General features: G+C 40.1%; 16 protein-coding genes, 2 long non-coding RNA genes and 2 pseudogenes across 30 annotated transcripts; 10 read left to right on the top strand and 10 right to left on the bottom strand.

Annotated features, from left to right (window-relative positions):
- Positions 1 to 7,722: 7,722 nt before the first annotated feature.
- Positions 7,723 to 35,267, top strand: LOC144013915 (DNA (cytosine-5)-methyltransferase 3C-like). Of its 2 annotated transcripts, none has more exons than XM_077513282.1 (26): positions 7,723 to 9,167; positions 10,890 to 10,964; positions 12,019 to 12,143; positions 12,236 to 12,381; positions 12,467 to 12,638; positions 12,732 to 12,802; positions 14,101 to 14,230; positions 14,349 to 14,411; positions 15,170 to 15,222; positions 16,082 to 16,141; positions 16,220 to 16,369; positions 16,450 to 16,557; positions 21,548 to 21,677; positions 21,775 to 21,897; positions 23,159 to 23,203; positions 23,296 to 23,375; positions 23,557 to 23,669; positions 27,267 to 27,450; positions 27,552 to 27,636; positions 29,191 to 29,336; positions 29,412 to 29,502; positions 30,948 to 31,096; positions 31,164 to 31,249; positions 31,333 to 31,402; positions 33,308 to 33,423; positions 34,786 to 35,267. In XM_077513282.1, exons 2-26 carry the CDS (start codon positions 10,957 to 10,959, stop codon positions 34,943 to 34,945), a joined length of 2,664 nt encoding a protein of 887 aa, XP_077369408.1. In that variant the 5' UTR covers positions 7,723 to 9,167; positions 10,890 to 10,956; the 3' UTR covers positions 34,946 to 35,267. The 2 variants fall into 2 exon arrangements, with proteins under 2 accessions (XP_077369408.1, XP_077369407.1); XM_077513281.1 differs by having other exon boundaries at positions 12,016 to 12,143.
- Positions 35,268 to 37,719: 2,452 nt separating this feature from the next.
- LOC144013917 (uncharacterized) lies at positions 37,720 to 39,419 on the bottom strand. The gene is made up of 2 exons (XM_077513284.1): positions 38,982 to 39,419; positions 37,720 to 38,589 (listed from the first exon to the last, which is right to left on the bottom strand). The coding sequence occupies exons 1-2, from the start codon at positions 39,122 to 39,124 to the stop codon at positions 38,292 to 38,294; spliced, it is 441 nt and encodes a 146-aa protein (XP_077369410.1). The 5' UTR covers positions 39,125 to 39,419; the 3' UTR covers positions 37,720 to 38,291.
- Positions 39,420 to 39,632: 213 nt separating this feature from the next.
- letmd1 (LETM1 domain containing 1) lies at positions 39,633 to 43,783 on the top strand. The gene is made up of 9 exons (XM_077513283.1): positions 39,633 to 39,828; positions 40,059 to 40,198; positions 40,616 to 40,731; positions 40,836 to 40,918; positions 41,005 to 41,191; positions 42,175 to 42,276; positions 42,488 to 42,640; positions 42,730 to 42,826; positions 43,024 to 43,783. Exons 1-9 carry the CDS (start codon positions 39,692 to 39,694, stop codon positions 43,098 to 43,100), a joined length of 1,092 nt encoding a protein of 363 aa, XP_077369409.1. The 5' UTR covers positions 39,633 to 39,691; the 3' UTR covers positions 43,101 to 43,783.
- On the bottom strand, positions 43,784 to 56,267 carry cd63 (CD63 molecule). The gene is made up of 8 exons (XM_077513280.1): positions 56,101 to 56,267; positions 55,369 to 55,454; positions 49,065 to 49,253; positions 48,898 to 48,972; positions 46,910 to 47,008; positions 46,636 to 46,779; positions 45,431 to 45,514; positions 43,784 to 44,131 (listed from the first exon to the last, which is right to left on the bottom strand). The coding sequence occupies exons 2-8, from the start codon at positions 55,432 to 55,434 to the stop codon at positions 44,066 to 44,068; spliced, it is 723 nt and encodes a 240-aa protein (XP_077369406.1). The 5' UTR covers positions 55,435 to 55,454; positions 56,101 to 56,267; the 3' UTR covers positions 43,784 to 44,065.
- A 1,324-nt stretch (positions 56,268 to 57,591) lies between these two features.
- Positions 57,592 to 62,974, top strand: nemp1 (nuclear envelope integral membrane protein 1). The gene is made up of 9 exons (XM_077513279.1): positions 57,592 to 57,736; positions 58,645 to 58,766; positions 59,358 to 59,574; positions 59,656 to 59,728; positions 59,803 to 59,896; positions 59,977 to 60,091; positions 60,237 to 60,462; positions 61,759 to 61,935; positions 62,067 to 62,974. The coding sequence occupies exons 1-9, from the start codon at positions 57,628 to 57,630 to the stop codon at positions 62,251 to 62,253; spliced, it is 1,320 nt and encodes a 439-aa protein (XP_077369405.1). The 5' UTR covers positions 57,592 to 57,627; the 3' UTR covers positions 62,254 to 62,974.
- A 513-nt stretch (positions 62,975 to 63,487) lies between these two features.
- Positions 63,488 to 83,184, bottom strand: ormdl2 (ORMDL sphingolipid biosynthesis regulator 2). 5 transcript variants are annotated; one of them, XM_077513274.1, is made up of 4 exons: positions 82,901 to 83,184; positions 65,451 to 65,624; positions 64,793 to 64,944; positions 63,488 to 64,051 (listed from the first exon to the last, which is right to left on the bottom strand). In XM_077513274.1, exons 2-4 carry the CDS (start codon positions 65,622 to 65,624, stop codon positions 63,916 to 63,918), a joined length of 462 nt encoding a protein of 153 aa, XP_077369400.1. In that variant the 5' UTR covers positions 82,901 to 83,184; the 3' UTR covers positions 63,488 to 63,915. The 5 variants fall into 5 exon arrangements, with proteins under 5 accessions (XP_077369400.1, XP_077369399.1, XP_077369401.1 ...); XM_077513273.1 differs by lacking the exon at positions 82,901 to 83,184 and adding an exon at positions 66,738 to 66,857; XM_077513275.1 differs by lacking the exon at positions 82,901 to 83,184 and adding an exon at positions 66,586 to 66,717.
- On the top strand, positions 73,372 to 98,771 carry hnf4a (hepatocyte nuclear factor 4, alpha). Of its 2 annotated transcripts, none has more exons than XM_077513268.1 (10): positions 73,372 to 73,500; positions 90,231 to 90,405; positions 90,483 to 90,577; positions 92,391 to 92,497; positions 92,569 to 92,724; positions 95,413 to 95,500; positions 95,607 to 95,759; positions 95,998 to 96,234; positions 96,799 to 96,921; positions 97,932 to 98,771. In XM_077513268.1, exons 1-10 carry the CDS (start codon positions 73,461 to 73,463, stop codon positions 98,072 to 98,074), a joined length of 1,317 nt encoding a protein of 438 aa, XP_077369394.1. In that variant the 5' UTR covers positions 73,372 to 73,460; the 3' UTR covers positions 98,075 to 98,771. The 2 variants fall into 2 exon arrangements, with proteins under 2 accessions (XP_077369394.1, XP_077369393.1); XM_077513267.1 differs by lacking the exon at positions 73,372 to 73,500 and adding an exon at positions 88,548 to 88,697.
- LOC144013912 (uncharacterized) lies at positions 84,069 to 99,636 on the bottom strand. 2 transcript variants are annotated; one of them, XR_013282365.1, is made up of 3 exons: positions 99,574 to 99,636; positions 96,846 to 96,919; positions 84,069 to 84,656 (listed from the first exon to the last, which is right to left on the bottom strand). It is a non-coding gene; the product is annotated as an uncharacterized LOC144013912 (long non-coding RNA). The 2 variants fall into 2 exon arrangements; XR_013282364.1 differs by lacking the exon at positions 99,574 to 99,636 and adding an exon at positions 99,165 to 99,565.
- Positions 99,431 to 128,350, top strand: ttpal (tocopherol (alpha) transfer protein-like). 2 transcript variants are annotated; one of them, XM_077513271.1, is made up of 8 exons: positions 99,431 to 99,512; positions 99,628 to 99,709; positions 99,817 to 100,025; positions 100,200 to 100,443; positions 102,045 to 102,238; positions 103,295 to 103,405; positions 104,433 to 104,756; positions 128,206 to 128,350. In XM_077513271.1, the coding sequence occupies exons 3-7, from the start codon at positions 99,834 to 99,836 to the stop codon at positions 104,709 to 104,711; spliced, it is 1,020 nt and encodes a 339-aa protein (XP_077369397.1). In that variant the 5' UTR covers positions 99,431 to 99,512; positions 99,628 to 99,709; positions 99,817 to 99,833; the 3' UTR covers positions 104,712 to 104,756; positions 128,206 to 128,350. The 2 variants fall into 2 exon arrangements, with proteins under 2 accessions (XP_077369397.1, XP_077369396.1); XM_077513270.1 differs by lacking the exon at positions 99,628 to 99,709 and having other exon boundaries at positions 99,461 to 99,512.
- pkig (protein kinase (cAMP-dependent, catalytic) inhibitor gamma) lies at positions 128,234 to 131,236 on the top strand. Its single transcript, XM_077513277.1, has 2 exons — positions 128,234 to 128,387; positions 130,658 to 131,236. Exons 1-2 carry the CDS (start codon positions 128,234 to 128,236, stop codon positions 130,735 to 130,737), a joined length of 234 nt encoding a protein of 77 aa, XP_077369403.1. The 3' UTR covers positions 130,738 to 131,236.
- Positions 131,237 to 132,426: 1,190 nt separating this feature from the next.
- On the bottom strand, positions 132,427 to 147,028 carry ada (adenosine deaminase). The gene is made up of 11 exons (XM_077513266.1): positions 146,773 to 147,028; positions 144,686 to 144,747; positions 143,546 to 143,668; positions 141,168 to 141,311; positions 140,974 to 141,089; positions 138,250 to 138,374; positions 137,987 to 138,058; positions 136,671 to 136,772; positions 135,618 to 135,685; positions 135,406 to 135,535; positions 132,427 to 133,181 (listed from the first exon to the last, which is right to left on the bottom strand). Exons 1-11 carry the CDS (start codon positions 146,815 to 146,817, stop codon positions 133,077 to 133,079), a joined length of 1,092 nt encoding a protein of 363 aa, XP_077369392.1. The 5' UTR covers positions 146,818 to 147,028; the 3' UTR covers positions 132,427 to 133,076.
- A 10,975-nt stretch (positions 147,029 to 158,003) lies between these two features.
- Positions 158,004 to 164,507, top strand: ccn5 (cellular communication network factor 5). Its single transcript, XM_077513265.1, has 5 exons — positions 158,004 to 158,296; positions 159,108 to 159,324; positions 160,789 to 161,037; positions 163,631 to 163,848; positions 164,092 to 164,507. The coding sequence occupies exons 1-5, from the start codon at positions 158,156 to 158,158 to the stop codon at positions 164,368 to 164,370; spliced, it is 1,104 nt and encodes a 367-aa protein (XP_077369391.1). The 5' UTR covers positions 158,004 to 158,155; the 3' UTR covers positions 164,371 to 164,507.
- Positions 164,508 to 167,783: 3,276 nt separating this feature from the next.
- LOC144015082 (UDP-glucuronosyltransferase 2B20 pseudogene) lies at positions 167,784 to 169,496 on the bottom strand (annotated as a pseudogene).
- A 4,878-nt stretch (positions 169,497 to 174,374) lies between these two features.
- On the bottom strand, positions 174,375 to 179,660 carry LOC144013903 (UDP-glucuronosyltransferase 2A2 pseudogene; annotated as a pseudogene). Its single transcript, XR_013282363.1, has 2 exons — positions 179,556 to 179,660; positions 174,375 to 178,488 (listed from the first exon to the last, which is right to left on the bottom strand). The product of XR_013282363.1 is annotated as a UDP-glucuronosyltransferase 2A2 pseudogene (transcript).
- On the top strand, positions 176,098 to 195,309 carry pfkfb1 (6-phosphofructo-2-kinase/fructose-2,6-biphosphatase 1). 2 transcript variants are annotated; one of them, XM_077513263.1, is made up of 14 exons: positions 176,098 to 176,448; positions 187,113 to 187,238; positions 187,312 to 187,408; positions 187,481 to 187,547; positions 189,152 to 189,226; positions 189,322 to 189,378; positions 189,571 to 189,692; positions 189,758 to 189,965; positions 190,948 to 191,094; positions 192,388 to 192,492; positions 192,783 to 192,912; positions 192,986 to 193,048; positions 193,116 to 193,180; positions 194,490 to 195,309. In XM_077513263.1, exons 1-14 carry the CDS (start codon positions 176,382 to 176,384, stop codon positions 194,547 to 194,549), a joined length of 1,389 nt encoding a protein of 462 aa, XP_077369389.1. In that variant the 5' UTR covers positions 176,098 to 176,381; the 3' UTR covers positions 194,550 to 195,309. The 2 variants fall into 2 exon arrangements, with proteins under 2 accessions (XP_077369389.1, XP_077369390.1); XM_077513264.1 differs by lacking the exon at positions 176,098 to 176,448 and adding an exon at positions 181,345 to 181,479.
- A 1,303-nt stretch (positions 195,310 to 196,612) lies between these two features.
- itih6 (inter-alpha-trypsin inhibitor heavy chain family member 6) lies at positions 196,613 to 213,436 on the top strand. 2 transcript variants are annotated; one of them, XM_077513260.1, is made up of 17 exons: positions 196,613 to 196,903; positions 197,369 to 197,404; positions 199,879 to 200,033; positions 202,570 to 202,680; positions 203,084 to 203,334; positions 203,627 to 203,796; positions 203,869 to 203,985; positions 205,107 to 205,278; positions 206,173 to 207,552; positions 209,198 to 209,230; positions 209,331 to 209,348; positions 209,425 to 209,472; positions 209,546 to 209,575; positions 209,660 to 209,752; positions 209,910 to 210,023; positions 211,034 to 211,420; positions 211,532 to 213,436. In XM_077513260.1, the coding sequence occupies exons 1-17, from the start codon at positions 196,793 to 196,795 to the stop codon at positions 211,786 to 211,788; spliced, it is 3,483 nt and encodes a 1,160-aa protein (XP_077369386.1). In that variant the 5' UTR covers positions 196,613 to 196,792; the 3' UTR covers positions 211,789 to 213,436. The 2 variants fall into 2 exon arrangements, with proteins under 2 accessions (XP_077369386.1, XP_077369388.1); XM_077513262.1 differs by having other exon boundaries at positions 196,614 to 196,903; positions 209,711 to 209,752.
- Positions 213,437 to 215,275: 1,839 nt separating this feature from the next.
- gdi1 (GDP dissociation inhibitor 1) lies at positions 215,276 to 225,588 on the bottom strand. The gene is made up of 11 exons (XM_077513259.1): positions 225,067 to 225,588; positions 222,987 to 223,094; positions 222,807 to 222,906; positions 221,896 to 222,030; positions 221,626 to 221,824; positions 219,581 to 219,712; positions 219,392 to 219,491; positions 218,137 to 218,308; positions 217,722 to 217,866; positions 217,599 to 217,653; positions 215,276 to 216,267 (listed from the first exon to the last, which is right to left on the bottom strand). Exons 1-11 carry the CDS (start codon positions 225,109 to 225,111, stop codon positions 216,103 to 216,105), a joined length of 1,356 nt encoding a protein of 451 aa, XP_077369385.1. The 5' UTR covers positions 225,112 to 225,588; the 3' UTR covers positions 215,276 to 216,102.
- A 1,317-nt stretch (positions 225,589 to 226,905) lies between these two features.
- atp6ap1b (ATPase H+ transporting accessory protein 1b) lies at positions 226,906 to 232,570 on the top strand. The gene is made up of 10 exons (XM_077513258.1): positions 226,906 to 227,126; positions 228,049 to 228,169; positions 228,924 to 228,998; positions 229,073 to 229,266; positions 229,347 to 229,384; positions 230,561 to 230,646; positions 230,730 to 230,953; positions 231,049 to 231,084; positions 231,523 to 231,760; positions 231,878 to 232,570. Exons 1-10 carry the CDS (start codon positions 227,023 to 227,025, stop codon positions 232,088 to 232,090), a joined length of 1,329 nt encoding a protein of 442 aa, XP_077369384.1. The 5' UTR covers positions 226,906 to 227,022; the 3' UTR covers positions 232,091 to 232,570.
- A 1,236-nt stretch (positions 232,571 to 233,806) lies between these two features.
- Positions 233,807 to 238,972, bottom strand: taf8 (TAF8 RNA polymerase II, TATA box binding protein (TBP)-associated factor). The gene is made up of 8 exons (XM_077513257.1): positions 238,788 to 238,972; positions 238,112 to 238,271; positions 237,936 to 238,034; positions 237,783 to 237,845; positions 237,580 to 237,704; positions 236,269 to 236,416; positions 236,042 to 236,184; positions 233,807 to 234,131 (listed from the first exon to the last, which is right to left on the bottom strand). Exons 1-8 carry the CDS (start codon positions 238,833 to 238,835, stop codon positions 233,991 to 233,993), a joined length of 927 nt encoding a protein of 308 aa, XP_077369383.1. The 5' UTR covers positions 238,836 to 238,972; the 3' UTR covers positions 233,807 to 233,990.
- Positions 238,973 to 241,099: 2,127 nt separating this feature from the next.
- LOC144013899 (uncharacterized) lies at positions 241,100 to 243,200 on the bottom strand. Of its 2 annotated transcripts, XR_013282361.1 has the most exons (3): positions 242,889 to 243,200; positions 241,268 to 242,013; positions 241,100 to 241,196 (listed from the first exon to the last, which is right to left on the bottom strand). It is a non-coding gene; the product is annotated as an uncharacterized LOC144013899 (long non-coding RNA). The 2 variants fall into 2 exon arrangements; XR_013282362.1 differs by lacking the exon at positions 242,889 to 243,200 and having other exon boundaries at positions 241,268 to 242,247.
- Positions 243,201 to 243,793: the final 593 nt, after the last annotated feature.

Below are 243,793 nucleotides of genomic sequence, written 5' to 3'. Positions count from 1 at the left end.
CTACAAAAAACAAACAAACAAACAAAAAAAACAACTTGTATTGACATGACGTGTTCGGGACTTTTTTCTTCTACTCTTTAATGTGGCAGCAGTGTATTTGAACACGCGGAACCACACTGCCCCTAAGTGGTCAAATCGTGTACAACATGACCAGCGCAGAGAGTGCAAGTTGAGTGCAAATTGATCAAATGTGAATTTGTGTGGCCAGTGGAGCGCAACCGGGCCCGCCACGAGCTGCCGTGCGAGCGAGGGTGCCAGTGTGGACGACGCCAACGCGCATTGACAGCCCGGCGGAACCGTGAGGCACGGAGGCCAGGCAGCCGGCGAGCCGCGGGTCAAGGTCCCGCCGGCCGACCGGGGTGCCTACGGGCCATGGGGAGACGACAGAATGGGCACGGTCGCCATGGAAACACAAACGGCCCGGCAAATCGCGGCGACTGGTAACCAAGTAACAGGAAACAACAGAGCACGGAGGTTGATGAGTCTGGTTAATCATGAAGAGAGGCGAGCAGAAAGAAAGGAGCGGATGATATCATGTGGCACAGTGGCAGCCAGCTTCCGAATGTTAGCAGTCAAACTCATTGTCCCGCCCATCCACTGCAATGCATGTATTTCTATTGAGACATTGGGCATGAGCACACTATAATAAATCATAACTAGATGTATTTTTAAGACACTGTCACACGGTTTGTTTTGTTTTTGCGAATGTTAGACATGTGCTTACAGTTAAAATAATAATAATAATAATAATAATAATAATAATAATAATAATAATAATAATAATAATACATCTGTGTGCATTTGAAAGTGTTTCTTCGCTCAAAAATATTTACTTTCAAATAATAATAAAAAAAGACACCAGTTAGATGCATGAAACACATGCATCCAATATTAATATTAAACATTTTCTATGTAAAAATACTGTATATTATTAAATATGGCATATTACAAATATTCAATATTTACAGATCTTGTTGTTTCATTAATAATATAACTACAAAAGTGCAACAGTGCACAGTTTGACATATAATGGAAAACTGTTAAAATGAAAATAGGACTATAATACAGCTGAAAATGTTATCACAATGCAAGTCTTTCATATCAGTCGATGTTAATCAGTATTTATTTTATAAACATTACCTTTTCAAAATAAGAAAAATAATAACTAGATTAAAGATAAAATACCACCATCCAGATGAAAAATAGGATTCAAAGTACAAAATACGTACAAGTACAAATAAAAGTAGGCAACAGGTGAGTATAATTCAAACGAGTAAGTACATGCTGAGAAGTAAGGGTTCCAAAAGGGTTCTTCATGAAGGGCAGAGGTTCTATCTATCTAGAGGAACTATGGGCTTCCGGGGAACCCGTTTTTGGAAAATAAATAAATAAATAAATAAATAAATAAATCATCAAGGGTTCTTTTCAGGATCAGGTTTCCTGTAAGAACCGTTTCAATACAGAGAACTCTTTTTGGAAGAAGGGGTTCTTCAAGGGCTGTTGGAAATACAGGATATTAGAAGATCCTTACCATCAAACCAAACTAAAAAAAAAAAAATTCACACACGTAAGCTTCTGTGAGTGAGTGAGTGAGTGAGTGAGTGAGTGAGTGAGTGAGTGAGTGAGTGAGTGAGTGAGTGAGTGAGTGAGTGAGTGAAAAAAAAAAATCCGTGCGTGCTTTCAAATTGCCGCGGGAGTGACGTCACGCAGCTGACACGTTCGCCCGGCCCCGTTTGCAAACCCCCCCCCGCTCTGCGATTGGCTGGGGGGTTGTAAACACTGTCTTTCCACTGAAACGTCTCACTGTTTACAAAACAAACACAAAATGGCAAAATACAGGCTGGGGAGGTGGGGGTTTAGGATGAAATTACCACAAAAGATTAAAAAAAAACAGATGTGTAGACTGACAGAAAGTTAAAGTGTGTACATCCTGTATTTAAAAAGTGCATTTTCCTGAGTGAATGCGGCAGACAGCCTCTTTAATAAAAAAAACCCATATAAAAAAAAGTCTCTGCAGGTTCTAGATAAAACCCTTGAAATATAAAAGGGTTCTCAGTATAACTTACTGTGTTGGTTCTAGATGAAACCCTTGCACTATAAAGAAGTCTTTGAGGAACTCTCTGTGAAGGTTCTAGATAAAAACCCTTGTAGTATAAAAGGGTTCTCAGTGGAACTTTAGATGAGGGTTCTAGATGAAATCTTGCAATATAACAGAGTTCGTAGTGGAACTTTCTGTGAAGGTTCTAGATGAAATCTTGCAATATAAAAGACTTCATAGTGGAACTTTCTGTGAAGGTTCTAGATGAAACCCTTGAAATGCAATATGGTTATCGGTGGAACTTGCTGTGAAGGTTCTGGATGAAACTCTTGGAACATAAGAGGGTTCTCAGTGGAACTCCCTGTGTGAGATCTAGATGAAAACCTTAAAGGGTTCTTTGTTGAACTTCTCATACAGGGTTCTGGGTGGAACCTCACACAAAAGGTTCTGGGTATAACCCATTATGTTCTCAGTAGAACCCTTTTGTAGGGTTCCAGGTGGAACCTTCAGAAATGGTTCTAACAGGACCCCATAAAGGATTCTTCTATGAGGACAAGCTAGGGAGCCTAAAAAGGTTCTAACAAGCACTTTTACTTCTAAGGGTGTCGTCTAAATGTCGCATGTAATGCAATTAACAGTAAATTGAATATTGGGGTGTGCATCTCTCCACAAAAGACAATTCAATGTGATTCTTGGAACATATATGGTGCGAGGATGAACAATTTAAAAAGGAACTATTTCATTACGTTTGATTCATTGAAGTTACGATTTGATTCGATATGGGACGGCTGTAACTTTCACCACACACTCTGAGAAGCACCTTCAGATGATGTCGCTCTCATGGTGTGTTTTTTTTAAATATTGCGAATTTGCGCACAAGTAATACACATAAAAAAAACAAACACTAAAACTAACACTAATACCGAAACTAATTAAAACCAAAGTAGAACGGAGCATTTATTAAATAATTAAAACGAATAAAAACTAACAGAACCACCCTGAAAACTAATTAAATGTAAAAAACAAAACTCAAAACGAAATCAAAACTAACTGAAATGAAAAATTCCAAAACTAGAATAACCCTGACCTACACTCGCCTATACCAAATCTCAAGACCTGTGAGGCACTTTGGACCAATGACTGTGATACTTTTTTTTTTTTTTAATGTAGGCAGGACTTTGGCACCACCTTGTGGCATCGTAGGGTGCTTCAGAAAGAGCCCCAAAACCAAAAATTGGATTAATGGGTGACTTTTTCAGTAAATAGATGGGGATAGGTTCCATCCACAGAAAAAGAAAAAAGAAAATAGGAGAAACCACGAGCAGTTTGTTTAGCAAACATCTCCGTTTCTAAATGTTTCATTGGTGTCATCATGAATATGCAACATGCCTCAGTCCCACAATCTTCTTGGAGCAATTACAGCTTTTACACGTGGCCTATGTGGAAAATCACGACTCCTTCATATCATACCACACTTTGTCATCCAACACCGTCTCATGATCATTCTCAGCCCGTTACACAACATGGACAAAAGTATGGAAACAACCCGAGAGACTGAAAATGACCAACTCTGTAATTCTTCACTGTCAACTGAAAGGGAAACACAAAACAAAGCTCAAATTGCTATAAAATCTGTAGCAAATCGGATCGAGTGCTGAAGTAGTCTGAATAAATTAATTCATTAAAAAAAAAATGTGTTCACTTTTACTAATTAAAGCACTATATAAAAAGCAGTCCTTTTGCTAGCTCGGCTTTGCAAATGCTTTCAATTATCGTACCTGGATAAATAAAGGTCAAATCATTAATCAATGAAAAAAAATCTACAAGACCGGCCGTCCCTCACACGTGTGAAAATCCGGCTGCTTTTTGTATCCCAATGAAGTCTACAAATGCAAATGTCGTTTTTTGCTGCCCTCTGCTGGTGAAAACTATCCAGAATCTTTCGGTGCAGTTGCTGAATGCAGCTTTTCCCAACTTCAGTTCTGAACCATGTGAGTGGGTAATTTTAATGCTGGAGGAGTTAACAATTTATCACCTGTGCTACAGGACCAGACATTTTCTAACCAGATGGATGTCAAAATGCCATTTTAGACATGGACAAAAATACGAGTATATTTGCAAAATATGTGGACTTAATCCATCCATCCATCCATCCATCCATCCATCCATCCATCCATCCATCCATCCATCCATCCATCCATCCCTTAAATGTTTACTCCTCACAAGGGTCGCGGGGGTGCTGGAGCCTATCCCAGCTGGCTTCGGGCGGGAGGCGGGACACACCCTGAACTGGTTGCCAGCCAATTGCAGGCACTTAATACAGTATACTGTATTTCATTTTATTTCTTATTGTATAAAAGATCCACAAAACCAACAACAAAGGGTTGGAAGCAAACAACAAAATTGCCACGTACTGTGACTTCTTTTTTTGCCAGTGCGAAGGGCTCTCGCTCTCGTGCATGAAAATGAACATTCAAGGACAGCACAAAACTGATGAACAGCAAAACTGCAACAACTCTTTTTGAAAAAGAAAATAAATCAGCTCAATGAATAATGTTACTATTACTGAGGGACCGTTTGTCCTGCATATCATTCCAAACCCACAAAAAATTATTGGGCCTACTACAGTACACCTACCGGTGTCGGTGTAAGATATGATCGGGCTGCAATAAAAAGTAAAAAAGTAAAATACAATTTTAAAAATATATTTGAGTAGTGGGGGGGTTAATCAAGGGGCCAGTTGCCCATATAGGCCTTCACACAACATGACGTCAATTGCAAATGCTGTAGTGTGCACTGAGATTGTGGCTCCTGCCATAATTAAAAAAAAAAAAAAAAAAAAAAAAAAAAAAAAGTCAAAGTCACCAATGAAGCAGCCGAGCATGGGGCTCCAATCCCTAAGGTGCAAGTGAATTCTAAGCCAAGTGTCTTTTTTTGGGGTTTTTTTTTTGTCCAAGCCTGTCTTCTGTTCTGATCCTTCAAAGGGGCCCCAAGGAAGCCGACACGAACAAAGAATGTGTGCGTGTGCGCGCGCACGTGTGTGGTTCAACTGCTCCTCTGCGCTTTTGCTATCTTGAACAACATCTGCTTCCAACACTGACAACCAACAACGAGTGGCAACGGAGTATAATTTAGTGGTTCTCAGGTCAGAGTATTTTTTTATGTGGCAATCACACTTTAACAACCTTTTCCCTCTAAAATATGAATTTATAAACACACAATCAAACCCTTTTTCCTGAAATTAGGCTGATTTTTAATTCCCAAGGCATTTAAAGGTGTGCACGCCATATTTATGCTTAATTGGCATTCGAAATACGAAAGAAAAAAAAGTCTCCCTTGTGGGGAGGATCCTATCGCAACTATTTGACTTGGCTGCAATCATTAGCTAACAAGATTAATGGTCGACTGAATGTGAGATGTTTCTTTACATCCAGTAGATATGGCCATGATTAGGTCATGGTCTATTGTATTGGCTTTTCTGCTACACAATATTTGTTTTAGACGGACCTAGTCATTAGTTTACTTAAGATGACAAATGAATGGATGGATCGGTACGTTTCAGTCCCACGTTTCACTGGGGAGTCAATAGGGGGCGCCAGTGTGCGTGTCCGTCACCATGTTACTCTTCTTCACGACAACAGAATCAAAATACTTCTGAATATGACTGCATTGGACCTCCGCAGACTCGCAATTCAGTACTCATGAATTCACCGAGATGATTCGAGTTGTTTTGAAGAAGAAAAAAAAAAAATGGGTATGTATGGGTAGTCCACCCCCAGTTTTTCATTGTGACCTCACAGACATCCACCTTTGACGTGTCACATCTGATTGGAACTCTCCAAGCTTTTATTGCCCATGTGTTGCTGTTGACCTTTGCCCCCGTTTTCTTCCTCCCTTTCAGTGCCATCCACTTGTAAGTATCCTATTCTGCTGAGATGATTAATAGGCTTTTATTTTTATTTGAGAGAAATACTTAATGTGCAGTTAAAACAAACTGTTTGCATTATTTCAAGTCAAGTCAAGTCAAGTCAAGTCGTCAAGGCATCTTTATTTATATAGATAGCACTTTCAAACAGCCTTAGCTGTCACAAAGCGCCTTACAGAAACACAACAAAACAAACATAACATAAAACATTAACAGCAATACAATACAATCACAACAAATCAACATCTTTCCATTCCACCTGTCGTACTTTGTTCATATGCGTGTGTTCAACAGACGGCAAGAAGCTGGTCGGTTTCCACCAAGTTTATCAGTTTCCTTTAACATTCCAGCCTTCAAAATAAAAGAATGTCAGCAAACCATTCAGTTGCACAACGCCAACTGCATAGTCTTTGATGCTTCAAGCAGTTATAGATGAAAGAGAACAGAATCATTCTCCTTTCAGCAGATGATCAGAGACGTGATCGCAACGTTTCACATATATTGTTCAATGTTTTTCAATAAAACAAGATTGGGACACTGAAGATTGCTACTTATTAAAAAAAAAAAAAAAAAAAAAAAAAAAACGGGATCGGCAAAAATTGAGATCGACAGGTCAGACTTTTTAAAAGGTCGTGAATCGGTGATCGGCCGGAAAATCAGTGCATCTCTAATAATGGCTTATTAATTGTCATGGTTTGGTTGGATTTATGTTATGTTTTGTCTTTGATGATCATTTCAGTTGTGTTTTCCTTGTTTCTTGTCGTGTCTCTCGTTTAGTGTGATCATGTACACCTGTCCTTGTCATCCCACAGCCTTGTGTTCAGCCAATCAGGTCCCTCAGCCACATGTGTCCTGTCCAGGTGTCACTTGTTGTGTAATTAGTTTATGTGTATTTATTGTCATGTTTTTGTTTGAGTCTTTGTTGGTCCATTGTTGAGTCCACGTATTGTTGTTTCCATGGCTTGCCAATTCCTCGTCATGCTATTTGAGTTTCCTTGGATTTAGGACTTTTGTTGTTTCCTTCTCTGCACCTTGTGCGCCACCTTATTTTTGTATGAGTAAGCGCTATATAAATAAAGATGACTTAACTTGACTTGGAAATTACCTCTGTCTCCTCGCTCTGCCTCCTCTCACTTGGGTCCGCTACCTCCTCAAAACCTAGACAATTAATAATTAAAAAAATAAAATAAAATTCAACTAAAAAAAAAAAAAAATCAGCAAAAACACTGATAAACATTCAATACGTCTTAGCAATGACAAACGTATGGGTAAAATATATTTTTGTATTTCGCTACACAAGTTGCTATATGTTAGCTAGTAGCATTTTCTGTAATCATCTTTCCAAAGACAGTCTTTTGAAAATAGACCCTTCCAGCTGACATCACCACTTAGCTCCCGCTGCTCAAACATCCCATAACAAATATCTTAGCTTGCTAGCTGCTAACAAACAGACCACACGTTTACTACACATTCCTCATCAGAAATCAAGCCCGAGTTTAAGTGTTAATCGTGATAATCGTGTTAAATTAACTTTTTTTTCAACAGTACTTGAATACTTGTGCAAAAAAAGTATGAATGATTGTTTCACTAAAGATAATATGGCTCATTCATCATGTCTGCCTCAAATTTACAAGCAGAGCTTAATGTTATGAACAACTGTATATGAAAAAGAGAAAAACTACCTGATATAAAATGATCTGAGCAAATCCTTGTACTTTTTGTGGGTGCAAAGCAGTTGCGTCGTTGTTTCGCTCGCAGTCGTGCTAGCCACCGTGCTTGTCTTTCACTCCTCACTGTCTTCCGTCTGGTTTAGAATCTCTGCCGGCAGCCGAAAGAATGATCTCATCTCTCTTTGAGCCATTAAAAGCATCCGTCAGCCGCGCACAGTTCACCATAGCATTGGTCGCTGATTTATCAACTGTTTAACCTATTTTCTAGCTCACACTGATTGGTTTTTAATTCACTCGCATTGACGCCCTGCCCTCCACCGCAAGGGCCGCACTTCAACGTGATGTAACACTAGAAGGGTCTATACTATAGACTAATTACTAAATCATTTCATTCTATTTGTGATGGTAATCATTACAAATTACAATACTGACATCTGGATAAACAAAAACAACAACAAAAATATGGCAACCACTATAGTGCTAGTCTGTTGCTATGGAACAAAAAGGGGGTGGTCTTGTTGTCATGGTAACAAATAGCTTCTTTTTTTTTTCTTCAGTTGGAGGCAATTCATATCTTTTTTTTTTACGATTAAGAAAGTAGTTTGAACCTTGTATTCATGAAAAAAAAGCCAGACCTAAAATTGCAGCACTTGATAGGTTGATTACTTTACATTACCACGTTGGCCAGAAATTGTCGCATATCACCACTTTTACATCTTCAGAGTTAGTCTCAGAAAAATGATTGCACAACATTGCAAAGGTTGCCATCTGACAGATGAATTGAAGAGAGTCCAGCCAGTCTTAGACCGAGACAAGACATTCAAAATATGGTGTTGAGACCGGTCTAGAGATTTATAATATTATTAATATAACATAATAACATAATTTATACTACCTCCAGAAAATTGCAATCGACTTGTGTGTTTTGTGTGTTCAGCAGCTTGACCTTGCACTTCTTCTTCCTCCTCTTTTTTTTTTTTTTTTCCTCGAAATTGATGTTTTGCCGATCAGCAACTGTCCTGCTTAACGCTATTTTGCAGTGTATCGCGCGAGCGCCAGTGAAACTGCGGTCGCCCCAAATGTGCGCGGTCACGAAATCGAAGTCCGCATTTTATTTTATATATATATATATATTTATTTATTTATTTTCTCACTACCATTTCTTGACGAAAAGTGTGCCTGATAACATTGCTCTAGTTATCATGGTTATGGTTAGGCAGTAATGAAGCTTATCTTCGGTGGCAAAACAAAATGAAAACTTCGTGAACATAAGGTCAAGCCGGAAGCACGCCCAGTCCGGCGGTTAACCAATCAGAACCGTTCACGGCAAACGAGCGCTTGCTGGAGAGGTGTCGGTCACGGCAAAATAGCCACTGATCCCCTCCCTCCCCCGCCCCTCTACGGAACCTCACGGCTAGGGAGCACGTCACACCGGTAGGCCCGGCCTAAAGTGTTTCTGGCCGGGACTCGTCGGCGGGTGTTTTAGGGGCCCGAAGTACATCTAACCGGAGCAAGGAGACGAAGCCCGAAGACGGTAAGTCTCTTCCATTATTTCAAGCGACACTTGCATGTGTGCATTCATGGCGCCTGCGTTTCATTGTTCTGTTTTTTGGACTCCACGTAAAAAGCACGGAACCGCTCGCCCCCCATAACAAAGACTGACCAGCGGCACATGAAAAAACACAAGACAACGTTTACGTTTCAAGCCCAACTTGGAGAGGAAGTGTACTTTTAATCACAAAAACGACATCAGAATTGGCATTGTCTGTAATAACGGCGTATGCACGTGTCGTAGTGGCCGCTGGTAGGTTTTTTTTTCTTTTGGAAATAGTTTGGCGACAAGTAGCCGACTTTTGCAACTTGACTTCAAGCAAGGAGGGAATAGAAGTTCCGCACCTTTCGCTTGCAAAACTAGACACAAACAAGGTTGGCGTTGTCAAATTCGGCTGTAGTTTTACTTCATCTTGCCATTTGTTTCCTTCTGTTTTTGAATGGAGGGCGCCCGCGTTATTGCGAAACCCACTCGTATTCATGGCAGGATGGCGCGAGATGTCCATTTCAAATATTCACTCACATTGGCACGGAATCAAAACGCTCATGTTAGTTTTGGTTCAGGTTCGGACTACGTCTGAGGTTAAAATGGGTTACGTCGTTTAGGTGAGGTTAATTTTTTAAGCCGTCACTCTCCAAATAATCGAATTTCCCCTTTCGCGCCTTGCAGCAGTAGGTCGCGTCCAAGCGAGATGCTGTAGCCAATCAGATTGCGGCGGCGCGTGTCCAGTAGCCAATCAGAATGCAGAAGGTCACGTCCTGCCTGGAAAACTAGTGGGTTTCCTAATAACGCGGGGCTCGCGGCAAAACAAACTAAACCTCGCGATACCTTAGCTACGTGTTTTGAGTACGTTGGCCCGGAGCTGCGGTACGTCAGCGCGTCCGCCATCTTAAATGGGGCATATCCGCTCTAAAACTCAGGTAAGTCTCGACTTCAGAAAAAGACATTCCAACACAGGGCAAAAGGTTAATGCCTCTCGTTCGCCCATCCCCCCTCTCCCACGAACACACACTAATAGGCGGAGGTGGGAAAGAAACTCACGCTCTGTATTTAAGCAGAAGTAAAAGTTTTTTGTTTTTTTGTGGGGGGGGGGGTCACCTAATTTAACTCATTTACTTAAATGAAAGTTAAAAAGTAGGCTACAGATGCTGAAATTTGCTCCTTTCGAAAGTGAAAAACAAATTCTGTCAGTTTTTACGATATTCATTTGATAACTTGGCACAACAACAAAAACATTTTCACATTAAACACACACAAGATCATGCAATTCACTTAAATGAGGCCGTGGATAGGGAAAAAAAATTCTTGCGTTTCAGAAGTTGTCAATGCTCTCTAGGACACGTTCCTCCATGTTTGTGTTCTTTTTTTTTTTTTTTTTTTTCTCCGCCGTTTTAGAAGTCCGAAAGATTTACATCGATCAATCAATATTTTAAGCTCAGGTGACTAAATCCCTATTTCCATTTTATTTACGTTGTGTCATCATACATGGATGTTGAAAAAAGTAAACCTATTTTTATTTATTTATTTATTTTTAATGTAGGGAGTTCAATCAAAAAGTCATCAGAGAAAGAAAAGACCAAGGTTTCACATGATGTCTCTATATCGCAGATGTTCACTTGTGGGGGTTGACTCTGACTGTATCGGAAATGAATTGGTTCATGCAAAGTTGTCTTTTTTTTTTGTCTTTCTCTCATTATCATACAGACAGCCTGACAGACAATAGAGGATTTGGGATTATAAGGCAACCCGTCTCACGCCCACTTCTTGAGCCATGAAGAAGTGAGTAAACATGAGCATTATGAGTACCATATTTTTCGGACTATAAGACTCTCAGGAGCATAGCAAAGTGGCATAAAATGGCAAATTTGAGAGATAAAAAAAACAAAACTTGCCAATTTGCAACTTTATAAAGTGGCAAATTTGCGAGAAAAAGACTCAGAAACTTATGACAAATACACGTAGTAGCGTAGCTATCGTCAACGTAAGGATTATTTGGTGGCTAATAGGTCTGTTTATAAAATAAAAAGGCAGGATGGAGACTGACTCATTCTTAATTTGAACTTTACTCGTCATACACGGCAGCTAGAGCGACAACACTTCCTGGTCCTCTATGAGCTGACTAACACGAACCAATCAGAAGCTAGCATACTGTAGGTAAATGCAAGTGAATGATGGAGAGCAGAAGATTCGACACATCAACTTAACTACTTGTACAAAAAAAATACCAAAATGTATGAATGTGTAGCTAATAATTCTGGAAACATAAATGTACAAGTAAATATACGTTTTAACAAATTAACTTAAATGCATGATCCAAAGGGTGTGGACCTTCGCAAAGTGAGGAGTCTTTGTCGCTGGCATCACCCAACGCTTCAAAGTGGGACTGCTTAACAGCATGTGGTTCAACTCTGTTAAAGCAATTACTTCCTCCTTATTTGAAAACCCGACCGAAAAGTGTTGGCACAAACATTCGAGTAGTATGCTACGTGTATTTCTTATAAGTTTCTGAGTTTCTTTCTCACAGATCTGCAGATCTAAATGTGGCAAGTTTGCCACTTTATAAAGTAAAGTTTGCAAGTCTTTTTTCTCTGAATATTACCCCCCATCTGGAAAAAAACAAGTGGCCCTAATACGCCATCGTAAAGGCCAGATAATCGTGTAAAAAAAAATAAAAAAAATACAGTGGTAAAAATAGAAGTAGTGACTCAATTCCTGTATTTAAGTAAAAAAACAAACAAACAAAAAACATTCACTGAATATCCGACATCAGTTTTGATGGAGCAATGTGGGGAAAAAAAAGCTTCTTATCTTTTCCCTTGGCGACATTCAGCAGGTTGCGCAAACGACTAATCGTGTGCCCGGACTCGATCCCCGACGAGACGGACGGGGTCGATTCGCTGAAATGGCTCAACACTCTTCTGAAGACCAAATTCGAGGACGTGCAGCAAATTTGTTCAGGTTCGTCGCCATTCCGGCGGATGGAAATTATTTCTCAAAAATGCACTTCCACGCTGGACTCACACTTTCCCTTTGCATGTTCTTCATTCCAGGTGCGTGTCACTGCCAGATCATGGATTGCGTCATCCCGGGTTCCGTAGACATGGACAAGGTGAAGTTTGATGCGCAATCTGAGCGCGACTGCAAGCACAACTTCAGTCTACTCCAAGATGCCCTCACCGAGAACCACATCAACAGGGTATGCACTTCGTTTCCTTTAAGAATTGGAAGAATTATTTAGCTCTCCCTGGATTTCACATCACATTTTCCTTATTTTTCTACAGAGCATTCCATCTGACGAACTCATAAAAGGAGATTTTCAAATCAACTTAGACTTCCTGTTATGGTTTAAAGCATTCTACACGGCCAACGTGATGGACGAAAATTACGATGCCATGAGCGCTCGGAATAACTGTGACATCAGCCTGTACCTGCCGTCAAAACGCTCGGCAAAAAGTAATTACATTCTTTGCCTATGTGACAGTAATGCAAAGTTGTGGTTATATTTCAACCATAGCATGAAATGGAATTGCATTTTTGATTCCTTAGGAACCATAAAACTGGAGTCTTCCACTGAGGAATGTGAACTCGAGGAAGCTGAGCCAGTGGCCAATAGCAAGGTAGCTCTCAAGTGTATCACAAAAACACTCTTAGGCTGTTTTGTTGTGCACTGAAGAATATACTGTAATTGCTGGACTATAAGGCGCACCTCATTATAAGCTTAACAGCTAAATACTAGTTTAATCATCTGTGGTTTATTTTTTTCTATTGATGAATTGGAACAAAAAAATAGTTTTAAAAATGTATTCTGCCACTTTATATAAAAACTTGGACATTATTTCAATCTGACAGTGTAGAAAATGCACAAGCAAATTGCTTCTGATTCATTTCCTGACTTTATAACATCTGTTAGAAAAATGGCAAAATGTTCAAGGGATACTTGACTCATTGAGCCATTTTCAGCAGTAAAAAGATAGTATTTTGTCTACAATTAATGTGGTAATGTCATTATTTTTCATGTACAATTGGTACCTTTAAAAAGTAATTTTTCTACTTGTTGTCGACTGATGATATCACCTCTGCTAAAGAAGTAGGTAACAACCAATCGTGGCTCAGTTTATTGACCAAACCCAGAAAACAGGTGAGCCATGACTGGCCCTGACCTACTTCCTCCGGTGGTGTCGTCATCATCAGTCGACAGCAAAAAAAAAAAAAAAAAAAAAACTTTTTAAAGGTATTAATTGTACATGAAAAATAATGAAGTTATCAAATTCATTCTGGACGAAATATTAACTTTTCACTGCTGAAAATTGTTCAATGAGTCAAGTATCCCTTTAATTGTTCTCAAAAGTAAAAGCAGATGATTGCAAATGTCTTATTTTTGAACCACAAAACAAAACAAATACTTCCTCTGCTTTCATGAAGGACGAATATATAAATTGAAGGAGACTTGACTTGACTTGAATTTGAAGTTAAAGAGGGTCTCTAAATAATTTTTGAAATAGTTGACTAATAATGAATTAGTTGTTTATTAATTGATTATTTGTTATGCCTGTAATAAGAACAATGGAGAAACTGGGTTGTTCCCTAAAAAAGTACACAACATAATTAAAGAAACACTGTGAAATCAAATCTGTATTTAACAATGAAATCGAAAGTAATCTACACTGGAGATTTGAACCAAGTCTGTCTAAAGTTTCACACGTGTGCCACACCATCGATGCAAAGTGAATTGTGAAACTGAAATGCAGCATTAAACATAATCAGGGCTAATGTTTTCCCGTGGCTCGGTTTGGTTCGGTACGCTGTGCACGGTGACAATTAAAGCCCACGTGTTTCAAGACAAGTGATACTATGCTGAAATATACGCATGCCTTCTTTCTTCTTTGTGTTTTGAATTGAATGCACTTGTTTCCAGTCCAAGGCCCAGAGAATTGCAGATGAAGAGTCTGTGTTTGACAGCGAATGCTCGTCAGAGAGCAACACTGAAGAACGCATGTCAGACAGCCCCGATAACCATAAAACACCAAACGGTAAAACAAGTACGGGTAAGTACAAAAACAAATTGCATTCAGTGCCATTGTTCTTGACATCTTTCAAAGATTGATTTGAATGAGCTCTGCCTATTAAAGTTGTTGAATGAGTGTAATGCCATTTTCTTTTCAGAACTGACTGAGCGCTATAGCAGCTGTATCAAGCCGTGTCACGTCCCCCTTACAAAGTTAAAAGGTGAGAATTGCAAATACAGTCGAGTAACTAAGTATACTCCCTGCCTAGTCAAACATCCATCTACTGTATGTGCATTTGAAAAAGTCAAACGAGACTCTACTAATGTTCGTCTTTAAAGTACAGGGAGTCCTCAAGTTATGTCGGAGTTCCGTTCCTACGCTAGCGATGTAACCCAAATTTCCCCATTAAAGTCAATATTTACATCAAAATAATTTACATAAAAAAAAAACTAAAATACATTAAAATAAAAAAAATTAAAAATAAGATGCTGAAGGCTAAGTCTTTGCCAATGTTCATCGGTGTTTCCACTTTCTGCGATCTTTTTATGATGTTTAGCTTCGTTTCCATGGAAATTGCTTTTCGTTTGGCTGGACCAACATTGATAGAAGACGTAGCTTTCTTCTTGGGGGCCATGATGTGGAAAAAAAGAGGGCGAAAAAAGCAAAAGATACTCCCACAAGTGCACAAGCGCTAGCACTAGCTTAGGGCTAAATAGCGGACGAGGGGAAAACACTGCGGGCTATATGGCGGACAAGGAGCCAAAATGGCGGACGGGGCCAAAATGATGGACCGGGCGTAAACATTGTAAAGTCGAAACGCCTTAAGTCTAGTGCGCCTTAACTCGAGGACTCCCTGTATTCAAATGCTAAGCTAGTGACAACAGGAAGCTATCAAACTGGCGCAGGTGTACTACAACCAAATGAGTAGTGTGCTTTGAAGTAATATCAAATAAAATCTGTTTTTCTTGACTTCCTTAGACCTCACCATACATGACAGCCTACTTGCAGTGAATGGCTACTCTGGCAAAAGGGTATGTTCCTTTTTATTCTATCCATATAGTACAAATGATAGATCGACCTCCATTTTGTGAACCATCCCTTTTAGTTCAGTTGCTCTGTGTCATGGCTGCTTTTAAACTGCGATTCCCAACCAGGTTGCTGTGAGAGATTATCAGGAGTGCTGTGGCAATTGTCTGAAAATCGTTTATTATTAAGTTTATCTTTGGTTATAGCCTATCTATCTATGCCAAACGCTCTTTCATTAGATGGTCAAAGGTACAATTAAGCCGTATCCACACAACAGGACATAAGCAAAGTGCTCAACGAAAAAGACCCACATTTCACACCAAGTAAATTTGTAAATAAATTGAGATGAGACAATCATGATTTCACTATTCATACTTTTTTGTGGTGTTTTTGTTTGGTGAGATTTTTCTCGTGTGGAATGAGTGCCTGGGCTCAATAGAAGTTGAAACTCAGCCTTTAAATAGATTTCCCAAAAACAAGAGTCTGTCAAAATGCTGAGTGTGGCCACTTCAACTTGTGGAGCCAGATAGTTCCCTAAAATGTCTGCTCAGAATCCCTTCATAGTGAACAGGAAATAAGAAGTGTGTGCGTTGCAAATTTGCAATCGTTCCCTGCTCCCAAATTGGGGTTCAGTGCTGATATTGTGACAGAACATAATAGTCTGCAGATCTTGAAGGAGCAAACCAAAATGCTCTCAACGACAATGGGAAACTTTTGTGAAGGTTTGACAGTCAATGAGTTTATGATATGCAAGAAAATTTCATACTGACAAACAGATACAAATTCAGGCTGGCAATGAAAACACACATTTGGGACCTAGTAAGTGAAGGTCAATTGATTAATTTTATTCGCCCTAACTTTCAGGCAGAAAAGACCACAAATGGCCATAAAGCGCACAAAGGACGAAAGAAAGCCAATTACCAGGTCAGTCTAAAAGTTTCAAATACAAGATGCTAAAAATTGCGTTGTTGAGATCAAATGAACACATTTGATTCCCCCCAGGACGGGAAAGGCTTTTTGACTGGCGAGATGGTGTGGGGGAGAGTGGAGGGCTTCGCTTGGTGGCCCGGCTTGGTGATTCCTTGGAAAACCAAATTTTCACCTCAAGGTTTACGCAGGGTCGAATGGTTTGGAGATGGAACCTTCTCAAAGGTTTGACTTTTGCCGAGTTTTCCTTGAAATTATTATCATCGTGAATTTCTCGTCTACACAAACGGCCTTTCTAACCGCAGATCGACGCGGAAGCTTTGAAGCCATTTTGTGATTTCACCGAATGTTTCTGCAAAAATTCATTTGCCAGCCTGCCCACCTACAAGGCCGCCATCTTCCAGGTCTTAGAGGTAAGACGGAAAGATTGACATGCTCAGTAAGCATTTTTTACTCCGCGCGGTACGGTACGGTGCGGTACATGTTCGTGTACGACACACTACATGCAGTTGAATTTTCACTGTCCACATTATTATTTTTTTTGCCAGGGGAAACTGTCTTCTTTTATCCCACCATAGTTTGAATGTGTGAAGTGTCAGCAAAAAAAAAAAAAAAAAAGATTGAACCGCCATTTTAAAAAACTGCATAGCAGCAATACTACTGCACCATATTGACAACCCCACCAAGAAATTATTCTAATTGCCTATATTAACTCATTCACTACCAGCCATTTTCATGTTCTATTGCTATCAAAACATGGAACCTACCAAAAAAAAAAAAAAAGTGTCTCTTCTTTCATCAGGGGAAAAAAAAAAAAAGTACCGTATATTTTTTTACCTGTTTTTATGTTTTGTAGCAATTAGCATTACAATTAGCTAAGTTTCATCATTATTCACAAACCTGTTGAAAACACTGGGGAAAAAGAGCTTGTTGCAACATGGACCTGGTTGATCTCTTATACTTTGCTGCCACCTGCTGGCCGTTTTTTTTTTTTTTTTTTTTTTTTTTTTTTTTTCTTATTGTAATAAGTACCATCTCTTTAACCACCCGCTTCAGGTCAGAAACTGCATCAAAGCCTTCATACAAAAACTCTAGCATACAAAAACCTAAAAAACGTATAAATACGTTTTTGGGAGTGAATGAGTTAATAGTTTCAACCGTAAATATACCATGTTTCACAACATTTCAAATTCACCTTACAACATGATACTTAAACAGAGGTGGCTTACAGATTATTTGATTTTGAAGAAACACGATGATGCGATGAAGACTCCATAACTTCCACTATCAACTCAAGTCGACATTCATCAGTTGAACATGATACCGCTTGACACCACTTGCTTTACTACTTTCCTATTTACAGTAGACAGGGCTTGGGCAGCATCTTGTGGCCTGTCAGAAAATGTGAGTCTTTCCACAGATAAAAACCGGATCAATTGGTCAATTTGAGACTATTGGATGGTGAGTATGGGAATGGGAGATTACTGTCTAAATGAATGTTCAATTTCATGTTTTTTTTTGTTCACAAATCAATACTGCTGGTCAGTCCACAAGTGTGTGTGTGTGTTATTGTTACAAATTATTGAATATTGGCTAATATAAAGTGTTGCAAATGGCTTGCTGTTCTTGAAGACAAATAAGTAATAATTACAGTGATGGTTTTGGAAATGCAAGGATTCTGCCCGATGTCTGCAATATAATATAAACAAAGGGATCTGCATTTTATTATTAGATGTACTTTAACAACATATTGAATGTCATACATTCATTCTGTCAACAACTTTTCACCACAAGGGTCACCAGCTTGCTGGAGCCTATCAGACACCTAAATACTGAAATATATACAACTATTGTTCAGTATGGGCGGCACGGTAGTCGAGTGGTTAGCACGTCCGCTTCCCAGTTCTGAGGTCTCCGGTTCGAGTCCTGGCTCGGACCTTCCTGGGTGGAGTTTGCATGTTCTCCCCGTGCTCGCGTGGGTCTTCTCCGGGTACTCTGGTCTCCTCCCACATTCCAAAGACATGCATGGCAGGTTAATTGGGCGCTCCGAATTGTCCCTAGGTGTGCGTGTGAGTGTGGATGGTTGTTCGTCTCTGTGTGCCCTGCGATTGGTTGGCAACCAGTCCAGGGTGTCCCCCGCCTATTGCCCAGAGCCAGCTGAGATAGGCGCCAGCAGCCCCCGCGACCCTTGTGAGGAGTAAGTGGTCAAGAAAATGGATGGATGGATGGATTGTTCAGTATGTTGTGTTTTGTTTTGTTTTGTTGTTTTTTTTTTTGGGGGGGGGGGGGGGTCCTTATATTAAGAAAATGGATGGATGGATGCTTTGGTGGTGCCCATCAAATTAGGTGCTGGGTTGGATCTGCCCCAAAAACTGTGACTTAATAGCGCAGCGTGTTCCTTCCATTGGCTCGGGTCAAAAGGAGAGAAGAAAGGAGGAGGGGGGAAAAAAAGAATGCAGCAAGTCCAGTCCAGCCTTTGTACGACCCCGTTCGACCCCCACCTTGCACAGGGTCTCTCGAAGCCCCCCTCCCGAGCCCCCCACTCTTCCGGCAGCCTGTCGGAAAAACTTTTTACTCACTTCCGCCGAGAGCCACTAAGAAAAACACCTTTACTAGATTGGAATTGCGAACATCGTCGCAAATTTGTTCTTTTCCAAAGAATCGCGATCCAAACATCTGCAGACTGGATGGTTGCGTTCACGCGCCTCGTGGATCGGAACGTTGGTGAGCCTCGACCACTTCTGCGCTCTCGAAGACGACAAAGGAGGGAGACAAAGCCACCGATCGCTGCACTCGTCAATGAAAGTCGATCGAAAGTAGATTTCCATCATGAGCAGTTGGAGTAATTTGAATTGATAAGTCGTCGCTTGATGTCGTAAGGTGAAGTCAGGCGCTCGTTTGACAGTCTGTTTACGTGCCGTTAACAATTTGAAAACCAGCCAAGTCTCCCTCTCGTGTCGTCCGTATGAAGGAAGGCAGGAGAAAGAAATCGTACCGACCTCGTGCCTTTATTTGACATTTGATCCTATTCTTTACCCACTGCTCGAGATTGAGCATGAGAGTTTTCAAATTTCCCAACTCGACTGAACTTCACTGACTCCTGATTGGTTGATGGCGCAAATTGGACAAAAGTAAATGGAAATTAATAAATACATTAAAAGTCTAGTCAATGATTAGCCTTTTCTAAATGGAATTTTGTCAGTTTAAGCGGAACAAAACTCGACTGTGATAATAAAGTGCTATTTTTAAAATAAACAGAATTTAGTTCAATGGGAGTAAATTAATTGTAAAAACTAAGCAGTAACAGCCATAAAAAAAAATCTAGTTTGTTTTAGTAGGAGTAAACTAATTGTAAAAAATAAAAACAGTAACAGTGTTTGTTTTAATCTTTAAATAAAAACAACTGAATAACTTTTAGTGGAATAAATTGAATTAAACAAATCAATCAGTAATAGTCAATTATCTTTCCTTTCGGCACACAATTGAGTATGTCTACCAAAGACAGATTAGTACCTAAACTGAAATCGCACTCTGTGATTTGGGAATGGTTTGGTTTTGAGCCGGACGACATTGCTCAATCCCTCGTACTGTGTAAAGTGTGCATGAAGAGCGTGAAAACGCGCAGGGGCAACACCACAAACTTGTTTAACCATTTGAGAAAGCGGCATCCCAGAGAACACGCCAAAAGTATATCCATGCGCGCTAAGCAAGCCGCGCGGCAGGCCAGCAGGACCAGACAGGACGCGTCAGTGAAGGTGGAAGGCGACACCAAGGCAAAGTCTGGACCAGGCAGTTCAAACACGAAGGAGGTGACTGAAGCTGCACCTTTGTTTGGCGGATGGACATTCTTGGCTCCTCCTCCTCTTCTTCTTTACCTTCTGTCACCGTTTTCACTTCTCGGCATGCTTTTCCTCCCCCGCGATTTGCCACTAGTGTAGTTCTTCTTCCATGTTTCCCTTCTAGTTTTCCTTCAGTGATAAGCTCTCTGTCGTAAACTTTTATTTATCCTGCACATTTGCTCACCGTTTCAAATTTGCATATTACTGTTATTTTGGAGCATGTCAGCTATTTAAAAAAAATATATATCACCAATTATATCACCAATTGTCCTTAAAATGCCACAAGATGGTGCTGAAGTCCCAACTAATAGTATAGTATTAATCGGTGTCAAGGAAGTATTGTTGAAGGGATATTTTTTTACCAACATCTTTACATGTCGGGGAGGAGATAAGTTTGACTGAGGTTGCTCGTGGAAGTTTCGGAGCGTCTTCATGTATGCCTATGTGCACTCAAAAAAATAAAAACTGTTAGAAAATGTATTTTTTAAGTGTAATTTTGTGAAGACTTGAAATGATTACTTGTTTTGGGATCATATTTGGGCTACATTTAAAGTTTAAACTCAATATTTATTTGTGCATTTTTCTTTTACATTTTTCACAATATTGTTTAAAAAAAAGTCATATTAACTCATTTGAACCAAAAAATGTGAAAACACATTTTTTTTAATACTTTGTCTTTCACTCCCAAAAACGTAATTACATGGTTTTTTGTTGTTGTTTTTTTTTTTTTTTTTTTTTTTTTTTTATGCAAGAGCATACAGAAGGCTTTGGTGCAGCTAAGAGGTGGCTTAAAGCAGTGGTAGTTATTTAATTAAATGACCAGCAAGTTGGCAGAAGAGTATAAGAGATCATCCAGGGCTATGTTGCAACAAGACCTTTTTGTTAGTGGTTTCACCAGGAATGTGAATATTGATGAAACTTATCTATATTCTAATGCTAATTGTTGCACAATGGAAACAGATACAAATGTACTTTTTTTTCCTGATGAAAGAAGAAACTAATCTTTCTTTGGTAATTTCTATGTTTTTTTTCTTTTTTCCCCCCCATAGCAATAGAACACAATATTCTGTGGGCCTTGCAAAGTCAGTCAAAAACCAGTAGAAATAGGCTTTGACAGTCATTTCATTTTAAATGCCTCCTCGTCTATACAATGCAAATGAGCTGAGATCATATATTTATACATATAGTTCAAATAGTACAGGATATGTTACATGTTAATGCATGCTCACCCTGTGAATCGAGTCTATGTGTGAAGGAACACAAACGTGTTATGTTCACCATCTGGCGATTCGCGAGGGCCTTAAACGTACCGTAGGTGACCAAAAGATGTCTAATTCAAATTAAACTGCACTAATAAACTAACCACCAGAGGGTGCTGGGACTGCACAAATGGAAATCAACCTGGCCTTTTTAACAGATGTGCAACTTTTCGCAAAATTGCTATTATTGTTACATCCCTATTATACAGTGGACACAAGAGAACTTAACTTTCCTCCAGACGACTTTTGCAAAACGTTTGTTACGTCAGATTGAGTGCGTGCTAATGCCAAAGTTCAACCTGCAGCTCGCAAGTGAACGCTGTGAGAAGGACTTCAAAGAGGCCAAAGGAGAGAAAGAAAAAGAACTCAGCCTGATGCTGGACTGGGCAGTGAAAGGATTTTTGCCATCGGGACCGCAGGGATTCATACCGCCTGGTCAGCGCGCACACCAACAGATTTGTATTTTTTTGACTCGATTCTCTCGCAAAGACGCTTCTGAAAAACGTTTTCCTCTCCGTCTTCTTGACTTCAGCTGTGAAAGACGCTGCCCAGCTGTCCAATTCGGATTCTACTCAGTCTGACTACCAGCCGCCCGTGAAAAAGAAACTTGCGTATAAGTGTCGGGCGAGCAGCGCCAACTACACCTTCACCAGAGGTACGTCCATCCACGTGCAGTCCTCACTTTGATTAGATTGTGATGATCGGCTGTACTGGATGTTGAGCTGGAGCCCAGTATGTGTTGCGATGGCGGTCACATTGAGCATAAAAAAGCCAAATGATGATGGAAAAGTTATAAGACGCATTCTGTTATTACAAGGGTTGTCAGGCGATGAAAATTTGTAATCGCAATTAATCACATGACTTCAATAGTTAACTTGCGATTAATCGCAAATTTTATTTCTGTTCTAAATGTACAGTAAATATTTTCTGTTTTCATACTCTTGTTAGCATGGAAGTGGGAAACTAATAGAAATAGGTCTGCATCTTCTCATTATTAATGCACACATTTCATAATTCATACATTAAGTTAAAAGGAAAAAGATGTACTGTACTGTAAAAACGTAATGTTCCGATACTGATATCGGCAGAGGCACCGATACTGCATTAAAACAGTGGTATCGGCGAGTACTAACAAGTAACATGCCGATACTATTATTTCCGACACTATTAAAAAAACTAAAGGACTTTGGATGCAGCATCTTGTGTCTTGCTTGTGCACGACATTCACTGATGTGTGAAATGTTCACTGCATGTCGATCTCAACTCAACTCAACTTTATTTATAAAGCGCTTTAAGAACAGGCGTTGCTGTATACAAAGTGCTGTACATAAACATCAGTTTTGCAGTAAACAAGAACAAAGAAATCCTATTGGCCCTTGAATGCTCTGAACCAATGGCAGGACAGCTTTTTCATGTATAAATAAACTTGAGTTGAGTTGAGTTGAGAAAAAAAAAAAAACTTAGGTATCGGCGATACTGCAAAGCTGTGTATCGGGCCAAAAAACGGTATCAAAATCAGAACAACACTAGTGAAAAGTGTGATATTGATTTGTGCTGAGGTCACTAGATGGCATAATTGAGTTTTTGTTAGATGTTGGTGACAGCTTAGTGCAGTTTCTTTTCATATTAAGAAACTTGTGAAATTCTGCACATTTTTAAAAATGTAAAATACAACTTGACCCCAGTCTCCACAAAGATATGCATTATTATTACATTTATTACTACTAACTTTTGACGTGGATGCCTCTGCTCCGTTGCAACTGGAATTCCCCCAGTACAGGCTTTCCAAGTAATTGTGCATTAAAAAAAATTTTTTTCGTGGCGTTAGAGGAACTTTAAAAGAACTCAAAATTACCGCACTAATTTTGAGACCCCTCGTTATTACATTTGACCAATTTACTATGTTTCTTTTTCAGACACTTTAATTGAGAGGCTTAAAGACAAAAGCACAAAAATCGAAGGTCAGTTCTGCTTGAGCGACACCATCTCTGTCTTATGTCATATCTTGCTATTTTTTTATTATCAATTCTAAAAGAGGAATTCCTCGTTCCAGATTGTTGTTTGGCTTGCGGGTCAGCTGAGGTCGAAGTGCAGCACCCGTTGTTTGAAGGCGGTCTTTGTTTCAAATGCAAGGTAAGCCGGTCTGCAATGTCACTCTTCTCCGTTCTGGTCCAGTTGGTAAAACATGGAGTTTCTTAACCTTTATTTAGCTGATTCCACACACACAAAAAAATAAAATAAAATCACAGCACACCACTAAACAAATATGTCACAAAAAGTTTGCATTATACTAAAATAAGGATGCTGCCTACAGGAGAACTTCACGGAAACACTGTACCGCTACGATGAAGATGGCTACCAGTCGTACTGCACTGTTTGCTGCGGGGGGTCACAGGTCATTCTTTGCGGCAACACCAGCTGCTGCAGGTAAAATTTCATTTATTATGACCACTACAAAGCCTGAACCATGAAAATATGAGAGAACATTTACTTTGTAAATAGGGTATTTATTGGTCCTTTTAAACTGCGCTTTTTTCACAAAAAAAACATGTTTTTTCAAAATCAACTTCCACATATAACTTGATTTGTGTCATATTTGTTACATACTGTCACAATGCTTTAAATCTGTACATTTATAACTCTCAAACATAATAATAAACAGACATATCAAACACATTAGTATTATCCAAAAATCAGAAAGAACATTTCCCACTATTAATAAGTATCGGTGTCTCTCTTTTCTCAATTGGGGCGATCTTGCAAGGTCGCTAGAAAAGCCATCAGATGGGTGACACTGCCCTCTAATGGATTATCCGTGCAGTGCATGTTTCGGATCATATACGTCAGGGTTTTAATGTGGAAAGCAAATATTATACTCGTGAAATAGAGGGCTCAAAACATCTTATATTTAATATGTGTTTGCCGTTATAGGGTTTTAATACAAATTTTGAGTTGTTTCAATTTATAAATTTGCATGCTTTAATTTTTTTTTATTTTATTTTTTTTTATTTTTTAAAAATTACTAATTTAAAAAAATCTTTTTTGGCCCAAAAGGAACTTGTATAATTTTAGTTTCAAAGAAATGTATTGTCTTAATATTTTTTACATGTTTAATTAAACATTTTCTTGTTTTGTACCAAAAAACAAAATGATTGTCCTAATTGTGATTTCAATTACAGTGGTACCTCTACTTATGAAATGAATTGGTTCTCCATGAAAATTTTTAAGTAGAACATTTTGTAAGTAGAGACGCATTTCCCATGTAAATGCCCTAATCCATTCCAAGCCTCCCAAAATTCAGACATAAATGTTTTGTAAAGCATATAAATGCATTAAAACATGAAACAAATACATGTTACAATTAGATTATTGCACAATAAATGAGAGTTGTGCATAATGTAAAAAACAAAGAATAGAGTAAGGAATAAAAATGGTCATTTACTAAGGGTGTCACGATTTCGATTTTTTATCGAAATCGATCGAAATTACGTCACGATTTCGAGCATCGAAATAGAAGAGAGGACACACGATTCGATGCCCCCCCCCCCCGCGCCCGCCGCCACCGCCGCCACCGCCACCTCCCAGGAAAGCAAATGAGACGCAGCCATTCAGCTACTAGCTAACGGCACTTGTTAGCTGACTTCTCCTGCAGTCATGATGGCAAGCGCGGACAGACACAGCAATGGTGCTTCAAGCCGCTCCCGCTTCTCTCGTCACCAGTTTGGAAACATTTTGCGTTCCCGGTGAGTTAACGTTGTCGACAAAAAGACCACAGTTGCAAGATATGCTATGTGCGCGTACTGTACTCGGCCACGGTGTTACGCCCGGCTCGTCAAGGGGAAGGGAAGTAACACAATAACAGAAAATATAGAGTAGATAAACACGGGTCGACTTTAACATCTGAGTAGTTTTAATTGAAATTTCAGGCAGGGGTTTGACAAGGGAGTGAAAGTGGAAGGTGAACAAATAATAACCGCATTTGACAGAACTGACAGAACGGAGGAGAAACAACAATAACCAATAGGGGTATAATACACGGATACACAATAGCGTCGCGCTGGCACAGTCGTCCAATCGGAGTGTCGCGCTGGCACAGTCGTCCAATCGGAGTGTCGCGCTGGCACAGTCCTCCAATCAGAGTGTCGCGCTGGCGCATTCAAACTGAAGTACCATTATACGGGCACCAGCCGACACAAACACACACATACATACTAGGGGAGCGGAGCCGGCGGCGGGCCCGAGCCGCCAGCCGTAACAACGGGAAACACGACAAACATGACGGGACATTTACGCAGGCATCACAAAGATTTAGATTTATCAAATTCAACTAGAAGTGGGAAAACAACGGTCCAACCAACTATTTCATCCTCATTAACAGTGAAACTTCCACACACTTCAGCTCGCGCGAAACGCCAGATCCATAGGTCTATTTATAGCAGCAGACCTGCAGCCTTGGAAAACGCTGGATTCAAACATTTAATTAGTGTACTTGAACCACGCTACAGTATGCCCAGCAACTGTAAATGTTGGGATATAGTTTGTTCAGGCTGTATTTGTTCCATGACTTTGGATACAATATATTTTTTGTTGTTGTTGCACATTGCACATTATTTTAAGAGGAACGCACAGCACACTGTTGTAACCAAAAACAGTCAATAGATGGCAGGCACCCACTGTGACTTTTTGTTTTTGTTTTTTTATTTTTTATTTTACACTTCAGTAAGAACAAGACGGTTAACTTTATATTGTAAATAAATTCTTTGAATTTGATCATTCCTGCCTAATGTCAATTATCATATATTACATAAATTTACACAAAAATAATATGGAAATTGCATCACCTATATGTAGCCGATCTTTTGAAATAAGATTTACTGTACAATGAATAGAACCAATGATCATAGACTAGCCTTAGCCTACAGAAGCATATGCCTCTGTGTTATAAAGTGGGGGAGCGGAAAAAAAAAAGAAAAAAAAAATCGAAAAAAAAATCTAATCGTGACCCCAAAATCGAAATTTAAATCGAATCGTGGAGTTGGCGAATCGTGACACCCCTATCATTTACCTTTTTAACTGCTGTCCTCATCGCTTTTTTGCCCTCTTTGGTTCATGTTCTCTCTCAGCAGTGTTTTTTTGCCTGGTGTTTTGTAAAGAACGGATCTGAGAATGTTTACTTTTTTTTCGTTTGTTTGTTTGTTTTTGTTTAACAATCCTTCGAAAGTGTCCAAGGCAAATATCATCATAGCGAGCGATCGCCCGACTGGTGAACACTTTTTCTGGGTGATTCTTTCCAACAAATTCCAAAACTTCATGGAAACTTCAGGTATGGCGTGGCATCTTTTCCGAAAAAGGCCCGTCTCGTTGAAATTAAAAACTCACTGTGCAACGTAGCCTTTATCAATCACCAATTGTATGAATTTTTGCACAAATGTATCGGCCGTTAGTTAATACATTTACGTAAAACTATTTAAACACCTCATGGCCCGAGGGGCGAATGACGAGGACGCTACATAGATACATCTATTATCTATCTATTTTACAAACATAGATAAATACGGTATGCTAAGGTAAAAGCCAATGGCAGAGCAGCTGTAAGTATGTTGCGTTCAAGGAATTCTGCGAGCTGCGTGTAGCAGCTCACACTGTATTTTTACCTTTCGTATCCTGAATGTTCTTTCGTAACAAGAGGCAATATTTTCCTGTTGAGGAGTTTCGTAACTTGAAAATTTCGTATGAATGTTCGTAAGTAGAGGTACCACTTTATTACCAAATTAATCGACTATTTGACTGTTCTACATATTTACTTTGTCCTTTAGTACTTAGAGAGAAATCAGTCCATTTTACTTCAAAGATCTAATAATAGCCAATTAAATGACCAGGTCCTAATTTTTAATTAACTTAAAATCAAGTGACTCTTTGGAGTAACGCGGGTTACTGGAATTTTTTGAGGATTGTGAAGCTTTCTTGTGAGTTTCCCTCGACTGGCTGCTGCCAAAATCACCATTTGTCTTCTGTCCACGGCAGATGTTTCTGTAAGGACTGTTTGGAGATCCTGGTGGGAGAGGGAACCTTTCGCGAGCTGAAAGATGTCGACCCCTGGAGCTGCTACATTTGCCAGCCGGCGCAGTGTGAGGGAAACCTCAAACTCAGGCCGGACTGGAGCGTGAAGATCCAAGAGTTCTTTGCAAACAACAGTGCCATGGAGTTTGTGAGTAGATTGTGTCACACTTTGGTACTCACTCACACACCCACATTTTTGGTTTTTAAATGTGGGTTTTCTCCTCCATGGATCAATCTGTTTGTTCCCAGGAGCCTCACAGAGTTTACCCGGCCATCTCCGCAGATAGACGCAAGCCCATGAAGGTCCTGTCGCTGTTTGACGGCATCGCAACAGGTCAGTCGAGGTCAAATCAAGAGCGCAGAGCAAACTTGCATTCACATTGACGCGTCATGTTTCGGATTTTCTGCACCCGAATGGCTCAATTGTGGATTGTGGCAGCGAAAAAAATTGAACGATATGTCAATCGTTATCATGTCTACTCAGACAAGATTAAAAGATACCCGCTCTAAATCTAAGCTACAGCAACTCTTAAGCAAAGACCCTCAAATAGGATCATAACAAAGTACATTAGGGAAATTAGTACGACGATGTATACATCATGAAATAATTCAAATAATTTGAGGGAATTGTCAATGCAGGCCAACTGAATACTGTGGAATGTTTATCATTTGTATTTTTATTTTTAAACCCCCAAACTTTTCTTGACCATTATATGTTCTACGTTGACCCACTGGTTTGTTGAATATAAATAAAGCAGCAAAATTCAGCCATTTTGATCCATCTCAGGGGGCGGCCATTTTGTCATTTGCTGCTCAGGTAATGACCAATCACAGCTCAGCTTGTGAATGTCACATGACCAAAGTCAGAAAACAGGCGAGCCACACGGACTTCTATATGACTGGATTGTCAATAGGACCCTTGCGATTGAAGCCAGAGGGCAGCCATCTAACGTTGCCACTGATATTGACAACTTCAGTTATTTTTGTTGCTGAAAACACTTATCAGTGCGTTTTACACTAGGATCTTGTCTGGAGTAATGACATTCTCGCAAAGAGCAAACTTCACTGTTTGAATCAGCCATTTAGAGTATATTATCTCAATATTGTGACTCACATAAATTAGGATTACATTTTGTATTTTTTTCCCCCTTATGGGCTATATTTTCACTTTTTATTATTTATTATTTTTATTGATGACTGACAACATGATGCAGACAAATCTTTGAGTAGCACCCGGAGATATACCTTAGAAGAGAAAATTAAACATCTTTTTCTTAGCAATGAACTATACACGAGTGCTTCTCACAAACTTATTGGTACAACTATGTCATACACGGTGGCATTTTTGCCATAGAGGCAGAAAATACCGTTAAAAACCTGGCAGAGAAATCAATGTATTCAAGTTAGGTGAGCGGCAACGTAAGATGGCCACCTGTGGCTTCACTTGTCCCAATGGTGAGCAAGCTGCATTTACAGTCCATTTATATGCAAGTCTGTGGTGAGCCATTATTCGTCGTTATCTGAGTCATAAGCACCTAACTGTCATGTCATTTTCATTACACAGCAAGTGGCAAAATGGCCGTCATTTCTACAGGTATAAATCATGATTTTTACAGATACAAATTTACACTTTTCCACAGGTACAATTTCTTTTTTTACATGTTCATTTCCCCCCCATAGGTACACATTTTTATGTACAATTTTTTTTTACAGGTAAATTTTTTTTGTAAAATTTTTTTTTTTAACAGATACAAATTTATATATTTTTTCCTATGGTACAGTTTTTTTTTTTTTTTTTTTTTTTTTTTACACCTTACTTTTGCACCATATTTACCTCCATAGAGTTCTTCTTTCGCATGTAAGCAGCCGTTTGCGTCCATCGTGACAGGATACCTGGTGCTGAAAGATCTGGGCTTCAAGGTGGAGCGTTACATCGCCTCCGAGATTTGCGAGGATTCCATCGTGGTGGGGATGATCAAGCACGGCGGCAAGATCGAACACGTCAACGACGTCCGCGCCATCACCAGGAAACACGTACGTGGGCCCCCGTCAAAATTCATTTGTTGGGAGTTTGCATGAATCCGTAAAGAGGAAGTGGTTGCATTGCAGCTGGCTGAATGGGGCCCCTTTGACCTGCTGATTGGAGGAAGCCCGTGCAACGATCTCTCCATGGTCAATCCTCTGCGAAAAGGATTGTTTGGTAAGCTCGCTTACAACTGTTGTGACCAACTGCAACTCAGTCCAGTGGTTTCGCTTCAATTCACTTCCTTAACACCGATTGTTAGTTTCCCTTTAGTGACGTGTCATTTTAGAACATTCTAGAAGAAGCACCAAAAAATGGAGCACAACCAATATTGAGTTTTTGAGGCTGATTCCCAAATTTGGCTGAACAAAATTATACTAACTAATTAATCGCAAAATTTTTAAAAAATTACATATATTGTATAAAATAACTTATTTTTTGGTCCATTAACGCTCAAAACAATATAGACATGAATTGCAGGCAGATTATTTAACTGTTTTACAATACTTTGTCCAGGGTTTTTCCTGTGTACAAAATTCAGAGGCGGCCACCTCCAGTCTAACAGACTGATATCGCTCAACACAGCAGTATTGATTGAGCTCGGCAGGAATGCATTTTAACTGCGGTTGCAGTGTTGTGCCATTATGGAGGCGCTATATCTACAACAGTGCACTGGAAAGACCTGAAGCAACAACCAAAGAAGAAACAGCTCTCTTTTTTTTTTTTTCCCCCCCAGCAGTAAAAAGTTAATATCCATCCATCCATCCATCCATCCATCCATCCATTTTCTTGACCGCTTACTCCTCACAAGGGTCGCTGGGAGTGCTGCAGCCTATCCCAGCTGGCTTCGGGCAGTAGGTGGGGTACACCCCAAACTGGGCACCAGCCAATCGCAGTAAAAAGTTAACATTTTGTCTATAATTAATGTGGTAATTATTTTTCATGTACAATTAATACCTTTAAAAATATTTTTTTCTACTTGCTGTCGACTGATGATGACTTCACCTGTGCTGGGGAAGTAGGTAACGACCAATCATGGCTCAGTTTACTGACCAAACCCAGAAAACAGGTGAGTCATGATTGGCCGTTACCCACTTCCTCAGCCCAGGTGACGTCATCATCAGTCGACAGCAAGTAGAAAAATTTCTTTTTAAAAGGTATTAATTTTACATGAAAAATAATGAAGTTATCAAATTCATTCTGGACAAAATATTAGCTTTTCTCTGCTGAAAATTAATGTACCGAAGAAAAAACAGCTTCTGGAGCAACCGTTGCACACGCCCATTTCCTTGCGCGTCAGCCATTACAAAAGTTATAAAAACACGATATACAATAAAACATAATAGTGTTTTATAACACTAAACAGTATTTACAATTTAATACGTACTTGTGGCTGATTTTTTTAAATGATTGTAGTTTAAAAAAAAAATGGCAAAAAATGAATGGCAACTTTATATTCATATAATTTCTAATTTCTAGTCCCTGATCGTAAAATGGCGGCAGGAGGGCGGCCCATAATAGTATCGGTCATCACCATGAATACCTTAAAATAAGATATTGGTATTGGTATTCACTGTCCTTCTGAAAAAACGCTGACTGCAGTTTGAATGTCAATCATGCAGAGGGCACCGGGAGGCTGTTCTTCGAATTCTACCGCATTTTGACGCTGCTCAAACCCAAGGAGGGCGACGACCGGCCGTTCTACTGGCTCTTCGAGAACGTGGTGTTCATGTCCACCAGAGACAAGACGGACATCTGCCGCTTCCTGGAGGTGATCGTCTGCGACGACTGCCGCTGGGGAACGCGCTGCGCTAACTTGTCCCGTTGTTGTTGTTCAGTGCAATCCTGTCATCATTGACGCTGTGAGCGTCAGCCCGGCACATCGAGCTCGCTACTTCTGGGGAAATATCCCGGGCATGAACAGGTACAAAAAGTCGTCGTCGTTCCGCTTCGGGTCCCTCGGATGATTGTGTTGCAGCCGTAGCATCCATTCCTTTTTCTCTGCAGGCCGCTTACGGTATCTTTGGATCAAAAAGTGAATCTTCAGGATTGTTTGGAAGTCGGCCGCGTGGCAAAAGTAAGAGCACGCACACACCAGGGTTATTATAGTTTTGGAATTTTTCATTTTAGTATGTTTTTATTTCGTTTTGGGTTTTGTTTGTTTTACTTAGTTTTCAGCATGGTTTTGTTAGTTTTTATTAGTTTATTTCATAAATGCTTAGTTTTTGTTTAGTTTTAGTTAGCTTCAGTATTAGTTTTAGTTTTAGCTTTTTAAATGTGTATGACTTGTGCGCAATATTTAAATCTGAAGGTGCTTTTCTATTGGCTGCTGCTAGATGACGTCACTTTTGTGTGACACATTTTCAATCGTCCTCATTCCAGTTAATATCAAAATAAATCTACTTAAAATCACATTTAAAATCATCCCCAAAGACTGATGCATTAAATTAATTACCAAATACTAAAATGAAGGACATTTTTGCTATAATTATAGTTTGTTTTAGTTTTGTAAACAGAAAATGTAGTTTCAGTTAGTTTTCGTTTTTTTAAATAGCATTTTCAATTTTATTTTATTTCGTTCACAAATTGTTTTTTTGAAATTTATTTTTTTCGTTAGTTTTAGTTAACTAAAATAATTTTTAGACGCAAACACACCCACACACTAGTGCACCCCAGGGCTCAACAATTATCCCATTCAGACCCGCATTGCATGTAGGAGATGAGATAACATGTTCAAATGGCAAAGACAAAAATGTGAAAAAACCACACAAAAAAAACTTCTGCTTCATTTGTGTCAGTCGGTAGGCTTGATTTTTCTTAATAGTAATTTATTTACAGTATCTCAATAAGATGTGCTTTAGATTGGGTGACCAGAATTTCAAAATTATATCGAGATACTAGAATTTTGCTGAAAATGAAATATGCAATAAATTATCACATGGAACTATTTAAAAGGAACCCCCAACTCTAATGGCAAGTTTGCTCTATGTTATTTATTTGGTTGTTACTAACATAACTATGAGATTCATTTTACAAAAAACAATACATTTTGTAGAAACTTGATTTGGACGTACGCCGCCATTGTTATTTACGTCCCAATGCATTCAGTGCAGTCTGCAGTGGCGTTCCTAAAGGGACGATCAAAACTCTTGAATGCGTCTGGTGAATGAAAGCACTATGTGGGGGAGGGGGGACTTTCCTGTTTGCATGTCGTTTCTTAAGGAACGCTACTCGGCTTACCTTGCTTTCTTTATTCGCGTTTCACATTGCTCGGCAGCCGCCATACTACGTCACTAGGCACTGAATATGTTGCGGCGTAAATAACAATGGCGGCGTACGTCCAAATAAAGCTTCTAGAAAATCAATGTATTAAACTGGAAATCATTTTTCAAAAATGAATCTCACAGTTATGTTAGTAACAATCTAATTAATATTATAGAGCAGAGCAAACTTGTCATTACAGTCGGGGTACCTTTTACAACAAATTTAATCCCAAGTCAATCTGGTGTGCGGCGGTTGTGCTAATGCTAAATGCTACATAAATCAATGCTCTCACCATTATCCAACCTTTTCTGCTCAGTCCCAGTGTTGTGGCAATTAGTTAAATAAATAAATGAATTCTAAAACATTTCCACATACTATCTGCAATGTGCTCATGTATTTGTCATTGTAGTTTGGTGCGTTGTAGTGAACGCTTAAGATTGCAACTCAAATTGAAGTTGATCAATAAAGTGTCTCATATTTATTCATAGTTCATTTACCTTTACTTTAACTAAGTCTTACTAACTATAACACCAAAACATTTATGTATAATAAATCTGGTATTTTTATTATAGAACAGATGAATTTATTTCTTGTGTTTGTTAAAAAAATATACATGGGAAGAGGACCTTGAGAAAATACGGAGGAAAAATAAAAATTGTATTCGTTCAACCCGTGTGCGCACACTTTGCTTATTCCACAACTCGTTGCCTTTGCGCAGCTGGACAAGGTGCGAACCATCACAACCAACATCAACTGCATGACTCATGGCAAGAAGGGACTTCCTGTCAGCATGAACGGCAAAGATGACTACCTGTGGTGTACCGAAATGGAACAGTAAGCATTTGGACAGCTCGTCTTGTTTGCATGTCATGCTAAAAGATTTTGGAAAAAGAAAAAAAAAAATGTGAAAGTGCTGAAAATGCTCAGAGCATAATATTTCTTCAAATATAGATAATCATCTTTTGAGCATGGCTAACAGCAATTATGAGTTGTGTTTTATAAACAGGAAAATAGAAAATTTGGCTTTTGAAGGGGTGTCTATTATACAAGAGAAAGTACGGTAAACTTACTATTACGAAAATATTTGAACGCTTCTGCTGTAAAGCATTAACCTTTTCGTTTATATATTTTTATCTTGTGTAATTTTCACAAGTTGTGGGACTTACTGGGCTAACATGGGACCTCGGGCATTGCATTTCGTGCCATGTCATGTGGAAATGTGTGTTAAGAAAGACAAAAAAAAAACAAAAAAACTTGGATGTTTGCATCCTTGAATTTTGAGAAAAAGTCTTTGAATCCTTGAAATATCAACTTCATAATAAAACTTGAAAGGACCATGACAAAAGAAAAACTATACGAAAGTGAAGTAAGAATAGAAAAACTAAAAGAATAGCAACTGAAAAAACAGTAAGAACAAATACTGATTGTTCATGTGCGTTTTGGCCTCTTGGGGGCAGTGTGGTGCCGTGCAGCCATGGCGTACACACTGAAAGGGAGTACAGAAGAAAGTTGCGACTGAATTCTATTAAAATAACTATTTTTTTTCACACATTAGGAAGAATTTGTGCCTCTGTGTAGTGTTATCTCATCTGTGGGTATGTGTTCCCACAAGATTTGTGTGTACTGTGGATATTTGTTATTTAAAGGAAAAACACTCCCGAAGTCAACACCAACTTCCTGTTAGCATTTTCTAACTTCCTGTTTGCGCTAGGCTAGCGATGTTTTAAAAACGAAGCATGTTTTATATTTAAAAATACAGTCGATGTGATTCTTAATGTTGTGTATTTATTTAGTTTTACAGTTAACTCCAACTGCGGTGTCATTAAACAACTTAAAGGAAGCTTAGGGACAACAGAATAACATACGCTACACACTTGCTAGTTGCTAATGCTACGCAAGCAAAATGGTGCATTAAGGGTACTTTCACAGTGGAAACCCCGGTTTACTTATAATATTAATTATATATAATTGTTATCCTTATAGTCTGTGGCCAATTAATCGGTCGGGCCCTAACAGGAATATTATCCTCTGCGAACAAACTATTTTTGTAGTTTACTGACCTAGTTGTGAAATTTGTCTCACATCAGAACATTGGAACATTTTCATTCATTCCTTAAAAAAATAAAATAAAAAATGCAGTTGATGAGCTTTCCCGGTCAAAATAACTTCTATTTGTGTGCGTGTGTGTGTGTGTAGGGTTTTCGGCTTCCCCAAACACTACACGGATGTGAACAACATGGGCCGCACGCAGCGCCAGAAGGTCCTGGGGCGCTCCTGGAGCGTCCCCGTCATCCGCCACCTGATCGCGCCGCTCAAAGATTATTTTGAATGCGAATCGCAGCACTCAAGCCCGTAATCTTGCGGACGCACGCTGACTCGCCGAAGCACCAAAAAAGGTTTGCCGCCCTGCGTCTGTGTACTCGCACATGCCAAAAACACGTGTGCGAGTTGGCCCTTGTGTGAGGATGTGAGTGTGACTTATTGTTTTGCGAAATGTGCCTTGGGATTGGCTGGCGACCACTCCAGGGAAATGTATGCATGGAATGATTTTTCTTTTTTAAAAACATTGTTTTTACTGTTGTGACTTCTACAAACGATGCAAAGGTTTCTTTCGTTGAAGGGGAGTCTTTTTTAAAAATAACAAATCACTTTTTTTTTTTGTCATATTTGTTGGGGGGGACATTATGACCTGGCTTGTGTAGTACATAATATGATCTGGTGGATTAAAAAAAAAAATAGAATAAAAAAAATAAATAAAAAATCCCCCCCCAAAAAAATTCCCCCGCCCAAAAAAAAGCCATCTCGGGCTCCATCTTGTGCTCGTCATTTGATTGGCAAGAAAATGGCGCACCCGAGGAAAACAACCAATCATAAATGGAAGGCGTGACTTATGAGGTGTGTGTGTGTGTGTGTGGGGGGGGGGGGGGGGGTATGACCTGTGAATCGTGATACGAATCGAATCGTCAGGTACTAGGCAATTCACACCCCTACTATCTACTGTAGGTCCACATGTAGGATATGTAGGGATGAGGGAAAAATGTGAATTGTGCTCATATCTCAAAACATAAAGTATAACACAGTTGCCGTGTTCACAATCAGCCATTCATTTTCAGTTCTCGAAACAGCACAATGGGATTTTCAGTGGCACCATCTATGTCCACTATATAAAAATCCCAATGGCGTGAATATGGAAAGGTCAGAATGTTGCTCATATCTCAAGACAGAAAAATTGGTCTAACGTTGACTCATATCTGGAGGGAAAAATTTCTTATAAAAACAAAACAAAACACTGGAATGGATTCATTTCATTTCCATTCATTTCAATGGGGGAAAGGTGATTTGAGATATGAGCGCAGCCTTGGAACACGAGAAAACTTGTATCTCAAGGTACCACTGCCACAACCCAAGATGGTTTTTCCACAAGTCATGTTTATCACTGCCAAGTAACAAATATGATTAAAAAAAAAAAAAGTGACTGATTTTTTTATGTTATTTTTACCAATCTCCCCATTGAACTGGTGCTCCAATCTACTGCATGGTGTCACCAAGTGCACAGCTGGCCTGCATCGTATTTTTCCGCTGTCAGCTTTTCAAGACAGTGAGTGATTACGGCTGCCAAATAAAAATGTTTACAGTGCCTTGCGGTCGTTGAAATGCCTCAATGAAATCCAAGCGCGCCCTCCAGGTCAGAGGCAGCCGTAATCTTTTTTTTTTTTTTTTTTTTTTGGTGAACTCCCACCCAAACGTTCTTCAACCCCCTTAAGCACACCTTCATTGCGACAATGTATTAAAAAAATTAATCAATCAATCAAACACTTGGTTCTTACAAATGAACTCAGCGACTACCAGCCGTTTTCTAAGCAGAGGTGCGAGACCCACAAAATAGCACGCTCTGTTACAGTCGAAGTGCCAAACCTAGCAAGAGAAAAAGTAGACTTTTTTTTTTTTTTTTTTTTTTTTAAAGCGATGCAACAGCACCATCTACAGGTTAGTCATTACAGTGATATACAAACATGGATTTTGTACACGAGCTGGGCGACGCCCGCTTAAAGAACATACTTGACTATTTTTGTGGTGGCCGCAAATACTCGAATTATACTTGACGGATATAAACGTCCTTGGCAGTCAGTGAGTTGCTTTAAAAAAAAAAAAAAAAGCGCAGTCCACCACAAGAGATGATTTCTATAAGCATTTTGTTTCATTGTTAGGTATCATGTGTGAACATCCCTTTTTAGTCTCAATAGAAAACAACTTGCTTCCTGACACAGGCTGCTGGTCTCTACCTCAATTCTGTTGTTACTCTATCATTTTGTTTTATTTATAAATAGAGGAAATGTAGCTCACTGACTGCCGAGGACGTTTATATATAATTAATACGACCACATAGGTCGTTTTGAAATGTGCCAAATTATGACCAAACTACAATTAAAATACAATATTTGGTCATATTTCGGTGCGTCGTAAAACGACCAATATGGTCATATGGTTGGAGGACTTGTTTTTGTTTGTTTGTTTTTTGTAGTTAACTGCAGTGAGCCATCATGGGTGTCATTTCAGCCATTGTGAGTGTGATGAGTCAAGTCGGATGATGAAAATGCAATTTACTGGTGCAGGAAAATCCACTTTTTTAACTTTTTTTTTTATTTTTATTTTTTTATCTTGTTTGCTAAGTAGGTGTTGATTTGTGCGATTTTTCAGTGTATGAACTGTCAAGCTGTCTTTTAAAAAGTCTGTCTAGTGTGCCTCCATGTTACTGGATCGATTGTTGCTTTGTTTTTTTAAGCATTCCACTGTGACTGGAAGTTGACAAAACGTTACTGCCTTAATAAAGAACTTCCTGTGTGACAATTTTATTGTCCTGTCATGCATCAATGCAAGCTTCATATAGATAAGACACAAAGGGGATTGTTTTTTTTTTTTTTGTTTTTTAACTTGTGGTGCTACGCTAACCGTGTTAATGCTAACCGTGTTAACGCTAACCTTTGTCTTCTTTTTTTTTCTGTGCGGATGGTTAGGCTGACCTCACATACATGACATATTGGTGTAATATTAGTCAAGAAAAAAATGCACAAAATGGCCTCTCAAGCAAAAAAAACAAAAAAAATATAATATAGACGATATGATGCCCTGGAGTTTGACACATTATACATCGTTTATTATTAATTTTTCAGCAGGGGAAGTTAGCCCCAAAATTTTCTTTACAATATGTTCTATGTTGCCCCACTAGTCCAAACACAACAGTCTGAAGAATATTGCATTTATGGAATATGAATTAAGCAGCAAAATGTACCTGTTTTTTTTTTTTTTTTTATTCATCTGAGGAGGAGGCCATTTGCCCTTTGCTGTCGACTGAATATGACATCACAGTTGCTCAAGTAACAACCAATCACGGCTCAGCTTGTGAGTGTCACGACCAAACTCAGAAAACAAGTAATACAAATGTATCTGCATAATCTGTTCAAGTGTGCTGATCAATGAAGAAGATGTAGAGGTCATCCTTGGGTGAAGTTTATATGACGATGGTCCACAAAATGGTGGAAAATTGACACGACAGGTCAGAGCTGAAAGGTTTACCGGACTGTCCCAACTTTCCATCTGAGGGCAAGAAGTCAATCTGACTTTTTGTTCCTATTCATCTTATCAAAATGAAGGACTGTCCAACTCAAATACATAGCAATCGTTTGTATTGCACTGAGCTTTCCTCAATCAAAAAAAGGCGACTTATTGAGTGAATTTTCACTTCCCTCCCAGGGTTTGCATATTCTTTCCATTTGTGATGGAGTGGGACTCAGGTTGTTTGCTTGTATGTCCACTTTTGTCACCCCGGGCACATCCTTGCCCTCTTGGACGAGTCGCATCACCTCAGCAAAGGAAAGCGACTTTACCTCTTCAGATTTCTCGGTTGTCTGTCCGTCAGCATCGCCGCGGGACTGAGGCGCCACACTGGAAGTGGAGTTGGACCACGCTTTGTAGCTGGTGGAGTCCACTGGCTCCACAAACCTGGGACAAAAGACGACAAAGTTATGACAGGAGAATGTTTCATTTCAGTGACAAAGGGAGGCGAATATAATGTTTAATAATTGTTCGTTGTAGTGGTGTACAATTACACTTTCATCATGATACAACACTTCTAGCTCTCTATAGTCCTTTTTATGGCGATTTGTACAGCTTGGGCAAGACGACATTTAGCTAAATACAAGAAAAAAATAAGTTGGCAACACAATCTGTGACTTTGCGAATGTAACTAGCAGTGCACGCTTAAACAGCTCATGAATTTATAAGTTAAAATTTTAATACAATAAAATAAATCATTCCACTGCATGATAAGTGTGTTGGATTAGCTTTAAACAAGCGGTACAATCATGTTGTGGATATATTGTAGAGCTTCCTACCTGTTATAAAAGAAGAGTTTCGCGTCAAGTATGTTGGCTTTTTTCCCAGAGACGCCGCCGGCGTGTAATGTTTGCAGGCCCTGCTGGAACCTTTTGTCCGATTCGAAGTCATACGAGTCGAACCTCGAGAAAACAGACTCCATCGTGATGTTGATTTGTGTTTAAGAAAACTTGCATTTCAGTACAGCTGCTGCAGGAGTAACTTGTACGGCAATTCCGCTTGGACAAACTACGAGCGATTGTTACGTAGAGAGTAGACAACGTTCAGGAATTTAGTGAATGCTTTCATTATATTATTATACTAATCAGAATGTAATACATACAATTGTTTAAGCTAGTCACCAAAATACATACTTTTACGCGTGCCGTTTATTTCTATTCTCTGTGAGCAGCAGGCCAATTCACACATGCGCAGTATGGCTCATGAAAGACCTTGGTACGGCAAGTCCATTTGGACTAAAATGAAAGTGTCAATGTCGAGATGCGAGAATGCTGTGTAAAACAAACACCAAAAACAAACATATGCAATAGTGTAATTCGCTTGAAATACCTTGTAACTGAGAATGATCGTCTTATACATTACAATAAACGGGTAAAACATTTTGTCAAGCAATACCGTTATTTTATATACGAAAAGCGCGCATTATCGGTTCTTGTTGTTGCGCATTTATGTCATTACGGTAAGGACGCGGAAGTTGACTTGTTCAGACATGGCGCTGTCCTGTTCGAGGCTCGCCAACAATTTGTCTTTGATTCGACTGTGGAGCGTCCGAAGCAACCACATTTCTAATGGACTGTACCGTAATGTACCGTACTGTAATGGCCCGTGTGTGTGTCATCAGTCCAGGTTTGTTTCAAAATTGCAAACGTTGGATGTTGTTTGAGCTTGACCTGGCTTTTTGGTTCCAGTGTTGACACTTGCGACCTGCGGTGTTTGACAGCTTGCAGCAATTCATCATTTAATTCTGAATTATTTGGATGTCTGTTTTTTTCCCCCCTGTAATGCTTTGCACGACTTGTTTAGTATTGTTGCACTACTGATTACGATTGTCCCCAATCTGGAATTGCAATTTGTAGATATTACTCGTCGTCCGACGTCCGACGAGGGCTTGGTCGCTATGTGACGTCCAGACTGCAGTGGGTCAACAGCAAATATGAAGACTTCCTCAAAAGGCGATTCCCACGCTTTTATTTGCTCTACCATACCTTTGGGGAAGGTGAGGTCAAGTCAGATAAGGCATTTGTCTCAAGACTTAACTAAGTAGCAAAAATCAAGCAGTCAAATCATGACTTGGGTTAAGTGAGCCCACTCCTCAGTCATCTTTCAATCAGAAAATTCTGGGGTGAATTGAAGACTAAATTGTAGGTGTGAATGTGATTGGTTGTACTGAATATTTTAGATATTGCTCAGCAATTACTTTTTTTTTTTAATTTGGGAACTATATATATATATATATATATATATATATTTAGAAAAAAAATAAACTCTATTGGTAGCTGAAGAACACATCTTTACCAGGGGTGCCAATAATTATGGCATGCACAGTATTATAGCATATCAAGCTGAGATGACAATTCGATGATCTGATCCTAATTCAATGCCCCCCCCCCCCCCCCCCAAAAAAAAAATGGAGGATTCAAACTTCTTTTCCGAGATGCCAAAGACGTGACCTTGATCAAAAGAAAGATGTCAAGCGATGGAATCAAGTTCCAAGATTTATCCTACAGGGAAATGGAAAAACTCCGACAGGTGAGTGAATTTAAACGCTTGTTTCTTATTAAACTTGTTCTCAGAGTGCTTTCAAACTGAAGTTGCGGCAACATGATGTCAGCGCTATTGTTTGTGTGCTGCAGTTTCGCCGAGACATGCTGAAAGGCATCCCGTTGGTGTTGATTTCCATTCCTCCCTTTGCCAACTACCTGGTTTTCTTCTTGATGTGAGTCGCACTCCCATGTGACACGAGGCCCGTCAAACATTTGCCCCCATTGAATTGAACGATTGCATCCGACCCCCCCCACCCAGGTACTTTTTCCCCCGCCAGGTGCTGATCCCGCATTTCTGGACTCCGAGGCAGCAGTTGGAGTTTCGCCAGTTGTACCATTCGCTGAGGGTGCGACAGCATCGGCCCGTCGTGCGAGACCTCCAGCACGCCAGCGGCCAGATGAAAGATTCTCAAATGCGCACTCGTCTCCACAACTTGTGCTCGCAGGTACATACGCGGGATGACTTGCAAGTTTTTATAGATGAGCTCGGGCTGCCATATCGTATCGGGGTCCCGGCTACAGGATTGTCTGGAAATTATCCAGTTGAAGTCAAACAATGGCAAGAAAATATTAAAGATGTAATTTAAATAAAATGTACAGACTGAAATTGTAAATAAACCTAAGAATATAAACGCAAAATATATTTGATAGTAAAATAGATTGACTAAATGATAAATACACAAAATAGTCTCAGATGTGACAAATATTGTCAGTTTAGAATCTAAACTTTAGATTGTTAATGTGTTCCTATTATCATTAAGACTGTTTTTTTAATTTTTTTATTGTGATTGATTTGTCAACAGCTGAAAAAAACAAAACAAAAAAAAGCTAACTTCGTTAGCGCTGCTGTAATGACGTCACCGGCAAGCGCAAAGGCACTTCAATCTATTATTTTTTCACTCTTAAAAGTATTATGTGTTTTTATTTTAGGTTTATTTACGTTTTTACAATTTTAGTCCATAAATTTTATTTTGAACAATTGTAAACAATTTCCGGACAATCCTGTAGCGTGACGTCATCTGCAGGTGACCCGATACAATCTGGCAGCCTGATCACATTTTACACCGACACCGGGATTGTTAGAGATTATTCTGGAAGGCAGTACAAAAATAAAGGAAGCTAGATGATGCTTCTTCTTTGAGACAAGGACGTTACAGTATTGTGTGAAGAATCTTGAGCAGAAACAAACAAACAAAAACAAAAAAATCATTTAGGAGTGAGGCTACAATATAACAAAAATGTGGAAAAGTGAAGAACCGTGAATACTTCCGGGTGCACTTCACTTTGTGAATGCATCGCTTTCCTGTCATCAGGGTCAAAAGAAACGCGTGACGTAGACCCTCAAGGGCAGGCATGCTGTCAGAAAGAAAACATCAAGACAAAAACCAAAAACAAACCAACATACTTTGTGTTTCTCCTTCAATTTCAGGTGCAAAACGGAGCAAATCCCAAAGTGCCGGAAATCCTTGCAGTGCGAAGCCTCTTTTCGGGGACGCCGCTGGGCATGAGCAAGTTGAGTGTGGAACAAATGGTCGGTAAACCGTTGACTCATCTCACTATAGAGGAAATCTACATGAACAAAAATATGTTGAGATAATTGCTAAAATAAGTATAGACCCAAAAAACAAAACAAATAAAACCAACTGAGTACACACAGAAAATAGCAACAATTTCATTTCGTTGGGGGGGAGGCAAGCTCACATGATCTCAAAATCACGTGGACTTTTGAAAACATTTTGTAGAGAAACTTGAGCCCACTGCTGTTCTTGACGCCCCGCCTCCCCGGCTTCCTGATGGGCCGGCGGCTGAGCAGTCACGCCTTGGAGCTGCTCCAGCTGGACCGAGCTCTCGGCAAGCTGGGCCCGCGCCAGCTCAGCGACTCTGAAGTGAGACAGGTGTGACCCTTGACCCCCCAGGCAGGTGCCGCGCGCCCCTGTTGGAAGAGCCCCCACCCACAGCCGGCCTTTCTTTTGGCTTTTTTCAGGCCTGCTACTTGAGGGGACTCAACTCAGATCATCTCGCCGTCAACCAGTGCCGAGAGTGGTTGGACCAGTGGCTTCGCGTCTCCTCCTCGCTCAAAGGTAATGTGTTACCTAGTGTCAAAATAAATGGCCTACAGTGCAGTGCAGTCAAAGAACTTACAGGTAGAAAGACAAAAAAACAACAAAAAAAGTATATTGGACAGTGTATATATGTTGTAGCAAGGGTAACTATTTTCAAAATGGCGCCCATCATTTAAGTCTTTTCAAATGTTTGTTTTTCTCTTTTTGCTCCCCAGACTCGGACATATCGCTACTTTTGCACTGCCTGGTGTTCCTCTCCGCCAACTACCCAAATGGTATCGGACGCTCCTAATGGGAAGTGGGGGATTAACAACTTCCTCCTCACCAATTGACAGCATCAGTATTTCAAAACGCAAGATGGTCAAAGTTAGATGTCAACATTTTTAGTCTAGGACTGCTCAGTTCACTTAAGGTTGGCAACATCGGTCAGTGTTTAATAGGCGTTTACTTGGACTTTGTGGATTGCAGTTTACACATTTCACAGACTGAAACTCATGACTGGGATTGCACTGCTTTCATTTACATCGAAATCTCGACTTTAAGGCGAAATGTTGTTGGGTTTAAGGTGAATACTGTTTCGACACATTCCGTTTGTTAGAAAATCTGCATTTTCTTCCGTGTGCACTCATATTTATTTTGTAATATTTCTACTTATTGCAAGGGAATGATAGAAAAATGTAGTTAAAAATATTGAATCCAAAGCAGGCTGGAAATAAAAGAAAACCTGATTACTTGCATGGTTGTGTTTGGCCTGCACTGAAGCCAACTACTCAGTATTGGCACCTTAAAGAAAAGTTCACGTCAAGTTAAAAAAATAGTTAAAATAATCTTAATTCAATATTGTGCCTTTTGCAATGACTCATTACATTTCAATTGGTAGGCATATTTTTCTTATCATTTGCTCGTGTTTTGATATGTTGCTGTGCCATATTGAGATAAACGTGTCCCTGCAATAAAATATACTCTTCAAACCAATTTGGATGGAAAGGTTCTTTAATAAAAACAACCTGGGAACGAACAAGCTTTAAAAACAAAAAATTCACAAATCTTAACGTAACAGCAAAGTTATTCATGATCCTCAACCATCAAGAAAAAGTGGACAGTGTCATGTGGTAAGAAGAAAACGCAAATTGCATGCCTACGAGTTTATCCAAGCGCAAATACTCCTGAGCACTAAGAGGGCTGCGAGATTGTTCTGGGTGCCGCAAAAAAGAAAACCCAAGTGACTCGTCTTCCACGTGAAGTCCGGCGGGCGTCTCACATGACTTCGTAGCCGCTGCGGATGCCTCGCATCAACACGCAGGCGAACACCACGCCCATCACCTGCGAGGGGGAACCACCACACAAACATAAAGTCACTTGAACGCCACCCGGCAACAGGATGCGCATCACGTCACTTCAGAGTCAATGTTTGCTTTTGGATCGCATCATTCTTCGTTTTCCAGCACAGGTGTCCACACTCGACAAAGGCCACATACGTCACCTTTAAATTTAATCACACCAAGATGTGCAATTATCGATGGTTGGATTCCAGTTTTAGCAATTTTGTGCCATCCGACTTCTGATTGGAGACTTCAATCATCTAACAATTTCACAAAACGCGATCAGACTTGCGGATGATGCAGAATCAAATGGCAATGTAAAAGGGACCTCTTGTATAGTTCTGCATATTTATTTACCTAATTATGTGTAGTATTTTCTTTTTTAATGCTTTAGGTTTTATATTCAGTCTCAATGTGCAGCACTTTGGTACAGCTGTAGTTAAAATGCTTGAAATAGTAAGTTATCCAGCCCTGAAACTTTATGTGACCATTTGTCATATTCTGCAAATGCTATGAATGAGAATATTTGGATTCGGAATTAGAGAGTTACATTGTCAGTAGTTTATAGACAAATGGGGAGGGGACAAAAAAAAAAAAAAAAAAAAAAAAAGAACATTTTACTTAAACTTAGAATATCAACAAAATCAGAAACCAATTGCTTTCCAGTGGTCTCTAGAGCTGTATTATAAAAGTCAGATTTTTCTGATTCTACGGATTTAACGATAAGGGCAATATCGTGAAATTAACACTGCTACAATATCGTCATGTTCATGATATTTACTTCCGTTAAAAGTCAAGTTGCTTTCCATTTGTGCCGTTCTAGTACCCTCTGGTGGCTAGTTTTAGTGCAATTTAATTTTCATTAGGGATGTTTTGGCACTTCGAAGTTTAAAATCTACACTAATTGTCAGATGAAGGGGAATGTAACATGCTCGTGAAGCAAGTCATTATGTGGAGGAACTCAATTTTTAAAAAAAATATCGCCGACCTCCCCACAATATCGTATTGTGAGGTTTGGATATTGTTACATCCCTGTACCACACTAGAATAGATCTGCCTCCTTCACTGAGGCAATCTGCACATTCAGAAGCAAGACAAGAACAATCTGTTCCAAGATGACCTTAAAATGGAGCAAAGCTGCTTATTGTAACTCATCGCGGCTTTACGAATAGAAATGGTTACCATTTTAGTTGTATGTGGTGGTCTGCAAACCTCGAAAAGCTTGATATAATCAAACACACGTATTGCCGTGACCATTGTTTGAGTTTGGGCACTCCCGCTTCATCCGGTGGACACGTACCTCGATAAAAGCCAGAACAAGAGCGGCGATGATCACCCACAGGATATTTTTCTTCAGCAGCTCCTCAACAGCGTTGGCGCAACCCTTGAGGGAAACCACAAAGTCATGTTAGGCGCTATTATGCTTCCTGAACAAACCGCAACATTGGAAAGATGATTCAAATAGAAACACTGCCTGAAAATTTATTTACTAATAATAATGTACACCAGTCCATTTATACCAGTGACATCCAGAACAATTCTATGGTGCACCACTAAATGGCAGAAGGTCCACCTTTTGCCATTCATGCAAAAAAAAAAAAAAAAAAAAAAGTTTAACACCCACATTTGATGTTTGTTGGCCTAGTGGTTTGTGGTTCCGTCCTGTGGGGAGTTCGCACGAGTCAACATGCCCGTGTGGCTTTTCTCTAGTTTCCTCCCACATTTCTTAACCCCCTCCCACAGGTGTGCAACGCCACTCTTCGGGCACAGCCTGCAGTGTAGTCAGCGAGCAGTCAGAAGTAAAATTTCAATAAAGATGAGATTGTTTAGCCAATGAGCTGATTTGACATGGGAAAATTCACCCAAACAAAAAATGTCATGTAATATGAAAACAGTGAAATCATCATCTTGTTGTAATTTTTCCTCAAAAAATGGTGTGAAATCAGAACTTAATTCATTGGACACAAAACTGATGGCTGGTACCTTTCACAACAGGTGAGCCATGCACCTTGAATTCTCATTTAGACATTGACAATGTTCATTTATTCAGTCACATACGTGTATTTTTTTCATGGAAACAATTAACTTTCACACATTCTGTTTAAAAAAAAATAAAAAATAATAATAATCTATTTCTGTGGAAGTTGATACAAGGAAATAGCAATGAGGGTGGAACTTACTGGGGGGGAACAAAAAAAAAAGAAAAGAAAAAAAAAGCTGGTTGGTAGAATGTGAAAATTACATATTGGGGGTATGCCTAATTTTTTTAAAACATGTCAGTCATTCAAACAGTTGAAGGGGTGGGGGTAAACATTAAAAATTGCCTTGATGACAGATCCCCCCCCCCCAAAAAAAAGGTATATTGCCCAGGCCTGTTAAATACAAAGACCGAATAATAATAATAATAATAATAATAATAATAACAACAACAACAACAACAACAACACCACCACCACCATCTGAAATGAATGTAAAACTATGCAAATAATACTTGTGACTTGTTACCTTTTGGTGCACTTTGGCAGAGTCGGTCATGGCTCCGACGCCGCAATTGGTGGACACGTTCACACAGCACGAGTCGGGCACCGAGTTCCCATCAGGCCGGAAGTTTCTCCAGTCGGAGGAGTCGTTCATGCCGCAGCATTTCAACTAGAATCACAAAAGGCTCATTTGTGACACATTACGACAAGACAAAGGCAAACAACGCAGCGTGGAAACGGCGGCAACGCCCCAGGATGCGGCACTGCCACGCCGAGTTTAAGTCAATACGGCAACTCACGTCCTCCTGAAGCTTGTCCACGCTGGTTTTGAAGTCAGCCGTGCTGTTGCTGTACCTGTTGATCATGTCGGTAAGACTGTCCTGGACCACGTCTGACACCTGCGAGGGAAAAGGAACCTCTAGTTAAGCTCTACATCCATCATGTGACACAAGAAGGCATACTCAAATAGTGCTGCATTTACTGATTTACATTTTCTGGCCTAGAAAATATTTCATGCAAATATTTATCGTAATTGTGCTAGCGAAGATTAGTGAAAGTCAAAGGCATGTTCCACTCTGTATACAAATTTGGCCTGCATCACACAAAGGTTCAATTTAATATTAAAGAGGAAATTAACACTCCAACGTTTTTTTGTTTTTGTTAATAAGTTCTATACAACCCCTATAGACTAAATATGATATTGTGGTTACCAATCCATTAGGGGAAAATGAGTTGCGCAGCAAAATCAAGCCTTTTTTATCCATCTCAGGGGGCGGCCATTTTGCCACTTGCTGTCGACTGAAGATGACATCACAGCTTCTCAGGTAACAACCAATCACAGCGCAGCTTTAGAAAACAAGCTGTCCTGCCATTGGTTCAGAGCATTCACGGGCCAATAGGATATCTTAGATCGGCATGCAGTGAACATGTCACATACCAGTGAATGCCGTGCACCAGCAAGACACAAGATGCTGCATCCAAAATCCTATATTAGTGTTGGAATTAATGGTATCGGCATTTTACTTGTGAGTACTCACGATACCGATACCACTGGTTTAAGGCAGTATTGGCAGCTCTGCCGATACCAGTTTCAGTATCGGAACAACACTAATAAGTAGGGGTGTTAAAAAAAAATCGATTCGGCGATATATCGCGATACTACATCGCGCGATTCTCGAATCGATTTTTTTTTTTTTTTTTTTTTAAGGATTCACACCTTGAGCATGGAAGAATGTTATATGAACGGCACATTAAGCCTTAATATTTTTATTTTAATGCTGTTCAAACATGAAACAGATTACAACCTCTATAAGACTGAAATTTCAGATAAATAAATAATACATTTTCATATAAATCTTACACTCTACAAGCTTACTGATTAGTATTTTCTAAATATGAATGAAAAAAAATCGCAACAATCGACTTATAAATTCGTATCGGGATTAATCGGTATCGAATCGTGACCATTCGTATCGGGATTAATCGGTATCGAATCGAATCGTGACCTGTGAATCGTGATACGAATCGAATCGTCAGGTACTAGGCAATTCACACCCCTACTAATAAGGCTCGATTTTGCTTCATAACTCACATTCCAAAATTGTTATATTAATCAGAATGTCATGTTTAGACTAGTGAGGTCACAAATTATTGTCAAGAAATGTTTAAAGGGATACTCATTGAACAATTTTCAGCAGGGAAAAGTTCATATTTTGTCCAGAATTAATTTGATAATGTCATTTTTCATGTACAATAATTTAAAAAGTAATTTTTCCACTTGCAGTCAACTGATGAAGACATCACCTGTGCTGAGGAAGTAGGTAATGTTTTCTGGGTTTGGTCACTAAACTGAGCCATGATTGGTCGTTACCCACTTCCTCAGCACAGGTGATGTCATCATCAGTCGACAGCAAGTAGTAAAATTACTTTTTTTTTTTTTTTTTTAAGGTACTAATTGTACTTGAAAAATAATGAAAATTACCAGATTAACTCTCACTGCCACACGTTACAAAAAAAATAAAAAATTAGGACAAAGGCTTTCACGTCATTCTGGAAAAACGTTCTATTTCATAGTTTCATTGTAATTTCATACACAGGAAACCCATTGAAAAGAGATACAATGCTGCCATCTCCTGGCCATAGTTGGTGGCTGTTTTTGATTCCACAACCCATTGACCAGGCAGCGTTGCACTTAGACCTTGCACTGCCCATTGATTTAAAAAAAAAATAAAATAAAAAATAATAATAATACAATTTAAAAATAAAAAAATAAAACCTTAGTGCTCACTTTGTTTCTGAAGACGTAACCGGCGATGGCTGCTGCAATCTGAACAAGGATGATCAATGAGAGAAGGATGGAAAACTGTGGGAGAGGAGAGAAAAGAGGCGTGGGGGAAGTTAAACACCACTAGAACACATTTGCCATTTGGTGCCATTCACGCGGCGACTTGTTACCATGGTGACCATGCAGTAGTTCTCCTTCCAGGCACCGCAGCAGCCGAAGAAGGAAACGAAGAAGATGACCACACCCACGGCGATGATGACGATGGGCGCCCCTGAGGCCGACGCGTCGTTGATCATGACCGTTTGATGCAAGGACACCTGAACCAGGACGCCCACCACGATCATCGCCAGGCCGCATAACTGCAAAAAAAAATAAAAAATAAAAAATAAATAACAGCATAGGAGGAGAAGTCAGGACAAAAAGCACTTTTACTATATGATTGAATTTCTCAGCGGCCCAGTTAAGCAGACGAGCGCTTTGCTAATCGCACATCAGTCGGGCGTGATGAGTAAGCAAGAAGACAGCAACCAGACGGAAGGATGTTGCAAATACTTTGTGGTTGCCATTTCTCAGCGCGGACGCATTGTGCGTCAGTGTGCGACTCATCAGATCTTTCCCAAAGGTTGTGACGGTAAACTGCTGGATCAAGTGGAATCGCTAATATAAGAAATCAAATTATTCGAACAATGTTTCGGTTAAGCAAGTACGTAAACACCACATCATGAGTGGCCCCTCCCAAGGTTATTTTTGTTAACTAAAACTAACGGAAAAAAATAAAATTCAAAAAACAATTGACAAAATAAACGAAAATGCCTTTTATTGGAAAAAAAAAAAAAAATTATGGGTAGAGCTATTTATTTATTTACTATTAACCGGAATAAGGACATTTGAAAGTGTGTTATATAAGTGATGTCATCTCACAGCAGCCAATAGAAAAGCACCTTCAGATGACGTCGCTCCATTTTTGTATTTTATTTATTTTTATAAATACTGCGCACAAATACAGTAATTAACAACTAAACCTAAGCATTTATTAAATAACTAAACTGATAAAAACTAACAGAATCACCCTAAAAACTAATTAAAACTAACTAACTAAAACGAAAAATTCCAAAACTATAACACTGGCCCCTCCCCCACTATACAGTATAACAACTTTAAATCACCCAGTTGTGTTGAAAACAACAGTCACGTCGCTACAGATTTTGGTGTCATAACGCATGATACAATTTGAATTTGTTCTGTGCTTGCATTCATAACTCAAACTTGTCACAAATCCTCTTCTACTTTTAGGTTTCTGTAATATTTGTTATTTTTCATAGAGGTTAAGCTGTACACGCATGTGAGGAATGTCAAGTAATCCACAATGTCTACGTGTGTTATTCCAGCATTTGCTTTCAAATGTCCCTTGCTTTAATTAAGGTTTGGACAAACATGGCCATCGATGCCAACTATTAGCTGGTCAATGGGATTTTCCATTATATGTTAGCATTTAAGCTAGCGAGCCGCTCAAGTGAACGTTTTTAAATATTTTATTTTCCTTTCCTGTTTTCCAATTTACCTTTAGAGTGAACTTGATCAGGATCTTTGAAGTGGTAAGAAGTCAGTGCTATCACAAACGTTGAATTAAATACTCTTCCAACAGCAAGTGACACTCATTCTTGCTTTTAACTCATTGGTTTGTGCACACCCCCACCACCACTTCTTTTTTTTTTTTTTTTTTAAACGAAGATGTGTTTACCCTTGGGAAAACTAACATCACAATATTTACCATGTTCATATGTGTTCTACCGGTTTATTCAGTTGTAGTGGGGCAATTATTATAATTATTTAAATAAAATCAAATACAATTTCGCTAATTTTCTTTTCACTAACTATTAATAAATAAAAAATTGAAAAAAAAAATTGAGGACAAAAAGTATTGCATATGTATTAGGGTCACGTAGAATTTATAATTTTTTTTTTTAGAGGGCGGGAGCAATATGACGAGAAAAAAAAAAAAGTGGCAAATTTGCCGCTTTTTTTTTTTTTCTCGTCGCGCCGGCCAGCAGAAAGGAAACGTCACGCTACAAAGGATACAGTTTGCAAAATGTCTACGGAGGAAGTACCCCTTTAAAACGTACTTCTTGTCGGGTTTTCAAACAAAGAGATATTAATTGCTTTAGCAGAGATTATAACAATATCATAGTTGACAGTTTATAAAGTGGCAAATTTTCCACTTTTTTTTTTCCTCGATTGGCGATATATCGCGATACTACATCGCGCGATTCAATAATCGGCAGAATCGATTTTTTATTTATTTATTTTTTAGGATTCACACCTTGAGCATGGAAGAATGTTAAATGAACGGAACATTAAGCCTTAATATTTTATTTTAATGCTGTTCAAACATGAAACAGATTACAACCTCTATAAGACTGAAATTTCAGATAAATAAATAATACATTTTCATATAAATCTTACACTCTACAAGCTTACTGATTAGTATTTTCTAAATTTGAAAGAAAAAAAATCGCAACAATCGACTTATAAATTCGTATCGGGATTAATCGGTATCGAATCGAATCGTCAGGTACTAGGCAATTCACACCCCTAATATATATATATATATATATTTTTTTTTTTTTTTTTTTTTTTTTTTTTATTAATCTGGTGCAAATGTGAGGGTCAGCTTGAGGACAAAGCCAAAATTCTCAAGAAAATTCAACTGCTGCTCAACTTTTTCTACTCTGCTTCCTGTGGCGGTGATTAGCCATCATGACCTACACGTATCAAACGGAAATCAAAATTATAACGGCGACAACGTTTATGCGAGCAGGTTTTCATGTAGCAAAAGTGATCATCAAGTGTGACCAGGCGCCCAGTATACTTTTTGAGTCAGTCGGCACTTGGCATATCCTCCAGCTTCCTTTCAAGCCCAGATGGACACTCATAGGCTTGCAATCTCAGAAAAGTAGCAAACTGTTGACCACCCAGAACATGGCTAACAACAAAACATCCAGCAAACACGGACAGAAGTTGCTGGCTGGAATAAAACATACAATAAGGCCAGTAAGAAAACAAATGACATGGCAAGTCATTTTACCAGCTGGCCTTGCCCCTTTGGTTGGCCAGCTTGCTAGCAATGTAAATATTTGAATTGAAGTCAAATAGCCATCTAATGGGTGCTGTAGGGAAACAAAAAGGAGCCAATAAGATCAAGCAAACAAGGACGTCAACCCTACAAAACGTCAGGAGCTTGAATAAAATAAGGATGAGGCGTTTACCCACTTGCAACATGTACATTAATCATTTCAGTCAGACACATATGCTGCATCATGGATGAGGTCATCGTCGCAACAAAATGTCCACTTCATCAACTATAATGTTCACAAAAACATTGCTTGAAGATTGGTTTTACGACCAGATATTTTGAATGGCACTTTACTCACTCAATTTAATTTGGTTGTTACTTTGTCAATGAAACACAAACAGACATGACGCATAGTTGAAGTTTGAGCAGCTATCGCTAAGCTAAACTTGAGTTGACAGAGTTTGAGTATCTAATGACAAAGTCTTCTTTCACTTTTTTCTCTTGACACATAACTGGAGGGTGGAAAAAATAAAAAAATTACACTCTTGAAATTGCCTTTATAAAAGTCAATTCAAGTCTTCCATCATAGCATGTCCCAAGTCCGAACATTGGTGACAATCTGACGAGTCATGCATTCGGTTCATCACCAATCACCTAACACAAAAGTAGCTCACAAATTCTAACGCGTGACAACTTCAGAGTCAACAATTGCGGTTGTGAACGCTAAGCTGTGTACCCAACAAACACTCCAGAGGCAACCATTTGTATTTAAGAAACTCAATTCCATTTTTGCAGAAGGTAATACACAGCAAGTTCCCTTTAATCAAACTGTTCCAATGTCATTTTGGCAAAGGCTGCTGAAAAAGATGTTTTCAGCCCCGTGCTACAACAAGTCGTTTGCTGGACGCGCAGCCCAGACTAAACTGATTCAAGACAAAAAATTGTGCCAGCCATTTCTGGAAGTTTTATTTATGGCATAATGCAATGATTTCATCAATGAAACATGTTGCATTTACACTTTTTCTTCATATTTGACTTTCTGTTATTGAAATGTGAATTTTCTCAAAACATGAATATTTTCCTCAATATAAAACTTTCTTTAATTAATGGTCATTTATTCTCTTAAGAAATACCCAAGTAATTTTGTTCTTTTTTTTTCAAAAATATACAACATAGTCAGAATGTTATGTTTGTTTTTGAGGTAAACTACAACTGAAGTAACTTGATCTGGAAAAATCACACTTCTTTCAAGTTATACATTTCGGATTTTTTTAACTTCATAAGGCAAACCATGTAAGTGTGTACAGAGAGCAAAATCCACTTTGTCATTCACATCTTCCTCTTTCCTGTCAAACTACAACTGAACTTGAAACTGTTCCGCCTTGCTGGAGGAGACACAGAAAGAAGGAAGGGGGGGCGAAGAAAAAAAAAAAAAAAAAAAAAAAAAAAAAAAAAAAAAAGTCACATGGCACCGTGCAAACTCTACAATCTGGTCATAAGATTCACATTCCATCACCAGCACTTGCTGTAAAGCGCTTAACACACGAACCTATCGTGATGTGCATGCCGGATTTATTTTTTTATTTATTTATTAAGTGTAAGTCACACTTTTTTGCGAGGGCAGCTGGTCAGTCAGGCAACGAGATCTTAAGAAGAAGAAGAAAAAAAAACAAAACAAAAACAACAAAAAACACAAACACACTGGACCTCTCTCAGTATTTTACCAATGTTTCCTTTTCATTATTTGGAATTTTGGAGCAATGCCATCAGCAGTTTATAGGGGGAAAAAATGTTCATTGGGGTAAAAGATAACTAGCAATCACCAAAAACAAAAACAGAGGAATCCATCATTTTGAAGTGTTCTCTAGTGATTTTCCACTCAGTAACCCCCCCCCCCACGTCAGAGTTTAAGTCACATGATTTGAAGTATTTGCCAATACAGAGTCCCAATCACATACATTGACATTAAGAGACAAAGTGGATATTCAAATTTGCCCACTTGTTTTATTATTTTATTTTATTGGACTAAAAGTATCCAAAAAAGGTACCCGCCCGGTAATGCTTTATATGGCTTACCAGTCTTGTGCAGCAGTGGTTCAAACCAAATAAAAAAAAAATCAGGGATAATGCATGCCAAATACCGATGGAAACAAATTACATGTAAAGCTACAGTGCATGACTAAGTTAGAGTATATAGTTTTTCTTCACATGGAATGTGTGCGCCAATACATAACATGAAACTTTTGGGGGACTTGAGACATCCTGTGAATCAGGGCAGTAAAGATTCAAACAAGTCTATCCAAAGTGATTAAGCACAATGCTCATTAAGTGGCAAATGAGGACCACAGCCACAGTCTCCTTTTCCATTTCATGAGTTGCAACAAGTACTTTGATGTCTCTCATGTATGGCTTATTAATTTATCTTTGAAACCTAAAGTGTTGAAAGGTAGCTAAAAACTAAAACAAAAACGACATAACCAATTTTGAGGTATGTGAGGACACACTGCCCAAGTTTCCGCCAATTTGTACAATGCCACATGACAGTATTAATTTTTAGTTTGAAAGGGGTCATTTTTGTCGGACAGTACGGCTGCACAGATGCTAATGCCGCAAATTATTTTCACGTCATTTGGTACTGCTCAGAATTGCTACCTTTTTTGGCAGGAAGTCTATCAGATTCTGCGATAAATGTTCCCCTTATTTAACTTTGTATTACTATTTAGGGACTTTACCACCAGGGAATCTTTGTTCCGATGATAAATACCTATTTTAGATTCTCAATGGTGCCTGCAGGTAGGCCATTACAAGGAGATTGTTAAAAGTATACAATAAAGAAATGGATCGACATGGTCTAAATAGATAAGGTGCACCACATGTTTCTTTGTTCTAGAGATCTTTGAATTACTACAAAGAGGTGTTCTTGTAAAATGGTGTCAGGACAATGAGGTATTTTGAGTTATAAATGTGTAGACACAATTGTAATGTACCAAGTTATGGATGACTAATATGTAAATTAATGTACGAGAGAACCATGCAAATGTTCAATAAAAAGATAATTGGGGGCAGAAGGGCTTATTCTGCCCTATTAGGTCATTAAAAATGATAACATTTTGTTCCATTTAAGACGTTTTCAGTGACATTGGGTTTTGCCGATTTATTTATTTTTTTCATTTGTTTTTTAAACCAAGTTCAACTTCAAACCACCCCGTTGTCTTGCTCGTTATTGCGGCATACACAGGAAGTCAACGATCACGTTTTCCGGTTTGGTCACTGCAACTTAACACCATTTTTTTAAATCCTAACTTTTTCACCTGATATTGATCAACCACGTGATCGGAAATCGGAACAACTCCAGTTCCCCCCCACCCCCAATTCCAGACTTGAAATCGTGTGAGACTCACCCAGAAGATGAAGTTGAATAAGAAGAGCAAGAACTTGACGCATTTCATTCCCCCCTCGAGAGTCATGGTTGGAGAGGATCAACTTCCTGGATCAAGGAAGAGGGCGAAAAGGAATAGTTTTATTTTTTTCATTTTTTCCCTTCACCCCAAGTCAGTAAAAGTGTGTGCAGGTGACGTGTGTGAGCAGCAGCTGCTTCCCAAACAAGAAGAACATCTGAGTCATTTCCCCAAACATGTCGAGTTCTGACATAACATTTTAGTTGGGAGAAGATAGAGGCAGTGCTCCAAATCGTTTTCTAGGACTAACAAGAGTTCTAAAGTCACTAAAAAATAGCTCAACTGCGAATTTCGTAAGCCCTGACATCCAAGTAAAGTCACCCGAGCAGGACCTCGCATCGCCGGGGAGGAATTTCGCCCTGCCTCGGACCGTTAACTAACGCCACCACCACCAAATTCGACGACGACAAAGCCAGCTTTGTCCCCTAAACGACATCAAATCAAGCTAGTTAGCCGCCTTATTTAATTTGTTCAGTTTGCCGTGTCAATTAGTCGACGACGCGTGGACAGAGCACAACTTCTTGGAAACTTTTTTTAACAACATTGGGAGGATATAGACGTCGCGATAAGATAAGAGAAGAGGGTAGAAAAACACATTTTGTGGTAAGCCTCCACGGGGAGGAGTTTTACCACCACCAGTTTTACCAGGAGTTATTAGTGTTTTTAATGGCCTACCTTTTAGAGGTGTGTAAAATTCGGTGGACGGAGGACAAACGGAGCACAGCGTCGAAGTTTTTGGAGAAGCTGCGTCGCTCCTTGCTGCGACCTAACCCCGCCTCAAGTGAGGATGACGACGATGAAGCTTGCCCGCCTTCGCCTCCCATTATATTGACCTGAACTCACGTGATCCCTTCATGGCCTCTTTTAAATCAAGCAGCGAAGCTTCACGCCCACGAGACAAATCATCGCTTTTATCTTTCCCCAGTTTTCAATAAATCACCCGAATTCCTCCAAAAAATGAGATTGGATTGTGTGGATGTATATTGATTATAATAAACCACATTATTAGGGAAAAAAGCCGTACTTTTCAAAGACAAGTAGTTTTTTTTTTTCTGTAGTGAAAAGCCTCAAATCCACTGCTCGTTTTCATTTTCCGTTTCACGAGTTGCTTTGATGTACTTTGATGTTACAAGGAGATGGCTAGAAACACAAAAGCCTCAACTGTTAAAGTGCAGTATATAAAACATGAAAGATAACTAAACACAAAATACATTGCCTCTACCTTTTTGTTTATACTGTTGCTTATACTGGATATACAATATGTATTCATGCTCATTGCAGAGTCTGGGTATTCTGAGGTGGGCTTTCCTGAAGTCACCGTGGTGTTTAAAAAGCTCCTTGGTAGCAAAGCCCCCTGGAGTGGATGAGATCCGCCCAGAGTTGCAAAAGGTTCTGGATATTGTAGGGCTGTCCTGGTTGACATGCAACCTTGCATGGACATCGAAAAGGCCAGGGTGGTGATCCACTTTTTAAGAAGGGGGATCAGAAGGTGTGTGTTCCAACTCATCAATTGAATTTTTAAGACCTAAATGTTGTTTGTATCTTGATGTTTTTTGACATTTACTGTTCACAGGAATGTAAAAGTATTTTCTTCCATTTATGAAAGACCTCCAGAATGTTTTAATTTATATTTACAATTATTATGGATGAATTCCAATGATGACAATGGTATTTTCATGTCACCGTTGCTGATGTAAATTTTTGTGATTATTACACGTGTTACTTTCATTAACAAAAATAAACTAAATCATTTGACCAGTATTAAATGTCTGTTGAGTTTTTGTTAATTAAATCTTTAATATTTAAGACTAACTGCTGTTCCATAAATATCTAATCATTATTAGATTGAACTTAAAAAAAGAAAATCGATTCAGGGGATTAGCGTTTCGATACCCAGCCCTAAGGCTACTCAATAACTATTTTATATATTAAATCATATTTACGAATCCGTTTATTATTATAATTTGTGGGGTGTGACAGAAAGAACTAAAGCAATTTTGATTTAGTTTACGCTTTAAACCTCTATTTTTGAACGGCAACAATAGAAATCACGTGATTACATGCTTTAAAATGATCAATAAAGTTTTAGGAGGAGAAAAAAAAAACTGACAGTGCGATGTTCTGATTGGCCATATATCTTCTGACGCCCGAAAACAGACTAGGAGTGGGCGGGGCTAACGACAGCAAGCTGGCGCTATCATCATGGCGGGATGCATGAACGAAAGAAACCGAATAATCACGACAAAAGCCCGTTCCGTACTTTTAACGGTGCTGCTGTTGTGTTTCGCTCTTCACTCGTCACAGGCTACAGGTAATGTGTGATGTAAAGATGTATTCAGATACACAACACACGCTTAGATACTGGGACTAAAGCGACGAGACGGTCTCGTTGTTTAGCCTCGGCGCAAGTTAGCTCGTGCTATTCCTGACTACACAACCTGTACAACAAGCTGATTGCTCTACATTGACACAATCTGTTTTCGGAAATTGAAACATAACGACGCTTTCCCGTGTTTTTCTATAGGATAGATAGATAGACATTTGTCCATAAGGGAAATAAACTTGTATGTACTGTTGGTGTAATAATTGGAAATCTTGCAGAACACAGAAACTGACAACACATCACAATGGCGATAACATTTTGACACGCAAAACGTATATGGGGAAAACACATTAATAGTCACTCGATATATTGTTAAAATACAAAATAACAATTGAACGTAGGACAGTAAAGAGGCATTTAAAGTCGCTAAAATTAATGAAATTAGCGTTGGAACTGATTGAGAATGTGAGCCATTATGTATAATGTTTGGCCATCGGCAGGTCCAAAATATGTGGATCAATAAATTTCAAGACATTTGGCAGAATCCCAGATAAATATGAGATTCAGAATGATTTGAAACAATATCTTATTCACCTCACCTTGAATGTTGTGGTGAGCAGATTGCAAATTTTGAGAATGTTGTCCAAGAATTGTAGTGCGTGTATTTAAAAGATGTGGATGAATGAGGAAAAGTGTTCTATGGCACCAGCATTCATTTACAGTGGGAAAGAAAATAACAAAAATAAAGCGGTTTGATTGCTAATCAGGTTGCACAATCAAGCGCCTGCCGACAGCCAGCCAATGGCGGACAAACGAACACCAACTGGCATTTATGTTCAAAATGTGCTGTTGATGACCTTGTATGAGAAATGAACGTTTGTCCACTTGCGATCCAGGTAACAAGCCTGCAATAATCGATCTCAAGGATGGAGACAAGTACGAACTGTCGGGCTCCAACCTGTTCTGCTATACAAACGCCATCGTGCCAAGCTGGAGGCAAACCTGGACGAGAATTCAGGTTGGTTGTATGAACAAGTCCAATTTGAGTGAGAATTGATCAGAGTCTCAACATCACGGCAGGAGTCATAGGGATTTGTTGAGGCTGATATTTGGCTTCAAGAAATATCAAATATGGATTCATGTTCATCCAGAATCCAAGGAATTAAATTTGGGGTTCCACAAGGTTCAATTTTAGGCCGATTTCTTTTTAATCTTTTTATTTTTAACCAAAATTCTAAAATCTTTAAAAAAAATAAAATAATAAATTCCATTAATTCGGGACAATTACGATTTTAATAAATTTCAACAAACATTTATTTAAAGATTTAATTTATTCAATAATAATTCCTGTGCAAAATGTTCAGAAAACAATAATGTAATGTAATTCACAGTTTGTGCTTAATTGCCAGTTTGCCTCAATTAAGTAGTAGGTAGCTAGCCCGAGCCGACCGATTGTGACTATTTTGAAAAGGGCTAACTAACATCGACTGCTAAAACAGACCGATTAATCGGTCAGGCCCTAATGTGTCCCCTTCAGACAACTCTTGTGTACTTCACCAACGTCAAATAAATTCTGCTGGTGGCTTGGCTTCATAAAATGAATCGGCAGGTCCGAGTTTGGAGTTCCAAGGTGTTCAAAGCGGAAACGGTGCAAGGCGAGGAGGAGCTACAGCAGTTGGAACGCTTCAGCGTGTGGAGCTGGTTGCAGAGTTTGCTGCGCGAAGGCCACAACGAGACCACCATCAACATCCACCTGTTCAGCAACAAGACCTGCTTCAAGGTCGAGCCCAGCGATAAAACCAAGTACACCGTCAAGTCGCTGCGCAGTACGTCGAAATCCTGTCCGCCTTTCATGTCGAAAAGTGAATAGGACTTGGGCCCAACACGATGTTTGCATTTTCTTACAGAATTTGACATCTATCTGTTTTTGGTTTTCCTGGTGGGAGTAATTCTATTTGTTTTTGCCGACTCGCTCAGCAGGTAATCTGATATCGGCAAGTGAGTACCTCATTGAAAGTTCTGTCTTGTCTTTAACTTGTTTCTTTTTACAATAGGAGTCAAATTTTTTTCTATTCAGCTGGCATGGGCACAGGAATGATTGCGTCCCTCATCGTTCTCTTTTTCATCCTGGCCCGTCTTTTGCCAAAGGTAAGCGTCGTGCGGCCTTCTACCGTAAAGAACGGTAAGTTAGTAAACTAAAAATGCATTTGACCTTAATGTTTCCACAGAAAAGTCCTTTTTATATACTGATTGTCGGTGGCTGGTCCTTCTCGGTGTACGCCATCCAGCTTGTCTGCAGGAACCTCAACGTCATCCTTCGAGAACATTGGCCTGTGGCTTTGGGTACTTGCAAATCAGATACAAATTGTGGTCAAAAAGACTTTTTTTTTTTTTTTTCTGCTGTCTTAATATCAGTGACTTGAAAATTCCTGATTTGCATTTAATAGCGTCATGCAAATATGGCTTGTCATTTTTCCCCACCCGGCAGGTTACGTGATCATAGTGGGCTTTATCAGTTTTGCCGTGTGTTACCGCTACGGCCCCCTGGTGGACGACAAGAGCATCAACATCCTTTCGTGGACGCTGCAGTTGTTCGGCCTGTTTCTCATTTATCTGGGAATTCAAATCCAGCAAGTTTCCTTCGCCATCATCGTGGCAGCCGTGATCGCCAAGAATCTCGAGTACCCCATCATGAATATCCTCCCTACGATATGGTAAGTGCTGCCTGCCGCAAGAGGGCGCAAGAGAGCCTTTATACTTTTTTTTTTTTTTTTTTTTTTCCCTGGACTTTATTCAATAATCTTAATTCACAAACGAACGTCAGGTACATCAAACAAGTACCTTTCAACCACTGATCTATATATATGAAAGGATAGCCCATCGGCCAAGAATTTTCAGGTCGCGAGGCCGCCATATTGCTCCTCCCAAGAAACGTTTCTCGGCATACGATCCTATACATTTACAGTATCGAAATTGGAGAACATTTGAGACAGTACTTAGTAGAAACATTTATGATGTTTTAAATTTATTAAACATAAACAAGAGGATTTCAGACATTTTACAACTTGCCTTAAATACATATATAAACTATAGCTAAGGAACTGAGCGATAAAAGAAAAAGGGGGTCTTCAAAGCAGCACATACCGTCCACTTGTTAATTATTACTATTATTTTTTTACTTTTTAAAAAATTGTGACCGTCCCAGCACAAACCCCCACCCTGCCTCCGGCCTTATACTAACTGCCTATGAGCTGTATATGTCTCATATCTGTACGTATACCGTATAGTTTATACAGTAGTCTGCTCGTGAGGTGGGAGTAGCAAGATGGCCGCTATGTGACTTCACTGGCTTGCGTTGGCGTGAAAAGGCTATCGACTATCCAGTTATATATACAGGTCAGTGCTTTCAACACATAAAAAAAAACCCGCTAAGGGGATAACCGAAAATACATTTCAAATAAAATTGTACAAATGTTATACTCAACACAAGCAGAAATAGTCATCGTTACACTTTTTTTTTTTTTTTTTCATACGTGTCTAATTGACAAAATATAAAGCCTTAATACTCAGAATGGCTCCAAAAACCTTTGGGGTATTAAACTTCTTTTCTTCTTTCCCTCAGAGGGCCGTTAATAATAATATAATTAAAATAATAATAATAAAAAAAAAAAAAAAGCTTGAACTAAATTTAACAAATTTATTTAAAATTAAAAAACAAAGCAAAGTAAATAATAGTTTTGATTCTGAGAAAAGCAGCAGTGAACGGCAAAATTTACAAGCCAAACTAAACTTTATTTTAAGTTTTGGAAATGCTCAAGACGTCGTGATGTTTTATGATCTGAGCTAGTGGCATGAAGATGTTGAATAGAAGTAGCCTGAGAGCGGACACCTGGGGTACTCCGCATGCCGTCTTTCATTCACTCAGTTTGATGTCACCAGCTGCAACAAAGAATCCAGTACTACCAATTTTGTAACGTTTGAAGCATTTGCGCTTGTGGTTTGCTTTTCAGGAAGATCCGCCGGTATATTCACTGGAAGCCGGAGAAGCGCCGCCTATTGACAGAGGAGGAGTATCGCAAGCAAGGGGAAGAGGAGACGCTGCGGGCGCTGGACGAGCTGCGCAAGTTCTGCAACAGCAGGGAGTGCAGCCCGTGGAAAGCTGTCAGCAGGCTTCAGTCCCCCAAGAGGTGCTCTCTGTCTTTTCATTTCAACCGTTGGACATGGAATGGATTATTTTCTTTATCTGCTTATGCATGAAAAATGCATTTCCAACCTCGTGTTTGCATTGCCAAGTAGATCCGATCTGCCCAATGTCCAGGTTTGCCGATTTCATCGAGGGCTCCTCCCACCTGATGGCCAACGAGGTGTCGGTGCACGCGCAGGAATACGGCTGGAGAGACTTTTTCGACACGGACGACGAGGAAGATCCATTGGGCCTGTGCCAAACGCAGAGTGAGGAGCAGACGCCTTCTGAAAACGACGGCTCTCTGCCGCAACAACACTAATGCTAGTCGCTCAGACAGGAATTTTTATCATGGGGGCTTTGCAGCCGTGACCGGAGTGAGCCGACTTTGTGCAAGAGGCGCAACGACGCCCTGGACGCTTTTGGTTTCTTATTCGGACGTACAGGACTGTGCAAAAGTCTCAGGCCACAGTTGTTGTTGTTTTTTTGCAGTGCAAAACGAGAGCGCCATGTTCATAAGTAGATCACAGACGTTCTTCAAGGATGAACAATTAATAAATGTGAAAACAATACAGAGGGATTTGCATTTGGGTTTGTTTGTTAGCTCTCAGGCTACGTCTTTGTTTATTGAACATAAGTAGCAGATAAAAAAAAAACTAAAAGAAAGAAGAAACTTATGCAATCACTGATAGTTTGCGTGTTCAAAGGGAGTAGGAAGAAGTAGAAATGTCCTTGTTGGTGGAGGATGCTGAACAGACAGAACTGTCAATACTGGATTCATATTGACCCATACAGGGTTTAAAAAAAAAAAAAAATCTTTATCCAGATGTTGACCGCGGCATACCTCGCCAAACTTTGTTTAGTTGATGTTGTACAAGTCATATTGACTTCTGTGAAAAAGGCTCCAGAAAACAAAGCCAGGGACTTCTGCACTGTACTGTACAGTATGTGAAATAGATTTTTCTTATCTTTGTACAGAAAAATAGTTTTGTCTCTGGAATGTTGTCATTTGTGAAATAAACAACCAGGTCACTCTTTTGCAACTATGTTTTTTTACTTTGGTGAATGTTCTGCTGCGCTAGGATGGAGTCTGACGGGGGCCGATATGCAAACATTTTCTTTGCAACAATATGTTGAATGTGCTTACATGGGTCAAACCGCTGTTTTCTGATTTAATATTGCATTCATTTGTGGAAGAAGAATTAAACTGTTTATTTAGCCTTCAGGCTCGCATTGCAAACATTACACGATCAAACCCAGAAAACAACTGACGGGTAAATATCTGTCATGGCAGTGGCCAATTATTTTTATTTTATTTTTTCTCGGTGCCAACTTGTCTCAAGTTGAGGAATTTGCGAGTTACAGCAGTTCCTAGTGTTGTCATTTAGAGCTTTTATTTGATGACAGTACTAAAAAGATCAATCTTACTCAATAGCTATATAATTATAAAATCCAGAGGCAATTGAAGTACTGAAATGAAGAGGTTATTGGAATAGTGTATTGTTTTCACAGTTGTAACTGGGAGGGGGCAGGTTGTGTCAATAATTCAATGCTCATTTTAGGCAAAACAAAGATTTATTATCATCTTTGTATAATGCAAACAAGAAGAGTTCACAAAATCACAAAAAGGTCGAATGTCACAATTGAAAACGATTCACATTAATTGCCACAAGTTTACATACTTGCCACCAGTCCTGATATACAAACTTGAAGTACTGACATACAAACTTGAAGTAGTTCGTCATGTCATTACATTTCAAAAGACGGGAAAAGTGATATTCCTCAAATGTGCAAAGCCATTGCAGGTTCAAGGTGTCGCTTCGTCCACAGCAATGCCAAATCGTGTCATTGACTAAAAGCCTGCAGGTAATAATAGCACAGAATATTTCCAATGTTCAGACAGCACAAATAGCCTCCAGACAGAGAACACAACCAAAACTGTGAAAGTCCAGTGTTCGTACTTGTTAATTCCAGCGTTCATTTGTCAGTATTTGTTGATTCCGAATATTCGCACTCCGTGGAACTGTGGCAACTTTGGCAAAAGAACGCTGAGGAGGGAGCACGTGTTGATTAAGAAATGTGTGGCGTCGTACTTTGTGTAGAAGCTGGCCAGAATGTAGCTGCCGAGAAAGGAAACGGTTTTCATGTTTTAAAGCCGTGTGGCCAACACAACAAAATAGCAAACATCAAACACGCAACATGAACACTGGAAATCAATCAACATTTGCAACATAGGTCAGATTACAAGAAAAGATCCCCCCCCCCCCTACCACATATTCAATAATTTGGCGGCATAATTTCTAGAATAAAATACTATGAGAATAAAGTTGTATTTTTTTTTTTCCCATTCTCTTGTTAAAATATGACTCTTTGTTAAATGACATAAATATCATAATCATCAAACTTTTTCCTGGCAAAATAAAACCTTATTCTCATGAGAATTAAGATTTTTGGTTTTATCCTGCTAAAATACATATACTAAAGTACAGCCAAGTTTTCTAATATCAACCCCAATGTTATCCCTCCAAATTTGTTCATTATTATTTACCACTGATTGTCACATCCACCGAAGTGGGGTGAAATTTGTTCTCCGCATTTAACCCATCGCCTGGGGGAGCGGTGAGCAGCAGCAGGGGCCGCGCTCGGGAATCATTTTTTGGTGATCTAACCCCCCCAATTCCAACCCTTAATGCTGAGTGTCAAGCAGGGAGGCAATTGGGTCCCATTTTTATAGTCTTTGGTATGACCCGGCCGGGGGATTGAACCCACGACCTCCCAGTCTCAGGGTGGACACTCGACCACTGAGCTGAACCAAATTTGTTGCGGTGATGTTTTGTGAGAAGGCGAGTTACCGTACTTACAGAACGATGGGCGAGATGGTGAGGAATTTGCGCGAGGCAGTGAACTGGATGCCGTAGTCCATCTGTTCCCAGTGCGTGAGCAGGCGCGCTTTTCCCTGATCAGGCGTCTCGAAGGGCGTGCCCTTCACCGTGTGCAGGAACACGTACATCGCCTGCGCTTGCAACCCCCCCACCGCAAAAAAGGAAAACAAACAAATGCTCACTGGCTAGGCATGGAGACATTTTCTATCCTCGTTTTGGGAGATCACTGTCAGAACCAATATTTGTGGTTAACTTTTCAGAATTAACGGATGATATTTGGGTCCAATTTTTGGGTGCTCTTCCTCAAACACCATAAAATACCACAAGATGGCGACAAAGCCCTGTTGAAATACAAAAGTAGTACAGGATATTATATCTGACTACAGTATTTGGAAGTGTTAGTAATTCCCTCCCAAGGCCCCGTTCAATTTTACTGGAGCAGAACAAAACATCTGTTTACAAGAAGAAATGTCAGGCTTTTAAATTGTTTTTGCATGGATGTCTTACAACGATAGCAAAAATATTTATTGTTCTGCTCATGAACCAGTTAAATGCCAGATTTATTTTTTTTTTACACAATATTTGAAGATTTGCAAACTCCTGTTGTGTGAGCGGGTGCAAGCGTAAGTTTACTGACCAGGTTGTGGATGACATTGGTGAGCGTCCAGACGAGCGGCACGCTGAAGAAGGGAATGCTGAGCAGGATCACGTGCAGCACGACGGTCAGCAGCAGGTAAGCCAGCCAGATGCCGCGACTGTTCATCACCTGCGTGTTGGGGTTGACCTCGCTGTGAGCCACGCCCACGTTCATCTAACACAACAAAACACAAAAGAAGAAGAAGAAGTGCCCGTTTTTTTCATCCAAAATTATCAACACTCCAGTCATATTTGTAGCATTCATTCAGATGTTTGTTTGTTTTTTTCACTCCTGAAACTAGTCATTGAAAGATTTTTGGTCTTTTTTTTTTTTTTTTTTTTTTAAATCTTGGAGCTCACTGATAAATTAATATTGTAAATGATCCAAATATTACTGCAATAATCAATTTTACGTATGCATCTACAGAGCTTGGTGGACTTTTGGTCCTAAAATTTGAGATCATGCAAATAAATATTTAATCTACATGTGCGACCAGTACATTTGCTGACATTTTTGCTTTTTAATAACTCTTGAATATTTTTTTTTGTGTGTGATATTAACTAAATATAAACTATATGATTATTATTATTTTTTAATATATACAGTTAAAAATACTACTGGTAAAATAAACTCTGACATAAATATACATTTTGTAATACATAACTGGTTGTATACTTATTCATGAAATAATAATTAACATTGCAAACATGAGAATGAATGAAATCTCATTGCTCAATAAACTGCTTTTCAAACATATTTATACAACTGTTTTGACATCATCGACAAATGATCTGCCATTTTTCACATTTTTTTTCGTGGAACTTGAGCACAATTGACATCCACCCATTCCATGCCAGCGACGTGACAGCCACAAGACGAGTGACTCCGTCCGTCTGAGCTCTACTAGTATTCAAAACATGCACCCCCTACAAGAAAATCCCAAATAAATACAAGAAAAACTCCTAAATTAACAATTAAAACATTAATTGGGTGGACAATTCAATGAAGTTGAGTGTGATCTAATCGCATGAGAGCGACGTGGATGGAAGCCCACAATAAAAAGTTCTCGAGCTGGTTCTAAAGGCAAAAAAAAAAAAAAAAACAAGCCATTTTCTTCTCACGTTAGCTAGCTAACCTTTGAAATTGACGGCTCAAAACTGTGTCAAAGTTAAATATACGTTGAGTAGAAGTGGTGGCGGTCGGTTGGTGATAAGCGAGCGGGATAAACTACCTGTAAACATATAAAATGTGGCCAACTCGTGTAGTTTCATTGTTTTTAAACTTTACCTTCGCGTGTTGGCGTTGCTGACCAGGAAATAGCTCGTTTGGATTTGACCCCGCCCACTTGGGCTGTCTTTAACTTTATGTCAAACGCCCCATTCTTATCCCAAACCAAACCAAAGAGCACACGTTTCTTTTTTCCTCAGTTTCCCCATTTATTTTCAGATTATACATATTTACTCACTGTCCTACCAAAATTGTCTTCTTCAATTCAAGAAAGACATTTGTGATGTTTTCGTTAGTTTTGCGAAAGATAATTCTCTCCCTGACCACTAGGCGGAGCCAATTTTAACTTCAGCCCCGTCCTTCGATCTTCACGGCCTTCCTCATTTTTGATTCAAATTAATTTTGCTGGTCGAGGGGAATGAATCCAAACAACCGATTTTGAGCTAAAGTGATGCAATATTTTCATACCATAAAATAAACCAGTCTCTCTCTCTCTCTCTCTCTCTCTCTCTCTCTCTCTCTCTCTCTCTCTCTCTCTCTCTCTCTCTCTCTCTCTCTCGTATGTATACTGTACACAAAGTTGTTTTAAATATTAACATGAGTCTTGTGGAGGGTGATCAATTAGTTGTGTGTGTGTCATTCAGAATGAACAGGATTCCTACCAGAGAAGGATGGGTTGTTGTGGCGCAGTGGCGCTCACTGTATTGTTGTCCTTCAACTAATTGCGACTCACTCTGCCATAAAACTGGAGCTTGATGCTGTTTTTATAGCCCAAAATGCCAAATGAGGCAATCAGTAGCACCTCATATAAGAGACGCAGACACACAAACACGACTTTTTTTTTTTTTGGTTTGGTTTTGCTGCCAACACAACATACAGTATGTCAAAGTGAATCAATACTTCAGTTATAAAGCATATTTTGTACTTAAACAGCAACATAAAGTGCTTCACAGAGCAGGTAATATAAAAGACAACAACACGGCAGTGGTCTGCTACGGAAAACGAGGGTGCTTCCAGATGTGGGTGTCAAAGTTGTATGATGGTCTCACCAGCTCAAATTAATATTTGTCAGTAGAAAAAAAAAAAAAAGTTACATCAGCTGTCATGACCTTTATTGACTGCCACCTTCAGTACATTTTCCACTCCTCAAAGTCTTTCATGCACTCTTCTATGGCAAGTCTTTGTACTGGAAATGTGTTACAGATACCAATCAAATTGTACATATTCAAACTGGAGTTATGGATATCTGCAATTCTTTCCTGTTAAAACGCTGTTACAGATATTCCCTAATCAGTTGCTGACGTCCACATCTGCAACTGAATCGTACGTAGGTATATGCAATGATGAATGCCATAAATTGCAAAGGTTTTTTGGTCCTGGGTGCAAATATCTTTAATTGCGTCTTGAATGATAGATTATTGCTGTCTGTCATTTTGTCTGTTTGCTTTCTGATGTCTCGTTTTGATATCAAGAATGAAAATTTCGACTCCTCAACATGCAATCCAAACTGCTCAGAAAGAATATCTGCAATGTTGATTCTGGATCGTCAAACTTAGCTTGCCATGCCTTTCACTCTTCTGTTGTGTACACGCTCTCTCTCAAAGAACCTTTCGTTTTGTTAGCTTAACAAGATAATTAATTACTTTTGAACGGCTTTGCAAAACAAGAAAAAAACACATTTCAACAGAGTTTCCTCAATTCAACTTCAACCAAGATGACTGACCTACGCAGATGTAAAAAAAGAAAAGAAAAAAAAAGAAAAATATATTGTTATTATTGATATTTTGGCAGTAAATTGAAAGCGAGCAGTTCAGCTGCCGATTTGTGATGCTGCGCGGTGATGAGAAAGAACGGCAAGCACATCATAACTTGATGTCTGTTTGAGTTTCTATCATCATGTTGCCATAGTTACAGCCGCTGTAATATAGATGGGTGTCCATATGAGCCTGGTTACTGTTTAACCTCCCCACCCACATTTGCCCAGATTAGGAAAATCAATAAGATAACAGCGGCCACGCCGGCCTTACCTTCCACCAACACCCTTCTCACACGCCCGCCGCCAAACTTTCACATTTCACGCCTCATGCTGGCAGAAAAACGACAATTGAACGAACACAAGCTGGGACGCCTCGGAGGAGGACGACATGGTCAATGTAAACACGAAAGTGGGCTCCAGTGCGGAACAGACATTTGGTGAGTGTGCGCTTCAATTCAGACGACTCCGCTCCCTTGCATTTCTTTGGCTTTTTGCTGCTCAGGGCCGTTTGTGTCTGGCTTTTTCACACGCTGCTTATCGGGGAGGTGTGTCAGAGATATGAAGCTTGTTAATAAGGCCCAGGAAGATGCCCAACCCTTGCAGGTGGCCACCATTACAGATGCTGTCCTTTGAGATGATGATCGTGATCATCACTTGTTGTGCGCAATCGATACTGTCGTGCACAGAAGCGGCAAAAGTGTTTCATTTGTTTGTATTAAGTTTATGGACAATGAGCACAGACATTAGTACACATCCAAATACAAGATGAGATGCTTGCACCCGATTTAGCAGAAAGATAATTAGCATCTTAAGTCCAGAACGAAAACAAAAATAAAAAAAATATCTGACAGTATAATCAGGATTGAACTGACACCATGCATGTCCTGCATGAGCAAAACAAAATGTTGCAAATAAATCAATCAATAAATAAATAGATAAATAAAAAACCTAGGGTCGAAGTTTGGTTTGGTTTTATCAAGTTTGGCTTTGGATCCAAAGTTCATTTATGGAATCATTTGCATAGAACACAGGATGCAAATGAAGTTACAGCTGTGGAAAAAAAAAAAAAAAAAAAAAGTAACATAATGCTCTCCAAAAGATGTGACTGAATAGAAAACATCATTCTGGAGTCAAGCATGCCATTGTCAACTTTAATCAATCAGTCAAAGGCTCCAATTTAACTGAACATTTTGATTTATTTACCAGCAATGTATCTTTCTCTATGTCAGCGGCATATATGTTTTCATCACAGTACACATAGTTATGGGTAAGTTACTCTGTGAAAAAAATCTGTCAATCGATGAAGTTATCATTGTGAGAATGCTGAACCATTCCCACATATGTTATTGTGATTTTTATTCTCCACACTTTTTTGCCGCCAAACAACTCCCACATTATACTTCCAATTGACATTGTTCAAATGTCAACTAGCTTAAAAAATTTATGGCTCCCGGAGTCCCGGGGTATATATCGTTTGATTCCACATTACTTACAGTATTTGCACAATTTAACATTTAATATAAACTTTTCCCCATTCATTTTCAATGGGACAGTCATTGAACTTTTTCTAAGTATCACTTTCCACACCCACTTCCGTATATATAACTTATCATCATTACCAGGTGTCTGATACTGCTCGGTGGCACAGTTGGTAAAGCGCATTATTGTCCAGTAACCAGGAGGTTATAATTTCAGAATTTATCTCTCAATATGCTTTCAGCATTCCCACGCAATTTCTCCAGAAATTGCACTTAGTCTAGTTAAAAGTAAGGTTGACACTAACATCGGAAGCTAAAGTTAAAGATAATTGAGGACACAAATATCGAAATCTAATGTTGCAAGCTAATATTACCGTTAATGTATGAGGCTAACGGACCTCCTTAGTACCAATTTTTGGGGTAAAGTTGGAAGCTACCATAAGGAGCTAACATTGAAAGCAAACATTTTAAAGGTAACACTGAAGCTAACACTAGAAGCCAATATGAGCGGTAACTTTGGATCTATCATTGAGGCTATCATTATGTTAATGCTAACATTGGGAGCTAAAGTTGGAGTTAAATGGCAATTCTGAGCTTGTGTCATAAGTCAAAGTGGTGGTCAACTCGGTGAAAGGAAGCTCTTTTGTTTATTGAAAAGCATTGGACTCTGGATTGTTGTAATTTGATTTGTGAGGGTTATTTTGATTTCAATGTGATGAAATGTCATTTGACTACAATAACAATCTGCCTGTTTTGCTAATCACAGGCAAAAACAATACAATACGCTGTTTGTTTACACCACATAAAGGAAGCATTTGCAATGCGCGATGCGGAAATATCAGAAACAACCGGATGTTCGGAATTGCCATTTGCGGATGCTAATGTTGGAAGCTAATATTGGAGTGAATGTTGGAAGCTAATATTGGAGTGAATGTTGGAAGCTAATGTTGGTCTTTCTTAGTGCCCTCATTAGGTGCAAATTTGGAAGCTATAACTTAAGGAGCTAACATTGAAAGCCAACATTTTACAGGCAACATTGGAGCTAACATTTAGAAGCCAACATGTTGGAAGCTAATGTCGGTTTCCTTTAGCTGTAATGTTGGAAGCAACATTAAAAGGTCATGTTTAAGCTAAAATTGGAAGGTAACAATATTAGGTGTGTGCATAACATTGATTTGTTTAATCAGTCGCCAGTCCTCATCTGTACAAGTTTTGTGTGTGTGTGTGTGTGTGTGTGTGTGTTTAAATGACACAACATAATTTTTTGTTTTTGAGGAGCCCCTCTTTGAAAGTTGCTGCTTTAACCTGACCGAGATGATTTTGACGTCACATCAACAGCATTTTTTGTATGTCCGACTGTGATTGTCATCATGAGTGGTTTGGCTTTGACTGGCCTCTGAAAGTACCTCAAGTCTCAGGACATTTACGTTCCAAATGCATTCTTTGGCAGCGGCCCGCCGTAAGCTTCTTTTTGGCCTGGATTGGACAATAATATGCTTCTTTGTGCAAAACAACAACTTGCCAGCACCTTGCAGGTTTACTTGCAGTGGCGACCAAGTACAAAATAGTTTGTTACTCTTTATTGTAAATAGATTATTCAAAAATCTGTACTTTACTTTCGGGTATTTTTCCGAGAACTTTACTTTATTATCACTTTAAAGTTCATTTGAATTGCAAGTGTTTCAAGTGTCCCCAGTTTTCCCGACTCATATCAGTAAAGCAATTGATTTTCAAAAGGGAATTCTGTGAGGTATGTCTTTCCTGTTATTGATCAAACAATATGAAAATGAGTTGAACCACTTTGTGGACTTTCTGTGTTTACACAAGTATGTGTACTTGTACTCAAGTAGAGCTTTGGAGTACTGGATCTGACTGAAGGAAGGCCATCAGCGTGTGACACTGTCCCACATGGGCTGAATTGCTCAACGGTCCCAAACGGCCACGCCGCGCCGAATGTCAACACCACAACAGCCGTTCAGCAGCCCCCTCGGCCACACATCTGTTTGCCCACCAAGAAGGACAACTCCTCTAGCTGGGTCAATATTTAGGAAGCCGCCACAAGCGTCTCCTTCTGACTGCTACTGCACATTATCATCATCTAATTGCTTTACTGTACATGTACAGTACCTTATTCCAAGCCTACCACACTCCACTGGAATTATGACTTCTATTTTTGTATTTAAAAAAAAAATACAATGACAGATGAATTGATTATTAAAATAATCGTTAGTAAGCGGCTGTAAAATTGAAAAATTGAATGATTGGTATCAGAATCGGCAGCATAAAAGCCTGATCGTAACGCAAAATGCCGCCACTTGTCAGCACAAATCTGCCACTGTTTGAAGAGTTCTCCATTTAACCCCAAATAAAGTTCAGATGTTCTTTTACAATGCTAAAAAAAAAAAAGGGGGGATGTGTAGACTTTTTATATACACCTTATGTAAAGACGATCCTTTTCATATGAATGAATGACATTTTTATCATTATGTCATGCATGCAATTGTACATCAAGCCCACATGGCACCAAACAAAAATTTCGTGAGGTTGTTGGTTTGAATCCGGACTCTGGGTGTGTCGTTAGCCGGGGTACATGGAGAAAATTCACGTCAGACAATATCAAATACTCACGGGCATATATTCTTTATCTTCTGTGAAAAACAACTAATATTAATGCAGCTTACTGAGTCATTTAAAGTAGTTGTGAAACTCTTCTTCGTTTGTGTCCATCTGACAGTATTATGCTGCCCCCAGTGGTTAGGGTGGGTAGACTAGAAAGAGCGGCACAATTAATTTCAATTGATGCACAAACTGCTGAAGTTTTTATATTCTATTAATGATGTTATGGTTGTTATACTTTTACAAAAGTGTAAAGTACAGTAGAATACAGTAAACCCTCTTTCACATAATCACAGAATTGTAATAATATTTTTTATGTGGAACTACCCATGCTTATTGAAGAGCTTTTTTTTTTTTAAAGATGAAAAGATTTTTTTTATTTGTTTTATTACTTTGTTTCAACTGATTGTGTGTCAGTTATTCGCAGGTTATTCGCGAATCGCAGGCCGGCCCAATCACACGTTGAACTAATTCCAACAAAAGTTGAACAAAATCCAATTGATGAATTTCTGCAGACCAAACGAGCAGTTCGCCGATCCAAATGTATAAAGCAGCAACAATTAGCCTCACGCATGTAAGTGAGCTCTGCAAGTATTTGTACAGTTCCGCCAAAGACAATTAGAAGGTACATTAATCTAATTTCAAATTCTGCACAAGTCGCATGCAAGCTTCTCGTCCTCTCAACTAGTGCAAGTGAAACAAAACGAGCGAGCATCTTGCTTCGCTCAACCCGTCCAAAAGCGTTTGTTAGCCCACTCACTTGACACTATTAATCCCGCCGGCCAATCAAATCTCATGGTGGCCGGTATTAGAGGATTAGCGCAGAGCGCCTCGTGGCCCAGACAATCACCCGCGTCCAGTCTCAGGCCGGCGTCCGGTCGTCCGGTCTCAGCTCATGGGCCTTCTGGCCCCGCGGGCCGGCTGAGCGTCGGGATGTTCGGCCACCATGGGACGCCGCCATTCTCCACATCAGGTAAACGTCAAGGGGATCGCGTTTTCGGGGTGGAGGGGGGGGGGGGGGGGGGGGAGGTGGGGGGTGGGGGGGGGAGGTGGGGGGGGGGGGCATTAATACTTTTGTGTGTAATACTTTTATAATTAAAAAATAAATAAATAAATAAGGTAGCTGTATCATTGAATTGCTTATTCTCAACCAAATTCAACCTTTAAGTGTTTTTGTGTTGTTGTTGTTTTTTCAAATGGAAAAAAATTAGGACAAAGTTAATTGATAAATAGAGAATACTTTATCAGTGTTTTTCTCCCCAGAAACATTCCAACCATAGGGATGTAACAATATCCAAATATCACGATACGATATTATCACGATATGAAGCTCACGATACGATAATCATCACGATATTGTGGGGAGGTTGGCGACATTTAAAAACGGTTATAATACTGTAAAAAATGAGCTCATACTAAGAAAAAATATATATAATAAATATTGTGCTTTTGTACATAACAGCAATGCAAATAACATAAATCTGTAATAACACTTAATATTGAGGCACTTACTTGCTAATTGCAAGCCCACATCGAGTTCCTCCACATATTGACTCGCTTCACAAGCATATTACAATCCCTGACAATTAGTGTAGATTTTAAACATAGAAGGGCCAAAACATCCCTAATGAAAATTAAACTGCAAAAAAAAAAAAAAAACTAGCCACCAGAGGGTGCTAGAACTGCACAAATGAAAATCAACCAGACTAACAGATGTGCAGTTTTTAAATATTGTGAAGATGACAACGACTAAATTGTGTCAGTTTTAATATCACGATCAAAGTATCGAAGTGATCAAAGAAATTTAAACAAATACTTTATCATAAACTGTTCAGAAACTACAAATACAAAAATTAACTAAAAATACTGCCTTCATCACTTCTTTTTCAAACAAAATAAACAAGATGTTAAAGATTATCATGCAACAACAAATATAAAACATAAAACAATATACCCCTAAAAAAAATTTCAATACTCTGTGTTCATGCAATCTACTAAAAAGATGATATATTAAATGGATATTTCACTTATTTAGCCCATTATAGCAATAAAAAAAATAATATTTTTTCTATAATTAATTTTACACTTTCATTATTTTTCCTCGTACAATTAATACTTTTAAAAAACAATTTTGCCACTTGTCAACTGAAAATGACATCACATGTGCTCAGTTTTCAGGTAACGACCAATCACAGTTCACCTGTTTTTTTTGGTCATGTGCCATTCACAAGCTGAGCTGTGATTGGTTACCTGAACATTGAGCACATTGTGATGTCATTTTCAATTGACTGAAAGTTGCAAAATGTGCTTTTAAAGGTACTAATTGTACATTGAAAAATAATGAAAATATCAAATTTATCATAGACAAAATATTAACGTTTGACTGCCAAAAATGGCTAAATAAGTAAAGTATCCCTTTAAACAAATACTTTATCATATACTGTTCAGAAACTACAAATACAAAAAATAACTAAAAATGCTGCCTTCATCACTTCTTTTTCAACCAAAATAAACAAAATGTTAAAGATGGTCATGTAACAACAAATGTAAAACATAAAACAACATACCAAAAAAGATATTTTTCAAGTACAAATTGTGCAATACTGTATGTGTTCATGCAATCTAAGTCACGTGATGGCACATGATCGAAACACACTACTGTGACATGCCCATTATCTGTTTGACCAAACCTTAGCATCACATAAAAGAGCCAAACTCAAACTAAACTACTAGATCGATATTTTAGTGCCAGTATCGATCCGATATCGACACTGAGGTGGTATCGATAATATCGATATTTGGATCGATCCGCCCGCCTCTAGTTCAAACCCAAGCAGTTGCTGTTTGTTCTTTGTGGAGGGAACAAAAATAAACATTGTTGCCAATTAAACTAATTAATTCTAGTAGAATAACTTTTTGACTTTATGGATAGCACTTTGTATGCAGCTAGGGATGTTTTTAAGTGCTCGAAATAAAAGTTGTGTTGGACATGTTTCAATGAACATGTTGCAGGTTTGCATTTAACCACACGGGGGCAGCAGAGTCTTCATTCTCAGTACTGATTGTCAGTCACACGCTGTGAAGTTGTCTTGCTGAGGCCCATCGGAGGTGGGGCATCCGCAGACCTTCCACTATGACAAGCAAGGGTCATATCCTGATAAACACAACTGAAACTTGCTCACGTACGCTACTGAAAGTCAAAATACTGCAGTTTTGTGTGTGGGAGACTATATTGCATGCAATATACACACTCTACTAAAAAGTCTTTTTCAGTAAATTACATAAGTGGAATTAGCCTAGTTCAGTATGAAGTGTGAGAGGATTTTTATGTGAGAGGATTTTTATGTGAGAGGATTTCAGTAGTTGGGTGTATAATATGTCAGTAGTTTGTGTGAAAACGTGTCAGTTGTGTGCATGAGAAGTGATATTATGCAATGCATTATAACACTCTTTAATATAATAAACTGTAATAAATAAAATGTAATCAAATTTGCACTTAACATGATCAAAAATGTAATAAAAACCAATAATGTAATAAAATAAACCCCTGACTGTTATTGTAATAAGATTTTCTTTCTTATTTATTTTTCTTAGACGTTATTGGGGATTTATTATATTTGAGGGTGTTTTGTTTTTTCCCCTCAAAACTGATCATATAAAACTTGAGAATATGTCAATTTTTTAGTCCAAAGTTCTGCAATTTGTGTTTTGAGAATCTAAGACTTTTATATTTACATCAAAAATTAGAGAGTTAAATGTTTCCGAGTTTATTTCAAGCACCTAAGTAGCATTTTTACCACTGTTTGTTTTAAATGGAGGTCAGTGTTGGAGTTGTTTGACGGAGTTGATTTATTTAGAGTTAAACCAAGTCTGCAGGGAGCTAATCGAAATAAGCTCCGCCCACTTGACTAGAACTGCTCTGCTGCAAATACTTTGGGGAATGCTAAGTGTTACAGTTAAATGTAACGGTTCTTTAATATTTAATAATGTTATGTTCACGTTTTGTTATGAAACAATCAGACATGTTAAGTTGACTGTTAGATTAGATTTTAGTGTTGCTATAGCAACGTAACGGGGCACCATGAGTGAAAGAGCTTGTGTGTCACATGAGTTATTGCTTTACAACAGGGGTGGGCAAACTCGGTCTTCGAAGGCCAGATTCTGGCAGGTTTTGGAGGTTTCCCTCTTCCAACACCACTGATTCCAATCAACTGGCTCATTAATCAGGCTTATGCAGAACTTGCTAATGAGCTGATCATATTTAGTCAGGTTTCCATCCACCCATTTTTATTGGAATTTTAAAGAAATGCGAAAATAAAACGGAATGGAAACTCTAGATATTTGAAAGAGGGACCAAAATTCGCAAAAAAAAAAAAGTTTTTACGCTAGGAGGGGGTGGAGTTTGAAAAAAGAAAATGCGAATTTTGTAGTCAGTGATTTGATTCAGAATTGATTTTTGACACTAAATGATTTAATTGACAATGATTTCTCCTTCATTTTATAGATGAGCAAATAATTGTCATGATCTACTCCAGTCTAAGTCGCTAATGCTAATTAGCACGCTACTCGCGGCACTTTATCCCTCCAAAGAAGGGCAATTTATACAAAACGCTTCAGGAATGTATACATATAGAGAAGTATCTTAACATTACTCACCAGCATATGCTCTTCATACGCTGCAAAAAAAATAAATAAATCAACTTTTATTGGCATAACTTGATCGTGACTTTTTCCTTCTACTCTCTAATATGGCTACAACTTAACTGTGTATCAGAATGCACGGAACCACACTGCCCCTACGTGGGCAAATCGGATACAACATGAACAGCGTTCCCAGTACACAAACAAGGGCAAGACAGTATAAAATAATTTAAATAAAATTGATTTAAGGACATTTAAAATCGATTCTGAATTGTACTAAATGAGAATCGCCACCTACAGCGGAGGAGTCCCCTCTCAATATTCGCAAAAGAAGAACAGATGGAAGCAGGCACAATGTGACTCGTATGTCCGTTTTGCGCATTTTCAGTTTCGCTGAAAAAAATTGAAACAATTGGATGGAAACCTGACTTATGTCAGCTGTGTTAGAGTAGGGAAACATCCAAAAGTTGCAGGATTCTTGCAGGAGTTTGCCTACCCCCGCTTTACAACAACAACAACAACAACAACAGGGAGATAATTCCCTCTATGTGTTACATTTTTGGGTTTTATGATATTTTTAATCATGTTAAGTAGGGATGTAAAAATAACGGCAATATCGTGATATCGCGATATTAAAACTGGCACACTATATCGTCGTCGTCATGTCATGATATTAAAAGCAGCACATATGTTCAAAAAAGGTCGGGTTGATTTCCATTTGTGCAGTTCTAGCACCCTCTGGTTGGCTAGCTTTTTAGTACAGTTTAATTTTCACAAGGCATGTTTTGTCCCGTCAATGTTTAAAATCCACGATAATGGTCAGATGGAGGGGAACATAATATGCTTGTAAACAAAGTCAATATGTGGAGGAACTCAATTTATTGTATGTATTAATTTCTTAACAATGTAATTATTTATTAATTTATTTATTTATTTTATTAATAATAAAAATATGTGCCCATATATATTTTTTTTATATATATATAATATTTACCATATTTTTCATTGCTGTAATGTACAAAAACACAATTTTGTGGATTATTATTTTTTTGGTATGAGCTCATTTTGTTTTTACAATATTGAGACCTTCTTTTGTACTGCCAACCTCCCCACCCATATCGTGATAAGTATCGTATCGTGACCTTAATATCGGGATAATATCGTATTGCGATGTTTGGATATCATTACATCCCAAATGTTAAGTGCAAATTTGATTACGTTTTCAGGACATGATTACATTATAAGGTGCTACACGCCTTCTACCGTTACCTTGCAGAAAATGTGCGCTTGACTTGTTTACCCAACTGTCCAATTATGAAATGAATACAAATAATTCATGTGTGTATATTGTGCGTAATGTGCTGCTGTCATAAGGGAAGTGACATTTTGCGTGTTTTGGAACACGTGGCGGCAGAAGCCGTTTTTTTGGATCTCGATGTTGGTCCGGCTCACAAGTGGACGTGAATCCTCAGCAAAACAGTTAATGATTGCGAGGACTTATCGCACGCTGTGATTGATTTACGTCTTGCGTGGCTCCCCGTGTTTATTGACGCAATTGTTGACTTATTTGGTGCACGGAGGTGACTTTTTGATGTGAAGTGACACGGAGGCGTTTTGACAAATATGTGCTGAAGAGGCGCCGACGTCAGGAAGAGCGCTTCGCGTTTGTCAAAATGCGAAGCGGAAAGAGCGAGTCGGCAGGAAAAATTTCCTAAGTGCAGCATAATTTTTTATCACAACTTTTTATCGTCTTGTAATATGGCGCGATACTGGCCGACTAAATTGGCCCTCGTGGTTTATGATTAGCCTGAAACCAAATAGATGTCACGAGTAATAACAATCTGAGCACTCCTCTCAAGTTTGATTTCGTGACAAGCCATATTTATCGTTCTCCTTCAACGTCAAATGATGACAAGAGACGACTAAGATAAGACTTTTAATTCTTCGTCAGGATCTGTCTTGTAGCGCAGTCGCAGGCCAATCAACACCCGTTTGGTTTAGCAGCAGATCATTGGAAACAGAAAATGTTCGAACCCAAATGTGCCCAAAGCTGCAACTAACAATTATTTTAATAATCAATTATGTCAATTATCATCAATGAATGATTTAAAAACACATTTTAATTTACATTTCTATTCAAAAACAGATTTTTTTGCCTTTCATCTTTTGATAGGACCACACAAACCCGAAATGTTACCTTGTGTAACAGAAACTTAAGCTATTTCTCTTCTATTTATCAATATCGTCACTATATTTACTTCAGGATTATTTTGGTGCTAAAAAATGACAAAAAAAAAAAAACACATTTTTTTTTTCACCCAATGTCAGTCACATGAAAATGATGTGATCAACCCAATCACATGATTTATGATCACCAAAATGAGATTTTCACATTCAATCGACTCAGGCAGTTGTTCGCGTCAGGGTAACATTAGTTGTTCTATTTTTTTTCAAATGACATTCTAAATGACCAGATTATTGTGCTCTTGTAACATTAAACTAAAGTTGTTGCTTTTTGTTGCTCATAATATATGTCACCACAGCACAGAGAGCTATTGAGCTAATCAATCCTCGGTAAATTAACGGTTATAAATAAATAAATAAAAATTAAAAAAAATTAAAAAAAGCTTTAAGTGGACAGTGAAAAGTGAAAATACTTTCAAGCGTCTTTGAGTACTTCATAAATAAACCTCAGCTACATTTAGAATTACTAGGGATGGGCGAGTACCGTATCAGTATTGGTGCCGATGCCAGCCATATTTTAAGGTATTGGTACACTCACGGATGGCCCCCTTTTGTGGCAGTTTTAAATAGACTGCTTTTTTATATATCGCTTTAACTACACCATATGGCGCCTACAGCACTTTGCAATTTAAGCCCCATATTCACCCACACGCTCGGGCTGGGTATTGCCGCCAAACTCACGATACGATACGTATCACAATACAGGGGTCACGATACGATACATATCGCGATACATATGTATGCCAATACATGATCTTCAAGGTGATACGTATCCCAATATTTTACATCAATTTACTTTGCATTTTATAGTAACAATCATATGTATACCTAAAATATGTTTATTATGCTGGATGACAAAAATGTTTTTGACAACCTGAAGCAGATTCTGACTACTGTGGAGTACGAATTGAATACAATAAAAAATTGGTTTGATTATATGAATAAATGATCATTAAATCTAACTAAAACCAAGTTAATAGTTTTTGGCACTAGACAAATTACTCACCAAGTTAAAATTATGGTGAATTCAATTGAAATAGAAAGGGTGTATGAAAATAAATTCCTTGGAGTAGTTATTGATGATAAATTATGTTGGAAGCCACACATAGAAAATGTTAAAAGGAAAATGTCAAAAATCAACGGGATACTCTATAAAACTAAGGATATCCTGAACATAAAATCATTATATACATTATATACTGGAATGTACAAAGTATACAACAATCTACTCTGCCACAGTACTCAGACGTTGTTTGAAATTAGACACAGTCTTTATGATATAAGGGGTACAAGTGTCTACAAAAAACCCAAAACAAGAACAAATATTAAGCAAAGTCTTCCCTCGCTATAACGCGGTTCACTTTTCGCGGTCTCGCTGTATCGCGGATTTTTTTTTAAGTGCAATTTTGCATATTTTTTTACAGTAATATACCCATTTTATAAAATTTATGAAGGTTTGAACATTGTCAATGTTTGAACAAGAGAGAAATGTGAGAACATGTAAATGCCTCAATGAGAAAAGTGTATAAATTGTGCGGTCGGGGATTTTAGAGCCTTAAAACATTTATAAGAGTTGTAAAACATAAAGCTAACTACTTCGCGGATTTCATTTATTGCGGGTATGTTTTGGAACCTAACCCCAGCGGAAAACGAGGGAACACTGTATCTGTTAAAGGTGTTAATTTGTGGAATAATTTGGGAATTGACCTGACAAAATGTGACTCACTTATTGAGTTTAAAAAATTGTTTAAAAGCAAAGTTAAAAAAAAATACTTGTGTCAGATAAGAGCATGAAAATTGTATATATATGAGTATGAGTATATGATTTATAAATGTATTATGGTATATGTCTAGGAATTTCATGTACATATGTTGCTGGATAATGCACGGATGTCCAAGTGCACTTGTATTCATAACCAGGTTTATATATATATATATTTTTAAATATTAACCGAGTATTGTATTAATATTGAGATAAGTCTAAATATATAATGTATAAGGGGTAGAACTAGATAAGTTTTTAACTTCTTCCTACTCCCTTTTGAACATGGAAACTGTGATGATATTATGGGGGGGGGGTCTTTTCTTTTTTCTTTGTTTCTCTGCTTTTTGTTTGTATGTTTATATGTTCAATAAATCAAATCAATCAATCAATCAATCAATCAATCAATCAATCAATCAATCAAACAAACAAACTGTTTTGCATAAATATCTTGTTCCCAGAATGCATTGTGTGGCGCAGTTAATGAAGTTATTGGATGTTAATCCATGTCGTATGTGTTTACGTTACCAGTAAGTGAAGGTGCGTCTTAATCAAAATGTTTGTTTGATTTATGTTGGTCTATGTTTTTATTTTTTATTTTTCCAACAAACCGTTACTTTAGGTTGTGTAAAATAATGACATCCAGGTCAATTCCGTGTACTAGTTGCGTTACTCATCTGAGGATTGCTTGTGAAATTCCATCCATCCATCCATCCATTTTCTTGACCGCTTATTCCTCACAAGGGTCGCTGGCGCCTATCTCAGCTGGCTCTGGGCAGTAGGCGGGGGACACCCTGGACTGGTTGCCAGCCAATCGCAGGGCACACAGAGACGAACAACCACCCACACACTCACAAGCACACCTAGGGACAATTCGGAGCGCCCAATCAACCTGCCATGCATGTCTTTGGAATGTGGGAGGAGACCGGAGTACCCGGAGAAGACCCACGCGGGCACGGGGAGAACATGCAAACTCCACCCAGGAAGGCCGGAGCCTGGACTCGAACCAGAGTCCTCAGAACTGGGAGGCGGACGTGCTAACCACTCGTCCACCGTGCCGCCTGCTTGTGAAATTAATTAATTTATATGTTTTGATTTTGGCCGTCTGACTAATTGGGCCGACATTACTCATTTTTTTTTTTTTTACTTTCAAGATTATCTTGCGGGCCGGATTAAACACCTTTGCGGGCCTAATACGGCCCATGGGCCTTATATTTGACACCCCTGGCCTCGATGGGAAGAAAATGCTAGCCAGGAGACCAGCAACCGACATTTGGAGCCAATATTCATTTTCAGGAGAAAGGGAAAAAATATTGCCGTCAAATTTTTTAAAATACAACTGTTCAGATTGTGAAATGTTGACTTTTTTTTTTTTTTTTTTTTTTTAAGACAACAGACATCTTTGGTTTACAATTCTAACAAAATGTTCAAAGAGCTCCCAGGGTCATCAGTATGTCTTAAAAAGTGAAATGCAAACTTAAGTAAATACATAATTCTCGAGTTTTCTCCAGAAAATATTAATTTCCCTAAATAAATCCCTACTGCCACAACAAGTGACAAATTGAACATAATTTGCAGCAATCAGGCATCTTGAAAATATGATTTTTTATTTATTTTTTTTCTCCCCCCTCCCCGGTCAGCCAGTGTGGCTTGCATAAGCGCTGTTATTTGCAGATAGTTATCTGTTGACACGGTGGCTGCCACGCACGACACTGCATGAACTCACCTATCTACTCGAATCTACCGCATGACGGCAGAGCAGCGGCCTCCCTTTCTGCTGCAGCCAGCACATTGTCAGTCTCCTCTCCTCTCCTCTCGTCTCGCTTATCAACACTCACAAAACAAACGGCTCCCATGCTACATGCCGGCAGCAGAAAATAAGTCCTGGGTTCCCCCCCGTAATTCCTCATCCTGGCCGCCGACTCCCGTCATTCGGGCATCGCCCGCTGCCTTCATGGAGGAAACGCTCCAACTAGGCAGAGCTCGCAACTGGAGTTTGCTCAGCTCCGGGAGATTCCGATTCGGAATAAATAGACAGGACTTTGTTCACAAACTGGAGTTTGAAGTTTGAAAGGGGAGACTCATGCGCACATGTGTTACATCAGGCCTCGGCGGGCCTTTGACTTTTGGCCCCCGGGGCAGGGGTTTGGGTGACTGATTATAAGACTTGCGGCCCGTCGCACTTCAACACACTGATGTCATACCTACGGCATCGTGCACAACGCGCGACCGACCGCTCATTAGCATTCGTTCAGTACTCAGCACGGGACTCGCGTCTTCAGCCTGACTAAGCCTCCCCAAAAACAAAAAAAGGGTTTGATATCCCCAGTTTAAATGTTTAAAGCATGTGGCAAAGGTGAAAGGACAACATTTTTGTGGGGTCCCTCTATATTGCAGATTAAGTGGTTCTAGAACGAATCCCCTGTGAGAAAGAATGGACATTAGGGGTGGAACAAAACCCGCTTTGAACCAGTTTTAAAAGATGTGAGCGCATCGAACTGAACTGAATCAAATCGCTCTACTTTGAAATATATTGGTACGTATCGAATCAACTTTCATTGGTCTTAGATGGAAATGGCAGTAAGTTCATTCAAGTGGATGTCAAATGACACCAAAAAAAGTAAATGAATTATGTCATCTCGAACTGAGCCGTACCATATCGAATCGAATCATAATCCCACTGAGTCGAACCGGATCGGATCGTTCCACTTTTAAATTGAGCTGTCCAAACTGTAGTGAAAACCTTTTTTAATTGTAACAACTGACATTAATTCAAAATACTCATATCAGAAAATAATTGATTCTCAAAAGGACATTTTGTGGGGAATGTCTTTACTGTTATTGATCAAATGATGTGAAAATGACCCATATAGATAGATCGATAGATATAGATATCACTTTGGGACTATGTTTATTTGTACTCAAGTAGAAAGTCTTTGTCTTACTAAGATGCAATTGTGTTAGTTTTCATGGAAATGGCATTTTAAGTCAGAGGAAAATCCACTTTACCCAAAAATAGAATTAGCATCTTATAATAGTAAGTAAAATAAAATAAAATAAAATAAAATAAAATAAAATAAAATAAAATAAAATAAAATAAAATAAAATAAAATAAAATAAAATAAAATAAAATAAATCATTTGGAAAACATAATGGAAAAGTCATTTTGCCATTAAAAGTGTCACAATCTCACTCAGGATTTTTTTTTCTTCTTCTTAGAAACAATTATTCATTTTTGAATGACAACAACTGCTAATAATTAAATGTAATTAATAGATTTTCAAAAGGATATTCTGTGTCAGTTGTCTTTACCGTTATTGATCAAACGATAGGAAAGCAACCTATCACATAATTCGCTTTTTATCTTCTTAATGCATTGCTGTTGCTGGAGACTCGATGTGGGCTCGGGTCGGGACTGAACATCCCTCTGCCTTACATTGACGACATGGGAGAATTTCCATCTTGTTCTCCATATCTGAAACCTGGGAACAGTTTGTCAGTTCATGATTAAGAAAGCTATAACTGTGCAGATTATATTTTACAGTCCCTTACAGTAAATGACCCTTTCTTGAGAAGTTCACAGAAAACTCAGATGGGAGCAGCGATAAAAACCTTTTAATGGCAGGCCAGATAAGATTTACTCAGGTGGTGACTCATGTGAAGCTGATTCGGCGTCCACATAGCCAGACCAACCCCCCACTTTGAAATAATCAGTGCACTTCTTGAGCAAATAAAAGTATTGCAGAAGAGCAGATCGAACATGTTGTAAGAGGAGATGACCTCTGTACACACACGCAAAACAGTTTGGCCGTGTTTTTATCGACGTGCGCTGCCTCCAGCTTGTGGCACAATACATCGGGCGACCTTCAAAACTACATTTACGAATGAATTTTATTTGCATGGACAAACTTTGCTATCCTAAAATCTTGATTAACTCTTGGAAGTCTTTGTGGCCCTATCTAAAAAAAAAAAAAAAAAAACATGGAGTGAGCACTGAAATCCTCCATAACAAATAAATTCATGAAAAAAACAACAACTTGATTGCTCTTCCTGCTACTGTTCAATTTATGCTATTTACTAGGGGTGTTAAAAAAAAAAATCGATTCGGCGATATATCGCGATACTACATCGCGCGATTCTCAAATCGATTCCATAATCGGCAGCATCGATTTATTTATTTTTTTATTTTTTTTTATTTTTTTAGGATTTACACCTTGAGCATGGAAGAATGTTATATGAACGGAACATTAAGCCTTAATATTTTATTTTAATGCTGTTCAAACATGAAACAGATTACAACCTCTATAAGACTGAAATTTCAGATAAATAAATACATTTTCATATAAATCTTACACTCTACAAGCTTACAGATTAGTATTTTCTAAATTTGAATGAAAAAAAAATCGCAACAATCGACTTATAAATTCGTATCGGGATTAATCGGTATCGAATCGAATCGTGACCTGTGAATCGTCATACGAATCGAATCGTCAGGTACTAGGCAATTCACACCCCTATTGATTACAGTGCAATGATTGAGCTATTTTCCATCAACTTGTTCTCACATTTAGATCTCTGTTTTATGCAAAAGGTCATGTTTAGCTTATTTAAAATGACATTCAAATTCACTTAGAAGCCAGAAGGGTTCCTTCTTTGCGATTAAAAAGCTACTTAGGAATTCTGTTGAACATTACAGACCAAACCAGTAACTGAAACATAATCAATTGAGGTTTTGTGCATTTTGAAATAATGTCCGTTTGTTGAATAAAGCAGATCCATAGATTAATCAACAAATAGTCAGCAGATTAATTGATTATTAAATTATTATTAGTTGCAGCCCTAATTTTTCTGCACATATTTTTCTGCCAAATATTAACAAGTACGGGCGGCACGGTAGTCGAGTGGTTAGCACGTCCGCTTCCCAGTTCTGAGGTCTCCGGTTCGAGTCCAGGCTCGGACCTTCCTGGGTGGAGTTTGCATGTTCTCCCCGTGCCCGCGTGGGTCTTCTCCGGGTACTCCGGTCTCCTCCCACATTCCAAAGACATGCATGGCAGGTTAATTGGGCGCTCCGAATTGTCCCTAGGTGTGCGTGTGAGTGTGGATGGTTGTTCATCTCTGTGTGCCCTGCGATTGGTTGGCAACCAGTCCAGGGTGTCCCCCGCCTACTGCCCAGAGCCAGCTGAGATAGGCGCCAGCAGCCCCCGCGACCCTTGTGAGGAATAAGCGGTCAAGAAAATGGATGGATGGATGGACGATTGAAATCCTGTGCAATTGCTTATTGCAGTAAACTACCATAAACAAATTCCTTGCATTTTTTACCACTAAAGATGATTCTAATTTTCGTGTTGTTCTGGCATGTGTTTATTTTAGCCAAACGTTCGTTTTTTTTGTGTTTTTTTTGTTTTGTTTTGTTTTGTTTGGGTGCCGGGTCACCATTGCAAATGACAATCTGCAAGTTCATGGGAAAAAAAAATGAAGGTTCAATTAAGTCAATAAATAAAGCAGTAAACCTTTGATAGAGCTAAAACAAGGTCTGTTAAATTTTTACATTGGTAGCAAACGGTTTGTGACGTTGAAACGTGTCACTGAAATCTTGTTTTTCTTTCTTTCTTTCTTTCTTTCTTTCTTTTATTTATTTGTTTTAATTTAGGGTGGAGTTTCACATGAGTTAATCACTTGTGTAGGTTTTAATCACCTCACTTTGTGATTGGATTAGCGTGGTGGGGGAGGGATGGGAGATCAAGTCAGGTTTGTGAAAATCCAATCATGGAGCCCATCATCTCCCAGTGAGCGTGTTTAGCGTTATGGGCTGAAGAAGCAAAAAAAAAAAAAAAAAAAAAACCTTTTACGAGCGTCGCCGAGTGTGCACGGTTAACAAGTTGGTTGCATGGGGGTTAACTGCTCGCTGAACTTGAGATCGTTGACCTGCTGCTGTGTACTGGTACTTTCTCTTCAAATACAACTCGGCTGTTTGCTGTGTCACATGCGCCATGAGGCCACTGTGCACAAAAAAAAAAAAAAAAAAAAAAAAACTTAAACATCCAAGGATTGATTGACTGGACAAAACAATTCATTACAGGAAATGTATGACAAATAACGTGAATTTTCATTAGGATTTGGAGGATTTTTAATTGTCAATATACAGTATTAAAAAAAAACATTGTCAAAATGGAATTTCTCTCTAATGTAACATATTAACACTATTTAAAAATACAAAACTAGACAAAATGGAATATATTTCTCTCTCAGCACGTCACAAAGACTTTTTTCTTTTTTTTTTTTTTTTACTTTATTACTTGTTTTAAAATCCTGACCATGTAAAGCCTATCGAACATCCCTTTTTTTTCTTTTTTAAAGAATTTTTGGCTTTTATTTTTAATTTTTTTCGGCCTAAAATCCTGACCATGTAAAGCCTATATCGAACATCCCTATTTTTTAATTAATTAATTAATTAAATAATTAATTAATTAATTGATTAATTAATTAAAAAAAAAATTTGGGGGGGGGGGTATTTTTATTTATTTTTGGCCTAAAATCCTGACCATGTAAAGCCTATATCAATATATTACCTAACATATATACATATACCTAACATATATATATATATATATATATATATATATATATATATATATATTGTTTTTTTTTTAAAGAATTTTTGGGTTTTATTTTTAGTTTTTTTCAGCCTAAAATCCTATATCGAACATCCATTTTTTATTTTTTTTGGTTTATTCCCATTAGCCGAACTTGCAAAAACTAATGAACTGACTGGCATTCTTGGCTTGAGTCAGCCTTTCAGAAACTAATTTATCCCCTGTGCCTTCTTTTAATGTGCTGACCAATAAACAAGCCTTTTGTGCACCATTTCATAAACAATGAATTGTTAGGCCTATTCATTATGCCGGCATTAACTCAGATTTAGCAGCAAAGAAGTAGTGAAATATGATGGAGCGATGTGTTCGGTCCCCCTCAGGTGGATGCTGGACTTGCGTGCACGCATGTGACGCACGCAAATAACGCGTGCGTGCGTTTACCTCTCACGGGGCAATTGTTGAAACATTGCTGATGACGAGGATGGAAGATATCAAAGTTTTGCTATCTCTTCAGGGAGAGAGAGAGAAAAAACAGCAATTGGCCATCGAGGAGGTTAGTTAACCATCAACCAGCGACAGGCAGCCCACCTCTTGGCTAGTTAGCGGCACGAGGGAAGGAGGCCAGCTCATGTCAGTCGCCTGTCAGCTCTCCGTCAAGTTGGGGAGCAACCCCACGTCTGGGTGGAGCCAGCCGAAAGAAGGAGGGGGTGGCCGTAGGTGTTCAAGGGAGGGGGGGTCAGAAGAAGAAGGAGCAGGGTGGTGCGGGGGTGGGGGGGCACATTAGCTTCTGGGACGAGTCTTTCCATCACAGCGTCAGGTAGTGGCTGAACGCTTTGGTAGACATGGACATGGCAGACTACAGCGAGGCCCTCGACCCGGCGTACACCACGCTGGAGTTTGAAAACATGCACGTGCTGGCCATGGGTGCAGGTGAGCGTAAAACTTTCTCAACACCTCAAGAGTCATCTGCCTGAATTTAGCAGTGTCGCGGGTGCTATTGGCTTGATTTCACCAGCTTGAGTTGGGGGCCGTTCCTGTTAAATGCTCTGTTACCCAACTCCATAATCATTACTTCTTTTTTTTATGCCTTAAGTGCTTCCAACTATTTCAAAGGTGCACTCTCCCATGACGCCCGGCTGTCATCCTGACTGTGATGAAGAAGCCGCAAATTTTTTTCCCAGGAGTTGTTTTTCATGCCAGGCCCACTCGCCTGTTTCAATCAATAGAAGCGTCACTCAGTAGCGTGATTGATTGAGCCAGTCGGGAGATGGCAGGAAAACTGTCGGCACTCATCAGATTGAAGCCAACGTACTTTTGTGATGCTCTGTAGACCAGCAGAGGGAAGTAGCCAAGTACAAATACATCATTACTGTCAATATTTTTCAGGTATCTGTACTTCATTTCCAGCTCTCTTTGACTATTTACATTTGAAAAGAGATATCTGAACTTTCTACGTGCACACAGCAGTTAAGTCAATCAAGGTTATGATCTTGATTAATTGAGATTTTGAGTATTAGAAAAACAACAGATTCAGAGAAGCAGGATATTCCCTGATGAAAATAGGTTGATATTGTCTGCTAAAACAGTGATTCGTTGCAAATATGTTTGCATCTTGTGCCAGTTTAAAAAGCACAAGCGCAGAATATCTGACCTGAAAAACTCAAACAAGTAAGTACATTTTTTTTTTTTTAGTTGTTATCAGTCTTGTATTTTCTTTTTCATCAGTTCCCAATGTTAGCAAAGTTAAGGCAACGCTAGCTAGCTTTTAACCAACAACATGCGGAATGTAACCAGATTTTTTTTTTCAGTTATCAGCACTTCAACTAAAGTAGTGTCAGTGTTGTGCCAAGTTATCAAAACGTTTTTTGAATATTCATGAATTTTGGAGTCTTCACTATTTTGGTTTGAGTCAGTACTCATACTTTACGTTACGTGTACTTCTACTTAATTACAGACTGTGAACACCTGTTCTGTTGGTTGACTTAATGTCTCTTGTTGCGTGAGGAGGGGAAGTGATCGCCACAATTTTTCGTGACTGTTTGATCAGCAATTTATGAGCATCGTCTTGCTGTTGTAGAATTTCCGGCAAATTTCCAAGTAGGAATCTTTCCATGGGAATTTGCCAGGAATTTATGGGAAAGAAGCAGGAATTTCCAACATTTTTGATAAGGAATCCTGACTAGAGCAAGCAGTGAAATGAGAAAAAAAAATGGAGTAATGAAGAAAATCTAGTATCTGGGCAAGGAGAGCTGTCTATTTTGCATGGATGTCTGCTTGTGACATGCTACCATGCCATGAAATGTTCCGGTTAATTCCCATGCAAAGTCTCCAATTTGGACTATTTCAAAAATGCCCCTTCTTTGTTTTACTCTGTTGAGTCCTGAGAAAGATTTTGGAATGAGCCTTTGCAAGCCTTTTGACACTACCTGGCATGAACTCGATCGCGGCGGCGTGTTTCCGCAGATTCCTCGCCAGCTGAGAGCACCAACATGAGCGGCGCGGGCCACCTGACGTCGGGCAGCCTGTGTGCGATCTGCGGGGACAGAGCCACGGGCAAGCACTACGGCGCATCCAGCTGCGATGGCTGCAAAGGCTTCTTTCGCCGCAGCGTCCGCAAAAACCACATGTACTCATGCAGGTGGGAATCCAAGAAGGAACAATATGTGTTGAGTGTCTTTGGTGACTGAATGACAGCACAAAATGCAACTTGTGCAGATTCAACAGGCAATGCATCGTGGACAAAGACAAGAGAAATCAATGCCGATACTGCAGACTGAAGAAATGCTTCAGGGCTGGCATGAAGAAAGAAGGTACGAGAGTCGAGCATGAGCGTCAACGTGCGCTTCCCTCACTCTAGTGACAGCACTGAGTTCGGTCGGGTGTGTCGAAACAGCTAAAGAGGAGTTGTTAATGATCACTCCACGGGGCGATCAAGTCTCTGAGTGGCTTATGCTGAGCAAACACCTCCCAGCAATAATAGCCATATACTGATAAACATGACAGCCTTGGAAGTCTTATTTTTCTTTGGACATGACTCAGCAGCCTCTCTTTAAAGGCACACACAGTTTGACTTTTACTGCCTTTGTGGAAGTGCGGACCGAATACCACCACTAGCTTCTCATAACTACAGTACAGAAAGCAGCAATATTACTTAAAATTAAACGTAATAAAACAGGAGGCATTCACAATCTGTATTTATCCAGAAACATTTAAAAGATAGAAGACGTAGCTTTCTTCTTTGGGGCCATTACGTGGAAAAAAAGAGGGCAAAAAAAGCAAAAGATACTCCCACAAGTGCACAAGCGCTAGCACTAGCTTAGGGCTAAATAGAGGACGAGGGGAAAACACTGCGGGCTATATGGCGGACAATGAGCCAAAATGGCAGACCGGGCCAAAATGGCGGACCGGGCGTAACCGTTGTAAAGTCGAAACGCCTTAGGTCGAGTGCGCCTTAACTCCCTGTACTTAATAATGTGCACATATGTGTTTCGCTTGCCTAACTTAGCTTGCTGCGACCCACCAATCAGAGGAGGGAAAAATGCTGACCTCATCGTGTGAGGCGAATTTGAAATCTGAGTGGTTAAAAAAAATGAATAAATAAAAATCATAATTTTTTCAATTAAATTAAATAATTAAATGAAAATAGCTTTATTAAATTGTGTTAAATGAAACATAAATTAAATAATAATACATTTAATTAATGCATTAATTAAAAAATTAAAATAAGAAAATGTAAATTAATAAATTGACTGCACATGTGTTGGAGGCAGTGCAGCAAAGAGAATCACTGCATACAGTGATGCCTTGAGATACGAGCGCCTTCACATACAGGTTTTTCCAGATATGAGTCGCCATCCGTAAAAGAAAGGACAATACATTAGGTACAGTTGTGTTTTAGCCTCACATTTTCCGTATTTGCAGGTAATGTGTTGCACATATGTAACTACTTTGTGTTTTTATAACGTACAATACTGTCCAGTGCAATTTTTCTTATGAATAAACTAGACCTGCAACTACCGGTAATAATTATTTTAGTAATCGATTAATCTGTTGATTATTTTTTAGATTAATCGGATAATAAATTGTAATAATGATAATAATCGGATAATAAATTGGATTACAACTCAACTCAACTCAACTTTATTTATATACTGGCAAACTGTTGATTATTGTGTCCGAAGTCAAAACAGATGTTTGCAAATGTCTTATTGTGATTCAACACAAAGATAAAATCAATTCATCTATTTTATAGAGATCTACAGAAATCGGACAATATTTTGTGTTGAGAGGCTGAAATTACAATTACGTAATTAGATTAATCAATTATCAAAATAGTTGATTAGTTTGATAATAATTTAGTTGTTGATAAGTGATGAATTATTGCACCTCTAAAAAACATGTTAAAAACTTATTTTGGTCTTTTTTGAGAGGGGCTGGAACAGATTAATTGCATTTCCATTCATTTCACTGGGCAAAGATGATTTGAGATACAAATATGGTTACGGAATGTACATAGGCTGCAAATGTAGGTCAGCGCTTCTTATGGTCTTTGGGCCAGCAGAGAAGGCCTTTCTGGTTTCTGGCGCCTTTCAGCTTGCGTGTAACACGTATGAATGTGTGCAGCCGTGCAGAACGAAAGAGACCGCATCAGCACCAGAAGATCCAGCTATGAAGACAGCAGTTTACCCTCCATCAATGCACTCATCCAAGCAGACGTGCTGTCAAGACAGGTACGGGCCTTCGTTAATGACCATGAACGAGCAAGTGCTGTAACAGGCTTCTTCGACCTCGCCCCGTTCAGATCACCTCCCCCACGCCCATCCTGAACGGTGATGTCCGTACCAAAAAGATCGCCACCATCACGGACGTGTGCGAGTCCATGAAACAGCAGCTGCTGGTTTTGGTGGAGTGGGCCAAGTACATCCCGGCCTTCTGTGACCTGCCCCTGGATGACCAGGTAAGACTCAGACACAGTGTACATAGTTGTATAGACACTCTGGTCACTCATCAACCAGCCCACTACCGGGATAACGTCCATCCACAAGACACACGGCCACCCAAATAAGTTCTCTCCAAACATGCGCTGACAGAAATCAAGCTAAATGATTAAAACCTGCAGCGAGGAGGAGGAGGAGGAGGCTTTGCTCGGCACCCATGAGCGTACACGCTCCATGCAGAGTGGTTAATGTATTTTAATGCTCAGTTACAATATGATGAGCAGGTTTTAAAGTTATATCCCTTCTTGGAGAAAAAGTACTGAATCATTAACAGTGTGATCACCAGCTCTTGGTAACTCATTTGCTCATCTTGTATTAGGAAGGGATTTGTTTTCCTCACAGACTCCTAGGATAGGACTACACAGCCCCAAAATTGACAGGGTGGATGTATTTATTTATTTAATAAACTGTGTACAGAATACTAATTTATGGTTACAAAGTAGGTATAATGTGTGTCCAAAATACAAAATAATGATATTGTCATGCTTGAACTGCTGGGTAATATGGAGGACCAAAACTGCCAAAATTCAAAATAAATAAATAAGTAAATAAATAAATACAGAAATAAATGACTAAAAGTGAAAATAAAAACGGATATGAAAAATATAATTTGAAAATTAAATTAAAAAAAATATATAAATGGAAATAAAAACAGCAATATATATATATACATAAATAAATACATTTGTATCTAATTTTTTGTGGTATCGAAGTAGACTTTACGCCGATCTGCGGCAGGCTCAGGATTGGACGATATTTGGCATTTTATGCAAAATTGGTGACTGACTCTAATGCCTTAATTTGCCCGATCGGCCTATGATGTCATTGATTAGCTCTACAAATTAAGAAATTATATTGTACTTAATGTTTAACAGTGTTTTTTTTTTTTTTTTTTTTTAAAGATTTTTATTTTCTGGCCTAAAATCCCGACCATGTAAAGCCTATATGAAACATCCCTATTTTATTATTATTATTATTATTATTATTATTATATTATAATTTATTTTATTTTATATATTATTATTGGTGTGCCCTGTGATTGGCTGGCAACCAGTTCAGGGTGTACCCTTGTAAGGAGCAAGCAGATCAGACAATGGATGGATGGATGGATGGATGGATATTATTATTGGGCAGCACGGTGGTGACTGCTTAGCACGTCCGCCTCCCAGTACTGAGGATGTAAAATCGAGTCCAGGCTTTGGCCTTCCTGGGTGGAGTTTGCATGTTCTCCCCGTATCTGCGTGGGTCTTCTCCGGGTACTCTGGTCTCCTCCCACATTCCAAAGACATGCACGGCAGGTTAATTGGGCGCTCCGAATTGTCCCTACGTGTGCTTGTGTGCGTAGATGGTTGTTCGTCTCTGTGTGCCCTGCGATTGGTTGGCCAGCTGAGATAGGCTCCAGCACCCCCCGCGACCCTTGTGAGGAATAAGCGGTTCAGAAAATGGATGGATGGATTTTTTTATAAAAAATTTTATTTTCACTTTTAGTCATTTATTTATGTATTTAGTCATTTACCTATTTATTTATTTAGTCATTTATTTATTTCTAATTTGGGCAGTTTTGGTTCATACTGCCAGGATGAAATGTTATTCAAATGAGGTTGAAAATATTCGGACAAATAAAATTACTTTTGGATGAAACAAAAACATAATCCGAAGCGTGTTTTGGGTTGGACTCCACTGTCACCTCGACTTGTTGTCTAGGAACTCAAGTCGCAAATTGTGGTGAGAGTGGACAGGGTAGTCGTTCATTGCTGGAGCTCTCCAATGCAAGCCGGTGAGAGAGCCGGTGAGCCTTGTTCGCCGAGCCGCTCCCTCGACCACTGGCAGGCAGTTTGCAACAGTGGAGTCCAACCCAAGTCATGCTTAGGACCGCCCCCTCATTTGAATAACATTTCGTCCTGGCAGTATGGACCAAAACTGCCAAAATTAAAAAGAAATAAATGATTAAATAAATAAAAGACTAAGAGTTAAAATAAAAACGGATCTAAAAAAAAAATTCCAAAATTAAATACAAATGTATTTATTTATGTATATTTTCCCCCCCATTTATAGATATTTTTTTGGTTATTTTTGAATTATTTATATCCGTTGTTATTTTCACTTTTATTCATTTATTTATTTAGTCATTTATTTATTTTGAATTTTGGCAGTTTTGGTCCTCCATAGTTGTGAAGCTGGGGTAAACTTACGGTGGCCTGTTGCTTTTAATATTGCTGCCTTAAAGGATTATGGGTAACATCCTTTCATAAGGGTTGATCAGGAGGGATCTATGCCATAAGTCAATTTTGCTTCCAGGCTAAGCATTCCTGCTAAGCGTGTTTAGAACAACCTTTTCTCCACTTACTTTCTGGTCATCTTGCTTGTATATTAAATGAAAGTTCCAAAACAAAAACCAGAATCCGAAAACCTGTTGAGGACATTGCGTATTACAGTTTACTTTCTAGCAAAGATGCTAGTATTTTGTGCTAATGTAATACTCCTGCATCTATTTCTTGTCCACAACTTACCCGCAAGCTCAATTTTTCCCCCTTGTGTCATGTTACTTTATTATTATTATTATTATTGATATTATTATTATTATTATTATTATTTTTTTTTTTTTTTTTTTTTAGAAAAGTAAGTGAAAAATAGCATCACTATTTCAGGTGGCATTGCTTCGAGCTCATGCAGGAGAACATCTGTTGCTTGGCGCTGCGAAGAGGTCCATGCTCTACAAAGATATCCTTTTATTAGGTAAAATCAGCACCTCAGTGCCATTTTTGTCCAATCAGGTTATCAAAACGATCTCACATCAATCTTGCGCTTCTTGTGGTCATAATAAGGGTTGATTGTGTTACAGGAAATGATTACATCATTCCCAGGAACTGCCCAGAGCTGGAGGTGGGCCGGGTGGCTGTGAGGATCCTGGATGAGCTGGTGCTTCCCTTCCAGGAGCTTCAAATAGATGATAACGAATATGCCTGCTTAAAGGCTATTGTTTTCTTTGATCCAGGTACGAAAGACCTTTTCAGTCATAGGTGCTGGCTGGGGTACTTGGGGTGGCAGAATGTGAGAAAAACATAACGCCAACCTTGGTCAAAAGCCTTTGTGTACCATAGGAATTCTCGAACTTCTGCCACCCGGAAGTAAATGTGACCTCATGTTAAAAAAGGTCAAAGGTTGAGCCAATAAGAATACTGTGCAGTCGTGACTAATTCCTTGGCAAATACATGGCTTGTGTTTGCCCACAGACGCAAAAGGTCTGAGTGACCCCGGAAAGATCAAACGGATGCGATACCAAGTCCAGGTCAGCCTGGAGGACTACATCAACGACCGGCAATACGACTCCCGCGGACGTTTCGGGGAGCTGCTACTCCTGCTGCCCACACTGCAGAGCATCACCTGGCAGATGATTGAACAAATCCAGTTTGTCAAACTTTTCGGCATGGCCAAGATTGACAATCTTCTACAGGAGATGCTTCTCGGAGGTGAGTGCTTACTACTTATTGGTTGAAGTACTGGACTTCAGAGTGGATTGTCTCATCCGTAGTACAATGGAAAATAAGGGGGAAAAATAATTATTATCATGATTATTTTGGCAATAATTGAAATCATGATTATTCAAATGATTTCTTTTTTGGTACAAAACAAGAACATGTTGAAGCATTTAAAAATATTAAGAACAAAAAATTGAAACCCTATAATTATGTAAGTTCCGTTTGGACCAAACAGAATGTATAATAATATTTATTTATTTATTTAGTTATGTTGCAGCTTGTGCACCGTGCAGTAGGACGATCATTTATTTTTTGGTACAAAAGAAAATAAATAAATAAAAAATATTAGGACAAATAAAATTACTTTTGGATGAAACAAAATTTATTAAATTGGTTATTTAATTTTTTTTTTTAAAAAAGGTGCAAATGTATACAGTGTCTATGTAAATGATGGGCTTTTTTTTTCTCTTAATGTGCTGGTGCAAGAGATGGTTTAGTGGATTACCGCATGTGTTGATAGAAAAGTATTAATATTAAACATTTATTATTTTCCAGGCTCTGCCAATGAAGCGGCACATGCACCTCATTCTCTTCACCCTCACCTGGTTCAGGAGCACCTCAGCAGCAATGTCATCGTGGCCAGCAACATGCCCACGCCCATCCATAATGGACAAATCTGTACGTACAAAAAACAAACAAAAAAATGAAATTACAGTCACCAATCCATGACAGTTTTACAAAAATGAGTCTGTCAAAATGCAAGGTCTGGATGAATTTTGGTGGGATTTGTACTTGTGAGCATAGATGTGTTCCTAAAATGTCGAGTCAAAATCATTTTGTAGTGATTAGGGAGGTGTAAAAAATGCTGAATGATTTCAAACGGTGCAACTGCGTTCGATTTTTTTGCGTAGAAAAAAAAGTTGCCTTTTTGGGGAACGTTTTTGTGATGTGATATGTGGAATGTGATACAGTGTTGCCAATAGAAAAATGGCCAAAAACACCATCAAACTGTCTGACGTGATTATTGGTCCATATACAGAATCTCCTCGCCCTTCAGGGAAGTCCTTCTCCGATTGGCTGATGAGTTTCTGTTTAAAATATCCACCAATAAGCTCATGCAGGCCAAAATTCCAAGAGGTTCTGCAAGCTGGCATGTCAAAATAGTGCAAATGGAAGAATTATTTGAGAGAAGAACAGACTAGGTCATGTTGAGTTTTTTCTTCTTCTGAATTTATTTGTTATGGAGGCATTTATAGTGTTCATTCCGTTTTGTTTTTCCTTCAAAAAATTCCACAAGGATAGCAGCCACTTATCATGTTACTAATTAGAGCAAACAGTTTGACAGTTTCTTGACAGCTGGCTTTCCATTCATCTAAATGTGCAACAGGTTTTTCCCTCTCAACTCCCTGCGCAGCCTCGTCGTCATGTTTGTCGCTGAAAGGCCTTGGCACAATAATCCTTGAAATTCTTCATGCAAACTAATCTGGCTTACTTTGTCAAAGAAAACGTCTGTTATTCTTTCTTAACATGTTTAATGCGCTGAGAAATTTCACAAAAGTACCTGTTCTTATCTGAAAATGGTGTTGTGCTGAGATATATTCTCCCGCAGGGGAGCAAATAGAGAGCAGTTTTTCTCACTCGCTCTCGTTTACTAATTGGCGCTTGTTGCTTTGTGTTCTACTTTCCAGCCACTCCGGAAACCCCGATACCGTCTCCGCCTACAGCGTCCAGCTCAGAACATTACAAAATAGCTCAAGGAGTCATAGCCACTGTCCCCAAGCAGCCAACTTCTATCCCTCAGCCGACTATCACCAAGCAAGAGGCCATCTAATGAGCCTTATTTGACTGGTTGTGTGTGTGTTTTTGTTCTATTTTCCAAATTAACAGCTTCGAAGCGGTCATGTTGACTGAAACATAAAGTAGCTAAGTGCCTCGAAAGTAATTACATGATTCTATTTTAAGTCGACCACTTAAAAAGCGGTTTAATAACAGGAAAAAAAACTGCTGTTGTGTATGACTGGCATTTGAAACGTTGTTTTGTTGTGTCCATAGTTTCTGGAGGCCAACGTGGCTTTCTTGTGCATGTCTTCAGCATGTGCCGAAAAAAGCTCATGGTCGACATGGCGATGGGACCATGTCAGTATTTTATGAATGTTACAGGGCTTTGCATTCTCTTTTGTGTTTTGTTTGTGTTTCTATATTTCATGTTCTTCTATGATTAAAAAAAATAATACTGTCAAGTCACAAATGCATTACATCCAAGCTAAAGCTGGCCAGACCAAAACATCTGTTTCATTGACTAGAAAGAAGTCATGTGTTCAAAACTACTTTTTCACAAGCAGGCACAATGAGTAAGTTCTCCAGTTTTGTTTTGCATGTGTATATTTTGTTTAATACTTTCATCATGTCATGTTTGAACTGACAATAAAGTCAAGTGTGCCTTATAACCTGAACTGCCTTAAAAGCGGGCAAGTGTGTTGCCGTACAATGTGAAGATAACTAATAAATTAAGGTATATTTTTACATTGCATTTGTTTGCGGCTGTATACTTAAAGCTGTATGCTATACAAACAGTAGAGAAAATGAAAAAGAGATATTCTGAATATGCGTTTGGTGCAAGGTGGCAGTGCTGTGGGGTCACTGATAAGATGTTACATTGGAGTGATAAACAGCCATAAAATCATTGCACAAAAAAGGAAAATGGAAAAGGTATCTCGCCCATAAATTTCAGGCTATAGGCTACTCCAGAGCATGGCAAATTCTGCCATCTACAGTATGATAGTATAATTTGCACGAGTAGCTGCTTGTTGAAAAATTTCCCTAGCCACAGTTTTCTCAAGGCCAAATAAATAAATAAATAAATAAATAAATGTAATGTAATGTAAACGGTGCACAAACACAAAGAACAAAACTGTACTTACCATGACAGAAAAACAGTAGTGATTTCTCTCTCCCGTGTACTTTGGAGGAAAGGCCCTAATGGCTTTTTCAAAACGAGGGAAACGTTTTTAAAACTTTGAGTGGGTCGAAATATTGTTGTTGTTGTTGTTTGTAAATTGAAATAACAGATGTATTTTTTTTTTCAACGCTGGCGCTCAAAGTCTGCGCCAAATGCGGCAAAGGCAAAACAAGTCTCTTCCGTAGTAGCTCACGTGACGCCCATTAGCCAATGAGAGCTCGTTATTTTTCTACCCGGAAATAATTAACTGTAGCCGAAAACTGGGTTATGATATTTGCCATTTTTGCGGCCGTCGTGGCATATATTGAAGGCGAGTATTTATTTAACTTCCAAGCGTCTCATATGAATTATAATTTAAAACTGAAGTTCACCTGTTTTGTCTGACATGAGCATTGTCGCATCGTCTTTATCGTCTTTATTTCCAGGGTCATGCTAAATCAAATTAACTATGCAGTCGGTGACGAGTGATGTTTTGATCCTGCACTGACTGTTCGTCTTTGAACAAACGTGAGCAAGATCTTACGTTGTCTGTTTGGATTTCAAGTTTGTTTTTCTTTTTACAGCAATTGTTTTGAAGCTGCTGTTTGACCTTACGTTGCTTTCCAATTAAACAGCTTCATCAAGTCAGTCCATGGCCGATTCTGCAGCTCTCAGGTCCGGCCCAGTCAGCCCGTCAGAGCACAGCTGGTTCCCTGGACCCCCACCACCGATTTACACCTGCACCCTGAGCCTCGAGCTGGTGGCCAAGGCACGGGAGGAACTTCAGGAGAAACCAGAATGGCGTCTACGGGATGTGCAAGCTCTACGAGATATGATACTAAAGGTATTTATGTCCCTATTATTTTTTTTTTGCTGGAGTGCCTGCAGTAAACATGCATTTTATCCTTATTGAAGACTAAATTATTTATAGATTTTCACAATTCGCTGCAGGTCAAACAAAAAGTGGGTTATAAGGTCGCTTAATTTGTTTTATATTTTTTCTGCTTGAAATGCGCAGGAGCAGCCCAATCTCAGGACAAGGTTGGACGACTCCTTCCTCCTGCGCTTCCTGCGGGCCAGGAAGTTTGACTACGACCGAGCCTTGCAGCTGTTGCTCAATTACCACGCGGGTCGGAAAGCTTGGCCCGAGGTCTTCCATGACTTGAAGCCGTCTACGGTGAAGCACGTGCTGGACTTGGGCTTTCTCACGGTCTTGCCTCAACCGGACCCGAACGGAAGGTACATCCTCTGTCTTCGGCCAGGTTGGTATTTGCCTTAACAGGGCACACTATAACAGTTTTGATAACTTTAACAGGAGCATTTGGCACAAACCGTATTTATTTATCTTTGTCAACCACCATTGAAATGATGATGAGGATTTAAACATTCTGTACGTTCACGAGCTGCCACATGAGGTTACAGTACATTTGACCTTTGCAAAGATAACGATGTTCACGACTATTAACAAACAATACATTTAATAGAGAACATCTCTAGTTTTGTGGACAGAAAGCAATGTGAAATGAATCTAAATGAGTGATAAAATCAAGAAATAGAATGATAGATTGAATTGAACTTTTCTTGGTAGTGGAAGATGATGTGGAGGTGAGAGAGAGGAGAGCTTATTGTTTGGAAGGGGATCCCCTCTCTGTGGTTACCACCTTTTGTTTTTTACTGGCTCTACGGCCATAAGAGTCATTGAACACCTGTTGCACCATTAAAAACAAAATAAATCTGTCATTGATACATACGTTCCATAAATCCTGTCGAAATGAGACACACACACACGCCAGTTTCTTATTTGGCTACAAGTTCTTTCTTAAATTCTGTTTCCTGCTTTCTTTATCAAAGGGCTAGCTAGCACTTGGAACTTTCTTTGGCCCCATGGTGGCTTATTTAGCAGCCACACCCAATAAACAAGCACAAAAAACTTAGCAAATGCTTCAGCACTCCCACTCAATGAGAAATAAAATCCGACTGCATGGTGATGAAGGCTTGGCATTGTTTGCGGCAAGATGAGGGGCCAAGTCACAGTACTCAGCAGGAAAACTGGGACAAAAGCTTGTTGCAAAAAGTCATCTAAAAGTGAATTGTACACAAACATGGGCATACAAAATAAGAGGTTCCACTGTTTGCGGGAAGGGAGACGGAACCCTGCCAGAAATAGTGAAAAAACGTGTTGAGGAATTGGTACCCCGCTCTAAGAAGGTTTAGAATTGCACATTATTCATATATGAAACCATACCAAGATGCCACAAGATGGCGCCAATGTCCTGTCTAATAGAAAAGTAGTCATCTTTTCTATTAAACAGGCTTTTGACGCCATCTTGCCTAATCAGGACCACAACCATTAGGCATTTGGTGCCATCTTGTGGCATGCTCGAACATTTCAGAATGTTTTTTCAATAAGTGACAGCGGTAAGGTTCCAATAAACATCTGCTAATGTAAACAAAAATCCAGGGAAACAAAAAAAATAGTTCCCATAGCCTTATTTTTATTGATTGATTTATTAAAAAACAAAACAAAACATTCAATTAGCTGCAACATCAGTGAAGGGATTGCAATGGAGATGATCATCCGGTGTAAATTTACCAAAAAAAACTTGAAAGAAATATGAAAGTCTATCAAATGTGGTCTTTTTCACCAAGATAATGTTAAACTTACTCACATAGGCTAACCAAGCAATTTTGCCAATTTTCAGGTAATTACTGTAGATTTCAAGACTATGCTGCATATCACTGGGTCATAGAAATTCCTTAATTGGCCGTTTAGGATTAATGATTTTACTACTGTATATGCTTTATAGTTCCTAAAGTAAAGAAAAAGGAGCTTTATACCATTTGTGTTGCGTGTGTTGTTCAGGAAAGTGGAAAGCGAACGATTACCCGTTTGTTGACAATGTGAGGGCCATGTATCTGACGCTGGAGAAGCTGATCCAGCCGGAGGAGACACAAGTCAACGGAATCGTTATCTTAGCCGATTACACCGGAGTCGGTATGTCACAGGCTTCCAATCCGGGTCCTTTCCTCGCCAAAAAGGTTGTGAGCATCCTTCAGGTAAGAAAGTTGAGGTTTTTTTTGTTGTTTTGTTTTGTTTTTTATACTATCATCAGTGAAAATATTAGTGCAACACTTTTGTTTTTGCTTCCATTTTTCATGAGCTCAACTCAAAAATTGGGCACCTGAGCAATTATCAGCATCTGAGTATGCCCAACCTGTTAGGTGGATTATCTCGGCAAAGGAGAAGTACTCTCTAGTCTTTAATGTAAATATAGACAGATTTATGACCAATAAGAGAAGTATGCCTTTTGTGAACATGGGGAAACATCTTCCATCTTTGAGGTCAGCCCATGAAAAATGGGAACAAAAAAAATAAGTATTCTACATTTTTATTTTTGTTGACTGTTAAGTAGGGGTGTTAAAAAAAAAATCGATTCGGCGATATATCGCGATACTACATCGCGCGATTCTCGAATCGATTCAATAAAAAAAAAATCGTTTTTTTTTTTTTTTTTTTTTTTTTAAAGAGCTCAGAATTGTTCATCCGGTAGTCTTACCGATTCAACGTCTTATCATCATTGCCTTTTTTTTTTTTTTTTTTTTTTTTTTTTTTTTTGTGTGTGTGTGTGAATCGATTTTTAAACTTCCATTTTTAATGGAAAAATATTCAACAAAACCTCTGACTTCGGGTTAGGATTCACACCTTGAGCATGGAAGAATGTTATATGAACGGAACATTAAGCCTTAATATTTTATTTTAATGCTGTTCAAACATGAAACAGATTACAACCTCTATAAGACTGAAATTTCAGATAAATAAATAATACATTTTCATATAAATCTTACACTCTACAAGCTTACTGATTAGTATTTTCTAAATTTGAATGAAAAAAAATCGCAACAATCGATTTATAAATTCGTATCGGGATTAATCGGTATCGAATCGAATCGTGACCTGTGAATCGTGATACGAATCGAATCGTCAGGTACTAGGCAATTCACACCCCTACTGTTAAGTCATTTTTCACCATTTGTTGTCGCATGGCATCACTTTTCTATTTATAATTGCACACAAATCCAGATCGTCTGAAAATAATTTGCTTTCATTTCCAGGACGGCTTCCCAATCCGAATCAAGGCCGTTAACATCATTAACGAGCCTCGGATTTTCAAAGGCATCTTTGCTGTCATTAAACCGTTCCTGAAGGAGAAGATGGCAGAGAGGGTAACTAGTCTCTTTTTTTTTTTTGAGTCCTCTCACATCAGATATTGGAAATCCTAACAAACGACTAAACTGTATGAGGGAAAATGAAAGTAGTGCTTTCTAAAAATCACATTTCATGATTCCAAGCCACTGTGCTTTGAGAGCTCATGTTTTGTGCCACAGGAAATTATTCAGTGTCTCCTAATTGGTTCGAATTGCATTTGTTGACGGTTGACGGCAATTGACGGTTTGTTGTCCTCGTACTGCCAAGGTGGGGAGCAATTTATGAAAGCAGGGGGTTCGGGGGTTGTACTATTTTTTAACACATAAAAAAAAAAAAAAAAAAAAAAAAGGAACAAGTGGACACTGTGCTGCTTTGAAGACCCCCTTTTACTTGCATCGCTTAGATCCTTAGACCCCAATATTAGATTTGGAAGAGGCATTTTTTGTTGAATTATAGTTATAATTCTTTTATTTAAAAAAATGTATATACAAGTTTCCTCCTGTACTCTAAACACCATTAAGCGATCTATACATGTATTTTAAGGCAAGTTGTAAAATGACTGAAGTCCTCTTGTTTATGTTATCATAAATCATGCTGGTTCTACTAAGTACTGTCTCAAATATTCTTCAAATTTGATACTGTCAATGTATAAGATAGTATGCTGAGAAACTTTTCTTGGGAGGAGCAATATGGCGGCCTCGCGACCTCAAAAGTCTTGGCCTATCGGCTATCCAGTCATATATATAGATCAGTGGTCCATCCCCATTACATTCCTGTAATGTTGAGAGATGATTAGTTAGCTAGGCTCAAAATATTTTTATTTTCGTTGCAGAGCAGTTGTGCTAATCAGTGACATTTAAATTAAGGAGCAACTTTCAAATTAAGTTTTTTTTTTTTTTTTTTTTTAAAGAATACAAATACAACAAAATGATAAATTACCAATTGTTTTTCTTTTTTATGCAATTAACTGTTTTATTTTATTAATTTCCAGTGGTGCAATTTCAAACAACTCAAATCTGAATTTCTCTTGTCTTCCTTGTGTAGTACTTGCTCCACAGCTCAGACCTGCGCTCCCTGCACCGGAATATCCCGCCCTCGGTCCTGCCCGAGGAATATGGCGGCACGGCCGCGCATCTGGACACTCGTGCGTGGTCCAGACTGCTGCTGGACTCCGAGGAGGACTTCATAGTGGAGTTCTGCCAGCCCGAGCCGCTAGAGGACGCCGTGGCGCCTGAGTCCACGCCGTTCCCAGGTCACGATGGCGGCAGGCAGGATGACGACGCTTTCAGGGGGCTGCGCTCGCAACTTTATTCGTGTTACTGACAAACGCCGGACGTTCTCCCTTACGACACGATGACCATTAGTGGGGCAAGTTGCTAATATGACATTTTCTTTCTACTAACCACCAATGTGTTTATCCTCGCGGGTGAGCTGGAGCCTGGCTCGGCTAATTTGGGCGCCACAAGCACTATTTGGAGTGGGATGGGTCAGTGTTGGATAGTTAGAACTCGGTGCATTCGCTCCGTCACCAGCTGCAGGCGGCGTGTGACGCGAGCGTGATGAAAAAAATGCATTCATGATTTGCCGTAAATGACTGCAGCTTTTTTTAAATTAGGGATGTTTCTCCAAGTTACAGCATAAACAGTGCTCTGTCTGTCTCAAGTCTCAGACTCCCACAATGAAGCTGCAAAAAAAAAGAAAAATATTAGTGTGAAGGATTAATTCAAGCCTTGTCCCATCATCTTCTACGCCTGTTATTTCATTTTAAAAATAGACGAACATTTGAATTTAAAAATGAGCGAAGTATTTCCAAGCGATGAATGAAGTGTTTGGAATTACATTGGTGTCAAATGTAAACAGCTCATATATTGCCTTAAAGCAATAGCAGCATACAGTACTACTAACCAAAGCTACAGTCGTGGATTCTTCAGAAGAGGATTTTTCACTGATGTATATATTTGACTGGATAGCCGATAGGCCACTACTTTTGAGGTCGTGAGGCCGCCATATTGCTTCTCCCAAGAAATGATTCTCAGCATACGAGCCAAAACATTTACAGTATCGAAATTGGAGAACATTTGAGCTAGTAGTTAGTAGAAACAGCATGATTTATGGTGTTTTAAATTTATTAGAAAAAAAAACGAGGACTTCAGACATTTTACAACTTGCCTTAAAATACATGTATAAATTATATGCTTAATGATGTTTAGTACAGGAGTTAACTTGTATGTATGTGTGTGTGTGTGTATATATATATATATATATATATATATATATATATATATATATATATATATATTATAAAAGAATTTTAACAAATTCAACAAAAGATGCTTCTACCAAATCTAATATTGGGATCTAAGGAACTAAGCGATAAAAGAGAAAGGAGGTCTTCAAAGTAGCGCATCCTGCCCAATTGTTATTGAGTAACAAGATGGCCGCCCTGTGACTTTAACGGCTTGCACTGGCATGTATGGGCTATCAGCTATCCAGTCATATATACAGGTCAGTGGGATTTATGTAGTGTAGGGTTCCCCCAACTGTTTTGTACCGGACCACAGAGAGAAGGAGAGCGACAGCATATGTGTCATGTACTGTATATAGAATTGTATTTTTCTTCTTGGAACCATTTTGACCTGTATGTCATTTTAAGGTCCTTGGTGACCACATAAGTAAAATGGACCCCTGCAGCGACTGAACATTCAGTTGCAACTTTGCCAAATCTCGTAAAGGGACGGTGCCATAATGCTGCATCTGCTTCTTATTGTTTACTTGAACAAAGTTTGCCTTTTATATTTGCACGTCTTTTGCTGTCAGTGATTGCCTAGCAGAACATAACAGTAAAGTCAAAAGATCGTGTTTGTGTGGGTTTTGTTGTACAAGTGTGTGGACGGGATTGGAATTGGTCAAATAGCTCTCATGCTTCACCCCAATCGAAACACTCAATTTATAATGGAAGATGTTGACATTGACTTGAATTTGTACTCTAACTCAAATATCTTTCCCCATTGGTATGAAATGGAAATGTCAATCTGTTCCAGCCTTTGTCCAGAAAACAGTTTATAATTCAGATCTCAATGAGGAAAAAAAATCACACTCTACAATACTGTAATTTATTTAAAAAACAACAACAACAACAAAACATACAAATGAAAACTTTTCGTCACACTCTATGGCAGGGGTGGGCAAACTCGGTCCTCGAGGGCCGGAGTCCTGTCAGTTTTGGAGGTTTCCTTCTTCCAACACAAGCTGATTCCAATCAACAGGATCGTTATCAGGATTATGCAGAGCTTGGTGATGAGATGATCAGTATTGTTTCTCCATCATGTATTAGCATTAATATTAAAGGTTAAAATGTGGTTGTCAGAAATACAGAAGGCGTCAATTCTGTTTATTCGTTTAGCTTGACAATGAGAGTAAACTTAAACTGGGAATGGCAGTAGACAGCTCGAAGTTTTGTTTTGTTTTGTTTTTTTAATTATTTTTTTATTTTAAGCATTCTTCACGAGCCACCAAACTGCTAACCTTGCTCTCGCAAGATGAATTCTCGCGGTATTTGTGAGTTCACAAACTCCGGAGAATGCCGTCTTGTACTGCTTCCGCAGATAACTGCCGTTAGTGGTTCGAACTTTGGACCAATCACAGAGCGACATTGTGTTTGGGGGCGGGACATGAAACTGTAACGAAACCAGGAAGCCAGCGCCGACGCCAGAGCTAACAAACAAACCTAACATGGACGAATGGACGCTGCAATTAATTCTGTTCTCACAGTATGAGTCACCGTTTCCTTGTTGAATGTTGAACAGCGAGAGGCGCTTCGTGCATTTCTAGCTGGTAAGATGTTTGTGCTTTTTTCTCCCCTTCGACAAGAATGAACATGAAATTTTCACCCGTAGCTGTGATTGGTTAAAACAAATGTGTAGAATGTCGCATGGTCCAATCAGCTCGAGTTATTGTACAGCATGTCCCGCCTTTTCCCTACGAAATTACTGTGGAGCGGTACCAGATGGATATTGCGAAGATGGCTATTGCCAGGTTACCAAACTGCGGCTTGTGAAGTGAAACAAGTTTGAGTTCTCTGCGACCATACAGCGCTTGTATCTCAAATTTTGGGAAAAGCAAGAAAAGAAAAAAAGTCAAGAACCAAGTCACTAACCTCAGGGTAGGGTTTTGTTTTATTTTTTTGAGTACTGTACGTGCAAATTTTTTAAGTCCATCCACTGATAATGTGATGTGTTTCTCACAATAATAGCAAAGGAAGACGGGCATTTATTTTTATTTTTTTACACGTGTTTGAAAGGAGCAGCCAGCATTTTCCTTTGCAGTCATGTTCTATGGGCCCTCAGTAATATAAACTCAGTGTTCTGATGTATATAATAATATAATATATATATATATATATATATATATATATATATATATATATATATATATATAATAATAATAAATTTTATATTTTCATTATTTTTCATGTACAATTAGTACATTTAAAAACACATTTTTCAACTTGCTGTCGACTGAAAATGACATCAGAAGGGCTCAGGTAACCAATCACAGCTCAGCTTGTGAATGTCACATGACCAAACCTAGAAAACAGGTGAGCTGTGATTGGTTACCTGAGCCCTTGTGATGTCATTTTCAGTTGACAGCAAGTTGCAAAATGTGTTTTTAATTAAAGGTACTAATTGTACGTGAAAAACAATGAAAGTATCAAATTAATTATAGACAAAATATTAACTTTTTTTTGCTATAATGGGCTAACTAAGTTAAGTTCCCCTTAAGAATTAAGACGATGAAGTGGGCAGCCATTTTGACATTCTACCGCCCTCTGCTACCTACTGGAATTAACGCCAAGGTTCCCTTGGGCTCGCATTGCAAATATCACGACTCGCCTGTTTTCTGTTTGATCACATGATGTTCGTAATGGTAGCCAGAGGGAACTTTGATGTCAATTTCAGTCGACAGCAGGGGGCGGTACGGGACCAAATGGCACTCCCGCTAAGATGAAAGCAAATAGATGGGTTAAAATAGTTCATTCTTATTCAGAAAACGCAGTATTAATCACAATACTGTTTACACCAGTGTAGGCTCGTAGACTGTATTTTTGCTAAGAAATGTTTGGGTTCCAACTTCCAACCTATAACTGTGTTCTTACAATTGCTAATGCTCTGCACTGGGAATGTGGAAAATGTGTAATGAATGGACGAAACATGTTCATCAGTGAGGTAGCGTAAATGTCTGGATGAAAATAGAGCGAGCATGTGAGCCTGCAGGTCTCTTTTGGTTGGTTGCCACAGAAACATTAACACGGGACTCGCTTCTTTCATGCTCCTTCTCTGTGGCCTCGCTGGTATGGATTTGACTGCATTTCATCTCCACACGCTCCACTCTTTGATGGTTGTTTTTTTCAGTGACCAGTTGCTTTGACTGTCTAAAACGTGGCCACAAAAGATTGTGGATAAATGTTGGTGGTTTCCTCTGGAAGGAACCTTTTCATTCATTTTGAATGAAAAGAAAGAAAGATGATGTAATCTCACAGCTTGCGGTTTACATGGCATTTAACTAAAAGCCTTGTGCTTTGGTGTTGGAGAGACGAAAGTGTTTAGAAAGTAGAGGAGATGAGCAACGCAATATTTTCTGCAGTTTGCTTCCCTTGTCATGATGCTAAAAGTTTTAAGTGACATTATGGAAAATTGACTTTTCAGTCTTTGTATGCAATTATCGAATTATTTGCAGATTCCTCCAAAATTGATATTGATAATGAATTCCAATTTGTTTTTCTTTTTTTGCTGTGTCTGTTTAAATCCACCCATTTTCATCCATCTTAGGGGGCGGCCATTTTGCCATTTGCTGTTGACTTAAAATGACATCACAGGTGCTCAGGTAGTAACCAATCACAGGTGTCTTTGTGAGTTTGGTCATGTGATGTTCACAAGCTGAGCCATGATTGGTTGTTTCCTGAGCTCTGCGCACCTGTGATGTCATTTTCAGGAAACAGTAAGTGGCAAAATGGCTGCCCCCTGAGCTGGATACAAATAGGTGGATTTTGCTGACAAATTCATATTACACAAACATTAATAATGCTATATTTATACTAGTGGGGCCGCAAAGAACATATTGTAATTAATGTACTTTCCTTTTAAGATGATTTTTATTTTATTATTTTAATAATCTTTGGTCAAATTTAGTTCAAATTATTTTGCAGTGGCAGTGATGTGTAGGAGGAGGGAGCCTCATCAGGTGGGTGTCTGCTGCTTGCTGGTTTGATTTAAAGGGAAAAAAAAAAGATTTTGAGCGTGAGCGTGTGACGTTGACTGAGCGCAGAGCGGGGAAGGCTCTAGCCCACGGAGGAGTGGAGTGAAGCGGGAGTGGGAGCCTCCACTGTCGACTCGACTAACTCCATTTTGGAACAACAGCTGTTGGAAGAAGACAAGAAGACACAAGCAGCTTTCCGCAAGCTCTTGTTTGCCTGCCACACGCTGTTTTACCATTAACGCCACCTCGCAGCTTCTGCCCATTTCGCCGCGTTTCTTTCCCCTTTATTATTTTTTTCTTTTGCTTCCGAGTGGCAGGAAACTTAAGCGAAGATCCATGGTGTTAAATCTCCATTGTAACAAGTGGATAAGAGGAGGCGAGCGGATCAAGGTTAGTGACTCTCCCGCTTTGGTTGTCGCGTCTAGGACGAAATTTGAACTTGATTTTGGCTGTGAAGCTGCGAATGTTTTCAAATGTCTCATTTGGAGGTGAATTTGTGGAACGCCGTTTGTAGTCACGATCGAAGCCGCGGCGAGCCCACGGTCCAAAATGTGTACCTTCCCTCCTTCTCTTTCATCTTTGTCCTCACATGTTCCACTTTGGCCTGATCACGTCACTATGTTAAATGACATTTGAATTGTGCTCAAATCGTTTGCTCGCCTTGTGGTCATTATGCTAGCTGTCTTTTAGCTTCTGCGTTCGCGCATATGTCCACAAAAAAAAACAAAAACGCTTCATCTTTTTCCTATTGTTGTTGTCGCCTTATAGCGTTGCGCGCATCGTCGTGGCTGCTGCTGAATATAAAAAGAAATGAGCCGCACGCTGGGCTAGTCGTAAAGGGAGCTTTTTGGAAAGCACCCATCAGGGACCCCGCTTTGCTTGAGTCTTGCTGCTGGCCAAGTGCCAGCATCACCCGGCAGGAGAGGCGACAAACACACTGCATGGCTTTTCTTGCCTGCCTCTCTGCTCTTCCATGGGCTTTTTCTTTTCGTTTTTTACTTCCTCCACCGTTGCCTGGCGAGGAAACATCCAGAAGAAAGGTGATCACAAGTTAACCAATGTATCCTCAGGTCTTCGCTTGGAACAGAATTTGCTGGTGTCTCTTGGAGGAAACTGTTGCACTTGGGAAGTAATTTCATTTCGAGACAAATGACCTGCCTGCTGCCAATTTGTATTCAGTCCCAATGCTAATGCAGCCGAAAAGGTGACACCAAGGACATCACGTGGTAAATCTGTTGCTTAAATACTTGGAGGCAACATGAGACCTGATTTGTTTGGCCTTTTTTTTTTTTTTTTTTTTTTTCATCAAGCAAACTGATGGATTCGAAATGTATTCCACTCTTGACTGCATGCCTTCTTCTCTAGAAGCCCAATAGGCAAGCTGATCTGTTCTCCTCCACATCGGCCTTGGGGAAAGGGAACCAGACAGAACACTCAAGTCAGTGATGCTAAAAAAAAACAAACAACTGCTCTCACTAAAAAAAAAAAAAAAGATAAATAAATGAAAATTCTAGCTTGTTGACCTTGAACACGACGTGTATGTTCGCCTTGCTGGCTTACCGTACGGAACACTCAACAATGCTTGCAGAGAAAAATGTTTGTCAGACGCACATTAGATAAGAGGAAGGCATATCTGTTGCTGCCCAACAACAGTGCCCAACAATATCAATACGAGTATGCAGCTCTTAAGTAGTCACTGATACCGATAGCTGGTACTGGCACTACTAATGCTTTTAATGTGTAAGATTTTCCTGCCAAAACAATGACAGATCATTTTACTGGAATACTTGTATATCCCCATACAGAGTTTCCCCTTAAACTAGCATTAAATTAATGACAATTTTCTATTCTTCCCTATAGTTTCCGATAGGTGGTATCGGTACTCACCCAACCTTACGAATAACATTTCATGATTTGCCCGAGAGCTTGTAGACCTCAACTACCGGGGGTAGGATTGGCATTAAGCCCTACTGCGAATAGTGGGGGTGAACAAAACGAGTATTTAAATCTCCCCCGTGGTCCAATACTTCAAATTTTCTATATTGTTTCGGTATTTCGCATTTTGAGCCATATCGCCCTCTGCTGGCAACTGAGATTAACATCACAAACAAATAGTACTGTCACTATCGAATATATATTTAGAATCCTCTATTCTGTAGAATATTCAATTGATTAATCGGATATTACAAAAGCATTTTTTTCCCTGATTACTGTTATTAGCCAATTATTATTGTTGTTTTTTCCTCCATGTTGTTTAGTGATCAAAAATGGGAGATTGAAGTTGTACATGCCAACTTTAAAAAAAAAAAAAAAAAGATTTGTTATTGTTTTCCAAAATAAAAACAGATCTTTGCAATGTCATATTTTGATTAAGCAAAAAAGATAATCAGTCTGTTTTCATAAAGGATTACAGAAAAGAGTGAATAATTGCCGTTGAGAGGCTGAAATGTGAGCATTTGTACAATTTTAAGTTAAGCAGTAATTGTCAATTAATTTGATAATCTATTACTTGTTATTACAAGTACCCTCCCATATGTTACAAACGACATGAGAGCAACTCAGGAAAACAGGTCAGCAGACACCGTATTGATGACATGACGGTTTTGAACCTGAACTTCCTCAAGTCACTTGGGTGGACTGATGACAGAAGGAGCTCGTGTGGGGAAAAAAAAAAAAGATAATCCATTTATTAAAGTTTCATGTTCTCCTGAGAACAGTTTACCATTTGTTTGTTGAAAAATTATGCGACAATAATGGATGTTTTCCTCAAAATGATGAATAATTGTGATTACAAGATTGATCGTGAATATGATTTTGGTCATAAATGTGCAGCCTTATTTGAAGTGGCTGATTTGATTGTGTCTGGTGAACGGCAGTAGTTTTGGAAGTGTCCGGACTGCGCCATCGATGGCCTATTTTTCAATGGCACCCTCTGTGTAATCGGGGCGTTAATGGGTCCGTATTTTGTGGACGGGATTTGTCGGTTCAACAGCTCTGACCTCCGACTGCATTCTTTGCCCCGCGCGCTGAGGACTTAAGCTCTTCTGCTTTTAGCAGCCGGACTTCCCCGTGAGAAGATGAGAGGCCTGTCCGATGACACGAGTCGCCGACCTGCTCTGCTTGGAACTCGGTTCATTTTCTATTATTCACGAGCAATGTGTGTTCTCTACGGGTGCTTCAGGACATCATATGTGAGATTTGCTTAAGGCTATCCTCGATTGCACTTATATGGTTTCAGTTCGTCGCCGCTATTTTAGGACCGTATGTAAAAATCTGTGACCAATGTAATGGCAACAGACAACTTTCTTCAGTTTGGCCTACTTGACACAAAAAATCTAAATTGTTAATATACTATTCCTGCTCCTTCTCCCCAACTGCCACTTGTCTATGCTTTTGGGGTTAGTGACGGCCAAAAATTGCTTCTGCCACCGCTTATTACGTAAGTATTTCAAAGTTTCTGTCAATTGTCAGTCCACCAATGAAAAAGGAGTCCGTCAGCATCGGACTGATGGACTGCCCTGTAACACGCTGTTACTGGCTGCCCACCTCTGATCCGTGAATTATTGCGTCGCTAGTAGTGTTAATTTCGTCAACACACATTTTTCATAGGACTAAACCTAGACTAAAATCCTCATTATAAACAATGAAAATTATATGATTTTTAAAAATCTTGTCTTTGCTAATCTGTCACTGTGACACTGTCATGTGACACACATGTCACACCCCTTTTAAAATTTACAGCTAGCGTGTGCAACATGCACAAACACAGGGGACAGACAGGAGGTGGATTCACAGTGAAAGGCAAAAAAAATTATATCGTTCTAACATAACATTAATTCAACTGCTATAAAGTTCCAACAATAATGTTAATCTGACCGCTAACTAACGCTGGCTAATTTATTAGCTTATAGCACGGAGCCATAGGAGCCAGTAGCCACTGTAATTGTGTGTGAAGTTATTTTTCATCAAAAAGATGAGAGAAAATTATAAGGGAAATATTTTAGATCCGAAATGTTCAACATAATCTGCTGACAAAAAAAAAAAAAAAAAATACGGGGATAAAGTGATTGTCCTGACTAAAATGCGACTAAAACGGTGTCAGTTTTTGTTGTCTAAAACTAGACGAATAAAATTATGTTTTCTTGGACTAAAATAAAGATTAAAATGCTTGATTTTATAGTCGACTAAATAAAAACGGGATGAGGTTGACTAACTACGTATGATAAAAACTAAGACGCGGGATTGAAACTGGACTAAAACTGAAACAAAATGTAAAAATTGCGAATAAAAATAACATTAGCCTCTAACATTGTCAGTGTGGTTAAAAAGGGGTGCATTTATTACTAGCCTCACCCAAACTCTTGAATGTTAGTGTACTCTATAGAAAAGTGTTTTTCCAGGCATTTCCAGGGTGATTCCAAAGTTTTCCACATTTGGGCAAAGGGCAGTACTTTTTTCGATTTATTGAGACCCTCATTCTTGTCATTGATCGTGAGAGCTCATGTCACATTGAGCAAGTTAATCTAATGAAGTGGCCGGTGAGCAAACAAGTGAAGTGATTGTGTCCTCCATCTGGAATGGCGTCATATCAAGTTTGCGTTGAAACATTTTTGCCCAGTTTAGGGCCGGCGATTGTACAACTGTAGTCCGACATGACTTTTCCATCTGATTTAAAAGAATACATTGATGGCTGTTTGATCTGTTTGACCCCACAGAAGCGCACATGAAAGATGTGACATTCCTTTGAGGACTTAAAGCAATTGAACCGCGAGGCGGCTAAGCCGCTAAAGTAGGTCGTCAGCTAACCGTATTTGCAGGTCGATCCACTCGCTTGCTTGGTTCTCTACTGCACGTGTCCTTGGGCAAGACACTCCAGCCCAAATTGATCCCGATTGTTATTCCAACACGCCACTCCTGTGAGACAAATGAAAAGTGCGATATCCGTCGTCACAGTTTCACGTTTTCTCACAAATCAATACCGTTGGTTAGTCCGCTTGAATTAATGACCAATCTGAAGTGTTCAAAACCGCTTTTTCTTTTCTTGACAATTATGGAGATGCGGGGATTCTGCCCAACCTCCATTTTCCCGACCATTTTGTTTTGTTCATTTTGTTGATTGAGAACGTCATTACTCATTAGTTACTGACCCAGCTCATGAGCCAGTCTTCCTGGGTCTTAATCAAACTAATCTCAATCCTTTACAATAAATGTTTATCTTCACGGCTTCATTTGGACATTTCACCTTGACGTCACATGTTACTTCCAGACAGCAAAAAAAACGCAAGTGATCTGAATTGCACTGCAAAATCCTAACAAGTTAATTGTCCAAGAGCTACATGGTGTCAGGAGTTATGTCTGAATACAAATTTGATAAGAATCTGTCTTAAGAATAGAGCGTTGGATTCTTGCAATGTCAATTCTATCCCTTATTTTCACACCATAGCAAGCAAACATGACATTTTTTCATGAAATCAAATGCACACATACTCAGAACATGACAGACGATGACGTTTCATTACAGTTTTGGGGACCACAAGTTACTTCTTCCTACTTAAAGATCCCTTCTAAATAAGGATGGTGCAGGAACTTCAGGATCAATTCTATTGATTGAGAGGGTATGTGAACAAACTGTAAATGAAGCAAATGGACAGGTTGTCCATTTCCATCATTGGATTTTTTGTCACCAAAAATTTTTAATTCTCAACCGTGACACGTTTTAGTGAGCTTGTGAGTCTCCTTTTCAGTGTTTATGGCACCCAAGATGATGCAGTGTGCTGTTCCCTCTTGCAAACACATTAGTATACATTTCACAGGCAGGGTCTGCGAGTTGAGTAAACACAGCTTTCTGTCTATTTGCTGAGAAGGTTTTTAATCAAAGCGTATTATGCTAATGGATTTCATCCATGGGAACTGATTTGGAAATCAGGGTGATGTGTCCGTTTTTTGTTTTGGTCTTACAAGTTCAGTGTACGAGAATTAGATGAGAGCATGGTCCGAAGCGAAAAAATTCAATGTGCACCATTTGCGTTGGTGTACAGATGCGTGGCACCGCCTGCCTATGCGAGTATGCGGAGTAAGCATTTTTGACTGGCGAGTACGTTCGAACTAGGGCTGTCAAAGTTAAAGCGTTAATAGATTAATTAATTACAGAAAAATGTTGCATTAATCACGTATTAACGCATATAAATCGCACAATTATTATTATTATTTTTTTACCGCACTTGAGCCTTGAACGTAACCATCGGATGGTTACATTGAAGGCTGCGCAGGTCAGTGATGAGGTCAATCCACGGCATTTCCTACGCCTGTTGTTCCAAAATGAGCGGGGTGACTCCAGTTGGTGTGCTCGGTGGTAAATTTCGCTTTAAAAAAACATAACATAAACGTGTATGTTGGCAGTTAAACGGTTTTCCGTAGTGGGGTGATTGATTTTTTTATTATTGTTTTTTATTTATTTATTTATTTTTTATTTATTTATTTTTTTAAATCATTGTGATGTGAGTGAAGTGTTAAAATTAGTGAGCATTCAAAGTAATGAGATGGAGAAATGTTGAAGGCTCTGAGGAAGAGTTGAGTGTGACAGGGCATAATTGGCTTGTGATCTGCTTTGTGCTTTGTATTCGTCCACCTTGGGAGTTTTCAGGCTTGGTCTGCTTTCAAGTGTTGCTATCGCTTCCCTCAAAACGAAAAGGGCATTTCTTGCAACTCTCAGAGGATCACTGACGAGCTTTTATTGAACCACGATTGCTCACAGATATTACACGAGAAACTGTTGACTTTGACAGTGTCTGCTAATGCAAGCCATATTAAACAAATTCCATTTATCTTCCTTATGTGGATTACGTGATTGTTTTGTATACAAAAGAGTTGATCATTCGCCAAAATTTTCTTATGTACATGTTTTGTTGACGTTACTAGTAACAGGCTGCAACCACAAGCCCGTGGCCCTTTGCTGCCCTCTTTTAGTGTCGTCTTCTGGCAATTGTCAGGCTGTCATTGTAAATTACAAATTGTTCAGCCTGCAAACACGGCTGTTTCTAATTTTACACCCGGTAAAATTCTCAATTCTCCATGTCTTTCACCTAGAATTGTAAACACTGATGTGCTGTTTTCAACAATAAAAAGACTGCAGTGCTCACAACTGTTTTGTATTTTCCGCAAAGATCATTGGTAGGATGAGCTGATATCAGAACAGAAGAGAGTACAGTAAGCGGAAGGATGCAGGATGTATGGACGCCTTTATTATGTGCAGCAATGTTCTCATAATGGACCATGTTTAATTTTATTCTAAGAATATGCCGCGGGCCAAAGTAAAACCCCCAAAACAAAACAGCTGCAGTGTGGAAATGGCACCCGGGCCAAACGTTGGCCATCCTGATGTACTGCATGTTAGACATTTACTTTTATTTTTTTATTTACCGTGACGAATGCTGCTTTTCTTATGTGACTGTGAGAAAAGTGCTGCATACGTTCCCTCCCCCCTCCCCCCACCTTTTAACTGGGCAAATCCAATCACATGCTGCTCCTATCTCCCATGACATGAGGCAGCAAAGTGTGATCGTGAAATGACTTGATGTGGGCTAACAAACGGCGGAGGTTAGACTAATCGAGTTTCCAGCTTGATGCCTTTTCTGCCGCCGTTTCTGATTGTATTAGCAAGTCCCGAGAATGATCCTGCAGCCAGATTTTCTGTCCAATGCTGATGGTTGTGCAAATAGCAAACAGATGAAGGCAATCGCAGGTAGCAGGGCAAACATGCATCCGTTGGTTCTCGTTAGCCTTGTCATTTTCATGCCGTGGTCTCCTTTTTTTTTTTTTTGTTTTTTTTTTTTTTTTTGGTAATGGTCTATTCCCTACCCGTTCCTCGTTCACCTCACACTCATCAAATTATCCTTCCTTTTCTCCTGCCTAATCAGGCCAAGGCACCCTGCTCAGCCATGTGTGTGTGTGGGTGTGTTTGCGCATGTGCAAATGCAGAACCTGGGAGAAGGATTGGGCATAAACAACCCGGGCAAACAAGCCACCTGCTTCCAGCTGAGCTCTCTTGTTATTTAATGTGTGGATGGAAATAGACATGGGCAACCTTGCAGTCGAATTAAAGTGGATCGGGCGGCCAGCGAGTAGAAAATCCCACAACACAACAGCACTTTCTACAAATAAATAGAATACATTATTATTATTATTATTATTATTATTGTCATTATTATTATCATTAGCATATACAAGTTGATTGTGCTCAGAGGTTTACATTGTGAATGCCATTGATTTGAGGGTATTTTGTTATTTATTTGAACTTGTTTATATGCAACGGTGGAATGACTATACAATGACTTCTGTAAACAAGAAGTTTTAATGACATGGTCAAAATGAAATGGAGGCTGAAAACCAGTAAGTCGAACTCAATGGAAATCAAAAGAGAATTTTAGATTTGCCCAACTCAACTTTATTTAATATAGCTCTATGACGCTGCACACGAAAAAAATAATAATAATAACAATACAATCAAGCTAACCACCCTGAGAAATGATCTTTTAAGTAACCCATTAAAGGATCAATATTAATATGAAAGTCATTGAGACCAAATTTGTATTTCCAAATGACTTATAAATGTTTAGATTGATTCATACTTGCAAGTCACACATGGCTTGATTGCATGAACACTCTGAAACTCACAAGTGCATTGATTGATAGAATCAGTATTATCTTCATTGGTCATGTATTTTTAGCAGAATTGTTATTTTCTGATAGTTGGGGTGACTCTAGTATTACAGGGCAAAAAAGACACTGTAACCAAACATACATTCGAGTTGGCAAAGTGTTACTATGAAATCTTTAGTAAACTGTTGATAAATATAAGAAATTACTAAACAACACTGGCTGAAGGTGCTGGAAAAGCAGGTGTCTTAAATTAGAAATCTGAAAAAATATTCACATCGTTTTGCAAAACATCTACTTGGATGTTATGCTGATTGAACCAGTAACTTTCGATTCGATGGTCTGACAATGAAATGACCTAGATGAATGAGAATATTCACAAGCAATCAATATGTTTTTTTGGAGAGCTTTTTTACACTATTTATAAGACAAGCAATTAACTGATGGTGTCATCTACAGATTAATCACTGATTAAAATATTTCTAATCGCATTTTCCAAACCTAGTTCATCAGCCACTGTACATACAATATGTTAATTTCTACTCAATTGTACACATAACATATGTGTCACAAGTTCTAGGACTAATGTCGCAAAATATTTTTCAAATCCAAACTTAAGTTTTCCTTCCCTACCCTCAGGCACATTTCCAGCCTTCTTTACCATGCCTTCATGTACTCCTAAAAGGATTCTTGGATTTATGGGTTTGTTTATTGGACCTTCATTTAACCAACTAAAGCAAGCAGCGTAAAACCAAGCAAAAGAAAAGCAAATGCAAACACAGACAATAAACTGTACAGCGCGGTATAGTTTACAAATTAGTTTAAAAAATGTTGTGTTGCACCATAGCACTGTGTCTGTTCACCTCTCAGCATGCTACTAGAGTTGGATGGCATCTTTCTGGCCACCACTCCCAACCTCTGACCTAATCGCAGCCTTCCCTCGGGACCAGCAAAAAGTTGATGCAACATTGGCCCAAATTCAAAGAACCGATGATTGTTTTTGGCTCTAGCCGCAGCCCAGCGTGACGGGCGTAACCTTGAGGCCTCATTGAGGACCCGCCTGGGGCTGTCTGCGCAAACTCATCCAAACCAGGGGATTCCCAGAAGGCTGAGGCCTTGCTGGGATGAAGTAAACACAGGACCATTTTGACCGTAAAAGCTCATGCAGCTACGATTTCCTCTGGCTCCCTAAAACCCGCCCTCCATCTCGATAGTTTCCTCCCAAGCTTTTGTCATAATTGTACGATACACTGAATGTGACCTTGATCTTCCCTGTGGGATTCTCACCACAGAGAGTTATGTTTCCAACTCTAGTGTTGCTTTTTTTTTTTGTTTGGCGCTGTTTTTATGCAGGGTGCTCTTTGTGACGCAACCCCTCCCGTTGATGTGGGCTCGGGAGCAGCGCTGGGGATCTCGAATGAATGTGTGTTGACCATGAAACGTCACACCTGCAGTGAATCTCCTGGCTACACTGTAATGTTTTGAGTCACGCTAAAAACAAACAGTACAATGAATCGACACCAGTACAAATAAATATGTAGGGGCGGGGCTTTGCTACCTTTGATTGCATCATACAAGAAAATGGCTTCCCTCAGTGCAAGCACTTTTTAGTCAGTACACTGACTTTTCCTCTTCTCTAAAAAGTCAGTGTACTGTATAATACTTTTTATTGAGCAAATTTAGGCTTTAAATATTGTTACGTTTTCTACCAGACTTTTAAGAACACATTAAAGTATTGTTTTAATTATTTTAACTGTATTTAAGCCTAGCATTTAAGTTTTAAAAATGTCTTCTGTAGTGGACACATCATAGTTTAAAAATAACTTTTTTCAAGAAATTCTTTTGCAGTATTCCAGTTACTTCACAAAGATTTGGGAAATTTCAAAATAAACATGATTAGACAATATATTTTTTCTTGGTAGTCAGGTGGATAATTCTAAAAGCAAAACAAATGTGCATTCAAGCATTAGATTTATAATGGAAGGACCAGGTCTAACCATGTAAATATGAAAGTTATAGTAGCAATATAACTAGGGTCTGACATTAACGGTGGTCTGATAGTATAGCTATACTAGTATAGCACTGTGTTGGGCCACCACGTATCTACAGACACAAGGCAAGTGATATTATCTATTTAGGCACAAAACTATGATTCAATGGGTTTTTCCATGAAAAAAACGGGGATAATGGGGGTGAAAAAAAATCTGAAAAACAAAACAAATACAAAATATATTGGAAAAACAATTCCGTGAATTTGTGGGTGCCAAACTACGAGTATGCAGTGGTTGACTGTTATGTCTTATTTTTTTGGAAATATTTGCTGATATTTGAGGTCAGATTTGTAATTAATAGTAACCAAAAAAGTCCAGTGAAGATGAACATTAGAGGAGTCGCATTGTGAATGCACCACGTCAAAGCGCAGTGTGCGTCAGGATAACTGTTTGCGTTGGAAGTCACACACACCAACATGGTGTTCACTGACCAGCTATTGATGAGCTCTTTCGAACCAAACTTGCAGTATGGTTGTGTTTTGAAACAATAATTGTATGTATTTTTAATATACAGCACTGAGCAAGTGGTGCTGAAACCCAACGTACTGGTTGATAGTCATCTGTAAAATAACTCAACTTGCCTTCTAGAAATGCATGACTTCCTTGACTAAAGTGTTCAGTTTTGAGATGTCAGAAAAGATACATCGCAAACCCAAACTTCAAAATCTGACAAGCATTGATGTTGTAAATTGAATTTGTTTTGGCCACTAACATTTTAATTGGTAATTTCCAAAGAAATGGAATAGCTTTGTTCATTTTTCCTCGTTTCAATCGTCCTGAACAAAACTTCCAGCAAAACTACTGCTAGGTAATAGTCTTCTTTCTAAGTCCTTGCTTCGTGTTACCTGCATGTAATTGCACTTGATCTCTTGTTGTGAGCTAAAGATGAGCATTTGTATGAGCCAGATCGATTTTGGAATTTGTGAAGGAGCAGCCTTTCCTTTTAATGTAATGCTTCGGCTCACTCAAGTCATTTCCAGAGGAGTTGATGCTAATGGTTTCGGTCGGGCTTTTTACCATCTGTTCCTGGGCTGTTCATGACTCCTTCCTGCGGGTGAGCTCGCTACGCTCATTTAGGGCTGCAGTCGAGCCTGGCTGGAATTCAGGATCTCACTTCTGTCAGAAAAAAAGAAGTGTTATCAGTAGAATGGTATTTCTACACGTCTAAAAGACAAGATGTAGACATAATTTTGAGTGAGATTGATTGTAAGAATCTTGTTGAATTCCAGATTTTTGTATCTGTTAACTGTCGCTAGCTTAGCAGGCTAGCTGTCTGTTAATTTTCACCTCAGCAAGAGATGTCAGGCCTCCACAGTCAGCCACGACTGAGGCGGATCAGGTGTAAATGTATGCAGCACCACTGAATGGGAAGGACTTTAAATTATTTATCAGAGGAAGACCAGTAAGCAGCAACCATTCCAACAAGGAAATACAGCTCCCTCGTGTTTGAGCTGGGCTGGTTATCAGCCGAGCAGATGCTGACATCATGTGAATAGCCGCTGCCCACACCACATTTCTTGTGGCTTGAGAGGAGGAACGAGCGACTGCTGTGCAGCAAGTACTTTGGGGCAGGCAATTTGTTATTGTTGCTGGGACTGAAGTACAGATTTTTGTTTTCATTTAAATGTAATGGTTAATCGCAGGACTTGAGAACACAAAAAAAAGACTGGACACACTTTAGTAAACTGGCGCTATCCGGCTTTTAACTGCAAGGTAATTTTTACATTTTAAATCTCTAAACTTGAATCGAACACAACTGGACTTTCATGATTGTCATGGATGACGTAACTCATCTGGTTATGCTCCAAGTTGGAGCCACGCCCCATACCATGAATGGAGTCATATGAGATGCCAAACGTCTTCTAAGACAACCAGGACGGTCCAGTTGCCAGCGATTCAGTGGTGTGATAATGAAATCTTTACAGGCACCTGTCTCAAAAAAAGAGAATGTGAATGTTGTTGTTACATCATTGAAATATGTTGAAAATATGCAGTGGTATAAGAAAAACTGTAGCGGTAAGTCGCTGTGTTGGTTCTGTGGGATATTGAACTGCTTCAGATGTGTTCATTGTTTCCCTGTGATTCTTGTAGTTAGGCAGGCCTTCTATAAATTTATCCCAGTAGCGGCCCTCGGGCACCGGCATCCTTTTTCCACACGAAAGTGACTCACTGTTGCTGTCAGTATTGAAATGCTGTTACAAGCTAATAGAAACTACTGCTAGCTTGTTTAAGAGCTTACAGATTGTCACCTTGTTCAACGACTGCAAATGTGTGTTTTGTGCTCATTTTGCTTTTTGTTTTCATCGAGTTGCTTGAAAGGCGAAAAGTTGGACTATTATGGGCTGAAGTAATGAAGACGTTCTGTTGTGCTCCTTTAAGTAATCACAACTTTATTAGACATAACTCTGGGATAAAAGGCTCCAGCGGGTTGCTAGTCAGCCTTGCGCTCTAATGGTTCCCCCCCCCAATTGACCAGGGTGGTTCAGACTTTTTTTTCTTTTTTTTTTTTTTTACTGCTGTTGTAAACCGTCATGCAATCAAGTTTGTTTTGATCGTTGTAGAAATTTCTGGTACATTGATGCCTTGAAATAGGAAAATACTCTTACCACAAATCATATTTCTACTTTGAAATGAAGCTCAATGGACAAACAAAAAAATTGTGTGACGGAAAATTCAAGTTTTAGTTGAACGCACTGCTGTCTGACAGCGCTCGTATTTCAAGTGTCCACTCACAACAAATCATTGCAATAAATTATCCGAATGACAGTTCGTATCCCGATAACCTCGTAAGTTTAGTCACTCGTATCAACAAGGCACCACTGTAGTCAATTTTTTCGTTCGGTTACAAATCCATCTGACATGCAATTTGTTAGACAAATCTTAACTAATTAAAATGTCATCTAGCGGTGCAACCATGAATCACTAAATTGATAACTAATCAATCAGTAATTTTTTTTTACACCCAATTAATTGTTTAGACACTTTGTTTAATTTAAAATTGACCAAGTCCTTGGAATTTCCTTCTCTTAACAGTAAATGTTCTCAGATGTATGTACAGTAGTTGTCCATGAAAGCAGACTAATTTTTATATGTGTTGAATCAAAATAAGACATTTCAAAACATAACAAACATACTTTGAAATGCAACGTTCTTCTTTTCAGACACATTACATTGCGGACCAAACCAGTAATTTAATCATAATTAATTTGTTTTCTGCACTGTCAATTGAAATTTTTGATAAAAGGACGGACAGACATTAACATGTTTTCTAAAATGGGATTAATCAATTAGACATTGATTTATAAAAATAATTGTTTGTTGCAGCCCTAATGTAATCTAATGAGTGACCTTTAAGGATATCTTTGTAAATTGATTTTATTCTTTTTTTCAATGAAGGTATGTGGTGGCAAATGGTGCAAGCACACACTAAAGCAGCAGGATATCTCTATCATAGTCATCATCGTTCCATGGAAAACTGCTAATGATCCCATGGTGGCATTTGATCCACATGAGCAGGCAAGGTGACTAATTGTCCACACGGGCGGCAATTAGGCAGCGACTCCCATCAACCACGAAGTAACTGGGCCAGTCGACTAGAAAAGATAAACAGCAGCGGAGAGCGCCTCAGCGCTGTTTTGGTTTGTGTCATCAAAGCCGTTGCCATAAACGAAACAAAGTCGAGTCAGGACAAACGATTTAGTCACGTGAGGATGATGTGGCAATCTTACTTCCTTTTCAGACAGGAAGTGCCATTCAGCGTTTGTTGAGTGGAAATGAAACTCGTGTCTGAGTCTCCATGTGTAATTTTGTCAGTTAGGCTCCTCCCGCTGCGAACAAGCTTGTCCTTGCCATCTGTGATGCTAACGCTAGCATTAATAGCTGCTGTGCTGCTGGGATGATTGTCAAGATGATCATATGTGGGCTGAAAAGATGGAAATGAGCGAGACATGAGTGAGAAACGCCTCCATCCCTGCTGAGTGAGGCCTGATGACCCATACAAGCTAGCATGGACACAAAAATGGATACCAGGCAGGGTTTTTTCTGGCTCAAATTGAGGCAGAGGTGGTATCACCCTGACTATGATGGGTGACTAGTACTCCCGATACAATTATCGGTATCCGCCGCCCTCCTGCAGCCATTTTACAATCAGGGACTAGAAATTTGAATTTATATGGATAAAAAGTTCACATTAATTTTTTGCCATTTTTAACTACAATCATTAAAAATTCATCCACAAGTACGTATTGAATTGCAAATATAGTCCAGCTTTGTTGTAACACACTATTATGTTTATTTATACTGTGTTTTTATGACTATGGCAATGGCTGGAGCGCACCACCTCTGCCTCGCAACCAGGAAATGGGCATGCACAACGGTTTCTCCATGATCTGTTTCTTCTTCGGTACATTAAAGTTTTGTTTTTTATTTTTTTTATTTTATTTTAGTTTTTATAAAAGAAACAAAAACGAAAGCTGTTTCTTCTTCCGTTGTTGCTGCAGGGCTTTCCGGTGTACTGGTGTTGATATAGCGCTTCCATAATAGTGCAACACAGCAACTCCAGTTAAACTATGTTCCTGCCGAGTGTTGTGTTGAGCGATTATCAGTGGGTCAGGCTGGAGGTGGGGAGCAAATTATATGGAGGTGGCTGCCTCTGAATTTTGTACGCAGGAAAAACCCTGCCCGGGGAGTTAACCTTTTGGGATGTAAAGTTTGTCTAAATGTCAGCATGCGATATTATTGCGATATGGACCTCACAATATTACATCATCACAATATTGTGGTGGGGTGGTTGATAAACAAGCTCAATATTGTATAAAAACTCTAATGTTAAAAAAAATCATGATGCTCAGGGGAAAAATATTGTTATAGAGGTATAGTGGTGTTAAACATATTGGCTGCGGGCAAGAAACGGCCCCATTGGGGTCCAATCTAGCTCATTGAGGTAGAACATATTAACTGCAATTTTTCAATAAATTGTGCTGATTTTGTCCAGTTGAGAGTAAACTGACAACCACTTATTGTAAAAATTTGTTGCTACTATGGATTTGATATCTGGTATTGATGCTCTTGTGAAGACTAAAATTTTTGCTTGAAGTATAATACAGCAAGCCCCTCCTTTCCCGAACGGTTCTGCCGAGTGATGTCCCAGGTTGATAATGTGAAGAATTCCCTTGAGTGAATCAAATTATCAATCTGGCTTGTGAGGTTACATCATTTGCAGTACGCGAGATCTGTGTGTAGGATTGGAGCATTCTTTCAAGTTGAAGTAGGAGTCTCGTTGGTTTTTGGTGGCCAGTTTTGGTCGTTTTAGTTTTTAGTAGTGTTAGTCATGTTCATGCTCTTTTGTTAAGTTTTGCATTGTAGTCTTATTTTAGTCGGAATTGTCCATGATTATTCTCGTGTTGTTTTAGTCAGATAGCTAATGACATTTTAGCAGAGGTGTCGAATCCAGGTGCAGGAAGTAAAAAAAAAAAAAAGTTTGCCACGGGTGCATCTACTCTAAAAGAGCTCATTCATTTGCCACTAGTGATGGTTGTGCGAATGCTTATCAAAATTGTAGCGTGTCACATGACAGTGCATCTACAGTGCTCGACCCTGGCAGCTTCCTTTTTGGCACAGTGCAGCAGAGAAAGAAAACAACTAACTGCATGGATGGTTTCATGTTACAAAGGGAATGTGAGCAAAGGCGTCTGGGAACGGACTGACCCCGGGTCAGTGTGTCGTAACCGCCTCATTTTTCATTCCTCCGTTAATGGGCGTTGCCCGTTCATCGCCGCTCGGCTGCCGAGTCACGGCTTGTTGCTCGTTTTATTGCAGTGACCAGCTGTGAAGCGGTCTGGGGTCACGCCTCCCTTTGGCTGCACGAGGACATCTTTGAGCCGCGTCGACGCGTATCTAAGGGGCAGGTGCTCTCGCAGCTGCCTCCCTCACATCTCCAAATGTGACCGACAGAAAGAAGCTTTATGGCAGAGGTTAACTCTCATCTTTCTTTTCTGGTTTGTTCTCATGTCTGTCGTATGGTAGTGCTTGACAGGATCGAGACCTGCTTTAAAGGGATTGCACCTCGTATTTTAAGCACTTTCAACAGTTAACTATAGGCATGTAATAATTAAATCTTGCCTTTTTTTCTGAAATATTAGGTGTTTTGCTGGTTAGTTTTCTAATGTGGAAGTGAAGTTCCCGGTTCAGTAAAACCCCACCTCTCCCCGTGTGATTGACGCGCCCCCGGCGAGCCCACTGAAGTCTGCTGTTGGAGGTCTGCGTTTGAGCACTCCTCTGGATGCAAGCCATCAATTCTTCAATAAACATTTAAAACAAAATGTCTCCTTGCCGTGAGAAATTGTGGAAGAGGAAAGGGAAGAAGGGAGAGGGGAGGAAGGAGGGGGGGGGGGGGGGGGGGAACCTGAGCTGGTCTCGAACCGTGGACTTGCTGCTTACGCCCAATTCACACTGACTGCGGAACGCACGTGGTGCGTTGTCCGTACAGCGGCTGTACAGACGCCGCAAGAATAGAACCCATTCAAGTCTCCGTGTCAATTCACACCAGCTGCAGTGCGGTGTGGATGCAGCGATGTGGAAGGTTTCCGCAAGCGTTCTATTTTTTTCCGGATTCCGCATGCGGATTGTCATGAAGCTGAAGTAATGGGCTCTTTGCACAGCTCGGCTACTTCCTGAACTGAATACCACGTTTTTGTTTCCTGTCTTTCATGAGTGGACAAACTGATTAATCCAGGTGTGTCTGGTCAATGTTGTTGTAGTTACTGAGATCAGTCACACCTGGATTAATCAGCTTGTCCACTCAGGAAAGACAGTAAATGAAGGACTGGTGTTGAGTTCAGGAAGTAGTGGATTTGTGCAAAGAGCCCATTACACAAGCCGGACAGGAAGTCGGGCGTAGGCGTCAAGGTAAATTCGGTATATTTCAAAAATAAAACTGTTTGTGAACTTGTTTTTTTGGGAGGGGCTAGCAAACATAGCATGATGAGTCAGACATTTACAAGACAAAAAACAAGCTCAGAATAAATTAAACCCGACAAAATAACACTATTTAAACATAAAACCTACTTACCCATGGTAGAAGAACCAAGTCCCACAAATAGGACTCTATATACACTGTTGTTATTGTGTGAACTCAACTCTCCAGTGTGAACCCACTTGTGGTCTGCCGGGCGCCGATTTCCGGACACGGACAGCTCACGCAACGCACGCGGTGTTGATTGTAGTCCGTGTGGATGCCGTACGGAAAACGCACCGCGTCCGTTCCGCAGACAGTGTGAATTGGGCGTTACAGAGCAAGCACACTAACCACTAGACTATTTGTTCAGTTAGGTTCAATAGTGCAAAAGTTTTACTTGTAGTTTACACAAGTGTCAGCTGGAACCTTTGTGGGATTTTTAAGGCAGCCCATTGTCATTGCACTTGGCACAAAATGTTTACTGATAAAGGCTACTTTTGTCACTACCCCATGGAAGTCTCAGAGGAAGTGGGCGTGCCTTTAGCCTGCGAGGGGTGCAGGGGTGTGTCAGCACCTTATGACATCATAAAGTGAGCACCCAGTCGTTTTCTCAGGTTGGGAGGGGCTGGTGCTTGGAGAGCAGCATGACCTAATATTTCGAATTGCTAAGAGGGAGGCGCTTGTGGGCCCGCTTGGTCCCGGTTTCAAACTCTTTCACTTCAGACAATGGATAGACGGGTGTCTCTTAAGAAGTTGATGTTGCAACAGGAAAGCTGATTCCAAAATAGACATATTGGAAATTCAGACAACAACATGACACAAATGTAGGCCTGTCACAAACAAATCTTTTTGCAATTGATTATCTTATTGATTATTCCCCCATTACGTTTGTGCCTGACAGGTGTAATGCGAGCGCTGGTCATGGACAGATGATGGACGTGGAGACGTCGTACTCGGACTTCATCAACTGTGATCGTACCGGCCGCAGGAACGCGGTGCCCGACATCGCGGGCGAGGGCAAAGCGGAGGCCAGCGCTAGTGACGTCGCCAAAGACTTGGCCGAGATGGAGTTAAAGGATGCAGGTCAGTGGTGCCGCATCGCAACCCGATTGATGAGCTGACAGGCGACGCCACCCAGTTCAACTGCGCAATTCGGCTACATCGCACAGTTTTCTACTGGCGCAACAATTACTCCTTCATTGGACAACTAATCGATGATCATTTCACAACTATAGCCATAATCGATGAATTATTGTGAGACCTTGCTTGTCTTAAAATGATCCAAATCCTCTGATTTGGCATTTTATAATCAGTCTGCTTTTGTGGAGCGGTGCAACTGGCCAACAGTCATTTTGGTGTCGAGAGATTTTCAAAGATTTTCAGATATTTTGATGTCACTGAATCCAAAAAATGACATTGCTTTTCCCGCTTTTTATTTTGGCTCTATTTGTTGGATATTATTTATTTATTTATTTATTTATTTTTTGCGTAAGTACTGAGAGATTGAATATGCAAGTTCTGACATTGGTAATTTTTTCTCTTTCTGTTTTTTCAAGCATGCCCAAGCAATATTTTCATATGATAAAAATGTTTTATGTGAAAGAACTCAGAAAATTAGACATTAGCAGTAAACAAAATGCAGAAACAGATGACATCAAAGGACACATTTTAGTAATGATAAAAGTAAATTTTGTAAACTGTCAAAGCAAATTAATTATCCATCAATAAATTGACAAAAATATCTATCTAGAATAACTAGAGCAAACTCAAAAGAACAAATGATATTTTCAAATTCAGCAATCCAAAATTACCTAGAAACTATTCAAATATCGTTTTCAATCTTTTCCAATGTTCTTGGACATTTGACAGAAGACATTTGCTTTTACTTTGGAAAACAATCATCAAAATATTGGCCTTTTTTTCTGACTTATGTTATGGCCCAAACCAGGAATTGAATCATAGTCAGTTTGTGCATTTTCTGCACAGTTAATTGAAAATTATGTGCTGTTTTTTTTTTTTTTAATCAAAATGTCCTTTTAATCTAATCGATAGATTAATTGATTTAGAAAATTGTTACTTGCAACTCTAAACAATATATTTACAACAGTATTTAGATGAATGTCAACTCAATGCAGCTGCGTAATTGGTGGCCGAGTGCTCGTCGACAAACACTGTTGATTAATTGCCTCGTCAAATGCCACCGGTGTTTGCCACAAAATAATTCAACTTCGTAAGACTTGTTAGCTTTGAAGGCAAGCCGTTTAAAAACATCATATTTCCTTAAAAGTCTGAATTAGCTGTCACACTCAGTAGTGTGAAGGTATCCTAAATATCTGTAGACACAAAGCTGCCAAGGCTGTGTGAAAACGTGTCTGCCATAAATCTTTCCTCCCCTCAGGTTGTGTGGCAGGAAGTCTCCCATTTGGATTTCCAAATGTCATCTTGTCACCAGAGGAAGTTGTATTTCCTTGTGCAGCTTCTCATTATTGTTTTCTCGTAAACCCGCAGAGCAAGTCTTTTTTTTTTTTTTTCTCCTTCCTGCAGCATTGAACGCCAAACTCCACATGGGCAGGGGTGACAAAATAGTTTTCATCATGGCCCGCATTGTATTTATGGTTTCCCTCAGGTGCTCATTGATGACAGTGAAAGTACAAATGCGCAATCGCTATTGGCACAATGGAAGGGAAAAAAATCCCTATTTGGTATGTGCCTTGATTTTGAGTTCACAGTCACATTGGGAATGAAATTCAAAACCAATTTGTTTGTTTGTTTGTGTGTTTGTTTGTTTGTTGGTGCAAATTATAACCTATGTAATAACATTAAACAAATACATCAGCAATAAAATCACAATACTTTGCACCCCATTTCTTCAACATTGATTCATCAAATCCTCTGAATCAATTCACCTCCTGGCCAAAACAAAAAATTATATTTGTATCTGTTTCCGTTTTGCAGCAATTAGCATTAGAATATAGCTAAGTTTCATCATTATTCACAAATCTGTGCAAAACACTGTGGAAAAGAGCTTGTTGCAACATGGCCATAGTTGATCTCTTATACTCTGCTGCTACCTGCTGGCTGTTTTTTTGTTTTTTGTTTTTTGTTTTTTTAAATTAATAAGAACTACCATTGCTTTAAGTCACCTCTTCAAGTCAGCGGCTGCATCAAAGCCTTCTTTCTGTATGCGTTAACATAAAAAAAAGCATAAAACTTATAAATACGTTTTTGGGACCATGGCAATATTTAAAATAGAACGTTTTTATACGTTTTTGGCAGCAAATGAGTGAATGTTATTTGGTCAGGCCGTACGAGCAACAACACAAACTGAGTTCTGTCCCATTTCCTTCCATCAGGCGAGCCCGTGGCATCTCCGCCCCCCGAGGCCGAGGGCTCCACCAGTCAAGACGCCCAAGGAGGTGGAGGCCCGTCCTAAGCAGCAGGTGGCGGGACAGAGTGGACGGAGACGGAGATGCAGACGCCGTCACTTGCTGACGGCTCGTTTGGAGCTTGGTCGGCACCAGTTGGATGAGATGACGTTAAGACGGCAACCGCCGGGAAGTCCGACTGCCGTTTGAGACGCTTCTCTTCTGCAACCAGACTCTGTTTAGTCCCGTCATATTCCCTATGGGACGTGGAGACAGAGAGACGTTGGATTTATGTGAAAACGTTTGAACGGTCCAAACAATTTCCAACCCAGTGATGGAGGGGGAACTCATAACCGTGTGTCATTTTCTTTCTGTATGTGTGCGTGTGTGTTTGTAACCCTCTTGACTTGTTTCCTTATCAAGTGTTGCACTCTTCCCAATATCCAACTTAATCTCCATTCAACTGTCATGTATGGACTCTGTATTTATTGCTAATTGTTCAGTGATAACTTTGTGATAGCGATTTTCTTTGTGTAATAAAAAAAAAAAAAAACTTACGAAGTCGGATTTCTGTTGCAGTTTTTGCTTTAATGGGAGTCCAATATAATATAATCAAATGACAAGTTCATTTCCTCTAGCAAAACTGTTTTGCTTGCGAATGAAGACAAATAACATGCAGTAGGCTTCACACGCAACAAGCAGGTTTGTCTTCAATGTGGCAGTCATAAATTAAAGTACTATTATCAAATACTTTATGGGTCATTTGCATACAATTTCATCCATGATGGTGAACACATACAGTACCAACCCCGAAAATCTATTTTACTTATACAGTACAAGTATTTAAATCCTTGGCAGTTATCATTTAAAAGGTCATTGTTAAAAATAAAAATAAAAATAAAAAAAAGATCTAAAGTAAAAAAATTCATACTTTATAATATAGTTTATTTGTTTTGGATAGGAATATTCCCCCCTCCTATTTTGTAATATGCCTTTTACATGAAACCAAACGTGAATGCATCGTTTAGTGTTTTCAGAGTTCCTTTCTTTTTAATTCTTTTAAAATTGGTCCATCTTTCTGACTGATCAAGCCGTCTTAACCATTAATGCCACTGGGGGGCGCCTAATTGTTGTTGCAATGCACAGCAGAGGGATCTGTCGACTAAAAGTGCCAGAATGTGGCAGACAGTTTATCCATCCATCCATTTTCTTGACTTCTTAATCCTCACAAGGGTCGCGGGGGGTGCTGGCGCCTATCTCAGCTGGCTCTGGGCAGTAGGCGGGGGACACCCTGGACTGATTGCCAGCCAATCGCAGGCAGCCAGTTTACCTTCATACAATAAAGCAGACCGCAAAATAGCTGTTTCCGAGCGATATGAATTTGTGGAATGTCGGAACTATGCATGTGTTGTAATGTAAATCACAATAAATAAATAAATAAAATAGGGATAGCATGTTGTTGAGACATTTATACATAAAGCCAAAGCGGCATTAAAAAAAAAAAAAAAGAAAGAAAGAAAAAGCTTTACAATTGCCATCACCGTTATGTGAAAATGACCCTAACCATTAAATATGTACACCACAATCAGTTAAGTGGTAAGACAAGTGAAATGTGGTCATAAATAAATTAATGGTGAAGATGACACAGCAATCTGTAAAGCTGTGGTAGCTTTTGTCTTTGTGTGTGTGTGTGCGGGTTGTTGTTTTTTTTTTTTTTTTTTGCCCCTTACCGTGAATGAAGACAGCATAACACAAAGTAGGCTGCGCACATAACAGCTTTATTGTGCTCAAAGGTGGCTTCTGTTGCATATTCAACGTGGCAGTCAGAAATGAAAATGCTTTCCATTAGCGGAATATATGTTTATAAATAAATATATACCACACAAGATGTTGCGCTTTAATTGTGAAACGTGGATGACAATAGTTCGCCACCTAGTGTTCAACAGTAAGACTTTTCATTTTGTACTTTCTCTACCTGATTAAAAAAAGAAATAAAATCCTGTTGAGTTGAAGCTATTTGGTTCGGATCCCTTCAACTCCCCTTTCACAGTGAATGGTGTCTCCCACACTGCACCGCTTCCCACGTTGCAGTCGTCATAGCAACGTGGTGAATACATTTGGAACGGCCCATTGTTTCTGTACAACATCCAGAGCTGAGTAATCGTGTCACGTCATGTAAACGCGTGCGTGCATAGTTTGCAAATACTGCACAACAACACTGGTGTATTAAAAAAAAATAATAAAATAAAATCTGCACCTTTTTTCAGCAGCAGCATAACCTGCATCACGTCTGTAAAGTGAGGTAAGAACATCGTACACACTTGAGGTGGTTGCGGTGATGTGAAGAAGATTAAGACATTCTCGTGTGTCGGCTGTAGAGGTCAAGGTTCTATGGCAGCTGGCAGATTCAGAAGGCCGTGCTCTGGATCATTCCATAAGCTTTGTACAGTATACCCAATAGTTGGCTCTTCTCCACCTCAGGTAAGAAGCAAGACTCCGCCGAACAGATGTTCTACAAAACCACACAACACATACTTACTTTACCGTGTGCACTTTCACAATACAAACTGTCCTCACTTCAGCAAAAAGCAGACCAAACTGAAATGTGTGTAAGGAAACATTTTTTTTTTCTTATTCTACACCTTCTACAAAAAGGTTAGTCAGATCAATCGACTTTCAAAATAGGTCGACTGTAAATGTCTGCCTTGAAGCTCCGCGGGAAGCATTTTTGCGCTGCCGTCCATGTTTCTACATGGATGTTTTTGTACACGCACACAGTGGACAGGAAGTTATTGAGCCTGTTACAGCTAACTGATCTGTATGTATGACTGGATAGCCGATAGCCCCATACAGTCCCGTGCAAGCCGTTGAAGCGACAGGGCAGCCATCTTGCTCCTCACATCTCACGAGCAGACTACTGTGTAAACTACCGGTATATGGTATACTACAGATTAGATTTATACAACTCGTTGGCAGTTAGTACCCTTCCAGCTGACGTCACTGCTTAGCTTCCACTGCGCCTCCCGGAGGGCAAGACTCCCATAACAAATGAATGTAGAGAGCTTGATTTTCGGCGAGCGTTTTTGTTAAAAAGTGGGAAATATGTCATCACAAAAAACGTCGTGAGTAGGATAGCTACTACATGACCATGATTCACTGAAACCAGTCGTTTGGAGCCACTAGCTACAAAAAATCGAGTTTGTTGGAGGGTGAAGTGGAAGTGGAAGCTTAAGGTATGTTGTTATTGGTTGAAACAGTACATCAATCACTACTTTCATGGTGGTTAAATCGTTTGTGTCCGGATATACTCGTCTTGCTGTATATCGAAGTCTTTGAGCTATCTTAGCTTGCTAGCTGCTAACAACCCACATTTACTACACATTCCTCAGCAGAAATCAAGCCCGAGTTAGTGTTAATTGTGATAATCGTGTTAAATCGTTAACTTTGTGTTCATAATTACTTGAATACTTATGCAAAAACAGTATGAATGATTGTTTCACTAAAGATAATATGGCACATTCATCACGTCTGCCTCGAATTTACAATCAGAGGTTAATGTTATGACCAGCTGTATATGAAAAAGAGAAAAAAATACCTGATATCAAATACTGAGCATATCCTCATACTTTTTTTTTGGGTGCAAAGCAGTTGCGTCGGAGTTTCACGCTAACCACCGTGCTTGTCTTTCACTCCTCACTGTCTTCCGTCTGGTTTAGAATCTCTGCCGGCAGCCGAAAGAATGACCTCATCTCTCTTTGAGCCATTTCAGCATCCGTCGGCCGCGCACAAGTTCACCATAGCATTGGTCGCTGATTTATCAACTGTTTGATCTGTTTTCTAGCTCACACTGATTGTTTTCTACTTCACTTGTATTGGCGCCCTGCACTCCACCGCAAGGGGCGCACTTAAACGTGACATCACACTAGAAGGGGGGTCGGTAGGGCTGGGAGTTTGTGGAGGGGTGGTTACTATTTTTTAACAAGTTAAAAAAATTAACAGGTGGACGGTATGTGCTTCTTCGAAGACCTCCTTTTTCTTTTATCGCTCATTTCCTTCGACCCCAATATTAGATTTGGCGGAGGCATCTTTTGTTGGATTACAGTATATATACAAGTTTCCACCTGTAAACATTATTAAGCATATGATTTATACATGTATTTAAGGCAAGTTGTAAAACATCTGAAGTCCTCTTTGTTTATGTATAACAAATTTAAAACATAAATCATTCTGTTTCTACTAAGTACTGTCTCAAATATTCTCAAATTTCGATACTATTAATATATAGAATGCTGAGAAACGTTTCTTGGGAGGAGCGATATAGCGGCCTCGCCGCTTCAAAAGTCTTGGCCTATTGGCTATCCTGTCATATATTCAGATCAGTGAGGCAGCTTCATTTGTTTACTCATTGTTGAAGCGAGTGACTTTTAAAGACACTATTACATATGTAATGCAGATATGATGTATGTGTGAAATAAATGGTGGTTAGTGTTTGTTTACGTTAAATGATAATCGCTACTGTGCTAATGCTAATCGTGATTGCTAACCATTTAGCATCGGATAAATCCTTCCACATTTTTTGACCATTCCAACTTACATCTATTCTGTAAATTCACGCCTTCTCGGCTTGCATCGTTCTCGTTATTTGACATTTCAATCATTCAGCTCATTCGATTTTCAAATTGCCAAAAAAGTCCCACTTTTTGGTGAGATTGGAATTGGAATTCAAACAGCCTCACCAGCCTCATGAATTCCTCCTGGGTGAAGCCCATGTGCTCGTACGCCACCGAGTAGTCCAGCTGCAGGCTGGAATCGAAGATCAGTGGGTCGTCCGTATTCAGCGAGTAGTTGGCTTTGTCCTTCCTGAACCTGCACACACAAACGTAAACACGCGTTAACGCGCACACACCAGCGCTTGTCAGCCGTGTCGGCGAATGAGAGGCGAGCTCACGTGACGACGGGGTGTTTGCTGAAGTCGGCGTCGCAGGCGCCCGTCAGCTTGCTGGAGATCGGACACACCTGGAGGGCAGCCATTCAGGACACAATTAACCTTGAGGCCCTGCTACATGTTTCACTCATAGACTAGTGATATCATCATACATTAGACTTATATTTTATACAAATGACTTTCTGTGAAAATAGTGAGTCTGGTTGGAATGGCTGCTTCAACCAAAGAATGACATGGCAAGGATTTTGAAAATCGGATGATGGGTTCTGGAAAAATTACGTTCTTTGTGTGGGATCTTTTCAGGGAGTGTTTTTGTGTGATATCGCCACTAGAAAATGTTTAAAACAAACAAACAAACAAAAACAGACTTAACGTGATTGGTCTCCTACTCATGGAAACTCTTCTCTGATTGGCTGACAAGGTTTCCCGTTTAAAATATCGCAACAATCAGCTCGTACGGGCTGAAAATTACGAGGACTTCTCAAAGTTGATGTTTCAAATGGCGTATCATTAAATTGCTTACAAATATTTTAATATCACTGAAGTCATTACGAAAGTATTTTTTTAAACAGGAAATACTAATAAAGATTACTTCTTATCTCAATTCTTATTTACCACTGGGATAGCAGCTTATTTTCTTTTGCTGATCTCCTTTATCTTATCTTCATTTCTAGTTTCACATGTAATGAAATGAGTTTCAATACATTAGTCATTTATCACCAATTTTAATGCCTACTTATTCTCCATCTAACCTGTTGATATATGGTAATTAATGTGTGCTCGACATTCCATGACGTGGGCACAAAATACAAATGAAAAGTAAGGCGAGTTCTGGAAGAGCATATTCAGTGACACTTTTCTGCAAACCGGAAGGTAGAAGAGGATGTCATGCGCTTATGTAATATTCATATTGGGGCCACAATTTCTCACATCATCTATGGGGCTCTGTGTGATTATTGTGGAGTTGTGCCAATACAAACAAACTAAAAATTGGGACTTCAACAACAAAAGCATGACAAATGCAGTTAATCCTGTTCATTTTGGAGCTGCGCTCACCTCAAAGTGCATGTTTTGAGCCAGGAGTTGCGCGTAAAGCCCTCGGTCCTCCAGGGTCCTGTACCCGTGACCCACGCGTTCCGCCTTCAGCACCTCCACGGCCTGAAAGGTCAGACGAGACCAATCGCAAAGTCTTTTGAGTCTTTATTTGAGGGAGGAAGATGAAGAATATGTGGATTCATGCTTTTCTTCAAGTTTTGCCCATGCTAGCTTCATGCTAGCACATAATGGGAAATGCCTTATACAGGCTAATGGTAACAATACTCAAGCCAGGCATATATTCTTTAACACCCCCCCCCCCAAAAAAAAAAAGCTACTGATTCTTGTTGTGACTATAACTGTATTATACTGTCCCCCTGTTGGGTACACCAAAATGAGCAACAGCACATATGATACACAAACTGATCAATTATTCATGTTCCGTTTCATTAAGTCTTTGCTCTTATGAAGAAATGTTTTTTTTTTGTTTTTTCAGGGAGGCCAGAATTGATTAATGGCCCTTGAATTCATTTCACTGGATAAAGACGATTTGACATATGAGTATTTTGATTTATGTGTGCGTTGTCACGGAACAAATTAAACTTGTATCTCAACTTCAAGGCAGTGCAGTATCTCATACAACAGCGGAACAGCTCTGTGTTCAATTAATCAGACTCACATTTAATATTAAGTCAAGCTGGGAGTAAATTGTGACGAGCGCCTCATCATTTTAGTAAATGGTAAACTCCCCCCTGTCGCGGGTTCGCTGCGATACTGTGGAATGTTTTTGTACAGTTTATGTAACGAGTCTCTTTGGTCTCCTGTTCATTTTTGGTGTAATTCCACTGTCAGCCACTACATGGCGGCGCATTATTCTGTTTGCCACTTTGTGCATATGAAAGAAAAAGAAGCGTGAAAACAGGAAGTATTGTAAGCTCGGCCAAGTTTTTGCTGAAGATTCATTATTAAATCCTCTTCAATCCTGCTTTTTATGCCAACAGAAAGCAACACCTCTAAGTTAAATTTATAAAATACGTCTTTGGCTAAATTATGCATGTTGTCAGACAGTAAGTTTTGTTTTTTCTTCAACATTTTTGTTGTCCGTTGCTCATGCTTTCTTTGAATTGATTAGGTGTTTAAATGTGTTTATATGCTTTTAAAAGTGTGTTTAAGGCCCTTAAAAATAAGCCCCGTAAATGCTATAAAACAAAAATACCTTGGCAGTATTTGTGATATTTTTATCATGTAAAAATATGTGGAGTGTTCAGCTGAAAGTGTGAAACATTCTTCCACCTCTGTCAGGAATGTGTCACTGTGGTGACCGTCCAATGGCGTACCTCCCTCACCACACAGGCCGCGCCCACCTCGCCCGCGTGAACTGTCCGGTGGATCTCGCAGCGCACTGCTTCCTGCCAAGGGAATCCAACGCGTCAGCAAAAAACACTCACCTGTTCAATTATCAACATCCATTCAACTATACTGCATTTAAACTTAACCAAAATGTGCTAAGTTAGTTAAGTTAAGTGAGCTCATCCCAAAACTAAACGGAATTCAAGTAGCAATCGGAATGACGTCCTGTTTGCGAGAGTGTCCGTCTAACCTGGTAGGCTCTCAGGTGTCCCGGGTAGGCCTCGCAGTTGAGCGCTTCGTCGCCCGCCAGGTCGATGGCCACCACTCCCTCGTGGCGATATTTCTTACACAGCTCCACCACTTCTGCCGACCAGCCTGCACAATTCAAAATGGACGCACGTTGCCTTCCAAACAGAAGAACTGCCATTGTATTATAAACACAAACAAATGTTTTAGCTCTTTGTTGACAGCAAAGAAATTGAATTCCACATCATGACAGTATGAGTACAATCCCATCCTTTGTATACAAACATGTTGCATTATGCATATGATGCATTATGGACATTCCAGAATTGGAGCATAATTTTCAACATTTTTGAAGAATGAAACATGTATTTGTATTTTTTTGTTATTTATAAACCATCATCTAATTTTATTTGTCCAGCCCCACCATCAACAATACACTTTTTGTGGATTTTTTTGTGTTTGGCGCATCACTAATATTCATTATTCATATACCAAACAGTGGTATAACGCATATTCGCAGTTTTCAGGACTCAGTGATTCAACTATTCTTGGATTTTTGCCAAATATGTTTGAATATTTACTTACTTTTAAAAATATATATATATATATATATATATATATTTTTTTTTTTTTTTTGAGGGGGGCACAGTTGGCAACATAGATTTTTAATTGTTTCTCACATTTTTCAAATATATATTTTTTTAAATTTAAGTTTTGTTTCTTTTGCCGTCTCCAATTTTCAACTAGATGTCAGTTATATGTGGTTTTTCGTAATTCATGGGTCGGTCCGGTTCCTATGCCCGCTACACTGTATTTAAAAAAAATATTGCTGAATAAATCCTTCACAATTAAATTGGATTCAAATGTTAATTCTAATTACAGTAACTGGGCAGTAAAAACAAAAACCTAAACAAAAAACATTGTGAGAGTTTTTTCTGTCGAGTACATGCTAGCTGTGTTAGCTGCTATGCTAACTGGACAATAACAACTTTAGCTACAGCATGTGATATTCTGATAATATGCGCAACAGCCAGGGTTTCAATGATTTGCAAGCTGAAAACTGAAAAAAAAAAAAAGACTTGTCTCTCATTTTTGCTAAGTCATGTAGTTCACTTTCTCTTCCTCTAGACGGCTAGATGTGCCTGGTAAAGCCAAATGTGGCATTTTAAACCTTCACAAATCACATTTACTGCTCCATTTTGTATGTTTGTGATTTGTGCCTGGATGACTTGACATTTCATGCGGGGACGAATGACCCGACCAGTATGCTGCGCAAAGCCACAGGGACGCTTTCTAATGACAAAACAAGATATCCTGCCTGTGAGTGTGAAATAAAAAGAACTGGACAGACAGGAAGCTGCAGCTGCAGGAATTAAAAACAAAAAAAAGTACACATTGACTTTGCAACCACGTGAACTGGTGCTCACATTTCTCTAAAATAACAGATCAGAGTGTCCCCAATGAAAAGCCCTGACATTTCAGTTTTGTCACCACGCCTTCGAGTCGTCTTTAGCCTCCTCAAGGAACTGGAGCGATTACTTTTTACATTTACTCATTAAACATGAGTAGTTTTTACTCCTAAATTTGTAAACACATGCAATAGAATAGTACACATGAATATAGTTTTATTTTTGTACTACTATAGGGGAAAATGTCAAAACTTTGTCATATTTTAAATGTGCATACCTTCTCTAGCATCTGCTGTTTACTTAGAATAGTGGTATCCAAACTATGGCCCGGGGTCCATTACTGGCCTGCCAACCATTTTTTAGCGGCCCGCGGCATATGATAAAAAACTATTTGTACAGCTGGTGGAGACTACCACTACTAATATTTAATTCATTTTAGATTTTCTATGAAAAGATACAATTGAACTATTTACAAGAAAAAATGGAACATTTATCTTCGTAACACTGAGGTGAATAGTTGGTAAATTCATTTTTAGATGCAAAAAATGTTTCTCCGAATTGTGAACCTATTAGATTAATTAACTAACTGCTTTAAAAATGTTGTTTCAAATATTTATCTGATCTCATTTTACAATATATGTTTTCAAACTAACTGTAATATATAAACAATAGACAATTACTTGACAGATTATGGCACAATTTAATGAACTAAAGTTGAAAATTTTTAAAGCGGCCTTCGCATCCTTCGATTTTTCTGGATGTGGCCCTCAGAGGAAAAAGTTTGGACATCCCTGACTTAGAGGAATTCAAGTCAAAAACTTTCTTGACAAGAATATGTTCTATGCGCCCCCACTAGTCTAAACACGGTATTCTAACGAATATTGATTGCATTTGGGGAATATGAATCGAGCTGTCGTTTTTGTCCATCTCAGGGGCGGCCATTTTGACACTTGCTGTCGACTGAAAATGACATCACATCAGTGGGCGGGCTCAGTTTGTGAACATCACGTGACCAAACTCCGAAAAAGCTGAGCCGTGATTGGTCATTGCCTGAGTGATTTTTTTAAATTTTATTTAATTTTTTTGATATAATGCACATTATACGTGAGAAATTACGAACATTTTGTTCCACTTTAAAAACTTGAGTTGAATCAGTACTTTTACCTTACCAGATGATACTTTTTTTATACTCTTAAGTATCTTTACTTGCACTTAAGTACAGAGTGTGAGTGTTTTTGAAATGTTCTCCTGCTTGTTATCTGACGGTCTTTGGAGAAGCTTATCTCACAAGGCAGTTTGGAGCGTGAGCAGTTGATTACTTGGCATGTGGCGCATGCAGCAGAGAATGGACCTGACTTTGATACGGAAGGCCCTCTCCCCCTCTCTGAGGCCCTCGTTGACCAGTCGGACCACCTCGTCCGGACTCAGGTTACCCCTGGATGCGACAAGTAAACATCTGTGAGATCAAGGCGAGCACGTGCGCGTTGTTGACGGAAGTAAGGCCGTAACGTACTCTGTCTGGTGCCACGGGATGGGATCCACGTCACAGTTGGCCAGAAGGTGCGGACTGTATCGGACCTCCGCGTAAATCACGCCTTCCTTCGCTTTGTCCTCCACAAACTCGTAGGCGATCCTCTTTATGGCATCTCGGTCGCCACTGGGATGAAATAAAAAAAAGAAAGAAAAACACGCTTAACGACTTTGGCCTTGGGTGCCGCTGATAATCGTTATCGCCGTGACTCAAGCCAAAGCGTGCGCTTCTGCTGATGCCTCATGTGAACTACCGATCAGCAATCATTCGTCAAATATTCACTCATTTTGAATGGAATGGCTGCAACATGTTCCAAAAAAAGTTGGGACAGAGGTTAAGAAAGTGGCGGAAAAAAAACAAGTGCTGAAAAAAACAAGTGAACAGCCTCATTGGAAAGAGGTGATGTCATGATTGGCGATAAAAAGGAGCATCTCCAAAGGATGTAAATTTACATACAATTACGTAACAATTTCATCATTTACATATCATCAAAAGATTCTGAAGATCCGGGGAAACCTTGGACATAAAAAGCCGGGGCCGAAAACAAACGCGGAATGCCCGTGACCGTCAATCACTCAGGGACTGCAATGAAAACCAACATCTTCGAGTAAACGACGTCGCCAGGTAAGCTCAAGAATACTTCTGAATATTTTGTCGCTACAAAAACGAATTCAAGTTAAGGGAACACAAGACCTGTGAAAAACTCACCAGCCATTCTGTAAAGTGGTTAATTTCAACTCGTCCCTGAAAAAAATTGGCAATTGATGTTGACCGATTATGATTTTATCCCACTTTTTATGAATATTTTTGCATTAAGTACTGTATCGGCCATTTAGGATGGCAGAATGCCGAAGCATTCCCACATATGTTATTGTGATTTTATTCTCCACACTTTTTTGACAACAAATCTCGCATGATACTTCCAATTTACACTTTTCAAATAGCTTCAAAAATTGATGCCTCCCGGGGTATATATCGTCTGATACCACATTACTTACAGTATTTGCACAATGTAACGTTTAATAATAAACTTGTCCCCATTCATTTTCAATAGGACAGACGAACTTTTCTAAGTATCACTTTCCATGCCCACTTCCATACATATAACATCATCTGATACTGCTCGGTGGCACAGTTGGTAAAGTGCAATGTCCAGTAACCAGGAGGTCATCATTTCATAATATCCATCCATCCGTTTTCTTAACCGCTTACTCCTCACAAGGGTCGCAGATTTCATATGTCTCTCAATTTACTTTATAAGCATGCCACATGCATTCAAATCTTAACCTTCAGCTATTAGCATTTAGCTTTCAGCATTCCCACGCAATTTCTCCAAAAATTGCACTTAGTCTAGTTTATATTGTTAGAGAGATTGTTGTCATGTGAAATATTCGGCATTCGTCTCGTTTATTTCTGAGGAGAACTGCAGCTCACGCGTGCTCGACTCTCTCTCTCTTTGGTCTGCGGCGGTGTCACATGACCGAGTCCGTGCGACGCAGCTTCCAGCATTTGCGTTGAAAGCCGACTGTTGTCCAAACGACGCTTGCACGTTGTATGCGCTCCACGCGGCTGTTGTGTTCCATACATTGTCACAAACGCGCAAAGTCCCATTCGAGGGAGCGTCTCGCCATTGTCGCAGCTTCCACACCCATCCTATAGAGATGGGCTTTGGTTGCCATGGTGACGGAATTACGCACGAGCTGCATATCATTTGATAGGAAGCGCACGCTTTCCCCTCCACGACACGTGTGCGATAACCAAGCCTGCGTGAGTGAACTTTCACCCTCCTTGAAGCTGTGAACTCTTCAACAGTGACAAATCACCGTCATTAAGCATGAAGAAACTTTCCAAGGGAATGAATGAATGATGAATCATAAGAAAAGGTTAATGTATTCATTATAAATAATAAACGCTGTACCTATACAGTACACAATTCACCTTTCCACAATAGTAGAATATACCCAGTATTTTTCTCTTCCTATTTTATGTATTCAAACTATTTATCCAAACTATTTATTAAGTTAATATTCTTGCCGTTTGACAGCTCGTCCATTCAAATTTGATCTTAAAAGGACAACACAACAATCTTTTCAATTCGAGTTGACTTTCCTGCTTATGAATGTGCTGGGCAAGGTTGTGCAATGTGTGCAAATGTGGAAACAGCAATAAGGTTGAACTAATTATCCGCACTATAGAATCACCTTTCTCAAAATTTCCCCCCTAGATGTGGTGGTGGCCAACTCCGGCTGCCTCGTAGCTCCGCCCCATGCCCCCGACGATGTATATTCAAGTTCCCGATGTTGAGTTTTGTCAAGTCATTTATTTGCATTGTGAGTGGTGTGAGGAACGCAAGCACTCACGCGATAACGTGCATGTACTCGGCAAACTTGCCCAGGAACTCGGTGAGCGTGGCCGGCTTGCGGAGAACGATGAGGCGCCTCAGCTCCTCCGCCGTGTCGGCCGGCAGACGGATGCCGCGTCTCCTGCCACCGCAAACAAAAATAAACACTTAAGAAAGTTCCCTCAAATGGAACTTTACAGACTTTGTGGGTTATTTCTTCCATACTATTTGTTATGATAATGCGTATCGTAGTATCGTGGCATTAAAAATTCTTGAAAAATTAGCGACAGGAAAAATCTGATTGCGTGAGCATGTCATGGATTTTCCTGATGGCGGATTATTTCCGAACCACTGGTGATTCAGACCAATCACAGAGCGACATTGTGTTTGGGGGCGGGACATGCAACTGTGACGAAACCAGGAAGCCATCGCCGACGCAGGGGCTAACAAACAAACCTAACATGGACGACTCGGACGCTACAATTAATTTTGTTCTTGCGGAATTTCTTGTTGAATGTTGAACAGCGAGAGGCGCTTCGTGCATTTCTAGCTGGTAAGATGTTCGTGCCCCCCCCCTCGGTAAGAACGAAGACGAAATTTTCACCCACGGCTGTGATTGGTTAAAACAGACGTGTAGAATGATGCAACGTCCAATCAGCTCGAATTATTGTACAGAATGTCCCGCCTTTCCCGAGCAAATGACCGTGGAGAGGTACCAGATGGATATTGCGGCGAACTCCCTTGAGTGAAGCGCAATATCAATCTGGCTATTGCCAGGTTAGAATATGCCACCAATAAGTATTCCATTTTCCACAAAAAACATGATTTGGTATACCCCCCAATAAAAGTATGTAATAGTTTTAAAAATAGTTTTTAAAGTTAGATTTTTAACCACAAAAAAATCTTGGGTGACTTTTTTTCTTGTAATATTACAAATTGACATTGTTTTTGGTAATATTTAGGCCTTTTACATTAGTGTATCTCAATATTTCTTTTTCTAGTGGTCCTTGGAGAGACAGATTTTTGGGGGTGGGGTGGTACTTAGGGTAAAAAGTTTGAGGATATGATAGAGCGATGATGTTACCATATACAAGTTACACGACCTAACATGCAAGGCTTCCTTCGTTAACAATGACATTTAGGGTTTTAAATTACTGACCGAGCGACATCAAGAATTGTTTGCACTCGGATGGCTCCATCGAGGTGCACGTGCAGCTCCACCTGTGGGTAAAGCGGACACTTTATTAATAACAAATATTCCGTCAGACAATTGGGTGAAAAAAAAGATGAGTGCAGCATCTGAGTTGTCGTTTATCCAAAGACTCTTCAGCAGCCTGAAGGAGGGGTCAAAGTTCACACTCAAATATACATAACATCAAGTTTTTTGTTTTTTTTTTTTCCTGTGGCCACAATATGTTACTAATTTGTGGCCATGGAAATTATATAACATGCATGAAATAGTCATTACCCATGAAATCGGACCCATACTGCACAAAATATTAATTGGTGGCAACAAAATATGTATAACATGTGCATGAAATATTCATTCGTGACGGCGGAATAGTTTTACCGTGTACATGAAAGTACTAACATGTGCTCATTAAATACTAATTTGGAGCAAAAATAATAATAATAATAAAAATTATAATAATGTACATGGAAAATCCTAATGTGCATGTGTAATATTATTCCCATAAATAACTTTCCCATAAAAAAAAGGATATCAAGCCCTCCCATCCGGCACTTATCCTCATGAGGGTCCCACATGCAGTGTAGGCCTGTTCCTCATATTTTGTCCCACGTGCAGCGCAGTCTTGACAGCAGCCATGAGCCCATCCAGTAATCGGATGACAGCATGAAGGATGCATGCTGACCCAACGGCTAATTCACATTTAATGAGTTTAAACCTGCCAGCCGTGCTGCCTTGTCATTTTACAATTAGACAGGCTCGCTCGCTTGCTGTCGCTTTCATTTCCTGTCACCGTATCTACAACAAACCACTGAGCATGCACACACACACACACACCTCAAAGGTTATGTGGAGTGGACGATTTATAGCCTCGGTGACCATGAACGTTACAATTGGACTTTTTGCCCGTCATATCTGATGTCACTTTTACAAATTACACAACATGAATGGAATATATTACACAAATGTACACATTTTCTGCTATTTGACCTTTGTTTATCACAGTAGTTGTCAACAGTTGTCACTATAGGACTTTTTCTTATTGTTGTCAAGTTACAAACCCACTTAGAGAAGATAAATAATGAAAATGTAGTATTCAAATGTAGCTTAGCAAAACGTTAAATATGTAAACACGGGAATAAACAGTTCAATCGAATCAAATCATTTGTTGATTTTTTTTTTTTTGCCAATTAATCATTGAATCAGATGGGGTTGACAGTGCCCCAAACAAAAAAAACGTGAATTGATCATGGTTTGGTCTGCACATCTGTCAGAAAATCAGCAAAAACATTGACCACTGTTTTTCAAAATAAAAGATAATGTTTGCAAACCTCTAAAACACGCACACAAAATAATTGTCTGCTTTCATGGCTGAGAACATAAACTGGAGAATATTTCCTGTTGAGGTTAAAATAAGAGGATTTGGAGATTTTCAATGAAAGTCTTGAAATGAGTGATCAATTATCAAACTTGTTGATTAGTTATCTATGAATCAATTCTAAACTCTGCATCCTTACATGTTTATGGGACCATTGAGAACTATGAACGTGAACACTTGTCACCACAATTGCACGAAATATGTCCACAAAATTTCCCTCAATTAGCACTGAGCCCTTATTTTTAGCCCAACGAATTAGTGACGCATTCCTGTCAAAGTAATCTTATTCGGAGCGTTACGAACGTTAAATATTTCATTTTGTGTGTGTGTGTGGGGGGGGGGGGGGGGTCATCCATAATTTGTATGCAAGTCGACTCGTCCAAAATATTTGTTAGTATTGGGATCATAAAACTAAGCCTGTTAACCAGAAATATAAAAGAATCCAATAGAGAGAAAGACAAAAAAAAAAGTAACCCGTACGTCGGTCGTGCATTATTATTTTTTTGATCCACTAGGAGTCTCACTTATAAATAAAGATGACTTGTCTTGACTATTTACAGAGCAGCGAACATTTCGCTTCTCCGGACTATCTTCTCGTCGTGCGTAAGAAAAGTGCGACTAAATCACGTCGCCTTCCGCGTTCGGACGTCAGCGAAGCGCGACTGCCGGACGTACGTACCTTGGGCTTGGCGAAGACATCCTGCCGGCTGCGGGGTTCAGACATGCTGGTGGAGTGTGACGCGGGGCTGCTTGTGGAGCGGACGGACACCGCGTGCTGCCACACTCGCCAATATAAGCGCGCGTGCACACACAGACACGCGCACGCAAGACCCGCCTTTGTAACAGGAACAACGGCGCTGCACAGTGCACACTACTACTGCATACTACTACGCTAGTGTGGGCCGTTTCAGCATGACGTCCACTACTTCCGGTTGGCAAAATTACACTAGTCAGCAAAGCCCACGTCAGAGCGATTAACAAAACAGGTCAAGTAGCTTGAGGGAGTATTTAAAAGAAAGAAGACGTGTGAGGGAAATTGCACAAAAATTAGATAAAAACTGATAAAAACAAGACAGATGTCAACTCTGTTCTGTTTATGTATGCCAGAATTGTTCTTCCGATAATGAGCGAAGAGTGTGATTAGAAAATTATCAAATAGAAATTAGTTGGCCGGCTTTTGTGTCATAGTTTAAAAATAGATTTTCCAGTTGTTCGAACTAAAGTATGACCACATCAGGACTGGTTTAAATTTCATGATGAACCATCCATCCATTAAACAAAATGCTTTATTTATTTATTTTAAATTCAATTTAATCTCAAATTTCCATTTTAAGGGAAGCAAAACTGACATTTCAGGCTGAGAGCTATAACTTATATGCAGGCAGTTCTTAAGGACTTTAATCTATTTCATAATATTTTATTTATGTTAAAGTTTGCTCAATGACTATGGTAAATGTTCAAGATCAATGATAAACAATTTCTCTGTCTGTAAACAACAAAACAAAAAAAAACAAAAAAAAAACAGGAAAACAGTAATAATTTGTCCTTGATTTCTTTTAGTTGCAAAATCCAATGTGACATCTTGCCCCATATAGTGTGACAACTTATCCATTGGTGAGGCAACATGTCACATGTTCACGGCCTCTATTTGATGGCTTATAACTCTGTGCTGGCACAAAGTATTAAAATGGCTTGAATACAAAAAATACACCCAAGACTTTGGTCTTTCCTCTGGTATATGTTTTGTTTATATATGATGTATTGATTCCAAGAAATATATAAAAGTATAAAAAGTGATCCAACTAGCCCCAGTCTTCCTGGAGCACATTCAAAAAAAAAACTAATTTTTATCATGACATTCAGATCAAATCAGTCATCAATCCCTTTTGTAGTACCCCTAGCACCTATTATTTATAAATATTCAAAAAAATACCCAACAATTAACTCATAGTGCTCCACATTCCCTGCACATGAAGATGTGGAAGCTCGGTTTAAGTGCACCATCTTTACATCATGTATAGATGATTATCATAATTATGATCAAGTCTGCATGGGCATAGAGGAGTGTGATTGTCAGGATGTGAACGAGGGTGGACTCAAGGGCAAGTGGACACAGACGGGAAACAGGATTTAAGAACCAAAGGGGAAAGTTTATTGAAACGAGTTATGATAGGTGAAGGGACGAGGATATGACCTGGCAGGACTGGACTGGGTGAGAGGACGAAGACAGGATATGGCCTGACTGGACTGGGCGAGAGGACGTAGACAGGACATGGCGTGACTGGACTGGGTGAGAGGACGAAGACAGGATATGGCCTGACTGGACTAGGCGAGAGGACGAAGACAGGACACACTTGGCTTGACGTGGACGGACTTGGCGCGACGTGGACAGACTGAGCTGGACCGACTTGGACAGACGTGAACGGACTTGGCAGAACGTTGATAGACTTGACAGAACAGACTTGGTAGGACGTGGACAGACTTGGCAGGACGAGAGCGACACACTTGGCTTGGAGTTGGAGGGGAGACACTTGGCTTGAAAATGTGGAGGAGACAGCTGGACAACGTGGGGAAGACTAAGACGAGAGAAACTTGAAGGTGACTAGGGAGACTTGACAGGAACTGAAGCAAATAAACACTGGGGTAACTAGCCTGAGCTGAGGGACAACTTAACACTAGTGATGTGCTTCTCGGGTCGAATCCCTGAAGCGTGTGCCGAGTAATGCAGATGAGTGGTTCATGAACGCCGTGTCAATGCGTGTGTTGATGACGTACGTGGTGACGTTTGAAGCCCCACGAAGCAGGTGTACCACGTGACTGATTCAGGAAATGATTCGCTAGGTTTGAGTGTAGTTCGAAATAAAAGCGGCAAAGAAACGCTATGGATTCCCCTTCACTTTTTCTGTTTTCCGGTCCCTTATTGCGCTACTTTTTTTGCTTTTGGCATTCAATTTGACGAGCTTATTTTTGCGATGGAACCAGCAAGAAAGAGATTTTCCCATGTTTGGGACTGTAGCACTTTGAGCAGATCTCACCTCAGAAGGTAATGCACTGCAATTACGGTACTATTTTAACAGATTCCAATAATAAAATAAAATAAAATGTGACAACACATAAAATTCACATTTTTCTGTTCACAGTTGAAAGTCCCCTTCAGTACTGGGAATCACAGAAATATACGCGTCCAATTCTATACAAACTTGCTATCTCATATCGATGCACCCCTGCTTCATCAGTACCATGTGAAAGAGTTTTTTTCCAAAGCAGGTGAAATTCTCTGCAAAAAAAAAGAAACCGCCTGAGTCCAAAAACTTCGGAAAAAATAGTTTTTAAATAAAAATGAATAAGCACTTTATTTTACCTCCTTATTTCACATTTTCACTTGTTGCATAAGCACAAACATAGACAAAGTAACACAGAACAATTCATGTTAAAACACTCTTCATATATATATTCTTTTGTATTTAGAGCATGATTTACACCCCACCATTTTATTGCATGCACCAAGCATGTTATACATTTTTCTGTCCACATGATGGCGTAGTCGAGGAAATGAATCATCTTGAAGCCCCTACGTGTGTGTGAAGCATTTCACTGCAGGGCTTCCCTGCTTTACGGGGCTTCATTTTGCCATCACTAGCCTGAGCTGAGGGACAACTTAATACACAACTTGACATAGACAAACCCAACTGCCAGACTCTTAAACACAACTTCAGCATAGGCCCCTGACATAGACTACAGGACAATGCTCCCACAACACGTGAACAAACACCACTCCCTAATACAACACTAACGAGACACTAACCAGACACACCTGGGAAACACAGCAGGCAGAGGGCACTAATTAGGTCACACAAACGGGGAGGGGCGACACACACAGGTAGAGGAGGTTAACTGTTACGAGTCTAGGGGAGACAAAACCGGACAAAAGACAACATAAACACCCAAAACTAAACCAAAACTAAAACCGAAACATGACAATGATGACATTTATGGAGATAAGCTCCAGGAAGGATTCCTAACATGTCATCAATTCCTTATCAACACAGAGATTATGGTTTTAAAAGGTCCACGTTAGCTGTAGAACTGTAAACGCGGTGGCCAGTAACACTCCCGGTCTGTGACAGGCACCTTCAGGCTTCTGACGTTTCTCATTGCTCAAACAGGAAGACAAGAGTCGTTTGCATTGCACAATCAGAGACATGTATGAATATCAGTTTCCATTGTGGACACAGGAAAAAAATAAACAACTGCTGACCACAATATGGATGACATGCGTACAAAATGCTAATTTGAGGCCAAAATGAGATCTTTGAGGCCAATCCTGCCCCCATAAACACCAACAACAAATGTTGTAATATGTTCCTAATTAAAAAAATAAAAAATAAAATAAAATAAAATAAAAATAAAAAAAAAGACACATTTTCTAATATTATCTTCAATTAAAAAAAACCTACAATTACAACAACAAAAAACAAGCCTACAATTCACAATTAATCCTTCAGTTCTATGGACACTTCTAGTGTACGCACCTTAACCACCAGGGGGAAGTATAATACAGACATACGGCTATACCTGGAGATGGTCACAACCAGAGCTCTGGTCACAACTCCTCAAAAAATAATTAAAGGGGGAATTCTCCAATTCTAATTAAAACAAAGCAAAAAAACAAAACAAAAAGGTAATTAATTAATTAATTAATATATTCAGCACTATTTTATCTATACAAAAGTGTCAAAAAAAAAAAAAAAAAAAAAAAGGAGACAATTCCTTGGAGTCCAGACTCCGGCCTTCCTGGGTGGAGTTTGCATGTTCTCCCTGTGCCCACGTGGGTCTTCTCCGGGCACTCCGGTCTCCTCCCACATTCCAAAGACATGCATGGCAGTTTAATTGGGCGCTCCGAATTGTCCCGAGGTGTGCTTGTGAGTGTGGGTGGTTATTCGTCTCTGTGTGCCCCGTGTTTGGCTGGCTACCAGTCCAGGGTGTACCCCGCCTACTGCCCAAAGCCAGCTGAGATAGGCTCCAGCACCCCCTTGTGAGGAATAAGCGGTCAAGAAAATGGATGTATGGAACTTGATTCCAGAAGATTTGCTTCATGTGAAACTCATACCTTTACAGATTTAATGTGCGCAGTTTCATAATTTTATTTGTATAAATTGAATAATTATAGCCTACACCTAACAAAAGACCTAAATTCACCTTCGAGTAATTAGAATATTACATATTAGACCATATTTTCTTTTAAACATCAGTATTTGTACTTTATTAGTCAGGCCTCAATTTTGAAATGCACTACAAAGAATGTATTTATATGGCTTAAAAAACAACAACTTTCAAGCACTTTGTACAATTTTTTTCTGCAGCTGCATCAGTCACGTCATTCTTGCACAAAAACATTTGTCTGGAATCACGTGGAAAGCTTTGCGACGTTTGTTACGTAAACGGGCTCGTTGTGCAGCTGCTTGAACATTTATCGCTTGAAACTTTTCCACTTCAAGACTTTTATGACCACATAACCAGAAAGGAAAAAAAAGGCTCGGCGCACCTTTTTCAATCTTTAAAAAAGTTTTGTAAATTGCTGGAAAGCAACATACAGCAATTGATGACAATGAGGTTTGATATGATTTCAGCATTGAAAGACTGACAGCTGGTTCAGCTGTTCTATTAGTAATACTTTAATATACTCAAATATATCTGTAAGTATATTAATTACGGTATACAGTATGTGCATGTGTGTAACATATGGTATTTTCTTTTTCTCCACGTAACTGCTTGCCTTGCACTTGTTGCTAGGTAAAATTTGTGGAGCACAGATTATTTTGCATGTACAACAAACTCATTTATATTTGTTACATTTTCAGTTGAATCACTGCTCTGTATTCAATATAAAAGTGAGGGGAAAAAGAGCAATCAACTTGCTGTGGTGGGCCACTGATGCCCATTGAAAGGCGGAGCAGCCATGCTATCGGCGCCAACCTTTTCACGTGGCGTTCAGACAGAGCTTGTTTCTCCACATTTTTGTCTGATGAAGAACTTGAAATGTCCTCATGCGGGCAAAGTCACCGGGTGGGCCCTGCCCTTCCACACAGGATGTTGACCGGAGCAAAAAAAAATAAAAAATGTAAGAGAGGAAACTATTTGCCACAGTGGGCGTTGAAGGAGAGGCAGACATGAGGAGAGTCCAGTCGGTGACCTCTAGTGGGCGGGACTTGTTGATGCAGATGACCATCGTCTCACCAATCCTGCCTGGAATCATGAGTCACTGTGACATCAGAAATGGAATTCATCTGCATTCAAACAGGAGAAAAAGAACAGCTGTGAGACCGTTTTGCTGGCCACATTAAGCAGAAATCGCCTCACTCCTAAAAAAAAAAGCAAAAAAAAAAGAAGCACACAACCTAACAAAAATGTACCAAAAAGTGGATACAGTTGAAGCCCTCTATTTTTTAAAACAATACAAACAAATGTAAAAATATACAGAGAGACAGCAAGATAATTATCAGTATGTAACAGTTTGTACAAATTATTACAGCATTTTGTGGCTCCAGTAAACTACTCCCCCCCCCCCCCCCCCCCCCAAAAAAAATAAATAAAAAAAATAACAAACTTATCCTCTCACAATAATCACACCCAAATTATAAATTAACCCATAGCCATTTCTGTATGAAGGCATAAAAAACAGGATTTGGGAGGATTTAGCATTCAATAATCTTAAGCAAAACCAAGCTAGCTGATCTTGAACTAGGACTACTTCCTGATTTCACTTTTCTAGTTTCAAATTTAGTCCCAAACTATATAATGTGTCGCCATCTAGGGGCCAACAGTAGAATTACACCCAAAACAAACAAACGGCAGAACCAAAAAAAATACAAATAAAAAAATAAATAGCAGCAGCCACGAAATCGGAGTCCGCAATGAAGGCGGAGTATACTGCACCCAGGCTAAGCATTCTGCCATCAAACGAAAGAACGTTTAATTGTTCTGCCTGTCATGATACATCATTCGCATAGATAGGTGAACATGTGTTGTGAATCATTTTTCAATAACAGTTTAACAGTGGTATTTTACAAAGTATAAGGATCAAAGAAAGCTATTCGAACAGTCTTTGATACTAAACTTTTTATTTGACAATTTTACATTGATTAAAAATTTTAATCAAGTAAATATGTAACAAGCTTTGAAGTAAAAAGTACAAGCAGAAGTAGAAAAATGTAATTGCAATTAATTACGGAAATTTGAGCGATGAATTAGTTAAAAAAAAAAAATCGTTTGATAGCACGACATTTTACCATTTCTTACCAAAAAGTTGATATCTAAAAAAAAAAAAACAATGGCTAATCCGCAAGCTAATGTCAGCTCAACAGTAAGGTAAAAATAGCATGTTCGTGCCACAGAAAAGTCAATTCATTAGCCAGTCGTTTTGATGTTCCATCGCCATTCAAAGACAGCGACCTCACCAAACATCTTCTCTTCTACACGTCACACATTCAATCGACAAGAAGGCTGAAATCATCATTTGTGCATTCTTAACACTCACATTTCAAATCATCTCATTTCAAATGAGTAGAAATCAATCAGCCCCCACAAAAACACCATTTCCTTTTCTTACTAAACATTGTATTGAACATTATTAACACATTCACTGCCAGCCCAAAAATGCATCATTTGACGTCTTTTTCCGTCAATGGCAGTGAATGAGTTAAAGTGGTTTGTGAAGGTTCCAGAGTCTAGCTATTGGGACATTTTTGTGTGGTGGTGTGCTTTGGGACTGCTTTTTTTTCTTTTTTTTCCTGGTGTTAAACTATGTGCCTTGACTCAATAAAAGCCAGGAAAGGCCAGTCAACATTGGCGACCGTAAATGAGCAGAAAGCCGTCAAGCTTATGACAGTAAATGTTATAAAAGTTGTCCAGGTTGACTGACATAACAAAAGGAACATTCTTGAAAAATGCTGTGGGTTGGGACCCGCGCCTGGTCTGGAGGATACCTGCGGAAAAGCATCAGTGGGTGCCAAAACGTCAGGCGGGCCACGTGTTTTCGGGCTGTCCGTTAGTTGCATGTGTGTTTGCGCTGAGTCACAAGTCTCACATCAGTTTTGGCTACTTGGCACCGCCCTGGAAACCGCAAAGTGACCGAGTGGAATATTGGGAGGCCTCAACTGTTTTGGGTGTACGAAATGTACTTTTCAGAGTCAACAAGGTGCTGGAATGTTGTTCACAAAAGGCCGACGGGCACCACAACAGCAAATGCACAAACACACACAAACTAACAAATTGGCAGCTGTTGATTTTGCTATTTGTCAAATTGTCACCTCTCAAAGCACGCTCATACTTACCAGTAGGTGTTGTTGTCGTTTGTGCTTTCTTGTCCTACAACAGTAGGACGACCAAATCAGCAAATCTATCAGCACAAAAAGATATACAGACCACCCATTGTTGTCCTTTGTTATTTTTCTTTTTGGTTCTTTCTTTTCTCTCGGCCCCTTTTCAAACACATACTAGCTAGCAGCCATTTTGTTTCTGTTGTTTTTGCTTTCTTTGTCTGCCTCTTGAAAGTGAGCAGCAGCTGCTATCTTATTTGTTCTGTCTTTTTCTTTTCGTGTTTGTTCTCTCTCAGGTCCTTTCGCAACCATATCCGGCACATACTTCAACCAGTGGACTAGAGTGGCCAAATTGGGAGGGGGTGGGGGTGGGGGGTGTTATAGAGGGGGAACGTGCAGGTTTTGCGTTACATATAAAAAATAAAAATAAAAAAATAAAAAGTAGTTTGTATTTTTTTTTTTTTAGTTAAAAAAAGTCAGCTATTTACGTACCTCACTTCCTGAGCATTGAGTTAAGTTGCTGAGCTGGGTTGGCGGCCCAGAATTTTAGCTCACTGGTAGTGCTCTACACTCACAAACAGGAGACTTGGTTGCAGATCACCCGCCCTGCCCACACACCAATTAAAAAAAAAAAAAAGAAGAAAAAAAAAAGAAGAAGTACGTTGGCTCCTTGAAAATAATTTATAATATTATTTGAAATAATAATAATAATTATACATTTAATTTGTAATGCGCTTTACATTTCAAAAACATCTCAAAGTGCTACAGTTGAGAATTAAAAACAAATTACCATACAATATAGCAGAGTTTAAAAACAGTTTAACAAAATGACAATAAAATAAAGCAGAGTTAATAAATACATAAATAAATAATGTTCTTTTTATTTAAAGTAGCGCTTGGGGCAGTTAGGTTGGGCTTAGAACATTATTTTATTACTTATTCATTTGTCAAGCAAAGCTTCAAAAGAAAATGTTGTTTTTTTTGTTTTACTTTCTCCCCATACAGAGGAGGCATACGTTCAAATATTTCTAAGGAATGGCATCTTTGACTAAATTTTGAGTATCACTTAAAGGGATACGTGACTCATTGAACCATTTTTAGCTGTGAAATGTTCATATTTTGTTTAGAATTAATTTGATAACTTCATTATTTTTCATGTACAATTAATACCTTTAAATGTTTTCCTGTTGCTGTCGACTGATGATGACATCACCTGTGCTGAGGAAGTAGGTAACGACCAATCATGGTTCACCTGTTTTCTGGGGTTGGTCAGCAAACTGAGCCATGATTGATCGTTACCTACTTCCTCAGCACAGGTGATGTCATCTTTAGTTGACAGCAAGTAGAAAAGTTACTTTTTAAAGGTATTAATTGTACATGAAAAATAATGAAGTTACCACATTAATTACAGACAGAATGTTATTATTATTATTTTTTTACTGCTGAAAATGGCTCAATATAAGTATCCCTTTAAGTATCCCATGTCCTCTTTTTTGCAAATCAAAATATTGTTTATAATGATGGTGAAACAGGTTTTATACAAGACAGAAGTGCCGCCAAAGTTAAGCACAGACGCTTTTCACGCAACAGCCTGTTCTGTAATATGCTGTTAGACGTCTTTTTGAGCTAACCTGTAAGTGTGACATGAGCACAACAACTGGTGACATTTGTTGAGAGATGGTTAACAAAGTGTTGACATTTACAGTTCAATGTGTGCGCAGTTGCCGTCATTCATGGGGGCGGCCAGGAAGGTTTTTCAACAATGCACCACTGGCTCCCCACCTGGAGCCCACCTGACCATCACATACATACACGCACACATACTCTTACTGCCTCTCACTCAGTCCGTCTGGTTTTATTTATAAGTGGCGTCATGACCGCCCACCCAGAGAATCTTGTTATTTTCACTTTTATTATTACTTTTGACTTGACTGCATGCGTGAACATTGTACACGTTGTGGACATTCAAGCGATGACATCATCCTGACATGGATGCTGTGGGTGGTCGAGTCCATGTTTAACATGAACTCATTCCTTTTTATTTATTTATTTTTTATCTTTTTTTTGTTGACCTTTAAGTGTTGACTTTGACATGTTTGTACGCTTTTGTTTTTTGTTTTTTTTACCAAATGACCTATACTTGCCTGAATTTCCCTCTGCTCTCTAATGATCATTTGTTGTATTAGTTAAATACTATTCTAATTTTCCATTTTAAAAAAAAATAAATACCTCTCAAAACTGATCTTCACAAATACATGACACCAAAAATTTTACCTAATGACGTGTATAATGAATTTTTACTTGTTAGTTAAAAAACAAAACAAGACGTGCTTTTGTCATGGATTTCAAAATTCTCCCCATCAGGCCATCTTTTCTTCTTCTTCTTCTTCTTCTTCTTCTTCTTCTTCTTCTTCTTCTTCTTCTTTTCTGCTTCCCCAACACTGTCAGAAGGGCTGACTTACATTTAACAATTACCATGAAAATTGTAATTTTTTCTATCACTATCTGAACGCTAACATACAAGGGGAAACACCATAGCCACACGGGCTAGCAATTAGCATCTATGTGGCTGTATTGCTACTTTTAAGCAATGAATATCAGTTGAGCAACACTAGTCAAAAGATAAATATAACAATGCTCACAAGTATATATTCTTTATCCTCTGCAAAGACCGAGGAATACTACTGTCGTACTGAGAAATCGAGAGGAGCGGAGTCTCCAGTACACTTATGTCTTATATTAGATGGTGGTGCACACACCAGAATGTGCCGCATATTTGAAGGAGTTGAATTCTTTTAAATTGCGTTAAACTATGTCATTACTATATGTTTTTATTAGGGATGTTCAATACCACTTTTTTTTTCAGACCGATATTGATATATACTCAGACTCGCAGTACTCACCGTTACCGATACCAACTGCCGATACCAGTAGTACATTTTGACAAATAAAAAAAAATCACTAAAAGATATTTTTAAACAAATATATTTCCTTTAATTTTGACCAAAAAAACCCCAGCACAGTCACTCTTCAATAGTCTTAACGCTCAAAATAAAGCACAAAAATGCTCTTTTAGTTTAAGATTCACAATTTTGAAGTAGTTCCAAACCGGTGAAGTTTTGGTGAAAAACTGCTGCAAGCTAGTGCCAGTTACAGGCGAGGAGGACTCACTTAACGTCTTCCTCCTCTGCCATCGGTCGCTTGTACTCGTCCGTGTCACAGGTACTGAAAAAAGGCTGGTATCGGCCCGATACCGATACCTGGTATCGATACTCGCCCATCCCTAGTTTTTATAAAGTATAATTATATTATAAAGCCTATTTCTCACAGAAATCACCTTTTCCCTCACCCAAGACTCCCAGCTGTCTGTTTCCTGAAGACGAGATGATGGCGGTTGCCTGCAGCCTCACCGTGGAAAGCAGACGGAAGAAACTGATCCGATCTCGTTTACGATTGCCTCACTTGAGGAATGGAATAGTGGAAAAGTGTGTGACTGGCTGGTGTAAAAACATCCGCGTAATGTTGAATCCCCCGCCAATTAGACTGGAATCGTCACCGTACCCGTGTCTCCCGTCATTTCATAAGCTGGAACATCACACAGCTGGAAAGAGTGGGCGGGCACTCGGCTGGAAGTGGAAAAGAGGCAGCGGGGAGGAGGAATGTCAAACATTTGCGATGGGGCTCCGCTGGCTGTTTACACGCGAGTCACCGTGGCCGCGTGACATCAGAGTGCAGACTTTATAAATGTCAGCAGCAGGCCAGACGGACGCAGCTCCGCAGGCAGACGCGGACCCGAGACGGACACAGACTTTCGCCCTCATGGACCGACCGCTGTGTGACCGTGTGACAACCTCGGCCCTGCTGCTGCTCATTGTGACCTCGCAGGTGAACCTCAAACACGGATGTTGCGGATAAAATGACACGCGTGTATTCACGGGGAAGATTTAACAGCCTTGTCCCAGGATAACATCATACTTCTATCACTTTTTTGTGTGTTAAATACATATCTATTTGTAGCCTATTTATTTATTTATTTATTTTTTTTTTTAGCGAAGCCACGAGAGGAGTATACGCAATGCTAATAAAGCTTAAAGTTCGTCTGTATTTTTCAGTATTTGATTTTGTGACATTCTCGTGCTGGTTCACTGAAAATGATGCAGCAACAATTTAGCTAACATTAGCTATCTAACTAATTTAGCGAGTTAACAGCCGGAGCTCTCTGTAACAAGCTAACAAAACTATTTTTGTGTTTCTGAAGCAGAATGAATGAATAATTGAATTGACTGCATAATTAAAACAAAATAATTGTCACCACGTTTTTCTTCTGTGGTGACTATTGGCACTTAGCGAAGCAGCTTAATGGTACATTAGCGCCACCAACTGATATTGTCCTTCCACTGCAAGGAAACCAATGTGAGTTGATGATGATCCAACTTTTATCTTAAAAAAAAAAATCACAAGTCAAGGCATTCGTATCTTAAGGAGTCACTGTGCTCAAGTGAAGTACAGATACCTGGAAAATTACTTCAGTACAATAACAAAGTATTTGTACTTCCTTACGTCCCATCACTGCTATAATAGTACATGTGTTGTAGTATCAGTGTGCTTGCAATGTGGAGTTTGTTCAGAGTTTGTTTTCTTCCGTCTATCTCTATGTTTTTGATCAGAAGCCATTTTGTCATCTTATTTTTTACAGGTGTTGTGTCAGCTGTGTGACAAGCCGTGCCTCTGCCCCCGACTCACCCCCCAGTGTCCTCCTGGAGTCCCCCTAGTTGCGGACGGCTGCCGGTGCTGCATGGTGTGCGCGCGGCAGCAGGGCCAGCCGTGCAACAGCAAGTTCCCGTGTGACGGCCGAAGGGGGCTGACGTGCGACTACAGCGCCAGCTTCCCCGGAGACCCCGGGGAGTGTGTCGGTGAGTAGCTCCTTGGGGGCGGTCTTGGCAGTACCTTTTCGGATCTAACGTTTGTCACTGGGTAGCAAAAGCAAGCAAGGCGTGTCAAAATTGACACATGCCCACAAGTTAAATCTGAGAAGGTTAAACATAATTGTGGTTGATAAAAACATCAATTCATCAACGCAATACACGACACTAACGCAATACTCAAAATAGCCCCACTCACAGTTCAATACATTTCAACAACTCCTCTGAATCAATTCAGCTCCTGGCCAGTGGGCTTTAGGTTTTTCTTTTTCTTCTTCCTCTTTTAGGTCGCCGTTAGAGAATTTTGTGTTGGGAACGTTACTTTATAAAAGTAATTGGTTGTAGGCAAAATAACTATTTTCACTACTAAAAAAAAATTCATCATATCAAGTTATTTATTTATTTATTTATTTATTTATTTATATTAAACAGTTTCCAAACGACATTAGAAATTAATAGAATGGCAAGGCAACACTTGCTCCGATTGCTGCCACGACTGCCAATCATGAAGATTGGCACCTGCTGATGATGTCACGCTATAGTATTGAAGGGTGAATTCCTCCATCATTTTTAACATCCTGTCATGACAAATAAATAAATAAATGAATAAACAAATAAATAAATAAATAAACAAATAAATAGCATATGGAGTACAATCAGTGGCTAAAAATCATTTTTTCTTAAAAAAGGGGGACGGGCAGAATCACTCATGCACTCTCTACTATTTATTTAACAGAACCAGTCACAGTCGACCATTAGATGGTGGCACACTATTTTATTGAATACTGTGTAAAGTTTTACAAAAGAAGAAGAATGAAAACAGGAAGTAGTTCAGATCAGTCTTGCTTTTGCTGCAGGGTTGCCAGATTATTGATATACAACCGTTTCAATCCTGCTTTTCACGCCTACAAAAAGCACCAAGTGTAGGTTCATTTTATAATTTACATCTTTGGCTATTTATTAGCCGTGTATTTTGTGAGATTATAAATTTGTTAATTTGGAGGAAAAATGTGATGTACTTTATAAAGCTGGCTGTTGATTTTATTTTATTATTTTTATATCCCTGCTAATATCCATCCATCCATTTTATGAACTGCTTACTCCTCAAGAGGGTCGCGGGGGGTGCTGGAGCCTATCCCAGCTGGCTATGGGCAGTAGGCGGGGTACGCCCTGAACTGGTTTCCAGCCAATCACAGGGCACACAGAGACGAACACACATCCACACACACAAGCACACCTAGGGACAATTCGGAGCGCCCAATTAACCTGCCGTGCATGTCTTTGGAATGTGGGAGGAGCCTGGACTCGAACCCGAGTCCTCAGTAATATTCTGTGTACTTTGCAGTATCACAGTCATTTCTTAAGCTATTTCAATAAGTAAATAAATGAAGGGAAGTTGAACCAAACTAAATTGCCTCAACTAAATAATACATTTTGACCAATTGTGCCTTTTAGCTGAGGAAGATCTGACCTGCGAAGTCAACGGCATCAGCTACCACGATGGCCAATCCTTTCAGCCATCTTGTGACGTCCACTGCCACTGCAGAGGCGGCGGCGTCAGCTGCGTGCCCGCTTGTCCCCTCAATTTCCGCCTGCCCACCGCAGACTGTCCTCACCCGCAATTCGTCCGGCTGCCGGGGAAGTGCTGCAAGGAGTGGCTGTGCGAAAACCTGGACAACTCTGTGCTTCAAGACGCCATCTCGGGTAAACGTGTTACACTCAACAACGGTCACCATTATCAAATTAGCTTTTGTGTTTGATTTGAAGCCTATATATGTTATTTGCTGAAAAATCTTCCCGCACGTTACTACAAATATCACAGAAAATATATACACTACATTATGCAGCAGTGGCGGCTCAAATTAAATAGTGAATTGGCGGTTGATCACAAAAGTCCAATTTTAATTTTCCCAACACGTCATGACATATAGTCATCAGAGAGGAATTTTGGGATGGCACGTGTCCCTATGGCTGACATATCGACGTACAGGAGTGCCTGGAAGTAATAATGGGAATGTTTTTTTGGCTGAATACCGCCATCTGGTAGCTACTGTATACCCTCCAGTTTGTCCTAGCAACGGGAATAGTTGCCCGCTTAAACGCCTCGCTAATGGCTAGCTAATGCCGTTGTTAGCAACAAACGAAAGGGAGATTTCAAACTTAGATGGCGAACCTCAGAAATAAACTAGCTTCGCTCTATCTAGAATCAGGCTAGTCGCAACGTAGATGGATTTAAAATTGGACCAAAGAGAAAAACATCCTTTGTTCTGCCGTTTTACAATTTTAAAAACATTTTTAGAAATCTGCTGTAGGCCAAAACTCATGTCCAGATTTTTTTTTCTCCCAGTTTTAACGAAGGATGTTTTTCTCTTTGGGAACACTGCGAGAAAAAAAATCTGGACATGAGTTTTGGCCTACAGCAGATTTCTAAAAATATTTTTAAAATTGTAAAGCGGCAGAACAAAGGATGTTTTTCTCTTTGGGAGAATGGTAATATTTAAAATATAACGTATTTATACGTTTTTGGGAGCAAATGAGTTAAGAACACATTAACGTATTGTTTTAATTATTTTAACTGTAGTTGAGCCTGGCATTTAAGTTTTAAAAATTGTCCTCTGTAATGGACACATCATAGCTTCAAAATAAAAACTTTTTTTTTTTTTTTATTCTTTTGCAGTATTCCAGTTAATTCACAAAGATTGGGGAATATCAAAATAAACACGATTTTTTTTTCTTCTGGTAGTCAGGAGGATAATATAGTGACAGGCAGAAAAGTTCAATGCTTTTTCACTCGATGGCAGAATGTCCAATTAACCTGTTGCTAATCACCCAACAGTATAACAACAAAGTAGCCTATGCAACTAAATAGGCCCTGCTTTCACATGAATTAAATAAATTTGTAAGTAAAGTGAGACAAAATAATCACTATTTCAGTTAACATCTTGTTTGGTGTTGGGCCAGGGGATTTTGCGAACATAAAATCAAGTCTTTGGTGCAATACAGACTAGAAAACACTTCAATAGTGAGCACTGTTAAGAATTTGACATAAGACATAACATTCTATTCTTTAATCAACTCAAGTCATAGTAAAACTCGGGAGATGTCATTTGTGAGCTCATCTTCCAAGAGCTACATCATGTTGGTGATTCACTTGGATGACTCGTCTTTTTTTTTTTCCTGGCTTGTTTTCTTCTTTCTTCAGATGCAGTCACATTGGATGATTGCTTGGCACGCGCACGCACGCATGCAAACGCATGCAAACGCACACACACATACAAAAAAGAAAAAAAAAGGGATGATCGCTTGGCACTCACTTAAATGCAGTCAGACACCGTTTGGAGTTTCAAATGTTTTTGTAGTTGCTTCATTTCCTTCCTCTGTCGCGCTCCCTCTCTCCTGTTCTCCCTTACTGAAGAATAACTTTCACTCGTGTTGAATTTCTACACAGCTGCTTGTTGCTATTAAAAGAAGTTTGTACCTTCCTCCCCAAGGAAATGTGGCTTGTCTTCAGTTCAAAACGAGCAGACATGACCAGCCACCATGTGGAGAAGTAATCGCGCAGACACCAGGGAGGATGTGAATAATATTTGGAGAGGGATGACAACATGCAGCATGGGAAATATGCTCGGAATGAATTTGCATCAACTTTCAAAGGCTACCTTCTTCATGTGCCGGAAAATAAGCTCATTTCGTTTCCATGCGCACTCTTACATAACTAGTCAAAGTCCCCCACCTATTTGTTTAATAGAGAGTTTTGATTCAATGTCATAAGAATGTGGAGTTAGGCAACAATTTGGCTGTTTTGATTTGAACTGCTGCCATATCTGAGTGTTTCCCAAACTTTATCCAGACAAGATTCATGATCTTTGCCCTCAATTACTTACAAAGTCTGCGTAGTTGTTTAGTTGTGGGGATGGTGAAATGTGGATAAGCCTTCAATGGGAAAAAAAATATCATTATGTGTATTTACTTGATTTCAACACGATCAAAATGTGTTCAACTAATTTATTTAATCAAGTGCAACTGAAAGACATACTTTTTTTTTCCCAGTATTCTGCCATCTAGTGGACAAGCATTTCATTGTTGCGCATGTCTCTATACGTCACTGGAATCAAGAAATAAACAAAGATATGTTAGTCGGGTCTGTCATATCTCAAGGCACCAGTTTCTGTGGTCGCTACTTGGCAGATTTCCATCGATTGTGGCGGGGTTCCGGAATATAACCCCGCAATGATCAAATCTCCGCCGTTATTTCACTTCCCTTGTGTTTTGGTGTCTTGTGTTTTTTTCCTGTCAGCCATGAGCGCAAACACTCGGCAGCTGGTGGCCCCACTGCCGTCCGCTTCGGTCTGCGTGGAACGGAGCACCCAGTGGACCGCGTGTTCCCAGAGCTGCGGGGACGGCATCTCCACGCGCGTGTCCAACCGCAATCCGGCCTGCAAGCTGCAAGTGGAGACTCGCCTTTGCAAAGTTCGACCCTGCCATGCACAACTCACGGTGCCGAGCCGGCCCATGGTGAGTCTTCCAGTTTAGTGGGCGGAGCGGAAACACAACCTAACCTGGATTTAAATGCATTTACACTTGGAGCAGACTTCACTTCTGATGGCAACTTATTCATTTGCATGCAGCACAACAGCTAATTGCTGCATCACTATGTTTCTTTGAACTCTGGGCTCCACTAAATGACCCAACACTGCAGACCTCACAACCCTACTAAGTTTGTATTTATGTGTGGCGTGCTTGTTTCTGTTCCACCAGCAAGGCCAGTGCACGGCCAGCTACACGTCACCCGGGCCCGTCCGGCTGCTCCATCACGGCTGCAGCAGCACACGCACCTTCCAGCCGCGATACTGCGGCACTTGCACCGACTCACGCTGCTGCACGCCGTTCCACACCTCCACTGCCGACGTGACCTTCCGCTGCCCCGCCGGCAGGCCGCGGCGACGAGCCGTCATGGTGATCCACTCGTGCGTCTGCCACAGCAACTGCCCCTACTCGCCGTTCACCAACCCGGCTCTTCGGGGATACAGACCCTGACTGGTTCACCATGGTAACGCCACGCTCTAAGCTGCTGGGCTGAATTTGGAAACCAGATTTGCGACGGCCCCCATTCATCTGTCGTGAGGCCTTGAAAGGGACAATGACTATTTTGTATATACTGTAAATTGGGGGGGGGGGGGGGAAACTATATTTCTGCACAGATCTCATATCATTGTATGCACTGCAAACTCAAAACAGGTGTTCAATAAGTGGTCAATGAATTGGCCAATAGTTTCTCGTTCAATTTGGGGGGAAAAAAGGGAAAATGAGAGAGATAGAACAAGCTATACTTTTTGTAGACAAGCCCATAACTATAAAATAAGTGCCAGTGTTCGGTCAGCAACGTGCCTTCCAGAGAATGGAGTCAATTCGAGTCTTAATGCAGCCGTCATGTGGTATTGAAATTATGGTAAATACCACATGTCGAGTCGTAAATTGCACGCGAACGCCCCCTTATGTCGTATTTTATACCGGACAACTGGGAATTTATTTTGATTTCCTAGTTGTGAGGACCTTTCACGTTTCAACATGGCGGAGAGAAGGTTACTGATTTACGACTTACGTGGGAAAAACTTCTGATAGACTCAACCCTGTCTTTGACTTGAAGTCATTGGAATGTAATTTCGTTTACATTTAAAATGCTTTTTTCCTTTTCTTGAAATCTATTTTGTTTTTGAACGTAAAAGTTATTTTTTTTAGTGCGTCACGCGCATCGTAACCCAGCCACCAGTAGGCTGCGCTGTGACACTGAGAACTGAGGCTGCCTGTTAATCAAGTGTCACGTCCAAAGATGAAAACGTTTGGATTGAAGGATGATCTTTTTGGTGAAACCGGGTAAAGACAATAGCAACACGCAAGGTTTGTAACTCAAGGATAAGAAACGTACCATCTACGACGTTTAACTTAATCTGTCAGTCGCAGGTAAGCTAGCCGTATGAACTCTTAAAAGCTAAGCTAATTACGCTGGACAGTTAAGCTAACAAACACACTAAACTTCCAATCACTTGTGCATTTACGTGAGAAGACAATAAAGTGATATATTAGACATCACGGAGACTGTTCTCGTGAAACCTTACTTAAAATAAATAAATAAATTGCGGTTTAAGCATATGAATGTTTACATAGACTGCATTTAGGTAGCATTTGTAGAAGTCAGCGTATCCCTATATTTGATGTGGCAGGGCTGCCCTTAATAAACTAATGCATATCAACACGACAGAACTTCATAAAGCGACAAAAAAAAAAAAAAAATAGCGCACAAGGTAAATGCCTCTCGTTCGCCCGTTTACTCACGCTAATAGATTTGGGAAACAGTTTGGCATTATTGAGTAGTCTCTAAATCTGATTATTACAGTACTGTACACGTTTACTCGTCAATATTTTTCGTCACAGTAACCTTGTTAGATACTTTGTAGCTGTAACTAAAGAAAACCTCTGTTAACAATAAGGCATTCTTCAATGTAGTAATTTCATACCCTCAAGTTTTCATTTTTAGAGATGTAAATGTAATTTTTGTATGTTCATTTAATTATTCATACATGTATACAGATATTCATAATGTATTTTTTTATGCTGTGATCAGTGAAAATATCTATTTTTTATCATGCCAATATATATTTTGATTGAGCAACATTGTATGACTTGACTCTGCTTGATGTGCTTGGTACCCCCCCCCCCCCCCACACACACACACAGCTACTTGGGACTTGCTTGAGACTTGGACATACCCATTGTTTTTGTCTGTTGCTGGCTTAGAAAGATGACCAAAGCTACATTATCTGCAGTAAATAACTGATTAGAATTGTTTATTTTCCACGACACACCTTATGATCTACTCACTCATTGGAAATCAATGGCACATAGTGTCAAAGGTTGTCACCAGCAGGTTGCAACAGAGATACAGAGACCCGAATAGTCACAGAAAGGCTTTAGAGTTTAGAGCGCAATAAGGCATCCTAGGATATAATAAATGGATTGTACAAGGACAAATGGATATCAAAGGAGCAGTTTGTTGTTTGACTGTGTAAAGATGAGCAATGTCTAGATTCTAGAATCTTTTCCAAAAATAATGATGTCCTAATCAGCCTGAGGTTAATATCAGAATGGGGAACCTTAATGTGATTGTAGCTGTTTCAAAGTAATAAGTACACATTTTAGTCACACATTATGACTTTATTTTTGTAATGTCCCTTTTTTTTTCCCACTGTGGCCCTAAAATGCTTTCATATTGTATTGGAGTTGATACTTTTGTTGTATATATTCCCCAGACAGATGCTGGCTGTTTACTGTGTTTTGAACACTCTGCCGAGATGTTGCACTTCTTCTATTCTGCTTCAGATTGTCAACAATCTTTAATATTTTGTATATTGCTTGTTTGTGGGGAATATTTTATTTGTAGTATGCTGCTGTATGCATTTCTAATAAGTTGTGTTCCAATGATTAATAATTGTTTTTTTTTATAAATCATATCAGAATGTGTCAGCGTGAAATAAAAAGTAAGTGAGCCCCATAGAGAATTATGAACATAAGATGACGTCATATTCTGTCAACATAATATTCATTCCTGTGACAGTCCCCCCGGCACATGAGCCAATTATAGCTTACACATTTGTGTTACCTACACACAGCTTCCACACCATTATCGTGAAAAAAAAAAAAAAGATATAAGACTTGGATACAAGATTTAGTCATTCGTTGTCTCTGAGTCTTAAAAAGACCCGGATTAATTTTTCATCCTAAATGCGTTGTTTTCATTACCGATTTCTTGCCATCAATGTTTCAAAACAGGATTTGAAAATAAAATCAAAACTAAAAAAAAAACACGAGTTTGTAGGACCAACCTTGAAAAAGGGAAAACGCACAAACTTTTTTGTCAACTCCCCCGTTCGACCAGCAGAGGGCGACTCTTAATAACTTTGTCTTTCTTAACTGCCAAATTACACAAACGACTTCTCTGCTGATCTTAACATGATTAAAACACTTGGGCTGCAAAATAGATCGGAAAAATGTAAATCTGAATTGCAGTAATAGCCTGTGAACTATGCATATTGCAGATGTCAAGTCTCGGAAGTGTGGTGGTGGACCCAAGTGCAGGAGGCGGAACGAGTCAGAGGTGCTCAAAAGGAGTCAATTTAATCAAGCAAAAAACTAAAGTGGCAAACAGGCTTGGTGACAAAGAATAACAAAATACCGACGGGAAAAACTATACAAGAGCAGACTTAACTATGGCAGCATGAACGTAGGGAAACAGGAATAATGAACCGACCAACTGAAGCGAAAACCGAATAACTAAATACACACACTGATTGCGCACGATGAGACACAGCTGGGCAAGACACAAGTGGAAAGGGGGAGCTGATTGGTTGATACATGAGGAAGGGCAGGCAAACACAGGTGGACATCGGCGAGGGTTAACGAGACTAGGGAAGACAAGGAAAGCAGAACATAAACATGACTAACTCAAAACCCAACAAAAACAAAGCAAACCCTACCCCAAACAGAACCAAAACATGACAGCAGAGATGTGCAATAAATCTCAAATGGAATCATATGCATTTATCTGACTTACCAATCAGATACAACCTTGGGATTTTTTTTTTTTTGTGAAAAGTGTTAGGCTTGTGAATCTACTCTCTCTTGGATTTAAATGTGGAATTTTTGGCTCTCATTAGGTGCGTACAAAGACATCTACAGGAAAGCCATATTGATGCAACAACTACAGAACAGAAAAGTGCAAGAACTGCGATCACATCCAGACAGTGATAGGCGTACCATGGCAATTTATAGGATTCTGTGCGCAGATGAGCTGCGCCTCTGTGCCTCATGACGTACTCGATCCAGAATACGGCAGTGTCGATGGGTTTCATGGGTTTGTCTCGATGAAGTTGGGAGAGTTTGATCATGTTCTGCTTGTAAGGCTTCTGTGGATCGAGAATATTCCTCAGGGAAGCGGTGAAAGATTCCACGTCGAGCGCCGCCACGTCCACAATCTCGGCGCCTCCGTGGGCCTTCATCCGCACCATGTTGTCATGCTGGTCGAAGATGAGTGGAATCCCCAAAATCGGAACGCTGTGGTAGATGGCCTCGTATAAGCCGTTAGTACCCCCGTGTGTTACAAAGACTTTGGTCTTGGGATGACCCAGTAAATCGTTCTGAGGCAACCAGTCCACCAGCAGGGTATTGTTCCCCAGAGTGGAGGGTCTCTTCCCAATATGTCTCCACACGACCTTCTGAGGCAGCCTGGCAAAAGCAGAGGCGATGATCTGGGATAGCTCAGGGCCGAGGTCGCCCAGCATCGTTCCTAATGTCATAATCACCACGCCGTGTTCGCCAGAACTCTGCACAAAGTCCTCCAAATCTGCCGGCAAAGGCTTGGCGGGCTTCCCCTGAAACCCTCCGATGTAGACCACATTGGGCATGGTGGGACGAGGGAACTCAAAGGTAAAGTCGACCCTCATCAGCCAGATATCGGCTTCCTGCATGAGAGACATGGCACTGACGTCACCTCTGAAATAGCGATCGCACACGGCCTGGTAAGGCGGATTGGACACATAGTGGGACATGTAAAGCAGCACGCCATGATAGAAAACGTTGTTAATTCGTTGGCAGAAGTCCATTTTGTCCGAGTAATGGGAGAACAGTTGAGGAATGTAGGAGAGAGGAGACGGCGCAATGGCAAAGTGTGCCTCTCCGTTGAAAATCCAGCGCACGTTAAAGACCATGGGGAGGTCCAGATAGTGAGCCAGCAGCACCCCACCTGGAAAGGCCGGATCAGTCAAACAAAGATCATATTCATTTTCTTTTAGCTCCTTGATTAGAGTTTGATTTTCAAATATACTGACCACCATTTTGGCCACAACAACTTGGGCCTCCCCAATTAAGCTGAAAATGTTCCTGTAAAACGCCACAAAAGCCCACAGCGAGCCTCTATGCCGCAAGATCTCGATGGACCTCTGCAGGTACGAGGTCATGTAGTTTTGGCTCTCGATGTTCTGGGACTGCTCCAGCACGATGGTGATGGAGGTGTAGTGGGGCGACTTCTCAGATACGTACCAGCTGGTGGAGGTTCGCAGCACTGTGATTTCGTGGCCTTGAGAGTGAAGTGCTTCCACCAAAATTTTCATGTTGAGCCAGTGGCTTCCATCAAAGGGGTAGACGAGAATTTTCCCACCCCAACAAGTGGCGGAACACAGCAACAGGAGAGCCAGTCTTGGATATGGTGCCATTGCTAAAGAGGACACAGACACACATTTCAAAATAATTATACATGGTTGCTTTCCTTATGAGTATTCCAGTATTGTCTTTGTTTTTATCATTTTTGTTCGTCTTCAGCACTTACATGAGGAAAGACTTGCTTAGCTTTAAGGAGTCGACTCTAGACCTATTTCACCAACTTTCACAAAATCGCAAAGTTTTCCAAGATAGTATCCGAAGTTGTAGCCGGTCTCTATCGTGCATGGTGATGACATAGATGATTGCATGGGGGAAACGTGCCAGTGAACTGGTCAAATTACGCCGGTGGGGTTTCAAACTGCTTTAAGCGATTCATCATGGATGCTGTTGGCCAAGACGGATGACCTGGACTGAAATGGACTAACAAAGGTTTTGCACAATCTGCTGCTTTGTGCTTGACTGAAACTTGACTCAGTAAGCACAACCCGGACGCCGCGCAACAACTGCCCGTACCTATAGTAGTAAAGCTGGTCGCATTTTGTTAAAAGAGGTTGGACACAGTCTTATGTAAACAGTTTTTTGCTATGCTTACTGCTAAACAGAGGTGGGCGCGTCAATGAATTTTTACCGTCCATCATTCGACAATCGTCAACAGTCAGGACACCCCTTTCGTCATCGTCAAGCTGTCACTATATCAAGCCGAACCGTATTATAATCGTCAATCCGCCATTCGTCATTGCGTAGCACAATGAGCGTACGTCTATGTTTCCGTCATTTGAAGTGGACATCACTCAATGCTCCATCATTCATCAATCCGTCTGCAAAATGGGACCGCTATCATTGACAGATTGCCAAATTTATTGGCGGATTGACGATTACATTGACGGACGAAAACCCCCTTCTGGAAATGCTTAGTTCGTCATCGTTTTGAAGTCTCATTGTCTGATTGATGGACCTTCCGTCAGTATTGACAGAATGCCCACCTCTGCTGCTAACTTCACCAACTGGAGGAGACCCTCCACACCCAAGCGAAGTACAATAAAGCACTGGTTGCTGACTTGAACATGTTCTACTGCAGATTTGAAAACGGGATTGTCACACCCGACACCTGCCCAGACCCACCTCCAATGGCCTCATATCAAGACATGAGACAAAAATCTTCAAGCAAAAAAAAGATCAACAAGGTGTCAGCAATCAGTTGGGTCCAGTTTCCATTCAGATTTTCAGTCGGTCTTTGGAACTGTGTGAAGTTAAACCATGCGTCAAGCGTTCCACACTAATCCCAGTCCCCAAGAAATCTGCAGTTTCAACACTGATTCACGATAGGCCTGTCACGCTTGACATCTGTGTTTATGAAGTGTTTTGAGAGAGCCTTGTGTTGGACCACCTCCTAGACCATCACAGAACCCATCCTTGCCCCCCTGTAGTTTACTTGGAAGCAAACAGGTCTGTGCATGGCGCAGTCAACATGGGGCTGCGCTTCATCCTTCATCCTTAACAGTGGCAGGGATCTATGCAAGGATCCAGTTTGTAGCACCATCATCGCTGAACTCACTTCCAAGGTCCTCTAGCTCCGCGTTCCTCCTGCCATCTGCTAGAGCAGGGGTCTCCAAGTTCGGTCCTCGAAAGCCCCTATTCAGCCTGTTTTCCATGTTTCTCTCCACTAACACACCTGATTCATGATCGGGATCGTTATCAAGCTTCTGCAAAGCTTACTAATTAGCTGATTATTAGATTCAGCTGTGCTGAAGGACGGAGACATGGAAAACAGGCTGGATAGGGGCTCAAGCGGACCGAACTAGGAGACCCCTGTGCTAGAGGATTCACAGCTTCCTGACTGGCAGGACTCAGCAATGGGCAACAATTGCCCCCACAAACGTAGTTTAGAATAGATAATCCTGCTGTCCAGCATTGCACCATAATCCATAACTGGTTCAACCAAAGTTTTCCTGCACAATCTGGAGATATTTGTTTTGTTCTGGTATAAATATCATTTTTTTTTGTCATAATGTTCTGAGGAAGCATTTGCAGATGAAAATATGTTCAAGATGTTTATCCGGATGAGGCATGCTTCTAATCAAAGCCACATATGTGAATGCACCATGCCCGAGTATGTGGGTATATTCGTCTAAAAAATTATTAATAATTTAAAAATTAATTAAAAGACCTGGCCCAACTGTTCATTTGGAAAAGGGTTAGGTTTTATTCGGTCTCAATTTTTGTCAAACCATGACAATCAGGCAGTCATTCTTGTGAAACGAGTGGTAAAGGCCTGTTAGTTAGGTCATGTCTTTCTAATGCAACCCAATAAAATCACAAAGGATTTCAAATCAACTGTCGCAGATGATGGAAGTCGCGCAGCTTACATTTGGACAGTGCAGCGGATTCTCACCTCGGGTCTTGTCAGCCGCTCCAAGAGAAAAGAATCCCGCGTCTGCTGTGGTCACATAGCGCCCGTACTGAGCTTGTGTTCCAAATGCAAGTCAATATGTAACTGCACCAAACTCCTGCTTGGTTGTCCAAATCCCTCCTCTGGTTTTCCTGCACAGATTCCTCTCTACCAAAACATCTGGAAATCATTGTCATAAACCAGCATCTGAACGTCATAAAACGCCTTCCCTCAAAAATGATTGCACTGACTTTGGATTACCCGTATGAAATTCAATTGGTCAATATCTGACTTGTCTGTTTTTGCAGAATGCAAAGGTGAACTGGGTTCTTTTTTTTTTTTTTTTTTTGAATGCTCAATTATTCAATTGGTCACTTCAATCAGGCAATTTTCATAAACCCCTGCAAGTAGTTGCCGTTTAGTCATTTCTATTAAAAACAGAAAAAGGCTGGATACTTCCATGTTAACAAACTACAGACTCATCTCTAACCTCAACCACCAGTTACAGCCATTTCAGTCCAGAATGGAAGGTCCAACTTGCAGAAAAGAAGTTCTTTTTTGACCTTTGGAAGTTTTGAATGATCGTCGGCTATGTGATATGATATCACACAAGAATCAATCCTTGGACCCTTTTTGTTCAGCTTGTATCTGCTACCTTTGGGTCTAATTCTACAGAACCATAAGGTTCATTACTGTCGCTTTTTTGATGACACACGTTTATATCTAGCAATGTCCCCCATTTCAGTCACATGCGAGGACGTTCATGACTGACTGATAACTCCTCTGGACTCAGATATAAAAAGATGAACCCAAAATAGATTGGCCTTTATTTCAATTTTAACCTTAATTGAAATCACACACTGTTCAATAATGTGGTAGCAAGAATAACAAAAATTATTAAAATGTTTGCGATAAGGTCAGTTTTGGTCGATGTATTTACTTTTCTTAACTTTAATATTTATTTATTTACTACTTTCAGTCTTTTATTATTATTATTTCTATATCACTCTTATATTTAATCTGCCTTTTTTTAAATAAATATTTTAGTCTATAAAGTTATGTATTTTATGTTCAGAATTTTTCATAGTTTTTAATTGTTTTTTATATTTTAGCAACAGTCAGTTTTCCTCGGATGGAGCCCTCTGCTCCGGGAGCTGTGGTGGGCTGTGGTGGGCCGTGGCTGTGGTCCCGCTTCTTGGGCCCCCAGTTTCAGCTCGTTACTGGGGGCTCAATGCTGACGGCCCGCGATCTGGTCCTGGTCCAGAGGGCTCCATGAGATGGATTTACCTCATGAGATGCTCTGTAGCCAGCCTGGCAGCCTCTGATCTTTTAGTCATCTAATCCTCTCTTATCTTTGTATTTGTTTTTGTGTGTTTAAGATCCTTGTGTGTGGGTTAATAATGTGAAGCAGTTCGTGTTACACTATTATGCATGAAAATAATGCAAAGAGATTCCAAATTTGACAGCAGAATTAACTATTTTTCTAAACATTAGAATGACTTGGAGTGTAATAAAAGATAAGTGATCCCTGTAAGAGAGTTACATAAGATGACATCATATTCCTCCGTTAGCTTATTCATTCAGCATCAGGCACATGAGCCAAACACATGCCTACACACAGCTTCCACATCTGTATCGGGAAAATTCAATGAAAAAAACCCTGACTGATTTTTCATCCCTAATTCAGTGATGTCATCCCTGAGTTCTCACCAGCAGTGTAAGGTGTTCAGACTAGAAAAATTCATTTAAAAAACGGATTTAAAAATACAATCATCACTAAAATCTACTACTGTACTTTTTTGTTTATAGGAACACACGCACACACAAAAACTACCCTGAAAAATTACCCCCCTCTCGACATGTCACCTCCCCTGTTTGACCAGCAGATGGCGACTCTTACCTTTGACTTTCAGAGTCAGAGTGGTTAGACTTCTGTGCTGGCCTAAATTTATCAGAAGCCTTAAACTAATTTCTGATCGGTTTTCCATTAAAGACAATAATAAATATTGAATTCTTTCCTTACAATTGATTATTGTCTTAATTTCCTAGCATTTGCCTTGGCTGCACTGCTTAAAGTACATTTTTTTGGGCGACAAGCTAATGACTGAATGCCCATGACAAAATAGTGTTATGCTTCTCTTTCATTAACGTGAGAATGAAATTGTGTTAAAATGTACAAAATGGTTTAATTTGTATTGCTTGGCTGGGAACTGAGCACCCCTAAACCTCGACCCTAGAACCGCCCCTGGTCTGTTATATGCAGTATATATATTTGATCCAGTGCTGGCATGGCAATGTAATCTACATTGTCAAGGAAGGATGAAGGTTTTTGTAATGGTGGGCTAACATAAAACAGCAAAAGTCCCCACCCACACCACAAAAATAAAAAATAAAAAAAATAAATAAAAAACAAGCCCAAAGAACTTCCAACCAGTATTTTACGACCTTTATTGAGCCAAGGCGCACATTTCATTGCAAGTCCTCCAACAAAAATATCACAAAAAGGAAGACTAGTGAAATAATGATAATTTCATTTCAATTTACTCACAAACTGACTCCGTTTGAAATACGAGCCATGCAGGTGAATTGAGCACAAAGCTGACTTATTCAAAGGACACTATCATTTATTTTGTTGCGTGAACAGCAACAGCTTAATTTCACCTTTGGCCATTTCATGGAAGAGCATTTAATTGAAGTGGCTATCACTATATGTTGCTGGCATAGATACATGAACATTATTTCCAGTCAATACCTATTTTTCAGCACAATTAGTTTCAAAGTGGATAATTTCCTGCGGTATACCTCATGTCATATCACAATAGAGAGCCTTGGTTGGGAATATGACGTAAACTTACTAACGTAAGCTGTTTTTAGCAATGGGACTGTTTCTTCAAACCAATCAGATTACAAATTTGCCTCACTGGCAGCTGGCCCACAAAAATGTGAACACTTTTCTACCCTCAGAGCTCATACTTTGTTTTACTTTTCACATACCAACTAGGTCAATGAAGGTGATTCCGATTCTGATTCTTAAGGCCTCCATACATCAAACCGACGTCAGGAGTGCGGGGGGGTCGTGGGGGGGGGGGGGGGGGGGATGGGGACCGGTGGGGCGCTGTGGGGGCCCGCTGGGCCTCGTTCTGCGGCCTTGGGCTCGGGGGTGTGGGCCGGGGCTGGGGCGGGGGTGTTCCGGGCGTCTGGGTCGGCTCGCCGACCGGTGTCCGCTCGGGTGGCTTGGGGGTGGCCTTGGTGCTGCCGCGGCCTGGGGATTTCGGGGGGGGGGGGGGGCGGTGCTCGCTTTGCTGGACCGCGGTTGACGGCTTTCTTTCTTTGGTGGTGGTCCTTATGCATACCAGATCCGTCGCACCAGCATCTACTGAAACTCAACAGAAGTAGCCTCTCCCTCCCACAGCCCCTTGAATCAGTGGGTGCTGGTGTCTGTGGATCTCACTTTGCTTTATCTATCCTTCCCTCCTTCCTCTTTTTAGTTTTTCCTCTGGTCACTTGAGATCTCAATTTATTGGAAGTTTGAGGCTTCTGGGGTTGGCATAAGACTCTGGTTTTGTAACCACGCAGGAGGGGTTTTGTTGGTGCTGGATTTCACTTTGATGGATTGGATGTACTGGCTTCTATGGATCTCACTCTGCCTTATCGATCCTTCCCTCCTTCCTCTCTTTAGTTTTTCCTCTGGTCTCTTGAGATCTCGCTAAATTTGCTGGAATTTAGAGGCTTCCGGGGTTGGCGTAAGACTTTGATTTTTTAATCATGGGGAAGGCAGGAAGTGTTTGGTCGGTACTGGATTTCACTTTGATTTATCTTTCTTTTCTCTTTATTTTTTTTCTGACCTTTTCTCTGGTCTCCTGACCATTTAAACTTCACGACTCTGGCAAGATTCTGAAGTACCTGGTTAAGGCGAAGGGTAATGGGATATTTATAAGGCTTTAGGTGAATTAATGAGTATAAATTTATACGTATTTGCACGCACACGCACGCACGCGCACGCACGCACGCAAACGCACACACGCAAACGCACGCACACACACACACACACACACACAAAAAAAACAAAAAAAAAAAAAAAAAAAACGACGTCAGGAGTCGGACAGTGTTCGGCCGACGTTATGCGCCATCTGACCAGTGTATAAATTACAGTCTAATCGAGTTGGTATATGTCGGAAGGGCGTTTCCAGCAAATTCGACATGTTGATTCAGCGTTGGGGCATTTGATCACTGCGATTGGCTGTTAGCTAGCGAATAAGCACACGGGGCAAGAAGAGGAAGTGGCGAATGCGAATGAACAGTACTGAGACCATTTTTTTCCCCCCGCTCATTTCCCCTGCTGTACCTTCCGCATTTGAACGTACTATGTCTGTCTGGACAGAAGATCGGGAAGATGACTGTCTCTTTGGTTTAAGAGAGACCGGCATTGTATGATATTACCGTTAAAATGTTTGCCGACAAAGGTATGAAAGCCAAACTACGGCATGACCTGGGGACACGACTATATATAGCAGGTAGGATTTACTTTTATATACAATACTGTGCAAAAAGTCAGAGGGTTTCATTCACGTGGGAGGACATTGTGAGAGAAAACGTAATTAGCATGCATTGTTTACGTTTTGACATCCCGCCCCCGTAAAGAGGTTTCCGGTTGCCTTTCGGAATAATGACTACCGCCGCAGACGGTATGGAGGGGAATGACTTCTCGCACATGTGAAGGTACGTAATAGTCAGGTCAGTACAGTGTGTTTACTTCATTTTTCGATGCGACGTGCTGACGTCTGGGCCGACGCCACAGGGGGTAGGCGTTGGTCACAATTAGCCGACGATTGGTGTATCTGGGCCTTTAGCTGGATTAAGATTAGGTTCAGTCCCCACTCAAAGCCATAATGTTAATGTGACAATTAAGTCTCAAAATGTTCTGGTGTGACTGCTTTTCAGGAGCTTGTGAATCTACTCTCTCTTGGATTTAAATGGGGAATTGTTGGCCCTCACTAGGTGCTTACAAAGACATCTACAGGAAAACCACATTGATGCAACAACTACAGAACAGAATAGCGCAAGGACTGCGATCACATCCAGACAGTGATAGGCGTACCATGGCAATTTATAGGATTCTGTGCGCAGATGTGCTGCGCCTCTGTGCCTCATGACGTACTCAATCCAGAAGATGGCGGTGTCGATGGGTTTCATGGGTTTGTCGCGATGAAGTTGGGACAGTTTGATCATGTTCTGCTTGTAAGGCTTCTGTGGATCGAGAATATTCCTCAGGGAAGCGGTGAAAGATTCCACGTCGAGCGCCGCCACGTCCACAATCTCGGCGCCTCCGCGGGCCTTCATCCGCACCATGTTGTCATGCTGGTCGAAGATGAGTGGAATCCCCAAAATCGGAACGCCGTGGTAGATGGCTTCGTATATGCCGTTAGTGCCCCCGTGTGTTATAAAGACTTTGGTCTTGGGATGGCCCAGTAAGTCGTTCTGAGGCAACCAGTCTACCAGCAGGGTGTTGTTCCCCAGAGCGGCTGGTCTCTTCCCGATATGTCTCCACACAACCTTTTGAGGCAGCCTGGCAAAAGCAGAGGCGATGATCTGGGATAGCTCAGGGCCGAGGTCGCCCAGCAGAGTTCCTAAAGTCATAATCACCACGCCGTGTTCGCCAGAACTCTGCACAAAGTCCTCCAAATCTGCCGGCAAAGGCTTGGCGGGCTTCCCCTGAAACCCTCCGATGTAGACCACATTGGGCATGGTGGGACGAGGGAACTCAAAGGTAAAGTCGACCCTCATCAGCCAGATATCGGCTTCCTGCATGAGAGACATGGCACTGACGTCACCTCCGAAATAGCGATCGCACACGGCCTGGTAAGGCGGATTGGACACGTAGTAGTACATGTAAAGCAATGCGCCATGATAGATGATGTTGTTGATTCGTTGGCGGAAGTCCATTTTGTCCGAGTAATGGGAGAACAGTTGAGGAATGTAGGAAAGAGGCGACGGTGCTATGGCAAAGTGTCCATCTCCGTTGAAAATCCAACGCACGTTAAAGACCATGGGGAGGTCCAGATAGTGACCCAGCAGCACCCCACCTGGAAAGACCGGATCAGTCAAACAAAGATCATATCCACTTTCCTTCAGTTCCTTGATTAGAGCTTGATTTTCCAATATGCTGGCCACCATGTTCGCCACAGCCACCTGGGCCTCCCCGAGAAAGCTGAAAACGTTCCTGTAAGCCTCCACAAAAGCCCACAGCGAGCCTCTGTGCCGCAAGATCTCGATGGATCTCTCCAGTAAGGAGGTCATGTCGTCCTGGCTCTCAATGTTGTTGGACTCCTCCAGCACGATGGTGATGGAGGTGTAGTGGGGCGACTTCTCAGTTATGTACCAGCTGGTGGATGTTCGCAGCACTGTGATTTCGTGGCCTTGAGAGTGAAGCGCCTCCACCAGAATTTTCATGTTGAGCCAGTGGCTTCCGTCAGTAGGATAGACCAGAATTTTCCCGCCCCAGCAAGTGGCGGAACACAGTAGCAGGAGAGCCAGTCTTGCATATGGTGCCATTGCTAAAGAGGACACACAGACAAACATATTTAAAAATAACGATACATGGTTGCCTCGCTTTTTTAGTTCTGAAGTCGGTTTGTTTATCTTCCACCAGTCGTTCTGTGCTACAGTAGTATACGTTATGTGAGCCCGAAATCTATTTTTAGCCCTGTTGTGTGTTGTGTATTCAATTTTAACGTCTCTTTAATTCAAAATAGCTTTCATCACTGTGGGCAAACACCTTGGGGCACACAACCATTATGGGTGCAGTTCATACATAGCAATTGATGCCATCTCAGTTATCCAAAACTGCGCGCCAAGTTAAGGGTGTTCATTCAGACCGTCTTTTTTTGACATACCAGGAAGTGAATTTATGTTCAATTGCTTGTTTGACGTTCCCTTTGTGCATTTCATAAATACATAACCATTCTTTTTAAATTATTGAAGTTAGTTTAGTGAAGTTTTTGTGGCGTTTCAGCATTGTGACCTCTTGCTGAGGACAGATTGAACAACATAGACCTTCTGACTGCAGATCAGACAAGCAAACAAATTCACAACAAAAAAGCTAAAAATGGATGATTAAAAATGACATTCATATACGCAATTCCTTCAACTTTAATTTTTTAAGCATGTTTGTCTTGATGAATATATTGATATTTGTTTTTTTCAATATATAAATTACACTTCTTGTGTAGGACATGTTTTGTCACAACTGTGAGGAATCAGTGAAATATTAACCACATCTACAGGACAGTCACAGTCTGGCAAACAATGCTAAATATCAACAGATTTTGACGTAAAATAGTCGCACTAAATGTTTTCAAAATATTGTTGATTTAACTACTTTATCCATGATCCCTCACACCCTTCCCCCCAAAAAACTTTTATATTGTTCACAGGACTTAAGATCAATTAAGGCTATATGTTGTGTTTTTCAAACGAACATACTCTTGATATAGATCAGGCCTGTTTGTTTTTCTAACGGAACCCAATAAAATCACAAAGTATGTCACATCAGTGCACACTGATGATGGAAGGAGTTCCTAAGAGATCAATCTGACATTTTGTCGGAGAAGCAGATTCTCACCTCAGGTCTTGTCAGCCACTGACTCCCGCGTCTGCCGTTGTCACGTAGCGCTCGGGCTGAGATTTTGTTCCAAGAGGAAGTCAATGTGTAACTGCTCCAATGTCCTGCTTGTTTGTCCAAATCCCTCCTCTGGTTTTCCTGCACAGTTTCCTCTCTATCAAAACAACATCTGGAAGTCATTGTCATAAACTATCTGAACACTATAAAAAAACCTTTCCCCAAAAATAATTACACTGATTCCTTTGGAGTCACCGTATGAAATTCAAGTGGTCAACATTTGACTTGTCAGTTTGTGCAGGATGAAGAGTTCAGTTTATTTTTGTATGCGCTGTTATTCAATTGGTCACTTCAGTCAGGCAACAGCCCACACACTGTTCAAAATATGATGATAAAATATGAATATGGAATCGTTCCATTCTGAGGAAAAAATATGGAATCATGAAAAACAGACAAAGAAAAAAAACAAATCACATAACTAGTATTTAGTTGCACCACCTCTGGCTTTTATGACAGCTTGCAGTCTCTGAGGAATGGACTTGATGAGGGACAATCAGTATTCTTCATCAATCTGGTGCAAACTCTCTTTGATTGCAGTTGCCAGATCATCTTTGCAGGTCGGAGCCTTGCTGTGGACCTTCTTTTTTTTTCTTTTCTTTTTTTTTCTTTTTTCCCCCAATTTCCACCACAGGTTTTCAATTGGGTTGAGATCTGGGCTATTTGCAGGCCATGACATTGACTGGATGCGTCTTTCTACAAGGAATGCTTTCACAGTTTTTGCTCTGTGACATGATGCATTGTCATCTTGGAAAATGATTTCATCATCCCCAAACATTTTTTCAATTGAAGGGATAAGAATGCTGTCCAAAATGTCAATGTAAACGTATGCATTTATTGAATATTTAACCACAGCCATCTCCTCAGTGCAGATTTGTGACTCATCACTGAAGATAACCTTCATCCAGTCACCCACAGTCCATGATTGCCTCTGCTTAGCACATTGCAGTCTTGTTCTTTTTTGTTCTTTATGCATAAGTCTTGTTGTCAAGTCAATAGAAATGAACACTGATGTGTTATTCATTACACTGCCACCCACTGGCCAACCATTGAAAATGCAAAAAATAATAATATATATATATATATATATATATATATATATATATATATATATATTGGGGGTGTGAATTGCCTAGTACGTGACGATTCGATCCGAATCACGATTCATAAGTCACGATTCGATTCGATACCGATTAATCCCGATATGAATTTACAAGTTGATTGTTGAGATTTTTTTTTACTCAAACTTAGAAAATACCATTCAGTAAACTTGTGCAATGTACACTGTAAGATTTGTATGAAACTTCAGTCTTATAACTGAGCCACAAGTTTTCAATTGCGTGCTGTAGTATCGCGATATATTGCCGAATCGATTTTTTTAACACCCCTAATATATATATATATATATATATATATATATATATATATATATATATATATATATATATATATATATATATATATATATATATATATATAAAGTATTGATCTCTCTCTCTCTCTCTCCCTCTCTCTCTGCCTGTCTGTCTACATCGACGTAGAAACACTTAGTGACCTTTGCACTATTTAGGACCCGCCCTCTGCATGCTGACTGTGTGTACTGTGTGCACGTGTGTGAACTCCAGCCCTGGCAAACGTTAAAGGTCATCACCAGTGTGCTGCTATCGTATGTCCAAGTGTCATGAAGAGTGGGCCGGGGTGAGTAGGGGGAGCGGGGTTGCCCGTCAAATAACTTGGGCATGGGATGTCTTTAAAAAGAGCGCCACTTCTTTATGTGGCGGGCTGCGTGAGCTCAGCTGACGGCCGCACACGATGGAGCTTCCCCAGTTGGAACACGTGGTAAGACGCAGGTGCGAAGACAGCAGCACAGGTGAGACGGAACACGAGTTGAAGATAGCATCGTCCTACTTTGTTTTCGGGTGGAATTAGGCGTAGAACAGTTCTGAGTTTAGGGGTTTGAATCTGGAATCTGACCATCCCTTGTGGTTTGTCAGGTACTCCGGTTTTTGCAACATTCCAAAATCATGCTGGTTAGCTTGATAGCTTCATTGAAGACTTTAACTTAGCAATAGTCTGCTTGGCAACACTCGGACAACATCAACATAACACGTCTTGTTAAAAGTTAGACCCCAGAAGTAAAGTCTTGCAGTATTAATAACGCAGCTCCACCACTTGTTTGGCCACGTTGTCTTATTTAGCAGTCACACTCAATCAAGAATCACAACAATGGTCTGATTGCTTTTGTTTTGACGGCTAACAGGCTGTTACGCCGTTGTTGCCCTCACTTGTCCGAGCATTGCCGAGCAGAGCGAGAGCCTTGTTGTTGTCTCGAGTTGTTCATGAAAACTTGCCCTTTGGAACGTATGGCAAAGAATTTAGCTAGACTGTTTATATGGTAATACAAAACCTGATTTACTCCATTTCCCATGAATAACTACCAAAACAAAAGAGAATAACAACAAGTTTTTAATCAAGTCACAAGTAACAAAGATCTGCAAGTCAGCTTTCTGGAGGTGCAAAGTGCAGCACTTTATCAGTTGAGATTTGTATCCTCTTGTTGTCGAAGCCTCCTTTGCGGCACATGTAGGGGGCGTGACAATAAAGAAACGAGATCGTGTCAGACGCGCTCTTGACTCAATGCCAGTCAGCGAATGGCTTTTGTCGCACCATCTCGCCACTATTCTGCTCGAACGTTGGTCATTACGTTGGTTGTCACGCTTTGCCACACAACACAGACATGACGCAAAGAAGCCATTTGAAAACGCTTATGGGAAAAATTACGAGTGGTAAAAGTAGTCATACTTTGTACTTAATTAGAAGTACACATCTGTACAAAAAAAGTGCTGATTTAACTCCTTTACAAACATGAAAGTCAACAGGTACACACTGAATTGTACTTAAATACTTAAGTCAAGAGTAGGAATCAAGTTTTAGTGTAAATGTTTTGCTAATGTGAACTGACAAACGTTAAATGTTAAATTAGCTAAAGGTAGCAGAAGAAGATACACATTTGGCAGTAGGTGCTTTTTCAGATTAGACGGACAATTTTTGGAGCAGGAGAAATGGGAGGTTTTGTTTTCTTACTTTCTTTTTATTTATTTATTTATTTATTTATTTTTTTAGCAGCCTAAACCGCACAAGACATCTGAAGAAATTCTCTTAAACAACTCCACTGATGTAGAATCTCTTGCTTATCTCTTTGCACAATCTGATTCATGTTCCTTCCTTCATGTCAGCGCCCACTTGATTTACTTCCGCCTTAAGTCGCCAAGATTTTAATCATAATCATTTTAATGAAGAGCTCAGCTGTGGTTCACATGACCTATTTCTTCTTGTATTTTTTTTCAAGTTGTCATCCTCAAAAAATAGCAAGCCTATTTGAACAAAGTAAAGGGTAGAAAGTTCAGATTTCTCCTTTTTTCAATGTCCATCACATTTCAAAAGTGGTTATTCCTTTTTTTCATCAATGCCCATTTTAATCCTTTCATTCCAGAGATTTAGCTAATACTTACTAAAAAAAAAAAATGTGACTTGAAATACATGATGCTAATATTATTCATTAAGAGCCATCAGGTCAAACATCTATAACAGAAGGATGGATCCACTTTCTTTCTGTGCCATGCCCCAAAGACAATTCCCCATTATCGCTAATCCCAAACGTAGGGTCAGAGGTTAACGCTTAAACCTGAACTATCCCTCTCCCATCGCCTCTGTTTTCACAAATAATCCATGTATCATTTCCCATACCACTTATCCCTAGACAGCCTCTCCCAGTTGTTTTGGGGCAGGAGGTGGGTGGGGGCTCGACACTAGACTGGTCGCCAGCCAATCGCAGGGTACCTTTACACAAGCAAGCATTGACACTCACATTGACACCTGTGGGTAATTTTGATGACACTAACGTGCCAACTTTTGGAATGTGGTTCATGGTTGCATGTTTGTACTCCAGCAATCAGGAAAGCTGGACTTGTGATTACCCGAAACCTTACAACTGTGAAGGAGACGTGCAAATGACAGTGCCACCAGGCTGCCCTATTTGCCATCTAATCATCGCCTAAGATGATTGATTAAGATGAATTGGTGAGAAAAGAGATGCTGTGCACATCTCAATACATCATCTGTCCTTTAATTAATTGTCTGACATGAGACTGGGCAAGCAGCTGCTTCCCCACTTCACATGTGCACGTGTAGGATACGCGCATCTCCAGTCTGACGTCACCGTCCGCATTTATCGCAGGACATTCAAACCACCAAACAGGCACAGCTTCCCTTCCTCCTCCTGTGTAGTGGCGCTCCTCTGCGTACATTTCATCACCTTGAATGAATGCAGGTGGCAGAAAATGTCTCATCTGCTCAAGATATCAGCTGTGCTGTAAGATGAACCACAAGAGTGACGTAGTGGAGCAAAAACTACCAACTATGTGGTGGCACATTTTTCTTCAAGTGTTGAATTCAACCCGAACCTCACCAACTAGTTTATAAAGTATGGAAGCGTATGTGGCTCTGCCAATGTGGTGTAAACATTTTTGACTGGCAAATAGCTTTGAAAGTATTCGCATGTATGTTCAAATGTTACATATTTAAAGCCGTTCAAACGTACTTGCAAATATGTTTAAATGTACTTGTAGGCTAAATGCTAATAAGTTAGCATTTTTTTTCCCTCATAATTCCTTGCGTAAATCAGAAATATGCCTCTTTTTTTTTTTTTTTTTTTTTTTTTTTAGCATTTGTCCCACATTATACCAGTACGTTGAAAAATTATGTAAACATTGTTGATTCAGCATTTTATGATTTATTACCAAGTCTGAAGTGCATGGTTTTGCAAATACGTTTAAATGTACTTGTAAGCTAAATGCTAAAAACTTAGCATTTTTTTTCCCCATAATTCCACGTTTGTATTGACTTGTGCAAAAAAGAAAAAGTTTGTTTTTTTTAAGCATTTGCCCTACGTTATACCAATACGTTGATAAATTATGTAAACATTATTTATTCATAATTTTTATGTTTTATTACTAAGTCTGAAGTGCATGATTTCTGTTGGCAACTATATGCTAAAAACTTTTCCATAATTCCACGGAGGTTTTGACTTGCACGTGCGCATACCCCATGGCATTATGGGAAAGTTTTTAGCATTTAGCCTAAACATATTTGCAAGTATGTTGGAACAAATACATTTAAGCCGGTACCCCACTGAGGAGCGAACGTTTGCGAGTGTTGTCGAAAGTGGTGACTGGGTTGGTCAGGGTTCGTTCAAGGTTTGCAAACGACCTGATAACTTGCTTAGTCACATTTTTACTCTGACAAAATAGGCTTGTAACTTCTTACAATTTCCATAGATGGCAACATGAATTTAAAAGGATGTTAATTAGAGAGAGGTAAATTCATCTGCTTTTGAGATATTATTTGATTGAGGTCTTGAGGACTAATAAGGGAAAATAATTAGGAGTACATTGAGATGGGTTTGGGAGATCATTATTCCAGTACACATATTTTTTGTGATGTTTTTGTTTGGTGGTGTTGCATAAAACTTTTCTTATGACAATATGTCCTGACTCATTAAAGGTTGTGAAACAAACAACGCAGTAGAAGGCACCAGAATGCCCACCGGCTTTTGTTTGCCGGCGTGAATTAATTTCACGCTGAATGTGTGTCGCGTCTTGGTCATGCTGCATCCCTCACGTCACATGCTGTCGGTGGACCCAGACAGTGTTGGGCCCACGTCAGCCAGACTAGACCAAGCTGAGACTCGGTCGGCTCAGTCACTGACGCGGCCCTTTCAACGTTTTGCTCATGCGGCATAATCCATTGATGATCGAACCGCCTGGAGGCCGACAAGCCCCGCCTGGGCCCACTATCACACACATACAAACATACACATACACAAGCCTTCCGGGTATGTTGGCGGCACAAACATCTGCAGGCTGAATTATAAATGACGGACACTTTTTCATTTTAATCAACAGCAGAATCACGACTGGGTAAGAGACAAACACACACGTCTTCTTTCATTTTGGATGTCAATTTAAAGGGGTCGTGTTTGCAATTTTGGAAAAAAATTAAACAATAATCCATCCATCCATTTCCTGAACCGCTTACCATTATCATATTTGTTAAAACAGTCATTGTGACTTGACAGTAATGTGTAATATGTATGATCTGTGGGTGAAAAAAAGTGTACTCATGGGCACAGAACTGCCACCTCGCAAAAATCTGACATTTTTCTGAAAGGGATTACACCACGGTATTTTAAGTCCAACAGTTAACTATAGGCATATAATGATTCAATCTTAGCTTTGACACCATGGCGATGTCATTTTTAATGAAATATTATGTGTTTTGTTGGTTCTATTTCTAACTCGGAACTAAAACGCCTGGTTCAGTAAAAACCCGCCTCTCTCCGTGTGATTGACGCACCCCCAGCGAGCCGACTGTCGTCTGCTGTTGGAGCTCTGCTCGGAATGGCCACGCAACTTGACGCAAGTCAATAAACATTTGAAACAAAACGGCTCCTTGCCGCAGGAAATCGTGGAGGAGAGTGAAGACAAAAGAGAAAAGAAGGAGGAAAAAAAACAAACAAACCGGAAGTGGTCTTGAACCAGGGACTTGCTGCTTACAGAGCAAGCACACTAACCACTATACATTTTGTTCAGTTAGGTTCAATAGTGCCAAAGTTTTACTTGTAGTTTACATAGCCAATTGTCTGCACTTTGGCATTGCAAATGTGAATGATAATTGATTGCTTTGAATTCATTTGGACAATGTTTACTGATAAAGGCTACTTTTGTCACTATCTCATGGAGGTCTCAGAGAAAGTGGGCATGTGTTTAGTGCGCAGAGGATGGGGGTGGGTCCGCACTTTATAATGTCATAAAGTGAGCACTCACTCATTTTCTCAGGTTGGAAGGGGCTGGTGCTTGGAGAGCAGAATGACCTAGAATTTCTCATAGAGGGGTAAACCAATTCCGTCATGTTTTTGGTGAGGAATTAGCATTTTAACACTGCTAACAGCTCCAAAAAGGGGATTTTTCATGTTGCTGTCCTTTTAAAGTTGTATGTGTTAACAAGATTTCCGCCAGAGGCAACCAAAGCTCTGCTGAAAAAGTAGGAATTGGTGTCAAGGAAGTATGTCACAGGTCATTTTTAAAAGTAAACTAAATACATCTTTTTAGTTTAGATTGAATTTGGTCCTGTTATTTATTTATTTATTTATTTATTTATTTATCTATCCATTTAACTTTTAACAAATTTATTGAGCTGAACTTCATATTCATACGTCCCTTTTTTAAATTTGATATTAGCTTTGATCGTCCTAATCTCTAAAGACCTGATTGTAAGGTAGTTAATGTTACTTGTATTTTATTGCAAAGGCAATAGCATGCATGCATGTTTATGCCTATGTGTGTTTAACAGTTCTGTTTCTGTTTTATTCCTGTCCAGAAGAGACCCCCAAAAAGTCCAGTCCTCAAAGAAAAAAACTGCAACAAATTGTACTTGTGTTTGTAGCATCAGTGCCACAGCTCTGCAACTCTCCGACGCTCATCGTCATGGTGGGCCTGCCAGCCCGAGGGAAGACTTACATCTCCAAGAAGCTCACCCGCTACCTCAACTGGATCGGCGTTGCCACAAAAAGTCGGTTTGGCAGCCACAACCACGTCAACTTCCTGAGTTCCGCCTCCGCCTTATTGCTCTTCATTCCCGCCAGCGTTCAACGTGGGCCAGTACCGTCGGCAGGCCGTCAAGACCTACGAGAACTTTGAGTTCTTCAAACCGGACAACGAAGAGGCCATGAGGATACGCAAGTAAGGAGCGGCCGCTTAAAGCCACCTGATGGTGCCGTGAGAGAGGCGTCACCGTCGTTTCTTGCTCTGCAGGGCGTGTGCGGCCGCCGCCCTGAGAGACGTCGCCACCTACTTCGCCAGGGACCAAGGTCACGTGGCGGTGAGGCGGACCAACGTTCAAATTCACACTCACGCTACTGAAATGCGAGCAAAGAAACGACAAATGATCCCATTCGCGACTAAAATGCTCTCACACCAACCCCCAAAACGCTCTCATTCACGCCACTGAAAAGCTCGCAGCCATGATTTTTCTACTCACACACACAACTGTAACTCTCTCACATCCACTACCGAAATGATCTCTCACACATATACTACTAAAACCCTGTCACTCACATGAAACTAAAATGCTCATACTCACACGCAACTCAAATTCTCTCACAGGCACTACTGAAACTTTTTTCAATTATATTAACCACTTATGTGCTCTCTCACACACACTACCCGCCGCTGAAAAGCTCTCAGACATGATTTTCACTCTCACATCCACTACTGAAATGTTCTCACACTCACTACTGAAAATATTTCACTTATATTGACTATTTTAATGCACCACTGATACACTCTCATTCATTGCCACTGAAAAGCTCGCAAGGACATGTTTTTTTTTCCACACTCATACTCAAATGAAATCCTCTCACATGCACTACTAAAATGCTCTCACACTCGTAGTACTAAAACTGTGTCACTCATAGGAACTAAAATGCTGTCTCACTCATATTCAACTGAAATGCTTTCACACAACTTTAAAAAAAACAACTTTTTTCACACATATACCATTAAAACCATGCCACTCACGTGAAATTAAAATACTCATACGCTACTGAAATGTTCTCACACTCACTACTGAAAATGTTTTCACTTATATTTACATAAAAACGTCAGTCACACTACTGAAATGCTCAATGATACTACTTTACCTCTCTCAAAAACTCTGCAAAAATATGCTCTCACACACTACTATTCATGCCAATGCGGTACTCTAAAACACGCAAATTATTTTTTTTTCACTAACACCCACACAATTGGATTACTCTACGCCCCCCCCCCCCCCACACACACACACACACTACAGATTTCCCCCCTCTTATATCCACTCAGTGAAATGAAATGATCTCATACATACGCCCACTACTATAGCGTTCTCTCACACACTGCCAAAATGAAGGTCTGACATAGACTCCTGAAATGTGTATTTCAAGAAACTATCCGAGCACATTTCAGTATATTGAGTGTTGCTCAGTCTGATGTGTGAGATTTCAGTTGTGTACATCTGTGTGTGAGAGGTAATCCTTCAATCATGTCCCTTAACATCCTCTCAAATTCATTTGCGTAAACGGTCTTCGCTTCCACTCACAGTAGGATTGAGTGACACCTTGTAGACATGGACTGTACGGAGACTCAATAAGAGCTGCCCCCTTCAGGCCAAACAACATCATTACATTTGTCTCATATGAAGAGTTTGACAATGTTTATTGAGCCAAAGCAATTGCATATGAAAAATGTCACCAGACACCACTAGGGGGAGCAAAAACTACTCGCATGCTTACGTAAAAGTACAGCCATTTGTCAGGTAGAATTCAGCTCTTGTACTTAAGTTGCTACTTCAATTTTACTGATGAATATTGAATCTTCATTTTCATCTTTCTTTTTCACTGGTATGGAATACAAGTGTTGATCTTGCTAGCAATGTGTCTTGTGTAGGTTTTTGATGCCACCAACACCACAAAGGAGAGAAGGGCCGTCATCCTCGGCTTTGCCAAGGAGAGAGGCTACAAGGCAAGTGGACAAAAAAAAAAGGAGCCACCACGGCCATTCTCTGCTATGCATGTGCATATCCCTACACATTGTCTTTTAAAAGTATTTGTTCCCAGGTTTTCTTTGTGGAGTCGATCTGTGACGACCCTGAGATAATCGCAGAGAATGTCAAGGTGAGAAATCCTCATCACTTATCCACTTCTCGTAAACAAGTTGATCTCCTTCGAGAAGCAGACCTGGGTCTAATGCATTTTGGGTTCATCCTCAAATGTCACCCCCCGAAAAATACGTCCAACTTTCTGTGAGCCGTGTATGCGTCTATCCTGTCCACACCATTCAATATCCAAACCACACTTCCTTTGCAGCAAGTGAAATTTGGGAGTCCAGACTATGTGGACCGCAGCATGGAGGAAGCCATGGAAGACTTTCTGCAGCGCATCGAGTGTTACAAGTCCAGCTACATGCCGATTGACGATGAGAAAGACAGGTTTTGAGTCGGCATAGTAGAGAATATTATCGATGCTCCGACTAAAGTTTGTTTTGATTGAACAGGAAGCTCTCCTACATCAAGATCTTTGAAGTGGGTAAAAGATATCTGGTGAATCTGGTCCAGGATCATATCCAGAGCAGGATCGTCTACTACCTCATGAACATCCATGTTGCGCCGAGGTCCATCTACCTGAGCCGCCACGGGGAGAGCGAACTCAATCTTCTTGGTCGCATCGGCGGAGACTCTTCTTTGTCCGCCAGAGGACATGAAGTGAGTGGCGCACTTGCCTGGATCAAACTATAAGATTGTATCCCTGTTAATGTCTTGTAATCTGAACCAGGTTTAAGGCCTGGTACAAAAATGAGGATTTTAAAAATCTGAACAGTTTGTTGATTTGTTACAGCTCTCACAGAAAGGTTTTTTTTTTCTACTGAAGCATTAAACAGTTTTAATTGGAGTCCTAGAGTGTGAGGTGTGCTCTGATAATCTCAGCACAGCAAACCACACACATAAACAGAATTTCTTCCATCATTGATGTGGAATTTAGTGGTAATCTAAATGAGCGTGAAATTCCAGACAACGCCATCTAGTGGAGGGACTTGAACACTGAGCAAGTTAGAGGAGAGTTCTCAATCGAAGCAAGTAGTGGTGTTTTTTTTTCTGAGGTCCACCGGACTTTGTGTTTCAAGTGGAATGTTTATTTTTTATTTACGTCAGGTTGCTATTGGATTGGCTGAAATTAATTTCACGTCACAATTCACCGACTCATGACTCAGGGGACGTCGTCTATATCGACACACATAAAGATTTTTGCTCATAAATATGGAACATGTTGAAGATTATAGGCCTGACCCATTTTGGACCTGATTATCTGGACCAGTCCACTCTTAACACACCTCAGACCAAATGAATACCTTATAGGATCTTAAAGGTTCTTCTTAAAACCATGAGGTAGTCAACATTCTTCACCTAGATAGGGCAAAATCACAGATTTTAATTCAATTTCTATTTCTATTTTTGGTTTTGGGTTTGTTTTTATTTTTATTTATTTTTTTTATTATTATGTTTGCCAGCATTTTTAAAAGAATGCTTTAGGTACATTTTTTGTTCCCAATGCATTTAAATGGATGTCAATTATACTCTGATTTTCACAATATGTAGGGTTAAAAAATCCTGTTGTTGATACAGCTGTTGTTGTCACCATTGTTCTTTTGTCCTTGACAAATTGCTCGGCTGAATTCCTTGTCTGCAGTACGCTGCAGCTTTGAAGACTTTCATCCAGAGTCAGAAGATTCATGACCTGAAGGTGTGGACCAGTCACATGAAGAGAACCATTCAGACCGCACACGCGCTGGGGGTCCCGTATGAGCAGTGGAAAGCTCTCAACGAAATAGACGCAGTAAGTTCCATTCAGCATAATAACACTGGATTACTCAAGTGAGTGAAATGGTAGCGTAGTGAAGTATCCACCTATCTATCGTGCGGATGTAACCTGTCAGGGTAACGTTCTCGTTCGCTCCCCGTGGGTCTCTTAAAAAAAAAAATAAAAATAAAAAAAAATGCAGAATTTATTATCCTACTTTAAAATTTTTATTTGTTTAGATAAAATATTATTCAAATGAATGAATACATTTGATTTATAAATTTTTTTAAGAAAAATTAAATATTCAAAAGTTGCCAGAGTCCAAAAAGAGGAAGAGGAATAGGAGAAAATGTCCATGTAATTGCCAAGAAATGTCACCAAATTGAATTTAAAAATAAATAAATAAATAAATAGGTAAAAAAATAAATAAATAAATAAATAAAAAAGCAGAAAAGAAAATGTGAAAAGTAGCTATAAAATGCCGGAACAAAATGAAGAAATCCCAAAAATTAACTTAAAATGTACGCAAAATTGCCCTGCAAATTTATTTAAGATAAAAAGGCAGGGAAAAAATGTTTTAAAAGTAGCTATAAAATGTCCAAAAACAAAAGAAGAAATCTCGAAAATTGCCATAAAATGTCAGAAAATTGCCAAAAATATCAGTAAAACTAATAGCAAAAAAAGGCAGAAAAACATGTCCAAATGAGGAAGGAGTGAAGTAGAAACTTACAATTTGTCCATAAAAAGGCAGAAAAGACTAAAAATGTACGGAAAAAGATGAAAAAATCCAAAAAAAGAAAATCCAAAAACGGAAAACAAAAGGTAGAAGAAAATACATTTCAAAAGTATTGACTAACGAGAACACACTATTTTGCTCATCACAATGTTCAAATGTTTTGCGGCTCCAGACAATTTTTTGTTGTTGTTTTTTTTTTTTTTTTTTGTTATTTATTTGGCCTCAAATGGCTCTTTTGACAGTAAAGGTTGCTGACCCCTGCTATAGTTAAACAAAATGACAGGTATACTCAGGTTCATCTATCAACTAGGTTCACTGAGACGACGAAAGGAAAGGAAAAGTACATAATAGAAATAAATAAATAATAAATAATGAGAATAATAAGAAAATAAAAACTCTTTATTTACCGCTCACTTGTAAATAACTAAAATATTCCACAGCAATTTATAATCAACTCCAAAATAGGTTAAAAGTGTGGTAACACGTGTTTGAACTCTTTTCAAACTTTACTTTTATTTATTTTTATTTTTTAAACAAATAAGATTTCCTCAGTTGAATTGTGTTGTTGTTTTTTTTGTTCCCACGTGCGTAAGGGTGTATGTGAGGAGTTAACCTATGAGGAGATTCAGGAGCAATTCCCTGAAGAGTTTGCGCTGAGGGACCAGGACAAGTTTCGGTACCGGTACCCAAAGGGTGAGGTAAGTCCTCCCCTCGACGCACAGGGCTGCTAATCTACGATTCCAGACCAATTACATGCGTCCGTTGTGTCCTGACGATCTTCTTTCCCAAGCTTGTGAGGGAACCAATTTCTTCCTATACATCTATTGTGCCCACTTTGTCTTCTTTTGTAACCAATTTTAGATTTGTTGTGTTCAGACGAATATTTTTCATGTAGAGACGCTCTCTTACGTGGCTAAGAGCAGTTTTTTCTTAGGACTTCTCAGCCCAGTTGTAGGTGACCTTGACACATTGTTGTCTTATGTGCCAGTCCTATGAAGACCTGGTCCATCGCCTGGAGCCGGTCATCATGGAGCTGGAGCGTCAGGAGAACGTTCTGGTCATCTGCCACCAAGCGGTCATGCGCTGCCTCTTGGCCTACTTCCTGGACAAACCTGCAGGTACACGAAGAATCATCTTGCTCCTCGCTGCCGCATTCCTTCCTAATCCGTCTCCTTTTTGTTCTCTCTGAAGACCAGCTGCCCTATCTTAAATGCCCTCTCCACACGGTGCTCAAACTCACACCAATAGCCTACGGTAAGTGGCGGCTGATTGACCCTATGACAGTACGGTCCCCTGTTCTTGATATTGTTCTCGATTGTAGGGTGCCAAGTTGAGTCGTTCTACCTCAATATTGAGGCCGTCAACACGCACAGAGACAAGCCAACGGTAAGATCAATGACATAGAAGAACATAATCTCGACACACAAACTTTTTTATCTTTATTATATACAATATAATACAATAATAATTGCCACTTTTAATTATGTATTATGATTTGTTATCTTATTGTAGTGTTTATTTTATTATGTTGTACTTGAGTGCCTTGAAAGGTACCTTTTAAATCAAATGAGTTATTATTATTATTATTATTATTATTATTATCCATCCATCCATCCATTTTCTTGACCGCTTATTCCTCACAAGGGTCGCGGGGGCTGCTGGCACCTATCTCAGCTGGCTCTGGGCAGTAGGCGGGGGACACCCTGGACTGGTTGCCAGCCAATCACAGGGCACACAGACGAACAACCACCCACACTCACAAGCACACCTCGGGAGAATTCGGAGCGCCCAATTAAACTGCCATGCATGTCTTTGGAATGTGGGAGGAGACCGGAGTACCCGGAGAAAACCCACGCGGGCACGGGGAGAACATGCAAACTCCACCCAGGAAGGTCCGAGCCTGGACTCGAACCGGAGACCTCAGAACTGGGAAGCGGACGTGCTAACCACTCGACTACCGTACCGCCCCTATTATTATTATTATTATTATTATTATTATTATTATTATTATTATTATTATTATTGTTATTTTTTTTATTATTATTATTATTATTATTATTATTATTATTATTATTATTATTATTATTATTATTATTATCTACACAGTAAATTCTGTAGAGTAAATTAAGACTATTTAGAGTGGGACTAAATAGACTCAGTTTTAGAGTAATACTAGAGTATACTTGGAAGAGAGTAAAAAATAAAGGTTTGAAAAAAACTGAATAAAAGTCACTCAAGGGGTGAGGAACGAACTCACGACCTTCGGCTTAGGAGACAGACGATCTATTCCATGAGCCACGCAGCTCCTGCTGCGTGTTAGTATATCGTTTTTGTCAGCTGGAATCTTCAAGAGACCAAAAACTAATATTAGCAAACAGTGGCATAGCTCAGGTGGTAGAGTGGCAGTCTCCCAAGCTGAAGGTCCTCAACCCTTGAGTGACTTTTTTTTTTTCCCCAATTCTTTATTTTACTCTCTTCCAAGTGTAAATATTAGCCTACTCTAAAAGTGAGTCTATTTGGTCCCACTCTAAATTATCAAATTTACACTACAGAATTTACTGTGTATTTTTCCTTATTAAAAAAATAAATTGTCAACATTTTGGGAGTGGGGCTAAAACAGATTGCATTTACTATATTTGTTTTTCATTTCAAACTCCACCTTGAATTGTCCTTGTTGCGTGTGTTGATGTTGCAGAACGTGGAGGTGAACAGGAACCCAACAGAAGCACTGCAGACGGCTCCTGATCACATTTGACGGGATACGGCTGCCATCTTGGACCTCGTTGTCCAATCCACAGTCCAAGATTCTTATCTCTCCCGGAGATAAAGGAGGGCTTTTATGTATAGATATATTTTAGAATATCAAATAAAATGCCGGAGGGGCTTAAATGGGCCACCGCCGAGCCTGTGACGAGCCGCTTGAAACTCTCGACATCGAATGGCGGCAGTTGGAAGGTCGACTGCTCGGCTTCATTTTGGACATGACTTGAAAACACATCGTTTGAAGGACAAACGCCATCTTGCGGGGATCACGTCCTGTCCGGATGTCAAGATGTCTCCAGTCATCTTGGCACCGATTTGAAAAGTAGATGACGAAATGAGAAGCAGCAAATTTCTAATACTTACGGTCTCTGCATTACGGTGATAGTGACGCCGCCTACTGGTCCAAGGGAATCCTGGGGAAAAAAAAACTGGGTACTATAATGCCTGATGATTACTGGCAACAGGTGTTAAGGGTAGTTTGATCGACACGTGTTATAGTTGCACGTCGTCTCCAGCGGATCATTCCCACGTATTTTGATCCTGCCACATTTTGGTCCGAAATGTTTGACACACTCAGCACTGCATATGGCGAAGGTGTTCCTTCTGACCCGTTTTTGGCTTTGTTTGACGCCCCCTTGCAAACAGCGCTGTTATGTTAGCGAGACGATTTATACTTCTGGACTTGAAGCTTTCTTGGCCTCCTCATAATGTGGATTAAAAATGTTGCTCTGAATAAAACTTGAGAAACTTCAGTTTTCCCTTCAAGGTTCCTTGGCTGCTTTTGATGAATCCTGGACACCTCTTTTAAATCTTAAGTAGAAGCTTCGACAACTCTCCCTAATTGTGATGACTGAGTCACCAATCCCCCCCCCTCCTTTTTAAAATAAATGTTATTTACCGGTACTTATTTTAATTATAGTAATTATATTATTCGCTGGTTTTAGGTCCTTTGTGGATTCATTTTGATGTGTATTTGTGTGAAGGTCGTTCTGCTGGATGCGTTTGGTTGAAAATTTTTTTTTTTTTTTTTTATCTTTGGGAGCATGACTTCTAGGGGTGTTAAAAAAAAAATCGATTCGGCGATATATCGCGATACTACATCGCGCGATTCTCGAATCGATTCAATAAACGGCAGAATCGATTTTTTTTTTTTTTTTTTTTTTTTTTTTTAGGATTCACACCTTGAGCATGGAAGAATGTTATATGAACGGCACATTAAGCCTTAATATTTTTATTTTAATGCTGTTCAAACATGAAACAGATTACAACCTCTATAAGACTGAAATTTCAGATAAATAAATAATACATTTTCATATAAATCTTACACTCTACAAGCTTACTGATTAGTATTTTCTAAATATGAATGAAAAAAAATCGCAACAATCGACTTATAAATTCGTATCGGGATTAATCGGTATCGAATCGTGACCATTCGTATCGGGATTAATCGGTATCGAATCGAATCGTGACCTGTGAATCGTGATACGAATCGAATCGTCAGGTACTAGGCAATTCACACCCCTAATGACTTCTATGTACTATTGATGTATTTTGTGAAATGTTTTGCAATAAAAAACAAACAAAAAAACAGCATACACTTCACCCAGAAGGAGGATGAGTAACGAAATCCAAATCGCAAATGCTGAACAAACTCTGCACTCCCAAACTCTGCAATCAGAAATAGTCAAAGTATGTGAAGGTTGAATCAGTGCTTGTACTGTACAATTATGTCTTTTGCAGTACAAATTGTAGTTTAGCAGCACAGAGCGTTTTTGCCGCCTGTGGTGAAGCGCACGTGTCCAGTGAAAGGGCTCCAGTGTGGTGGGCAGAGGAGAGCACGCTGGTCATTTTTTTTTTTCTTCTGCTCACATAACTGAGCGTGCATGTCAGCAATCCGTCATTCCACAAAGTGAATCTGAGTGGCAGCAACCCGCGAAATTTCCAGTATAGGCGCAGAAAAACTGCTAGACTTTTTTTTTTTTTTCTTTCCAACTTCTCGCCGTCTTGTTGCTCACTGTACCCGAGCTAGGGGATATATTTGGTGTGCGTGTGTGTGTGTTTTCCACCAACGTGAGGGAGGAGGGAAGGAGTGGGAGCCCCAAGCAAGCAGGCAAGCTGGCAGCGCGCGTGCGTGCGTGTAGTAGTTGGTGGTTAAAATGTGAGGTGCGTCACTCGTGCGAACATCATTTTACTTCTGTTTGAGGGTCTAAAAAAACAAAAAACAGACACTTGATCATGGAAATGATGCTTTGGAGCATCAAGTGCATCTCGTTTTTCTTCCTGTTTTACGCGCAAGAGGGATTATCTCGGGATTATTCGGATCATCCTGGACAAAATCTTCCAAGGGTGAGGACATTATTTCCCCTTGATGCCAAGACACATATATAGACAGTATCTGTGAACTATTATTATTTAAGGTGCACACTTTAAACATGAAAATATATTCGACTTTGGTCTAAACTTTTTTGAAGTGTAAAATAAAAGTGGAGCCACCTAGAAGTTATGTTTCCCACGTCGTTCTTCAGGTTGTTTGTATGAAATACCCGGATGTAATGTGTGGACACGGCAATGACTTCTGTGTCTAATGAACGTTTGAAACCACACGTGCGCCTTCCGCCTGCCCAGCGCCTACACTGAGAGCTTTTATTTATTCCCCCTCCATCGGTGAATGGTCGGGATTCATTATTTGTCCAAGTGTTGCCATGCAGCCCCAATTTAAGACCCATCATTAGTTGTTCTTGTTTTAGCTCAGCAACGCCAGCACTTTGTTGTTGTTCTTACTCACTACTGTGGCTCTCTCGTCTCTTGCAGAGAAGCAAACGCCAAAGTAAAGTGACCAGACCAGTGGTGAGTCTCCACACTCGACTGCACGCTGCCTGCCCGCTGCTTGTTGTAATTGCAGAGGTTCAAACGAATCATAGCAAGAGATTATCAGTGCACAAGTGCACACGTTTAACGGCGAGTTCACGCGGTAGGCCCTCAACCTTTCTACAAAATAAAACTCGTCTGTTCAAGAACCACAACCCTGAGTAATATCCAAATGGTTCCTAAAAAGTTTACAGTATTTCAAGTAGGCTATGTATGAACATTAGGTTTGACCATTAGAAAATAAAAACCCAGTTCTTAAATAATGATTTAATTCAAATTTATTGCACGTAGGAGTTACATTCAAAGCTTCTAAATGTTTTAAATCAAACCTTTAAAGATTAAATTCAACTTGCACTCACCTTAACTGAGCTGTACTTAATAAATATTGTACTGTAATGAAGTTAATCTTTTTGTAACATTATGCTCAGAGTCAATTTTAACATTAATGCCTTATTCCAAGATACCGTACTCGCAACGTTGTGGCAGTCTTACAATGAGAAAGTAGAAATTGGAAGAATAGAAAATTGCCATTAATTTCATACAATTTTTAAGGAAACGTGCTATATTTTGATAAATATGTCGATATAAAAATGATCCATAATTGTTTTGTTTTAGAAAGTTTTTGTATCAAGGTTAGGCCTACTAGTGGTATGGTACTTGGCATCGGTATCAGTGACTACTCGAGTTGACTAGTTATACCGGTATTGTCTGGGGGAAAATTTGACATAATTATCATTGAGTTTAAATTCAAGAAAATTAAAAAATGCTGCTTAAATCAGGATTCCATGCAAACATTGCTAATAAAAATGATCTAAATAAAAGTTTTTAAAACAAACAGTCGTAATCTAAAAGATTACAACTTAAAAGTTCAATACAACTGACTTGAACTTCAGAAATTTTTGTTGTCGCTGAAGCCCCAGTACTTTTTCCACCTCTCCTAATGAGCCCAGTTTGGTTTCAACGCTGTCATAAAGGCATCAAAACGATCACAACTCAACTAGTGTGCTGAAGTGACGAGAGACCTCCATCTTGAGAATGGCGTCGATCTACGCATGTCATAATCTGTAAAACTTCTCATTCAGTGTAAAGGCATACGAAAACATCCGGAGTGACATGTCAATGCTTGACCTGAGATCTTCAATGGGAATGATTTCAGTTGGAACAAGAAAAGAAAGTTGGAGCTTAGAAATGTCAGCTAGCGGGCTGTGGGATGGCAAACGGCGTTGGATGAGCGCACTGCTCTCAGCAGGCGCTGACGCAGTTCGCGTAAACAAGCAGACGGCATGCGGGGAGTCGCTTTGTGTTGTTTTTGTTGAGTTGGTGGAGGGAATCGGAGTGTTCCCTCACATAGAAAAAGAAGAACAAACACGTCACAGCTGGCAGCCTGACAACATTGGCCTGTCTAACTGCATTTTGTGATGTCCGATACCATTTTTTTCCAAACCGATACCAGTATAACAATACCACTAGTACTTTTGATACATAATATTTCCTCTCAAAATATAGTGACAGGTCATCTTAACACTCTTGTTAGGATGGTTTGTCAGAAATGACAATAATGTTCCTGGGTCAATTTGACCCATTATGAAAATGCTTCCTGTTAAACATTATTTACCCCTTTTTTTTTTTTTTTTGCAAATATTTCATATGAACCTTTTTTTTTTTTTAAACAAGATTCAATGAATACCTGCTGTTTGTAGTTGTTTACTTTGAAACAGGCTATTTTTGATCTTCCAATAGCATTCTGACAATTATGTATACAGTAACCCATGATTAACAGTTTTCAATGGCAATACGTCAAAATTAATATTAATTTGCCTTTAACTTTCAAATGGGTAATTTTGACCCAGCTATATTTAATGTCCCAAAAGTCACAAAAATGATTGTACTTTTTCACACTTGAATGTGTCACTTTGTCCCGCAATGTTTAATATTCCAAAACAGCCCAATAAACATTGTTTATCATTTATTATACCAGTTTCAGTGCGCATATGTCAAAACTAACAATTTCTTATAGAGTATAGGTTGTTGATGTGATGTGTCACAGCAAAAAAAAAAAAAATACAAAACAATATTTGTCAGTCAGCGAGTCAGTTTGACTTGGGATTTGCTTAAAGTTCCAAAAGAATCCTGGGAAACATAGCTATAGCGCATTATTAACTGCTTTAATTGCAAATATGTCAAAATGAACCATTTCAAGCTTCATGCATGCAAAAAAACTATTTTTTGTTCTTTAACTTGATAGCGGGTGATTTTGACCCACAACATAACAGGAGGGTTAAAGAAAAACTTATATATCCCAATAAAGCAATCTACTCCACACAAATAACTGATGTGATAGCTACACACACCAAAAAAAAAAAAAAAAGAAACAGCTGTGAGCACACTGCATAAAAGTATTCCAATGTATGACTTTTTGCTTTTCACATTTCACATATGTGCCGCACCTGCAGCTGAAGGTGACGGATTACCACGTCAAGTGTCGTGTGGTTTCCCGCTACGCCGTCACCAGCGTGCAGAGTTCCGTCTGGAACCAGATGGCCGTCACCAAGGAGGCCGCCTTCGAGGTGGACCTGCCTTCCTCCGCGTTCATCTCGAACTTCTCCATGTAAGTCCAGATGTGCACTCGGATTTGCTCAAAGAGGCTCCTGGGAATTGGGTGGGTCGTGTTTGATAAATGTAGCATTAGCCTGTGGAGTCGTGCGCTCTTGAAACAGCTGGGTCAAAAATAGCCCAAGTTTGATCAAAAGGTTGACCCAACTTTGGATTGTTTTGAAAACAAACAGTACGTCAAAACAAAATTATCACAATATTGGGGGGGGGTTGGCGATATTGAAAAAAGGTCACAATATTGTAAAAAAAAAATACAACAACAGCAATGCATATAAACCACCTACAATCTCTAATAAAAATATTGAGGCACTTCTCTTGCTAATGCAAGCACACATTGATCGCTTCACAAGCAAATTACGTTCCCCTTCATCTGACATGTAGCATAGATTTTAAACAGAAGGCCAAAACATCCCAAATGAAAATTAAATTGCACTAATAAACAAGCCACTAGAGGGTGCTAGAACTGCACAAGTGGAAATCTACCTGACTTTTTTTTAACAGATGTGTTTCCTTTTAAATATTGTGAACATGACGACGACGATATTGTGGCAGTTATAATGTCACGATATTGCCCTTATCGTTACCTCCTTAAATATGAGTATACACCCTTTAAAACTGCTGGGTCAAAAACAACCCAATTTTATTTTAATTTTTTTTAAATTCACCAACCTGTAATTTGATCATTTGTTTTGAGTTGTTTTGTAACTAAATAAACTAATTTCTTGTGGTTCTTGGGTCTAGAAACTTGGGTCAAATTGACCCAAGTAGCGGGTTGCTCCAATTTTTGACCAAAATTTGGTAATTTTTGACGCAGCAGTTTTAAGAGTGGCACAGTAAAGAGCCCTGATCTTGCGTCCTTACTGGGAGGCGGACATGCTATAAGCAGTCAGCCACCAGTCAAAGGAACAAAATCGACAAACCAAATATATCAACATATATATATCCACAAGTGAACTTTATGGATGTCCCAGTGCATGAGTTTTGATGTTTTCTTCCATCTCGGGTGACACATCGTGACCGAAGTGCATTCATTTCCAGGGCAAATAGAACATCAAGACTCCAGAGAGAAGTTGCGAGGAATTACGCAAGACATCAGGGGGCGGGGCATCGTTTGATTACTTAAGGGTGTTGGGAAGCGCGCTCATTTCCAAGTGCTAAATTTAAACAAAACAAACAAGTCAACGGCGCACGCCGGCAGCCATCATGCTGCTCGGAAGCGGGAATCCGAATGAGTGTGAATGGCGCCTTTTGTGCGCGCCTGCCGGCCAGAAAGTTCACAACAGAAGTTTGCCCAGTGGCGCTTCCCCCCTCGACGGCGGCACAGTTGACTGTGGCCCGCTGCCAAGCGGGACATGCCGCATATACCCACCACATCCCTGCGTGTGCACGCGCCGACCACTGCCGCCTTTCCACCTTTTAACTATGTGCGAGTTGGCAGCTATTTATTAAAATGTGTTTTTTTTCCCCCCACCAATGCATATTTTCGCACACTCTGAGCCTGTGCCGCTGGCAAATACCCAGAGGAGGAAAAAAAAAAAAAAAAGTGGTGCATGTGAAACTTAGAAGGCTTTGTTGGTGGACGCACAGCCAGTGGTTCACCTCCACAGCACGGAAACAAAAGCGCCTTCCATTTTCCACTCGGACCTTTGCACGCACGCAGCCAGGACAAGACGCCTTTCACTCCCATGCACACGTTTATTTTAGTTGCTGTTTGAAGTTTTTTTTTTTTCTCCCGGAATATATTTATTCTAAGTATTTGACCTTAATTTAGCACCGTGTCATGTGACCCCCGCAGAAATAAGTGTGAATTGGACAGCTCGGGGAGTCGGCTTGTCTCTGGGATTTTGTTGGGTGCTGCATGCATGGGGGAAATTATTTTTCCACTCAGCCTGTTTTGGAGCATGCCTCCTTTTGACACGCCATCCGCTGCTAACAAGCAACATGTGTGTTGCCGTGGCACTTTAACAATGAAGGTGAAGTGTGCACGCGTGATGAAATACGTTGGTACCGTTTCGTGACACGGGTCCGACTTTAAATTGCTCGGAAAAATAATTTCCATTGAGCTCAATTATCCACACTCCCTTTTAGCATAGCGCGCCGCTTATTCTTCGTGCGAGAGGCAGGGAAACTCGGGCCTGGTCGTTAGCCAATCACAGGGCACGTGTAGACAAAGAACCAGTCAGGACATTTTTAAATATTCAGTTCACCTGGCGTTCATGTTTTTGGAATGAACCGAACCAGTAGCCTACCTGCCTATAGTGAACACAGCCTGGATTTGAACCCACAACCTCTGAATTGTGAGGTCAACCGCAATGCCGCCTGAAAGTAAACAATTCCAACTAAAATGAAAGTTTTGTAGAGTTAAGCCGCAACCAATTTCCTCGTCGTAGTGTCATTATGGTCCTGTATTGTGATGATGGCATTTAACTTGAGAAATGTGTCTAAAGTGTTTGAAATGTGGAGTCTGTTGTGGTTGGGCCACTGAAGGTGATCCACTTTGTCTCCTTGATGTCTTTCGTCTTTCCCATCAGCACGTCCAGCGGCAAGGAGTACGTGGCGCAGGTGAAGGAACGAGCCACAGCCAGGAAAATATACGACGCGGCAAAGAAGCACGGAAAAACAGCCGGACTGCTCGCTACCAAGTTAGTTTCACATAACATCAAGTTAGTGGACTGGGCAAACATCATCTTTGGTTTGTTACAACGCTGAATTGATCTATCTATTTTAATGTCACCATTGTGGGACCAGTAAAGATTAGCTTATCTTATTTTACCATTAGCTTAGCATTCTTGAGTAGAATGAAGCCCCCCCCCCCCCCCCCCCCGCCCCCCAGCAAGGAAAATAATTTTTTTGCCTTCTATTGAAACCAAATTTGTCATTTCAGAATGGCTACCAAACTAGAAGTTAGCAGTTTGTTGGTTAGCAATCTACTTCCTGGTTGAAGGAGGACAATAATAAAGTGTTGACTGATGAACAGGTGTCAAATGGCAGCTGAAGTGGAACTTCCCGTGGTTCTTTCTAATAACGCTCGTTTGTTTTCACTAGAGAGCGCGAGATTGAGAAGTTTCGCGTGGCGGTGAGCGTGCAAGCAGGAGCTCGGATGTCCTTCCGCCTGACTTACGAGGAGCTGCTACCTCGCCGCCTGGGCCGCTACGAGCTTAGTGTGGGTCTGCGGCCCGGCCAGCCCGTCTCCAACCTCACGTTGGACGTCAGTCTCGCCGAGCCGACGGGCGTCACTTTCATCAAGGTCCTTCCACTTCGGACAAGCAGACTGCTGGCCGACAACAACGCTCAAGGTCTTTCAGGCTCATGTTTATTCTTTATTCGGATCCGCATTAGCTTCCACAAACTAATGATTGCTAGTCTTCCTGTGGTCCTCAAAATTAATACAGCAAAAACGTTTTTGGTTTTTTTCCACAAACGTTACTTTTTTTTTTTTTTTTACAACACAGGGTAAATCATTTATAAAAATTGAAAATAAAAGTGTATCTAAACAGCTTCCCTGAGGAACCCCACAAGAAATTGCTCGGTTAGAAAAATAACTATTAAAAATACTTTCGGTGGCCTGCCATGCCGGTTTTCCTGCAGGTGTCGGAGACCCTCCTGCATCGACTCAGATTAACCAGAGCGTTGGCTGCGCTCGGGTTCGTTACGCTCCCACTACTCAGCAGCAGGTCAGCATTTCCCCCAAGGGTCTGAACGCCGACTTTTTGATCCAGTACGACGTGAACCTCACAGACCTGATGGGTGACATCCAGGTTAGTGACATCGTCGAAAGCCGATGCTGTCAAACGGAGACGTATGATGTCTGTTTTCTCGCCGCCTCTCAGGTGTTTGACGGCTACTTTGTGCATTACTTTGCACCCAGAGGACTTCCTGTGGTCCCCAAGGATGTCATATTTGTCATCGATGTCAGCGGCTCCATGATCGGCACCAAGATCAAACAGGTCTTGTCAAAAAGATAAGGCCAAATATGATGATGTTGATGCTTTGCTTCCCTAATCATTCTTGGCTCATTCTGGAATTGGAGGAAAATATGGAACCAATATTCTGTAACAGACCATATATGTTATAACTTTTTTTATGGTTTCAAGAAAAATAGGCTATAATTTCATTTGTCCGGTTAAACCACATTACACTTTATTATCCGTTAATTTTTTGCTGTGTAATCCAGTTCCAGATACTCAAGCACATGAAACATTTGTAAAATGTTTCATGTGCTTGAGTATGAAAGAAGAAGAGTATGAAAGAATGTATCCTTTGCATTTTATTTGCACGCTAAATCTAAATCATCTAAATTCCTATGTTTTACTTGGAAAACTGGGTGGCAAAACAATGCTAATGTTCGTTTTGCTCAAGTGTACATGCTAGCTGTGTTAGCTCCTATGCTAACTTGTCAAGAACAAACTTGGCTGTGCCATAAAAGAAAGTAAGTTTTTTCTGATTACAGTATGTGAGTAAAAGTGTCTTTAGTGACACTCCATTAGTGTTGAAAGCAATGAAAAAGTATGAATAAAGAGAGGACTTGTCATTACTGCTGAGTCATGGAGCCATGACTCATTTAGCCATAGTTTCAGTAGTAAGAAGATATTTTTGTCTATAAGTAATGTAATAAATTAATTATTTTTCATGAACAATTAATACCTTTAAAACCTCATTTTTCTGCCTGCTGCCGACTGAAGATGACATCAACTGTGCTCAGGAAATAGGTAATGACCAACAATGGGTCAGTGTGCTGACCAAACCTGGAAAACAGGTGAGCCGTGATTGGTCGTTAGTCGTTGCCCATTTCCTCAGTACGCATGATGTCATCTTCAGTCAACGGTAAGTGGGCAAATGCATTTTTTAAGGTATTAATTGTTCATGAAAAAGAATGAAATATTACATTCTGGAAAAAATATCTTCTTACTGCTGAAAATTGTTAAATAAGTCAAGTATCCCTTTAAATATTTAGGAATCATGTTAATTACAAGTACAGTTCCATTTTTGTCTCATGACAATTGTTGTCGGTATTTAAGTGTCGTCTCTCTGTGGAACGAGCCTCGACTTTTGCGATTTGTGCCAGCAGACCAAGCAGGCAATGAGCACAATCCTCGGGGACCTTCGGGAAGGAGACCACTTCAACATTGTTACCTTCTCCGATAAAGTTCACACGTGGAAGAAAGGGTGCACGGTGCGCGCCACGAGGCAGAACGTACGAGACGCCAAAGAGTTCGTCAAGAGGATCATCGCGGAAGGATGTGAGTCCACATCGTTACCTTTTGGATTTGTATTGCTAGAGTCATTCAAAAGTCAAGGTTGGGCTCTGAAGGTGATTCAGTATTATTATTATTGTTATTATTATTACTATTATAATTATTATTATTGTTATTATTTTTATTATTATTAATTAATTAAATCCCTCAAGTTACTTGTACATTTGCCTTAAAGGGGACGTCAACAAAGAAAAAAAAAATGCTGACAATAATATGATCTATACAGTGCCACCAGTCTAATTATGGTATTTTGCTTAATATTGTGTTAGTGGAATATGAGTTAAGCAGCAAAATCCAGCAGTTTTCATCAATATCAAGGAAGCCATTTTGCCACTTGCTGTCGAGTGAAGATGGCATCACAGTTGCTCAGGGCTCAGGTAACAACCAATCACAGCTCAGCTTCAGAAAACAGGTGAGCTGTGATTGGTAGATGCCTGCAACTGTGATGTCATCTTCAGTCGACGGCTTGTGGCAAAATGGTTTCCCCCTGAGATGCATAAAATCGGCTGGATTTTGCTTCAGAACTCATAGCATAAATGTAATATTAATCAGAATGTCATGATAAGACTAGTGAGGTCGCATATTATTGTCAAGAAATGTTTAACGTTGACTTCCCCTTCACACTACTTCTAAAAGGGTTTCAAATCAAGGATATGGTTTCAAACAAGAGTTGGGGTTTCAATTTATTTTTTTGAAGCCAAGTTTATGATTTTAAATTCAGTTTTCAAGCAAGGGTTAAGATTCCAAATTATGGTTTGAAGGCAAGTTTGGGGTTTTGAGTCTTTCCTTTGCCTGCCTGAATGTTACCTAGCTCAGGTCTGCCTAATCTTTGTTCTGTCTTTGCTTATCTCCAGCGTTGCTCTCTCCATCTCTCTTCAGGGACCAACATCAATGCAGCTCTGCTCTCGGCCGCCCAGCTGATCAACCCTCCGTCCTCCGGCTCCCGCCGCGTCCCTCTGGTGGTTTTCCTCACCGACGGCGAGGCCACGATCGGCGTGACGGCGGGCGACGCCATCTTGAGTAACGCCAAGAAGGCGCTGGGCTCGGCCTCTCTCTTTGGTCTGGCCTTCGGGGACGACGCCGACTTCCCGCTCCTCAAACGTCTGGCTCTGGACAACCGCGGCGTGGCTCGGATGGTTTACGAGGACGCAGACGCCGCCCTGCAGCTCAAAGGCTTCTACGACGAGGTGGCCAGCCCCTTGCTGTCCGACGTCCAGCTGGACTACCTGGACCATCAGGCATTCGACGTCACTCGCTCTCTCTTCCCGAACTACTTCCGAGGCTCCGAGTTGGTGGTGGCCGGAAGGCTTCGAGCGGGGCTGAAGGACTTCAAGGTGTCCCTCTCCGCCAGTGATTCCAAGCAGCGCGTGAAGCTGGAGAACGACGTCCTGATCAACAGCACCTGGCGCACGCCGGACTGCTCGGGGGCTCCCGAAGGCATGTCCAGCTTTGTGCGGCGTCTTTGGGCGTATTTCACCATCAAGGAGTTGCTCCTCGCCAAACTCAACACCACGGATGCCGTTGCCCAGAAGCTCCTGGCAGACAAGGCCACCAACATCTCCTTGGAGTACAACTTTGTCACGCCCGTCACGTCTTTAGTCGTCGTGAAGCCCGATGCGGATAAAGTCGCTCCAACCACGGCGAAGCCTTCCGTCTCGATAACTGCGACAACAACCAAAACGCCCACCGCAAAGAGACCCCTGCCCCTCTCTAACCCGAGAACCAACAAGCAAAACCCTCCCAGACAACCAAAAAAACCTCCAGTACCTCCTCCTACCGCAAAAACTGTGAAAACAACGCCAACCTCCAGCCTTGTGCCATTCTCTGGCAAAAAGCCTTCCCACAATGATTCCAAAAGTGCCTCTGTGCCTCCTGCTGGGAAAATGTCCAGCTCTTTGCTCCCTTTTCCCAAGACAGCAGAGCCTTCCGCACCCGGAAAAGTCTCCATGCCACCTTTGCCCACCGTGGAGCCAAAGGTGGCAAGCGGCGGCACGCCTCCCGCCCTTCTCGAGAGATCCTCAAGGCTCCCACCCGCTACCAGGCGCACGGAACCGGAGAGCAGCACGGCATCTCCTCGGCCAGACGCCAGCAGCACGCCACCCACTCCCACTCCGGTTCCTGCTCCTGATTTAGAAGGAAACATCACAAAGGCTGCAGTAGAAAACAGAATCGGCGTCGCCACCCTGTTGGCTGCCACCTTTGCGCCCATGCCTGGTGTGACGGATGGGCCCAGGTTGTGGGAGGCAGCAGGCCTTCTGGGTAAATTCTTTACCATCTTACCTCAACTAAACAACTCAGGCCAAGAACCCAACCTAACTTCATTTATGTAGCACTTTCACAACCAAAGTAGAATAGAATCATACTAATACAAAAAAAGAGATGACAATCAATTAGCTCATTTGCTCCCAAAAACGTATAAATACGTATTTTAAATATTACCAGTGTCCCAAAGACGTATTTATGTTTTTGTTTTTGTTTTGTTTTTTTAATGCTAGAACATACAGAAGGTTTTGATGCAGCCTCTGAACTGCCAAGAACGGTTGAAGCAATTGTAGTTATTACAAAAACGGCCAGCAGGTGGCAGCAGAGTATAAGAGATCAACCAGGGTCATGTTGCAAACAAGCTGTTTCCCCCGCAGTTTAAAACAGATGTGTGAATAATGATGAAACTTAGCTATATTCTAATGCGAATAGCTGAAAAACGGAAAGAGGTGGAAATGTACTTTTTCCTGGTGAAAGAAGAGACTCTAATCTTTCTTTTGGTAGGTTCCATGTTTTTATATCAATAGAACACAATATTCTGTGGGCTTTGTAAAATTAGTCAAAATCCAGTAAAACAGCCGGAGCGAAGGGGTTTGCTCAAGTGAAAATGGCTGGGAATGAATAAGTTAAAATTTTAATCATAATTAATGATGATTTCTATAGTTAACTTGTGATTTATTTTATTTTTTAAAATTTTTTGCTAATTAAGTTTGTAGCTCTTCTAAAGTATATTTTTCAAGTTTTTATTATTCTTATTAACATGAGCAGACAAGTACGCTTTTACCTTAAGGAAAATTATTTATTATTGTAACATTTCCTATTAATGCCCATCGTGAAACAGGTGGGCACAGACTATAAAACTGTCCTATCCTGATTTTTTTTAATTGAAAATAAAAAAAAAAATAATAATTTAATTGTATTTTATTTATGTATTTATTTCATTTTATTCTTGATTTTTTTTACTCTGATTTTAATTGACTTTATAATGTGCACTTTGAGATTTATTTTCTAAATGTAGTGTGTTACGATTAAAATATATTAGGCCTATTGTTATTATTATTATTATTATTATTATTATTATTATTATTATTATTATTATTGTTGTTGTTACTGTAAAACTAGACACACAACCAAAAAAATATATCCGTATTGTACTTTGTAAAAACAGCACTTTGTTTTACAATCAAATAGCTTCATTCCAAAAATCGCCATTAAACACAAATTCCCTTTCACGTCTGTGATTTTTTTTTAAAAGCGTGATTAACGCATGCAGCATGACCCTGAATAAAGTCATGATCGAAGAAAATTAGTGACAAGTTGTAACAATATATGCCTGTGAATAATATTATGTTATATTTTTGGGGAAGTTGCTGAAGAATGTGTGTGTGACTTTTCACTTTTTGAAATTATATGACGACCGTGACTTCAATGCTAATTTTTTAGCGCACCAATGGGATTTGAAATTGTTTGTTAGCATTAACGCATTAATTTTGGTAGCCGTAATATCTTCTCCCTTTAAAAATACATCTTAGATCCATTCACATGGGCGACACAGTTTGATAATTGTTCTTTACCTACATGTAAATGTAAACAAACAGACAAACAAACAAAACTAAATGTTCTTACTTTATCTTTCCACTAGATGTCTCTACCTCCATTCAGATCCAGAGAAAAGGTGAAGACATTTTTTTTTCCTTTCCATCTTTATAAAAAATACTGTGATGCACTGGTTCAAGAAAATTCTCATTGTCATTTATATATCTTTTATTAAACAGATATCGACCTTGTGAAAGGTAAGTATGATTTATCGTTCTTAATATGGTAAAGAATCACTTCATAAAACTCAATTTTGCCGTGTGCTTTGTCCAGACTATGAGACGACGTATGACTACGACTACGATCTCAACTATGATGCCTGTAAGTTGAGAACGTGAGACAAGCCTCTCCTCCCTGAAAACTTGTTTGCCTTCTTTCCTCTCTCTCCTTTTAGGGGGAAACGCTGCCGACACGGAATCCTTCGGTAGGTATCGTCGTCCGACGGTTGAATTGTTAAGACGCTGTGACGACGCCATCCGTACATGTGCAGTCTTGTGATTGATTTCAGTGCTTGGCAGTGAAGAGGATTGTCCTTTAGTTGAATGTCTTGTGCTTTTAGAACCTCCGTCCAGACTCAGCGCTGAGCACTTCTCCTCATCAGGTGACCTGCTCATTTACTAGTAGCTTCATTTATTTTATACCAGTGGATCAAACAGATTGTTGGCGTTCTCATTGTGCTCTACTGATTGGTGGAGTTGGTCGTTCAAATGTCAAGGCAAATGCATGTCTTGAGTTTGAATTTTGCTCTTTTGTTGCAGCGGATGGAGATCCGCATTTCGTGCTCCAATTGCCAAAGCAGCAACAGAACTTGTGTTTCACCGTCGATGGCCGAGCGGACGATGTGCTCAGGCTGGTGGACGACCCGCAAAGAGGTTCATTTTCTCATTCGTCACGCTTGCTTTGCTGTCTGTTAATTGTTAATGTAAAATGGCTGCCACATCCTGGCACGTCAGAACACAGATCCCTCTGGTGTATTGCAACAACATAAGTGGCAGTAACTGTAAAGACAGCTTGAGCGACAAAAAAACGAACCATTTGTACAAGAATACCAGTAATAAAAAAAGAGTTTTTACAGGGATACTTGACTCATTGAGCCATTTTCAGCAGTAAAAAGTTCATATTTTGTCCAGCATTAATTTGATAATGGCATCATTTTTTCATGTACAATTTTTACAAAACATTTGTTTCCGCTTGCTGGCGACTGAAGATGATATCGCCTGCGCTGAGGAAATAGGTAACGACCAATCATGGCTCAGGTTACTGACCAAACTCAGAAAACAGGCGAGCCGTGATTGGTCGTTACCGACTTCCTCAGCACAGATGATGTCATCTTCAGTCGACAGCAAGTGGGGGAAAAAAAAAAAGTTTTTAAAGGTATTAATTGTACATGAAAAATAATGAAGTTGTCAAATTAATTCTGGGCAAAACTAAATTTACTCGGCATGTTTTTCCGGGGATAAACAAGAACAAAACAAGCACTATTTGCATGGATTGTCAATGAGCGAGCTTCTTTTTGTCCCATTTCCGGTTTTAAGCTAATGAAGTCCTTGTGGTCTAAAAATAGCATTTGTGCGGTTCCCCATTAGGGGTTTCAGTATCTTTCTCAAGGACACTTCAACATGGTCACAAAAGCCAGGGATCAAACCCACAACCTCTGGTTTTGGAGACAACCACTCTACCACTGAGCCATGCTACCCCCATAAATAGTATTGTGCATTACAAATGTGAAAAATATCACTTTATTTCGAAACTGGCAACCTTTTTGAAATGTATTTCTAAATGAAATTCAGTACGGTACTCTTTCCTGTTATTGATAAATTATTTGAAAATGGTCCACACGCTTGCTCTCTGTTTGTATAACAAAGTGTGTACCCCCGTGAAGGACTGCTGGTGGACGGACACCTGACCGGAGCTCCCCCGAAGCTCGGCCACGAAAGCCGCTCGCGAACGTACTTCGACCGACTGAGGATCTCGGCGGTGGCGGCGGACCGCTCGGGCGTCATCGCCATTACGGTGTCGCTGGACGAGGTGACGGTGGAAGGCGAAGGGCGGGACAGTCTCAGCGTCAATCGAATGGGATCGGTGACGAGGGGCGGCGTGACGGTCGCCGTGGACAACCACCGGGGCTGCTGGATCTGGCTTGCCGAGGACGTGCACTTCCTGGTTCTCTTCCATCGCTACAAGCACCCCAGCTACCTGCAGATGGCGCACTTGGGCTTCTACATCACGCGTGGACGAGGGCTGTCGGCCGCCACTCGAGGCCTGCTGGGTAAGAGGCCGATGTCAGCCATCTGTTTTGTGGCACGGAGTCCTGAAATGTTTTATTTTGTAGTTTTATTTCTTTTTTCTGAAAATGCTAATTGCTAACATTCCATCGCAGGCCAGTTCCAGCATGCTGCCATGAGCGTTGCAGCAGTGAGCGATTCTCATCCTCACCACGGGGAAAACGAGGATGGAACGTTGGCTCGAGGGGTCCTGAGGCGGGGCTCTCAGCTGCTGCCCGTCACCTTGCAGGACAAGATGCTGAAGGACTCGCTACTCAGGCGACACGTGCAGCAGTGCTGGGTGGTGCCCAAGTCGGAGGTAGAGCGACTGCTCGGTCAGCCGTACGCCAGCTATGTGCTGGATGGCGTGTAATCGTAGCCCGGCCGGCTCCGCCCGGTCGCCTGGCAACCGTGCGGCTCGGGTCGGACCGTGACATTGTTGTTCAACCAACAAAACTGGCGCTCGGCCGGACTACGGCGTTGCCACCTATTTCCTGGTGACGTTCGGCTTTTCTGTGTGCGGTGAAGGAGAAAAGAATTCAAAACAAAAATACGCACAAGTGCCTTAACCGTAACTCAGCTGCATCATTTGAGCCGGGGGGGGTCATTTGAGTTCAGGGGTCACATTCACCCCAATTGGATCTCCATTGAGCTGGACCAAAAGGTCTGTGGCTTAATAATGATTTTTTTTTTCACACTGTCTAGATGCAAATATATGCAAAAAGATCCTGAAAATATTCACATTCATTATCGTTTCCAATTCTTGCTGCAAGACATACAAGCAATCTGAAATGTCTTCACAAGAATGAGTGCAGGTTCAAGTCCAGGGGCAACTTACACATGAAACCGGGTCTACATGTATACTCTATGTATCTTTTTATAAAATAACTTTTTAAGGTGTAGAAATCGTTTGAAAAGGGTTGTTCAAAGCCACTTTTTTTTTCAGACCACACTTTTGATACATATCTCCCCCCAAAAAACAATCAGTCAAATCTTTTTGAAGAAATATATATATTTCTTTAAAATTGAATTCAATTAACAATTTTCTAGTCTTCTCATTTCTAGTTCATGATCATAAAATGGCCACAAGATAACATTATCGGCTGCTGACGTGAATACTGATAACTTGAAATAAGGACAGTTTTTTTTATTATTATTCATTCTGCTATCAGTAATCGCCCATCCCTACTTTTAAATTGACACATATTTTCACATCCATCTGGACATCTTGATGACCTCAACTGACTTATCACACCATATAAACTCAAGCAGAAACTTTTCAGAAAGTGGCTGCAGTTGCCCCCCCTCACCCACCCTCCACCTTATAAATGTCAACATCAAAATACATACAAGTTGTGGCAATGAATGAATGAAAAACACATTTAGGGATTCCACTGACTAATCCAATGATTTAAGTTGAATGTGTTGACTCAAATTTCTGACTAAAATCTTTAAATACCCTTTGAAGGAACTGTCTCACTTTGCACCTGAAAGTCGTCATCTTTTCATCTTCTCAAGTACGTTAATATCAGGCGTTTCAGGACACCATTTAAGTATGTCATTGCGCCCTCAAGTGGCTAAAGTAATGAACAGTTCTCTCTGCCCACGGGCCAGATTGGACTCCCGGTTGTGGACTCATTTGTAGACGCTTGTTGTTCAGTTCAACATGGCAGCCACATGTCTTCCGTGTGGCAGAGATAATTATATTACGAGGGCTCTTGTTTTAGTAAATGTGCATAAAGAGTCATTTATGCATCCATCCGTTTGGTCTTAAAGAAAAAAAAAAAAACAACTCAGACCCTTTTTCAATATTTCGCCATGTGTGTGGTTTTTATTTTTCTATCATTTCATTCATAGTTTAATTGAATGTATTTGTTACACAAGACATTAGGCATTGTTCACATACTAGTGATCAAACAAGGACAGTAAGTTTTCTATGACTCGGCCTATTTCTTTAGTCAATTCAAAGGGAAATTGTCAAGAGTGGGTCAAACAATGAGAATTAAAACAGTACAACCACACGTGGGGCGTTTTGTTTTCAATAAATATAAAAAAAAAAATGAAAACAATGTTAGAGCACTGTATGCTGACGAAGGCAGGGCAATATTAATAAGGAGCGAGTATTCCAGTTATTTTTAGCTAACATTTGTCCACACACAAACAATGTCAAGTTAAACAATGAATAAAACAGTGTGAAAGTGGCAAAAAGACAACCATTCACATTCGGACTTGGGCTGTCCACAATACCGTTTTCTGGATCCAAGCGTGACGCAAACATCGGAAGGAAGGATGACTGCGGAAGGTCAAAAGAAAACACATGGTTGCTCTGGATTTGTGTGCGAGCGCTTTGCACAACGAGCAAAATGACGGCACTCTATAACATCTTGAACTGGAATAAATAGAGAATATCATCAAGACACGAAACTCTGTTCAGGGTTTCCGAGTGAGCGGATGCAAAAGGGAACACTGGGAGGGGCAGAGGCATTAAGCAAGTGAGCGCCGTTAAGAGGGACGAAAGATTTGAATCAAACCCCAAATTAAGGCTTCAAGCAAATACCAGCGTGTCGGTTTGTTTATTGTGGGGCGGCACTTCTCTTTGTAGAGTCATCTCGCCGTCCCTCCCTCTGTCGTCAAACTCGCACTTTCATTACACTCAGAAATGTTGGGACATGGACACAATTGTCCTCGTTTTGGCTTTAATCACCATTGTGACTGATTTGAAATGAAAGCAACAAGATACTGCAGAATTTCAGCTTGAATTTGAGGTGAACAGTGTCAGAATTACTTCAGTTTGTATACGTGCCTCCCATTTTTTAATAAAACAAAATTGGCTGTTCCACGGCCAGGTGGGCACGTTTAGCTGCCAATCTGAATTTCTTCATGTTGCAACTGCTAACAAAAGCAGCAGGATGAATTTAGAAGTGTTCCGCCAAATGCTTCAGAACGCATTGGAAGGTCAGCACTTCACAGTGTGGATGGACAATAACCTGAAGCTACTTCAAGCAAAAAAAAAAAAAAAAAACACTCACACCCTCAAATTCAAGCTCAAAGAATTGCATTTAAATGTCATCTTGTCACTGATCTATATATTTGACTGGATAGCCGATAGGCCGAGACTTTTGAGGTCGCGAGGCCGCTACATTGCTCCTCCCAAGAAACGTTTCTCGGCATACGATCCTATTAGGCCTGCACGATATATCGTTTGAAGATTGTGATGTGCGCATGCGCGACAGCCACATCGTAAGACGTGCGATGTTTTTTTTTTTTTTTTAGAGCAGGCAAACGTTTGTTTTGTTTCATGAAGATAGCAAGCTACTACGTGCTCTGCACAACCTCTCGCGCTCCCCCCCTCCCTTCTGCTAATCAGCCCCCCCCCCCTTAAATAATTAATTTAAGAATTATAACTGTAATTCAACAAAAGATGCCTCCGCCAAATCTAATACCGGGGTCTGAGCGATAAAAGAAAAAGGGGGTCTTCAAAGCAGCACATACTTAATTTGTTAATTTTTATTTTGTTAAAAAATAGTGATCAGCCGCACCCCCCACCCCCACTCCACCTCTGGCCTTATACTAACTGTCTATGAGCTGCATATGTCTCATCTGTACGTATACAGTATAGTAGTCTGCTCGCGAGGTGGGAGTAACAAGATGGCTGCCCTGTGACTTCAACGGCTTGCACTGGCGTGTATGGGCTATCGGCTATTCAGTCATAAATACAGAGCATCTTGTTTCTTTCATTTCATTTCCAATGTGGTGGTGATTAAAAGCAAAAATAGATGTGCCAACATTTAGCCTCCAAGCTGCTGACTCATTTCTGCGACCTTCGCAAGGGTTGGAACAACTGGCACACAATCGGGCACTTTTCACTTTCAGCCAAAATTTCAGTCTTTATTTCACTCAAGAGTGACACTTCCCACAAAACCACTGAAAACTTGCTGACATCTGTCACTTCCAATTGCCACAACCAACTGCCACTACTCTCAAGAGCATTTCTGCTCAGCACAGTTTTGACCTTCGCCTCTGTAAACGTCATAACTTCAGCCAAGTGAAAACGTGCACCAAACGCAAACACGTAAAAAAAACACAAAAAAAAAACTTTCAAATGTTTGAACTTGTAAAAAGGATGTGACACGTTAACCGAGGAGTGAGAGAAAAGAGCCAAGCGGTTAGCTGGCCTGCTAGCGCACATGGGAACACGACAGCGTGGCAAAGTTATCACATCGCTCGACGGAGCCGTCTGCAGAAGGTGAACGTCGTCGCGCCCGAAAGGGAATGGGCGGAGTAAGTCGTAACGAGCGAAAGCAGGGCTGACGCGTGCCACGGGCCGTGTCGTATGCGCGATAACTACTGCGTGTGACTACGATGCATGCACGTGAGCCTTCCGGAAGATTCTACACCAAGCTGTTAACTGACGAGAGAAAAAAAATGGCCGCCAAAGAATGAAACCTGCCTTCTAAATGGAGCTCTACTGACAAGACGCGATTATAGATTCTACAATGGAATGAAGGACCGCATCAGCCCTGCTTTTCGGTGACTCTGGCATGTTTGTGTGTGTGTGTGCGTGTCAAGAGAGAGAGAGGGGGGGGGCGTACAAGGAAAAAGAGGCAAAGGGCGGGCACTTCTTTCACGCCGCCGCCTACCTCCTTTTGCCTCTTTCTGGCCGCCGCCTCCCTCTCGAGCGACCCGCTCACTGCTCGTCCGCCCGCTCGTCCTCCCCGAACACGTCGTTCTGTTTGCGCTTCATGTTCTCAAAGTCAAAGTCGCTGCCCGTCATGCGCTTGTAGATGTCCTTGATGTCGTTGCAGGTGGTCTCGAAGTGAGTGGTCGCGTCGTAGGAGCTGGAGGCGAAGATCTGGAAAGACATGCCAGCTTATTGTTGTTGTTACCAACTACACAAGATCATCCACATCGCAGCTTTTAGATTTTCCTCATAACATTAAATGTAGAAAGAATTAACTCATAGCCTTTTTAATTAAGCGATTAATCGTGATTAATCTGATTAAAAAATGTAATCGTGTGACAGCTCTAGTTTAAACTTCTTTAAATACATTCAAACATATTTACAAATATGTTCAAACGTATTTGCAAGTACGTATGCAAAATGTTAATAACTTAGCATTTTTTTCCCATAAGGTCATTGACCTGCAGATTGCAGACAAAATAATAAATCATAAAAATTATGAATAAACAAAGTTTACTTACTTAATTTTTTAATGTATTGGTATAAATGAATGTTAAATGCTAAAAAAAAAAAAAAAGCATTTTTACTTCAATGAATGAATGAATTTATTTCAAACATTTATAACGTGAAAAAACGGATTTAGAAAAATAACATCAACAACGCATAGCATTTACACATGTATAGACTAATGTTTACCCCTTTATGATTTATCTTATATGACAACGATTACAAGGCTACATAGAAATATAAGCATATAATATACATACTGTATCCTTATAAATGAATAATGCGCATAGATATGCGCATGTAAATGTGCCGTGACTTTATGGGCAAAAATATGTTTTTAGCACTTAGCCTACAACTGTGCTAAAAACTTTGCATTTTTTCCCATAAAGTCACGACGCATTGACTTGCGCATGTGCAAGGAAAAATAAAGTTGTTGTTTTTTTTTTTTTTTTTTTTTTAAAGAGTATTTGGCCTATATTATACCAATACGTTCGAGAATTAAGTAAGTAAACATTGTTTATTCATTATTAAGGTTTCTTATTGTGTCGGCAGTGCATGATTTCCATTCGCTATTCTTTCCCATAATCCCATGTGCAAGTCATTACCCCATGGCTTTATGGGGGAAACATGCTAAGTGTATAGCATTTAGCCTACAAGTACGTTCCAGTAACTAAATCATAAACAATTTATGAACAATTTGTTTCATCTATTTGTCAAACTGTAGTATACAAAACCAATACAGTAATTGAATGTGAAACAGGCTCAGAAGTGTACTAGTGCAAACGAGCAGCCCTTCGGTAGCCATGAAGTACCTCGCAATTTCCAAATGGCCGTTCAGTACATTGCTCCCACTCGTCGATTTTGGTTTTGTTTCATTCATCATTAAACAACAATAATCAGTTAAGAAACAGTGGCCGGGAAAGAAAAGATTTAGCAATAAAGTTGAATGAAATTACCCTCTGAAATAATTACTCTAAAACTATTTATAATCTCACCTGGCTCTCTGTGCCGTCATCGGTGGGCTCGTAGAGATCACTGATGGCCACAAACCTGCAAGAAAGGAATCCCTGGCTGTGATGCTTCTGCAGCCAAACGTGGACGGAAGAGGGCGGACTTACTTTTGGTCGATGGGCTCCAGCAGCTCGAAGGCGGGCTGGATCTCGGACTCGGGATCGCTGGTTTCCACTGTGGTGCTGACGATGGCGATGTACTTCCCCTGGGCCGCCACGTTGTGGGCGTAAGAGATCATGCACACGTAGATGTCTGCACAAAGCACCGCAATGGCTCAATAATAACCTATCAACTTTATTCATCGTCACATTTCGCACGTGATCGCAGCTTAAAATCTTTCACAAAGAAAAAGAACCTCAAAAGAAGCACTTAAAAGGAAGTCAAGTTCAAAATTTCCATCTCGGGTGGGCAGCGATTTTGCCAGTCGGGACTTTAAGACACACCAAGACCAGCAACCACAGATTTCATCAGATCAGATCAGATGACTGCAAGGGATGACGCGACGCCATGCGTGCGGCTCACCGGAGTTGCGGTTGACCTGATTCTGCGGGATGATGATCTGGCAGGAGTTGGCGTCGTTGGTGTTTTTGATGGGATGGCTGAGGATGCAGATGACGCGGATCACCTGGCCCGCCTTGCGCACGCGCTCGGGGATGTAGCTGGGGTCGCAGATCAGCTGCTTGCAGCGAGCCACCTGCAGCACAGGACGCTCAAATCATTCCCATGACTCTCTTGGCCGCAGCTGTTTAGTCGTCATAGGCAGTGGATAGAAAAAGTCTACACACCCCGGTTCAAATGCCAGGTTTCTCAAATATTAAAAAAAGACCAGGATGTATCGTTTCAAACGTTTTTTTGACATTAATGTGAGCTTTTAACTATGGATGTTTGATACCACTTTTTTTCAGACCGATACCAGTACGAGTATTCTCTTTGAGTACTCACTGATACAGAGTATCAATAATATTTTTAACATGTAAAATTTGATTTGCTTAAAAGTCAAACTACCCATATAGTGGCAACTACTATCAAAGAGTATTTAATGTCAGATTTATTTATTTATTTTTTGTCTTAATTATCGGCGGCTGGTATTGGCAGCCTCCACGAGTACCCGATACTTCAAAATAAGGCTGGTATCAACGCGATAGTTGCGATACCATTATTCGCCCATCCCTACTTTTACCTTGAACAAGTCAATTGAAACAAATTCTTTTATTTTTCTGCGTAAGGTAAACATAATTAACTGAGATGAAGTGGTTGCAAAAGTATGCACACCCTCATAAATGGGACGTGACAGTGCTTAAAATGAAACAATCAGATTTAAATGCATTTGAAATCAGAGTCAGCACACGTCTGCGACCATTTAAAGTGCCCTAACTGTTCCAGTAGGCATTCTTTTTTGAAGGCTTTTGTGTTAGTGTTAGACAAATTATCAGATGGGTGGATCTATGCCGATATTAAACATTTTGATGAATAATGGCATCGGCCTTTTTGAAAAATCTGATGGCCGATAATAGATCAATTAAAAACTGTGTTAACTTAAGGGAAATATTCATTTAAATTTTCAGTTAACTTTATAAGAGACGGTGATGACTGTTTCTGCTTGAAATTAAAACTACGATAAGTTAAAATTTTGCATTTCAGATGTTCTTCTTGTGAGAATTTTAAAACAAAGATGTCTAAAAACCATTTCGGTCAATCTCTACTTTGTGCTACCACTGACTCGAACTTGTAACTGTCGATCATTCCCTGCACCTCGACTATGTCAGCGTGGCCATACCTCGCCTTCAGACTTGACGCCAATCACGCGCCCGCCTTCAATCACAATTTCATCCACTGGCTTGTTCAGCATGTACGTGCCTCCGTAGATGGCGCTCAGTCTGCGGACAGTGAAAAGGGAGTGTTCAGGCATGCATCCGCACAATCCGTAGCAAGCTAGCAGCAGACGAAATGAGCGTTGTCACCACACCTGGCAAATCCCTGCGGCAGCTCTCCAAGGCCGTACAAGGGGTAGAGGTACGGGCTCCTGCCGTAACGCGCCAGCGACTCGCTGTACAGTTTGATTCGGTTGATGGTGTCCAGGCAGGGGAAATCCAGGTACCTGACCACACACACAGCTCAATGTCAACTTTAACACATTCGCTGCCATGGACGTTTATATCCGTCAACTGAATTTCTATCTTCGAGTATGTTTTTCAACAGGCATGCATGGAGGATGTTCTCATCGTATTTGTGAAATTCAAGCTTCTACATAACTGTAATGACAAATACACGCCACTTGATGGAAGATTAAGATTAGGCGTTGAATTGAGGCTCCTCCCATCGATGAGGGAGAGAAATAGAGGTGCAGCAATTAACCGATTCGTCAACAAGTAGTTAGCAACTATTTTGATAAGTGGTTAATCTTTTAAGGCAGTGGTCTAATTTCAACTTGTCCAAGTCCTGTGATTTCAGCCATTCAACAGTCAATATTCTTTGATTTCCAAAGTCCTTCATGAAAGCAGACTGATCATGTTTGTAACACATTTAACAAAGAGTTAGCATCGCTCACAGTTCATTTCTGTCATGATTTGTGCTTTTGAGGACTTTTTCATTGTATTGATTTAATTCACTTTTGATATTATGTCCAGGTTTGCCTCGTCTCGCAGTTTGCTTGTTTTTAGTTTTCTCATTTTTTGCAGTCTGTGTCTGATCATTGTTGTCGTCGCGTCATGTTTCAACCGTCTGAAGTAGTCAAGTGAATCTTTTGTTGCCTTGTTCCTTTCAATCTTGTTTTTTTTGGACTTTGCCAATAAAATGTTTCGATTCTACCATATGACCTTGTTTGCCTTTTTCTTAATAAATACGATGGCTGTTACAAAAATCAGTTTGAACCGCAAAATCGTTTTTTGATTTAAAAGATGAGTGCATCAAATCGAACCAAAACGTTCCACTTGGAAATATATCAAGCTACGTACTGAATCGTTAGAGAAATATATTTTAGAAGGAAGTCTTGTTTTTGTTGGTTTTATAGTTTGAGGTGTCACAAAAACGAAAAATCTTGTTGTTCTCATTGTCAATTTAGCGATGCGTTAGCTTGCTTTCTCCACTTTTTGGTCGGAAACTGGCATTTTTGCTGAAAGCAACTCATATGCTACCGCTGAATACTGAAGAATTGAATACACTAAAAACAAACAAAAGAAGGTCTGATTCTTCTTTCAGTAGGTTTGGTGAAAATATTGTGTGATTATGTGGCATTGTCTAAAAAAAAAAAAAAGTTCTAAAATGGCTACAAGCAATAGTTTGAAAACAGACGCCAATGAATGAATTGACTGTCCCATGACACTTTTCTTTTTTAAATAATCTTTCATGTCCTTATAAGGGTATCCATTCTACAAGGTAATTTGGTTTGAAAACGATGGTAGTTGCCGATATGTGCGCATCTCTTCGCCACCATGATGCACTCCGAGGCATTTTTTTTTATCCTCCAAACAAGCCCGTTAAGGTTGACTGACCAGCAGTGTGAGTATGATTTTCACGAGTAAATAAATGTGCTTCCATGACGACGCTGTGCGACATCGCAGCCGCCAGCAGGGACTGACCATTGTTTATGTTTGGGTGCCTTAAAAGTTAAACGTGTTTTTAGCATATGTGAAAGCTTACGTTGGCGAAGGCATCCTTGACAAAATGTCTCAGAAAAGGGCAACATTTTGGTTTTGAAATTTTTGGGAGATTCTCCACATATAAATTGAAGCAGTTTATTCTTCCGCTCCTCGTTAAGTTGGCAGCTAATGCAAATTTTTAGCTTTTCACAAGGTGCCGCTCAGCCATTTTTTCTGAGTTGAACGAGTTCATCTCGTCGTGGGCAGACACTTGAATAATGAGTTTGGATTCTATATCAAAACGATGCCAAAATTGTGCCCGCCTATTGCAAACAATGTCCAAACTGCATAGCTTGTCAAACTGAACATGTCACAAACTCATGTCATGCATAAAACAGTGGATTTTGGTGGAATACGATCATGGCACTCTTACTCATCTGTCCTATAGAGGGCGAGGGCATGACCAGTAAAGTCAATGACGTCCTGGCCCAAGTCAAACTTCTTGTAAACGTCCCTCATGGTGGTGGTCTTGGGATCCACGCCCTCAAAGGTCTTGGGGTCATTCTCGTCAAAGTTGGCCACAAAGACCAAGAACTTGCGGAAGCGACGCTTCTCGAACATTCCCATCAAATCTGGAAATTGAAACGCAGGCGTTATTTTGGAGGCGCCTGACGGCGGCGGCGTTGGAGGGATTTTGGCTTACTTGAAGCTAACGCCTCGGTCTCGGTGGACGGCACCTTGTAGATCTTTCCTCCCTTGTAGACGAAGCTTCCCTCCACCACTTTGAAGTCCAGGTAGCGAGTCACTTCCGTGTAAAGCAGCATCTTCACCAGCTGACCTGCGCTCACAAACACAAGCCACTCACTCACTCACTCAAAATTAAATTACTTTTAAAATGTTTTAATTTTATTTAGTTACTACTAATAATATATGATAATAATGAAATAAAAATGAATAAATAAATAATAAACAACTAAATAATAAAAATATACAGTATATAAAATAAATGTTTTATAATTAATTTAAATACATTTATTTTTTTATTTAACATTTTAAAAATATATATGAGAAGTGGACCTTGGAAAAATCATCACATATGGAACAGCAATTGGTATATTGATAATTAAATTACTTTTCAGTAGGGGTGTGCCATCTAAGGCACCCAACGATTCGATTAGATTACACTTAAGGGTGCTACGATTTGACTATTGAACGATTGCTAAAAACTGAAATGCTTCAAACGCTAGCTTTTAATTCTGGGGAGAAAATCTGTTTCTCATTATTAACTTCTGCTGCCGCTTTCCTCACCATGTGCGTTCCTTTAAGTGTCCGGGAGGCAGGCGTGTCTTTTACTTTCGTTCCGCAAGCTGGGGTAGTGTTTCTGTCATGAAATTATTATGGAAAATAATCGTTTTTCAACATTTATGAATCATAATCTAATCGTCACGTGTCAACCTCAATGAATCTAATAATCGATATATTGGCACACCCCTACTTTTCAAAATTGTTTATCCCTATTTGAGATGCAAATGTTTTGATTTTCCAATTCAGTTTGAATGTCAAGACGCCTCCGTCTTGTATAGACCGCACACATACGTACGGAGCCCAACTGACCGTTGGCCATGAGGAACTTGGGGATGAGGTCCACGTTCCAGTCGCGACCTCGGCCCATGGACTCAGGCGGACTGTTGGGGAGGCTAAAGCGCTTGTAAAGCTGCAGGAAAGCACCAGACAGACGTGAACGCGCCGCGGAAACACCGTGCGGCACGTCAAGTTCGTTGAGGAGCCCGTTACCTCTTCCAAGGGGGTGATGGAGGAACTCTCGCCACCGTAGTATGGGTTCCTGTCCATGTGCAGAACCTTCTTGCCATTCACAGACATGATCCCGGAGAGGATGCATTCCTGCACAAAACAAATGAGAAGCGTCATTATAGGATACATTTTCACCATACAATTATGATAACCACACTTTTGCATACATTTAAAGATAATATGCAAACGAAGGGGCAACAATTAATCATTTATTTTAATTGACAACTAATCAATTCTAAAAATAATTGACAACTAATCGAATTATAAAATTAACTGACAATGATTTTGATAACTGATAAATTGTTACGAGACCTTGTTTAACTTCAAATTGTCCAAATCCTCAAAATTTCAGTTTCTCAACCCACTGTAAATATTCTCCGAATCCTTAAAAGCTTTGGGCATTCTTTAATTGTTTAAATTGAATTTATTATATTTTTCATTTGGGTTTTTTCCACCCCAGAAAGAGAAAAGAAGCACACTGAGAAAGTTTTGATTTGTGTTGGATTCCCTGAGCACATATTGTACTTGAAAAATAATTGTTTTTATTTCCTAAATGTCTTGTTTGTTGTGAGGGAATAATCTTGCACAACTTGTTCTTTTTAAGCAAAAATAAAATTAAGAAAAGTTCAAATGAGAGATATATATTTTTTAAATTGTATCGTAGCTTCTAAACAGTACCTGTAAATTTGTTTACCCGCTTATCACATTGTGCTCTTTGTTGCTTTGTGGGGGAAAGTAAAATGTTACATTATCCAATACATTTCATCTTTAAATCCCAGCTTTTAATAATAAAAAGGCACAAAAATGTGCATATATTATAAAGGTTATGAAAATTAGTTAAGACTTAGCAATTGACTTACCGTTTACTCTGTATCGTATCACTACCAAAATAAGACAATATTGTGACCACTAATGTCCTGTTTTTCAGTAAACGATTGGACTTTTTTGAAAAGTTGATAGGTTGGTTAATAGAAGATGCAAAAGTATCCTTTAGGTGTTGAATGTGAGTGTTAAAGGTTGTTTGTCTTTATGTCCAGTTGAGGGTGTACCCCACTTCTCACCCCAAGTTATCTGGGACAGACTCCAACATATCCACGACCAGTCACGAGAGGGTGGTACAGAGAATGGATGGACGTCACTTATCAACTGTGATCCGTAAGTTACGCACATTGAAAACAAATTGATTCGTGATGTTGACAAAATGCTCATATGTTTGCACACAAATATTATCAAAATGGACTTTTATTTGTACCTTGAGTTATTTGTACCTACAGTAATTTGGTTTTGGCCACAAATATTTGTGTGGTGAACGTGGCCCCTGAATCAACAGAGTTTGAAACCCCCCCAAAAAACCACACCCCGCAAATGGACGAACTAACGGAAGTGATGCCAATTGAACAGACGGGCGCAGGGAGGAGAGGCAGGCTCGTGTGCGCATGCGCCAACTCAGGCTTCAGCAATTCTAGACTTTGACTCTTGGCAAAAAAAAGAAAAAAAAAAATGAAGAAGAATATTGTCCGCCACAGTGTGCGTGTCATGATGACGTGTTCCCACCAGACCGCATGACGACAGCGGACTGACAGACTGACTCGAAAAGGCTCTTGCATTTCAAATGGGCACTTTTGCGATTGAAATGAGATGTCCCCAAAATTTAGGGCAACACATTAGTTGTGGCGTAAAGACGGCTCGAGTGTCGTTCAGTGGAGTGGAGTGGCGAGGCCCGGCCCGGCCTGCGGCGGCGAGGAGCAGCAACGGCGGCGGGTGACGCCTAAAAGATGCTACAAGCTGCAACACTACACCCCCACGCACAGAAAAGCCGCCCCCCGCCCATCCATGCGCCATGCCACTCCCGTGACACGCACTCGAGCGTCCATCTAAGCGTCTAAATGATCACATTTTCGATCACGATGTCCTCATCGTGTAACGGATGCACCGGTGGGAGGCTTTTTACGCTTCGGGCCTCGGGAAGAAAAAAAAAAAAAAAGAAAGAAAAAAAAAAGAAAAGAAAGAAAGCGCGTTCACTTGCAGCACAAGGATGCAAAAATGAAGCTTGACGTCTTACTGTGAGTCCGGTGCCCAAAACGATCACATCATATTCTTCATCCATGTTGTTGTCTCGCCGCCTCTCCCGTCTCACCGTCTTTTTTTTCTCTGTGAGAAACGCAGTGAAAGGTCCCGCAGAGGAACGAAAAATCCCAGTGAGTGTCCTGCTCTCAGTGCAGCTGCTCCGGACGCCTGCTTGGCACTTTAAATGTGTTTTGTAGTCATGCGAATGTGGAATAAGACGTCCACGGTGGATGTGATTGGCGAGGAAGAGCAAAGATGGCCTGGACCCTGGAGCGCTCGGGAACAGTGTGCCTGGCTGCCTGCGCGTCAGCAAATAGTGCGCGCTCTCCCTCCTCACAATGGACTCCCAACAGGAAATGGCAGGCCAACGTCGTCTCCGCTTGCGGTTCAGCACACGCTTCCGATTCAGAGCTCGCCTCGGACTTTAAAAAGACCACAACACCGTTTTTCAAAAAAATAAAAAAATAAAATTCTGTCCTGTATTTTCTTTTTCTGTCCTTCCTTTCCAACTGTAGGCGCAGTGTTACGTGGACGCAGGCGAGGTATCCCTCCGCCAGCACAGCTGTGAGCTGCTTCTACACACTTCCGCAACAGAAAATGGCGAAAGTGGATAAAAACTCATCATTTGTTCATGTTTCTCGGCGATTGTAGTGTGTGAGGGGATCATGGCAACGCGTCCGTGTGTGTGTTATTGATGTTGTTTGCCTTTCAATTGAGGCCAATGAGCTGTCAGAAACGCAGCACCATGGACAGTCGCCAGGTGGACCTGCACGTCACCTCCAACGTGTTTTGCTCTCAAGTGGGAAAAAATACTCGCACAAGTACTCGCAAGTACTTTACTACAAGTTTGGTTGAAACACCAGACCAAAAAAAAAAAAAAAAAAGGTTCAATATCAACATTCTAACGTGGATGGATGAAGTTTCATGTTCAATGTGATAATGATAATGATTTTTTGTGTAAAAATGTTTTTTTTTTCATTGTATAACAAGAAAGTTCTCATATTGGCAATTCATTCCAAGTTTTTTCCTTCTCTTGATTTTTCCCCATCATAATATTCTCAGAATATTACAACTTTTTTCTTGTTTTTCTTATTACAACTTTCAACATGGAGCAATCATAGGAGGATGCACCTTCAACATGGCTATTCAAATTGACCCTAACTACTTTGAAACCCTAAGCCTAGTGTAAAACCTTACTTCAAAACATTACTATATTTTGTTAAAATCCTAATTTGATACCTTAATTTTATTTCAAAATACCTACATTGAAAATCCTCAACAGTTCAAATTCCTAAATTGGAACCAAACCACAGTTTGAAATGCTCGTTTAAAACCCTATCTCGAGTTTGAAACTAGGGTATTGGAAAATTATGCGATATAGTTGCTGAATATATCGATACCGATATTATTGCGACATTTAACATGTACCTAAAGAAATGACATTTTAATATCTAATGAAATAATTACATTTTCTATACAGCAAAATAAGCAAACTCAATATATTCTTAGATAATTAATTGTAATTACCTCTCGATAATGTTCAACTATTATATGGCTGTGCACATTTTAGTTAGCGACTGACTGGTCAAATTCAAATAATGCATAAAATTACATATGAAACTTATTGCATGTCTTTGCGATATGCATATCGCATGGGCTAATATTGCACTATCGATATTTTTTTTCGATATATTGTGCAGCCCTATTTTAAACCCTATAATTTGAAACCCCAGCTCAACTTGGAAACCCAAACCCTACTTTAAAATGCACGCCCCTAAGAGAGAGCGAGAGAGGGAGAGAGAGAGAGAGAGAGAGAGAGAGAGAGAGACAGAGAGAGACAGAGACAGAGACAGACGTTCATCGCAGGGTGTGGAGCAGGAGGTGTGCGCCATCTTGTTGGTCACATGACAGTCAGCTGTTTGATATCACGTGCCGGCAACAAGTTGTCAAGATGGCAGCATGCTGGTTGATGGTTTTTCTAAGTGCTTTCTTGGCCCCTTTCGGGACGACGAGCTCCACCGCGCAAGTGCCGCTGCTCATTTGGTCCACACACGGGTAACATGTTGTCTTTTGTATCTTTTAGTTGATAACTGAACGTTGCTGTGTAGCGTGCTAATGCTAATGCTAGCACCCGGCGCTAACTTAGCTTTTCCTCTTCGGTCTTTTTTTTTTTAAGATGAATAAGAGCAAAAGAATAGACCTCGAGTAAAACTGCCCGCCTCTTACGTGTAATCAATTCAAAATACCATATAAGTGTATTCACTTGAGCCCTACAAACGACGTTTACAAAACTAAGACCTCGTCGTTCCGCCATAAGGTAGTAATTTTATCTGAGTCATCTGTTTGAAGTATATCTGTACTGCGTTTTGCTTTCAGTTTGAAAATTGGAAGAATAAGAATGACACTCTTATTTGTGATGTTGTAGAAGTTCAAAACAGCGATGAACTTATCCGTTCTTTTGTTATTTTTTAATCGTGTTTATCTCATGGGCAGTTCCGAACATCCGGGCATTTCTGTTATTGCCGCAATGCAACGCTGTTTTCAGGGTGAAAGCACACAACATATTGTATTGCATATTGCCTTTTGCCTGTGACTATCATACAAACCAGGAAACTTGTTATAGAAATCAAAGTAATCCTCACAAATCAAATTACGATACAAAGTCGAATGCTTTTCGATGAACTGATTTGCCATTTTGACTTGTGATGCAAGCTTGGAATTGTCCATTGGGCGCCTATTCCATTACTTTGAACAAGTGTCATATTTGTATACCAAGGACTGGTCGCCAGCCAGTTACAATATCTAGACAGATAATCCATTCATACCTATTAGATATTTATATAATAAATATATATTTACACACCTACTGACAATTTATAATGTGGGAAGAAGTTGGAGTATGCGCAGAAAACCCATGTTTGTGCATCGTTTGTGCCTATTGACGGCTTGCCGATGTCTGTCTTTTTCTTTCCGTCAGTTTGCCACATGCGACCTCTTCATCAGCGGGCCACATCACATCTAATGAGCAGCTAGCCTCCTACTTCAGCTCCGCCTTTGGCTCTGGCGCCCAGACTGTGCTGCTCTTCATGCAGGACAAGGTTGGCGAGGCAACGTGTTGGGGGAGTGGAGCCGGCTAGCGGTGGAGTCATGTGACACGTCGTGTCGTTACCATGTGACGCCGTGCTTCATTGTTCTCATTGTAGTTTGACATTGAGCTGGAGCTTTACTTCCTCTTTGGAACTTCCTTTACAAACAATCAAACTGTTTTCTCTGGGGGAAGCAGCTTATGTCCATCTGTTGCAACAGCTCGTATAAAATTACCTCTCAGTTGACTGTCCACGAGATGATATACAGTACAGTGCCGTGAAAAGTATTTTCACTCTTCTACAACTCATGTTTTTTGCATGGTTTCCCCACAACATCAGACAAAGTTAGCACTATAAACACAAACTATTATTTTTAAATGGTGATTTTAGTTTTGAAGAAAATCAAAATAGCTGTCCAAAACTAATGTGCTGTGTGAAAAAGTATTTGGCCGCGAAACCTAAGTGGTTGGGCAACCCTTAGCAGCACCAAATGAAATTGTTTTCTGCAATTGCCAATGGTTGAACAAACATGCCATTTGTGGGGGGGGGGGGGGGGGGGGGGGTCTCGCGAAAGTACTTTGTTTCAGTCTGACAGAAACTGTATTTGTTTCCATGTGAACGACTACATAAAAAGATGGGATTTAACAACAAATCCCAATTGGGCGTCACACACTGCAATGGGACGTATGAACGATTTAAGTCGTTGGCTCCAAATAATCCACAAAGTAAAATCCAATCCAATCTGTATGTGACTATTTTTCCGCAGCTGAGCAAAGACGACTTTACGGTGTTCGCCGGCGTGTTTGGAAACAAGCAGGATAGCGTCTTCCCCAACCTGGAGGTACGTTTTCCGGCCACATTGGTCTTCAGGCGTCGCATCGCTCGTCCGCTTATGACTCGCCGCTTTGTGTTCAGGCGCTGATGCGGTCATCCACGTCTTCGGTGACGTTTCCCGCCGTGGCGTGGTCGCCCGCCACTTCCACGGTGACTCTGCTGGAGGAACAGCTAGGCGTGTCGTCTACGCTGGTGGACACCGACACCGTGTCGCATGTGGACCTGAACGGATCCGTCAGCAATCTGCTTGTCATCAATCTGCCTTATTGCACAAGGTCAAGCGCCATCTGATTAAAAATATAATAATAATGATGTCAACATTAACATTAGGAATGAATTTATTTTTGCTGTGTAGCTCGCAGATGTCTTGCCAAGAAGTTCTACGTGAGAATGGTAAGATTGATGGAATTTGCTTGTCTGACATCAAATAAGGATGTAATGATAACCGTGATATTGCGATATTAAAACTGCCAAAATATATCGTCGTCATATCATGATATTAAAAGCAACACACCTGTTAAAAAAAGTCAGGTTGATTTTCTTTTGTGCAGTTGTAGCACCCTCTGGTGGCTAGTTTTTTTTTTTTTTTTTTAGCATTTTAATTTTCACAAGGCATGTTTTGGCCCTTATATGTTTAAAATCCATGCTATTGCTAATGGCCAGATGAGGGGGCACGTATGCTTGTGAACAAAGTCAATATGTGGAGGAACTCAATGTGTGCTTGCATTAACAAGTAAGTGCCTCAATATTAACTGTTATTAGAAATTCTAGGTTGTTTCGAATTTGCTTTGCTGTAATGTACAAAAGAACGATATTCTGTTTTTTTTTTTGTGTGAGCTCATTTTCTTTTTACAATATTGTGACCTGTTTTCTGCGATTGGCTGGCAACCAGTACAGGGTGTCCCCCTCCTACTGCCCAGAGCCAGCTGAGATAGGCGCTAGCACCCCCCATGACCCTTGTGAGGAATAAGCGGTCAAGAAAATGGATGAATGGATGACCTGTTTTTGTATCGCCAACCTCCCCACAATATCGTAATAATTATCCTATCGTGACCTTAATATCGGGATAATGTATCGTGATGTTTGGATATCGTTACATCCCTAATATCAAACTGTCGTGCCCAAGAAGTATTTATGATAAGATTTCACAAAAGTGACAGCCTGTTAAAATTTTCATTTTGGATGGAACAGATCCTTCCATCTGAGTGCAATTTTGAAAATTGGATGAGGGGTTATGGAGATTTTATTTTATTTTTTTTTAAATGTGTTGGAGAAAAAACAAGGTCCTTTTGGGGGAGTTTCTGAACCTGTTTTCTGAAGCTGAGCCGTGATTGGTCGTTACCTGTGATGTCATTTTCAGGCGACAGCATGTGGCAAAATGGCCTCCCCCTGAGCTGGATCAAAACGGTTGCTTTTAGACTAGTGTGGTGCATAGACCATATTATTGTCAAGAACATTTTGAATGAAAATTAAGCAATGAAAATCAGTCATCGCTTTTGAGTTGTGGTTACTTAGCGGACGGATACTTTGTGATATTCCCAGGCCAATGAATCCCTCGTGTCTTTTCAGATGCGGCCATCGGCAAGGTTGCGAAGATGATGCAGGAGAAAAACGTGCCGTACACAACCATGTACACGGGAGACCGACCATCACGAGTGAGCTACCATCAGCGTACAACGCGCTCGCTGAGCGCCCACCGGCAGCAACCTTCATTTCAGCCCACATTGATATTTCTCAGGTGATTTCCTCGCCGGCGTTGAAGGAGCCTGCCGTCGGTCGCTCGCTACTCCAAGCCGTCGTCCCCGACGTCAGACCGCCCGTCATGTTCAACGTGTCGGGTTTCCCGTGCATCATGCTGTGGGCGCAGAACCTCAACGTCAGCATCTCGCCCAACGAGTGGACCGACCTCGCCGCCGACACGCCGTCCGTGACGAACTCCGCGTGCAATGCCACCAACGCCCTGTGAGAGGCGCCCTTTGGACTTGGAGTGTTGAACTGCAGACATTTTCTGTGTGTCACTTCAATGTTGTTGTTTTTTTGTTTTTGTTTTTTTTCAGGCTCGTGCTCAGCTACGCATCAGGCTTCACCCTACGGTGAGCAATTCAAAGACACAGCACAAGTTTTAAACTCAAAAACAAGTGATAATAAGCAGCAGGCAAATAGTAATTGTTGAAAAAAAATTAAGCTTATTATTGCACCTTCCTGCCAAAGTTTACTCAAAAACAAAACAAAAAGACTCGTTTTACATTTCAAACAAGCTATGTTGCCTTAATAATGGCCTGCTAGCTTAATGCTAACGCTAATGCTAACATATAATGAAAAATCAGATTGACAGTTAGCATCGGAAGTTGCAGTTTTTGATGCAACAGATATGGAGACAGAAAAATAGTCAAACATGTTCTTTATCCTTTATTGTGTTTTCCCAGAATAAATTTTAAAAGTCGAAGGCATGACTGATCATATAAAATAATGGAGTGTGTCACTGAGCCATTGGGTGATGACGATGTTTCTTCTTCCGTTTGTCTTTGCAGCTTCGCCATGAGTCAGCGCTTCTACCCGGTGTCGGCCAGGAACTGGTTCACGCTGGACTGGGTGCAGCTGCAGTCCACCAACCTGACGGCGACCTTCGTGGGCGGCCGCGCCATCTCGGCGCCCGCTGAGTATTCCTTCCACTGCGGCGCGCTCAGCAGCTTCAGCCAAGGTCTCCTCGTGCCAAACTCCACTGAGCAAAGCGTGGCCGACTGGAGGCTCAATTTCATCGACTTCCAGGTAATTCGACTGTGGCAGTGTTTCAATTTTTATTATTACAACAATGAAAAGAGATTTTGCATTATTGCCTTCCACATTTCTCGACTGGTTGAGAGTGTTTTTGGTTGGACTTTGCAGATTCAGGGCTTCGGCTTGTCCAACGGGACGGATTTCTCCTACGCCAGCGACTGCGCGGGCTTCTTCACGGCCGGGATTTGGATGGGGCTGCTGTCGTCGCTGCTCCTGCTGGCCATCTTTGTGTACGGGCTGCACATGATCATGCAGCTCAACACCATGGACCGATTCGACGACCCCAAAGGGCCGTCCATTTCCGTGCCCCAGTCGGACTGAAGGAGGGCACGCCGGGCAATATTTGAGCCGTTCTTTCTCTCAGAGCTGCTTTTTAAGACATTCTTATTGCCAAAGTGCCAAAACCAACAGGTGACGTCACTGTTTTAGATTTGAGTTGCTTTAGCTGATTTTGTGTGTGTGATACTGTTGCCAGCGGAGATAGAATTTAGCATCAGAAAGAATGTTTGTTTGTAGTTTAGAATGTTTCAGACCCTGTGATCTTGATTCCAACTTAATGTGCCATTTTCACTTTAAACGTGTTTGTATAGAAGTCAGCTTCTCCTGAATCATTCCTCTCTGTTCAAGTCACGCAAATGTCACAACTGTTCTCTTAACCTTATTTATTTTTCAAAAAGGAGGCCTTCAAAGTTTGATTCAGGAACCTTCAACTATGCAACGTGTGTGCCACTGTTGAACTTGAACATATGTTGCCTTACCAACTAATGCAATCCAAAATAAAATGTGGCCATTTGAAATCAAGTTTGTGCGCCGTCATGTCTGCCTGATGAACAATGAAAAGTGAAGGAGTGTGTCAGCCGCGCAGAATCTTTTCAAATTGAGGCCTGGTTTCTATGGCAACAGTGAGTCTTTGCAAGTTTTCTGGATGCAGATGAAGTTTGTAGAAAAGTGCATTTCTGACAGTCAAGGTGACGTTGCATTAGAAAAACCTCACTTCATTCTGCCAAAGTAAAATGTCACAAAAAGTTTGACAGAAAAAGGGGCTGCGTTCATCTGAATTTACTCAAAAATATGTAATTGACGTGAAAGTGAACCCGTTTAGCTAGTCTTCTTTGATGAATTGAGTCACATGACTTCAGCCAATTTTTTTTAATGATTGCGACTGAAAAATGGGATGCGCTCATCTGAATTTACTCCAAAATATGTAAGCGACGTGAACGTGAACCAGTTTAGCTAGTCTTTTGATGTATAGTCACATGACTTAACTCCAGGCAAAAAAAATAAAATAAAATTAATGTAATGATTGCGACTAAAAAAAGTCAGAAAAAGGGGCTGCGCTCATCTGAATTTACTCAAAAATATATAAATGACTAGAAAGTGAACCCGTTTAGCTAGTCTTTTGATGAAGTCACATGACTTAACTCCAGGCAAAAAAAAAAATAATGTAATGATTGCGACTAAAAAAAGTCAGAAAAAGGGGCTGCGCTCATCTGAATTTACTCAAAAATGTTAATGACGTGAAAGTGAACCCGTTTCGCTAGTCTTTTGATGAAGTCACATGACTTAACTCCAGGCAAAAATAAAATAAATTTAATGATTGCGACTAAAAAAAAAAAGTCAGAAAAAGGGGCTGCGCTCATCTGAATTTACTCAAAAATATGTAAATGACGTGAAAGTGAACCCGTTTAGCTAGTCTTCGATTAATTGAGTCACGTGACTCCAGTCACTCTTTTTCTTTTTTAAATGATTGCGACTTGTTTAAAAACTTGATGTAACTCCATGATTTGAAAAACATTTTTGTTAATGAAGACGATTTTGTTTCATTTGAGCTCCGGTGTGTCCACCGAAACAGCAACAGTGACAGACGGGGTGGCGAAGATCACGTCTAACTTGATTGCCAGCTGGTCAAACTTGAAGCTTGGAGAAGAAAGGCCGAGACGACCTGAAGACTGGTTTAGAACCAATAAAACTGACGTGATTGTGAATGGCACACGGGTTAAAAAAAAACAACATCCTGGTGAATTTAACTACAAATAGTTATAAAAAACAAAAATGTTTTTATTCAAAAAATGGCTCCTTTTGTGACAGCAAATAACAAAAACGATGCTTTGAAATGAGTGCTTCGAGAACTGAAGGAAAAAGATGGAATCAAACAAAGTTCTGTTGAGTGGAAGAATCCCTGTTAGCATGGCGGGTGGGAGAAAAAGTCCAAAGGTTTTGTTCATTTCTTCCTCCTGACTTTGGGCTTCTTGACCGGTCGCAAGTACGGGTTGTCGATCACGTTGTCCTCGTTGCCTTTGCTGGACGCATTGGCGCCCCCTGGCGGAAGCATGGCGTTCTCTTTGTCCACCACCGTCTCGTCCTGACAATACAGCACAAATTTGGGAGTCTCACAACTTCGTCATAGATTTGTTTTTTTTTCTCGCAGAAATATGCAATAGCGACACTGACAGCCCTACTTTAATGTAGGGATGTACTTTTGAAAATGACATGAGCGCATGATTTTGCTGGGTATTTGTTGAATTTCATGCACCCTTTAGCAATGCTGCTCGAGGACGACAACGACAACTTCCAACATTCATTCAAGAAGACGACAGTAACGCTTTTAGCTGTGGCGTTGTCTACTCATCTGTGACCAATTAAAAGAAGAAGGATGCTCATTGCTCATACACGCAAGCGTGTCATTTTCCTGCTTGGGAACGGCCTCAAGAACGGATGAGTACGCGTGCGTAGACCTGAAAGATTTCAGAGGTTTGCTTCTAAACACTTAGAGACCAGTGTAAGTTTTACAACCAACTAAACAATTTGAGCAGTTTCAATTGCACCACAGTTACCCAGCACAGCTACAACGGGCAGTTAGCTAGCTAGCTTTGGTGATGCGGAAACGCTCCAAGTGGTGCACATTAAACACCACCTTTAAGTAGATGTAGGCAAAAAAAAAGCCCATTTGTGTTAAATGTAGGGGTGGGAAGTTCTAGTGATGGAGAAACCAAAGCTTTCTGAAGCAGTGTGTCAAAAATGGTTCAGTGTCATGAAGCATTTGCCACGAATCAGTGTGGTGAGTCACGACACTGCTTCACCACTGCTTTCTGTACCACTGAAGCAATTGTGTTGAAATGGTTCAGTGCTTCGAGGCATTTGACACAATTCAGTGTGGTGACATGACATCTACTGGACAAAAATATATTTTACTTAAATTCAGCAAAATAGCAAAGCGTCGTTAAAAAAAACAAGATACTGTTGTGTCAGTTTTAAATGAAAAAGTGAAATACTTGTGCAAAAGAAAACTGATGATGGTATTTGAATACAATGCTTGTGATACTGGGACGGGGATTTGGGTGTTTCATTAAAAGCATCCTTTATGCAGCGTTTGGTTTCAGTCGGTTATATATGACCTCTCCGGCTTTGGAGTAGATCTTTTTGTTGATTTGATTTATATTATAAATCAGTGTATATAGTGTGTGAATGAATGCCTACAATATATGCAATTGTGAATTAATCTATTGTGTAATAATCTGACTTCTCCTCTACTGTAAAATAAATAAAGGGAAGAGATATTTACTTGAAAAAAAGTATATTGTAAATTTTACAAGGAAGGTTTTGGGTACAATTTACCAGTTTATTCATTAAAAAAAAGAACAAAAACAAAAGTTACTCAAGTGTAGGAGCGAACTCAAGACCTTCAGCTTGGTAGATAGACACTCTTATCATGTGAGCCATTTAGTCTTGCTGTTTGCCACTATAGGATAAAGTATTTCTGGTGACTAAACGGAGCAAAAACGATCTGGCGGTACGAGGACCTGACACCAGCAACACAGCAGGAGTGGCGTGGCTCAGGTCTTAGCGTGGCTGTCACCCAATCTGAATGTTATGGGTTCGTTCCTCAAGCCTTCAGTACCTTTTTCATTTAAAAAAAAAAAAAAAAAAAATTCCTAAGATGTAATAGGAACACTTAATTTTGGAGCGATAACACTTTCCTAGTTTATTTTTCTCCAAGTCAATATTACTCATTCAGTGCACCCTTCCTCGTTCTCAATCACAATGCGTGCAAAAGCTCTCCTCCTCTCAACCCACAATCTTGCCCCGAAGCTCCTCCCTACCTGGAGTGACATGGCGATAGCCATGGCCGAGATTAATTGATTAATTGTTGCACCTTGCTATCTTGATGTTTTGTGCACGGACGCTAATTTTATTGCCTGGCCTAACACATGACCAGGTAAAGGTTGCTTCCATCGCGTTAGAACAAGTTGCTGTTTGCTGGCGGCATCTTACGCTCAAGATGTTGCCGGCGGTGTTCTCGCCGTCCGTCTGGTCGTCTTGCTCCGACGAGTCCGTTTCCTCCAGAGTCTGCAGCTCCAGCTCGGACGGCAGGAGGGCGCCCAGGTAGGGCACGGCGCTGGGCTGCGCCGCGATCACTGGCACGAAACAACACGGGAAACGTCACAATTCCATTTAAGAGCAACTTGCAATGCTTTGAGCCGGCCGGCGCGGCGACTTACGCGGGAACGAAGTGATGTCGTCTTTGAAGAGGCTCTGAGTTTTGCTGGTCTTGGCCATGAAGCGCGTGAGCGCTCGCTCCACGTCCCGCCTCTGCGTCGCCGCTTTCTCGCGCACCACCTGGTAGTCCGACACGGGCTCCCGAAACGTCTGCGTGGAGAGGACAACGGCGGACAGACGTGTCAGTTAGAGGGCGGCTCAAGGTCAACAAGCACTACTGGAGAAACTTTTGTGCGATTTGGCCTTCAAATAAAATGGCTGCTCTTTTTCACAAGAATACAAATTATGATCTTACTCCCTTTTCCCCTTTGCTTATTACAAAAAAAAAAAACAGCCTAAATAGCAAATTTATTTACATGGTACACATTTCTACTGTATATTCAATATTTTGCTTCAAATTAAAGTAGATTGTGTTCAATGGGGGAAAAAAAATGTGTTTTTATTTACCCAAATACAGAGTTCCCTGGTTTGTAGCGGGTGTTTTGTTCCAAAAACTACCCACGATAATGGAAATCCGCATTAATAAAAAAAAAATAAAAAAAAAAATAAAACAAATCCTGTTATTTATATATATTTTTTTCGTTTATTATGTTTTGGTATGATTTTTACTTTATTATAAATGCTTTTTCATTCATCATATATGTTCTTTTTTTTAATTTACATTCATTTTTTCCATTAAAAGTATGTTGTTTTTTTAATTTACTTATAGTATACAGCACAGTATTTTTTTTTTTCATTTATTATACGTTTTTTCTCATTTTGGTATGATTGTTAGTTTTTATGAATGCTTTTTCACTTATTATTTTTTTATTTAGTCATTTTTTCCATTAAAATTATGTTGTTGTTTTTTTAATTTACATGTTATACAGCACAGTATATATTTTCTATCTCCGGAATGCTATGACGCGGAGCGACAGACACTGATGGAAAGGTCTCGTCGAGACCAATCTGTGGATGTCTGAATATTCCCAGTCGGGCATAGGGTTCGAGAGATACGGCCACGCAAAGACCAATAAAAATAAAAATAAAGAAACCAAAAAGCATGTTGTGTAAAAAACAAAAAGAAAGCATGCTGTAAAAAAATCTGCGAAACAGCGAAGACACGAAAGATGAACCCGCTATAAACGAAGGGACACTGTAGTTCAAAAAAGGTCAAATTTTACAGATGTCATTTTAATAAAAGCAATATTTTTGCCGACGGTCATCATACTATCAGATTCGAAAATCGGCCCATGTACACTCACAATTAAAAAAAAGACTAACAAAAAAAAAAAACAATAGCAACATGCTAGCTTATGTGTGTCTTTCCTCACAGGGGTTTTGATGTAGGTGTGCGGGTCAGGGAACTCCGGGTAGTGGCTGGGGATGTGATGCGGGTGCGTGCGCTTCTGTCCGGCCGACAGCGCTTTCGGGGTCATCGGTTGGTTGGTGACTGGAGCTGAATGTCAACACACGTGGCACATTTTCACTCAACAAGCAAATCAAGTCAGCAGATGACGATGAGGACGCTTCTCACGTGCGGTGATGACCATCCGCTGGGAACGCTTGGCGTAGACGGGCAGCGTGTCAATATTGAAGCCTCAAGACAAACACAGAAGACAACAACATTTCAGTTTTACGCTTCGGCGTGTGCACGAGTGAGACGTGTGGCGTCACAGTCGTCGCTCACCCATTTCAATAAGTGTCACCACGGTGTCCGAGAGGGTCGGGACGCTTCTGGCCGTGTGTTCACAGTACGACTTGGCGCAGCGCCCAATTTCTGTTATATCTGAAAAACAAGTTGTGTTATTGACAAAAGATGGCAAAGCAGCGGAGTGATTTTTGAGGTTTCCAAAAGGGACGCACAACTCTGCATCATCTCGGTGAGCGTTTCTACGGCGGCTTTTTCCGCACAGTCGAAGCCACACTCCGTCAGGAGGGCGCTCACCACCACCTGCAGGGTCCGCCGGCGAGCCATGTGGTAGTTCTCCACCGGGCTGTTAGCCGCTTTACTGCCTACCGTGCGCTGGGAAAGCACATAAAAGACATTGAATTATTTTTCAATAAACACACGCTCATCAAATTGTTTCATATTCTCCCTCTGGTTAAAAGCAACGTAGCAAAAGTTGTAAATAACAAAAAAAAACTGCAAATTGACATCTTCCTTCCTTATCCTAACTGTTCCAACTTATTAAATTAGTAGTTTAAACTGTAATAAAAATAGAAAGAAAGAAAGAAAAAAAGAAAGAAAGAAAGAAAGAAAGAAAAAGAAACGCTATAGCCTGTCACGGCAAAACTACGTGGGGGGGGGGGGGGGGGCTCAAGAAATGTGCACTTTTTGCACATTTATTTTGGCAATTCTCCTACAAGTCACGTCAAAATGCTCTTTTAATCGAGTACTTCTTTAAAGTAAATTCTGATTAATTAAGCGCGATTGCTTAACGAAGGGAAATATATATATATATATATTTTTTTTATGAACGTCGTGCTAGCTTAGCCCGTAAACTCGCTCGTTCGTCGGCCGTATTCGAGCGCTTCTCACCCCGCCAGCAGCCAGAGAAGCTCCCGTTGCCACCGCAGGATCCGCCATCACGCCTTCCAGCAAGCGCCGCTCGTTTGCTTTCACTCATTCACGTGGACAACTTGGTTTGTTTTTTCGATGTGGACTCTCAGTGAAAGCACTGAGCCTGCAGAATAGAGACGTCACTTCCGCCAATTAGGCGGAAGTCGAATTTTCGACGTGACAAAACTCGCTACTGCCGCCAGAGTTCACAAATACTTTTTTTTCTTTTCTTTTTTTTTTGTTTATTGTACAATTTTAAACAAGTTATACAACGAACTTGAGAACAGTGGACATACACGTTATTAATACAAGAAAAAACGAAAAACTAATACGCCAGGGGGTTACTTAAATAAAAAATTAAAAAAAAGAGCATAAAGCCACAGTTCTCATTGCTTTCTTGTTTGTCGAGTTCAATATTGTATTAATGTATTGTTTGGTTTCCAATTCAAAAACTAAAAACAAAGGTCTTGAATAACTAACTTATTTCATCAATTTCGGTGCAGCGTTGACGCCATTCCGCGCATGCATACACGCGGGTGGCCCACCCAGGGTGGGTACATGTGTTCTCGTTTTGTCTATGCATCCAGTTATTTGAGATTTTTTTTCGTTTGGCGGGATAACCAAACCACGTTTTTATTGGAATAGGCGTATTACGTTTATCAGTGTTAAAAAATAAAAAATAAAATAAAATAAAAAAATAAAAATTTCCAATGCATTTCAATGTGTGTCAATTATATGCAGAATGTGCTGTTTTCAGGCTGGTATTTTGTTCATATTTAAAATGCCATTGCTCATTTTAGTCATTTTAGTAAGTGTGAGGTCCTATGTTTATTCCCCCCCATTTCATATTACATTGACCTTGCTCTCGCAAGATGAATTCTCGCGGTATTTGTGAGTTACCGCCGTTTCCACTGGTGGTTCGGACCAAGCGACATTGTATGGCGTTAGATTTGTGCCACAATTCCGTGCGTAACAAAATGTGTTTCGTACGTACCAAAAATGTGTTTCGTACGTACAAAATGTGTTTCGTACGTACCAAAAATGTGTTTCGTACGTACAAAATGTGTTTCGTGCGTACAAAACAGTCCTCGCGCACGCTTGCTACGTCTCTCCTCAACACGTACGAAACTTTAATTTACGCTTGCGATGCAAGGGTCGAGGCGTAATATTTGTGCCACAATTCTTAACCAATCAGGAGTCGGACAGGAGAGCAAATCCTGATTGGCTATTTAATATCCAATCAGGCAGAACTTTGACAACGTGTCGTCACGCCGCGTTGCATCATGGGCGCTTCTTCGATTTTTTATTTTTTATTTTTTATTTTTTTTTGTTTACTAGCACTCGGTGCTTTCCTGTTTGTATTTTATCTGCATTTCTGCTGACTTTTATTTACTTAACAAAAGTTTTGTTATATTACGGGGTGAAGCAGCTCCCAACTGCCCCCCACCCCTCACTCGTGCACATTTTCTCCAACTTTCACTCAAGCGGGTTTAATAATCATTTGTACTTTTGTTTGTAGGGCGTTGAAATCTCCGTAAAAAGAGCTGCTGCGGTCCAATTCTTGGTTTTAAAGAATGTCTCACTTGTAATGTCATAAACGTTTCCATAATCATGTTCTCGCGTCTCTCTCTCTATCTCCAGACCTCAAGGTATGAATGTGTTGGGCCAAATTCACTCTTACAAAAATGTCTGTATCGAAAATATTTTTTTTCTTTTTTTAAAAAAAAAAAAGAAAGAGTCGACCCTTCGTCATTCTTTTTCATTCTTTTATTCATACATCTTATTCCAATATAAGTCTGTTATTAGGTCTGTGTATGTGCGCGCGCGTATGTTTTTTTTTAACATCTGGAAGGAAAAAAAAAAAGAAAGCCATCCGCTTCGCCCACACACATTCTTCTAAAGTCATAAAACAATCGTCACCCCCCACCTATTTTTTGTTTTTCTATCGCTTTTAAATCTCACCTCGTCTTCCTGTCAATATGAGAAAAACAGACGCGGTCAAAAAGAGGAAAGCCATATCTCCTTTTAAAATATCGTGTACTCCTTAGCACCTTTCAAAAGGGCACCCCAATTCCTCTCTATTGGGATTAATCATATCGGCCTACCACGTCGCTTCTTACATTTTTATCAAAAGCGGTCATATATAATCTCCTTCTTGGGGGTCCCCCCCCTCCCCCCTAGAGGTTTATCATGCTCGATTCATTTCCATCCTCGTGCTGCACGGACATACAGACACACACCCCTCACCAGCCATTTCCTTCCCCACCGCCCCACCCTCCCCCCATTTTGCACACACAGGCACACTTCTCTCTTTTTGAAATCCTAACCCTAACCCTCATTTTTATCGTTTTCCTTTCATACGTCATCAAAAAAGTCTTTGATCGTGACCTATTGACCCCCGATCGATCATTTTCATCGTTCCCTTTCATCCTACGTCATACCAGGCCTTTGATCGTGACCTCTTGACCCCCGATCGATCATTTTTATCGTTTCATCCTACGTCATCAAAGGACATCAAAGGACATCAAAGCGAATGAGGCCATAAATCAAATTTTGATCACGACGGACTAAATTGGCATTGCTTCCCTCTCTTACAGTAATAAAAAACAAAAAAAACAAAAAACAGCATTTAAAATTGCACACAAAAAAATTGTAAAACAGCAAGGCCTTAAAAAGTGTTATAGCGAGGGAAAACTGTACTACCAATTATTATTTTTTTTTTTTGGGAATCTCATTAGGCACATTCCTGGGTCATAAAATTGCTACAAAAAGTACAACAAATAAGTGTAATGCTCTTAACGACAAATTTATACTTTGTCACCACTGGCCTAAAGGACAAACCATTGTGTGAACGAACACGCAAAGGACTTTATTCGGTGAGCAAGCAGGGCCTGCATGAGGTCCGCTGCCCAGAAGACGTACACGGTTGTCCCGCTTTCTTAGAGCGACCATTGGCAGACGTTTGGACTGCAAAGCAACGCGGCGTGGGACCTGCCGGCAACCCGTTTCTTGGCCTTGGCGATCTCTTCGGCCGCTGCGTCTTCTCCAGCGTGGCGCTGCTCCGGGACCGGGAAGGGCAGGAAGGCCATCTCCAGCAGTCCTCCCAGCACTCCCAGCGCCACCAGAGCCGAGCCCTGCGCGTAGATCTTCAGCAGACCCCGTCCGGGACGCCGCTGCAGCATTTCCTTGACGAATGTGATCATCTCTTATGAGAAGTCAAGGAGGCAGATCACAGAATATTTTGTCATAAGTCATTAGAAGGGGGAGGGACCAATCGTATCAACATGGGGAAAAATGTTAGCCAAATTAAGACATAGAAGCCAGCGATATGCATAGTCAACACAACAGTAGCACTCAGTAATGAAAATCTTAGTTTGCTAGTCTCCCAGTCGGAGCCAAAATAACACAGTTTTAAATTGAACTCTTATAGACCTATACAACAGTGTATTAGGGCCATATATATATTTTAGAGGCAGGGTAATATTCGGAGAGCATTCGCACTTTGAAGCGTTGGGTACAAGCTAAATTGCTGTGTTGAATCTGCTGTTCTCAGTCATTTTCCTAAAGTCTGCTAGCTTCTGATTGGTTAGTGTTAGTCAGCTGATAGAGGGTCAGGAAGTGTCGCTGTGGCTGTCATGGGTAACGAGAAAAGTTTAGAAATCCGTCTCCTTCATGCCTTGTCATTTTATAAAGAGTCTGCCATTAACCAGCAACAAATCCTCACGTTATATAGCTCCTGGTGGACAAAAGCCAGTACCTCGTCCAGAGTCCAGACTGTAGCTACTCTACGTATAATTTCTGAGTTTGTTTCCTCACAAATCAGTTTATTTGTCGTGTGTACAATATATATATATATATATATATATATATATATATATATATATATATATATATATATATATATATATATATATATATATATATATATATATATATATATATATTAAAGGCTGATTCCAATATGGATCAAAATGTTGATAATCGGTCTATCCCTAAACTGCACGTTTGGTCTTTTTCTTTTGGCCTGTACAAGTCAAGCATTGTTCATAACTGTAAACACAATTGCAAGCAGCCACTTACAGTGAACGGTCCTTCCTGGGCTTGTGTTGTTGGTCTTGTGTTGCTGGGCCCGATCAGGCATCGGCAGGCGCACTGGATGGCAGATGGTGCGCTTTATATGCGAGGGGAGAAGCGGCCGACTCCCACCGGGGCCAACAAATTCATATTCATGAGCGGCTAGTGTTGGCGATTTGGGGTGAAAGGGCAAAGTGTTCTGCATGGAGATAAATAAACTCGACAGGTTCCACAAAGATGTTGCAAATGAATGCAAGCGAACATTTCTACACATCATCCATGTATGAAATCCTAAACAATCAGCAGAGTTGCTTACTCTCCCACAATTTTGATTTTATTCAAAGACATTTTGATAATTGCATCATTTCCCAAACAATATTGATCATCTCAAACAAAGTAATCAAAGCAAGTGATCTGCAACCGCCGGAATGCTCTGAGGGCCAAAACCTTCGACCTACTTCACGCCGTCGTGTGTGTCATCAGGCTTTGCGAAATGTGTCTGATCTTTGTCACAGAGACGCTTGATGTCATTTCTCCCCACTTGGGGTCACTTTCCACAACTCGTCTGTCAAGTCATCGCCACAGCGACTGGAGTCCACAGCTTTGCATGACACTCACACATCACGTTTGACTACACATGCTAGCTGAAAGTCTACAAACACTCACAACAGCAATAAATAATGTTTTGGTCGACAGTTTTGCAACATTTGGGCAGTGGCAAACTCTGTCTGTATTTCAAACCGGGGTCTAAAGGGGAAGTCAACATTTCTTGACATATAACATGTTATAAGTGACTTCACTAGTCTAAACATGACATTCTGATTAATATTATATTTGTGGAATATGAGTTATGTAGCAAAATCCATCCGTTTTAATCCATCTCAGGGGGCGGCCATTTTACCACTTGCTGT

The sequence above is a fragment of the Festucalex cinctus genome, chromosome 2 (genome assembly GCF_051991245.1).
Source record: "Festucalex cinctus isolate MCC-2025b chromosome 2, RoL_Fcin_1.0, whole genome shotgun sequence".
In the NCBI taxonomy this organism is placed as follows: Eukaryota; Metazoa; Chordata; class Actinopteri; order Syngnathiformes; family Syngnathidae; genus Festucalex; species Festucalex cinctus.
The sequence above is the reverse complement of the archived record's forward strand: the minus strand, read 5'-3'. Positions and strand labels throughout refer to the sequence as shown.

What these genes read in the sequence shown, in the direction of transcription:
- hnf4a (XM_077513267.1), top strand. Translation starts at nt 88,610, where the DNA reads ATGGACATGGCAGACTACAGCGAGGCCCTCGACCCGGCGTACACCACG. An exon ending in AACCACATGTACTCATGCAG is followed by an intron (nt 90,406 to 90,482) that starts GTGGGAATCCAA and finishes CAACTTGTGCAG; the next exon opens with ATTCAACAGGCAATGCATCG. An exon ending in GGCTGGCATGAAGAAAGAAG is followed by an intron (nt 90,578 to 92,390) that starts GTACGAGAGTCG and finishes GAATGTGTGCAG; the next exon opens with CCGTGCAGAACGAAAGAGAC.
- pfkfb1 (XM_077513263.1), top strand. Translation starts at nt 176,382, where the DNA reads ATGTTTGCCGACAAAGGTATGAAAGCCAAACTACGGCATGACCTGGGG. An exon ending in GGGACCAAGGTCACGTGGCG is followed by an intron (nt 187,548 to 189,151) that starts GTGAGGCGGACC and finishes TGTCTTGTGTAG; the next exon opens with GTTTTTGATGCCACCAACAC. An exon ending in ATTGACGATGAGAAAGACAG is followed by an intron (nt 189,693 to 189,757) that starts GTTTTGAGTCGG and finishes TTGATTGAACAG; the next exon opens with GAAGCTCTCCTACATCAAGA.
- LOC144013915 (XM_077513281.1), top strand. An exon ending in GTCAAAACGCTCGGCAAAAA is followed by an intron (nt 12,639 to 12,731) that starts GTAATTACATTC and finishes TTGATTCCTTAG; the next exon opens with GAACCATAAAACTGGAGTCT. An exon ending in GTTTGACGGCATCGCAACAG is followed by an intron (nt 27,637 to 29,190) that starts GTCAGTCGAGGT and finishes CCATCGTGACAG; the next exon opens with GATACCTGGTGCTGAAAGAT.
- nemp1 (XM_077513279.1), top strand. Translation starts at nt 57,628, where the DNA reads ATGGCGGGATGCATGAACGAAAGAAACCGAATAATCACGACAAAAGCC. An exon ending in AATATCCTCCCTACGATATG is followed by an intron (nt 60,463 to 61,758) that starts GTAAGTGCTGCC and finishes TTTGCTTTTCAG; the next exon opens with GAAGATCCGCCGGTATATTC. An exon ending in AGGCTTCAGTCCCCCAAGAG is followed by an intron (nt 61,936 to 62,066) that starts GTGCTCTCTGTC and finishes CCCAATGTCCAG; the next exon opens with GTTTGCCGATTTCATCGAGG.
- ttpal (XM_077513270.1), top strand. Translation starts at nt 99,470, where the DNA reads ATGATATTTGCCATTTTTGCGGCCGTCGTGGCATATATTGAAG. An exon ending in CGTCGTGGCATATATTGAAG is followed by an intron (nt 99,513 to 99,816) that starts GCGAGTATTTAT and finishes CCAATTAAACAG; the next exon opens with CTTCATCAAGTCAGTCCATG. An exon ending in CATCCTCTGTCTTCGGCCAG is followed by an intron (nt 100,444 to 102,044) that starts GTTGGTATTTGC and finishes TGTGTTGTTCAG; the next exon opens with GAAAGTGGAAAGCGAACGAT.
- cd63 (XM_077513280.1), bottom strand. Translation starts at nt 55,434, where the DNA reads ATGACTCTCGAGGGGGGAATGAAATGCGTCAAGTTCTTGCTCTTCTTA. An exon ending in ACTACTGCATGGTCACCATG is followed by an intron (nt 48,973 to 49,064) that starts GTAACAAGTCGC and finishes CCTCTCCCACAG; the next exon opens with TTTTCCATCCTTCTCTCATT. An exon ending in TGGACAAGCTTCAGGAGGAC is followed by an intron (nt 46,780 to 46,909) that starts GTGAGTTGCCGT and finishes TTGTGATTCTAG; the next exon opens with TTGAAATGCTGCGGCATGAA.
- atp6ap1b (XM_077513258.1), top strand. Translation starts at nt 227,023, where the DNA reads ATGGCAGCATGCTGGTTGATGGTTTTTCTAAGTGCTTTCTTGGCCCCT. An exon ending in AGAAGTTCTACGTGAGAATG is followed by an intron (nt 229,385 to 230,560) that starts GTAAGATTGATG and finishes GTGTCTTTTCAG; the next exon opens with ATGCGGCCATCGGCAAGGTT. An exon ending in TCAATTTCATCGACTTCCAG is followed by an intron (nt 231,761 to 231,877) that starts GTAATTCGACTG and finishes TGGACTTTGCAG; the next exon opens with ATTCAGGGCTTCGGCTTGTC.
- ormdl2 (XM_077513274.1), bottom strand. Translation starts at nt 65,624, where the DNA reads ATGAACGTGGGCGTGGCTCACAGCGAGGTCAACCCCAACACGCAGGTG. An exon ending in CCAATGTCATCCACAACCTG is followed by an intron (nt 64,945 to 65,450) that starts GTCAGTAAACTT and finishes TTGCAAGCGCAG; the next exon opens with GCGATGTACGTGTTCCTGCA. An exon ending in ACCATCTCGCCCATCGTTCT is followed by an intron (nt 64,052 to 64,792) that starts GTAAGTACGGTA and finishes CTTTCTCGGCAG; the next exon opens with CTACATTCTGGCCAGCTTCT.
- itih6 (XM_077513260.1), top strand. Translation starts at nt 196,793, where the DNA reads ATGGAAATGATGCTTTGGAGCATCAAGTGCATCTCGTTTTTCTTCCTG. An exon ending in CTGGACAAAATCTTCCAAGG is followed by an intron (nt 196,904 to 197,368) that starts GTGAGGACATTA and finishes CGTCTCTTGCAG; the next exon opens with AGAAGCAAACGCCAAAGTAA. An exon ending in CGCCACTCGAGGCCTGCTGG is followed by an intron (nt 211,421 to 211,531) that starts GTAAGAGGCCGA and finishes ATTCCATCGCAG; the next exon opens with GCCAGTTCCAGCATGCTGCC.
- pkig (XM_077513277.1), top strand. Translation starts at nt 128,234, where the DNA reads ATGATGGACGTGGAGACGTCGTACTCGGACTTCATCAACTGTGATCGT. An exon ending in GATGGAGTTAAAGGATGCAG is followed by an intron (nt 128,388 to 130,657) that starts GTCAGTGGTGCC and finishes TCCTTCCATCAG; the next exon opens with GCGAGCCCGTGGCATCTCCG.
- LOC144013917 (XM_077513284.1), bottom strand. Translation starts at nt 39,124, where the DNA reads ATGGAGTCTGTTTTCTCGAGGTTCGACTCGTATGACTTCGAATCGGAC. An exon ending in AAACTCTTCTTTTATAACAG is followed by an intron (nt 38,590 to 38,981) that starts GTAGGAAGCTCT and finishes CTTTTGTCCCAG; the next exon opens with GTTTGTGGAGCCAGTGGACT.
- ccn5 (XM_077513265.1), top strand. Translation starts at nt 158,156, where the DNA reads ATGTCAGCAGCAGGCCAGACGGACGCAGCTCCGCAGGCAGACGCGGAC. An exon ending in TGCTCATTGTGACCTCGCAG is followed by an intron (nt 158,297 to 159,107) that starts GTGAACCTCAAA and finishes TATTTTTTACAG; the next exon opens with GTGTTGTGTCAGCTGTGTGA. An exon ending in CGGTGCCGAGCCGGCCCATG is followed by an intron (nt 163,849 to 164,091) that starts GTGAGTCTTCCA and finishes CTGTTCCACCAG; the next exon opens with CAAGGCCAGTGCACGGCCAG.
- taf8 (XM_077513257.1), bottom strand. Translation starts at nt 238,835, where the DNA reads ATGGCGGATCCTGCGGTGGCAACGGGAGCTTCTCTGGCTGCTGGCGGG. An exon ending in CGACATCACTTCGTTCCCGC is followed by an intron (nt 236,185 to 236,268) that starts GTAAGTCGCCGC and finishes GTTTCGTGCCAG; the next exon opens with TGATCGCGGCGCAGCCCAGC. An exon ending in CCGCCGGCAACATCTTGAGC is followed by an intron (nt 234,132 to 236,041) that starts GTAAGATGCCGC and finishes CTGTATTGTCAG; the next exon opens with GACGAGACGGTGGTGGACAA.
- letmd1 (XM_077513283.1), top strand. Translation starts at nt 39,692, where the DNA reads ATGGCGCTGTCCTGTTCGAGGCTCGCCAACAATTTGTCTTTGATTCGA. An exon ending in TGTGTGTGTCATCAGTCCAG is followed by an intron (nt 39,829 to 40,058) that starts GTTTGTTTCAAA and finishes TGCAATTTGTAG; the next exon opens with ATATTACTCGTCGTCCGACG. An exon ending in AAATGGAAAAACTCCGACAG is followed by an intron (nt 40,732 to 40,835) that starts GTGAGTGAATTT and finishes TGTGTGCTGCAG; the next exon opens with TTTCGCCGAGACATGCTGAA.
- ada (XM_077513266.1), bottom strand. Translation starts at nt 146,817, where the DNA reads ATGTCTGAACCCCGCAGCCGGCAGGATGTCTTCGCCAAGCCCAAG. An exon ending in CGGCCTGTGTGGTGAGGGAG is followed by an intron (nt 136,773 to 137,986) that starts GTACGCCATTGG and finishes CTGACCTTTCAG; the next exon opens with GCCGTGGAGGTGCTGAAGGC. An exon ending in CTCAAAACATGCACTTTGAG is followed by an intron (nt 135,686 to 136,670) that starts GTGAGCGCAGCT and finishes GCTGCCCTCCAG; the next exon opens with GTGTGTCCGATCTCCAGCAA.
- gdi1 (XM_077513259.1), bottom strand. Translation starts at nt 225,111, where the DNA reads ATGGATGAAGAATATGATGTGATCGTTTTGGGCACCGGACTCACA. An exon ending in TTTTGGGCACCGGACTCACA is followed by an intron (nt 223,095 to 225,066) that starts GTAAGACGTCAA and finishes TGTTTTGTGCAG; the next exon opens with GAATGCATCCTCTCCGGGAT. An exon ending in CAAGTTCCTCATGGCCAACG is followed by an intron (nt 222,031 to 222,806) that starts GTCAGTTGGGCT and finishes TTGTGAGCGCAG; the next exon opens with GTCAGCTGGTGAAGATGCTG.